Raw genomic sequence first — 288358 nt, forward strand, 5'->3', positions numbered from 1 at the left:
ACAAATCGAAAGATAAAAGAAAAGCCATGGAAAAGCAATTTAGTGACAGCTAAATAGTCTTTTCCAATCTGTGTTTCCAATATTTACATTTACAAAATTAAGAGGCAAGTGGAGAATTTTAAATAAAACTCAGAGAAAAAATATGCTGTCCTTTTTTGAGGAATCCCCACTAAAGTCTAAATTAACAAAATTACAATAGTCTAAGTAGGTATTAAAAGGCCTTGTGAATAATTTATTTTCATGTAACATTGGGAAGGAACATTCGCAGTTGATGCAGCGATAGCAACCTTATGAGATGCGATCATGTCCATTAATGGTTCACTACGTGGAAGACGTCGAAACACGTCTAGCAGTCAACGCGATCGGGAAGGAGTCCGCATCAACGTACGAGAGCATGTACAACAACGCACCATCCGTCCACGGGGGCGTAGGGATGCCCAACAAACGGCGAGGATGAGACGTGCTGGAGCTCTGTCGTCTTCCAGTGAGGAATCAATTATCATCGGACGTGCCCTTCCGTTGAGGCCACGGCAGCGTCGTGTACGTTGGCTGGACAGAGAGGTGCTTTAATTATTTTACGTGTCGGCAAAAAGGACTCTAACATTGAATCTGTATGTCTGTACATCCTACAGTTGTAGTGGTTAATCGATTTATTTGGTTTGGTGAAGTGAGGCGCGATGGTGGCGCTGTTGGGGATTGGTTCGTTAGGTCAAACTGATAACTGATTTTGATGATGATGATATCGGATTCGCCCGCGTGGATTTAGGTTTTTAAAATCCCGTGGGAAGTTTGATTTTTCAGGATGAAAAGTAGCCTATCCGTAGTAGTCCGTCCCCGGGATGCAAGGTAACTCAGTAGGTAGGTACCATGAATTTCGTAAAAACAATTAAACGCCTGATTCTTTAAAAATCCCGTGGGATCATCACGATTTAGTAATGCAATTCCTTACAGCATCAGGGCTGAGGAGTTGGGTCCTCGAGTTCTAAAAGTCTTTACTTGGTATGTACCTACCTACCTCCAATATCAATTTATAACCGACAGTTTCTGAATCCCATCAGTTTTGGTGGTCAGGTCCCGCACAGCTTCAGGATTGAGGAGATGGAATCCAAATTATATACGGGACAATGTCGCAAAGTTTCTCTATCGATTAAAAAAAATTAACGCAAATCGGTTCGGAAATATCAGAGATTTCGGTGTGTAGTAGTGTGTAGGTATAAGAAGAAAAACACAGTTCCTCCTTTTTGACAGTCGGTTAAAATAATAGCCTATGTTACTCCTTGGTTAATCCTCTACATGTCTGTGAAAGTTCCATCAAAATAGGTTCAGCGGTTCTGACGAATAGCCCGTTCAAACAGAATTCGACGAATTAACGTTTCTGTAATTTCAAAATTACAGACCGACACTTTTATTTATTAGTATACAAAAATAGATGATAGCCGTGACTTCGTCTACTTGGATTTAATTTTTCTAAATCCCGTGGTAACTGATTTTCCGTGGCAAAAAGTACCGTACCGTAGGTATGTCCGACCACGGAACGCTTGGGCCGTGAAATGCTAGCACACAGACACACACTTTCGCATTTATTTTGTACTAGCTGATTCCTGCGACTTCGTCCGCGTGGATTTACGTTTTTTAAAATCCCGCGGGAACTCTTTGATTTTTCGGGATTGTTGTCGTTGCTTGGTACTTACAATATGAATTCACTATGAATACTTTCTGAATCTTGATAACTCAGGGGGGCAGTAACCCTGCAGCATCAGGATTAAGGAGTTGAATCCAGAATTTTTTATGTGACCACGACGTAAACTTTTTTTGTTGATTTAAAAAAAAATTGCAAATCGGCCCAGAAACCTCGAAAAAATCGATGTAGAAAATAGAACCACCTCCTTTTTGACAGTCGGTTAAAAACCGATGACCTTGAAATATTTACGGAACAATCTTTAAAATATCCCCTTTCTAACAAAAAAAGAATGAATGAAATCGGACTACGCGTTAATGAATTACAACTCAGTATACATTTTAACTTTCGTCCCCTCTCCTACGGGAACCATGCTGAATTTCGGGATAAAAAGTATCCTATATTCTTCCTCATAGTATGGCCTCAAATCGTACCAAGTTTCATTGGAATCCATTCAGTAGTTTCAGCGTGATGCGCGGCCGTGATACAGACAGACAGACAGACAAAAATGAAAAAAATTACAGTTTTGGGTTCAGTATCGCTTATAGAGTGCCCTCGAAAAAAAAATTTCAAAAAATCTTCAATGTACAGAATTCGACCTGTTACAGTTTTATTATAAGTATTGATATTGATGATTGATTGGATGGATTCAGATTTTATCATTCTCCATTTCGCTGACAGCTATCGGCCGACGCCTTGAGGCCGGCAAGTCGTGGCGGTACGGCCCGCGGTGTATCCGCCCCCGCACATGCCTCGTACTCGTACACACAACCCAGAGCAGGACCCGCAGGCGACCTACAATATACTAACCGCAACGTTACTTTACGAAGACCAAATCGTCGAAGGTGGCTGCAACCAAATCATTTTAGAAATGAGGTAGAAGGCGTAAAAATACGCTTTTCTCTATGATTTCAAGTTAAGTGTAGGTACCTCCCTATTTACTGTGTGGCATACATGCCTAGAAAAGAAAACGCTTAACCACTCTTGCTGTTGATTGCTAACTTTATTAAAAGAGAAGTGGAAAAGATACAAACAGAACGACATTCCACTAGTGTTTTAGGTACCTACGTGCGCCTTTATAGAACAATCAAATAAAGACGTTAATAGACAATAGTAGGTACATTATGATTATAACTAGAAGAATCTTCCCTAAAGATCTGATCTACAAGATATTAGTTCAGATTATTACTGAAGTCGAAATTATGATAAGTTATTTGTTTTGCATATACCATTGATTCAGCGGTACATGCTTAGTAGGTAGGTAGAGTCCGCGCTAAACAAAAACAAGTAAGTAATCCAATCTGAAGTTGCAACATAGCGGTCTACGCAGGTCATAGACCAAGAATGAAATTGGTCAGGTACACACAAGCCTGGCTAAAATCTACTTTTATACAATGCGCAGTAAGCAGTTATACGCCTCGTGATCAGATTTTGGTGCGCACTGTAGGTACCACCTATCAGTCCCCCAAAACACTGTTGTGGTAAACTAGGTACGGAGGTACGACCATTCAATTGGAACTTTAATCTTGTAGCTTATCCGTTTTAGGGCAGGGTGGCAAGACTCAATAACAACGGTATCGTGAGGAGAGCCCGTGGCTACGGCAGACAGCGCCAGGTCGACGCTGACGGTCGTGTTCAACATGCATCGAGAGATGGTTGGCGCCGGAACCAACGCCATCAAACGCTTCAAAAGGCACGCAGAGCGTGTCGGCCTCGACTACCCTTCACGTTGTCTTCCACGACATAGCGACTACAGAACGCGGTAGAAAGTAGTGTACATCGGCCTTTAGAATTACATTTCAGGTTTGTTGAGCGTTGTCTCTGTCACTCCATACCTTTATGACGTTTTGTCGGTTTCAACGACTGAGACAATGCTCTACAAATCTGCTATCTCCTTCTAAAGGTCTTTCGAACTTTCGGCCGCGTACTGTACCGAGTACCGACTAGCGATGTCTGTGGATCTTTCTAGTAGGACTAACGGCACCTACTGCCGCACCTATTGATAACGCTTAATTAAAACAGCTGTGACATTATGTGATGTTTTATTGTGTTTTGGTGCTCTGTTGTTTCGAGTGTTATAATTTAAGACAAAAATTAAAAGTATGTTTTTAACTATTTTATCGATACAAAAATAGTTTATGTAAGTAATAAAATAAAGAAATAAAACTGCGTTTTTTGCTATGTAGGTAATTTATTTAATCTCATTGATATGACTTTAAATTTGGCTAAGGAAACAAATTTTCTGGTACCATCATTCGGACAATCATTGCAAGAAATTTTAAGACATTGAGAGAATATCAAACTTCTGTACAACTTATAGTAAAATTTAATTGCAATTTGCCCAAGTATGTTTAACGGCTCACACAAAAAAATAATTTCCTAAATATCTTATCAACACTAATGCGTACGAGGTTTACTATCACTAAATGTACATAAGAGGGTACTGATGTCGCGCAAATTTTGTCTACTCAAATGTTTTTTTTTTAGGATTCGAGACAATATTTTTATTATATCCGCAATATTTTGTGCAACTCGAATATCCCGCACACTTGATTCAAACAATCAAGGACTTTAGGAGTAGGTTGCTACTTGCTGACAAAATTCACGTAAAGCGTTGGACCCCAATTAAATATGTTCCCAATGAAAAGGAGCTGCACAAAACATCCCTAATTTTTTAAAAATTTGACGTATAAAAACGACCAGAAAGCGGCGTATCCACTATCCTATGTTCGCACACCAATATTGTTCTACAAGCAATTGGCTACTAGCAGTAGTGAATAGGTCCGTGCGCCAATTAATTATTAGATTAAAGTTTCTTCTTGATTCGCGCGCACCGTTTCCATCGGATCATTTATGCTGATGCGTTGAACTAAGTTGATGCGCGAAGGGAACATAGCCGATAAACAGCTTAACATTGCGTTATACAAAATTAGCCACTTCGCCCACGTCTAAAGATCTTTTGTCGGCAAAAAATTAAACATACAGGATTGCATTATTGAAACGCACCGACTTTTTGTAGTAGAATGTGTGTTTCAATATTGTAATACGGATTGCATTATTGAAAAGCACACATTCTACAAAAAGCCGGTGTGTTTCAATATTGTGGTGAAACACACGGATGTTTCATTTTTTGCTGACGGACGAAAAAACGTTCAGTTCCGGACACGGGCGAAGCGCTGTAGGCTCCAGAAAAGTTAACTAAAAGGATAATTAGGTAGAAGAAAGGATAATTTTGTAGGCGACAGTAAAAAAAAATTGGTTCGGCCCCACTATTAGGATTCGGCAAATGATTCGTGATATTGCAAATTGTATGACCGTCCATCGTATCGTACCGTAAAGCGCTAACCTGAATGTATTTCTGTATTGAGTCGGTATTCGCCGAATCCCGATAGTGGAGCCGTACCACAAAACCAACGATTCTGATAACGTTAGAAGAAAAGCTGCCATCACGATATATTATGGTTTTCAAAAATCACAGTAACTGCAATCAAAATGTGTGCAAAAATGTGTCCATATTACAGCCATTTTAAGTTTTAAAATAGGTATCAGAAAGGTTTAACATTCTGTTTACCTTTTATATACCTATATCTTCTTTTCTAACAGTTAGTACACTATTTCTATTATTTTTTAGTAAACATAATAATTATTATGTTACAAACAAATAGCAAACTGGCATCATTCAATTAATTTGATTGTACGTCAAAATACAACAATTTGTGACTCACTTCAAGTCGGTATAGAGGTTAGTAGGTACATATCCATCTTAAAATATTGAACACAAGATTCGCTGAAGAGATAAAAACACAAATTTATGCAAGTAATCATTAGTACATAATTTATTATTAAATAATTTGAAACCAAAAACACTATAAATTTGTACGATTACATTATTATATGATTTACCATTTGAACTTTATTCTTAAAATATTTTGTCTTTTACATGTAAGTATAATGCATAGGTATAGTCGCGGTAAATATAAGGCTCCCTTGGTGCATATGAACGCAAAATATACACGCTAAACGCAGCCTATGACGTCACGTGCGTTTACGTGCTCCTAACACTCACCTATAGTCTATTTTTTACTTGTATATGCGTACTCTTGAGGTTCAATTTTCTGTGTGTATGGCACACCTTATCTAGCTTGCTTGTATGTCCATAATTGTGGCTCCAAACCTTTGAGTTTGCGTTTGACGTAGTGTGGCGTGTTCCTTACTGCGTTCATGCGCACAAAGGAACTCCTACGATATTGCACAACACACTTCTGATTACTATTGCATTGGTTTTGACAAACCATGCGGATAGTTAAAATGAAACATCAAATCGCAATTGGCCAATTCCAAGTCGTAATTATATTTCTCTTATTGCAAGTGTGTTGTGTAATTAACCCCATGATCAAAAATCTCATAACAGTGTAAATCTGACTCTTACTTTAATTCTCTTACTATTAAGCTATAAAATTAATCAAAAAGGGTTAACCCTCGTTTACATGGACGCTTTTCCAATGCGTTGAAAAAGGAACGAATAAAACACAAAAGTCAAACTCGATTTAACGCCGAGAGTTGAAAAAACACTGCGTTAAAAAAGTGCATAAGAAAAGCATTCGTGTAAACGAGTTTTCCAACAATAAATACTCGATTCGGTTTCAAAGCCAACACACAATTTTAAAAAATATCTATAGTACCAACACACAATTTAAAAAAATATCTATAGTTGCCTATGACGTGTCGCCACTTTAACTCATCGATTCTCAAACTTTTCTTACTGATTTTTTATGTAAAAATATAAACGCTCACCCCAAAACGAAATCTCGATAAATTAACAATAATAATATTCACTCAATTTACTCAGATCTACATATATCCATTTCAGTGAGAAATTAGATTATTGATAGCAAGTAATAAGTCCCAGTCTGAAGTAGTTTTAGTGGTCCTTCGAGCCAGACGAACCTAATTTATACATATTCGTTCGTTTGATAAAATTTGGTACCTATATAGGTACCAATTTTTTAATTGTATGCGCGTTTTAAAAGAAGATGTAGGTTACGCATTTTTATAACAAATTTATTTTAACATAAAAACAAAACAGCTGCAAAATTCATATTACAATTTATAATATGAACGAAATTGATTTAAATCCGAGAAGTGAACACAATGATATGTATTAGTTATTAACTCAATATCTGAAATCACGACTCTCCTTAAAGTTTGAGAAACGATGACACAGATGAAACCATTGATTACTTAACCAATCAAATGTATGTATATCTATAAATCACCTTACTTTACTCTTATACTAGTATTAATAATATATCAATCATTACTCACGAATTAATTACAGATCTCTAGTATAATTTATAAATTATCACGAATAAGTATTAAGAAAATATTGAGATTATTATTGTGAAACAATTTTCAATTCCAAAATAGTATTATTTTTAAAACAAAGTGTAATTGATTTCAATAGGTATATTTATTACTGAGACATCCGCATTATGTTTCGAGTGCCCGTGGAAAGTTCTGTGGAGGTAATTGATAAATAAAATAATAGCTTAAGTTTTTGAACTGGTTACTTGCATAGATATTATGGTAAAAGAGACCTGCTAGCTTTTTATATATATTTCATAGCGAACAAACAAGCAGGCGGGTCACCTGATGTTAATTGATTACCGCCACCCATGAACATTTGCAGTACCAGAGGCACCGCCGATTGCGTTGCCGGCTTTTCAGGAATTTGTTGATTCGCTCCTTTTTTATATTCTATGTGCAACTACAAAATATTATCATCAACAACAGCCAAATTACATCCACTGTTGGATATAGCCGATATAGGCTTCTTTTAAGCAGCGCCAACATTTCCTATACTCGATCATTTGCATCAAATTGATGCTAGCCACTTCTTAGATGTCATCGGTCCTAGTCCCCACAGGCTGTAAACCAGGTATTTTAAAATTTTCATAACTCAAGAACCTACCAACAGGACAGGACCACTTTGTCCTGGCAGGTGAGGTAGACGGACCAGATATGTTACAAATTTTTACCAAGCACTTATTCAAAACTTTCCACTACCTCTCGGATCATTATAATAATTAAGAATTAAAATACGAAAAAATATATAATGCGTAAAATTTAACTCTTTATGCGCCATTTTAACTTTTTGTGTCAAATTTCATGTCAGAAGTACGATTTTAGTCCTTATTTTAAAGGTGAACCGTACTTTTGACATGATAGTTAACCCATAGAATTAAAATCGCGCGTCAGGAGTCATTTTGTACGGACTATACGTGTAAAACGTACCACAGTAAGGTTCAACTGTATTAAGGTAAACAAACAAACAAACAACAAATACATATTTTTAATGAACTGAATAACATTTTAAATATAACCAAGTATATTGACTTTTTTATTAATTCAGATACAAGTTAGTCCTTGACGGGCATTTCTGTATAATATCTTAATATAATCAATACAAGTATTTGACAGTTGTTCGTTTACCGTCTGCGCTGTGTCAATTGAACAGAGTTTAGAGGGTAACATCGTAAATGTACAACAATAATAATTAATTCCATTAAATATCATCAGTTAAGTCATAGCCCGATACGATTCCTCACGGAGTCCATTCACACGTTATCACTAATTGTGCAGTAACACTAAGAGTCCGATACAACTACGTAGGTCAGTGAGGCAGCAGCGAGCCTCGCCGCCCCTGCCTCGCGCCTCACCACGCGCCTCGCGCCTCGCTGCGCGCCTCGTGCCTCGTCACGCCACACCACACAAGGATAATGCACATCGACCGATCACTACTCCACTAAACATATTTACAAAACCACTAGGACGAATAACTTAAAGCGAATAAATAAAAGCGACGCTCTTTGGAACGGGTTACATTCGAGGTACGCGAGTACGAGCGTGAATGTACCGCCCCCCGCGAGAGCCAGCTCGAAACGAAACTACGACGCACTAAGTGTAACACCTCTCCCATACAAGTGCCAACTTCTGTAAGGCTAGACTTCCGTGGGTCGCTGCTGAAGCGCCGCGACTGACCCAACAATACTAAACATTAGAGATGGACTATTTTACATGCAGTATTTTAAAAATCGCGTGTTTTTTTTCATTTTTTACGTGCACAAAAAACCACTTGCTACCTTACTTAAAGTGTGAGACATTACACCTCACATTTTCATAGTGTTTAGTATTGTCGCGTCAGCAGCGGCGGCGTGTCCGTAGCAGGCGTCAATCGCTTCGGCTATGGCCTTACGATTTCTGCTCCCAAGTACATATTGTACAATGTCACATGCATTTTCAAAGAATTTTCATACTAACCGACCAGCCGTGATTGGTCCATTCCGGTAGAAAACGTACCTGTTAGGAGAGGCGTTAATCTTAAAACTAAAATGTTAACAAAATATGGCCGAGAAGCAATTCCCAATCATATACATAATTACATAAATGTATCAATTTTGACACCCAGTCTTTACATTCGAACGTTGAGATTCTCGATAATTTCTAAATTCCAAATCGATTTCCGAATTGATTTTCTTAAATTAATATAAGCTTAAACTCACAAAATAAATCGATTAAAAATAATCAAAATATGATTACAAAATTAAGGGGCTATAAATTAACAAAAAAATAAAATACAGTTTCCGGCTAACAACTTGAACATTGATGAGATTGGCTGGCATTCCCCATTACACCGCTTAGGCGCCATCTCCACGGACAAGAGAATAGAGGCGATAGTCTCGCCGTGTGACAAAATTCGATACAAATTCTATAGTTAGTATCGAATTTTGCACAGGGCGATACTATCGCGGAGATTGGCTAATAGAGTTTATATCGAATTATGTGGCAAAGCGAAACTATTGCCGCGATTCTGTCATCCGTGGAGATGGCGCCTTAATGTTGTTTGCCGGGCACTATATAAAAAATGTGTATAAATAAAATTGTTCAGCGCGAGCATTACGAAACTTATCGTATTTGACGCGAGTCGACTATCCGAGCGGACCACGGTCCGGGCCTGCCTTGTCTAGCATCACCCCGACATAACATCCACACTGAAAGCTTTATCAAAACAGACACTTCGTAAAAGCTTAGAAGCTAAAGTCGATACGAGATTCTATTCCATTTTACAGTTTACTTTCGTTACGAACCGTTATTCGAACACACCACCGATTTTTAAATAAATATATCTAGAGTAATAATGAAATAAATGTTATCACAAAATAATTGTACTATTCAGGACATAATCACATTATGGCGCATTTGACAATTTTAGATCAAATGTTGTATAGAAGCAGGCGTTACTTTGCGGAAGTCCATGATTGACGAACAACCATAATCTTAATACACGTTACACCACACAGATTTGTCTGTTTTAGATGATTATAGCAAATTAAGTTTATGGTTTCAGTTCAAAAACGGCTCAACCACAACATAATGCAAGCGTACTGATATAATTCTTTAAATCTAAAAGGTTCTAAACGCCGATAATGTACTTAAACAAATACTATCAAAAATTCCCAAATGCACCACTCAATCTTAAAAATAGTATTACAAAAATAATTGTGTTTTTCATACACGCTAATTTGAAAATGAACAAGGTATATTGAGGATATTATATAACAAATAATATCAGTGCGGTACATTGACTAAGAACCTTTTAAATGCTATCGTCGTCATAATATCCCCAATATAGCCATTCAAATTAATTCAAAAAATAATATTTGTCCAATAATTTATTACGTGAGACGCTTTCTTCTCCCCATCTTAAATCGCCTCCCATCACCCAAGTTATTTTACGTAAAAAATAATATCAGTCCATTTTTTATAAAATGTAAATGTTTTGGTTGAGATTTGAAGGAGTTCACCCCTAGAATAGGACCAAATAACAAACCGCCTCCCCCCTTCCCTTTAAAAGGTCTTACGTAATAAATGAAGGACCTCTAACATTTTTAATATTACATCGGAACGGTTACATAATCACACGTAAGCGTGTCGGTGTGTGTGTGGGTTCGAAGATGGCGGTGTGTCTGTGTGAGTGTGTGTGTGTGCGCTATGTGTGTGCGTGCGTGTCGCGGGGCAGCTAGCGCGCTCACGGCACGAGGTCGGGCAGGCGCCCGCGACCCTAGGGGCGCCCACCGCCCTCGCCGCTCACCACCTACGACAAGGAACGACTATGTTAAATAATATATTATTATACCTATATAAGTATGGTAGTAATGTAAAACATATCTTACAACATAATTAAATCACAACCCAGAAGCCCACGCCTTACGCTCAGCGTAAAGTTCATCAAAGCGAAAGAAGACGAAAGTCTTTAATGTCTGACAATATGGTCCTACCTGTGACAACGTGTGGAGCTGCAACGTGGATTGTGGACACTGACAGTTGGCCTTGTCCACAAGTTCAAATTCGCTTAATGTGCTATGTTGGGTATCTCTCTGAGAGACAAAATCTGTATGAGGAAATCCGTGGGAGAACCAAAACTCCCCGCATTATCCGTAGGAAACCAAAGACATAGCTCAACAAATTAGCAAGTTGAAATGGCAGTGAGCAGTGTCTGTCGCAGAACCAATGGCCGCTGGTGACACGTGTTCTGGAGTAAAAACCGTGTACCTACTAGCAAGTGTGGGACGACCTCCAGCCCGCTGGTCTAACAACCTTATAAGGTTAGCAGATAAGGAAGGCGGGGGGCCGTGTATGGTGGCACTCTGTCGAGAAGGTCTAGGCAAACAAGCTGATTGATTGAGTACACCCAGCCGAACCTGTCACCACACACACAACTTATATAACGCGTTAAATTTAACTCCTCACGCGCCATTTTAACTTTTGTGTCAAAATTTCTATTCAAAAGTACGATTTTAGTCCTTACTAGCTTATGCTCGCGACTTCGTCCGCGTGGACTACAAAATTTCAAATCCCTATTTGACCCCCTTAGGAGTTGAATTTTCAAAAATCCTTTCTTAGCGGATGCCTACGTCATAATAGCTGTCTGCATGCCAAATTTCAGCCCGATCCGTCCAGTAGTTTGAGCTGTGCGTTGATAGATCAGTCAGTCAGTCAGTCAGTCACCTTTTCCTTTTATATATATAGATTATAAAGGTGAACCGTACTTGTGACATGACAGTTGACCCATAGAGTGAAAATGGCACGTGAAGACTCATTTTTTACGGGCTATACTCACTTTCCGCTCCTTGTAGTAGAGCTCCTCGCTCTCCTTGTCACAGAGCAGCAGGATGACGGCGCCGAACAGGAAGATGGCGGCGCCCCAGCCCACGCCGTACGCCCAGCCGAACTCCCACACCGACCGGTTGCCTGTTACCGATCATATAATATTTAAGTAATTACAAAAACACATCAAAACTGATTGTCTCAAAAATATATGAAAAAATCCTCAGGGAAGAATTTAAATAATAAATAACAGACTAGACTTGTGTTACAATTACACAATTTACTCGTGCATTCGAAAGCAACAAAGGTATGAGTTGCCTAGAAGAGATCACTGTAGTGATAAAGTCGCCCTTTATTTTTAAGTTTATTCTGTATTTTTAGTCTTTATAATATTGTATTTGGCGATAAACATGTTTAAATAAAATGAATAAATACAATTTTATATAGATACCATTGTTAATACAGTTAAAAATAACAATATTTGTACCAGTAATAATTATACACCATACACCAGTAGTTTTAACGTTAAAAATTTAGTAACGTATCGTCTAGGTACCGTCCATGCACACACACATTAGAATATTTTGACTGCTAAAGTAATAAAAAATCTGAGACCATACAGTATGACATAAATAAATTGGTAAGCTACTAAAAAATCTATGTCAAACAAAAATAAACAAACACATACCGATTCCATACGTACCCAGATTTAACTCTGCGGCGAAACACACCGGGTATATCACTAGCGCTATAAGGATGCACATCACTGAAATACAAAGGAAACTTAAATTTTATTCTATTTCAAAAGTTTGCTGTTAAATTAATTAAATCTCCTTAGGCAAGAAATTCGTAAGTCCATATCCCTATGTTTTATACTCAGTCCATTTTGACTCTGTATGATTCAATATAATTCATCATAATACGACTGACTCATTAAACCCCCAGCTCAAACCCTTGGACTAGAAAACCAAAATTTCTAACAGAGGTTCTTCTTCTATTCTAAACAAGGAACAAGACCAGATTTTTCGAAATACCCACAGGAGCCAAGCCACGAGCGGTCACTAATAAATTAATGAGACGGTAACAATATTTTTTAGATTTTGGCTATTTATTGCTCTCTATTCACGTTATATACCGCCTCGACTTTGAAAATCAAGAGTGGCACTGTATTTAGAGTCAAAAGTCACAAAAAGCCTGAACTGAAATACTTTGTGCCATTTAGACAACATTGACATTAACACCAGATACAGTTGCGGAGCATGACGGCCGCGCTATGCACGGTAGGCTGACTGCAGTCAACAGTCGACAACTCGACACTTACTGGAAACTCGAAACCACGAATTATAACGAAGACATTTGAACCGTATTGTTACTTATCTAACTGGTGATAGAGATAGCACTAAATTGTGAACACTGCTCGGATTTGCTACCACCTACTAAAGATGTGATTGAATGTTATATTGCTGCATAATCCCTTATTATAAATGCGAAAGTGTGTGTTTGTTGGTTTGTCCTTCAATCACGTCAAACAGAATGTCGAAGCTTCGACGACACTGGCAAGTGTGACATCATGATATGTTAGTACATTTGACGTAGGTAGGCCCTAGCGTAGTCCTATTTTTCTATGAGTTTACGTCAAAATAACCTAACATTTGTCACATCGTCGATTCAGGATCAAACCGAGAGTTCCCTCATTCTAATTCAGTCTGCTATGGATGAGGTGAAATCAAAGAAAAAATAGTTGTTTCATAGCCTACCTAGCGTAAGTATAATACAGGTAAAATTTTACGCCGGCCAGTGACGTCGAAGCCTCGATGTTTGTTACAAGTTCCCTATAACTGTCGTGAACTGTGGTGGTAGTATCTGGGCAACTACGGTCGGTACGATCGGTACGGTCACCGTAATACAGGGTCTGGAAGAAGCCCTGCACAGCCGCCCAATCAACGAGAAGCAGAAGTACGTACGTGCAAGAGCCATGGCAAGCACCGCGAACCGGTAGTAGCGGAACTTGGTGCGGTGGTCGGCCGAGCGCAGCCCCAGCCCCGTCAGCAGCGCGCCGCACACGTCCGCCGCCAGCGTCGCCACGCACAGACCTGCTGCGGCCCTGGACAACGTTCACATGCAATAGGTCAATCCTCCGCTATGTGGTGGTGATACACATGCCTACAGATGGCATAGCCGTACCAGACACAGCACACTCGCAAGCTCGAGTGTTCAACACTGAATAATAGCCACCGAGCTCATTTGACATTTATTTATAAATTAATATTTCGATCTGTCTGAAACGATGGATTGTGTTCCCACTAGATTACAGCATGGGGTTATTTAAGGGGCGGACCAAAAATTCCTGAAAGGCCGTCAACGCATCGGTAGTACCTCTGGTGTTGCAAATGTTCGTGGGCGGCGATAATCACTTAACATCAGGTGACCCGCCTGCTCTTTGCTCGCTATTTGTATTTGAAAAAATAGGGCAAACCGCATCCTTATCATCATCACGATCAATCCATCGCCGGCCTACTATTGAGCAGAGATCTCCTATCGGAATAAGAAGGGCCCATAGTCCGCCACGCTGGCTAAGTGCAGATTGGTCGGCTTTACACATTTGACAACATTAAGAGCTTTCAGGCATTAGGTTTCCTCACGGTGTTTTTCTTCGCCGTTAAAGCAAGTGATATTTGATTGCTTAATACGCCAGCTCCGAATAGTTGAGGTGCATGCCCGGGATCGAGCCTCCGATCTCCCGAAAAGGAAGCGGACGTTTTAACCACCAGGCTATCACGGCGTAACGCATATCTTACTTAATATAAGGCGCGGGTCTCGCAGCGTAGCATCCAGGCTGCGCGGTGATATCGAAGGGCAGCGGCGTGGGCGCCTCCGGGTCGATGCAGTGCATGAACAGGCCCTGCCGCCAGCCCGCCGCCATCAGCCAGTCGGCCGACGCCAGCCCCAGCACCATCAGGATCACTACCAGCAGGCCGCAAATCAACGCGATCACCTGCAACGAACAATAGAGAACACCGATGTGTTAAAATCATCATCATGATCAACCCATCGCTGTCTCACTACTGAGAACGAATCTCCTCTCAGAATCAGAAGGGTTAGGCCATAGTCTACCACTTTGGCCAAGTTGGGATTGGCAGACTTCACACACCTTTGAGAAGAACCGGGGTCGAAAACCCCGGGCCCCCCGACTAGAAGGCCGAAGCTTTTCTAGCTAACACCGTGTAAAATGTTACATTAAAATTCCCAAAAACTTCCAACACTTTCTTCGGAAGCTATTCGCATAGTAATTAGTTGAGGAATAAGACACTGTGAGAACTGAGAAAATTCCCCACTCTGAAGCCCTGCCTGGTTTCTTTGACGAAATATTTTATTCAATACAACGCTATTCGTGTAATACCTACCTATCAGCCAAAGAGGACTATAAAACATTTATTCTTAACAAAGTTTTAACAGAATCATCCGTAATAGGTAGGTACTTAATAGTCGTTCCGCAAGAACTTGACTATGCACTTTCGTTTCACTACTTTTAGTGGCAAACGTTATTTTAATAGGGAACTTGCCCGTTCTTTAGAAGAATATTTTTCTTTTCATAGTCATAGACTTCTTAATCTAATTTATTTTACTAAAGATCTTCTCAGAATATTAATATAAACGGACAGGTAAAGACAATAAGATAAACCCTAAAATCAATATCCAAACGAAAGCAAATGACTTTAAAATAATAAGTAATTATAAAGTGTAAATGCCTCGCACTGAATTCTAATCTATAGCATGCTTGCTTGCCCTCTTTATTGATACAAAATTTTTACAAAAAAAATAAAAACCGACTTCGTTACACAAACACTAAAAATTGAAAAATAATTTAATTTATTACCGAATATATGTATACAAGAGTTAATATAGTTCCATAATAATACTTTTTGGTGCCGGTGCCAATTAGCTTTAGCTGCGCGAATCGTCTAGACTTCATATTTTTATGGGACTCCACAATGGCACCTCATTGGCACCGACCCCAAAAAATATTATTATGGAACTATATTAACTCTTGTATACATATATTCGGTAATAAATTAAATTATTTTTCAATTTTTAGTGTTTGTGTAACGAAGTCGGTTTTTATTTTTTTTGTAAAAAAATTTTATTTCACAATTTTTAGTGGCTCCATGGAATTATGCTATGACTGGTTAAAAATCTACTGTTTACTAAGCTATTACACTGATCGCGAGCAATTTACTCTTATTCGTTGAGGAGTTCCAGTATCTATCTTCGAAGATGTTCATCAGATCTTCACCAAATTGAAATGGGACCAACTTTGAAGTATACCCTTTCAAACAAAAAAAGAATTTTCAAAATCGGTCCAGGCGTTTTCGAGTAATCGGGGAACATACATAAAAAAAAAAAAAAAAAAGATTCCGACGAATTGAGAACCTCCTCCTTTTTTTGAAGTCGGTTAAAAATAACCGATCGTGAGAAAAGTTTTTAACATTATTGATTAACCAATGCCTACAATAAGGTATCGATCTCACGGTCTAGAATTCTGAGTTGACTCCTGCGTTCTGTTTTTACTAAATCTACGAGTACGCAAATTGCAAAGGCAATGGCTCTCTATAGGGCTTAGTCTAAGCTCTAAACGTATAAAAGTAGTTGACTGCAACCGCGACGGGCAAATCTACCTATTTGACATACATTATTTGATTGTAGTGGACTCGGAACGCAGAACTCTAGACCGCTGACTGTGGGATTGACGCCCAAAATAAAAAGTGCCACAACAAAGAACTCGCAAGACAAAGCGTTTCCTATGTCGCGTCGGAGTTTCCTAGTTCGCCATCCATCAAGCTTGCGCCTCGCTCGCAATAAGTAAAAGTAGAGCTAGAAATTATAACGGATTGTACGCAGAGACAGCATTGCCATGAACAAAGACAAGAAATCAGGATATTCCTAATTTATTTGTATACACGAGTGATGAATAATTAATTTGTGGAAAATTAAATTAATAGAATAACAAGTTTATAATAATAACCTGGATGCATAATCACTAAAATAAAATTGCAAATAAATGGTCTCATGCAACATCATCTGTATATATAGAACTAGATGATGCCCGCGACTTCGTCCGCGTGGATTAAGGTTTTTTAAAATTTCCTGGGAACTCTTTAATTTTCCGAGATAAAAAGTAGCTTAAGTCTTTCCCCGGGATGTAAGCTAACTCTGTACCAAATTTTATCGAAATCGGTTAAACTATTGGGCCGTGAAAAGCTAGCAGACAGACACTGGACTGTTACCCGCTCTTCTCGGTAAAATCTGCTGTGGTAGCCTTGAATAATTATCAAAAGAGTCACAAATTGGCCAAAGTGATATAAAGATATATTTGGATTTGCTATACTTTTGACTGATACTTAAACTTAAAATCCGAAGCAAATTGGTAGTGTGGCAACCCTACACTACACAAAAGCGAGGGTAAGGAAAACGTGAAAGTGAGAGACACGGGTGTCTCGAAGAGAGGCGGGGCGCGTGGGGTGGGAATCGATCGGGCCCAAGGCGCGTCTGGACCCGACTTCCATCAGCTGTTAGTGGCACGAGTTACTCTTGGAAGTGAGGCCTCTCAAGATATCCTGACGGAAACATACTTATTACTTAACAGTCGTTATATTTTGATACCATAGAGGTAGTACAGTACGCGGCAGAAAATGTACGCGGTAGAAAAAGAAAGTCTTAGTTTAGAAACATCCGAAAGTGGACTGGGATGGCCAATTAACGTAGCACAACTTTATTGTTTGACGAAAGATAGGAAATTATATGACGAGATGACGGCCAGCCTCCAATAGTTGAGAGGCACAACATTCTTGTTGTGCCTCTCAAATAATAAATAATCTTCTTCTGAAGATTATTTATTATTTTAGGTTTCATTAGTTTTGCCTTTGGATAAGTAAGTACCTATACCTTCAGATCTAAGATTTGAACACCAAATAATTGATTTCCATTAGCTATTGCTACAGTAGCTTTAGCAAGTAGTAGTAATTAGATTCTTTCCATTATACTACTCAAGATTTCATGCTCTAAAAGCAAACATGAAAGTCAAAGGGAAATAAAAATTAATACCATATTCCAACCAAGGTTACGAAAGCATTTACTGTCAAGCCCTTTGTTTTGAATCGAGGCTTTTGGATCATTCGTTTCGATTGAATTAAACATTTTATTGTCCATACACCGGAAGCTTTGCGCGATGTCAAGAGGGATTTCATTCATTCAATTGTAAGAAAAGTTCACTCAAGGGGTCTCGGTCTCTGATTGGACTTTTAAACACGTGCAGGGTCAGCAGGGGTTACTTATAAGCACACATTTCGATGATAAAGACAAATAAAGGCGAAAGTCTGTTTGTTTGTTGGTGTATTAGTTTGTTGGTTTGTCCTTCGATCACGTCGCAACGGAGTAACAGAATAACGCGATTTTTGGCATAGTAACATAGGCTACTTTTCATCCTGGAAAATCAAAGAGTTCCCACAGGATTTTTAAAAACCTAAATCCACGCGAACGAAGTCGCGGGCATCAGCTAGTTAAAATATAATTTGAAATTTTAGAATATCACACAATAGTACCTATAGTAGGTAACTAGATCAGGTTTGTCAAATCTTTTGTCGGATATGGACCTTGGCAGACCAATTTCTAGTCCCGAATATCTACTTCCAATTGAATGAACGTTTTTCATGCTCTCAAAAAGAAATTCTTCGCATGAACGTTCCCGTATTTGTTAGTTTATCACCCCTTTTTCACTCGACGGCTTTCCAGCTTCGGCTGAATGCTCGAAGCTTTTACGAGAAATTTTCTTACTATCTACAATACTACACTATAATAAATTAGATAGCCACGGTTCATTTTCAGGGTTCCATGCCAAAATTTTTCAGAAAGAGTTTTATTTGGTCATTAAAATATTTAGTGAAATATTTCTAAAAAATACCATTCCCCTCCTTCATCTACTGCTGGCTGTAATGGCTATATATCTTGGCGCTGTTTCGCAGCACCTGAACCTCGTATTGCACCTAATCTCTCCGATCGTGTCAGAATGCCGTCCCATCACACTATGAGAGTAAATTAATAGAGAGTGCATCAGTGTTGGCACTATAACACCACCCACACATAATATAGCTAATATCTAAGTATAATGATTGGTCGCCGTGGCCTAAATTTGTTCAGGAGGACATTATATATGAATAACATGGTCGCGGCTTGTTTAATATTGGCGATAATAATTAATGCAAGAAGCGTCGTGCTCTCAGAATTTTAATACATCGTTGAACATAAGGACGCCCTTAAAAAAGTCCCTGAATATAACTACGAATCCTTATCCTACGTACTCTCATGATTCTGGAAGGAGCTCCTTGTTCTTGCATTTTAATCTTCGAGCTTATTTTTTAAATTAATACCATACCTCGCCTATAGCCTCGCTATCCTTAAGGTATGAATTTTCTTTTTAGGATAGGTATACTCTACTTTACTCCTTTCACGTTCGTATCCAATTCAAAACACTTTTGGTTAGGTATTTACCTATCATTATTTACTTGTAAAAGTTTATTGGAATAAAAACACGCTGACAATTTCCCAACCTGATTGAATGCTAAAATAACTCCGATTTCTTTAAAATAACATTATGACAAGAAAAAGTTAAAACCCGACTAATCTTATAAACGCACAGGCAGACAGTTTTGTAGTAGACTATTTTTGTCTTTAAATTATATATTTTCTGAATCTTCACAATGAAAACTTTCATTTGATACCAAACTCGATCAAATTACTCAAGTTTACATATATGTTTGCTATTGTATTTTTTTAGTCTTGTTCTAAATACATATATAAAAGGAAAAGCTGACTGACTGATCAATCGACCGATCTAACGCACAGCTCAAACTACTCGACGGGTCGGGCTGAAATTCGGCTTATAGGTAGATAGCTATTATGACGTAGACATCCGCTTTGAAAGGATTTTTGAAAATTCATTCCCTAAAGGGGTAAAACAGGGGTTTGAAATTTGTTTGGTCCACGCGGACGAAATCGCGGGCATAAGCAAGTCTGTCATATTAGATTTGTCATGGCGTCATAAATAGCATTTAGCTTAGATAAAAACTATACTAACCAAATCTAATTTATGAAAATCTAATAAGTAGTTTGGTAGCTACGAAGGGACCGACCAATCGACAAATAAACAAACCAATACATAGGTACATAGAAAAGAAGCCAGCTAAGCTAATAGGTATTTTAAATTTTTACGTAGCCATCTCAAACAGCAAAATATTAGGAAATTATTAGCACAATGCAGATCCGTATCGCACTGTAAAGAAAAAAATGCTGACATGAACTAAGGGGAGGGTGTTAGGAAGACACGGCGCGCCGGCACGCACCTAAGATATTTATATAAGCCAGTTAGTTACTCGAAATAAACTTGAAACTTTTGTTTAGTCACGTCGTTTCGTGGCAGAGCGGTATAAATGTGAGATTGTTTACGAACTGGTCTATGTTCATTGTTCCACGTTCATTGTGCATCTTTCCGCTTCGCTCGTTTCCAAAGGATTTTTTGATTGGAAAACCCGACGTATTCCTTTCCACGCCGTTTGTGTCGGAGTTTATCAGTCTAGAGTCTAGACGCGCGCACTGGCAGAGACTAGAGCGATAACTTATCAAAGTATTTCCTTTGAAACTTCGAGATTGCCAGACTCCTTAATCTTTTATTTCCTAATTTTTCTACATGAAAATAAAATAGAATTTTAAATCATCAAATGCATCTGCTACTGGTTCGGAATCCTTTCTACCGAGAAGAGCCACACAAAAAGCCACACATTTCACAAATTTCAAACCTCTATATCACCCCCTTAGGAGTCGAATTTTCAAAAATCCGTTCTTAGTGGATGCCTACGTCATAATAGCTATCTGCATGCCTAGACATCAGGAGTCATCGCATACCTATTTCTCTCTTAGGGCACTAAGCCAAGAAATAGCAGACCCTAGCCGGCGAAATAATTGCGCTGCGCCTCCTGGCTGGCTTTAGGAGAAGACCCATACAGCAATGAGTTTTCTCGACGCAAAATGTGTCATTCACAAACTGCTAGCATGGCGTGGTGTCAAGTACAGTAAATCCCCACATGTACCTACGATACACGAGAGGCGATGTGGCGCCGAAGATCGGTTTCTACAGTGAAACAAGTAGTCTTATCTGAAGTTTGACTAAGGAATAAACAAGCCGGACTGAGTGGTCGATTCCGGAAACCTGCATCAATCATTATTACAATCGCAATTGTTGTGATTGACTGAGTTTATGGTATTCTTGTTGCAACAATGCATTGGAGCCAAGTGCAATGCGATATAGTGAGCGAGCCTCAACCAATCAGAGGTGATTGCGATTGTCACACTATACCTAGCTGTCATTTTACCGTAATCGAGCCACGGTTCTTGTGCAATGCGCAGTCATACGCCTCGTGTTCAGATTGGACAACTATGTTTGCGCGCACTTTACCATAGTAAGTTCCAAGCTACCTGTGCAATCTGGGTGGCAGGCATTTCGTCTTGTTCGGTCGCGAACTGCGGCGGCGGGGGCAAGACGGGCGGCAGGGCGCGCGGGTGCGAGCGGAGCCCGCCCGGGCCGGCTCCCGCGCGCCCCTGCATGCGCACGCTCTACCCGACCGCCGACACCACACGACTCGCGATACGCTCTCAACACACTCCACACACCACACGCGACTTATGTTACACTTGACTAGTTACACACACGCACACACTTGTGGATAACACACACGTATAAATTCCTATGAGCTGAAATGAAATGGGGTTAGGTAAGAAAGAAGTCACTAAGTGCACCGTCCCAATAACACCAGCGTGAAACGACATGGCTGCATGTCTAATAGCAAGGGACTAAAAACCTTTTAAACGTGAATGGACAATGAAGGCTCGTGGGTGTCATTGCTTTCTAAAGACTTAATAATATTATGTTTGCATACGAATTACGAGCTCATGAGGACGGGCAGCAATTTCGGCTGATTGAAATCCTACGGGTTGAATACACACCACACGCGGCTACCTATATGTTACACTTAAAGAGTTACACATACTTGTGGACCACGTCATGTATTTTCTATGTGCTGAAATGAAATGGGTTTGGGTTGGATAAGTGATCACTGATCACTAAGCGCACCGAACCAAGCAGCGTGAGACGACATGCAGCCCAATGGACTAAAGCCTAAGAAACGTCGTGAGTAGGGACTGAATGAGGATGTCTCGTATGTGTCCGTACTCTCGAAAGACTTAATATGTTCAGCATGGGACCCATCCAAGCTGATGAGGATGGCCAGCAATGTACCTACTGATTGAAAATCCTATGGATTGTAAGCACACCACCCACGACGACGACGAGACGGCCCGGTTTCCACCTAAGCAAAGCGGAGCGGAGATGCGTTCAGTCGACTAATCATATTCTTAACAAATGACTATAGAAAATTATCACGTCATCTTTTAAAAATCTGTAGACTGAACACATATCTACTCCGCTCCGCTTAGGTGGAAATCGGGCCTAATGTTCTGCTTAGTAAGTAATACTACGAATATTGCCTTGTAATTTTAAACGTCTCCCAATAAAATCTTATTCCTATGAGTTGAAGTAAAAGGGGATGTAATGTATGCATGAGAATGAAGGAACGTTGAGTCGTTCAGAGAAAAAAAATCATTTCAGGAATAAAGGAAGGAAAACGGAGTGAGGAAATGAACGAATACACAATATCTATAGTGAACCCTGAAATATCGGAGCATTGGAGAATCCGTCCGGAAATATGTTGAGTAACATCAGATAAATCGTTACTACAGAGGAGAAAATTGTACAGATGTCCTCAATAGTTGAACATTGGTTGTGCACCCTATTAAGTTGGGGTTAAATTAATTAGTAAGTAGGTATGTAACGTAGGTAGGTAGATCTACTAAGTAGAATGGAATGTAGCAGCTAGTTCGAAGAGCGAAATGTATCTTAAGTTTATTCCAGAACATATTTAATTAAAGTATGCATGAAGAGCAAGTAAAATAAGAAATCCGTGCGATGTTTAATTCATACCAAATACGCCGCAGTTTGCAATGTTTGCATGACTCCTGAAATTAGGTCAGTGAGCGGACTAAAGTAAGAGGATAGCGACGCGTAAAAGCATGGTGATTATGAAAAAGTACGTCAACTGCAAACTGGGACGCTTCATATACAGCTACACGTAAATTACTTAAACTGAATTTGGAGAGGTGTGACAACACATATTTCTCCTTACTTTCTTTTTAAAATATCTTCTTTGCTCGCATCACTCAAAAACTACGGGATCAATTGAGAGTGAACCAAAACTTTGCAGTTCTGGAGGATAACATTTTATAACCGCACTTAAACACAGCTCTAAATTTGACCAAAATTGGTCTACTAGAATCCAAGGTAAGTACAATTTAAGGGACTGAATACGGACATCTGCAGCACCAGATGAATGCAAATACGTTAATATCTTTACACTTTTACAGATGTATCAGCAAGATGATCGCAAATGTTGTGCGACGCCAAAGTGGAAGCCAAGTGCCAGGTGAAACATGAATATACATTATACATAATTCTAAGTTTAAAGTGATGGGTTTTGAAATGAAGCTATTCTCCTTACATGTGATAGTCTAATTAAAGGTAACGAGGTGGCAAGCTCAGCGAGAAATAGGTCGAAGTAATTAGGTAGCTTCCCAAGAAGCAAGTGGAAATTAAAAAGTAGGTGAACAAAATGACGGGATTGCTTCTACTCTATTATGGGTAAAAATAATAACTATTCAGAGTTTTGAAGTATTCGAATAAAAATAATAATACATAATTAAGTACCTAATTGTTATCTAATTAGGGTCCTAGCATTATTAAAGCGCATTGCATCCGATCCGAATCCATGAAAATACGGATATGAAAACCTCGGACCGAATTAGGATATTGCTAACGCACTGATCCAAATACAGTATTCATAGTCTATGCGATATGTCCGATTTGAAAACGAGGTAGTGCGAAAGTTTTCGTACTAACTGTAGGTACTACGGCTACTTTGGTTCGAATATTTTCTTCCGAATTAATTACGGATGACGGAGAAAAATCGGATGACGGAAGTCAGACCTAGTGCGTAAACTACCATACAAATAGTTCTATGACTACTTCGGTACGTATTTTCACGGATTCGGATCGAATGTGGCGCATAACCGCTCTCGTGTTCTATAAACTGGTAAATATAGAGCAAAACCTTAAAACAATCAAAAACAAATGAACGGAACTGAACTAAAATAGAATCTGAAAAATAAACAGAATGTCTTCCAATACTCCTTTATTTATACGTGACCGAAACGAGCAGGACAGCATTGTGTAAATCCAATGAGAGAAAGTTAAATAAGGAAAGCACTAAAAACAATTTAACTTTCAACAAGTTGCATCCTTTTACGGAAATAAAATCAGAAGTTACTTTACAAAATTTAAGTTAGGAGAAAAATATGGTTGGGTGCCAAAACTGAATAAATATTTATCTTTCTCGTTGCTGTTGTTTCAAGCTTATAGAAAAATAAATAAAATGGGCAATGGATTATGGATAGCTAATTCAATGCAAACCAATAAACAAACAACCCGCGACGTGTGAATGATACGTCACGTATTCTTGTTTCTTTAATACAATTTATTTTAAGCCTTTTTGTACTTTGTATTTCCTTATGTCGCTACCTACCAACAGTTCTAAGTAAAATAACTTTCTCTCTGAATCATCCGATTGAAAAAAATCTGTGCCATGATAATTAGTGCAAGAAATTAGGCCAAACTATGACGTTTTTTAAGTCACAACTATATATAATAATATAGAACTTAACATTTCACAATAATGTGTTTTTAGAGAAGTCAATACACAACTGAAAGACATAACAAGTACCGTTTGAAAAAATCTCGTTTTGTAAGTGCAAAAAATAACATCTTATAATTTCACCGAATTTTTTGGTTAAGCTTGCGAGTTTTGCGCATTGAGACGCGCCGACTTCGTATTTCACACAAGGATCACCTTCAATTGCTTCAGCTCTTAATTTCCATCTAATACCACAGTACTTAAACGATTAGGATAATAAAACTAATACAAAAGGGGAATTCGGTGGTGTTTATATGGGAGTTAGTGGGTAATGTGGATGCGAGGGCGGGCTTGGCGTTTGGGCGGTTGTACCGGGCGGCGCGGCGCCTGACGCGAGACTGCCCCGTGCCCGCCTGCCGCCCTACACCTCGCTATTTGCCACCCTCCCGCACCAACAAAACGCAGGTTACAAATACACGTTTATTAGCCAAAACTCTACTTCAAATTCGATCATTCCACAACAAACAAACTGCAAAGTACTTAGCAATATACAGAGCATTTCATGCACTATATCAGCCTAATTTTTTTTTTAAATTAACACCTCAATTTATTGTAATTAATTATTATCACAGTCCTTGTATTCACACCTGAGTTATCTGTAATGGTGGACGAAGCGGCGGACCAGACTCTTCAGCCCGTTGACCACAAATACTTCGTATTGCTCGCAGTTTTCGAGACCAGTCCGATCTAGACGGAAGTTTAAACCATTTTCGCGACTTATTGGCTCCAAAAGTCATCATCATCCGGTCGCCTGCAGGTTTTGTAGGTTTGTATACTACTTTTGGGCTCTCTATATTTTCAGAATTCGGTGCTACACGGTACTTAGCTCCTGATAGGGCTTTCTTCAAGTTCTTAACTGCGCGTCGAGCTGGATTTTCTGCACTTTGTTCAACATGAGTTTCTGTGTTCATTGTTGTTTGAATGGACATTGAAAACGATGAAAAATCATCATCTCTTCGTAAAAAGTTTCTGATACGGCTTAACACTGTCGGCGGAGGGTCGGTATTGGTGCTCACGGTACGAAAGTGAGGTTCATCATCGCATTCTATCGGCACTGTCGTCGAGAAGTAAGGCTGAGAAGGAAGTGTTAATGTGCGTCTCGGAGAATAGTCTTCCGGTCGGTATTCTCGTTGATACGCGAGTTGTAACGTGCTTATGCTTAAGCGTTCCTGAGGAGGCCATAGTTCTCTAGTAGGTGGCACGGGAGAGGGTCGTTCTCCCAGCATTCGCCTCGCCAGTTCTGCTGGCTGCCAGAGAGAACTAGCTGCCAAGTTGCCGTGCGTTGGCATCACGATACAAGGGCCCACTAACAGTGCTAACCATGTGGGCTAATCCAATACAAGGTTTTTGCACTTGTCGGTATTCGCGGATAAAAGGCACGCTTTTTAAATGGATTATATACTGTCTTAAAGGTAAATATGGTTGTTTTGTTTATACCTACATATCAATTTAATATCATGTTTATAAATGACTGATGCTAAATGAGTCATTTTAGTAAAATAAATTATTGTTCATAATACCTACTATATTAGGTCAGATCTTGCACTTTTGTGAAAATTTATAATTTTAACAATTTTGTAAGTATGTTTATGTTAGTTTGTACTCGTAGTTTAATTAGTGTAATTGGCTTTATGGCCGTTCTAATTAAATAATAAATAAATAAATAAATAAATAAATAAATAATAATAATAATAATAATAATAATTGCACATGCACAGCTCACACACGCCAAATAAATAAATACGGTACAGTAGCCGGCAGTAAATATTGTACATCGACCTTTAGAATGAGGTTTGGCTTTGTTTTTTTTTATTTAGATACAAGTTAGCCCTTAACTGCAATCTCACTTCAAAATAAGCTGGCGTGTTTCCACTTGAGACTATCATTAGCAATAACAATAGGATTAAGTCGTGGCGGGTGAATTCTTTGTAAACACTTTCACGTTTCAAACGGTTTTGATACTTTCTCTATGTTATCTTCTTTTTAATAATAGAGGAAATAGAAATACCACTCAGTTGTTTTTTAAACTTCGAAGAGTTCAGTTAGTTAGCTCAGTGGAAATTCGTCTTTCGATATGTTTCGTCCTTGGGTGAAATCACCTTCCACAGTGCCATGTGAAAATAATAAAGACGATAATCTGAATGTATTCAACAAACATCTAAGTCGTGATGCACAAATAATTCTCTTGAACGTATTTTAATATTTTACTAATTATTTTAATTTAATTGCAGTTGTGAGTGAGAAAGGTGCTCTGAAAGAAACTTAGCGCTTGAGAAATTGACATATTTTATTTATTCAAAAGTATCAACACTGGTTGGTTTGCAACAAAATAGATAAGGTCGAACCGGCTCCTTTAAAAATGAATAGGCTCTATGAGTGTTTGGTTTACTACCCCTATTGTTTACGTCCAAGTGGAAACACGCCAGCTTATTTTGAATGCACTATAAGTGATGATGCGGTCTAAGATGGAAGCAGGCTAAGGGGTATGGTAGTTTTTATTAAACCCATGCCCCTTTGGCTTTCATACGGCATCGTAGGGTCTCTGTTACTCACACCTATGTGACGTTTTCTCGGTCTCAACGACATGAGACAACGCTCTACGAAACTGCTCTATTTCTAAAGGTTGATGTGCAATATTTTTGCCGTGTACTTTACATCTACAATCTACATGTGCTTGGGGCTTTTGAATTTGAATTTCGAGTTTCGACATCCTTCGAATTTTAAATACTTATTGAAATGCGTTGTTTTCCGCAGCAGCTCAGCGATACTATCAGCAGGCTAACATCAGATTAAATCTGAGAGGCTGCCTTTCGCTTCGCTTTCGATGACTCTATTAATATTGCCTATTAAGTTATTATACTGTGAGTATGATTATGACAACGGAATAATGATAGATATTTAATTTTTTTAAGGTAACAGTCCAATCTATGCGGTGCAACCACATTGTGGCTAATTCTGTTGCTCAAATGACTTTAAACTGATAGGTCAAAATTTATTGCTACCCCTTTTGTAATGCTCTTTGCGGAAAAGGATAGCGCTAGCCGCTAGGTTTAGTTAGATTATTTTAGTTTAGAGATTGTGTACCTACAACAGAATAAGCCACAATTTCTGATAATATGTGGACAGCCTCAGGCTCCCTGTTTTGAGGCACATATACACGTAAAACACGCGTCGGTGACGCATACCGTCGTACGCGCGTATGTGTTAAATAATTAATACCAATATACAATGACTGAATGAAATCTATTAAGTTTAAAATAAACACATCATATACTTGTTTCAGATTTTTTTGTAAAGCTGTCTGATCACAAAGTTTAGACATAATTTAAATAAACTGTGTCTACAAATTTAGTCGAGAATCTGACTGAAGAGAGAAGAGTGTTATATGTGAAACCTTAGATGTTTGTTACTCCTTCACAGTTCACACTGATGACCAATCAATATGGCTGAAATTTAGAATGGAGACAGATTATATCCTAAATTAACCACACAGGCTACATTTTATCCCTGAAAATCAAAGGGTTTCCACAGGATTTTTATAAACTTAAGTCCACATGGATGAGTAAGGTTCCAAAATTGTGCAAAAATTGCTTACCTTAAGTGGTCGTGTAATTGTGACAGTTTCAATCATTGTGGTAGATGCCATTGTGATGATTTACCTGAAATAAATAAATGAAATAATTAAAAAGATTAATATGTTAGATAGTTGATTAAGTTACAAAAATAAAATACTAATTATCACAAACTACACTGTCACCATAATTTTCAATAATAAATACTAATTAAGGCCTATTCCATAATGAAAGCTTTTGAGCTATAAAAATAAATTTGCATCTATACAATATTTCCCTTGCTTTGCATCTGTGTACAATCCCTACTAACATGGTAGCGATACATAAGTATCATATTATCAAGTAATAAGTATATTATAATTTCAAATAGTATTTAAGTATATCAATAGTTTTCTGAGTGAGTAGCCTGATTGTGAGTCACAAACTCAAGGTATAAACCTTGAATATTCTTTATATTATAAGAGCAATATACAATAATGTTTTACATAACATGTAACATTACATATAAATTACTATAAGTAGATACGTATAATGTAAATAAAAAATAGCGCACTATTTAAAAATATTCGAATACTTGTTAATAATGGTGAATACAGTCTGTGTAGGTAAGGTAGGTAAATGGTATAATGATATTACGATAGAAAAATATCAAGTTTCATAAACATTACCCCACATTTTTAGTTAAGTAGTTTGAGACCACATTGCGTATTATTATTTACAAATACAATAAAATCGAAGCCATAAAACAAAGTAGATTTTTGTTACCTACTTAGAAGCTGCTTAATAGTGCATTTAATAGTACCAAACTTACATAAATTATGTTCAACACATTGAATTTTGAAAAATTCTGGTTTATATGTTTGTAAAAATCATCAGCACACAACAATTCTAGGATTTCTAGGATTTTTATACGAACAAAATATTGAAAAATGCACAATTTCACACCATTCAGAACAGAAAACAAAAAAAACCACAGACCGGACACCGTAGGACGAACTGTCAAATCGGTCAAACCACAGACGAACAATATAAACACATATATAGGGATGAGCGTATTTTTACTCGACCAAGTATTTATACTAAGTATGAGATGAGCATGGTATGAGCTAAGCTTCAAAGTAAGCGTACGGTCTGGTTCATAGAAATCCGTGGAGGGGTGGACCCTATATCCACACCCAAACGATCGCAGCCGAATCATCAATCAAGTCAACCCGACTTGGACAACCGAGTTGCAGTTCGCAGTTCACTCTGGTACTATAGCTATACTCGTCACTCGACCACCTGCCGCACTCAGAGTCGCTTAATCGTTGTTTAAGTTTAGTTAAAACGAGACAGAGCAATATTTCTCACATAAATCTGTCTCGTTTTAACTCAATCTTAAGTAACGATTAGCGACTCTTGGTGCGGCTGTTAGAGATCAATATATTTGCAACTATTTGAGCCCCAGTATTTTTTGTACTTGTACTTTAAACCCGTAATATTCAGTCTTGCAAACTTATAAGGACCATAAGTTACCCATAATTAGTTACCCTTGCGCCCTAAATCAGGGTATTTTGAATTTTTGTGAAATTAGGGTAAAATCAAAAAAGTTAGTGGAAACGCTGAATTCTATTTTTTTATTTATTTTTTATTCAGATACAAGTTAGCCCTTGACTGCAATCTCACCTGGTGGTAAGTGATGATGCAGTCTAAGATGATAGCGGGCTAACCTGAAAGGGGTATGGCAGTTTTTAATAAACCCATGCCCCTTTGGTTTCTACACAGCATCGTACCGGAACGCTAAATCGCTTGGCGGCACGGCTTTGCCGGTAGGGTGGTAACCAGCCACGGCCAAAGCCTCCCACCAGACCAGACCAGAAATTTAGAAATTATAAAATTCCAAACCCCTGCCAGGAATCGAACCCGGGACCTCCCACTATTAAGACCACAACGCTCACCACTGCGCCAGGGAGGTCGTCAAAATTATCTATATTATCTACTTACTTGTCTATGGTATTGGTTTGTAGTTTGTACCACAGAGTACTTTTTAGTTTGTACTTTGTAAAAGGTACTTTGTGGCTTTTATCGGTGCTTTGTGGTGTGTCGCTTGTGGAATTTGCATTATCGGCATTTTGTTTTTCGTATAATCTATTTTATCCATTAGATTTTAGGATCAAGTGTTTTAGGACTTGCTTTAAATTCATTACATTTGGTGAAATTGCGGCATGTTCGTAAAAAGTTGAAGTATTGTGTAGTGGAATAATCTAACCGCGGTACGCACGCTAGCGCTGGTTATCGGCAAAAATGGCGGGAATCAAATCTTTAGCTGTGAGGGGTATCAGGAGTTTTGGCCCTGATGAATGTGATGAACAGCGTATTTCCTTTGAGAAGCCCCTTACTCTAATCCTGGGTCAAAATGGCTGTGGTAAAACAACTATCATTGAATGTTTGAGATACGCCATAACCGGCAATATGCCGCCTGGGAGCCGAAACGAGTGTTTTGTTCATGATGCTAAAATAAACCATTCCACGGAGGTTATGGCTCAAGTCAAATTGAAGGTAGGATGGAAGGAACTTCATACAATTTGCTATTATTGTTATTATCAAAGCTTATTCATATTACCATTTTTTACTATCACAAATTATAATTCCCTTTTGTTTACACTACATATTTACGATAAAGTTATTTTGTATTTTTGCGTGCTTTGCGACATAGTTTAGATACACACTAATTGATCAATATAAGTAAATTGTTTGTATTAGTGAATAGGTTTGTCAAACAAAAACTCATTTCAGATTGTGAATGCAAAAGATAAACAATTGGAAGTATCAAGATCTATGAGAGTAACAGCTTTCAAAAACAAGAAACCTAAATTCCAGACCTTAGATTCATTTCTCTCAGTGATAGATGCATCTGGCAAAACTAAAGACATTTCATCGAGGTGTGCAGACTTGGATTTTGTGATGCATGAAGAACTAGGTATGTTACAAGATATTATGCTAATACAAAACTTAAACCATCTTCTTCGTTCTGGGCTGGTTTCCGCACTTAAACGTTTCCATCTGTTGTGCGTGTACTAACTTAAACCATATTCTACTGTTTAATGCACCTAGTTTCTCTTCTTATACATTGACAGGACGAAACATACATAATAGAAAGCACCTACACTCTATGGAAAATGAGTGTGTAGCAGGGTACTTAATAATAATAATAATAAATAATTTATTTATTTAGGAAGAATATGTACATTTTACAATAAGTTTAGGTGTAATCATAAACTTTAAATCATAAGTTTTCCGTACACCAATGCCGTCGACAGTAGATAGGTACACGTAGCACATTAATTTAATGGTATAATACTTAAAGCTAAATAACAATACTTACTTATATAAACTAACAACATTGAACTAAATGTAGGTTATTTTAAACTAAATATACTTAGTAGGTAAAAACACAATCATTAAATTTATAGATAAATGTAGGTAGGTAAGAAAAAGTTCGTTATTTATATCACAGCGGAATAGTAACACAATATGACGAGCGTAAGACGCTCACTCACACTACGGTAGGAGTAATAGTGTTCTGTGCACACTACTTCGTGTATGATGTTTAAATTCTGGTACAGGGTGATTATTTTATTTAAGTGCAACTTGTTGTATTTCATTCCATAGAGTATATGTTCCATTTTGTCCTGACATTTTCACATCTGTGTGCCTAAGGTGCTTGATATACTCCCAAGTCCCTTAATACCAGTTCTCTACAACTCACATCAATGACTACCTATTTACTGGTATCTACATTATATTATAGGAATTTACTTCCTAAAATATTTACAATAATGCTGCTTTTCTTGATAGACTTAAGTCAATTAAGAAAATATTTAATCTAGGTTATTTGCCTAGTCACTGCACTATCCACATGGATTTTTAGACTTTCAAATATTCTATGGGAACTCTGATTTCCCAGGCTTAAAAGTACCAATTTCGTCAAATCTGGTTATGTGCCTTAGTCATGAAATATAACAGACAGACACACTTTCACACTTTATATATGTCTACTGCCGCTATAACAACAAATAATAAAAAAATTAAATGGCTGCTATGTAAATTTTTTTAAAAAAGTAGTTGGTATGGAAAACATGTGCGAGACTGATTTTCACTTGACTAGTTTTTAATATTAGTATGGATTATTTTATTAAATGTTAAATCATCCCTGGCAGGTGTCTCGAAGGCTATACTGAACTCGGTCATATTCTGCCACCAAGAAGACTCAAGTTGGCCTCTAGATGAAGGGAAGAAAGTGAAAGAGAGATTTGATGAAATCTTTGATGCTGACAAGTACAGTGACTGCTTTGATCGCCTTCGGAAAATCAGGAAGGAGTATGGTGTTAATATCAAAATGATGGGTTCGTTTATTACTTTATAATCTAGAAGCTTCATCCCCAATATAATCTAAATATATATAAAAGGAAAAGGTGACTGACTGACTGACTGATCTATCAACGCACAGCTCAAACTACTGGACCGATAGGTCTGAAATTTGGCATGCAGATAGCTATTATGACATAGGCATCCACTAAGAAAGGACTTTTTGAAAATTCAACCCCTAAGGGGGTGAAATTTGTGTAGTCCATGCGAACGAAATCGCGAGCATAAGCTAGTTTTATTATACAAAGAATGCACAGCACAAATAGCTTTGTGTGTTCAACTATAAACTTAACCAGAGAGAGTTGCAAGCATAAGTTTGTGAGTTATAAAATATCAAACGAATAAATAACCAAGCTATTGTCAAGGTCTAGACTCATACATAGTTGAAATTCCAAGGATATGTAGGTATGAAGCCATTTGCTTTCTTGTTTCTAATTTGAAATGCTAAGACATGGAATGCCCTTCTGGTATCAGTTTTCCCTTCCAATTTTAATAATGCGTTAGGCATCTCCCAAGCGAGTTCCACCTTAGGGTGCATCATCACTGGCCAGCAAGTGCAGTCAAGCCTAGTTTATAATTCACATCGGCGGTTCCTCTGGTGCTGCAAATGTTCATGGGCGGCGGTAATCACTTAACATCAGGTGACCCGCCTGCTCGATTTCTCGCTATCTCTATTTTTAAAAAAAATGTTTTTTAATGAATATTAGCCATGTTAATTGACTAGTCTTCCCCTTTCTCCTCCAACTAAGTGAAAAGCTTGTGCTAGGAGTGAGTACGACGATAGTGCAACGCTCCTTAACCATTCAGCTATAGAGGCTTTAAAACATAAAAATGAAATATGTATAATTTATTGTATAGTAACTATTTTAATATTAACAGCTCCAAATAACTTTTTATGTGTAACTTTTCTGATTAGAACAAGAAGTAGCCCACCTAACGGAAAAGAAACAAGATCTAGACAAGAAGAAGCTTGACCTTGTCAACACCGAGTCTCGTATCTCTGAAGCGGAGATCAAAATAACTGAACTGAAAGCTGAGTTGGAACCAATAACAGAGAAGATCAAGGCGATTGAAACCCTCCAAAAGAACTTGATCTCATATGAGACAACCCGTGAGAAAATAAAATCAAGGTGTGCCCCAAACTAAGACTGCTCAGATTAAAGTTTCAGTTAAAATGAGACAAATATATTTTGTCTCACATGAATCTCTCATTTTGACATTTTCATACGTATTACGCCGAATATTCTATTATTTGTTGTTCTACATCTAAAAATAATTCGATCACCGTTTATTTCTTTATTAATTATGCACAACAATAAATATGTATAGTAAATTTATATTTATTTTGAAACTCATGACCCATGAAGTATACCTATTTTAGGGCAAACTTTTAGGCATCTACATCCATAAATAAACCATTTAAAACAATATACAATTGCAAAACTAATGGCATTAAGGCAAACTTTAATTAACAATAATTTAAAATGTGTTAGGTTTGCTTGAAAACAGTTGTCAGTTTTCATAATAATACGTATGTAATAATGATTTGCGTTGTTAAAAAATCATCCATCTAATTATATTAATTATTATTATGTCCCAAATTTTGAAATTATGTTTCTGAGAAGGAGCAATCCTAGATTGACGAAGCTACAATATCAATTGCCATCGTCAAATCCATTAAAACACTTTCCGACCAACAGAGTTGTTTACATATGCAATAAATTGCCTTAGGATGTGGTCAAGTCCTTTAACCAGTTCAAGAATAGATTAGACAAACATTTGGAAAACTCGAAGCACTAGCACTATAATCTCACTCACGAGTGTGTCCCGCCTGTAAATGTTGATCGGAACAGCAATGCGTTCACGCTTGACTGGGAGCAACCAATGGAGAGCAATCTTAAGTATAGTCTGAGCAAAATCTAAGTACACTATAAAAGCCGTCGCGCATTTTTATTGTTTCACCTTCATAAAACATTACCTTTCAGATTAGAGAGAAGTCAAAATGATGAAGAGGAATTAAAGAAATCAATTAAAACCATGTTTGAAGGCACAACTCAAGAACTTGAAGAAAATATAAGTAAGTGCATTTTCCTATGACTTGAGTTTTCCAATAAACCCTTTGGCAGTAAAAGTATTACCGCACAACTATTAGCCTACAAAGCTGTACAGATATAGTTAATATCACTACCCATATTATAAATGCGAAAGTGTGTTTGTTTGTTGGTTTGTCCTTCAATCACGTCGCAACGGAGCAACAGATTGACGTGATTTTTTTGCATGGGTATAGTTAAGACCTGGAGAGTGACATAGGCTACTTTTTATCCTGGAAAATCAAAGCTTTTCGTATCAACGGACGTGATTTTTTGCATTGGTATAGTTAAAAGACCTAGAGAGTGCCATAGGCTACTTTTATCCCGGAAAATCAAAGAGTTCCCACAGTGTTTTAAAAACCTAAATCCACGCGGACGAAGACGCGGGCATCAGCTAGTTAATATATAATGGGCACTTGTAACATAAATAACTAATACTATTGTAAATTTTTTTTTAGCAAACTACAATGCAACAGTAAAGGAAAAACAGGTGGAATTAAAAGGATCATGTTCCAAAATCAACTCTTTCAATAAGGAGGAAGAGAGGATTGCCAATGAGAAGACGTCAAATGAAGTGAAATTCAACAAGCTTATACTGCTGGAGAGTCAGAATCAGGAGAAGATAGACAAAAGGAATGTCATGATTGTGGATAATGCTAAGCTTGCTGGTAAGACATTTTTTTCGACTAGGGCGCATTTGGAACCCTTGTAGCTTTAGTTTAAGTCACATGGTGTGTTTTTACAAAAATTATCATCATCTTTTGAATTAGTCCACAAAGAAAAAGAACTCATGTTCACAATCATTCGATGGAAGCTTGCTTTATTTGGTTATTTAGGAGTACAATTATTCTCATCACCAAGATTAATGTGTTGGTGTGGTATAATTAAACTTTAAAGTAACACGTAAACAACGTGGATTTTACGAATTTTGGAAAACTCTCTATTTAATGGTTCCTAAGAGATAATTTATTTTGGCATAGTCATCATCCCAATTTTGAAAAGACCTATTTTTTACAACTTATTGTTTTCATTTTCTTGTAGAAATGGAGATGAGCAAAATAGAAACAGACGAGGACGCAATAAAAGGCATGACCGCTATAACGGACAAGATAAACGACTTGTATGACAAACTGAAGGAGCAAAAGGCGGCTGCCGATCGACACGAGCGGGAACTGCAGAAACAAGTTGATGAAAGTCGAGATGCTCTTGTAAGTTAAACACTTGACGTAAATCATTAGCTGCGTACCCACCTAGCGCACAGGCTGGCGCGGCAGCCTCGGTGTCCAGATCGCGAGCGATGGCTCCCGAGGCAGCCTCAGTAGTTTTGTTCAATTTACACGAGGCCGCCTCGCGAGCAGGCCTCGGCAGGCTGAGCTGTCATAAGTCCGCGAGTATTCGAAATGGACAGTTGAAGTAGCGCGAGCCAAAACATAACCGTCCCCACCTGTCACACAGCGCTCACTGAGGCACCTTTGAGCGCGTCAAGTTTACCGACAACAGATGGCTCTGGGCCGAGCCGTGCTCAGCCGAGCAAACGCGCGCCCGAGGCAGCCGAGGCATTTGGCTCACGAGGCTGCCGCGCTAGCCTGTGCGCTAGGTGGGTACGCAGCAGCTGTATCATGGCCACGCATTACGCCGAAACTACTGAGTGAATTCAAATAAAACTTAGCATGATTTTAGGTCATACTGAGGACTGACTTAGAATACTTTTTATCCCGAAATGCATCATGGTTCCCTTTGGAGAGGGGATAAAAATCGGTCATCGGTTTTGTAGTTCAGGAATCACAGTAATAATCTATCTGTAAAGGCGCAAACAAACTGTGGGACGTGTCCGTAAGCCGCGGCTGACAGCGGACAGATAGGTGTGCACAGTCGTTTGGGGCGCGATTTGAGAGACATGTTTCGGACGTCCGAGCGCTCAAGTTTACGTCGGATAGTTTGCACAATTGGGTATTTTCTTACTTTTGAATTTGATAAATAGTATTGCTTTATTATAAACTAAGATAAAAATAATCACGTATGCTGAAAAAAATATTAAAATCCAACAAATATTAACATAGTTACAGGCCTTTGAATTTCGGAGTGGGAGGGTCTTCTATCCCTTTCTCGCAAAACGAAAATTTGTATGAAACCGCACGAAGCTACTATGGCATTAGTAAGGTGTGACGTCAAAATTCTATATCGCTATCTCTGTCTAATCAGAAATATTTAAATGCTTATAACTTTTTTGTTATTTGATCGATTTAATTAGTTTTTTCAGTTTACGTCATTATTTTTATCCTAGTTTATAATAAAGTAACAATAAAATTGGAGTCAAATTCCCAATTCAATGTACTATGTAATATCCAGATAACTATAAGTCGCGGCTGTTAGCAGTGTCCGATGATTTGTCATAGATAATTATTTTTAACTGGTTTTAAGGCTCTGGGTTCTAGCTCTTATAAATAACTTATTTACAGTCGCGTCACAAACAAAAAATCTCAGGAAAAGAAGCGGAAATACAATCTGTGAAGAAAGATATCATTAAGATTGAGAAACAAATCAATGATGCAAACAAATCCAAGCTCAAACTTGAAGCTGTAGAAGAGAAATTGAAGAATGCAGAAGAGTAAGTACAAAAATATATATTTTTTCATTTTGTATGTTTGCTTGTTCCTTCTTAGCTCCCAAAAGTCACCGCCAAAAAATATATGATATGAGAATCTGCATTAATGAAGTTTGTTAAAAATACATAAAAATTTCACCTTTGATTGAAGTTGAATTTTTATGTATAATGTGTAAAATTGAATTTGCCATTTTTCTTTTTGTGTCAAATATCATGTTAAAAGTACATATTTTAGTCCTTATTTCAAAGGTGAACCGTAATTTTGACATGACAGTTGACCCATAGAGTTAATATGGCGCGTTAGGAGTCATTTTGTACGGACTATATAGAAGTTATAGCTGACTTGTTTTATTCGTTTATATCTTATAGTTTTGGTTTATACTTATTATTTGGTTATATTATTGTAATTTGTTGCCAATGTGATTTTTAGAGAGTATCAAAAGATTGTAGAAGAATTGAACGTAGAGGAATGTCAGAATGAAATCAATACTGATGAAAAAGTAATGGAAACTCATGAACAAGAACTTGAAGAATTAAGTGAAAAGGTAATTTTATTTGTTGGCAGATTTGTCTGCCTGTTTATGCAAGGCTGTACGTCCGACGCATATTATATGGAGTGGAAGGGAGACGCAGCGCATACCTCTTTTTTAATAAATTAAACCCTGTTTTATTTACCTTGACCATAGGGTTGAAATTGTTGTAATGAAAACAAAACAAGGAGACTCAAAGAACGCACGGCGCGCTTATTATTCGTGGCTCTACATAATAAATCAGCTTTGCACCATAAAATATTTGCGTGAAAACATACAGATTGACGTTTCTCATTTACTGACTAGTCGGGCTAACGTCGACTTACGACGTGAGTAAAGCCGTTGTGTGATATAATATGTATAATGGAAATCACTCACGATAGTTTAAACGCTAAAATTTTTCATCCATTTCATTATTAGTAGGTAGTAGTTTTGAAATAAATACAGCCAAACGAGTTTTAAGTTGTACCTGCATACGAATGTAAATACTGAATAACAGAGTGCCTCAAGTCAGTTACAATTTGTTTTGAAAGCTTATTTAGAACTAGCTGATGCCCGCGACTTCGTACGCGTGGATTTAGGTTTTTATAAATCCTGTGGGAACTCTTAAATTTTCCAAGATAAAAAGTAGCCTATGTCCTTCCCCGGGTTGCAAGCTACCTTTATTCAAAATTTCGTCCAAATCGGTTGAACGGTTGAGCCGTGAAAAGCTAGCAGACAGACAGACACTTTCGCATTTATAATATTAGTATGGATTTTAAATTTAATAAATAATTTTGAGATAATGTTGTTTCTTGTTATTTTGGACGTTGTATGGGAATAAAGCGCTAGGCTAGTAACCAACAGTTTCAAAAGCTTAAGCGAAAGAAATTGAGTAGATTAACTTTACAATATTTTCTTAACAGGTTACAAAATTGCAAAAGCAAACAGCCATACTAAAAGAAAAGGACCTGATTGAAGAACAACTTAAACAAAAGGAGAAACAATTGGTCGTGTTGAAAAACACACACAGAGCCACTTTAACTGACTTGCTGGGAAGTGTGCCAGAGAACAATTTTGCTTTTTCGGTGAACAAGTATGAAGTTCAAATCCGGTCTGAAGTAGATTCTTTGAAGAAGAAGATCAGGCAGAAGCAAACTGAGGTATATACTTTACAATTTATACAAGATGAAGTTGAAAACTAAAACCCAACTACTCCTCTTAATTATATATTTTTACTAGCTTTGGCCTGCGACTTTGTAGGCGTGGGTTTAGGTTTTAAATTTTTTTTTGTTTATTATATTTCGGTACACCGACAGCAAGTTCACAAAGCGCTTATTAAATAAATAATACATCATACATACTTTTTCTGTGTGACATGCCACTTAAAGGTATACACAGCTGTTGTTTCCAGCTAAATTTCGTAGAGATCCATACGTCGGTAGACGTAAAAAGTAACAGACGGACACTCTCTCAATTTGATGTGCATTTTTTCTTAGATAACTCGTTTGGAAACGAACCGCAAACATATTCGCGAGCAACTCAGTGAGAAGCGCGCCGAGCTCACTAAAGCAGAAGATCAAATGTACAAGGCTTGTGGCACGCAGACTTATGAGGCTACGTTGGCCAAGATTAACACCACCGTCGAGAAACTGCAGGTAAACTTGTTAGTAGAGTATACTGGACTTCACTCGTCGCACTTCGACTCCGCTCACTGCATGTCTACTCCACTCGCCGCGCCTCGATTCAACTCGCCGCATCTTGCCCTTACTCGCTACACTTTTTTTTTTAAATAAAGAATATTAGCCATGTTAAATGACTAATATTCACCTTTCCTCTCCAACTAAGTATCAAGCTTGTGCTAGGAGTAGGTACGATAATAGTGCAACGGGCAGGGTTTGAACCGTCGACTTTTCGGTTTTTCAGTCCACTCCTTTACCCGTTGAGCTATTGAGGCTCAAACTTTGACTTTGACATTCACCCACCGCAACTCCACTCGTCGCACCTCGACTCAACTCGCTGTACCTCTACGCCACTCGCCGCACCTCTACTCCACTCACCGCACCTCGACTCAACTCGCCGCTCTTTGCCTTTACTCTTATTAGCTCTGCGTATATCTAAGATGAATATGGATTCAAAATATGTATAATAATTTGTTTTAAGCAGGTTTATCAGCTCCCTTACACATCAAAATAAGTAGAAATACTTTTTCCATACATTCAGTATGAAAATACTGATTGTCAATCGACCCTCAAAGTACCAACTTATATCAGTGTATTTAAAATTTCAGGATGAGCAAAATGTTCTGCAATCGTCGATGTTCATAATAGCAAAATACAAGGGACAACTCAAAGACAACAACTGTTGTCCGCTGTGTAATCGTGGATTTGATAATGAGACTGAGGTATCTATTTAGGTTCAAATTGCTGGTTTTATAAATTAATTTTGTCATTTTTAAATATACAGTATGAATACAAAATTAAAAAATAATTACAGTAATAATAATTAAAAGCACTATAAGGTAAAACTAATAAGTTTGTAAAATTAGTGTATATTTTTTTATTCAAAAATTCAAAAATGACTACCTTGTAATTAACAGATCTTTATAAGGCCAAGAAACACACCTAAGCCTAAGATCTAAAGAGCGCGCACTTTGACTTTGCTCAAACTTAATATTGAGTTAAAACGAGACAGATTTATGTGAGAGATATAGCTCTGTCTCGTTTTAACTCTGTTTTAGTCTAAGTAAAGTCAGAGTGCGCTCTATAAATCTCACCCTAAGACTAATATAATATTTTTAGGTGACAGATTTAATATCCCAGCTAACAACCCAAGTGATGAATGTACCAGGCAAGCTGGAAAAGGTCACGGAAGAGTTACAAAAGGCATCCGCAAAGAAAGACGACCTCCTAGCCATGAGGTCTTTGAATGACAAGATTCTCTCTCTCAAGGAAAAAGATATACCCCAGCTTGAGACGCGCTTAAGTGATGCCGATAAGGTAAGAAATAGGCTTAAGGAATAAGTTTAGGATATAGGTAGCTTAGGTAGAATTGTAGGTTTCATAAACTGTGACTCGGGTGACAAACGTGCGGTGGACACGCAATGTATCGCTACTTCGGCGCCGTCATCTCGTCCACCTTGACGTCCCGGTGACCAGTGGCGTGCAGATCATAGAGGCATAAATGCACTGCTTACCCCAGTTATAATATATAGCTCAATGCATATTTTTCATTATGACCTGCCAGTGAACTGGCTCCTACTTAACTAGTGCCTACCCTGACTTCAAACCCTGTGCACGCCACTGCCGGTGACGACGACGGTGGGACAAATGCCCACAGCGATAACGCACTCCTCCGATCCGAATCCGTGAAAATCAGCCTTATTTTTAATGCGAAAGTGTGTTTGTTTGTTGGTTTATTGGTTTGTCCTTCAATTACGTCACAACGGACGGAGCAACGGATTGACGTGATTTTTTGGTATAGTCAAAGACAGACAGGATACTTTTTATCCCGGAAAATCACAGAGTTCTCACGGGATTTTCAAAAAACCTGATTCCACGCGTATGAAGTTGCGGGCTTCAGCTAGTACGAATATAAAAAATATCTACGACATATGCCATAAGCTACCATACAAAACAAACAGGAACATATTTTCACGGACTCTGATCGGATGAGCACGTAACCGCCGTTGGCTTTAAAACAGTCTACACCAAAAGACCCATAAACCCACAGAATACATTTACTCCAGGAGAAGAAGCCCAACTACATACAAATAAACTGCAGACCATTAACCGTCACGCCATCTATTAGTGATTCCATAGAACTACACTTTTGGCGCGAAATTACGAACCCCTTATTTTAATTTTTTTTTAATTTTAGGCCCGCATTTCAATCGCCAAAATAATCTTTAACCGAGGAGTTTATTTCACAGTTAAAGATTATTATTTATGGCGATTGAAAAGCGGTCATAACAAAACTGGAATAAAACAAGTAAAAACTTTTTAAAATGTTTAAAATTTAATTTTTAGAAATAAATTTTTATATTATACTGTGAAAAGCATACAAAGATTTAAGTTATGTTTTTACTTATTTTTTTTCTAAGCTATTAGATGAAGTAAAAAAATTGTACTTTAAAAATGTTTTATTACAAATCCACAGCATACATAATGAAGAAATTACAAAAACAGGTTAAAGTTAAACCAAAGTTGGATTACAGTAATAAATCTTAATAGAATTATTATCTTTTAAACAGATTAATTATTATTAAAGATCTAATACTGAAATATTTTTCAAATTAGGGAATGTTACATAGCAAGAACTACTTATTCAATATATTATCATAAATAGAATAATGAGCAGAACCAAGATAGGCATATGGTAGTGGTTTGTGGAAGCCGCACTGACTGTTCCTGGAATAAGGCAAAATACACAAAATCAATATATTGGTTTCTCTACTGAGAATGTATTACATAGGTACATATTGCAATAGAAATCTATATTATGTACCACTTGAATTAAATGTTGCTGTGATGTGTCTGTTCCTATCTTGTCTCTGCCAGCACTAGGCATATTAGAGACAGGTTCTAAAATGAGGCAAAATGAACAAAATTGATGTTTTTCTGAGAATTTTTTACAAATTGCAATAGAAATGAATAGTTACTAGGTACATACCACTGAAATTGAATGTTGTTGCAATGTTTCTGCTGATGAGCCAGGCACATTTTTAGTACAGCATTACTATTTAACTTTTTCATAGTGGCTTTTGTGCAAGCTTTTCAACACCTACTCAGTTACATTGCCAAAACAATATTCTGCCCAAATTCGAAGCCTGAAACATTATAACAATACTATATAATAAATCAAAATATCAAAAACACCAGCGTTTCTGACTTCTTTAACCGGTTTGTAGATAAAAAGGACAGCTGGTACTTAAGGGACACGACAATATTTACCTTGCATAATTAGATGCCTTTCCGGTTCTTGGTAAAGAGTGGATGGTAAGTGTTGGGTCGAAAGCCGATGCACAGCACTTAACACGCTTTCTATATTTTTTATCGGACATGATAAATTTAATCTTACAAACGAAAAGAGTCACAACACAATAAGTCACTGTCCTTATTTTTCTCTAGTCTCAATCACACTACTGCGAGTTTCTTCAAGCTAACAGGGAGAGAAAAATAGAAGAACCACATGAAATGCAACTAAAAATATACAAAATCACAACTGTTGGGAAAGAAAACTTTCATAATATTTAAACCAACAACCTAAAAACAAAAGTACCATAGAGTAGATAGTTGCCAGTTGTTTATAGTTTGAAACTTTGTCTCTGACTTTGAAGACTAGAGTGAGACAAAGAATTTCTTTGTTTCATTCTAAATGATTCCATAAAAAAGTCTGCAGTGGCCCCATACAAAGTTGCCACCCCCTGCATAAACCAATACTAAATGAATATTTTTTGTTACAGGAAATAACGACTCTTACTGAAACAATGGAAGGGATGTCAATGGCTCTGTTGGAACCGGAGCAGAAGCTTGCGACAACGCGTCAGATTCAAGGCGACATGCCTCTGCTAGATCGATTCACTAACGAAGTCAAAACTACTGCTAAAGACGTAAGTATTTGATTTTGTGCCTTCGTATCGTTCCTTTCGACTACCTTCCTGGCGCAGTGATGAGCGCCGTGGTCTTATCAGTGGGAGCTCCCGGATTCGATTCCCAGCCTAGGCAACTTGGGAGTTTATGATTTCTAAATTGTCTCTGGTCTGGTGGGAGGCTTTGGAAGTGCCAAGTTACCACCCCACCCTGAAAGCAACACCGCCAAGTGATTCGGTGTTCCAATACGGTGCCGCGTAGAAACCGATAAGGGGTACGGGTCTAATAAAACTGCCGTACCTCTTCCACGTCAGTCCACCTCCATCTTAGACTGCATCATCACTTACCACCAGACGAGATTGCAGTCACAGTCTAACTTGTAATCGATGATGGATTTATGATGATGAAACTACATTTATTATTACAACAATTATTAACGTTTTAGTGATAATAACCAGAATCAATGGCTCTCCGACTTCTCCGAGGCTCGGAGTGTTGGAATAAGCCTTGCTTGGACCTCCAAAGTTGGCTAATAGATATCCTAATAATATTATAAATGTGAAAATGTGGATGTTTGGATGTTTGTAACTCAATCACGCAAAAACGGCTGAACGGATTTGGATGAAATGAACCCTGGATTAACACATAGACTACTTTTTATCCCGGAAAATCAAAGAGTTCCCGCGGGATTTTGAAATACGTAAATCCACGCGGATGAAGTATCGGCCATCAGCTAGTCTGGTAATAAGGAAATACCACCCTGATTTTCATTTCATACCCATTCTTTTAACAGCTAGAAAAGGTCAAGGCAAAGTGCACGGACTTAATATCGGATATAACGCTTGAAGACGCAACTGCGAAGCAAACAGATTTGAGACAGAAGATCAGTACACTGCGCACGCGCATCAAGGCAGCTCAGGCCAAACTCAACGCGCACAATAAGAAGTTGCAATCTATGGGGAACACGAAGAACAAACTTAAGGAGGAGGTGCTTAATATACAGAAGAAGGTTAGTGACTAGAAATTTAATAATGTCTAACGTACTTGCTGTAACTATAAGCAACTATATTATGTACTTATAATTAAAAGCATGTATCTAATTACACATTTAGAATTGTAATAATATTGTAAATTTGTACCTTTTTCAGTAATAAAAGGCTTATTTATTTATTCAACGTACTTGCTGTGATTTGGATTTTCCATACTTTGTTTTTAAAAAATATTATAACATACTAAATTAACCAACTCAAGATGTCCGATTCCTATTTGGAGGGCTCAGGATTCGATCCCAGACGGCACCTCTAACTTTTCGGAGCAATAAAATATCACTTTTTTATTTATTTATTTACTTGCTTAAACGGTGAAGAAAAACATCATGAGAAAACCTGCATGAGTCTGAGAGTCCTCTATAATGTTCTCAGAGCAATGTAAATCTGGCAATCCGCACTTGGGCTATGGCCAAAATCCTTCTCATTTGAAAGGAGACACATACTCAGTAGTGTGCAGGTGATAGGTTTAACTGTTAATTTTTTATTTTAACTAAGGTCCAAGAGCTGGTTAACTTGCAAGAGAATCAAAAGCAAATGGAAGCCAACAGAGATAAGTTTATAGAGGAATTGAAGGAGCTGCAGGACTCTATCGCGCCGCTGGAAGCTGAACTGAAAGAGAAGGAGAGCAAGAAGATTGAGGCGGTGAAAAAGAACAGGTATAGTAGTACATAGAGGGTTTCCAGAACAGGGTTGTTGAGAATGCCAATATTTTGACAACCGTGGATGCGAATTATTAGAAAGATTAGATAAAATAATTGTTGTTAACTGTTGAAACGTTATTAGAATGTTTTTCAATAATTATGTAATTCTAAAATCACAACATGAAAAATATCGATATACATAAAAATTCTAAAATGTTAATTGAAAATTTTAGTATAGCTTTATAAGTTTGTATGTTTTGAGTTTTACAATTTTTAGGGGATACTTGTAAAATAAATGTTACGAAATACAAAATTACCAAAAATTACTTTCAGTTGTATTTGAAACTATTTTCTACAAAAAAATCTTTGCATTTAACGAAGACGAGTTGTTCATGCTTGTGTTTAAGTCGTATTGGCATAAGTAAAGTACACTTTATGTGTGCGTTTGCGAGCGCTTGCTCGCGAGTCGCGACTGATTAGTCCGACATGCACGCACATTTACGCAATGCCCATGTAAACAACGTAACCAGTAAAGTTCACTCGCCTTCGCGAATTGCAAGAACTGTACTATTAAATTAAAATGGCCTTAATAAGACGTAATGTACGTTTTGGTTTTATTTGTTTTTTTATAATTTCTGTTAATTACTTATCAACATAGGTCTGACATCGAAGTAAGAAACACCTACATAAGCAAAATAGCAAACGCCTTTGAGAAAGTCAAGTCAGTGGACTTGGACATACGGATGCACAAGGAAAGGAACATCAATCGCGAAATGGAGAAGATAAAGGAGGCGAATGAGAAGCTGTTGACGAGGCAGAAGCAAATCATGGTCGATAGAGACACGCTTACGAAGAGGATCGATAGCTTGAAAGATGAACTGTCTAAACAAGAGGTAGTTTCTCTTTACTAGATTTCACTCTCTCCTTTCCTATTTAGTATCTTTTCTCTTGGGATAGTGTATAGATCTCACGAGCATAATTGTCAGTCGTCGGCGTCGCGAAAAATTAACATTTTTTTCCTAGTACCTACAAATATTATTTGACATCAAGTCTACTTTAGCGATGAATGATTCGAATAACAATTGAACTATTCGATTGTTGTTATTGTTCGATAACAATTGAACATAGGAAAACAATCGACTGTTTTCGATTGCGACGGCCTGGGGCGAATGAGTCGAAAATCGAATGCAATTGATTTAGATTTTAGATTTATTTAGTACAGTCCGAACACTTCGCATTCGTAGACTTAACAATCAATTATCGACTTTTATTGGATCGTTTTTTGTGATTTCGACAATCGATTGTTTATTTGCAACAATCGCCCATCATAAAAAAATAATGTGTGGACACATTTTTCTACTATATATTCTAAGTTGATTGCCGTACCATCCTGACTAATCACGGTATTCCGAGTAGATGTTTTAGAAGAATTCGATTAAATGGCCTTACTTTAGCTTATCTTTGTTTCTAGATATACAAGCGTAACCTAGAAGACAACATGAAGTTGCGCAAAGCTCAGGCGGAGATCGAGAAGTGTGAGAAGGAGCTCGTAGAGATCAACGAGAAACTGAGCGGAGTCAATACGGAGATGATCGCAGAGAAGGAGCCGCTCATCACTAAGCAGACGATGATATTCAGGGAGAAGGCGCAGAATGAGGGAAAACTCAATGAACTGAAGGCAAGTTTATTTTAAACTAGCTGATGCCCGCGACTTTACCCGCGTGAAAGTGTTAAAAACTGTGGTCCCTTACGAAGTCTTTGAAATGTTAAAATATCTTGTACGATAGTACGGAACCCTTCGTGTGCGAGTCCGACTCGCAGTTGGCCGGTTTTTTTGTTGGTTCTTCTCGATTGGTAGGAGGAGGTATTCTTGGCCAGTGGTGGATACATTTACGATTCAATAGCACTCGTGAAAGTTTATTCAAATAAATATTTCTATTTTGTTATGAAGGGGTAATACAGATACTCACATTTATAATTTATTTCTATTATTATTGGTTTTATTTCCACAGGAAAGATTGAAACAAAATAAGCTCGAGCTGAAGAGGACCCAAAACAAGGACATTGAGAATAGATACAGGCAAAAGTTTTATGAGCTGCATGTAACTAAAGCTATCGACAAAGACGTCCGAGAGTACTCCGTCGCTCTGGAGAAATGTCTTATGGAGTTCCATAAGGAGAAGATGGAGAATATTAATCTTATCATAAGGTATAGAAATAGTATTCTTGTTTTTCTCCATATTGCTCAATATGCTCGCGACTTCACGTGGATTTAGGTTTTTAAAAATCGATTTTCTGGGGTAGTACTATGTCCATTTCCAGGATGGAAGCTATTTCTGTACCTTTCATCACAATCAGTTAAACTGATGGAAAGATAAAAGACAGACAAACACACTTTTGCCTTTATTAGTATGGAGTTCGTCTTATATTTTTCTCTTTCTCCATCCCTGGCTATCATCTATCATCTTACCATCAAGATGAGTCAAACTAACATTCTTGTTCTGTCGCAAAGAATCACCCCCATGTTTCCTACATTTTCTTTCATTCTTATAGTTAACTATATATTTTTTTAGACTGAATTCGAAATTGTTTAAAACAAAGCGAATGACGTAATCACATACATTTCCAGTACAGAAATCGTAATGTACACCCAGCATATGAGGATATTATTGGTATTATTTATTACAACAAGCTCTGTAAATTACTTTTTTGCAGAGAAATGTGGAGAAAGATATACAGAGGTAATGACATCGACTATATAGAAATAAAGACGGAAGGAAGCATGACGACAGAGTCTGATCGCCGCAAATACGATTACAGGTACAGTAAAATGTTTGATATTATGAAAGAAACTACCTGATGCCCGCGATTACGTTCACGTGGATTTAGTCTTTAAAAAATCCCGAGGGTACTCTTTGATTTTCTGTGATAAAACTAGTCTATAACAGCTCTCTAGGTCTCTAACTATAACTATGCAAAGAATCGCGTCGATTCGTTGCTCCGTGAACGAAGGAACTTTTTACCCTTGTTTACCTTTCTACCATCGTACCGGAAGGCATCGCCAAGTCTACACCCGTACGTAGTCGAAATTCCACGGACGCGTACGAAGCGATTTATCTCCTCGTTTCTAATTCGAACCACTAGGATATGGAACACCCTTCTGGCTGGAGTTTTCCCTTACAATTTTAATATGGGTGCCTCTCAAGTCAAGAGTGAATAAGCATCTAGGCATTTTAGGCTGCATCATAACTTGCCAGCAGGTATGATTGCAGCCAAGCGCTAGTCTATATATTTAAAATGATGAAACAACTTTGGATTGTTTTAATGAAAATTTTCCCTATTTTCAGGGTGGTTCAATCTAAAAATGGTGTGGAGATCGATATGCGTGGACGGTGTAGTGCGGGACAGAAGGTGCTGGCTTGTCTCATCATAAGGCTGGCTCTAGCGGAAACATTTAGTTCCAAGTAAGATTCCATATCTATTTACCAACTAACCATTACTCGGAGCATAGGATATATTATAATTACTAGAAGATGCCCGCGACTTCGTCCGCGTGGATTTCGGCTTTAAAAAATCCCGTGGGAACTCTTTGATTTTCCGGGATAAAAAGTAGCATATGTCCTTCCCCGGGATGCAAGCTATCTCTGTACTAAATTTCGTTAAAATCGGTTGAACGGTTGGGCCGAGAAAGGCTAGCAGACAGACAGACACACTTTCGCATTTATAATATTAGTATGGATATGGATAATAGGATATTTTTCGGACAGTGTGCTGAGGAACTTTGCGATCTTGTCCCCCCTTCACCATTTTACCACCGAACCGCGAGACGTCGGGCGAGTTGCTATCTTTATATCGTCGAAATTCCATCTACACTCACGCAACGTTTTGCGTCATCATTCCTCATACACATGGCTAGGGTTTGGAATACTCCTCCGAGATCTGTGTATCCTACCAACAACAACCTTATCTTTAAAACAAGAGTGAATATACATCTTCTAGGTAAACGCATCTCATCTTAGGCCTCATCATCACTTTCCATCAGGTGCGATTGTGGACAAGCGTTTGCCTACAATGAATTAAATAAAACTATACCGCGCTATAAGGTTTTGGGCGTTCACGCGGAGGGTGTGTGAAAGTTTCACCATAATCGGTTAAGTTTAAAACACACTATTTTGTTTTTAAAGAAATAACTGAGTGCCCGAAAGGCGCAAAAGAGAGTAATAATGGAACAGTCCTTAATTACAATTCTAAACAAACCTAGGCGTTTTTGCGATGCTACTGAATTACGGTGACGTCATGTTCTATGTATTGTTCTCGATTTCCAATTTTTGATTCGTCAAAATCGGTACAGTAATTTAACGTAAACTTTAACACCACTACTTAGTCGAGATTCCACAGTCGTACTAAGCGATTCGCGTCCTCGTTTCTGCATTCCATAATATAAGAAACAAGGACGTAAATCGCTTAGTAATCCGTGGAATTTACGACTTCTGACTTCTGTTTTCCCTACAAAGTTCAAAATCTTCAAAAGAAGAACGAATAGGCACCTAGGTAGACGCGTTCCACCTAGGCTGCATCGTCACCTACTATTTAGAGTGATTGCATTAAATAAATAAAAATCTTTTTTATTCGTATAAACTTTTACAAGTACTTACGAATAGTCGGATGCATCTACCACTGGTTCCATTCAAGTGCATGCCTATTTATTTAAAAAATATATTTAGTTTTAAACACTACACACTTAGCTACGAATTTCTAATACTTGTTTTGTTCCAGATTCGGCATCTTGGCATTGGATGAACCAACTACTAACTTAGATGATGAGAATATAAAATCTCTGTGCTCTGCGCTCGGAGAGATAGTTCAAGAGAGGATGCACCAACGGAACTTCATGTTCATAATCATCACCCATGACAAGGAGTTCATCGAGTCACTAGGAAACATCGACAGAGTCACGCACTACTACGAGGTTTCCAGAAACGAGGAAGGAAAGTCCAGAGTCAAAAAGATTAGATTCTCTTAAACAACTTCACAATCATTTCATTATTGTATGTCGAATATTAGTAATAAAATGTATATGCCATTCCTTTTTGTTTCATGATAATATCTATATGTAGTTAAGGGCTGTGCCTTTTATTGTGTTACTGTGTAAGAGTAATTTGATTATTTTTTGAAGAAATTAAATCATTTTGTATTCCTCGAAAGTTTATTTCATTTATATACAAATAAATATACAGCATTAATTAAATATTAAAAGTAATTTTTAAGGTAGATCCATACCTACGCACGCAAACGAACCGTGCACAACACGTCGTGAACGCGTATAATGTTTTTACTCCTCACTCCCAAAAATCACCAACATGTGCATGCCGCGACTAGTACAACATGCACGCCAACAATGTTCTCATGTGCACGGTTCATGTGCGTGCGCAAATGTGGATTCGTCTTAATGCGACCAGTCCGAGACCTCATAATGTACAATCAGTTTAACCCATAACAAGCCCTGTAACACTATTTAGCGGCTTGCATATTTCGATTTGATCCAAATACAATATTTTACTTTCTTGTAACACGGTCAGTGTGATCCCCAACAGCTCTGCAACTTGCGTTGGTGGAAACGATTGTGATAGGCACTTAGCGATATATGGCACCAAATCTTCCGTAAAACAAACGCATAAGGACACGAAATTCTGCTTCTCGATATCAGTGAAAGCCTGTTGCTCTCTATGGTAAAACGTTATCAAAATCTGTGCAGCTTTTTCGAAAGATATCTTGAAGCCTTTGTAAACATCCTTGACGATATTCAAAGGGGCTGTTACGCGCAAAGAATTTAGTACTGTCAGCATTCCATTGCAATATTCAGCTAAGGGGTAGTAGTCCAACAAGTTTTCCGGTGGGCCTGATGCCATATTTTCATTGATGGGCCTCGATACATTCTTAATACTGGGCACTTTATAGGACTTCATTTGGTTCTCAAATTGATTGTCGACTTTTTCCATGCCGCAGTTGAATTGCATCAAAACGTTGTTGCGAAATAAGGGCGTGAGCACACATCTCAGGTCCGCGCCGACTCTGCCGAAAGATAGGCAGAGATACATGCATTGGTTCATTATCGATTCAAAACCGGACTCATCTTCTCTCCAAAGATCTTGGTTCAATATATAAGCTAAGCTTTCCACCTGCAAATATGAATGAGGTAAATATTAGGATTTTTTGGGTAGTACCACAGAATAAGGATATCCATACTAATATTATGAATGCGAAAGTGTGTCTGTCTGTCTGTCTGCTAGCTTTTCACGGCCCAACAGTTTAACTGATTTTGATGAAATTTGGTATAGGGTTAGCTTTCATCCCGGGGAAGGACATAGTTCCTGCGGGATTTTAAATCTTCTCGACGCGGACGAAGTCGCGGGCACCACCTAGTATTAAATATTGAAGTTCGACGAAGCTGTCTAGACAGAGTAATCGTGCAGTAGCGCTAGCCATACATGATCAGTGGCATGCTTCGGCCGTGGCTAGTTACCACCCTAAAGCGATTAAAGGTTCGTACGCACCTGAGCGGCGCGGCGCGGCGCTTCAGTCCGACTGCAGAACGCGTCACCTCAGGCCGCTCGACGGTGCCTACCGCACTACAACTTCAGTACGCGGCACCTCGCGTCACTTGCGCGTCACTTTTATACCCGTTCGCGTACGAGCGCGAAGCGCCGTGCCGCGCCGCTGGGTATATCGCACTAGCGTCACTGCACTGCGCGTCGCTTCGCTGCGCTTCAAAATATTCTCTCCAGCCATGCCGCGCGGCAACGCGCGGTGAAGCGCTGTGCAGCGCCGCTCTAGTGCGATATGCGCCATACAAAATGATAGAAATGATATTTTGACGCTCTGTGCCGCGACGTGCAGCTCGCTGAAGCGCCGCGCCGCGCCGCTCAGGTGCGTACGAACCTTTACCGTTCCGGTACGATGCCGTGTAGAAACCAAAGGTAAAGTTATAGGTTTAATAAAAACTGGCATACTCCTTCCAGGTTAGCCCGCTTCCATCTTAAACTGCATCATTACTTACCACCCAGGTGAGATTGCAGTCAAGGGCTGACTTGTATCGAAATAAAATAAAAATAAAAAATTCATCTATCAACAGATAGACGTCTCTGCTGGACGTAGGTCTCTTGTAGGGACTTCCACACCCCACGGTCTAGCGCCGCTTGAAACCAGTGTCTCTCTGTGACTTTTTTGATCTAATCTGTCTACCTAGTGTGGGGTCTCCCAACGCTTTCCGGTGCGAGAGGTCACCATTCTAGATTCTAGCACCTTAGGATCTTATTAGGAATATTAATTATTGAAATAGGATAGTTTATAAAAGGGAACTTACTTTTAATTTGAGCCAGCAAGACAGTGCACTGGTACCACTCAATTCATTATCCCTTACTTTCGACTCCTGAGCATCAGACAAAAATATTGATTTGTGTTGAGTTATAACATTGAACAAATGAATTCTATGCAATTCTACTATTTTACGTAACAACTTTTCGGGTGCTGAAAAACAAAATAAAGTTCTTTTGAGTTATGATAAAAAGTTTTAAAAAGTTAGCAGTCAGGGGTGAGATCTATAGAGCGCACTCTGACTTAGCTTAGACTTAAGACAGAGTTAAAACGAGACAGAGCTATATCTCTCACAAAAATTTGTCTTGTCTGTTTTTTTCTCTCTCAACCTTAAGTCTGAGCAAAGTCAAAGTGCGCTCTATAGATCTCAGCCTGAGTGAGACTGAAGTGAAAACTATAAAATAACAGTGCTTTTTTTGGATTATCGAATTAATTATAATAATTATTTTTTATTGAAGCACCAACAGAATCTTACAAAAAATTACATTATTCAAATTCTAAAAAAATTTAAAAATTCACATTAGTTCACATCTATCGGCAGTCGGCACTACGAGCACTAAGTATTAACATTAGCATGTCTGTGACGCGACCTTAAAGTTTTTACGTATGTAAAATCACCCAACGCGCGTTAAGAAGTTTTCAGTTTCAGTTCACAAATAACATGAAAATGTACCTTCAGTATTTCTTGCATCCTCCAGTGCTTTTTCAAACCAGGCATTTCTTGCTTTAAGGAAATGTAAGTGTAAACCGTCAGATGTAGTGCTGCCTTTGTTACCGATTGATTGTAACCTGCTATGCTCGTCGTCAGTTGACTTAAACACTGTGTTGGCTCTACGGAGATATCCTAAAATCTAAAAAATAAAGAAATATATATTTCACATTTCAAACTATTTCTAGGCCATTGCTGTTACAGAAACTAGAAGGCAAAATTTGGCAAATTTTTTTTATCACCATCAAATAAAGTGCTATCTGTTCAATGACGTCATCCGAATATTTGTAGAAAAAATTAACGAAAACGGTTTCCGCGTTTCAGAAAAATTAACCATAAAAAATGACAATATTAATATGGTCAGCTAGAAAGTAATAAAGGGTCTTTATAGGCTTAATAAAACAGTTAGTTTCCGATTTTTAATCCTAAAACAAATATTCATGAAACTTATTGAGAAATTGTTTTTATTTTAGCTTTAATAAATAAATAAAAATTTAAGGTACAATGCGTCTTGTTAGGGTACTTCTTTCTTTCTTCGCTCTGGGCTGGTTTCCGCACTTAAACGTTTCCGTCTGTTGTGCGTGTATTGTTAGGGTACTATCCATGGGCATACTCCTTATTAGTGTATATCTAGCTTTAAATGGCTTTCTAGTTACGATAAAATGTTATGCTGATCGCACACCACTATACCCAGTACAACGCATTTTTCAGTACCTACTAATATTGCAATTACACACTAGTCAACTGAAATTGGGCGTGCCGACTTTGGGTGACCTCTGTTGATTCGCCCTATGCGGCCGACGTGTTTTGCTGACATTAGTACTGAAAAATCTGTCTCTCACCTTAAGTTGATTAAAAAAATTATCATCCTATTCCAAATACTCTGTTGTTTTTAGGGTTTCGTACCTCAAAAGGAAAAACGGAACCCTTATAGGACCACTTCGTTGTCTGTCTGTCTGTCCGTCTGTCTGTCTGTCCGTCAAGAAACCTACAGGGTACTTCCCGTTGACCTTGAATCATGAAATTTGGAAGGTAGGTAGATCTTATAGCTGACATTTGGGGAAAAATCTGAAAACTGTGAATTTAGGGTTAGATCACACAAAATAAATTAAATTGTGGTCATGAACTAATAATTGGTATTTTCAACTTTCGAAGTGAGATAACTATATCAAGTGGGGTATCATGTGAAAGGTCTTCACATGTACATTCTAAAACAGATTTTTATTTATTTTTATGCATAATAGTTTTTGAATCATCGTGCAAAATGTCGAAAAAATACGACTGTAGTACGGAACCTTCATTGCGCGAGCCTGAGTCGCACTTGGCCGGTTTTTTTAATATTAAAAGCCAACTAGCATAATTTATCTCAATTTACCTGTAGACACTGAGGTAAGGGCAGATCATAGTGAAGCTGATTGAAGAGATGATAGAGTGTTTCATACCACAAGGTCATTATTTCACTGGTTGTGCTCTGAAATATAAAACTATACAATTAATCTTGACAATAATCCTTACTGCATGGATTTGCTCTCTCTCAACAGTCAAAAAGATAATGTATTGTAATTTGCCAAACAGCACTCGGCCAGCGTGGTAGGCTATGGCCAAATTAATCATGATGATGATGAATGAATGAATATTTATTTATTACTAAATTTTTGTACATTTCACTTAAATGGATGATTGTAATCAATAAATGAATGAATGATTTATGCACTATATATAGCAATTTTTTACTTTAACAATCTAAATATATAAAAGGTGACTGACTGACTGACTGATCTATCAACGCACAGCTCAAACTACTGGATGGATCGGGCTGAAATTTGGCAGTCAGATAGCTATTATGACGCTGGCATCTGCTAAGAAAGGATTTTTGAAAAATAAACCCCTAAGGGGGTGAAATAGGGGTTTGAAATTTGTGCAGTCCAAGCGGGCATATGTTAGTATTTAATAAAGGTTTAACAAGGATTCACAACATTTTTGTGTAACATATCATACCTCTACAATAGGTATTTCGGAGTACCTCTTGGACAAATTGCGGATAAAAGCAAAGATGTCCAGTGCACTCTCATAGTCCTCAGCATTAAGAGCTTCACGCATCAAAGAGGGCAACTCCAATAACTCTAACAATTTGTCACTTTGGTTTCTTATAGTACTGTATCGCCTGTCAATAAAAATTAAGCTTACAATTAAAAAAATTGGACCAGTACAAGTTGGACTTGCTTATGAAAGGTACCATTGTACAAGAAATACAGTGTGACAAGGCTATCTTGGCGCGTGGCGAAAATCAGAACTAACGTTAAAGTCAAGTGTCCCCTTTGTTCTTGTTTGAATATTCTAAGCCTTTGTTCTCCAACAGCGCCCCCCTGTCAATGTCATTCAAGTGCCAAGAGAGCCTTGTCAATTTTTGAGTTATTAATTTAAGAATAATCGCTCTGTATATGTAGATTTATCAATCAACTATCAATTTTTATTCAATAGTTTTTTTTGCAACAATTGTCCATCACTACATCAAATTGAGAACTTCCTTGTGTTTCCTTTTTCTGAAGAGTTGTTTAAAAACTAGTTAGATACCTTTTTTCTTGAACTATCCCCCCAGCGACTTGAGAAAAGTTCTCACATTGAGATACAAAGTCAGGAGTGTTATTTAGAAAACTTGCTAATGATTCCTTTGACTTTCCCAAATCCTTCATAATAGCTCTGGATATGTCAGCAGTCTCCACAAAGGTTTTATAGTTAGTGAATGCTAAATCTTGTGTCTGCTCCGTCAAATGTTTCATCTCTTCACTCAATCGTTCAGGTTCTTTTTTTACAAGTTCCCAATTTTGTGATCCTAGTTTTTTAATATATTCTGTAATATCACTAAAGTATTCTGCATTTTCTGAAAAAATTCAATAAAATTGTTCTACAAAAAATAATTGAAGGGGACTAAATATGGAAGGGGATCTATATTCTATGTCTGAACAACATGATCAAAGTTACATATTTAAATATGATTTAAATAAACGATTAGACGGTAGCTTGCCTGTGGTTGAGTCCGGAAATAAAAGCTGACACAATTCTTTCAGTTCTTGAGCCATCCTATAAAATTGTTCCAACACCTCAAATTCAAAGCAATAAAAAAAGGACTTATGGATAAAAATTATACTCAGTAATTTTTATTTTTGAAATTCATACGGTTTGTGTTGTGTTTGCACTGTCTAAGATGAATTAGGTATGTATATTTTAAATAGTTATTTATTAAATTATTTTCTATTATTTCTTGCAAAAAAAATAGTATGAGTTTTGACAGTTTTGATTTTGACACCCACCAGTCAGTGATTTTCATAGAGATAGTTTTGACACCAAATTGGTGGACTGGTGGACTGCCAGTCACCAATTTGGTGTCAAAACGATGCAGCCACTGACAGAAAAAAACTGCCAAAACCGTAGATAGAGTAATAAAGCTAGATTGAAGTACTGTGTAACCGCGAATGAGATAGCGATAGCACGACGTAACGATGAATAACACGACAATTATTACCATTGTTTGGTAGTCAATATTTGTATTAACCGATCAACATTTGTATTAAACGTTTTTTATATGAAAACAAGTAAATAACTAATGAGAAATACAATGACGCCACGAATTCTCAGTTTGTTTTGCAACTAAAGTTGCATTCCTTGTATGTATTCTTGAAAAAACCGTTCACACGATAAGGGACAAAAATAGGTTAGCTGCGTCTCTGTTTATCACATTAGTAACTTTAGCTGTGCTCTCTTTTTAGTGTGAATGAGAAAGCAAACGTTCATGTATCTAGCTTTATTACTCTATCTACGGCCAAAACTCAAAGTTTTTTTTTCTTATTCTGGGGCTGTATCATTGACCTAGAATATAAGTATAATTTTGACACAGAAGAAACGGGTAACTTTTGGTAAAACAGCGGATGTTTTCCTGAAGTTTTCAAAGTGATTTTGCGATTGGTGTCACCCTCAAAATCTTTGAGTTTAACCGATCCTTTTCCTTTCCATTTCTAAACCCCGATTTTTCATTTTATACAGGTAGTTTGGTAAATGCTTGGTAACGCCCAAGCTTTACACAGTTTAGCCAATGTCAGGTTTGTCCATAAATTAATTATTGGGGTTTGTCATATTATTATTAAAACTAGCTTATGCTCGCGACTTCGTCCGCGTGGACTACAAAATTTCAAAACCCTATTTCACCCCCTTAGGAGTTGAATTTTCAAAAATCCTTTCTTAGGGGATGCCTACGTCATAATAGCTATCTGCATGCCAAATTTCAGCCCGATCCGTCCAGTAGTTTGAGCTGTGCGTTGATAGATCAGTCAGTCAGTCAGTCAGTCACCTTTTTCTTTTATATATAACTAGCTTATGCTCGCGACTTCGTCCGCGTGGACTTCACAAATTTCAAACCCCTATTTCACCCTCTTAGGGGTTGAATTTTCAAAAATCCTTTCTTAGCGGATGCCTACGTCATAAAAGCTATCTGCATGCCAAATTTCAGCCCGATCCGTCCAGTAGTTTGAGCTGTGCGTTGATAGATCAGTCAGTCAGTCATTCAGTCAGTCAGTCAGTCAGTCAGTCACCCTTTCCTTTTATATATTTAGATATAGATTAAAAGTTAGTGAAACTACTATATAAAATGAAAAATCGGGGTTTAGAAATGGAAAGGAAAAGGATCGGTTAAACTCAAAGATTTTAAGAAGTGGAAAGAAAAAGGATCGGTTAAACTCAAAGATTTTGAGGGTGACACCAATCGCAAAATCACTTTTGAAAACTTCAGGAGAAAATCCGCTGTTCTACCAATGTTACCCGTTTCTTCTGTGTCAAAATTGAATCTGTGGTCATTTATAATCTCTGCCTCGTGATCTCTTTTGGTAGTCTGTAACACCGACCAGAAAAAAAGCGTAAGCGATTTTTTGGAAAATGTCTGTCACAGTAATGCCATGTTAGGATATTTTACCCTAAATTTAGGGTAAAATCGGGCAGCTAGTTCAAAGGAAATAGATTTTTATTCCAATAAGCTTTTGGAAATATTTCCCTGATAAATTTTCGGGATACCTAGTTAAATTACTTAGGACATTTTCGCAAGATTAAAAATGAAATTGAAACTCGCTGTATTTTGAATCATAGTTAAGCATAGACTATTTCTGAGTTTAGTGTTGTTTTCATTGAACCGTTTTATATTTTTTTTATAAATTTTAAGATTTTCCATTTTATTCTGTAATTTGCCCTACTACAGTTTTATGGTAAACTTGTAATTCAATACGATAGTTTGAAAGTCAATAATTTGCAACTTATTATATTATGTTTGTTTGTTTGTTGTTTGTCAATGACATTCTAATAAGCATGGACACATCGTGGCATACAACACAAGAGCCCAAACATTGCACACGTTTCTAAATTCAACCTATTTAGCTTCAACTGCTCCATTTATACATTCCCGCTAACATTCAAGTCCTGTAAACTAACCTCAGTGATTAAGCCGCGTGGTTAAGGTGATTTTAGAAGCAAACTTGAACAAAAAATGGAATGGAGTAGTGTAGCACTATTAATTTTTGTTATTTCTTTGAGAGATTTTTCGTTTCTGTAAATATGAAACTATTATACTATATCTATACTAAGTATATAACTTATATACTATATCTGCTCGTGCTGATTCACTGACGGACTGACTCATTTGATCACCTCTTCTGTAAAATTTTGTATGTTTTTTTTACCGATGGTTTCGTATAGAGGACAAAAAATGATTCGGAGGAAAAATATGGATAGAGCTGATGATTGAGGATTTCGGTGAGGAGCACGGCCAGGGTATTGAAGATAGGTGGGGGTGGGGTGCTCGAACAAATGTAACTTCATCCAATTGACAGGGAGCTGAAAAATAAAACCAAATAAATATAAACAATATTACCTTCGAAGCATGTAATATGTTTTTCTTAACTGGGAAAACTTGCAAGTTTTTTTATTCGCTACAAGCTAGCCCTAGATTGCAATCACACCTGGTGGAAAGTGATGATACAGTCTACGATAGTAGCGGGCTAACTTGTAGGGGTGGGGTAAAATCCACACCCGTTATAGATGTTTCTATATGGCATCGTACCGGAACGTTAAATCGCTTGGCGGTAGAGTGGTAAGTAGCCACGGCCAAAGGCCTCCCACCAGCCGACCTAAACCAATTAAGAAAATCTCAATCGGCCTAGTCGGGAATCGAACCCGGGACCCTCGTCATACAAATCCACCGCGCTACCACTGCGCACCGGAGGTCGTCAAAAGATAATAAAATAAATGTGATACAATAATGGCCAATAGATTTTACATTGAACAAAAAAAAGCTACTCCACAGTTTTGTTTTTCCGACATTCGTGACGCGCCCTTCCATCTGTCTCTTTCCGATGTGCGTGAGAGAAAGGAATGGGAACATTGTAAATAATTTTAGATATTTCTAGTGTTTTCAATGGTTTTACTAAGTATTTTACACTTTTTCGCATGTTATCTTACGTAAATAAAATTAACTTACCGGTTGTAAGTCACACCATCTCTTTTCTGCGTCGTTAACGTATTATTTCGGCACTTTTTGATCGCGCACTTAGGCATCTTGACAGCTTTGCAGTCAACATGCGACTAATGAAGAAAGTGTGCTTACACCGAGTATAAGCACACTTACTTGGTCCCTTGTTATGCGCGCCAGTGCGATGTCCTTGCTTATTAGAATGTCATTGTGTTTAGTGTACATTTTTTTCTAATTATGTTTGGTTAATAAAAACTGAGCATGGGGTTAATTGAAATTAGAACCTGGCAGCATAAATGAAGAATTGTTCAAGATAGCCATTTGCCCTATAACCAAATTTTACAAATATTCGCTTTCCAAAAGTTGTTTTAACAGTAAAAATAGATATCCTTCTATAAAATCAATTGTACAGTAAGTAAATCGAACAAAGAACCTTAATTTGGTTATATTGTGTTTTCATCCATGTTGAACTATTGATAAGTTCTGTGATTGCGTCATGTAAATGTATAGGTATACGTATCTAATTATTTTAGTGATCAATATAATTTCTTCCACCATATTTCTTTCATAATTTTAGAGTATTAGAAAAGTTATATTGATTGAGAGCTGGTGTATATCTTAACCTTTTAGTTTGACAAGTAACCTAATAATTTTATTTCTTAGTTCAGACACCATTTTTGTTACGCCTTCGCGTTTGTAATTAAAGTTTCCTGGGCCGCTTCCGTCGAGCTTTTGATTTGTGACCTACAGACTATTTTGTCACATAAAAAACAATTAATGTGAAACTAACAATGTTTAGATAGTTAAGGTTATGTTGATGTTTTGATTCCAGATGATTGATTAGTAAATTTTGTTGACAGTCTTGAATCGATTTACCTCGCTAGGATAACTCGGAATGAATACGAATATTTAACTGGCCTTTGTGATTTTACAATAGTATGTATCTTAACAATGTGTAAAATATGTATTTTATGTTTCAAATAATTCATCTAATTTGAAAGCAGTATGTATAATATTTTTTGTACAAAAGTGTAGAGCACACAATGTATGTACCTATATATACAAATTTTCGTTTATTTAGTCACCAAATCTTCAATAGAATCACTAGACAAATTTCATATGAAAATAGTGTAAATAAATGGATATAGTAAAAAACGAAATCAAAATGGAAGCTGAGGAGTTCAACCTGCAGTGGGAGGAAGAAAAGGTTGGTTCCAATTTTCGTAACTCAATTTACCAACATTTTGTATGACAATAAACTTAAAGACTGGTTTATCTATATTAAGTAATATTATATGTACTTCTCATCAAAAAATCTATAAACTTCCATACTGTGATGTGACTTTCGATTTTTGTGGGAAGTATATTATAAAGAGAAAGATTTGTTTATTTGAAACTACTGAACCAATTACATATAATAATTATTCTGTCACCATTAGAATGCGTCTAGTGTGGATGAGGTCACTGGGAAAAGCTAGTTAAAGATATAAATGCAATTTGTAATTTATATTTGTAGTACAATTTATTCAGAACTTATGTATTAACCTTAATTACAGAATAACATTAGTAACAAATATGATGACCTGTTTATTTCAGCCTAATATAGTGGCAAGCGAAGAAATAATATGTGGTATTGAAAATGTACAGCATGAATCATATGGTAGTATGGTGTGTATTCATTCAATATCTTTAACTAGCCTGAAAATATAAGACTTGTAAGGCATAAGCTAGTCTTACTGTATTCTAATTAAATAAAGACAAACATTATTTAGGTGTTTTGGACCAATGTAGGAAATATGATTTTTCCTAGGTTTATTTGAAAAATTATACTAGTTTAAATACTAAAAACCAAAATAGCCAAACTAATTTTAAATGTATAAGGCATTTTAGTACTGGAAAATCTAGATTCCTTCCAGGTTAGCCCGCTTCCATCTTAGACTGCTCTTACCACATACCAACTACTAGGTGAGATTGCAGTTAAGGGCTAACTTGTATATGAAAAAAAAAACATTTAAGTTTGCATACCTAGTGATGAAAATGTAAAATTTGCAAAAATCAATGTCTACTAAGAAAATTATACCTATGATAATCTGCACTTGGCCAGTGGGGTAGACCATGGCCTCTGTATTGACATATACTTAGTGAGCCGGTGATGGGTTGATTATGATGATGATGGTTATCTATTAAGCAATATATTATGTACTAGCTTATTCCCGCGACTTCGTCCGCCTTAACTACACAAATTTCAAACCCCTTATTTTTCTACTTTTTTTTTAAAACCATGATACACGTTTTCTGTTTATAAAAATTAGCATAAATACACTATTTCACGATTCTAACTCCAAAACTGACAGACTTTCATACAAATTGCAAACCCCTATTTTTAACCGACTTCAAAAAAAGGAGGAGGTTCTCAATTCGTCGGAATCTTTTTTTTTTTTTTTTTTTTTTTTATGTATGTTCCCCGATAACTCGAAAACGCCTAGACCGATTTTGAAAATTATTTTTTTGTTTGAAAGGGTATACTTCAAAGTTGGTCCCATTTCAATTTGGTGAAGATCTGATGAACATCTTCGAAGATAGATACTGGAACTCCTCAACGGATAAGAGTAAATTGCTCGCGATCAGTGTAATAGCTTAGTAAACAGTAGACTTTTAACCAGTCATAGCATAATTCCATGGGGCCACTAAAAATTGTGAAATAAAAAATTTTTACAAAAAAAATAAAAACCGACTTCATTACGCAAACACTAAAAATTGAAAAATAATTTAATTTATTACCGAATATATTATGTATACAAGAGTTAATATAGTTCCATAATAATATTTTTTGGGGTCGGTGCCAATGAGGTGCCATTGTGGAGTCCCATAAAAATATGAAGTCTAGACGATTCGCGCAGCTAAAGCTAATTGGCACCGGCACCAAAAAGTATTATTATGGAAATATATTAACTCTTGTATACATAATATATTCGGTAATAAATTAAATTATTTTTCAATTTTTAGTGTTTGCGTAATGAAGTCGGTTTTTATTTTTTTTGTAAAAATTTTTACCCCTTGAAGAGTTGAATTTTGAAAAATCCTTTCTTAGCGAATTCCTACGTCATAATAGCTATCTGTGTGCCAAATTTCAGCCTGATCTGTCCAGTAGTTTAAGCTATGCGTTGATTGAACAGTCAGTTTGCCACCTTTTCCTTTTATATGTATAGATAATCCAATATTAGTGGTATAACAGGTCTGGTTAGTCATTGTTTTATATTATATAACTATGAGAATAGGTAACATCCCAAGAAAGATAGTAATATAATAATAATCATTGTTTCTTTTTTCAACAGACTTCTGAAGAAATAATAGCGCACACAGATCAAATGGCAGCAGAGAATCTGATGTTTCTGTCTCAGGATGTAGTTAGCTATACAGAGAGTGCTGAGTTGGCTGAGGACCCTAATGTAGAGTGTGTCACAGAGGAAGTCATCACCGATGACTGGGTTCTATCAGGTGGACAGGAAAGGTGAGTTTTGCAAGAGATCAAAGACTGTAAACAATGTATGGAATACAGCAACGTGTGTTGACACAACTTTGCTCCTAAAAGTTTGAATGTAAGACTATTAAATAGTAAAACATAACTGTCCCTCTGTAGGCAACAGTACACAAACTTGGCATATATTGGCCAATTTCTATTATATTGCTTGGCCAAAACATTTGCAAAAGTGCTTAATAGCACTTTAGAACACACATGTCCTGTATCACTGCCATCGCCTACTACCCATACTTTAAAAGCAAAAGTATGTTTGTACATTGGTTTGTCCTTCAATGCAATGGAGCAACAGATTGACTGGATTTTTTACATGGATGTAAGTGGAAACCTGGAGAGTGACATAGGCTACTTTTTATACTGGAAAATCAAGAGTGCCCACAGAATTTTTGAAAAACTATGTCCTCGCATTTGCAGATATCAGCTAGTTAAGAATTAAACAATATATCGTTTGTTTCAGAGTTGAAGTGCCTTTAGAACATTTAGCAAATCCTGATCAAGATGTTAAAATTGAAAATGACATTGATGTACCATTACCAACAGACCAAGTATGAATACATAATAATATTATATTCTGTATTATAAATGAAAAAAAAAATAGTTACAAAGACATATCATGTGGTGAATATATTATCTGATATTCTTACTTAATTGCAAGTCTGTCGCTATTCCAGCTCCTTAGGATCCTAATATCTATCAGTTTTTTGAACTATGTGCCCTGCCCATTGTCACTTCAGCTTCACAAGCCACTGAGCAGTGAGCAATGTTGGTTACTTTAGTCATTTTCTGATTTACTCACGTGTGTAGTCGACGTTAGCACGACTAGTTTCCGCGGCGCGTGCGCGGACGGACTCCCTTGAAAAAGGACCCCGGATGGGTTCGAAACTAGTCGTGCTAACGTCGACTACACACGTGAGTAAGCCGGGACAGATAGTATTTATAATGGAAATCACTCACGGTAGTTTAAACGCTAAAAATTTTCTGATTTGATCAGATAGAGAAACTCCAAGCATAGCTCTCTTCATTACCCGCTGAGTCACTCTGAGCTTTCTTATGAAGCCCATAGTTTGTGTATTTATCTGTTGGCAAAAGAAAGAAATAAATAAATAAAAATACTTTCGTGATTCCTTTCGTCAAAGGTTGCCTGGAAGAGATCGCTTTAGCGATAAGGCCGCCTTTGCATGCTACGGCTATTAGATTAAAATCCTTGTATGTTTTTTCAATGTTTACTTTGTGTTGTGTGCAATAAAGTTTAAATAAATAAATAAAAAATATTATGTATGTAGGATGAGTACACAGCAATGCGGCCGTGGCCGTGCGACTTTTGCTCGCGTCGGTTCCGCAAGAAGGCCGCGCTCATGAACCACATGGTAGCGCATCAGAACGACCGGCCGCATGCCTGCAACCTGTGCGGCGTGCGCTACGTGCGCAAGTGCGACCTCATGAACCACCTCAAGGTGCACGCCATGGTACCTGAGACCCCTGACATGATGGATTATGGTAAGTGAACCATTAGGGGGGAAACACTTACATGTGTGACGTGCGCAAGTCGACCTCGTGAACCACCTCAAGGTGCACGCAATGGTACCTGAGACCCCTGACATGATGGATTATGGTAAGTGAACCATTAGGGGGGAAACACTTACATGTGTGACGTGCGCAAGTCGACCTCGTGAACCACCTCAAGGTGCACGCAATGGTACCTGAGACCCCTGACATGATGGATTATGGTAAGTGAACCATTAGGGGGGAAACACTTACATGTGTGACGTGCGCAAGTCGACCTCGTGAACCACCTCAAGGTGCACGCCATGGTACCTGAGACCCCTGACATGATGGATTATGGTAAGTGAACGATTAGGGGGGAAACACTTACATGTGTGACGTGCGCAAGTCAACCTCGTGAACCACCTCAAGGTGCACGCCATGGTACCTGGGACCCCTGACTTGATGGATTATGGTAAGTGAACGATTAGGGGGGAAACACTTACATGTGTGGCGTGCGCTACTTGCGCAAGTCGACCTCGTGAACCACCTCAAGGTGCACGCCATGGTGCCTGAAGCATAGCTAGCATAGAAGGCCAAGGTTTTAGTCCGTTTTTAGTTTAGTCCTATGCAGCAATTTTATCAGAAACATCAGTTTTTCTAAATTCCCATGTGCTTTTGGCAATAACTCATTATTTGCAGCTAATCAGCTTTTAAGATAAAGGATGGCAGAACTTGGATGCAGACATTTGTACTTAACTTGATCAATCAAGCTTTCTACAATTTAAAATTGTGGAATAAATAAAACTAAACTGATTTTATTCAGCTACTTCAATACTTATTCTTTTGTTTGCAGAAGAAATAATTGCTCCCCAAGTGCTTAAAACTAAGAAAAAGAGAGGCAGACGGAAAAAGAATCCAGAGCCAGTTGAGGTAAAATATTTTTCAATTTTATAATTTCAGGTATTTGGATTCAGGCTAGATGGTAGTAGCAATAAAGCTGCCATTTTATAATGGTGCTTTCTGGTAGGGGAGAAAAAAAAAGTTATTTGGATTCTAGATATATACAGTTAATTACTTACTTATTCTGAATGATAGCCACCAAGGTCATTTGATATTGGTTGGTTCTGTATTGCTGCTTCATTGAGAGATATCAAAATATTTTTTCGTAGAAAACCTTCAATGGATTAAAAATATATGTCAAATTAGCATGGTGGCTATCATTCAGCATTCACCACTGAGTTAGCGAATCATCCCGATCAATATCGCTTTGTCAACTCCTTTGCTATGCTACGATCCCGCGCTACACATTGGTGCTCCAGACATTATTAGGAGTCGCTATTGCTGCATACGCCGAGGATACTATCTGAATCATTATTTCAGTAATAGGCAACAATAGAGAGGTACATATTATACAGGGTGTACATGCCAGTGTAACACATTAATTTGTTACATAATAAGTGTACAATTAAATTACATGTCAATTGAGGAGCGCGGTTCTTCTGCTCGATTCTGGAAAAGCTACAACAGTCAATTGTTGTGATTGGTTGAGTTTATGCTATTTTTGCTGCAACAATGCATTTCAATTTGATCTTGTCTCTCCCCTTCACCATTTTAGCACCGAACCGCAAGACGTCGGGCGAGTTTCCATCCTTATGTCCTCGATATTCCACCTACACGCACGACACGTTTTGCGTCATTATTCCTCATACACATGGCTAAGGTTTGGAATACACTTCCGCGATCTGTGTTTCCTACCAATTACAATCCGGGTATCTTTAAAACAGTAGTGAATATGCATCTTCTATAGGTATGCGTCCCATCGCAGGCCACATCATCACTTTCCATCAGGTGTGATTGCCTGTAAAATGAATTAAAACAAGTGTCAGGTGGGAGTGCCAGTCCAATCAGAGGTGATTGCGATCGTTACATTGCTGTAGCTGTTAAACTACGGCGGTAGAGGCCCGTACCCGACGCATATCAGTGTATCTATGTGTGCACAGAACGGCGTCTGGGAGCACATGACGTCGGCGCGCACGCAGCAGTGGTCGCGCCGTGGCCGCGAGCCCAACAAGGTGGCGCCCGCTCCCGCACCGCCCTCGCCGCCGTCGCCCTCGCCTTCGCCGCCCGCGCCGCCGCCCACTGACCCCACGCGCCCCTTCGTGTGCCGCCATTGCGGGGTCGGCTTTGCCCGGGAGAAGGCGCTGCAGTCACATGCGAGGGTGAGTTCCACAACCAAACGTTCTAGAAAGTTCTTGCGTATATTTTCGCTTATAAAGGGGATGCCCGCCATAGCCAGGCATGCGATCATTCTTATACTTAATAAACCGTTTTATTCTATTAAACACATCCACTTAGTAGTGCATGCACTACAGATTCAACAACATAATGGATATTCAGTCTTATTCTTCTTGGCATTGTATACGTGAACTGTTGTTGATCTATTGCGGTCGCCACCATGTACTGCTCGACAAGACTGATTACCGCCAGGTGCAGCAGTAGCTTCTTGGCAGGGATGTTTATATCCAGTTTTATAAACAGCAGTAAAATTTTCATGTCGAAACTTAATGGTGCAATAATAAGAATGTTGGGATGTCCTGCATTGTATGCGTAGTGGCGCATATGTTGCAAGGCATTATGCTGAGCTGTATGACTCATTCGGGGTGGTGTCACAGGTGAAAATGTTACATTTGTATGTTTTGTCTGTGATGACACCAATAACTAATGAATACATTTTCTTTGTTGCCACAGATACACGGCGGGGACTCGCCCGTGGATTGCGGCGAGTGCGGCGAGCTGTGCTGGTCGCGCGAGGCGCTGCGCGCGCACCGCACCGCGCGCCACCCGCACCTGCCGCCCTCCGCGCCGCGCCCCGACCTCGTCTACGAGGACAACTCGGGTGAGTGGCGACAACACAAGCGAGTTGAGGTGTGACTCGCTCACTCATATGGGCAACAATAGGACTATAGGAGTGAATGAGATAGATAAAACTAACATCGATTATTTTTGAAAAATATAATTTGGTACCCATCCAAAACTCTATTAAAAATGTATCTTCAAAAACCGGACACGCAAGTTTTTCTTCTACAATTTTTGTTTCATGATAAAAAAAACTCCTTATACCAAGTGAACCATTTTTTTTTTTAAATTTTGGTTGAAGAAAGGTGTTTTTGTGATGTTCATGGTCGATTCAGTATACAGCAGTAGGAATTGAAAAAATAATTGTCTATTTGTTGTATAGGTGACGACATGGAGTTCACGCTGTCGCCGGTAGCGCACAGCGGCAGCGAGCGCGAGCGGGAGCGGGAGCGTGTGGTGGACGTGCGCGGGCCCGAGCTGTTCTGCGGGGACTGCGGCGTGGCCTTCCAGCGCGCAGACCTGCTGCGTCGACACGTGGCCGCCGCGCACAGGTTTGTTTTCATTTTAATCTATTACATGCACTCTAATCTTAGGAAGCTTCAATGGTACTTCACTAGCTGTTATACTTAGTGTAGAAGTTTAATTTGTGTGCAGTTACAAGCGGCACGACAGCACGAGCAGCGCGTGGGAGCAGGAGCACACGTGCGACGTGTGCGGCGAGAGCTGCACGGACGCGCTGCAGCTGCTGGCGCACGCAGAGAGACACGCGGAGCGGCCCCGCACCAACAACAGGTATACTTACCCGAGCGAAGCGAGCTCTCCTGGCCTATTTAGGTGAAGTTCACTGTCCGTCCATCTGTTTGTCAGTCTCATAACTTATGAGTGAATAAGCTGAGCGCCTCCCTAATTTTTTCCTGCCAATACATTCTGCCGAAACTGTTGACTTATTTAAATAAACGTAACAAGGCGATAATTTTGTCAAAAACCGGTCAAGTGCAAGTCGGACTTGCACACGAAGGGTTCCCTACCATCGTACAAGAAATCTCAAACCAGTCTAATAAAAATGTATCGCTCCAACAGCTGTACAACAATCTGCTAGTTAATGACGGATAGCGCCATCTTGATGTGATATATAGTAAACTACTTTAGGGCTACCTGCCTCAAATGTACTAACATTGACGCCGGCAATGACGTCAAAGCCTCGACGTCTTGTTAGAAGTCCCCTCTGTCGTGAACTGGGGCCAGATACTTTATGTTTATGATAATAATTTTGTCCTAGGTTGAAGCGAATGTCCCGAGGTCGAAATAACACGTCATCGAATAGTGGTTCTAGACAATTCCCGTGTAGAGAATGTGGTAAGTAAAGATATTTGATATCTCTATATTTATTTATGATAATAATTAATATAATTATAAGCAATAATTATAAATTACAATATGATGCACAATCAAAATAAAGATGTTTTTATTTCAATGAGAATTGAATGGAAGATACTTATAACTCCATTGGAAAAGCTCTTTAATTATTATTAGTTAGAATTTATCCCTCTATATCTAGAAGAACTGTGATAGACTATTGGTTAAGACACCCACGGACCGATTCTGGCACGTACTTCATAACAATCGGAGTTAGCTTTAACGGTGAATAAAACATGAGAAAACCGGCATGCCTGAGAGTTCTCCATAATGTTCTCAATGTAATTTCATACTTACGAACAAAATCAATATGATGTATGTTACATCCGAAAAAATAGGGGTTTCTGAATAATTTTTTGCTATATTGGGTAGGACGTCAAATGAAAAAGAAAATTCTGAGTATGGTACAATATTCAAAATTACCAAGTGACAAAACAACAATTTTATTTTAATTTATAAAAAAAATATCAATTAAACTTTTACAAGTATTATTGAATCGTCAGTTGCATCTACCGACTACCACTGGTTCGGAATGCCTCTCCTACCGAGTAGAACCAGCAAGAATCTCGCTGGTTGCTCTTTTCATAGATTTGATATACTCAAAGTCAAAGTCAAATGATTTATTCAAAATAGGTAATAAATTACTCTTTTTGAAGGTCAGATGTTGGATTTCTAAAATATAGTGGTGATAATTATTACGCAAACTTAAAACTAAAGCTACGAGGGTTCCAATATTATGCCATGTATAAAAAAGTATTTGCAGTCCTCCGAGTTGCTGGAACGAGCTGCAGGTCAAATTCACGCTCTTTTATCATCTTGATAATCTTCAATTATGTAATTTGCTTGAAGGTTATCTAAATGATAAAAGAGCGTGAAGAATTTAAAATAAAAAAGTGTAGTCGAGTTGGAGTTTAGAACTTTATCTTGTTTCAGGGAAAGTGTTTGGATCGCGAAGCTCCCAACAGATTCACGTGCGTATTCACACGGGGGAACGTCCGTACGCGTGTCGGTTTTGTTGGAAGGCCTTCGCGGACGGCGGCACACTGCGCAAACATGAAAGGATTCATACCGGTATGTATTGTGCACTGTTTGTATGGTTTATAACTCTTTTTTGCACATAACAAGATTATATTTTATACCTAGAGTAATTTAATACGAATTACTTACTACCTTGAGTATTAATTCCTAGAATATTTACGAATTTAATACCTAGAGATTATACTAGAGATTATATAGATACTCTTCCAGATCATTTCCACTATAATGTTTTCATTACAAAATTTATTATTTTAAACTGAATGCGATCTGAAACCTCTTTTCCATTGCACTTTACAAAAGCTTAAAAAACGAAACTGAATTGGCGCGCCGCGCCGCGTGAATCAAAATTAATATAAGACATTTTCATAAGCATCATACATTTTGCTTGACAAAAGTTGTTACAAACGTATGTGTTTCAAAAGGGTTATCATTGTCTAACTGTACAAACTGCAATGTAAGTTTTTTCTTGAATTCATTTGTTTATTGCTTCATCTATGGGATAATATACAAGTATCGGCCTATAAATATCAATTATATCGAAATAGCAATTAACAACCTCGTTTAGTTTTACTTGGCAGTCATCAGCCTCACCTCATCCTTCTAATATTTGCCGGCCGGCAATTCCTTTATTTCCGGCCTGGTCAGTAATGTACTGTTTCATCACACCTATTTGAAAAACGAAAATTGGCATTAGGGACGCTAAGGATTCTACAATAGAATCATCCCCTTCGCTCTGAATTCAAAATAACACCCTCTAGGAACAAAAAATCACTTTAGCCCCTTGTAACACAAATACCTATTGTTATTTCCAAATGTTTGTCTAATCTATCCTTGAACTGGTTAACAGAGCTTGACATAACTACATCCTTGGGCAATTTATTCTCTAGAATATGAGCAAATCATTGGTTGGTTAGAAAGTGTTGTAATAGATTTGACGATGCCAATTGGTATGATAGCTACATATCATGCCCCTTTAGTCTAGGAATGCTCCTTCTCAGAAACATGCTCTCAAAATTTGGGACATTATAATAATCAGATCGCCTCTTTCTAGTCTGCTTTTGAGGGTACTGAGTCCAAGCTTTGTAAGTCTTTGTTCTATTCTTGTTTATTGGTGACTAGTTGATGCCCGCGACGTCGTTCGCATGGATTTAGGTTTTAAAAAAATCCATTTTCCGGGATAAAAAGGCCTATGTCACTCCCCAGGTCTTTATCTATACCCATGCAAAAAATCACGTCAATCCGTTGCACCGTTACGACGTGATTGAAAGACAAACCAACAAACATACACACTTTCGCATTTATAATAAGGGTACTGATACAACATTTGTGTTGTTGCAGGCGAGAAGCCGTACGCGTGCGCGGTGTGTCCGCGCGCCTTCAACCAGCGCGTGGTGCTGCGCGAGCACGTGCGCTCGCACCACTCCGCGCCCGACCGCCGCGCCAACGGTCAGCCTCCAATCTTTTGTGTTATTATCATCATGGTCAACTCATCGCCTACTTCTGAAAACATCAAGCAGCACAGTTTTGTTTTGCTCGATCAAGCTGCTTGATTGACAGTCGCATCAAGCAAACGGCACTCTTCTCATAATATGTCGAACACTGTCCGAACGCCGCGTCAAGCAAAAATATATAATCGCGTCAAGCACGTAAATGCTTGACTTAAGCATCAAGCAAACATTGTGAGCGGTCAAAATGCTTGGCTCGAGCAAAAATTTACATGCTTGACGTCAAGCCGCTTGACCATCTCGGACGCCCTTAACACAGGTCTCCTCTCAGAATGAGAAGTGCTTAGGCCACAGACCACCACTCTGGCCACGTGCTGATTAGCATACTTCACATACCTTTGAGAGGACTATGGAGAACGCTCAGGCATGCAGATTCCCTCACGATGTTTTCTTTCACTATTAAAGCAAATAATATATAATTACCTACTTAAAAGCATGTAACTCCGAAAAGTTCTTCTCTGGGCTTGTGTAGTTTTTTTATTTTTTAAAGAATACTAGCCATGTTAAAATGACTAATATTCCCCATTCCTCTGCAACTAAGCGTCGGCTTGTGCTAGGAGTAGGTACAACAATAGTACAACAGGTAATTAAATCCTTGGTCTATGACTTTCGCAAACCGCCATGTTGCAACTTCAAATTGGTACTAATTAAAAGATATATTATTGAAGTGAAACTGCCTTAAAACTGCGCTTTAACGCAACATTAATTTGTACTATTATTTATGTTGTCAGGTGGTTACCAATACGTGTGCGTGGTGTGCGGGCGGCCGCTGCACTCGAGCGCGGAGCTGGTGCAGCATCTTATTCAGCACTGCGATGAAAACACCGCCTTGAAGAGACAACCTCAAGTAACGGTTTAGTTTGACAATTTACCTTAAATTTTGAACTCGAAATACCGATTTTTTATCGAATGAAATTCTTCCAACAGAACGGACCAAGGAAATACAAGCGGAGGCGGAAAATCAAAACTGAAAAGTCTCCCTCGCCCCTCGTCTGGAGCCGCGCATCCCCCTCGCCCGCTCGCTCCCCTCCCCCCTCCCCCGCTCGCTCTCACTCCGCCTCGCGGACAGTGTCCCGCTCCCCCTCCCCCGCGCCGCGCCCCACTCGCGCCGGTCGTCCCCCCCGTGCGCCGCCCGTCCCCCGCCTATCCCCGCTGCCGGCGCGGCGGCGGAGACGGCGCGCGCCCGCCGCGCCCCCGTCGCGACCTAAGATGATACACACCGAGGAACCTCGGTCTAAAGCTAAGCAGGTATGACGTATTGTATACTTTACTTATAGAAGTAAGAAAAGAAAATAGGAGTAATCCGCTCCCGGATAGTGGCAGGCCCTGTTCTCGCGGCGGAGACGTCACGCACCTGCAACATGCGTCGCGCATTTGCTCGTGAGTCAACGTTTCGTTCCAGGCTGTAGGTAAGAGCAATACGCGTGCACAGACATCCCCGCTACTGTCGGCCACAACCCTTTTTACGTAAAACCAACTGTATTGTCAGGCCAGTCTTGACTGAAACTCACTATGAAAAACCAATTTGATGTTTCTCATCACAGGCGCGGAGTCGCAGGCCGCCCAGGCATCCCGCAGATGATCTTCGAGTGATCGGGCCGCAGTCCCCCTCCCCGCCGCCCGCGGAACCCACACCATCGGCACAACCCGGGGCCTTTAAGTGCGAAATGTGCTCTATGGAATTCCCACGACGAGACGCCCTACTCCTCCACGTGCCCGTACATATATGACGCAAGATAAACCTACGACCGCGGCGGGCGCCCTAAACACCATGAGAAAATTTGCGAACTTCGGTGAAACAACCGTTATATCGCAATCTTAACATCACCTCTAATATTATATGTATCGAAAATGCGTTTATGTGAGTTCCGCGCCATACTGCTATTCGACCGGATAAGACGCAAGAGCTACAAACATGGCATGCGCTCGAAAGACTTATGGAAAAGTGCGATCTTCGTTGAACCAACTGTTGTGCAGCGATTTTAACATCTTTTCCAATATCATATTGAAAAAGTACGAGTTACAAGTGAGTTTTCGCGTTCAGATATGCACTTTTGCCGTGCCGGATATAGCAAAAACTACGGGCACGGCGTGCGCCGTATATCGCGATGAGTTGTATATTTGCATGATGTGCTTCGATATAAGACATCAAGTAACCTTCGTTCGCTCGTGCCTAGCGTATGTGCGAAATGATCCAACGAAAGACTGAAATCGCTTGCTAACGATACACAGATCTTGTTCTTGGATGGTACTTGCTGGCTCGATTTTCATCATTCAGTCCAAAATTTAGAGGAGTTGAAATTGTGTACTCTTAGGCCAAGAATAAGTTTAGTGAAATTCTAGTAGAATGTAGTTTTCCGACATTGTGCGGAATTTCGCTGGATTTGTATCATGACTTTTAAAGGACCTCCCATATGGGTAGACTTCCGTTTTATCATTCCCATGTAGCATTTTGGATAGGGCTATAACGGTTTTAGCAGCCAAAGATTATTGTTTCACCCAAACCTTTGCAACCAAAGTGACCTAATCGAAAATTGAATAAGATTTTAATTTTTATCTTTCCAATAAGTGATGAGATTTAGGTACGGTTGTAAGTACTTGAAATATCTATTTTTACACTTGATCATGCTCTTGAATTCAATAATTGCTAGTTCTGAAAAAATAATTTTGCTGTTTTTTTTTTTTTTTTAGTATTTAACACTTGGCTTTTTTTTATAACTGACAATTTGTTTTTAAATATGAAAATGGCACCGATTCCTTTGTCTTACTCTAAACGAAATTTAGAGTATCTGCATCCTTTTCTTTTTACTAATGCTAAAAAAGGAACGGAACATGACTTTCACATTTAAAGACTAAATTTTAGTGCACAATACAAATTTAAACAGTAGGTTCGCGAGTGCGTGCTAAAATCACGGGTTTTACCATCTAAAAATTAAATTTAGAAATGTCAAACTGCTTCTGTCCTTTTCATATTACAATAGTAAGAAGAGGGTGCAAATACTCTGAAATTAGGTTGCGCTTAGAATCGGTGCCAATGGGGCCGATTCTCTAGTACACAATCTCTAAACTAAACTAAATTAACAGGTCTAAATCTAATGCTATCCTTTTCCGCAAGCAACATTATGAAAGGGATAGCAATAGATTTAGACGTGCCATTTTAGTTTAGTTTAGAGATTGTGTACAATGGAATTAGCCACAATATTACAATAAAACTTAAAGCTAGCCTTATCTAATTACTATATAAATCATGCCCGCGTGGAATGGTGCCAAGAATACTGTCTGCATTTCCGCACTGGACAGCCAGACTGATCCGTTGCGCAAAAAATGAGCCAGCCCTTCTGTCACCAGATGAGGCTATTAATCGCGGTGAAATTTCTCGTAAAAATTTTTTAGCACTAAGACTCCATGGCCCCAGGGTCTCCACGGCAAATGGCACAAAAATGTAACTCTCTATAAGAGAGACTTGCGTCGCTTGCCGTTTTCAGCTGTTTCTGCTGCGGCTCCCGGAACTATTTACTTTTGAATTTTGTCTGCTTTAACAGCAGAATCAATTTTGCTGTAATGTGATAATTTTATTTAATTGATATGAATTTAAACACTTCTAGTGTTTTATTATAAACATACATAATATAATTTTCTTTTTAGATTAGGTCACAACAAAATTGTTGCATTGTAATGACTAATGAGTGAATGAGTGTAAAATGATAACATACTTACAGTTATAATTTTTTTACACTATGAGTGCAATTGTATAAATATATTGTATAGTGTATAGGGTACCTTAATAATAAATATTCACACAATCCTACACTGAATAAAAACCACATTTAGACATTAAAATGTTATAATGACATGTATGTGAATTATGTTTGTATTATGGTGTATCAGTGCTTGGTAACTTTCAGACTGTAAATTAGTATGTAATTTATTCAAGCCAGGTGTCAATTGCATTAGATAAAATTGTATATAAATGTATTATATAATAATAAAGTCGTTGAAAATATTTTGTCATTTTAATGGTGATATAATCAGGAAGTCAAATAATACCTTACATGTAGCAAAAAAACCAACTAAAATGCTGCAAGCTGAAAAACTGCAACTGGGTAAGCAATTTTGGGCTCCAAACCCAACTAAGCATTAATCTGATGTAGTCTGTAGCTAAAAACGGACCTCCCACGGGAGACAAAGAGAGAAATCACTGAGTCAGAACGAGGATGCTCTATAGATTGGAAAAAATCAAAATTGGCTTGATTTAACGGTGAAGGGAAACTTGTATGTCTCACTCCTGAGAGATCTTAATGTTTTCAAAGGTGTGTGAAGTCTGCTAGTTACACTGGGCCAGCGTTGGAGAGCGTGGCAGGCTATGGCCTAAACCCTTTTCATTCTGAGAGGACACCCGTCTCAGTAGTGGGCCGGCAATGGGTTGATCTGTGATCATGACCTTTGATAAAGCTCACTGTTATCCATAATGGTTGACACATTTACAATGTTACCCGTGACGATTGCACCACATTAATTTATAATAATATGATAATACATATTTATCAGCTTCATCTTAATTTATATAGGTATGTATTTTTTTTAATAATAAAGTATTTTAAATTCAATGCAAATCAATCAATGAATGTAAAAGACTGAAACTGATGATTTGTCCTTTGTCCCATGTCCAAAATCTAAATGTCACAGTCATCGGTGCAGTCCCAGTGCAGTCATTTGTCAATGTCATTCTTTGAATTGTTGGTTTGGTGATGTTGTCGTGTTTATAATTAAATTATAATTCGATAAATCTTTAAAATAGGTCCATTAATTCATATCCGAGTGATACACGGAATATTCAGCAAGCTATATAAAATTTTTGTAGAGTTTGGCCACTTGTGAATCCAAAAAACAATTTGTACATAGTAGATATTATCGTTTTCACGTTGAATCAGAATTTCATCATTTCGTCATCACGGCGGGTCGAAGCGGCAGCATGCGTCGAGCCAGGGATGGCTATCCTTATCAGCCTATACCCAGGGCTCCCACAGACGATGTGCTCGAACACGAAAACGAAAGGATGGCTGGAGAGCTTGGTGAAAAAATATCTACATTAAAACATATGTCGATAGAAATCGGCAATGAGGTGCGATATCAAGACAAAATATTACGAGGGTTGGATGATGATGTAGACAGAAGCTCTGGCTTTCTCGGCAAAACTATGGGAAGAGTGCTCAGACTTGGCAAAGGAAATCACAACTATTACATATTTTATTTGTTCCTCTTTTCAATTTTTGTGTTTTTCTTGTTGTATATTGTATTAAAATTTAGGTGATTTATTATATTTGGTATGGGAAAAATTATTTGGTAATGTGACTGGATCGGGATTTGGAAGATAAATTATGTAAATATTACCTTGTTTTAGGAATCTTCAGTTAATTATATTGTGATAATTAAAAATTGTATAAACAAATTTTGCTTTTCATTTATTATTTTAATAACTTTTGTACTTAATATAATGTTAATTAGTAATATGCTAATTAGAAAAAATAAAATATTTTTATGGGTATAAATTATTTAATATATACTGCAATAACTTCTTAATAATTATAAGTTATTGTAACAGACCTTCATAAATTTTATCCAAAATCAGAAATCTTATACAATTCCTGTAAAGTCTTACAATTATGTTCGCTAAACCCATTTTGTTTCACCGAAATGTATACCCTACTAGTAGTTTTTAAATTTCTTGAGCATCCATGAGCTGTATCAATGAGGAGAGCTGTAACACCACAAGCATTTTGAAAATTATCACTACAATATGCGCTTAAATCATCCAAAATAATTGTTGATGGAATAGTTTGCCAATCTGGTAATGTTGCCACACCTTCGATAAGTGTTTGTAAGTTATTGGCATATAGAAAATTTATCATTTTCATGTAATGTCTATCTACTTGATTTAAATCCTGAGATAGCTGTGGTAGTTCGTTCCATTCTTCTGGTAAAATGTATAACACTTTTCCATACTTTGCACATGTTATTGCTTTATCGAAGAGTATCTTACGATTTTGTTCAGCATCTCTAAAATAAAATTCGCAAGCAACTTTCGTTTCGGCCATGAATAATTTTCAATAAAACAAGAAAAATAAATCTTGAACCTCCAATTATTCACCTCGAGTTTATAATTTTCATAAATTCTTCTTCATTTGCTTTTGTTTTCACACACTTATTTGTAATGAATTTTCCATAAGCCATTTATATTCTACTGCAGGCTGCAGCTAAAACCCTAAAACCACATAAAAGTAAAACTAAGTTTGTGTTCAAAATTCAAAAAAAAGATCAATTTGAATTTAGAATTTTTGAAAGTAACTTTTTGACACTGACATTAGACAGCCCTAGGATTTTTTCAAGGCTCTCGGCTCTGGATTCTAGCCTTTTCAGCCTGACAACGGGTATAATTTTTGTAGTTTCAATTTTTTAACCAAATTCTAAAAGGAAATTGTTTTACTCCAGCAGAGCTCGGCGAGTTTAAAGAGCTTCCGACAAGGTCAAGCACGTAGATTAAGATGCTTAAAGCACACTTGGTGCGCCCGTCAAGCGGCTTGATCCGGCCATCAGTGTCAAGCTGCACTCGTGATGCACTCAGTCAGTGCGTCAGTGCAAGACGCACTTTTCTCATCACAGAGTAGGATGTTGAGAGGATGTTTCTCATCGCATGATTCTTTAAAAATCCCGTGTAATCACCACGATTTAGGAATGCAATTTCTCACAGCATCAAGGCGTGAGTCCTCGAGTCTCGTCAAGTGAAGTCTTTACTTGGTAGGTACCTCCAATATCAATTTTATAACCAACAGTTTCAAAATGCCATCAGTTTTGGTGGTCCCTACAGCATCAGGATTGAAGAGTTGGAATGCAAATTTTTTTATGGGACTCGCAAAGTTTCTCTATAGATTAAAAAATACGGAAATCGGAGAATACTAGGTACATAGGTAGAAAAACACAACTCTTCCTTTTTTGAAAGTCAGTTAAAAAAGCAAGCTGAACTCTGAACTCTGAGTCTGAAGTGGCAGTGGGCAGGTCATGCCCGTCGTAGAGGCCGTCACCGTCGTCCGTCGTTTGTTTGTTACGTGATTTCTCCGTCAATTATGAACCGATTTTAATGGTTCTTTTTTGTTTTGTAGGACATACTTCAGAGTTCAGAGGTAGTCCCATTTCAATTTGGTAAAGATCTGATGAATATCTTCGGAGATGGAGAACGGAACTGCTCAATGGATAAAAGTAAATTGCTCGCGATCAGTGTAAAGCTTTGTAAACATTAGGGTGTTTAACCGGCATATTTTTAGCCAACTGAAAAAAAGGACGAGGTTCTCAATTCGATTGTATGTTTTTGTTGTATGTTCGTTATTGCATGGATATAGTTAGAGACTGGAGAGTGAAACCGGCCTCCTTTATACCGGAAAATCAGAGTTTTTTGAGAGGCTTTTGAAAACCTACATCCACGCCAACGAAGTTGGCCATTTCAATGTATGAAATGGCCAACGATAGATTGCATATTTTATACTTTGCCAAAACAAGCCCGGTATTTCATACAATGACTAGAATCACTGAATTATATACATTTCCGGTAGGTAGCATATACATTTCTTGCCGCAGTGTGCCCACGTCTACGAGCTACGATCTAATCACTATACGGCAGGGATATCTACTCGTGTGATACGGTTACGTTTTGCATTTATCAGGTGGTCAAAAAGGACAAATAAAAATAAAGTGGCAGTAGTAAACAAATTTTTATATTTTATTAAAAAAATGTTTGTATGTACAATGTTTCATGGAGTATATTATGTACATAAATAATGAAATTAATTAGCGTTGGAACGAATGTGTATTAAGATATAAGTGCTATCCTTTTCCGCAGAGAGCATTATGAAAGAAATAGCAATATATTTCTACCTGTCATGTTAGTTGAGATTGTGCACAATAGAATCCTTTCGGTTAGTGATGACCATTTCCCGATACGATTCGACCATTTATCGATACAATTACTTACCTACACTATTTTAAAGCAGCTTTAGAACAAGAGTTATTAATTAGAGAGGTGCCAACCGGCCTCCGCTGTCCATTTCGTCTGTCTGTCTGTCAGCAGGCTGTATTGTATCGCATGAACTGTAATAGATAGAGTTGAATTTTTCACAGTGTATATTTCTATTGATGGGTGTATTTGTAAGTCCATGGGCTTATAACAACAAATAATAAAAAAAAGATAACGAATTAACAAAACCGTTCGTGTGCGAGTCACACTCGCACTTGACCGTTTTTTTTTTGCTTTATATAGATCAGTTCCATATTTATTATGAAGAATATTATTTTAAGACAATATTATTTTTTGTAACTAACAAAAACACAATACTTGCATGATTAGTGAATGTAAAGGAATTATTTTTATTTATTACTTTATTTTACTTTTATGTTTTAAGTTGCGTACAGTTATCAACAAAAAAAAATCAAAATGTTATTTGAATTATTCCTCATGAATTTTGTCGATGTAAAAATTTAAGTAGCAATACCTAGAAGTGGCCATACCGGGTGATAGTCATAAAGGGAAGTGCTCATACATCAAGAAGTGACCATACCAGGATTTGGTCAAATGGGGAATGAACATACCGGGAAATGGTCATAACGGGCCGAAAGGAATAGAATTAGTCACAATATCACAACTTTGTTACATGCAAGTTATCTGATTTCCTAAAGTTAATAATATAATGACAGGGTTCTGCAATAAAATTCGTACAGATCCTCCAAAACACTCTGCGAATGTGTAAAGGGCCACTTGGACTATATTGCCATGAGCTGCGTAAAAAGCTCTACTGATTAAGCTCCAATTGTACTTACAACAATGTACATAGTACGTTCAACCGCAATATACATACGTCTTTATGTAGACATAAATAAAAAAGAAAAGTTTCAATTTAAGCTACACCTGCAATGATATCAATTTTGTACCGATATTCAAATTGAATACTTGTGGATAGAAGGTACCAAGAGAACGTGAAGGAAATAGGGATGATAACTATACTAGTCAAATCAGCGACTTTTTATCAAACGTCAGAACACTCGCTTACTTAAGGAGCTTGTATGAAAAACACAGATGTGACGTCATAAACGGTTGACGTAATTTGACGTATTGTTTAAAAAGTTAAATCGAGAATTTAAAATGGTTAGCAGCTAATGTCCATCCAGACCATCTATTTAATAATTACTAAGAAATAATTTTCTTTTGGCATAGTCATCCTCCCCATTGTAAGGGCCTGTTTCACAACTTTAACTCTCAAAATGTCAAATTGATCCATTTAGGTGTTCGAGCCTCCGCTTGACCCACATTGAGATTAGCTGTCAAATATCGTACTTATTTGTCTATGGTCAGCCTTCATTAATGTGTCCAACCCCATGAGTATTCGATCATCCTGGTCTGTGACGCGACTTAGTGCCGACTAGGATCACAGATCACTTTCCTTCAGTACGCTTTCAAACATCGTGCAGAGTAGAAGTATTGAAGAGTGAAATATACTTAATATTATTATATAAGGCTCATACTGATAACAGCCCGCTCGCAAGACGGCTGAGTTGTAAACAGTCATAGTTTCGCTATACTGTTTAACATGTGAGTTGTCTGATTATTACTTCAGCAACGTACATAATACGAGCCATGTATTGCTTTGGAGGCTGCTCAGCCGACTGACGGCTGCGTAGCCGACCGACGCGTCGGCTGCGCCTGTCCGACTGAGGGCTGAAGTCTGTTGACGACTTGACGCCTGCACAGGCGACACAGCAGCCGACCGAAGGCGTGAGTCGATTGACGTCTGGGACGTCTACACAGCCGACTGACGCCTGCACAGCCGACTGTCGCCTGCCTATTCAAACAGCATCTTAATTTTTCTTGTTTTACTGGCCTCTGTGGCTCTGACTTAGATTCATAGCCGATCACCTAGATCGTCGGATTATATGAATATATGGGTAATCTTTGGTCGGATTGCTTACATTGATAGCGCTCTGCGCACTTGGATGGAATCGTAACCATAGCGTTGAATGTCTATATAGAGTAAAGTAATAACTTGGCTAGTTTGACGTTTCACGCACTAAGTAGTGAATACGTTCTAGTACTCGGTGTGTACATGTTGCAACTTGCAAATTGCATTAAAGGTGTTCTAAAGCTAGCCGTTTGTTTGCAGACATTATTGTTGCTGCATCGCTGCCCCAATGGCCTTGACTTTTGACGATATATTGAAGTGGATTCCTCCAGAGGAAGACGCACAAGTCTTTAGAAATCTGACTACAGTGCTGGATGACCATTACCCAGATGGATGGCGCACGTGGGAGGTGGAAAACTTATCCTATACCGAACTGTTTGGGGAGGGGTTATCAGCAGATACAGAATGCAGACTTCGTTTTGCAATTCCCACAGTAAAATTAATACAATGTTTCGATATTAATGCTACTTCTATTAGCGAACGGAAGTTTAAATATATCAAGCGAAAGCTAATTCGTTGGCCATTAGGGCGCGCTTTAATCTACGCCCCGCACGCTCTAATGGAAAAGAAGCACAAAGGTGAATTTTATTTAAAATTTATGGATACGGTACATAACCTAAAACAAGCGTTCATTTCGCGCAATGACGCTCAAAAAATTTTAAAAGAGAAAGAAGGGGGAATGACTCCCCCCTCAAGTCTTGATAGACGCAGACCTTGGAGCGAGGAGAGATTGGATTGTTCTCCTGAAAAAAGGACCAAAAGAGAAGATCAATTAATTCTGATGATTCAGAAACAGAATGAAATGTTTAGTCAACTAGTAGATATGTCGGCCAAGCAATGTGCAAGTCTAAATGAGTTAAAAGACCAAATATCTACACAGCCTATTGACACTGGACTTAATGAATCATTTGAATCAGTTACAAGTACCCAAGAGGAAGCAAATACTCAGAGTAATGCTGAAACGCAGAGTGGGGAATCTGTACCGTGGCAGGCTCCTACATTTCAGGAGGCAGTTATTTTAAATGATGGGGACCTTCAGCTGTTTAACTTTGACCCAACAACTTCGGAGACAGAACCAAAAATTACTGCAGCTGATCCCCTGCTGGCAAAACAAGGAAAACAATGTCAACGATTAGACTCTCCAGGATGGGCAAACATTAAATATGGGGATGTCCAGAAACAATTTCAGGCATCGCCTGTGTTCTCTAATTTGAAAATAAATAGTATACTTGCTAATGTGACCCCTCCATGGCAGCAAGTTGCCACCTTGGAGAGAATGGATTTATGTTTGGGAGCAATATCACATGGACTCCTAAAACAGAGAAAGTACTTTCAAGAAATTTATGATCAAAGTTCACCAGATATCAAGGGATTTATCAGTAAATATTTCTTAAATCCGGACTCCACATTTAGAAAGACATCAGACTCATTACTACAATATGTGTGTGGTAGACGTGCAGAGACAATCCAACATCGAAGAGCGATATATAAAGGTCGTAATAAACAGCTAAACGAAATCCTCCAAAGTATACCCCCATCGGAGTCACATCTATTTGCAGAAGCAAAATTATCGGAAGTTATAAAGGAACAAGGAGGGCTTTTCAAGTTTTTTCTTGACAAAAAACCTCGTACCCAAAAACCTGCTCTACAAACAAAAAGGAGTTACCATTACAAAGGCAGAACTTCTCAGTCAACGCGGCCACCAACGATGCGGCCACCGACCACACGACTACCGACCACACGAAAACATGACTTCTCAGCAAATAAAAAGCCCTTTAGACAACACCAAACAAAAGGGCAAAACAGTAAGTTCTTTGCAGGTCAAGTAATTAAGAGGATGGATGAATGGAGGGCAATAGGAGCCCCGGATCCGGTTATATCTATTTTATCAGGCTATAGGATCCCTTTCTATAAAAAACCACCTTTAGTGAGATTATCTAAATTAAATTCCTTACGCTATCTCACTAAGCCTTCTCTTAAGATGGATGAGTGCATTGCTCAAATGAAAGAATGTGGTGCTATAGCAAGAAACTCAGACAAAACTGGATTTTTATCCCAGATGTTCACTAGAAACAAAGGGGATGGCTCATACAGAGCTATTTTTAATTTGAAACAATTAAATGATTATTTAAAGCCACATAAGTTTCATATAGTAAATATATATAGGGTGCCTTCCTTTTTGAAACCGAATGATCATATGATCAAAATCGATTTATCTCAAGCATATTTTCACATTCCTATTGTGAAAGCACATCAAAGATTCCTTAGCCTTTCTTATAAGGGGTACTTCTATCAGATGACATGTCTCCCATTTGGATTAGCTTCGGCGCCCAATGCATTTGCAAAAATCACTAATTGGTTGGCCCATTATTGCAGGGAACAGGGACTAAGGATAATCGTGTATCTCGACGACTTCTTGGTTGTACATCAAGATGCTCATGTACTACAGAGACATGCAAAATTCCTTATAGACTTATTGGAGAGGTTGGGCTGGTGCATCAACTACCAAAAATCAAGAACAATTCCAAGCACACAGCTTATCTTTCTAGGCGTCCAGTGGGACACCAAAAACAACATAAAAGAACTCCCGGAGGAGAAATCAAGAGAACTGATGAGAATAATCAACATCATACTAAAAAAGAAAATTTGGTGCTGGAAAACGGCAAAAATGTTACTAGGAAGACTGAATTTCGCAGCATTTACGGTACCAAGGGGGAGATTGCATTCAAGACTCATTCAAATAAATGCGAATCGATTACCAGAGAACAAACCATACCAAAAATATGTTATTCCAAGGGACGTTACCAAAGAGTTACAGTGGTGGCTAGACCATGCTCGAGATCAATCCCCAATAGTCATGAAGAGCCCAACGGTCTTCATGATAACAGATGCAGCAGACGTAGGATGGGGGGCATTGGTGAATTCCCTTCATCTAAACGGCTTATGGGACCCTATCCAGAAATTTTGGCACAGCAATCAAAAGGAACTCTGGGCGGTATACGAGATTCTCAGGTTACAGGGGTCCAAGTTGAAAGGGGAATCAGTAATGTTACAAACAGACAACAAAACAGTCGTTGCTTACTTGACAAAGCAGGGGGGAACAAAATCAATCAGACTCTTAAAAATGACATTTGCAATATTCGAACTACTGAGAAAATTCAACATACATCTCTTGGCTCGGTATCTCCCAGGTCGATACAATGGAATCGCAGACAGTCTGTCTCGTTGCAGTCAATTGCCAGAGTGGCACCTGAACAGGGAGATAATACAAGTAATATTCCAGAGATTCGGTCAACCGCAGGTAGATTTGTTTGCCTCAAAGGAATCTGCAGTGGTGAATGCATATGTGTCAGAAGACGCTCGGGATCAGGAAGCCCTATTCATAGATGCTTTCACAAGGACATGGCACTTCAAGCTAGCATATGTCTTTCCTCCTCCGGGACTGATACCCAGAGTTTTACATCACCTAGACAATTGCACGGGAAGTTATCTGCTCATTGCACCCAACTGGGAAAGAACTTTTTGGCAGCCAATGTTGAAACAGAGGGCAGAGTTAGCCCCAATGACAATTCACAATTTAGAGAACCACTTAATAGATCTCCGGACGGGGAGGCCACCCCCAGCAGTAGAGTCCTTACAATTGCAGGTATGGAAAATACGGAGTGGTCCAATCTCTTAAGGGGATGGCCCCAAAATAATATCAAATTACTAGAAGCGTCATGGCGCAGGTCTACACAAAAAACCTACAAACACGCGTGGGATAGATGGCTGCAATGGTGCACACGGGAAAGGTATTCACCTCGTAACCCATCAGTAACACAATTAGCACAGTACCTGGGCTATTTACACAACGAGATTAAACTCGCTCCTAAAACGATATTGCTACACAAATCTGTGGTGGTGAATTTCGCTAATCCAGAAAAGGCTGAGCTCATGAATAACCACCCAGTCATAAAACACATATTAAAAGGAATTCAACTAATACATCCCAGTGTGGGAATGCCAGCAATATGGCCAATTGGAAAACTCATTAACTATTTAAATGAATATACCATCAACACAGAAAGTTTATTCGAAGTGTCACGACACCTAGCAGTTATTCTTCTGTTGGCTTCAGGTCGCAGGGTTCATGACCTCACCTTGTTAAAGATGGACAACAACTCTCTGGTGGACCACGGGTCTGAGTTAACTTTATGGCCACAGTTTGGTTCAAAGACAGATAGGGCTGAATATCGACAGTCAGGTTGGAGGATTATCAAATCTTCCAATCCAAAATTGGACTTAGTCACGTGGGTACGTACTCAAGTTGAGAAATCGAGTGAAAGAAGAGCGAGTCATAAAGAAATATATAATCTTTTTATTACAACAAGGGGAAAAGTGAAGAATGCCTCTCGTACAGTCATAGCAGGCTGGATACGGACATTATTGAAGGAAGCCGGTATACATGGCCCATCAGGAAGCTTCCGGGCAGCGGTCGCATCTGACATCTTGTATAACAGGCATGAATCAATAGATGATATCTTGAAGCGGGGAAATTGGAAATCTGAAAATACAGTATTCAAACATTACTTTAGAGAGATTAGTCCAATGAATGTAAATAGGGCTAGGAATAATCCATTATTGAGCAGTTTTACTCCAATATAATAACATTTGATTTGTATAAACCGATTTTGTGTAACTGCATAATATAGTGAATAATTGGGTTCCTATATGTTTTTCATTTCATTACAACCATACATTCTGGTCACAGTACGCGATTAGCGCCGTCAGAATATAAACACGTCTCAATGTGGGTCAAGCGGAGGCTCGAACACCTAAATAGAACCGTTTTCCCCCCGTAGGGTAGAAAACGATTATTTAGGTTTCAGCCGAAGCTTGACCCACACACTTAAAAACTTGACAGCTATTATGAGACAGGTACTGAAGGAAAGTGATCTGTGATCCTAGTCGGCACTAAGTCGCGTCACAGACCAGGATGATCGAATACTCATGGGGTTGGACACATTAATGAAGGCTGACCATAGACAAATAAGTACGATATTTGACAGCTAATCTCAATGTGGGTCAAGCTTCGGCTGAAACCTAAATAATCGTTTTCTACCCTACGGGGGGAAAACGGTTCTATTAAAAGTATATCTCGAGGCCGTGAAACAGGCCCTAAAGTCTTGTAAACAATTGCTTAAACAGTTAAACACTAAATAGCTGTAACTAACTTAAGTACCTACTATAAAGGAGAGACAACTAATTCAGATTTTATTTTAAAGACATGAAAATGTTCATAATGTCAAAAATCTATACTATAGTAAAATTATATATACAAAATATTTTATTTCACTTTCAAGTTAATATCTTCAGAGTAAAAGTGTCCTAAATTAATCCAAAACTATATATGAATCTACGGGACTCAAACGTAATAAAAATGAAATCTCCCATTAATTTTAATAATAATAATTTAAGGTAGATTTTTTTTATAAATACCTACCCAATTATTCAAAGGAAACCCCTCCCTTTATGTAATTTTATTAATAGAAAAAGATTATTGTCCTCAGAAATAAGGATTACGAAACAAAAAACTATAAATGAAGTAGTGAACCACCACGACTTCGCACAGCTCGCTTTTTACAATTTTTGGTGGGATCTCTTTTGAAAATAAATTATAGCCCTGTCACTCAGGAATAATGTAGCTTTCTACTGGTGACAGACTTTTCAAAATCGGTTCAGTAGTTCCAGAGCCTACAAACAAACTTACAAACCTAAGAGCTAACTTTATAATATTAGCATAGAAATATAAATTGAATACCACAAGTTATTTGGATGATAATTTCTTTTTCGAAAAAAATACTATTAAATAGCGTTTCTTGAAGGTAAGAATGGGTTTGGATTAGAAGTTAAGACACTTTTCTGAAGATTCGCTTTGATGTATTTTCCTGATACAGGCTCACCTCACCTCAATAGCTATAAACAAAATATCTTAAAATAAGACTTAATTATAAATCTTACAGGACCTATTACCATAGTCTATTTTAAATTTTAATGATTTTGAAACACATTTGCAACATGCCACCCCACCCTATGCTATCGTAAACCAAATTATTGTAGTATGGTCGAAAATCATCTTAGGTTCCGGCGGATCGCGTGAAAACTATTCTCAGGTTTGCTATGTATTAGGTACAAGTACTCTATTCAGCTGTGATAGCCTAGTGGTTAGGACGTTCACCTCCTAATCGGAGGTCGGGGGTTCGATCCCGGGCATGTATCAGTTATGTGCGTTTTCAAGTAATTAAAATATCACTAATTACTTTAACGGTGAAGGAAAACATCGTGAGGAATCCTGCATACCGGAGAGTTCTCCATAATGTTCCCAAAGATGTGTAAAGTCTGCCAATCCGCACTTGGCCAGCGTGGTAGACTATGGGTAAACCCCTTCTCACTCTGACAGGAGACCCGTGGTCTGTAGTGAGCCGGCGATGGGTTGATCATAATGATGATGACTCTATTCAGCAGGCGATGGAGGGAGCTATGCTTGGAGTTTCTCTACGTGATCAAATAAGAAATGAAAAGACCTGTAGGAGAATAAGAATAACCGACATAGCTCAGCGGGTTGCGAATCTGAAGTGGCAAGGAACAGGGCACATAGTTCGAAAAACGATAGGCCGTTGGGGTCGCAAGGCGCTAGAATAGCGACCTCGCGCCGGAAAGTGCAGTTTACTTCAATTTGAGTAGGCTTAACACATGGCGTGGCGTGGGGTGGCGTGTGACGGGCACGCACGGCCCGATAGTGTCACCTTGACAAACACGTAGTCAATAATTCAACACACTTCACTCCTGAGCTTTACTCGCTTCGGTTATTGACTCATATTGTTCTTTGTCTAGCTCCGTCATCGTGAAACTGCCGTCCGGTAGAAGCAGCACCACACGTCGGGTACCACCTGTGCAATAAATAATGAAATATTACATAATTTACAATAATTAAATTATTATTAACTAGCTTATTAAAGTTAAAGTAAAGCGAGTGATGTACCATTTTTGGTACGAGGAATGCACAAAAATCAAGTTATTATATTTTAAGGTGCAGTATGCGCAGGATTGAAGCGCATCACACGAGATTGTCTGCTTAATTCTCCTCGCGCCTTGTTACAGGAGACGGTACGTACTGGGCGAGGACCCTCCACCTGCACGGCCACCTGCTGCAGCGCGCCAGTTGGGTCGGTCACCTATACGCGAGGCGGTACGTACCGGGCGAGGGTAGGTCGGCCTGCACGAGCTGCGCGATGACCTGCGTGGCGTCCTCGCCGGGCTCGCCCTCCACCTGCACGGCCACCTGCTGCAGCGCGCCCGCCTCGCCGCCCGGCATCAGCTGCGCCAGTTGCGACGGGTCGATCGTGAGCACATCCTAAAAACAAAACTCATTTAAATAAAATATGTTCTGCCAAAATATGTTGGAATAAGTAAAATAAAAAATTATCTGTTTCATAAAGTGGTGCTACTCTCTATAATTTTGTTAACAATAAAGTTGTGTAAATAAATTAAAATAAATAAAGTTCATGAAACGGATTCTAACAAAAACTTCGAGCGGAAAAGCGCACTTTGATCTTCATTATCTCACTCAAAAAAACAGTTTATCTTGTAATTTTTACTCGTATATTTTGATTACTTTTAAATTTCATAAGTGCCAATAACAATTACCTGTCCGTCTTCTCTAGTAACATACGTGACACCCTCCCCTTCACTGGAACCTTCCACTCCCTGAACTGTGCCATCCACGCCTTGAGTCGCCACTAGTAACGTCTGCGAAAGAAATACACACATTGTAGGTTCATTTTTAGAATCCACATCACAAAACTCAAAAAACATCATAAAATAAAATATTTATCATCCGTCCACCTACGGCGTGCAGGGTCTTTCAACCTTGGGGCCCTAACGTCTATCGGTTTTCCGAACTATGTGCCCTGCCCATTGCCACTTCAGCTTCACAACCTGTTGAGCTTGTCAGTTACTCTAGTTCTCTCCTACAGATCTCCTCATTTCTGATTTTATCACATAGACTCTAAGCATAGCTCTCTTCATCGCCCGCTGAGTGACTCTGAGCTTTCTTATGAGGGCTGAGGCCCATAGTTAGCGACCATGTCTCGGATCTATACGTCATCACTGGCAACATGCACTTTTAGTTGACTTTGGTCTTCAAGCACTGAGACAAGGACATCGTCGCAGGGAGCCGCTGGATTCAGGCGGCGCAAGACCGTGGCGTGTGGCCCTACATTATGTCCAGCTGTGGACGTCTATCGGTTGATGACGATGATGATGACATATATCTTGTTTGATCAAAATCGAATGAGTAGATACTGCGGAAGCCGGTGAACCGACAAACATAACGCTAAACTCAATGACCTCCCGTAGTGGGTTAAAACTACTAGACTACAAGATAAAACTCACCTGACCATCTTCTCTCGTGACGTACATAACGCCGTCGTTCTCTCCATCAGCCCCCTCCACGCCTTCCGCCCCCTCCACTCCCTCCGCTGCCACGAGCAGCGTCTGACCGTCCTCGTTTTCACCAGCGACCTACAACATATTTTATGGTGTTAGAAATTGCAAACGGAAATTGGTACATATGGGTACATTTCTTCCCTCATCATGACTGCAGTTTTTACATTGCTGTGAGAGAGCAGCTGCTTCGCCGCGCTGCCTCCACCTTCACCTCCGTCCATCTAGACGTCAGACTGCAGTCTCTCACCTGGTACAGCACGCCATCCTCCCCGCGGATCATGATGGGCGGGTGTCCCGCGTGCAGCTGCAAGCCCACTTCCTCGCCATCGTCCATGTCCACTCCGCTCTCCAGCAGCTGCTTCACCGCGCTCGCCTCTACCTTCACTTCTGTCTGGAAGTAAGAATGTACGGTCAAACCTCAATAATGTAATGTGGACATAATATACAAGGTCACTTGGATAGGATGGAATGAATTGTATGCATCTATTTAGGTTATAAAACTCTACTTTTTAGGGTTCCGTATGCAGATGGTACCAACGGAACCTTAATAAGTAGAGAGTTGAAATTTTCAGTGTTTACATATTTCTATTTCCGCTATAATGTAACAAAATATAGTAAGCATTTCGAAATGGCTGCAATGCAAACTAAATTGGCATAGTATGGTAATTGCATTTGCATAGTGTGAAGCGTGCAAAGACAGACAGGCAAAGTTTAAAAAAAACTGTTTTGTGGTCTTTATCGATAATAAGTAATTGTTCCACAAATTTTTCAAAATCCATACTAATATTATAAATGCGTAAGTGTGTCTGTCTGTCTGTCTGCTAGCTTTTCACGGCTCATCCGTTTAGCCGATTTTGATGAAATTTGGTACAGAGATAGCTCGCATCCCGGGGAAGGACATAACCTGCTGGATCCAGCATTGCAATGCCTATTTTTAAGTTCAATAAAATTTCTATCAAAACTTACTCCATCCTCATCAGTCAACACTGGTAACGAGGGTTGTGCACCATCTCCCTGAATCAACATGCCCGTCGTACCACCGGGCGACATTTCAACCTGCCAACAACGCTTTTATTAATTAATTCAATCGAATAACCAACCGATAACGGCATTATGGACCATATACAACTCAAAATAAGTTTTTTGATTTACATATAATTTATACAAATACGTTTTTGTTTTGTATAATAAGTATCACAATAACATGTACGTACTTTATTTAGTGTTCGATTCTTAACAAATTTTTAGTTCTATTTTCTTTCATTATAGTATAGGTATTGTTTAATAGTGAGTAGTGACACGTCTTAGCGTTACTTAGCTATATTATAACTGCTTTTATACACACTTTTTTCTGAAGAGTGACTAGTTTTATAAGTCATGGCTTGTGTTACTCAGTTTTATTGTCATAATCTGTTTCGTGTATCCAATAAATAAATAAAAAAAAGCATAGAAAGCTGCGTCAGTAGTAATCGATTGTAAAAACAGACGCATTTGCATAGCATTATATTTAGTTAGAAGAAGCTGTGATAGCCTAGTGGTTAGGACGTCTGCATCCTACCCTGGAGCCGGCTCACTACTGAGGAGATTCGTCTTCAATAGTGAGCCGGCAATGGGTTGCTCATAATGATGATGATACGTCTTAGTTTCAATAATGTTGATGTCCGTCAGGACTACCAACGGTTTAAAAAGCAGTTTCTACTGAGATGTGTCGGCAAGAAATTCCACAGCTATCCTTTCCAAAACGCCCTGTGCCCCTTTAGTATAGCAGGACATACCTTCATGAGCATGGTGCCTTGGTGCTCTGGTGGCGGCGTGGCAGGCGGCTGCGGCGGCGGAGTGGGCGGCGGCGTGGGCTCGCCCTCGGCGCGCGCGAGGCGGCGCCCCGTCAGCGGGCACAGGGTGAGCTCGCGCTCCGGGCTCGGCGACGGCAGCGGACCCAGCGCTCGCGGGAACGGGTCTTCCACGCCGTCCGACGAGTCTGATGATGCTTCCCACTAAACAAATCAGCGTCATTTATTTATACTACAACAGATAAATCTTCGAATCTCACAAGTTTATACATTACTAGCTGATGCGCGCGACTTCGTCCGCGTGGATTTACATTTTCCAAAATCCCACGGGAACTCTTTGATTTTCGGTGATAAAAAGTAGCCTATGTGTTAATCTATAGGGTATAATCTATCTCCATTCCAAATTTCATCCAAATCCGTTCAGCCGTTTTTGCGTGATTGAGTAACAAACATCCACACTTTCACATTTATAATATTATTAGGATTAGGATTAGAAAAGGTATAGAAAAGTATGCACATACCTTATCGAACTCGACAGGGACCTGCTTCTCTCGGATGCGCACGATATTGCCAGCGGACGTCGACACGGAGAAGCCACGGCCGCGGCCGCGTATGTTGCCCCCGCCGCGCGGCGGCGTGCCCCGCAGCAAACTATCTCCCTGCACATTCATCATCATCATCATCATCACTAACACATCGTCGCTGGCTCACTACTGAGCACGGAACTCCTTTCAGAATGACACACACTATTAGTAAAGTAACTTTTATATATTCTACGATTAAATATTCAGATTAATAACCTTCCAGGTTAGCCCGCTTCGGTCTTAGACTGCATCGTCACTTACCACCAGGTGAGATTGCAGTCAAGGGCTAACTTGAATCTGAATAATAATAATAATAAATAATAATTCAGATAAATAATTAACGTAGGCAGGATAAGAGTAAGCGATAGAAAGAGAGGCCACCTATTAGCGGGGTGCGAGCAGCCCCCCGATAGAGTATTTTACCCTTTTTTGAAAAGTATCTTAATTTGATCCTAATTTTATTCGATCGATAAGTGCAATAAAAATGCATTTAAATTTTGTATTTCAAATTTCGCCGTTAAAACGCTACCCGCCATCTTTTTAGCAACGGTGTTTTCGGTAAGAGTTAACATAGCGCGGCTACGGTATCATGCGTTTTGGATATTTGTAGAACAGATTAAAACAGTGAAATCTTTAAAATGAATTATAAAATTTGTTTTACAATTTTATAAGCTGAAATTAATATTTTTTGATTGCTTATTGCTATTACTTTCTTGTTTATACATTTTTTGATTTTTTCTTGCTTGGTGTAAAATACCGTATTGTGTAAGAAAAACTTATTCATCGTTATCGTAATCGGTAGCAAATTCTGCCCCTTGATTGGCTGTGAAAAAATGTAAACAGCGAATCAACCAATCAAAGGGCAGAATTTGCTGTGGATTACGATACGATTACTACGTTTTTCTTACACAATCGGTGGCTGAAATACACTTTATTGTGTCGTAGAAAGTGTCGCTATTTATTTAAATAATTTTGCGGAGTGAATCTTCTGTACCTGGACGTATCATGTAAGTAAGGGTAGGACGTCGTTTTTTCGCATTTTACTTACCTGAGCCAGTTTCTTGTTGAGAATAGTAACAGGCGACTTCCCGTCCTGCTGCTGCGAGTTGCCGTACGTGCGCTGTATCGTGCGCTGGATGATCTTCTGCCCCGAAGGAGTTATTATCGTCTTCTCTGTCACTTGCTGGCCGCTGGAGCCGTATCTTCTAACCTATAATCAGTACCCATATTATAAATGTATTAGTTTAAAGAAAAACATCAGAATCGCGCCAATATTATTTACCTGTTGTGGGGTTGTTTTAACTATTGGCGACTGCTTCTTGGCTTCTTCAAGTTTTTTCTGAAACAAATATACAAATATGAATCATAATAATTATATTATGGTTAATGCCAAGTGTCCACGAACAATAACGCTTGTAGAGTTAGCGCGGGAAAGTCACTTGCACTTGCAGCAATTGAATTTTAGCATCTGAAAGTCGCAGAAATTGATATTGTCATAACTCATAACCACGACATCTGACTTCTGCAAGTTTTATTGCTAACAAACACCTAGTTTTATAGTAACAATTTATTATTGATAGTAAATAATTTATTGATATTTATATGATGAAACGATTAGATAAGAGATTTTTTTTGCGTACCTGTTTAGCTGCTAGAATTTGTTTTCTGATTATGTCTTGATCTATATTCAGACCCGGTCCCAATTTGCCGGGCGAGTCAATCTTCATAATACCAGAACTCTTGGACATTATATACACACCTGAAAACATAATGTCTTGTTAAATTTTAATCTTTTTAAATCATTTCATTTAATGCTCAACCTTTAAGAACGCGTCACACGCGCCTTCTAAATGTTCCCAAATCTAACTCAAATTATGCGCGAAATTCTATAATTCCACGCTTGGTACGTACTTATAACAATCAGTTCGCTGAGTTTGACTTATTTTACCTATCAAACAATAAATTTAAAAAGGAATTAAGAAACTATCATCGTAAAACAAAAAAAAAAGTAGCTAACATCTAAATATGCATGCAATCATACACTCCCATTTACACACACACACACATGCACACACGCTCACACATACTCATAAGCACACACTCACACACGCATACACACACACATACAATCATACACACACTGTTGTAATTTTATTTTATTATTGTATATACCTACATTTATTCTAACTCTATCCTGTTAAAATAGTTTAATTATAATTTTAAGTAATCTCTTTTGGCCTTCTGTTATACCTAGATTTAAATTTAAATAATAATTATGTATTTACGCTGTTGATTACTTTCAAATAAACAAAATAAAAATAAAAAACCGGCCAAGTGCGAATCAGATTCGCGAACTGAGGGTTCCGTACTACAATTGTATTTTATCGACATTTTACACGATAAATCAAAAACTACTTACTAGATCTCGTTCAAACCCATTTTCGGTGGAAGTTTGTATGGTAATGTACATCATTTATATTTTTTTTAATTTTATCATTCTCTTATTTTAGAAGTTACTGAGGGGGGCACACATTTTACCACTTTGGAAGTGTCTCTCACGCAAAATATTCAGTTCAGAAAAAAATGATATTATAGTTCTGTTTTTTGCCATTTGGCTACGGAACCCTAAAAACTGCATAACATCACACTGTGACAAAATCATCGTATTAATCGTTGTACATATTAAAATTTCTACATAGTATAAAAAAAGTCGTTTCCAACCGTCTGTCTCTGTACGCTTAAATCTTTGAAACTACCCAACGGATTTTAATGCGGTTTTCATCAAGAGATGATCTGTGTTTCCTACCAATATTATAATCCGGGTATCTTTAAAATAAGAGTGAATATGCATCTTCTATCAGTCCCATCTTAGGCCACATCATCACTTTCCATCAGGTGTGATTGTGGTCAAGCGTGTACCTATAAGGAATAGTAAAAAATAATAGTATTTACCAGTAGAAAGGTTAGGCATGTGCTTGGGGTCCACCTTGATGACTCCTTTAATGTTGGGCATTCCTTTGCCAGCCAGCCCCAAAGACTTAACCAGCTCAGGATCAATGTTTGAAGACGATTTTGGTGAGGGATTTTGCTGCCCATTCAATATTTTCTTCTCGGTTACTAAATAAACAAATATGATACATTTATAGTACCTATTTTATGTATGATATTATGTTACACATGTTTAACAATGATTCTACTTACCTTCTGAGACAGAAGTCACAGGTTTGTTATCCACTAAAAAATATTTATGTACATTAAATTAGGTACATTACTTACTAGGTCATTAAAGTTTTAGCTAAGAACAGTTCTTGCTATTCACGAAAGCGAGTGAACTTTACTTGTGGTTACGCCGTATACATGGGCATTGCGTAAGTGTGCGTGCATGTCGGACCAATCAGTCACACATTTACTTTACCTTACTTATACTGATACGACTTAAACACAAGCATTAGCCACTCTCCCTCGTGAAATGCAAGAACCCTACAACTCTACACTATAGTAGATGGCTTTATGCTAGTCATACGAAGTATTTTACAGTCTGTTTTTTTTATTGGGACAATATGGGGAAATCCAAAACAATATAGGAGAGTTTTTTGGTCGAGCGTCAGTTGCCTATAAATAATGTCCGACCCTTTAATGCGCTGAGGATGTCCCTTCTCGCCTTGCCTCCAAAACCCCCTGTTTTAGTGGGTAAACATCCCCAAAGAAAGCCCTCCCCTACGTCAGGAAAAAAAATATCGATCTACCCACAGGCGCGGAAATACTGTGTCAGTTGTCAGTTTCTATGCAGTCTATGTAGCTACGCGTATGAGTGTCGCATGCACAAACGTAACATTTTGTCTTCACTTTTTTTAAATACGAATGTTTAGTGTACATTTTGAGAACTTGTTCGCTTTATTTGTTCCGTGTCAACTGTCATGTCACAAGTCAGATTTTAGTCCTTAATTTAACGGTAAACCGTGAGCCATAGAGAAGAAAAGAAGAAGGTGAACCTCAGAACAAGGACTATGAAACATACCGTTCACATGACAGTCGACACAAAGCAAATATGGCGAGTGAGTTCTCAAAATTTATACATTACTAGATGTGCCCGCGACTTCATCCCCGTGGATTTAGGTTTTTTAAAAAACTTTGTACTTTAAAACTTTGTACCAAATTTCATTAAAATCAGTTAAACTGTTGGGCCGTGAAAAGCTAGCAGACAGATAGACAGACAGGCCAACTTTCACATTTATAATATTAGCATAGTAGTACGAAGTATGGATATGGATATGAGCTTTGCCTATCTGCAGTATGTTCGGTAAGAAGATAAAAGAAGTAGGAACCTTTGGCGGGAATGGAGTCCGCGTCGGAGTAGTCGTCGTCGCTGGACTGCTCGCGCTTGATCCTCTTGCTGGCGGGCTCGTCGTCCGCGCCGCCGCACCACGCCTTCACCTGGTCCAGCGCACGCGCCTTGCTCGTGCGCTGCAGGCGCCTGCGGACCACATTCACATTTAATACAGTTGTTAAACATGGTGTACTTATAGCAAAAAGCTGTCGGATTTCTTGCCGGCTACTGTAAGCCTATGCAAAAGATTTCTTTTTCGAATCATAATTATAGCTTCTATAAGTCGCGCAAATTGCTATTGCGCTGGAACCATGTCTCATCATTAACAACGAAATTAAGTCATTTTGACGTCAGCCGAAATAAAAATATACCATCAGCTCGAAACTTCAGTCTAGTGCTGACGTCACTAAAATGGCGGCCACGCGCATTAGCAATTTGCGAGACTTATTGTATAATAATAATTTATTATTGCAAATACAATATAAATATAGAAGCTATACTTATGATTCGAACATTGAAATCTTTTGCATAGGCTTACAGTAGCCGGCAAGAAATTCAACAGGTACATCGAGCTTTAAAAAGAGATTTCGGCTTCGTAGAGCGTTATCTCTGTCACTCATATCTAAGTGACGCTCTAGGAAACCATTCTCTTTCTAAATGTCGATATAAAATATTTCCTGAATCCTGCCAGGTACAGTACGCGGTCGTGACTTTCTTTTACGGGTTCGATCATTACCTACTTTTGCAGTTTATTTATAAGGTCAATTTAAAAAGTTTAATCGTTTTGAGTAGTGAAAAAGTTTTTTCACTACTAAAAACGATTTTTGGGAACTCCATTCGTTAAAAAAAATGTAGTCGCAGTGTTACAAAAAATTCTTACCCTGTTGGAGTCAGCGCTGGACTGCTCTCAGTCTTCTTTACCACTTGCTTGACCACCTGTGGCAGCGGTGTACTGATTTGTTTCACCTAATATGAAAATCATAAATATTTTTAGTCTTAATTTCTATACATAATATCCATGCTAATCCACACTAATTTAAATGCGAAAGTGTGTCTGTCTTTCTGTCTGCTAGCTTTTCACTCAGTGAAAACTTGTTTAGGGCGTTGGGCGACGACGCCACGGTTTTGCGACGGGTATAAAAACTTCAATGACGCGTCAAAGACACGCTAATTTTATTAGCTTTTTAAATTTGTACCTTAACGCAAACCAATAAGGTTCAGTTTTAATAAACGCATGGCAGCTTATTGAAATAACATGTAGTTACTATACCGACTATAGAAAGTTAGTAATTGGAAAGTGTTACTTAATGCATCGCGATTAAAGCACAATTTCAGAAATTCTAATACAATAAAAAAAATACTTTGTGGGATGCATTTTTATATACCTACCTATATCTGTAGTTATAATAGCAACATATTATCATATCATAACAGTACCTATATCTGTAGTTATAAAAGCGCATTCAATAATATATTATATACCCTATCTATATTGTACACCTATAATGTTTGATATTACAATTTTATTAATTTGAACAGCATTGTTATTTCAGTTTGAAGTTTTCACTTCTGCCGGCAACCCCCACTAACTTTTTTTTAAAATTCAAATACAAGTTAGTTGACTGCAATCTCATCTGGTGGTAAGGGATGATGCAGTCTAAGATGGGAGCGGGCTAACTTTCTACGCGGTATCGTAACGGAACGCTAAGTCGTTTGGCGGCACGGCTTTGCCGGTAGGGTGGTAACTATAGACACGGCTGAAGCCTCCCACCAGACAAGTTGTATTATTTTAAACGCACCTGCACTGGATGTTGCTGCTGCTGCTGTTGCTGCTGCTGCGCGCGCAACGCCTTGAGCTCCTTCTGCCGCGCGAGCTGCTTCTCGAACGCCTCCAACAAATGCTTGCACGTGTCCATGTTCTCCACCGGCTCCCACGTGTTCTGATCACTGTTCAAATTATTACGAGTATTAAAAGCAGGCTAATATACTACTTGTTTTGCGAGCTCTATATTTTTTTTGCGGAACACGACACACAACGCTTATTATTGCTGGGTAGGGTTTCATCATCACCGGCTCACTACGGAGCGCGGGTCTCCTCTCAGAGTGAGAAGGGTTTTGGCCATAGTCTACCACGCTGGCCATGTACGGATTGGTAGACTTCACACACCTTTGAGAACATTATGGAGAACTCTCAGGCATGCAGGTTTCCTCACGATGTTTTCCTTCACCGTTAAAGCAAGTGATATTAATAAAACCGCACATAATTCCGAAAAGTTAGAGGTGCGTGCCCGGGATCGAACCCCTGACCTCCGATTAGAAGGCGGACGTCCTAACCACTAGGCTATCACTGCTGAGAAATATAGGTGAGAAAAATACAATACTCACTGTGCGTATCCCTCCCACTTGAGCAGGTACTCGTAGTGCTTCCGTCGCGGGTTGAAGCGCTTGGCGAGTATCTTCTCGACGACGTACTCGCCCGCCTCCGCGCCCGCGCCACCCTCGCGTTCTGAACGACGCGCGATCCTCTCTTCTGCTGGTACGCGCTCTTGTGCGTTTCGCACTGACTCCGTTGACATATCCTAAAATAAAAAAAACCGGCCAAGTGCGTATTTTTTCGACATTTTGCACGATAATTCAAAAAGTATGTGCATAAAAATAAATAAAAATCTGTTTTAGAATGTACAGGTGAAGACCTTTCATATGATACCCCACTTGATATAGTCAGTCACTTCGAAAGTTGAATATACTAATTATTAGTTTATGACCACAATTTAATTTTTTTTGTGTGATCTAACCCTAAATTCACGGTTTCACGGACATGTGGGGAAAAATCTGAAATTTTTCCTCAAATGTCAGATATAAGATCTACCTACCTGCCAAATTTCATGATTCTAGGTCAACAGGAAGTACCCTGTAGGTTTCTTGACAGACAGACAGACAACAAAGAGATCCTATAAGGGTTCATGTCAGCTATAAGATCTTCCTACCTGCCAAATTTCATGATTCTAGGTCAACGAGAAGTACCCTGTAGGTTTCTTGACAGACTGACAGACAGACAGACAACAAAGTGATCCTATAAGGGTTCCGTTTTTCCTTTTGGGGTACGGAACCCTAAAAATATTAAAGCTGATATTCAGAATCAAGCTGAGTGCTAGAGGAGTATGATATATTATATGGAACTGTTCTCTGTTCATGAAGACGAACTAATAGGGATGTAAGAAACCGCACAGTATAGTCCATATTTGGTCACGGACCTAGGGCACGGGCACTGTTACGAGCAAAATGTCAGTCTTATCTGTCTTGAATTCTTGGAAATGGGATTTCTTGACAGAGAAACCAATATACCTCTTTCTGGCCCAACCAGGGAATCAAACCTAGGACATCATCTGCAATCGATTGTGCTAACTACTAGACTAACTAATTAACAAAATTAACTAATTTAAAAAAACTTACCCTTTTAGTGACTGTGGTGGACAAGGGCAACTTGTTGACAAGGGTCTTCATGCCGGGACTGGCTTTTACTTCATCACTCTCTTCACCTGACGGTTGTGCCTCCAAGTCGTCCTGCAATACATTTTAGTTTAGTGTTCTGATGTATGCAATGTGAAACCAAGTGAAGTATATGGTAAAGCCAAAGGACAAAAGCTAAAAATAATAAAAGTAAACCAACTGATTTGTTATTTTTTCGTGGCCTGCCTCTTCTTTTAGCTGGTCCGTCGGCCGGCGTAGTCTGTACTGGAACCAGTTGGTCTTCAGCCTTGAGCTCCATCTGAATAAAATATATTTTTTAGTAATACATTACTGTAATTTACACATTAATGACAATAAACTGTGGCTAAATATTTTTTTTAAATAAAAATAGAGAGCAAACGAACAGGCAGGTCCGCCTGATTCTTTTTTTTTTTTTTTTTTAATACAATAAAACTTAAAGCTAGCCTTATCTAATTACTATATAAATCATGACCGCGTGGAATGGTGCCAAGAATACTGGCTGCATTTCCGCGCTGGACAGCCAGGCTGATCCGCTGCGCAAAAATTCTTATTCTTTATGATTCTTACCGCCGCCCATGATCATATGCAGCACCAGTGGAACCGCCAATGCGTTGCTGGCCTTAACACTTAATTCCAGCAATAGTTTCCCACACGGCTACGTACAGTAGCTGGCAAGAAATATTGTACATCAACCTCTAGAATGAGATTTCGGCTATGTAGAGCGTTGTCTCTGTCACTCATACATATGTGACGTTTTTTCGGTCTCAACGACAGAGACAACGCTCTACGATACCGCTCTCTTTCTAAATGTCGATGTACAATATTTCCTGCCGGGTACTGTATGTTAATAACTGTGTGGTAATACAGGGTGGGCCATGAATTAGTTAACATTTGAAAAAATCGTATAAAAAAAACCATTTGACATATTTTAGAAATCGTTTATTTACGAGAAAGCTAATTAGTTGTAATTTATTTTTTAAAAATTATTTCGTCTAAATGACCACCGTTTCGGTTTTTGCACTCATCTAAGCGAGTCCTAAAGTTTTCGAATACTCTTCTGCAAAGAGGCCGCGAGATCGCCGACATCTCTTCGATGATTTTTTCTTTAAGTTGACGCAGTGTATTCGGTTTATCAATGTAGACACGACTCTTTAAATAACCCCATAAAAAGAAGTCTGCTGGTGATAGATCTGGACTTCTGGGTGGCCATGGGATGTCACCCCGTCTGGATATCAGCTTTTCCGGAAACATGTCTTTGACCACCGGCAAGGACTCGTTCGATGTGTGACACGTGGCTCCATCTTGTTGAAACCATGTGTTACGATTATAGCCAGCAAATTCCAGTAGCATCGGTGCTAAGAACTCCCGTAACATTTTCACATACTCGGCAGAATTAACAGTAACTGAACGGCCTCGAGAATCTTCAAAAAAGTAAGGTCCGATGATTCCTTTTGCTGAAATTGCAGCCCATACAGTTACCTTGGGAGAGTGAAGTGGCCTCTCATGTTTAGCTTTAGGATTTTCGCTGCTCCAATACCTGCAATTCTGTTTGTTTACATGTCCATTTAGGTGGAAATGGGCTTCGTCAGAGAATAAGATGTTGTGAAAATTACTGAATCGAGTTAACATTGTTTCGGCATATGACTTACGCAAATTTAAATCATTAGGGTTTAGTTCTTGCACTAGCTGGATCTTATATGGATGTAATTTCAAATCTAATTTCAAAATACGGCGTAATGATGTGCGGGATAATCCTAATTCAGCCGAACGTTTGCGTGTCGATAAATCTGGATCACGTCGAACAGAAGCGGAAACTTGCTGCACGTTCTCTTCGCTCCGAGAAGTCCGCGGGCCGCCGGTTTGTTTCACATTTAGTGTAGATCCCGTCTCTTCGAACTTCTTCACCCATTTCTTTATTAAAGGAGCACTTGGACACTGACTTAAGTCGTGTAAACCATATTCAACGCGAAATAAGCGTCTCACAGTAATGAGCGAAAAGTTGTTTAAATAAAACTGTTTCACGCAGTAAGCGCGTTGCGGCCCCGTGAAGCGATCCATTGCGACTAAATTTCCAAGAAGCGAGCTAGTGCCCCCGCCCGCGCCCGCGCCCCGCACGGCAATAGTTTGCGCGGTAAGTTACATTTAAATGTTAACGAATTCTTGGCCCACCCTGTATTTTTATCACACAAAGTCTACTTTATAGTTTTAATAGTGGTAAAGTAAGAGCTACTTTACGAGCAAATATATTAATTAAACTCACAACCATAGCGTGTGCAAACTTAGAGAGAGCTTGCACGTTAGTCCCGGCGGTGATCCAAGCGGTGCGCTGCGCCTCCGGCATGCGGCACCACTGCTGGTACAGTTTCCAGCTGTTGTCTGCCGTCGACGTGGACCCGTCACGCGCCGAAGAGCACTTCCATAGCAGGAACGCCCACACCTGCGCCTTGCTTTCATTCTGTTACAAAAAAAACCGGTCAAGTACAAGTTGGATTCATGAAGGATTTCGTACTGTACAAGATAATATAACACTTTTATGTGCTACACTGCAAGTTAAATACGGATAGCGCCATCTATGATGTGATTTAAACTAATTGTTTGTGAACACGTCATTAAAATTTTTTGTGATGTAACCACAAATTACGGTTTCAGTTTTTTTCTTTACTTGCGCTATATGACATTGCTACCTGCCAAATGTCATGGTTCTAGACCAACGCGAAGTACCCTATGGGTTCTGGTTCCCTTGTCTTGACAGACACGACAGACAGACAACATAAACAAGGTAATACTACAGGGGTTCCTTTTTCCTTCTGAGGTATGGAACCAACAAACAAACACACTTTCGCATTTATAATAAGGGTATTGAGTAGACTAAATTGGGAGGTACTCATTGATATGAATTTGACCAAAAACGGATTTATGCACAATCAACAAAATATGACTTACACTGTCTCTCACAGGTGATTTCCCAGTACAATTGCCAGAATCCTTATGCTCTTTGAATTCATTTATAAAGTGAAATGCGGAATGACACTGTCCACATACAAGGACATCTAGTGTTGCCATTTCTTCATGCGCCTCTGAAAAAAAAAAGTGTGGCAAAGTTAGCTACAAAATTCACACAGACAGTACTGTAATGTATACAAATATTCAATTCAATTTGTCTAGGCATGCAGTAGTACCAAATGGGTACAATTTAATTTGCCTGTGATTCATGGAATGGAAGAGACACATAAATAAGCAATGTACTGTGTTGTGTTGTGTCAACTTATTGTAATATATGAAATTACAATACAGCTCAACCCAGAAACTAACAAAATAGAATAGAATATATTTTAATCTGTACGTTTAGATCATTAAAACTATGCAATGGATTTTGATGCAGATTTCATCTATAGATAGATTGATTCAAGAGGAAGGTTTATACATATACTTTAGTTTAGTTTAGTTTTGAGTTAATTTGTCGAAATATAAAGATAATTGTTCAAGATGTCGGAAGAAACCACGCCAACAGAGCTTTCATCGAAAATGCTGTCTTATTCTTTTGAAATATTACAAAATAATTATCTTCATTGCACCCTTGCAAAGCCGGGGCGGGTCGCTAGTAGATATGTATTAAGAAAGGATTGAAAAGGTGATGAAGCTATAGTAAATTAAAAAATAACAAGCTTGGATACCTTTTAAAGCAGCAGGATTTTTGGTTAATTCCTCAGGATTTCCTGCAGGTATGTCCTCTGTTGAAGTAGATTCTCCTTCTTCCATGGTAGTCATTCTTACTTTATACTCCTAAAAGCCACAAGTGTTTTCAAAAACTGATTACTTTTCTAGATCCATGGTTTTAAATTAGTGCATAACCTTTTCATGTAGGTCGAGGAATTCCCGCCAACAGCCGCTATATCTTTTTAAGTAAAAATAGGGACTCGCACACGGCACAGTTAACTAGTTTGAAGCTTATTGTAAATTATTATTTAATAAATTTAATAATATCGTGCTCAGGTAACCTTTTTAGATTATATTTTCTTATCCACAAATAAAATATAAAGCACTTTGCAATATCAATCAAATCAACGCTTGATGGCTTTCATCGTTCTAATTAAGATGCATTGCTCGGATAATGTTAAAAAATGTATATTTCTATTCTATAATCATTTTATTTACTTTTCAAATAGGTACTTTTACACTTACCAAAACAAAGCAATGTCAAATCTTTAATGTTATTTTTTTATTTAAAATTAATAACCGAAGAACGCACGCAAAACGGAACAACTGAAGGCAACCATCAAAATCTTTATGAGGAAAAAAAAGCGTCGCCGACAAATCGACACTGCCTTTAACAATGGCCGACAAACTGTGATTTCTATGTCCCTCTTCACAATATTAGCCAATGGCAGGAAAGAGAAACTTTCATTTAAACCAATCAGAAATTAAACACAAATTGACATAACGTAACAGACTTATTAACGCCATATTGTCGACATTATTCGCCGAAAGATTTTTTAAGGCGACATAAGTTACCGACACTTAATTTTTTTTCAATCAGGAGTTTAAATCAGATTATAATACGAAAAAATGCATAAAGTATTTCTAGGTCTTAAATAGTGGTAATATTTACGTAAATATCTATGAAAAACAAACGTACAATCGCTATATTACAACGGGAGGTTCCCAGAATCTGAGGACCTGTCGTTTGTTGGTATGTTTCTTTGATTGTCCACAACTTGATGCAAACAAATCCCTGATTAGATTAGTTTCTATTAGGTACTTACTCTATCCACGAAGAGAAGTTAGTACCTACCCTGTACCTACCTAGGTTTAGGCACATAGGGCTCTGTTACTTACGTACGTACCTATCACCTACATCGACGGTCATTGAATCATTGATCACTAACCAATCACAAACGAAACTATGTTTTAAAAACATGTTTGTGATTGGTTGGCCACTCAAAATGGTTAACACGCACGTATATAATATATAGTCCGCGATAGGTCGAGATCGCAATCGGGGAAAAAATGCCCCGCACGGCGCACACCCATATAGCCCGGTGCGGGCGAGCGCAGGTGACGTGCGGGTGTGCGGGGTGTCCCCCCGCCTCATACCCCGATCGCCATCTCAACCTATCGCGTACTATAGGTACCTCAGATAGGCACGTACGCGTACACGTGCACTCATTCGTGTTTTAACGATTCTTATTTCATCCGTCAAAATACGAATCGTAAAAACACGAATGAGTACACACCGTCTTGACTGTTGTTACCATTACACTGTGTAATGTGTTGTTACCTACATGACGGCCACTTCGGATCGTACCTATTCGTGTTTTTGTATAAGTGATTTTTTCACATTGGGTCTGAGTCGTATTTTTATTTTTATCAGGATTTTTATGAATCACGAAAACAAATCGAATACGAATGAGTGCACATACGCCCCACCTATATGTACTTACTAACTTTCTCTCCGAGGATAGAGTAGTTACCTATAGATTCTACTTTTCAAACAAAGTAGTAAATACATAAATCACTTCACAAAGAGTAAAGACCATTAAAAAATCGGCCAAGTGCGAGTCGGACTCACACACGAAGGGTTCCCTGCTAGGGAACGGAACCCTAATAAATCGTTGTTTCTACATCATACACCGAAACGTTTTTAACCGTTGCGGTGTATATTACGCGACAGGTAATCGGGGAGGGAACGCCCCGCACACCCACACAGCTCCCGTGCGGGCGAGCACGGGTGACGTGCGGGTGTGGGGGGCACCGCCCCTCTTCATACCCCGACCGCCATCTCAACCTGTCGCGTACTATAGGTACCCTAGTCATGGTCTACGGCATGCCCACATTGCTGTATAATTAATACTTGTATCTAACCAATTATTATGTGATCTAACAGTAGGTACGCCGTACGTCGCCGTACATACAATTTTTTTGGGTAGTGTACAATTGTACATACCTACCAAGAATTATTTGATACATCCATGCCAATTGCCATGGTACCTAGCAAGTCACCAGTCACCACAGAACTCCTGCTGCATTTTACAAAAACTTTAGGCGCGACTTTTTAAGCAGTTATCATATCAGTCCTATTTATCAGTCAGAGTTCTCATCCCTTTCTAACTTACTTTGACATTAGGGACTAGGGTGCCCATGCTACACGCAAATTGAGATTGACACATTATTTTTAAATACTCACCTATATTTTTATGATAGTGTTTTTAACTACCTACTTACATTTCAAGGAATCAGTACCCTTATTATAAATGCGAAAGTGTGTTTGTTTGTTGGTTTGTCCTTCAATCACGTTGCAACGGTGCAACGGATTGACGTGGTTTTTTGCATGGGTATAGATAAATACCTGGAGAGTGACATAGGCTCATTTTTACCCCGGAAAATCGAAAAGTTCTCACGGAATTTTTAAAAACTAATTCCACGCGGACGCAGTCTCGGGCATCAGCTAGTTTTCTAAATAATTTTAATACATATCAAAAATTGCGAAGCCGGCAGGATTCGAACCTGCCGGTTCCGCAATTTTTGATATGTATTTAAAATTACTCACCTAACTATACTTGCCCAAAGTCATATATTAGGTAGTTAGCTACTAACAGTTTTTAAAAACTTAAGAAAATGGGGGCGCATACAATAATTGGGGCAATTTTTTAAAACTTTACATAGTCTAATGGGGTATCAAATCATCGAAAACAACTTTTTTGAGCATTACAAAACTTTATTTTTTAAATTTTGCTTCAAAAATTGAGGACTTGGGAGCCTATCACAGTCGCTTGTTTTAGAAAATTGAGATTGGCCTGTTTGGGTCACTTTTACTGTCCGATTAAAAAAAAGGAATAAATTTACTACATTTCATAAGGACTGGAAAGCATCCTGAATCTACAGACTCATTAAAAATTAGAGCAAGATATGAGCAATAATATCAATAATATTGCAGAATATTTTTCCTGTTTTTTGGATTGTAAAAATTTGAATACTTTAACAGTATCATGTGCGGTATCAGTCCCGTAAATTGCTATTGCGCTGGAACCATGTCTCATTTAGATCGAAATGACGTCATTTTGACGTCAGCCGAAATAACAATATACCATCAGCTCGAAACTTCAGTCTAGTGCTGACGTCACTAAAACGGCGGCCACACGCATTAGCAATTTGCGTGCCTAGTAACGTGTTCAAACTTAAATAATACACTGCACTCAGTAACATTGCTCTTGAGAAGATTATAGGCTTCTGTTGGCGACGAGTAAAGGGAATAAATAGTGAATAAATATAACGAGGTTGAATTTTCATAAATCCTTCTTAGTAGATGTTTACGTCATAATAGTTAACTGCATGCCAAATTTCAGCCCGATCCGTCCAGTTATTTGAACTGTGCGTTGATAGACCAGTCAGTCAGCTTTTCTTTTTATATATGTATTTGTAATAATTACTATTATAGTATATTCGTATGGATATACATACAATATAACAGTAGGTATGGAGTATGGATTTAGTTCATTACCAAAAGAAAAGCCGATGGCACTGCACCTGCTTTAAGGGCTGGTGATGGTGAATTAGCAACATAATCTTCAGGTCGGAAATGTCTACTACATATAACTGAATTTTGTGTAATTTTGCGGTCAGCTCCAACACAACTTATCCATTTTTCTCTGATGTTTTCTTTTTTAGGAAATCTTAAAAAAAGACATATTGTATTGTAACTATGTAACCTGTGTAGGTATTTCGTAGAGGAATCAGACACATTATGAAAAACTTTTTCGCGAAAATGTACGTATATTTTCGAAAAAGTAGGTAACTATATTTTCAGAATAAGTAATTTAAAAAATTCTGAGTTAATAATATTTTTGGAGCCGGTGCCAATTAAGTGCGCGAATCGTTGTCATGTTGCGCATGCAAATACATTGAAATCTAGTCACATGGAAGTTCACATCCACGGATGCGGATGTTCCGCATTTGCAGATGCAGATGCGAATATCCGTAACACCCCTGTTGAGTACCATTGTCCAGCGAACGCGCGATGCATGCGCCACTCAGGCCCCACCCACTTTCTTTGCAGGTCGTTACTTGTTGCAAATTTAAATCCGCATCCGTGAAAGCTCCTAATGTTCCGCATTTGCGGATGCGGATGCGAATATCAGTAACACACCTGCTCCACAGTGAGACCTCAGTTAAATATTTCTCTCTCTCATTTAAATGTTAAAAAGTCAAAATAAAACTGTGATTTTTATGGAACGGACGGTAAAATTCTCTGTCATGGTCACCGTACACTTTTGACAGTTGTTTGACCATAGATATGATATGAACAAAAAACAAGTTTAAGGATGGAAAATAATTTGTTCTTACTTGTGAAAAGACAACCCACAATCGGGGTAGTACTCTTTTCTACAACCCTCAATAGCACAATTTCTCACCATTTTGAGAAATAAATATACTTAAACTTAGAATATCTCCATGTATTCTCACAAAAATCCAATAAAACTGTGATCAAAACTGCAACTATCTGATATTGTATTGATATACCTATTGATTGTATTTCATGTTGTGATTGTGACTACATCAGACTACATACTCTTTGATCAGTGTGACCATCTCAAAAATGGTTAATCTGCCCAGCACTGGCTAAAAATCTGCTAAAAGGCAAAGTCTGCCAAACTTGACTCCTGAAAATGCCAAAAATATTCTATCGCCAAAAATTGCAGAATCACTAAAGCATTTTGCGATAATTTCGTTTGAATGATCCATTATTTGAAACGGTAAATGGTGTTCCACTAGGTTAGCACAAAAATTAAACAATGTTTTTTACTGAAGCAGATTTTTTAAAGGTTCTAACGGAGATATTTTCTTAGAAAATCGACCAAATGCGAGTCGGACTCACACACAAAGGGTTCCGTGTTATCGTACAAGAAATAACACTTTAATTTTTTTTATCGCGCACATTTTTAAATTGTGAGAAAATTCTGAGAAAACTCAAACTATCAAGCTATTACTTTTCACGAGATACACCGGTGAACAGACAGATAGACACACGGACGAACAGTGGAGGCTTTGTAATAGCATTCCGTTGGCACCCTTTGTGATATGTATTTAAAATTATTTAGAAATGTTCTTGAAAACACTAAAAATTATAAAATACTAGATGATGCCCGCGACTTCGTCCGCGTGAATTTAGGTTTTTTAAAATCCCGTGGGAACTCTTCAATTTTCCGGGATAAAAAGTAGCCTATGTCCTTCCCCGGGATATAAGCTAACTCTGTACCAAATTTCATCCAAATCGGTTGAACGGTTGGGCCGTGGAAAGCTACCAGACAGACAGACAGACACACTTTCGCATTTATAATATTAGTATGGATTATAAGGATTTCCTAGAAATCTTCCACTTTTTAAAATCGTCAACCTATTCTACCTGAGTTAAAATTTAGGAGCCAAATCTGCCCAAATGGCAAAAATCTGCCACAAATGGTCACACATTGGAAAGTGGATGCGTGTGCGATTCATTCGATCGGCACTCGGATAGGTAGGTACCTATCGATTTTTGTCAAAATAAATGATGAAACCCGCGAAACCCCATGGAGAATCCCACAGAGGACAATCCTCTCCTTCACGAAGATCTAATACCTCCTTTTTGGATGTCTGTTAAAGTAAAGTCCGATAATAAGTTCAAATAATCGATATTCGATAGGTAATGAAAAGGATTTAGAAATGAATATTAACGATATTAACCACATTAACTATAATAACTCAGACTAACATAAAAAATAAGGTGATTTAGTCATAGATCATAGAATATTTTTAATTTTACTATGACTGCGCTATATTGGCTATAGTAAAATTCTATAAAGTAAACTCTCTTTACATAATAGTTATAGTGCGAAACCTACAAAAAAATCTACTCGATACCGGTATCGTTCCAGAAAGTACCTATCAAGTATCAATAACAATAAAAGTACCTAATGGAACAAAACTATACAAACATTGGCTGAAAACTTACTAATAATACCTACGATATCGACACACTATGAATGTGTTTTTCGCCAACCAGAATCTATCAGTTGTTCAGCAGATAGCCATAGCATAGTTATACGCCTTAAAGAAAAATGCTGTCTTTATGCTGTCCCATGACACATATTCATTAATGAAAAGACTTTTTAAAGGAAGTTGATATAGTCAGTAATAATTACTATAGATACCTACCTAAATCATAATCTCATGAAATATACAATAATGTAATTCCAAAGTTAGCAACACCGTACTCTGTGAATATCCTATGTACATAGGATATTCACAGAGTACAGTGTTGCTAACGTTGGAATTTTATTTCATGAGATTATGGTTGACCTATACCGACATTCGTCAAGCAAGTCTATTCATTGCCGGTTTTTATCGTGCATCTCTGGTCAACGTGGCGGGAGGGTATAGTGAAACGAGTACCTAATAATAAAAAGTTTCCGTTCTATTGTTTGCTACTGTAATTTTCGCTGTTATCGCATAATGAAGCGTCGACGTCCGCCATGTCTGACAGTTGAGCTATGCTCAAGTCTATGATCAAGTCAAGCCAAAGTTATAAAATCGCATCAATCACGCGTCAAGTACGTAAATGCTGGACTCAAGCATTAAGCAGACATTGTAAACGGTCAAAATGCTTGACTCAAGCAACAATCTACGTGCTTGACGTCAAGCCTATTATTTTATGTTCTAATAATTAATATATTACCAAAAATATATTGGAACCAAAATATTTGATATTGAAAGTATCGATACTTTTTATGTATCGATACTTTTGCTAATCACTACAACACTATTTGAAGGAATACGGATTTTTGCACGAGCCACAGCCCATAGACTTATTTCTGGTCGGTGCCACAGACTACAACTTTTGGATGCATCGTGGGACGCTCTAATTTGCGCTGTAAATTAATTTTTCGTATTTGTTTCCTTGTAATATTAGCAGGTGTTTTATAAATTATATTTATTATTAGGTTTGATGTTTAACCGTCTCCTTATTTTCATTCAAAATTCAAATCTAGTTTCAGACAATGTCGGGTATCGCAAGTGCACGTTTAGCCGAGGAGAGAAAAGCTTGGCGCAAGGACCATCCCTTTGTAAGTGTCACGTCTATTCATTTACATGAATCGTGATTGTTTGCGTTTTTTCATCACGTTTATCATACCTATTACGAGTTTTTTTCATCACACCTATTATTCCTATTATTTTATTTCAGGGTTTCGTCGCCAGACCTATGAAAAATCCAGATGGATCATTGAATCTTATGACTTGGGAATGCGCGATTCCTGGTAAAAAGGGGGTTAGTTTATTATTCCGATTCTAAAATTTTTATACTTAGTATAGTACGTGACAGTTCGAGATGGCAATTGGGGAGGTAACGCCCCGCTTATAGTATACTTTCATCTCAAATGTAACTAATAAATGCCATTCCATATAAAGCAATTATCGTTATATCTAACCAATCACAGCACAACAATGTTTATAGCAATACGTGATTTGATATCTCCAACCAAATGTGGCCACACCTTCAATCCGGATCATTCTGGCGGCCCTATTGTGTGTAGTCCCTCTGACTAAGGCTTGAAGAAGGCAATCTGGTTTTAGGCAGCAGCTGCATGCACACCAAGCTTCTATATTCACTTTCAAATTATGTTGCAACTGTATCGCAAGGAGAACAGTTTTTATCGAAACAGCAAATGGGTGATTCTAAGTTAAGAGGTACTAAGTTGTTTGGAGAAGCAGCATGACAAAAATGATAGAAAGTTATTATGATCGCAGCCTTTTTTATCTAAACATATATCCTAAAAGCAGCCAGTCAATTAATTTATTTTTTACTATTGAAGAAATGACCAGGGGAGATATATTAATGTTGTTTTTTGAAAGAAATCACAGTAAAAGTGTAAGGATCAACATTAATTTTTAATTGATAATAATTAGACTTCAGTTTCCAACAGCCATAAGTCATAATAAAAGTAACTTTAAAAATTAAACCTAAGTGAAATTATAGTGTTTAGAAAAAAGTGGAATAGAGTAAAATATGGGATGTATTGACTGAATCATGAACAACATAGTATGTATCAGCTGTAAAAGTAAGTATTTCAATACAACATTCAACATATTTTTATACTGGACAGTAAGTTCCTGAGAAGACAGGGGAAAGAAGGCCAGGGGAGATAATTTGCTGTTAAAAATCTGGCACAAACATCAAAGTTTTTGTAATCATTTTAAGCAATACCATGCTCTTACATTTCTAAGTCAAAATCATTTATTAAAAATTATACTTTGATTGTTAATTAATTATTGAGTTTGTAAATTAGTTGATGTAAAACTTAAAACTACTAAAGCTATGTTAAACACACTGGTCTGAGAAGAAGCCTACAACAAACTTAGCCAAGTTTTTCTTAGAATTCATCAATTTTATCCTATAACACTTAAACACTTATGAAATTGACGACCTCCCTGGCGCAGTGGTGAGCGCTGTGGTCTTAATAGTGGGAGGTCCCGGGTTCGATTCCTGGCAGGGGTTAGGAATTTTATAATTCCTAATTTTCTGGTTTGGTCTGGTGTGAGGCTTCGGCCGTGGCTAGTTACCACCCTACCGGCAAAGCCGTGCCGCCAAGCGATTAAGCGTTCCGGTACGATGACGTGTAGAAACCAAAGGGGTTGGGGGCTTCCAGGTTAGCCCACTATCATCTTAGACTGCATCATCACTTACCACCAGGTGAGATTGCAGTCAAGGGCTAACTTGTATCTGAATAAATAAATAAATAAATTAATTAATTAATAACCCAGAATTTATTTTAATGGAATATTTAGTCCATTAAAAATTAAGATGTGCATTCATGCATGTGTGAAGAATACACAAAATGGCGGCAAAGTGGCTACGATCCAGCGGCGCGATTTTCATTATACTCATTTCTCACTCACTCTCACTCATTTTCATTTGCAGGCCACCTACTTTATATTAGAGAGGAGCTGTCCGTAGCTCCTCTCTAATATAAAGTAGGTGGCCTGCAAAACTTATTGTTCACTAGCAAATGCCTGCGACTTCGTCCTTGTGGATTTATGTTTTTAAAATCCCGTGGGAACTCTGATTTTCCAGGATAAAAAGTAGCATATGTCACTCACTAGATCCACCCCCTGATAACTCCTAACACTTTCCACCCACTAACTAGATGATAGGTTTATAGAAAAAAAAAAAACTGCTCCGTTTAAAAAATAGTATAATAAGATGTATTTATTGATGGTTTCTTTTTCAGACACCATGGGAAGGTGGTTTATACAAGTTAAGAATGATCTTCAAAGATGATTACCCCTCGAGTCCCCCCAAGTGTAAATTTGAGCCACCTCTCTTCCATCCCAACGTGTATCCTTCCGGAACGGTTTGTTTATCTCTACTAGATGAAGAGAAAGACTGGCGTCCTGCGATCACCATCAAACAAATTCTTCTCGGTATCCAAGATCTCCTAAATGAGCCGAATGTAAAGGATCCTGCACAAGCTGAGGCATATACAATCTATTGGTAATTGTACCTTCATTAAAAAAAATATTTGTGATAGCAGATTTACTTTTGTCTTAACTACTGAACAGATCTTGATAAAATATTGAAAAGAGATTGCTTGTATTTTGGTGATGGATATAAGTTACTTAGGCATTGAAATATTTCAGTCACAAAATAGTATTCCATAGCAAGGTCAAGAACTAATTTTAATTTATTTCTAAAAATACTAAACTTTCCAAAAAATGCTTTTCTTAATTACAGTGTTATTGTATAGCTATTTCTATTCTTTAGTACTTTTTAACCGACTTCAAAAGTCGGCGCCAAACCAGAAAGGGGGAAAAACCGACTTCGCCGGCGCCAAGTTCAAAAGCTACCTACAATATAAGATCAGATTTTTGTTCATCAGTTAAGATAGTTTAAAAGATATTGAAAGGTTATTTAAGTCTTTTCAGTGTCTCTAACTTTATTTTAAAAGTTTTTTGTTGCTTTTCTTGCTATATAATAAAATGAACACTATTTTAACTGAGAATTCTTTTTCAGCCAAAACCGGCTAGAATATGACAAGAGAGTAAGAGCGCAGGCGCGTGCTATGGCTGCAACTGAATGAATCCCTCAAGCACTCTACAACATTCCTTAACACAGCAGGAATGCAGTGACCAGCTTTGATAGCAGGGGACTGTTTCGGCTTTGTAAAGGGCTTCCGAGACGGTCGAGTGGCTTCACGTCAAGCACGTAGTTTTGTTTTGCTTGTTGCGAGCTTGATGCGCCTGTCAAGCAGCTTGATCAAGCAAACACACTTTTATCATATCTTGAACTGTCCGAACGTCGCATCAAGCAAAAATATAAAATCGCATCAATCACCGCCAAGTGCGTAAATGCTTGACACGAAACGGTAAAACGCGTAAAAATCGACGTGCTTGATGTCAAGCAGCTTGACCGTCTCATGAGCTCTTATAAAGCTAAGTGTCGACTATGTTCCCTAAACTAGTCTTGCACTCCTGTACAGTTCAGTAGCTCAAGATGTTTGCAAATAATAATATGTTCGCCAAACACACATCAGTCTCAACTTATTTCCGACCAATGGAACATACTCACTAGGGAGGACTGAAATCCTACAAGTTTGGGAACATAGTGGATAAATGCGTCCAAATTACGAACTATGAATAGGCAAGCCATATTTTCTTGTTCTATTAACTGTCACTTGAAAATAACAGTTGCTTGGAAAGTACTTCATAAATAATGAATTGTTTCTATATTTCGTAACAAAATTTAATGAAAATATATTAAAAATATGCCACATATGTCGGAAATTTATCCTAGTTTTACTTTGGACGCATTATACCCAGCTTAATGGATTCATACTGACCACTTAAAAAAATTAATTTGTTGCTAAGGAATCTACACTAATCGAGTATTTAATCCAGTTTATAACAAAAGATTACATGGTATAGCATTACAGTACGCGGCAGAAAGTAATGTACGCGGCCTTTAGAATGACATTTCGGATTTGTAGAGCGTTTCTTCTCTCTCACGTCACGACGTTTTGTCGGTCTCAACGACAGAGACAATGCTCTACAAATCAGCTATCTCCTTCTAAAGGTCGATGTACATTACTTTTGTGCCTATATTACGTAAATGCAATCATTAGAACAGTCACAATAATTATTATTTATTCTTATTTGCTGACAGTATTGAGCTTATTTATTATTCACACATTTTGGACTGGACTTATCTTTAAGCTTGCTGATACTGAATTGTGATTGTTGCATTCAAAATTTTGTAAGTCTTCATGTTCTTAAAGCTTAAAAGTTGAATAGGCTATGTAGACTTTATATTTGTGTAACATATCTTTTGGTACAATAGAAATTGGATTCCATGGTCAAAATTATTAACTTGCATATACATAGTTGTATTGGGCTTTAGCAGCCACATTAATATAAGAAACTCTTAGGGTAAATAAAACTAATAGATACTTTTGACACATGTTAGGTCCTCTTGCTTCAAAGTTGGTTCGAAAAGAGATTAGATTTAAGTAGTGTTAAAGTATTTACTATTGTAAAACATTGTTCTCGGTAAATAATTTAACAAAATTTAATTAATTGGAAATCAAACTTAATTACACATGTTTAGAAGCTCTGTTTGTCGTTCTTATACAAGCAGTATCGATTATAATGTAAGATTTTTTAATTTATTTAAGAAAAATTATAATAATTGAACGTCTGGAGCGTGAGTTTATGTCTCAGAGTAGTTTAATTTTGTATGTATAAATTTTTGTTCTTTCCACAAATTATAACAATTAATACAATAAATTGTTATACTGACATGGGACATCATCTGCTTTCATCTCTTGCAAAAGGATCTACAATTTTACTTTAATCTATTTTTGTATTTTTACGTTAGATTTATGTAACAATAAATAATTAAATTCAATGTATATTTTATTCATCTAAATATATAAAAGGAAAAAGTGACTGATTGATCTATCAACGTACAGCTCAAACTACTGGACGGATTGGGCTGAAATTTGGCATGTAGATAGCTATTATGACGTAGGCATCCGCTAAAAAAGGATTTTTTAAAATTTAACCCCAAAGAGGGTGAAATAGGGGTTTGAAATTTGTGTAGTCCATGCGGACGAAGTCGCGAGCATAAGCTAGTACAATAATAATTTTAATTTAGTTGGGGCGCAGAATATATAATAGTTCTAAGTTTGGGTTAGAAAGTATGTTTTATTATGTTCCTTGGTTTGGGTAATCGCAATGGGTTGATTCCAAGAACAATTTTAGGATAATTTAGGAAGATAAGATTCATATGGACGCACTGCCTAGGCTCTAGCCAATGAAGTGAGTTTCATTGCTTCACTCGTTTTAGTTTTTTGTGAGTTAGACTCCATGCTATGGAAACTATCATGATCAATCCATCGCCGGCCCACTACTGAGCACGGGTCTCTTCTCGAAATAGGGATAGTCGGCCACGCTGGCCCAGGTCGGATTGTAAGACTATACCCAGCATGCAGGTTTCTTCACGATGTTTTCCTTCACCGTTAAAGCAAGTGACATTTAATTTAACTTAAGACTAACTAAAAAACTAGCCAAGTGCTGGTCAGACTCGCGCACGAAGGTTTGCCTACCATATCTATAAAAACGTCAAAAAAAAATCACATTTGTTGTATTGGAGCCCCCTTAAATAGTTATTTTATTCAGTTTTTAGTATTTGTTGTTAAAGCGGCAACAGAAATACCTACATCATCTGTGAAAATTTCAACTGTCTAAGTTCTAACTATCACGGTTCATGAGATGCAGCCTAGTGACAGACGAACGGACAGCGGAGTCTTAGTAATAGGGTCACGTTTTACCCTTTGGGTAGTACGGAACGCTAAAAATTAGAGGGCGTGCCCGGGATCGAATTCCCCATTTCCCGAATAGGAGGCGGACGTTATAACCACTTGACTATGGGAACTAAGAGGAGATTTTGTGAGGAATTTTTTCCCGAAAAAACGGCTGGCAACCAAACAAAACGTTAATTTCTATTTTGTTTGCTTGTCTTCGATGGCTTTGTTGTTTCTTTCGTTCTGCTGGTTCTGTTTGATGCCCGCTACTTCGTTCGCGTGAATATAGGTTTCTAAAAATCTCGTGGGAACTGGTTTCCCGGGATAAAAAGCAGCCTATGTGTTAACTGTGTAAAATTCAAAATATAAACGAAATACAAACATACACAAACTTCCGTTTTTATGTGTATAAAATGTAGCTAGAACAACAGAGTATATTGATTATTGAATACGGCTAGGTTAGAACCACGTTAGAACCCAGAGCTGTAAAGCCATTTCGCAAAAATAATTAAAACGTTTTTCTGAGGTTAATGTACAGTGCAACAAGGATCTTTTGGCGCGTGGCCAAAATCGAAACTAACACCGTCACGACCGTCACCTTGTGAGGTGTCACGCTGACTGGTCCCCAAAGAATTTCTAAGTACTACTTGGTCCCCTTGTATGTGGTGTTGCTAAGAAAAAAATGTGAAATTCACTTTATTTTTGTATATTAGAGCCATTCCATGTTACGTAAACATTACGATATAGGATATAGGTACTGTTAAAAGATACAGCATAAATGTGTCTGCATCTTATAACTATATTTAGCACTACTTAAATATAGTATTTGAGCCGGTAAACGTGATAGGATGCAAGTCCATGGCCTGCCTATCAATAGTTTTTATTACCTATACTTTCTCGCTGTGGAAACAGGGACACAGCTTTCCAAATTTCTTATTCAGTTAAAATTAGTTAAAACTTACTCGATTTTCATCATTAACATTTTCGTTATATTCCCTAAAATTGAGGAGATTTTATTTGCTGGCAGCCTTTGCCCTCTGTCAATGTAATTCAAGTGTCAAAACAGCCTTGTCCAGTCTGTACTCTGTGGTTGGTCTGTAGGTTCATACTCCTATATGTATGTATGTGTTTGGTCTGTGTTCTGTGGTCTGTGTTTTATATTAAATTTGTGTGAAATTTTTAGAAATTGCACCTGATTGCACCGTTGCTTTGTTTTGTGCATGTGGTCGTGTGTTGTTGTGGCTTAAAAATAAAAATTCGTTTTATGAGCCTTACTTAGCTCATAGCTCAAACTTCTAGTATTCAATAAATTAATACTTTCTTCTTCATACAATACGTTTCTTCTTCATACGATAATTAGTATTCACCATAAACCTTTACGGTGATTAAATAATACCGACTTCCCACCGAACGAATACCCTGCAGAGCCTACACTGCAATGGCAGATGATGAGCAGGATCCTAAAGAATACCGGTGGGAGACAGGTTATGAGAAAACATGGTAAGATATAAATACTTAAATCTTTATATTTTAAGCTTCAAGCTTGTGGACTCAAACCGGTCAAATGCGAGTTGGACTCGCACACAAAGGGTTCCATACCATTGTACAAGAAATAACACTTTTAATTTTTTTTGGGATATAACCACAAATCCACGGCTTTCTTTCGGATGTTTCCCTTCTTGTGCTGACATTGCCACCTGCCAAAATTCATGATTCTAGGTCAAGAGGAAGTACTCCATAGGTTTTGATTCCCTTGGGCCTTGATGATCATTCATTGGTACTCTTGACAGACACGACAAACAGACAGATAGACAACAAATTGATCCTATAAGGGTTCCTTTATTTCTCTGGAGATATGGAACCCTAAAAGCTGGCTGATTGATTGATACAGCTAACTGTTGTTAAATAAGAATTACAAATATGCTCCTTTACACTAATTCTTGACTCAAAAGCCAGTAGGATTATTAGACGCCAAGCTAATTATAGTAAGACTAGCTTATGCTCGCGACTTTGTCTGTGTTGTCTACACAAATTTAGAACTCCTATTTTACCCTGTTAGGGGTTGAATTTTCAAAAATCCTTTGTTAGCGAATGTCTACGTCATAACAGCTATCCGCATAACGAATTTGATCCTGATCTGTCCAGTAGTTTGAGCAGTGCATTGATAGATCAGTCAGTCAGTCAGCCGGTTTTTCTTTATTATATATATATAGATCATGGAATATGTACGACTGGCTAAACTCACATGTTTGTCAGAGTATGCCCAACTAGTTTAAAAGCTAACAGATTATCTATTTTTAAGGGAGGCTATCAAAGAAGATGAAGATGGTCTTGTCGAGGGTCTGGTGGCTGAGTTTGCACAAAAGGCTGCACGGAAGGCAGCCGTGCCTCGCCGTGGGCCCATACGTCTTGGCATGATGAGACATTTACTTGTTGCTATAGACTGCTCTGAGGCTATGACCTCACAAGACTTGAAGCCAATGAGATTTCTTTGCACTTTGAAGGTTAGTTATAGTTTTAGGGTCAGCACACACTGAGCAGCAAAATGCTAGAGCGCTTCATATTCTTTGCTTTGCCGTCAAGCACACTATAAGTCCGTAATGCGCGTGGCCACCATTTTAGTGACGTCAGCACTAGACTAACAATTTGCGGGATTTATAACAGTAAAACGCAGCCGCGTAAACTCCACTGCTTGAACAGTCTCACAATGGCCTTGCTATGCTATCATCTTTTACTCAGAGAATACTGCTTTAATTTTGAGGAGTGATGTGATTCTAGCAATTTTTATAAATGGTGGACTGGGATCAATCAATTAGCTTTCTGTCATCCATTTTGTTTGGTTACAAATCACACTGCAGAGCGGCGGTGATTAGTCGCACACGGACACGCCTCAAAGGATTTTCTTCTTAAATGTTATTTTGTACCTTATTCTTATTTAGTTCATTATCAATCTAGCAGTAAAAGTTGCTTGGGATTTTTTGGGTTCAGTTTGTGATGATCATTATGAACACATTTGTTTGCTGTATTATCGATTTTGGTTTGTTTGATATAAAATCACTCAAACATATTGTTAACTAGCTTATGCTCGCGACTTCGTCCGCGTGGACTACACAAATTTCAAACCCCTATATTATCCCCTCAAGGGTTGAATTTTCGAAAATCCTGTCTTAGCCGATGCCTACGTCATAATAGCTATATGCATGCCAAATTTCAGCTCGATCCGTCCAGTAGATTGAGCTGTGCGTTGATAGATCAGTCAGTTTTCCTTTTATGCATATGGATACTATGAATTACAGTTGGGACCTTATTATATTATGGGTTCATAATAGCAAAAAAAAAGGTGTTTAGAAAAAATCCAGTCTTATTTAAAACTAAAGTAGAAAAATTGTAACTTTTTATTTTAGTTGCTGGAGAAATTTGTTGAAGAGTTCTTTGATCAAAACCCACTAAGTCAGTTGGGTATTATAGCTATGAAAAACAAAAGAGCAGAGAAGGTGACAGAGCTGTCTGGAAATATTAGGAAACACATAAAAGCTGTACAAGGGTATGTTTAATAAAATCTGTTAGAATTAATAATATTTTAATCAAATTCTTATAGACGGGTGAGTCGTGACTTTGAATTTGATTTGATTTGATAATATAGGAGTGGACTGAAAACCGAAAGGTCGACGGTTCAAATCCCGCCCGTTGCACTATTGTCGTACCTACTCCTAGCACAAGCCTGACGCTTAATTGGAGAGGAAAGGGGAATAGTAGTCATTTAATATGGCTAATATTCTTTAAAAAAAAAAAAAAAAACATGGATATGGCTGGTGTTGGGTTAGGCTATCACAGAGTTCCTACAGAATTTTTGAAACCTAAATGGACATGGGACAAAGTAGTGGGCATGATCTAGTTTAAAAATAAAACAATTAACTTTTTTCCAATTTTTAATCAATACCTTCTTGTTACTTGGTACTTGTACACATATTTCAGATGCAATGATGCAAAAACAATTTTCATTAATAGAAGTAACTATGACCTCTCTGCATTGTATTGCTCATTGCTGAGGGTTATGGCCCCTTCCTATAACTGATATGGTATTTATATTAAAAAATAATGAGTAATATATAAAATAGGAATCTCTTTTGCAGTTTGACAAACCTAACTTTGACAGGAGAGCCGTCTTTACAAAATACTCTTGAATTGGCAGGCAGGATACTCAGGCCCCTGCCTGGTCACGCCTCCCGGGAACTTCTTGTGCTATTTGCTTCCCTCACTACTTGTGATCCTAGTGACATTACTACTACTATACAGGTGAGTTAACCATTAAACAGTAGGTACCCTTAATATAATTGCGAAAGTGTGTTTATTTGTTGGTTTATTGCTTTGTCCTTCAATCACGTCGTAACGGTGCAACGGATTGACGTGATTTTTTGCATGGGTATAGATAAAGACGGGAAATCAAAGAGCTCCCTAGGGATTTTTAAAAATCTAATTCCACGCGGACGAAGTCGCGGGCATCAGCTAGTATATTATAGTCGACCAGAAAATTGCTTTACCATATTTTTGGACAACACCCAGTAAATCAAAATTTCAATAACGCTTAATTTTTGTAAACGTATGTAGGTATTGTAAGCGAAAATAGACCTTGTAGTTTAGTGTTGTACAAACCACATTCAACCTAAGGCCCGGTGGCCGTTGGCGGCTCGGCATGGCATCCCTACAATGTAATCGCCCACTAATTATGCCGTGGTATCCTTATATTATATGCTGCGACGTCCGACGCGCTCTCTTGTCTCAGCTTCCTGAAAAATGCTGAAGCGTCTTGAGGCCGTCATAGCGTCATACAAAATGCTATGATTTGATTTCACTCAACACAATGTGATGCTTTACATTTTAAGAATGTTTTGTAAAAGACTTTTTGCCTATCATTCATCATATTCAGAGTATTTTTTAAGAAATAAAAATAGTGAGCAAACGAGCAGGCGGGTTACCTGATGTTAAGTGATTACCGCCGTCCATGAACATTTGCAGCAGTGGAGCCGGCAATGCGTTGCCAGCCTTGCAGGAATTTGTAGTATAAGATTGTATTTAGAAAATTACCTGATGTTTATCATTTTATAATAATTTTAGACTCTCAAAACAGATGGGATACGATGTTCTGTGATTGGTCTAGCAGCTGAAGTGCGGATTTGTAAGAAACTATGTCAAGACACTGGTGGCGAATATGGGGTTTGTATACATGTTTATACCTAATTTTACCAGCTTACTAGGTACATTACTGTCTGTCTGATAGCTTTTCACGGCCCAACCGTTCAACCGATTTTGATGAAATTTGGTACAGAGTTAGCTTATATCCCGGGGAAGGACATAGGCTAAAACAACAAAATCTAAATCTACGCGGACGAAGTCGTTGGCATTATCTAGTAAATAATAATCGGTACCCTTATTATAAATGCGAAAGTGTGTTTGTTGGTTTGTCCTTCAATCATGTCGCAACAGTGCAACAGATTGACGTGATTTTTTGCATGGGTATAGATAAAGACCTGGAGAGTGACATAGGCTACTTTTGTCCCGAAAAATCCAAGCGTTCTCACGGGATTTTTAAAAACCTAATTCCACGCGGCCTAAGTGTGTTAAAGTAATTTTATGGTTGATGTTAGGTGGTCTTAGATGATGTCCATTACCGATCATTGCTGTTAGAACAAACATCGCCGCCGGCTCGAGCGCGGGCCCTCGACGCGGGGCTGGTCAAGATGGGCTTCCCCTATACGCCGCCTCCGGAACAACCCGATGCGGACCCGCCCATCACTGTGTGTATGTGGTGAGTATTCCTCACACGGAATACATAACATAGACAAGACACAAATATTACATGTAGCCCAGTCAATTTCGCTTAAAAAAATATGGGTGATGTTACAATAACTTGCATAAAGCTGACGTACGAATGTTCGGAACACCATTATAAATGAATTATGAAAAGAAAATTCTATCAGCTCTGTGCGAGTTATTGTAACCTTGAAAGTCTAATTTGACTGGGCTAAAGAGACAGACAACACAGTGTAGTTTAGAAAGTCTATCGGTACAAACCTCCCGCCGGTTACTAAATAGCCTATAGCCTAGTAAATACAGGTTATTAACTTCCATTTCAGCCAAATAGGTTCAGTCATTGTGGCCTGAAGTAACAAAAATCCAAAATGTCACATATATATATATAAGAACTGTATGCGGCAGAAAATATTGTACATCGACCTTTAGAACGAGAAAGCGGTTTCGTAGAGAGCGTTGTCTCTGTCGTAGAGACCGACAAAACGTCACATAAGTATGAATGACAGAGACAACGCTCTACAAAGCCGAAGTCTCATTCTAAAAGTCAATGTACAATATTTCTTGCCGGCTACTGTAATATCGTATAAGTAGTGCTTGCATTTCATGAGTGCGTGCGGTATGCTCCTTATAGTATCGGTATAAGTAAAGTAAATGTGTGCGTTTGCGAGCGCTTTGCTCACGACTGATTGATCATGCAGGCACACTTACACAATGTGCTGTACACAACATAAAGTTCATGTGCGCTCGTGAATTGCGAGAACTATATTAGGATTGCCAATAATTATTATTAATATAGAATAGCGCTCGGCTACAATCAGACCTACTTACTGGCAAGTGATGCTGCAGCCTAAGATGGAGCGCGCTTGCCTAGAAGATGTCTATTCACTCTTGACTTGATAATGTTGTTGATGATTGTCAGCCACGTGGAGGAGGGCGAGGGCGTGGGCGGCGAGGGCCACCTGTGCCCGCAGTGCCGCAGCAAGTACTGCTCGCTGCCCGCGCAGTGCCGCACCTGCGGGCTGACGCTCGCCTCTGCACCGCATCTTGCTAGGTGAGCTTTTTTATGGTTGCCAGAAGTTGTCGAAGGATGCCAACGTGACCCTATTACTAAGCCTCCGCTGTCCGTCTGCCCGTCCGTCAGTGGCCTGTATTTCGTGAACCGTTATAGGTCGAGATTTAAATTTTTATAGAATGTGTATTTCTATTGCCGCTATAACAATATAATAAAATTTTCAAAATAGCCGCATTGAAAATTAAAAAGTGTTATTTCTTGCACTGAACCGTTTTTTTTAAATCACGACATTTAAGCATTAACTGGGATCTCCTTAAATTTAATATTTCTGGCGACTGAGAGCGAGAGCGGGTCGATCCACGCATATGGACGAACGCTCGTACCTCACCGAATGTTACAGTTTAATTTAATATTTTTTGCCGCTGAGAAAGGCGAAAGCTGCAAGAGTGGGTCCGCGAATACCGTCAACACTCGTACTGTAACGCGACGACGTGAAAAGCGCCGAGTTGCGAACAGCCGGCGGACGAGTGTGCCCTCTCTCTAGCATCCCAAAATTGGTCTCAGCCCTATGGTGGAATTGGACAACTTGGGGTATGGCAGTTAAACTCACAATCGGTTTTCAGACGGTATCGTCGACACGTCTTGTTGAGGAGACGATGAAGCTTCATCTCAGTTTAGTATACGACGCAAGAGGGAGGGATAAAATGACTATCTTTGCAGATCATATCACCATCTATTTCCTGTGGAGCCGTATGATGAGTTGACCAATGAGGGTCAAGCACAGTATTGTTTCTCCTGTTTGAGGTCCTTCACTGATTTAGATAAACAGGTAAGACTACTACTTACTAAGTAAAGATTTCCCTGACTTTTCTAATGATCCTGATCATCATCATTATCATGATCACCCCATCGCTGGCTCACTGCAGAGCACGGGTCTCCTCTCAGAGTGAGAAGGGTTTGGCCATAGTCTACCGCGCTGGCCATGTGTGGATTGGTAGACTTCACACACCTTTGAGAACGATGTTGCCTGTTGAGATGTTTTCCTTCCTTAAAGCAAGTGATATTTAATTACTTTAAACGCACATAACTGAAAAGTGAGAGGTGCGTGCCCGGGATCGAACCCCCGACCTCCGATTGGAAGGCGGACGTCCTAGCCACTAGGCTATCACAGCTTTTGATCCTGATACAGCGGGTCAAATAGGCAGTTGTATGAAAGACTGTCATTTTTCAAATTACATATATCCACGAAAATTGGTATTTCGCCTTTTGATATAAATGGAGAACATACGTATTTCTGGATTTTGGGAAACTATACACACACACACATACCAACTGTAACGTATTCGGGATAGATTTGGTTTGGATTAAGGCATGCGTACACTTTCCAATAGAAGGTTCGCAGTTAATGCGCGGTTCTAGCGCGCAATACGTCCAGACTCCAGCAGCTCGATTGCGGCAGACTGACAGCTACAATGTTACGATCGCAATCACTTTTGATTGGTTGACGCTCGCTCACTATTGGCTACAATGTGTGCAAAAAAATTGCATAATTTTACCCAATCACAACAATGCGATTGTAATAGTGATTGATGCAGATTTTTCCGGAATCGACCCGTAGTCTAATGTGACATTTTATGTTTATATTGCACCATTTCTATAGGCGGCTTCAGATCGTCAAGATTTTACGTTCACCTTCACATTACAGTTCACATTACAACTAACATTGGCATGAATACCTGACTGGTGCAATAATCGTGATCGTAGCGATTATTCTCATTAGTCGATGACGATACGGCGTTTGGATGTAATTAGCTAATAATTTTAATAGCGACGTCAATTTAGCTATATAGGCTTATACATAACTAGCTTATGCTCGCAACTTCGTCCGCGTGGACTACATTTTCAAACCCCTATTTCACCTCCTTAGTTGAATTTAAAAAAATACTTTCTTAGTGGATGCCTACGTCATAATAGCTATCTGCATGCCAAATTTCAGCCCGATCCGTCGTAGTTTGAGCTGTGCGTTGATAGATCAGTCAGTCAGTCACCTTTTCCTTTTATATATTTAGATTACAGATAGATTGATTCAATATCGGCCGCAAATCTGTCGTTTGTTTCAGATATACCGTTGCGGTCGCTGCACTGAACACTACTGCTGGGAGTGCGAGAGCGTCATATCTAGTACACTGCACGTGTGCCCGGGCTGCGCCTCCCGGCCTCACCTCTACCAGCGCTTACCAGAGACCTCGTGACATTTCGAGAGCAAAGTTCAGCATCATCCATACTAATATTATAAATGCAAGTGTTGTCTGTCTGTCTGCTAGCTTTTTACGGCCCAACGGTTCAACCGATTTTGATGAAATTTGGTACAGAGTTAGCTTACATTCCGGGGAAGGACATACTTTTTATCCCGGAAAATTAAACAGTTCCCACGGGATTTTTAAAACACCTAAATCCACGCGGACGAAGTCGCGGGCATCATCTAGTAGGTATTAGATAAATACGTTTGATTCTATCACTTAAAAAACTCGTCTATCTAAGCCTAAATCATAAAATTTCAACTTCGGTTTGCAAATATGTGTCTATTCAAATACCACCTAGGTATCTTTCGTTCTTCTACTTGCGTAGTGTCCGCACTTAAACGTGTCCCTCCTCGCCGTTCTGAGTACATGGTCCAGGTTGCTCAGGGCTTCCTGGAGCGAGGCTGGGTAACTCAAGTAGCGCTCGCGTTAGTTTGCCACACCGGTGCACCCTAGCAGTATGCCATGCCATGTTATACTACATCCCACCACCTTTCTAACTTAAATCTGTCTAGGCGGAGTAGTTTGGCGTTGATCCGTGCTAGGAAAAGCCTGATTATTGTAAATCTGGTGGGAGGCTTCGGCCGTGGCTAGTTTTACCACCCTACCGGCAAAGCCGTGCCGCCAAACGATTTAGCGTTCCGGTACGATGCCGTGTAGAAACCAAAGGGGCATGGGTTTATTAAAAAAAAAACTGCAATCATACCCCTTCCAGGTTAGCCCGCTTCGATCTTAGACTGCATCGTCACTTACCACCACGTGAGATTGCAGTCAAGGGCTAACTTGTATCTGAATAAAAAATCAAAAAAATATCTAAATAATATATAAAAGGAAAAGTTGACTGACTGACTGACTGATCTACCAACGCACAGCTCAAACTACTGGACGGATCAGGCTGTTTGGCATGCAGATAGCTATTATGATGTAGGCATTCGAGAAAGGTTTTTTGAAAATTCAACCCCTAAGAGGTTGAAATAGGGGTTTGAAATTTGTGTAGTCTAGCTATGAGCTAGTAATATGTATAAGAGGATTGGAAAATTAAACGGAAAATATCATTGGATCTTTCGATCTTTTATTTTATATCACATTGTTATTTTCTAGGCGTTTATAGAAAAATAAAAGCCTTCACAGCTATAACATTGTTTTAAAAAGCACCTTATAGAGTAGAGTTGACCGTAAAATTTGCTATGGATCAAATATGTGTGCTAAAATAACTTTGGTCGCGATTAATGACAAAGGCAGATTTAGATCAAGGATCTATTGACTATCTACATTTGAATTTGCTCAGACTTAGGACATTGTTATAACGAGACAGCGTTATATCGCTGGCATACCTAAAACCCGTCTCGTTTTTTTTCAAACTTACGTCGGACTTCAGAGCATAGTCAAAGTATAGATAGTTCAATCCACGAAGACGCGCCCCACTAAACTATGGGTCGTGGGGAGTAATTCTTACCCAATTTATCTTCGTCTGTGTTTGTGTGTGTGTGCCCACATTACTAATGGGTGCATTATGATAGAACTTGTTGTAACAGTTCAAAACACACTTGTACTGTAAACTATTGGGACAACGAGTGGGGCGCGTCAACGTGGATTGAACTATCTATACCTACACTATAAGATCTCAGCCTTAAGTGTCTGGAGCAAGGAGTCACTGGCGAGCCAGTGCTTGCATGAAGATTAATCTCTTGTGTCAATCTAATAAAAGGTGTGTACTGTGTAATATAGATGTTAGAAAATTTGGTTCTTAGTTCTTACGAGTATCGCCACACTTTAATCTTTAAGTTTATATAGAAAGTTTTATCTTGCTAAAATTATAGATTTTGCCAATAAAAAGGACATCAAGATTTGATGCTAGAGGACAGAGTTCAGGGCAAACTTAAGATACTAACTAATAAGGTGCAGTTATTAAAACTCGGAATAAATGAACCTAAATAATTCTCTACCGATCTTTCTGCTGTCCTTAAAAGCAGTAAATTTTTGAGTTATCGCCAAAATCGCCAAAATTTTCAATTGACGTTTTTGCCGATAACTGAAGAACAACTTTTGGCAGTTAACCGCTTTTTAAAAATAGTACTGCAGGTTTATTGTAACTAAGATTGTTGCAAAATTTTACGAATAGCCAAGTGTCATTTACATTTTTGTGTCCTTTCATAGCAAATTTTTCGATTTCCTCTGGGCTATGTTAAAATTATGGACTACATGGTCATTGTATAAATCACAGATTAAATCTCATATCACACGCTGTATGGTACCTATGTGTAGCATACTGCTTTTATAAAGCTATATACACATTGATTTTATATCGATTGATTGGTATCAGTATGACTGATAACTGATAAGTTTTTAGGTATCTTTTTTTATGTATAGCATATTAAACATGTACTGATCTTGTGTATATGGCTTTAAAATTTTATTCATTATACAATTATAAATAATTTTTATTTGGTTTTAAATAAATTAACATATTTTATCAAATACAAGTTTCAATTACAAGCTACACAATACACAACAAACAAAATTTTTGTCATACCTATACTTACATTAAAATGCATTTATAAAAATATTAATATAAAATATTTAGGAATATATTCTATTTTCTTGAATACAGGCACGATAATTAAAATAGAGAAAATAGGCATCATAAAATGTTTTATAAACACAGACTATCAAAATTATGTTATAAGTCCCGCAAATTGCTATTGCGCTGGAACCATGTCTCATAGTCATTAACATCGAAATGAGGTCATTTTTGACGTCAGCCGAAATAAAAATATACCATCAGCTCGAAACTTCAATCTATTGCCGTCGTCACTAAAATGGCGGCCACGCGCATTAGCAATTTGCGGGAATTACAAGAAACCGTTATACTGTAAGTACTATGTAGTACCTATTAATAAGACCGGCAGTCGTTATTATAAGCGTCTATACCTGTACTGTAGGTACCCATAAATAACGAAAAACTGACTTACTCGTATCACATCAATTATTTTAAATGCTATCTATCTGATTCGAGAGAAAAATACGTATATGTAAGAACATTTAATATGATAATGGCACCGATTCCGTTCTTTCTCCAAACCAAATTTAGAGTATCTGTATCCTTTTCTTTTGAACAATGCTAAAAAGGGACAGAACATGAACTTTACATTTTATTGCACGCTACAAACTTAAACAGTAGGCTCGCGACTGTGCGCTAAAATCATCAAATCATTTAATTTTATTTTACCATCTAAAAATAAAATTTAAAACTGTCAAACTGCGTCTGTCCTTTTCATATTACATTAGTAAGAAGAGTACCTATGCGAATACTCTAAAATTAGGTTGTGCTCAGAATCAGTACCAGTGTACAAATAAAATTTCCAGTGCTAAATCATAAGACAATATTGTCCCTAGAATGTCAAACCCTCTTCAATCTACTTGTGTATCCAGCGTTTAAGTACCTACTATAAATGTTAAATACAATTAATACTATTCACACACTTCAAACACTGACCTTCTATTAATACAAGTACGCTGGACCTGCGATTGACGACCTGTTTTTGAAGTAACTTGATTTTCTCCACATTGGCGCTGCTGATATCAGCAGTGAGCGTCATCTTAGCGTACTCGGTACCTACTAAATGTTAGTGATGACTTGATGAGACATCGAGTGTCAACACTACAAGTGTCAATTTTCACAATGTCTCAATGTAAGTGTCAATGTGTCTTTCTTTTTGGTGTGCAATAAAGTATATTAAACTAAACTAAACTAAGTGTCAATTTTAATTCCCGGTACTCTCGGTGGGGCGCTTTCGGGGGACAAAAAACAGTCATTTTGTACACCTCTTCCAGCGTACTGTTATATGTCCATATTCAGTGACTTCAAATGTTTTGCGTGTCAGCGTTTTTCTTGCGGGTTACCCATAATATATTTGGTTTCTGATAATACTGTTCTATTTGGATGAGAGATTTGCCCTTAGTTTCCGGTAGCAAGAGGAATAAGACTACGGTAGCAAGGGTAGCCGATGCTCCGAAGAGACCGAACACCCCAGCCATTCCTATACTGTTTTTCATTATCGGGTACAGTTTGGTGAAACCGAACAGAACCGCGTTGAAAAGGCAGAATATGTAGCCACCGCAGAGACCGCGGACCTTGGTCGGTAGCAGTTCTCCGATCATTAGGCCCGGTAGAAGGAAGAAGCCGAGTGTGTTGAATGCTACGTAGCCTAGGATCAACGTCGGTGGAGCAACACCAGTGCCTGGGCCTTGAGAGAGGAGGAATGCTAGCGCGAGGGTGCACACCGCGGTGCCTATCCCCGACACCATTACCAGAGCTCGTCGAGTCAGCTTCAGTAAGAGGATACACGCTAGAATCGTTACGCCGAGACGAACACACGCGCTTGCGTTAGCTGCCATCTGTAAGCAAAATCGGTTTCTTAAGAAATATTAGTTTTTTAAATTGTCACGTTTTCGGCGATAACTCAAAAACTACGTTTTACAGATTTTTTTAGAAATAGGGTCGCAGAATACACACCATAGTACGCGACAAGTCGAGATGGCCGGGGTCCATCGGCCCGGGGTATGAGGTGAGTCGAGGGACGCCCCGCACACCCGCGCTATCCCACACCGGGCAAGCGCGGGGCGCCCCACCCCGATTGCCATCTCGATCTATTGTGAACTATAGGTATACCTATATAAAAATAACTTACATGTGGACTGAGTGACCCCCCAGAATCTCGGACGATATCCACAGCGTAGAATATGACGACGTAGCTGCCGGACAGGATCTGCAGCATGTTGAAGGCGTTGATGAGCAGCAGCGGCTTGAGCACCGGTGGCCGCAGCACTGTCGCCAGGAAGCGGATGTTTTCCTCCCCAAGCGCCTTCTCCTTTTCCCGCGCTGATATCAGCTCGTGGAGCTCACGTTGGGCCTGTGTTGTGGTGAAGTGTGCATCAATGATTTGTATTAGGTAGGCATTGGTGATATGTTCACAAAATACTGTATTTTAGCACTGGTTTATTAATTTTGAAGTAAGTACAAACAAAAGAAATTTTAAGTAAGTACAGACCTACATACGTAGGTACAATGTGTGCGCCTGATGCACCGCGAATTCATTGCCCGTTCGACGCAAAGACAGGTGTCGGCTGACACCCCGCGCCTCTGACGCCTCGCACACCCTGGTTTAGTTTTAGTTTAGTACCAATCCACACTTAGCCAGCGTGGTAAACTATGGCCAAAGCCCTTCTCACTGTGCAGAGGAGACCCGTGCTCTGTAGTGAGCCGGCGATGGGTTGATCATGACGATGATGAGGCATAGTGCGCGTAAAATAAGCCGTCCAATCTGAACACGGGGCGTATGATATTACTGCGTATTGTACAAAACCAGATCTCAGCCGGGCTTCTGCATGTAATCCTGTGTGCCTACGACGCGGCATTGACTCCGAGTGGCCTACTTACGGAACGTTTGTTGACCTCTAGCGTCAGTCAGATGTTTTATTTGCCATAGATCGTAAACTTTTACAAAATTACAGGATTTTTTTCGCGTTTTTTTGTGGTACCTACCTATCATATCTGTAACCATCAGTACTATCACCTGTCTTCGTTTTTGCCTGCGTTCTGGTCACACCCTGTATAATAGTCCCCTAAAGACGCCCGCATCTTGTCTATGACTTCCAGTGTATAAATAGGCATAGGTGTCTAAATGACAGATTTTTCATTTTACGATTTGTTGTACCTAATGTCTTGCAATCGGTCTAATTGAAATTTTTATTATCTTGCACGAGTCTGTGCAGCTGTGAAAGAGCGAGAGATTACAACCCATTGAATTTGTAATTGCTGATGTTATGCTGTGAACACATTCGAGAAACATAACATCAATTGCCAAGTGCATGCTTATTGAGCTTATTAGTGGCGATTGGTGGAACAAACACGAATGTGCCTTTGAAGTGTTTTTATAAGAATAAATAACTTTCAACTCGATTCGGAATGTCCGCTTCATTAATTGTTCAGGGCGTGTTGAGGGACCTATAGGTTGATAGACAAAAATACCTAACATGTATATTATATCACTCGATTCCGAATGTCCGCTCCATTAATTGTTCAGAGCGTGTTGAGGAACCTATAGGTTGATAGACAAAAATTCCTAACATGCATTGGTACCTATTATGTCACTCGATTCGGAACGTCCACTTCATTAATTGTTCAGAGCGTGTTGAGGAACCTATAGGTTGATAGACAAAAAATCCTAACATTTATCACTCGATTCCGAATGTCCGCTCCATTAATTGTTCAGGGCGTGTTGAGGAACCTATAGGGATAGACAAAAATACCTAACATACATATAATGTCAAGATACCTGTCTTATCATATCATAAATCATAAAATCTATTATTAACATCGACTTTCGTTATCCTAATTTATTTGTATTGTAGGAAAGTAGGTTAGTCGGAGTAGATACCTACCTAGGTACCGGGAAGTCTGAGACAAATGGGTTTGAATATTTGAGTATGGAGCCAGGCCTACCTTTCGCCATTTTTTTTTAAATAGCGGTCACATTGAGTTGGTAATAGCTGGCATTAATACAAACAAGTATTGTATTGTATGAGACGAAATCTACTGAAGTGTCAGGTTTCCGAGATATATCTCGGAAACCTGCTTTATATGCCTGCTGCGAAAACTTTGCTTGCTTTATAAAGCAAGCAAAGTTGTACTGGTTGCTATAGAGTATAGACTGTTGTACTGATGACACCACCAGTAAACTTTGATAGCTTATTATCATGGAAACGTGACACTTTGTATTTTGATAGGATTTTTAGGTCGCTGTCTACAAGCTACCTACTAACTTGATTTTAATGAAACAGGACCTACCTAGTATTAGTACCTATCTAAAGGTAGCTTTAATTTCTAACATAAGTTACGTATAAGCTAAAGTCAGTCGTATTTAAAGCCAGTTAAAGTTCAAATGAAAAAAAAAACGCCAACTCACAGTATCAGGATCTCCTCGTAACCTCGACATAGCTGCCATGGCTTCGTGGAAACGTCCCCTCCGTGCAAGCCAAGTTGGACTTTCTGGTGAGAAGCATAGAGCTGCAAATGCTAATGTCGGTAGCACTATAGACAAGTGTGCCACCGACCGCCATGACATTGCTCCTCCGAGAGCATATACGTAAAGTACGCCTAAGGAATATGCTACGAACGGTGTTCCTATGAGTAAACCTCTTAAACGAGGCTCTGAGATCTCTCCTAAGTACACCTGGGGACCAAAGAAATAGACTTTATTTCGCCATGTAGTATCCACACTTTCATACTAATATTATAAATGCGAGTGTGTCTGTCTGTCTGCTAGCTTTTCACGCCCATCTAATCAACCGATTTTGATGTTTGGTAGGTACTGCTAAAAAGCTTGGTTTAGTCTAGTTGAAATAGGTTGCATCCCAAGGCTAGATAATTTTTAGGATAGGCCAGAAAATCAAAGAGTTCACGGGTATTAATAATTATTATAATAATTCTTTGGTACAGAGACAGACAGACACTGGCTATTTTTTATCTCAGAAAAACAAAGAGTTGAAACAAAGTTGCGGGCATCTGTAGGAGGTATTAAGTTTGCAACCTAATTTTTTGCCGCACCAACCCGTTTCTCAATGCTCGTCTCACCATTGCTAAGGGTGCCTGTCCACTGAAGCGGAGCGGAACGGAGATATGCCAATCAGAGTTTTGTCAGATGACGGAATAAAATTATCACATTATTTACCGACAGTCTGATTGGTCTGCCCAACACATCCCCGCTCCACTCCGCTTCAGTGGACAGACACCCTAAATCGCGACAAGATCGCCTTTGCAAAACAGCGACTTTTTATCAAACGTAAAAGTAACTGGCACTACTTATAGAAATTACATACCTACATACTTACAATTTTTTTTGTGTCATCAGCAGATAGATTCTTGTTTATAATACCTTTTGTTTACCCATAAACCACCATAAACACTTTATGCACAAGAGCATTAAAAGCAGTTTTAGTCCGTTTACAGCCAGCATAAAGAAGAACCATATATTAATTATGGGTCTCGCGCCGCTCTATAGAAGAACTTTACGAGCATGAGAAGTGAAAAAATTATTGTTGACATAGTCATCATCCCAATTATTCAGTAGGTAATCAGTTTGGGTAGGTAACTGGTAAGTACATACTTGTGAAGGTGCCGCAAGAATGCCGACCGCGAACCCGCACACGACCCTCCCCAGCAGCAGTAGAGCGTGGTGCGAGGCCGTGCCGATGAGGATCCAGCCGACCACGAGCGGCAGCGAGGACGCCTGCAGGGTCCGCCGCCGCCCTATCGCCTCCATGATCGGCCCGGACAACATGGAGCCGAGCGGTGTGGCCGCCGAGTGAATACTTGCTGACCAATTCAGAACAAAATAATGGTTAAGTTTTTTTGATGAGTCTCCTGGATACTATCTCTGTGGTACCTATATGTAGGTATAGTAGGTAGGCGACAGGTCTAGATGGCAATCGGGAATAGCCGTGGAACGGGCATCTCCCCGCTAACCCGGTGTGGGTAACGTGCGGGTGTGCGGGTCCTCCCCCGCTTCATACCCCGATTGCCATCTCAACCTGTCGCGGACTATAGATACTTACCTATCAAATTATGTCAAAATCGGTTCACCTTTTCAATATTTAATCTATCAGTTATGGAGATAAGTTACGTGTACCTACGTACAACTTTGTTATTTGTCAAAAAATGTTGTGAAGTCAAACCTAGTGAAGAAGTCGGTTGATAAAAATAACGTTCTTAAGTGACTTATCTACAGATTACAGATAGATTGAATATTGAAAGCGGACGTAAACTGATTGATGGGGTGAGAACAGGTAACAGTCATAAGTATACACACTTTCGCATATTTTATTTAATTATCATGTAAGGCGGATGTAACGATGCTTAGAAATATAAATCTTGAACTAGGACAAATCGACCCTTGATTCTTTATTTTCCCTTGATTAAATTATTAGGTAAGTAACTAGTTAAAACACAAATTTGAACCAGCGGGTGAACCAGCCCCCTTAGGGGTTGTATTTTCAAAAATCCTTTCTTAACAGATGTCTACGACATAATAGCTATCTGCATGCCAAATTTCAGCCCGATCCGTCCAGTAGTTTGAGCTGTGCGTTGATAGATCAGTCAGTCATCTTTCCTATTATATGGTAGGTACCTATAGACTAGCTTCTGCCCGCGGCTTTGTCCGCGCGGACTACACAAACTTCAAACCCCTATTTCACCCCCTTAGGGGTAGAATTTTCAAAAATTCTTTCTTAACAGATGTCTACGACATAATAGCTACCTGCATGCCAAATTTCAGCCCGATCCGTCCAGTAGTTTGAGCCGTGCGTTGATAGATCAGTCAGTCAGTCACCTTTTCCTTTTATATATATAGATATTGTAGATAATCTTACCAATCCAAGAGCCCATTTCATCGTCGATTCTCATAGTTGAGTTTTCTGTCCGTAATTGTGGAAGGGCGACTGCTGAAAAGCCAATGGGGTGTCCTGCGCCCGCGGCTAATATCAGTACAGCGCATGTTATTAAGCACTGGAACAAAAAATATTTGCTAATCATGATCAACCCATCGCCGGCTCACTACAGAGCACGGGTCTCCTCTCAGAGTGAAAAGGATTTTCGCTACAGTCTACCACGCTGGCCATGTGCGGATTGGTAGACTTCAAACACCTTTGAGAACATTATGGAGAACTCGCTCAGGCATCCTCACGATGTCTTCCTTCACCGTTAAAGCAAGTGATATTTAATTGCCGATGCTTTCATCAGTAGAGAGCTACATTATTCCTGAGTGACATCATCACTACCACTACACTTATCACTACCTACCCATATTATAAATGCGAAAGTGTTTGTTTGTTGGTTTGTCCTTCAATCACGTCGCAACGGAGTTGCGGATTGACGTGATTTTTTACATGGGTATAGATGGGGTATAGTTAAAGACCTGGAGAGTAACATAACTTTTATCTCGGAAAACCAACGGGATTTTAAAAACCTAAATCCACGTGGACGAAGTCGCGGGCATCAGCTAATTGGCTATATTTTATTTTCCTAAAAAATTAGAGATCGCTACGAAATTGTAATAAGCTACCCACCCGTACAAAGCCAGGGCGGTCCGCTAGTATTTTATAAAAAGAGAAACAGACTGACCGAAGAAACTAAAAAGGAAATCCATTCGAGTGAAGCCGGGATGGATTATAGCTAGTCTACATCATGACTACATATTGGTCGTTCAGTTTTCAGTTACCTACGAGTGCTTACGATTAGATAAGTATATATAAGATAGACGATTAGATAATAAATTACCGCATTTCAAAACAAACGGCTGATATTTTATCAAGTAAACTTGACTTCACTTAAGGTCTTGAGTACTATGAACTGTCAATACATCGATGACGATATTGGAAAATGCCGTCCACATTAAATTAATAAGACCGTCTTTCTGGTTATATGACCTGGCAATCTACTTAATTGGGATCAAATGATGTTTGCACTCTCACTGTAGCCACCGCCTTATGTAAGCAACAATTAATAAGAAGTGCCTACGTAAGGACGGAAGAGTTTACAAGCGTCGTCATAGTGCTATGATGGCGGCAGGCGCGTAACCAACCGAACACTATAATAGGTAATAGGTATGGTTACATATTATTATTAAAATTAGGTCTAGAAGGACTGGGATCAAATTAGGACACTTTTCAAATAAGGGTAAAATACCCTATTAAAGTATTAATAATTGTATACATATTCGGTGCGGCCCACGTTTATAGAAATTATACTTTTTAGACCGTTTTAAAAACGAGGTAGGCAAGTAAAATATATTATTAAAAAAAACCGGAAACTGAACCGTTGGAACTCATTTTAATTATTATTAAATTTCTATTTATTAAGTAGGTTTGTAATTATAACAAATCAAGACGAATTTTCAGCTTTGCCGCCAATTTTTTTTTTAATTATCTGTGCTGACAGGCAAACGCATTTATGGCTATATAGCCACGTAAACGCAATTTGTAGGTACTAAGCAAAGAGACTATGGTATGCCAACTCAGACTAAGAATCAAGGAGACTTGGCATTAAAATAATAATACATACCTTGTTAGAGCAAGCTACACTAGCGGCACGCTATGATGGCCGGTTTGACACATTACAATAGTGATGTGGAATGTCAATTTATTCTCGAACAAAAAACAATTAAGTTTTGTTTTTGTACCTGATTAAATAGGTTTAATAAAACAAAAATGTATATGTTTATTTAATTTATTTGAACGAACTGAATATTTGAACGAAAATGAATATACATACTTTATATGCACACAAGAAACATATGAATACAAAAGATACCGAAAAAGGTGCCACAAAAGGCCATAATTAATCAGATTCGTCCATACTACTATTTTCACTGTCGTCACTGCTATCATCACATACATTAATAATTATATGTTCGTTTTCTATAATATTATCTATTTTCACATCTCTTTCATAATCTTCCCTTATTAATTTAACAGTTCTATTCACAACCTTTTCCCAGTCTCCTTTAGTCACATGTTCACAAGCTTCTTCTAATAATTTTAGCATTTTTTTTGTGGTAAATGGGGGTTCTGTATTGTGTCTTGCAGCATATCCCTTAATTTGAGCCCACACCAACTCAATCGCATTATACTCACAATGGTAAGGCGGTAACCGTATAACTCTGTGCCCATGTTCTAATGCTATTTCGTCAATGACGTATCGGATCTTGGTTGGTTTGTTTTCTTTTAAAAGACGTACTAATTCCGCTTTTAACATATTCATGTTTGCATCTACGCCATTTTTACGAAGCCATGCGACGATATCAGCTTTCTTTTGGGATTGGGCAGGTGGCTTGTCAATTTGCATCGAGTGGTATGGGGCGTTGTCCATAATTATAATAGATGGTTCAGGGAGGCTACACAACATTGAGGTAAACCATTCAGTAAACTTTTCTCCATTCATGTCTTCATGATAGTCTCCAGTGGTTTTTGACGCAAAAGCCATGAGAGAACCTTCGACAAACCCGTTGATGGTTCCGGCGTGACAAATTATAAGTCGCGATCCTTTTCCTACAGGAACTTTGGAAGTAGATGCTGCTGTGTCATCGTTCCAAGAACGGCCTACAGTATGGTTAGCATTAAGCCATGTTTCATCCAAGAACACAACATTTTGCCAATTTTTGATTTCTTTCACTTGCCGTAAAAAAGTATACCTTGCCATCGCTATATCAAATCTTTCCATCAATATTTTGCGTTTGTTACATTTTTTGTATCGAAATCCAATGGTCTTCAAAATCTTCGTTAAAGAACTTTCCCCACCGAAGAATAATCCAGCTTCCTTCAGTGAATGCACCAACTTTTTTCTTGTTGGATACTCCTTCTGTAAATAGTAGCCGTAAACATGTCTTCGGATAGCATCGGCATCAAAGCTATCGATGCCTACGACTGGTTTTGCTCGTTTTCTCTTTTTTGGTGTGTGAAGTTTATTTTCTTCTGTGCCAGTCTCGCCATATTTTTTTTTAGTTATCCGTCTAACAGTTCGTTGTCCAATATTAAGCGCATCAGCTACGCGTTCAACCACTGACGTTATAGGTAAAATTGGCCCTCCATTTTGAGCTTCACGATCGAAATAGTTACGAAGGCGTATTAGGAACTCACGTGTCTGACTATTTAGAACAGTTCTCTGCGTACGTTCGGTCATATCGACGAAATCCACAACAAAGGGCTTGAACAGAGTCCAAATTAACGAGCAAGGGTCAACAGTAATGCAGTATCAATATTTGAAATCCAAAGCCAGGTCAAAACTATATCACAATCGCATTGCACTGACAGTTTATACTTTTCGAAGCAACGTCAATTCGAAACTGCTTTGTTTTGCATTGAGCATTGACGCGAGTTTGCCGGAGGTAGTAGTTGTGCTAGCCAGCGATCCTATGTGACGATCGTATTAGATTCCATTTTTAAAAATTTATTGATATTTTTTTGCGATTTCAGAGGTTTGTCCACATAGTGAAAATTGTTCATATTCACAAGTACATTCACCCCTTAAATGGTGCAAACTGATTTTTCTACACTTGTATACATTTAAGAAATCAATTTAATAAATAAATTTTGAGTCCTAAACCTAAAACTACATTCGATAAAATTTATGAATCTCTGCACATCACTATCGTCAATAAAGTAATACAATTATTTCCTTCAAAGTCGTTATCAATTAATACGGAACTTCATGAGCGGACAAACGTCAAACCGGCCATCATAGCGTGCCGCTAGTTTAGGTGTACCTATAGAAAAGCTCTGAAGAGTGATAAAGACAAAAACACAGTTTTTTGTCTTTGTCATAGTTTACCTTTTTTTGTTGGGCACGTTATCGTTTGTGCCCAACAAACATCTGTGATAGTAATTGATTGCGAATATTACGAGTTTTTATTTAGTTTTCTGTTTTAAATTTAGTTGAAGGTGTATAGAAGCCATTTATGGTGCATTACTGTGTAAAAGTTGGAGCAAACGCAAATTATGAAACATAACCTTTCATACGTAAGTATGATTTCTTTTGTTGTTTTGTCCCTTTCGGGTATACGCGTCTGACAAGTCTCCTTGTTTCTTAGTCTGAGTATGCCAAGAATGACAAAAGAGATCCGATCAAAGAGTATTTAATAACCCCCGCACGCCGCCGTTTCATACAACATTGCAGGAGCGTTGTAATGTTCCAAATTCAAAAAACGCTCCTGCAATGGATTTCATTTTCTTTGTCCGAAAATTCGATACTTCGCGTGTTCTTTTAAGTTTGAGAAAAAAAGGAGAAAAATTATTTATCTTTCCTTTTCTATTGTAAGTTCTTCACGTTCTCCAGAAATCTTTGGAATCTTTGGAAGTTCTAAATACATTAAATTTTTTTAAAAATAAAATGAAAACCAACTTTAATAACCAAAAACATTAAAAAGTAGAAAATAATTTCATTTATTACCCAATTGTAAATCTATAGTAATATTTTTTGGAGCCGGTGCCAATTAGCCGCACGATCTACTCTTCATATTATTATTGTTTTGTGACTCCACATTGACACCTCATTGGCACCGACCCCAAAAAGTATTATTATTGAGATCTTTACCAAAACAAAATGAGACGATCTCTGAAGTGTGTCCTACAAAACAAAAAAAGGAATCATCAAAATCGGTTCACAAATTGATGGAGTAATCGCGTAAGAAACATACAAAAAAAAACATAGTCGAATTGAGAACCTCGTAGAGAAGGCTCAAAAAGACTAGAATCCAGAGCCATGTTCCAAGCAAGCAAGCAAGTTAAAAAAACCTCCGTAGAGAAAACAAAATAAAATTGGCGCGAACTGCGAAAATTTTTCTTGATTAAATTATAAAATAATTAGAGACTTGAAACTAATTTATTTTGCACTAAAACATTTAAAAAAAATCAAAAATCTTTAAAATGAATTCTTCAAACGAAATACAAATCGGCACTATTATGTTACAATGTAGTTTGGAAGAAGTACAGCACTCATTCGTTAACCATGTAATTATTACGTTGAGCATAAATATTATTTAGTCAATGATTTTATTCAGTTAAATTACTACTTAATTGTAACATGTCAACTGAGATACGTAAGGTTTTTTTTCACTATAGCATTTGTTGGCGTCAGCATTAGACGATGACACCAGGCGACAACTTGAAAAAACCCGAGAAGCATTGCGCGAAGCTTTTGCTGTTAATGCTGAAGTAAAAGCGCAAAAAGAGGAGCATGGTTAGTAAAATTTTATAATAAGTAATTATACTTATTCATTTTTGAATCGAAAACTTCTTTCAATGCGTTTGGGATAGACTACTGAAATTAAAGGCCGATGTACATTATTGTCTGTGTGTATATCTGCCGCGGACTGTATGCTAAGTTGCGTTCACAAGCCTTCATATCTGTTCAGTACACTGATGAGGCATTCCGAACCAGTGGTAGATGCATCCGACTATTCGTAAGTACTTGTAAAAGTTTATACGAATAAAAAAGATTTTCATTTCATTTCATTTGATGTCGAAGCCACCCACCCCTTTGTTCTGTGGTTCAGTGTAGCGTGTAGTCAGAAAGACAAAAATTTATAAATTATTTTGGGGTCTCTAACGTACATACCTACTTACGATAATTATACCAACCTCCACCGATTAAAATTTTCAAAATATATATAACGTGCGTAGGTATAGAAATCGGATTCGGATTCGGATCGGGTTCGATCGGAATTCGGAACCCTCGTAGCTTTAGTTTTAAGTACGTAATTAATTATCACCACTAAATAAGTATATCATCTTACAAATTAACAAATTTTGACTATCAGTAAGCGTAACATGTTACCTATTCTGAACTGAATAAGTAATTTAACTTTGACTTTTGACTTAGATTTGCTTCCCCGCTTCTACTACAGAGCACATGAGTCCTAGAATATGGAACGCCCTTCCGCCCGGCTTCCGTTTTCCCCGCTAGTTGCCTAGTACCTTCACAAGAACAGTGAATAGACAGGCATACCTTCTAGGCAGACGTCCACCTCCACCTTTAAAGGCTGCTTCATCTCCTGTTTGGTGTGATCGCAGTCAAGTACAAGCCGTATTTATATTTAGGTAGTTTTAAGAAATCTGTTGAAAATAAGGTCCTCAATTCGGCGCAAAGGTTTCTAATTTCAATGGAAAATAATGAAGTAGGTATAGTACGCGACAGGTTGAGATGGCCATCGGGGTATGAGGTGGGGGACGCTCCGCACACCTGCACGGCACCCGTGCTCGCCGGCACCGGGTTAGCGCGGGGGCTGTGCGGTTGCGCGGGGCATTCCCTCCCCAATGGCCATTTCGACCTGTCGCGTACTCTTTACTATTTTTTTTTAATTAGCTCGTCTAACAGTTAGCCTTAAGGAGTGTCAGCGTGAATGTAGGGACATCGAAGAAATGGCGAAGACTATAGGCGAGGAAAATGAAGAACTCGAAAGGTTAAATCAAGAGGAACAAATGTCTGAGGATCTAGAAACGTATGATTAGATTTTCTTTTCTCCTATTGCAAGGAAATTCCTTAATTTTTTAACCGGTCAATTGCGAGTTGGATTCGCACACGAAGGATTCCGTACAATCGTAGGTACAAGAAAATAAAAATTCAAAAACGGCGGCCGTTTTTGAATTTTTATTATTAATTGTTATAGCGGCGATACAAATAAATACACATTCTGTGAAAGTTTCAACTCTCTGCCTATTACGGTTAACAATTAATACAGCCCGCTGACAGGACAGGCAGACGGCGGAGGGACGGACGTACGGATAGACGGATGAACAGCGGCGGCTTATTAATAGGGTCCCATTGGCACCCTTTGGGTACGGAACCCTAAAAAAGAACGTCAATCGACTTATGTTGTATGCACGCCAGCAATTTCCAACACGACAATTTAATAAAAACCGGCCAAGTGTGAGTCAGACTCGCGAACCGAGGGTATTACAGTCGTAGTTTTTCGACACTTTGAACGATAAATTAAAGACTATTATGCATATAAATAAATAAAAATCTGTTTTAGAACGTAAAAGCCCTTTCATAATATAATACCCCACTTGGTATAAGCATATAACTTTGAAAATTTAAAATAGTAGGTACCTACTAATATTTGTTCATGAACACTTTTTTTCTGTGATGTAACTACAAATTCACGGTTTTGGGATTTATTCCTTTACGTGTGCTATAAGACCTACCTTCTTACCAAATTTCATGATTCTAGATCTACCTGAAGTACCTACTCAATAGGTTTTCTTGACAGACACGACGCGACGGACAGACGGACAGACAGACCCAGACCTCAAAAGGAAAAAAGGGTTCCTTTTTTCCTTTTGAGATACGGAACCCTAATAAACGAACAAGTTGTGGCATGATTATTATTCGAGGGTTTTGTCTGAAGAAATAAGCACAGTTGAGACACACAAGGAGTTGCCAATGTGCTCAGCTGTATTCAAGATTTTTTGTTGGTGATGTGATACCAGTAGGTATCATAGTACTTCCTATGTACTACCTACTTATTTTAATATTTTCAGAACTAAACTTAAGGAGAAAATGGAAGAGATTATCGAAAAATTTCGCCAATCCGCTGATTTTTACGTAAGTCTAAAAACCAACTTTTATTAGGTTTGAATGCAGCAAAGCAGCTGCCACAGTGCCTCGCGATAGCAGCGCGTCTGTAACGCTGCAATCTACAGGTACGGTATATATAAATACCTACATATAGTAGGTACGTGATATGACGGAATGACAATCGGGGAGAGAACGCCCCGCACATCCGCTCAGCCCCCGCACTAACTCGGTGCGGGTAAACGCGGGTGAAGTGCGGGTGTGCGGGGCGTCGAATATCTTTCACAGTTTAACTAATACACAAATATCAAAGATTTACATAGACGACATGATGGGATTTGAATGTGTGATTTTTGAAATAATGATCGACATGGATCCAAGTAAAAGGCTCCTGGACCTGAACACGTTGATTCAACTTTGTTTATAAACAAAAGTACCGTGCAAAAGTATTAGTCACAACTTACTTTTATCACGTGTAGGTATGTCTTAAAATGAAATTAAAATAACATAATTGTGTTATTTCTATATAGGACCAAGAAAAAATGATACGGGCAACAGAAAAAGCGCGTAAAGTAATGTCAGATTTATTGGCCGAAAAGAAGAGCCTAGAAGAGGAACTCGCCCAACTTAATAATATCCTTGATAACATGAAGTCAGAAATTCCTGAAAACATTTTGGAGATTGTGTAATGTATCACATGTTTTTTTTAAAGACCGTATTTTGAGAATCTGCCTAGTAAGTTAATCATGTAAGCTATTTACGTGATTAAAACTTACGGGATAAGGCAATATTAATTAATTTTCTATGCCTATATGGATGTAATTATTAAAATTCATTCTAAGCCAACTATTTCCGTTTCAGGGGTAAAACAGAATTAGAGAAGAAATTACAAGATTTGCAGAAATTACATGCAGAATTATGTAATGAAAAAAAATAACTTGATTACCTACCTATTTTAATAACATTAAAATAATTAATAATTTTAAATAATTCATGATTAAATTAATTCAAAAATGTTCCTTCATAATTAGTAACTTAATTTGAAACTTCGTAATTTCAGATTCTTTATAATAAGTAAACAATTGTTTCTTCAATAAAAAAAATAACAAAGAAAATTTCATGTATTTAGAACCCATGACATACCATTACTGGCCATAACATGGATGGCTTACCTACCTACCAAAACTAATAATTATTTGTGCTAGGCGATCAGTAAAATAACATCGCATTAGAGTAGGTTAGAAGAGTTCTACAAATTGTGATGTACCTACCTACCTACTTAGCCACAAGTTCACGGTTTTCGGATTTTTCCTAACCTACCTACCTGCCGAATGTCATGACTGATGATTCTAGTTTAATGGGAAGTAGGTACCTACCATTGACGACGGACCCACTTTGATATTATATTCTGTGGTATCTACCCTAGAGGTTTTGATTCCCTTTTCTTGACAGACAGACAACGAAGTGATCCTATAAAGGTTGGTTTTTTCCTTTTGAGGTATGAATGGAACCCTAAAAACCAAACGGGAGCACGGATCGGCGCAAGGAAATATCGTGAGAAAACCTGCATAGGTATCTTAGAGTTCTCTATAATGTACTCAAAGTTGCTTCTCATACTGATAGGAGCCCAGCAGTGCTCAGTATCAGTAGTACCACCGATGGGTTGATAATGATGTAGGGAATGTGATATATTATTATCAGACAAATGGACGTTTTATGAAAATTCATTACCAAATTGAGATGGAATAAGTAGGTAGGTACCTATAATATATGACTGTGAAACTCAACTTAACCTATAAATGGTACATTAAGAAAATTATCGTGCGTACAGAATGAGATCTCATTCGCCATTTAAACTTTATGTGTCAACTGTCATGTCAAAAGTACGATTTGACTATGCTTTAAAAAGTGAATCGTACTTTTGACATGACAATTGACACGGCATAGAGTAAAAATGGATTTTTACGGACTATACTGACCATATACTGACTATGACTACCTATACCGACTAGGTACCTGATTGAATACGCCTCGAACTGAAGAATAGGTTTCGCCCTTCACGTACGGTGGTAGAGTGGCCGTGGAACTGATGCTCCGGAGGAAGCTCTGTAGCGCCTCATACTCTTCCTGGCTCTTGGCTTCTTTGCTCATCGTCTGGGGCTTGCGGCCCTCAGCCAGCATGACCTCGTGCGCGCCATCACTGTGGAAGAATATTAAATCTATACTAATATCATAAAGAGGTAAAGTTTGTAAGTTTGTTTGTAAGGGGTAATCTCTTTAACTACTGAACCAATATTGAAAATTCTTTCACCAGTAGAAAGTTACATTATTCCTGCGAAACGAAAATTGCGCTAGTATAGGTACACTATCTACACTTATATTATAAGGAGGAAAGATTGGTATCTTTGTATGTTTGTAACGAATAAACTCAAAAACCACTGAACTGATTTCAAAAATTCTTTCACCATTAGAATGCTACATTATCCTTGAGGGCTGTAGGCTATATTTATCACTATACTCTGATTTTTAATTCGGTGGAATTCTGACGTTGTCATTTTTATACATCAGGGGAGTTATATAATCACAGAATATATAATAGTACTAACGTACCCTAGGTGTAACAAAATAAGCCATGTCTTTCTCATAAAATCTCAAACCGATTATAATTAATGTGACTGCAATATAGTGAACCGGCAACAAAGGCAAACGGAAACGTTTTTTATGTTCTTAGATTTTATCTATTGTACCTAAGTAAATAATGATGATCTATCATCATTCTCAATCATATAAGTATCGTCTTGCAATTTTCTGCATGGTTTATTATTACTATAAATTGCTTGCAATCAAATAAATTGGTTGTGCAAAAAGAGTGTCATTATGGTACCTATTTACGTATGCCTTATTCGTATTCGTAGACAAACGAAGGCGACTATAAATTATTATGCTACGTTTACACGCTTGGCAAGTCTCGACAAGTGTGTCGCGCCAAGAGCTTGTTCCTACAGGAAAACGGAAAAACAAATAAACAACATTAGAAATAATATTTCCCATACAAGTACATATTAATATTTTTGCCGTAAAAATATGATTTGTCCATCCTTGATCCTACCTCCTCCTTCCACCACAGCGGGCACCATTGCGCCCAGGTCATGTTTACCAACTCTCTCTACCTACAGTCTACACATTGTGTAGGTAGAGAGAGAGTACACATATACGGTCCATCTTATCATTAAATGAGCTGAATAGTTTGCCAAAAATTAAAAGTGTTTGGTGCCAAGTTTATAAATAAAAAAAACCGTCAAGTGCGGGTTGGAACACGCATATACAATGTTAGTTTTTACGGAACCTGAAGCTTCGGTATTTTATGTGCCATATACCTATGTATACCTACTGTAATTAAACAACAGATACTAAAACAAACGAACATTTTTTGAGTTTATTGCGATGTTCTAGCTCGGAAAATAAATACGACGAGTTCGATGAGTTCTGGATACCTATACAGCAATAAGCAAGACTTTGTCCACGCCGCGCCGGCTTAGAATATATTTACTGAATTGATTTACTTACCTGTTTTTCATGATAAAAACTAACGTAGGTAGAAAGGTAATTATTTTATAAAATATACCTATATAGGTAATCCAATGACTTGAGATAATCACAGGTACCTACCTAATCATAATGTGAGGCGAGTGATTTAGATTGCAGGTAAGACAGATAGTCTAGATGTAGCTCTAGCTACATTTCCGGCATGTTGCGAATAAAAATAAACCGTTTTCCTTGACTTTGACAGGGCCTAGATCAAAAATTCGATTAGATACGTAGGTACGTCATGAAACTGGCAGTACAAATTGGACGGATCCCAACCAAATGGCCCTACACTTGACCTAACTAAAATATTGGAACGCATACGTAGGTACTTAACTTACACATAAATATTGGTCAATTGCAAGGATTTCAATTTCCAAACTTTTATACATCGTAGGAGTACCTACGTAATTTGTACTACAAGGCATCTTCTTACCACATCTGTGGGGATATTTGTTTCTGAGACGGCGCGACGTAGGTATAAGGAACAATTAGAAAACACAATTGTTTTCAGGAGGTTTTCAGACGTCTGTTCTCTTTGTGTGTTCCGTCGACTTTATATTTACAATTTAACCACCTACTTATAAGTACATTGGGCGGCGTTCTCAAAAGTATTTAAACTGATAGGTACTATCTATAATAACTCTTAAGAGTTCTTTGAACTGTTTCTGTTCAAATAACTCCTGAGAAGAGTTCTTTGAACTATTTCTGTTCTAATAAGTCTTGAGAAGAGATACTTATCAGTTTCAATAATTATTGAGAACACTCCCCATAAGTACATTAGGTGCTTATAGAGTCAACCGAACACACATAGAGAATCTAGACGTCTGGTCATGTTCTAAGGACTCAGCGCGGACTAAGCTGTCAAAGGGATCGGCCGCGGCATTACTAAATGCGGCCCCCGTTCTCTGGTATCATCATCATGATCAACCCATCGCCGGCTCACTACAGAGCACGGGTCTCCTCTCAGAGTCAGAAGGGTCTTTGACCATAGTCTACCACGCTGGCCATGTGCAGGTTGGCAGACTTCACACACCTTTAAGAACATTATGGATGACTCTCAGGTATGCAGGTTTCCTCACGATGCTTTCCTTCAGCGTTAAAGCAAGTGATATTTAATAACTTAAAACGCACATAACTCCAACTACTTATTAGATGTGCGTGCCCGTGATCTAACCCCGGACGGAAAAATGCGAAAATATGTGTGTGTCCGTCTGTCTGTTTGTCTATCTGTCTGCTAGCTTTTCACGGCCTAACAGTTTTACCGATTTTGATGAAATTTGGTACAGAGTTAGCTTACATCCCGGGAAAGAACATAGGTTACTTTTTATCCTGGAAAATTAAAGTGTTCCCACGGGATTGAAAAAAAACTAAATCCACGCGGACGAAGTCGCGGGCATCATCTAGTACAATATAAAATACAACCTACCAAGACACTAAAAATAAACTCATCATCATAATGATCACCGGCTCCCATCAGAATACGGATCTCCTCTCAGTATGAGAAGGATTTTGGCCATAGTCTACCACGGTGGCCAAGTGCGGAATTAACATAAGAATATCTTTTAACTGTAAGTATAATATCTTTTAACTGGAATCTAGATAGGTAATAATATAATGAAAATCCTTTGATCTTTTATCGTTTTGTATTTTATGTCTTTTTTCTTGTACCTTTATTTTGTATTTAAATTTATTATTAATCATCTAGGTAGTGTAAAAATGTTATAAAAATATTATTGATTTTTACTCTAATATTATTTTTACTAAGCAAAAGCAAACCGACCCTACGTATAGTTCATTGACAACGCTTTATTGTTTTATACAGTAAGTAGGTATAGGAATGTATCTACACTTAAAACAGCATGTACGTAATAATTAGTCTTGTATAAAAATGAGTCTGATTCCGTTGTACACAATCTCTAAACTAAACTAAAATGGCACGTCTAAATCTATTGCTATCCCTTTCATAATGTTGTTTGCGGAAAAGGATAGCACTAAATTTAGACCTGTTAATTTAGTTTAGTTTAGAGATTGTGTACAAGAAAATCGGCCCCAGTGTTTAGGTATAAGGACTTAGGATCAGTAGTTAGCTTACATACGTACCTACCTCTGGATTTTAATAATTCTTAGTCTTCGGCGATAGTATAATGCATATCCGAATAACAGAACCACCATTTTATAAATCACAAATAAGTGAAAAATATAATTCTACGTCCTTTTCCTGGACACATTGAGCGAGAATGAATTCTTATCAAAATAACCCTTCACCCCGATTTCCTTGATACTACATTGTATTTATACGTAGGTATATTGATTGGTAAATCAAGTAAATAAATAGATTATCACTACCCATATCATAAATGCAAAAGCATGGTTGTTGTTTGTTAGTTTATTGGTTTACTAGCTTATGCTCGCGACTTCGTCCGCGTGGACTAGGTACACAAATTTCAAACCCCTATTTCTAAATCATAATATAAAAATAAATATAATTTTCAAAAATCCTTTCTTAGCGGATGCCTACGTACGTTATATAATAGCTTTCTGCGTGCCAAATTTCAGCCCGATCCGTCCAGTCAGTCACCTATTCCTTTCATACCTATATTTAGATGATAAGATAAGATTAGTTTGTTGGTTAGTCCTTCAATTACGTCGTAACGGAGCAACGGATTGACGTGATATTTTGCAGGGGTAGGTATAGTTGAAGACCGAGAGAGTAAAGAAAGAAAGAGTTGGAGAGTGACATAGGCTACTTTTTATCCCGGACAATCAAAGAGTTCTCACGGGATTTCAATGACTGATTTCAGATAGTTTTGAAATATCAAAAAAAAGGTATTCTTGAGAAACACGACGGACAGACAGTCGGCCAGACAGACAACAAGTGAAGGATCACTTGTTGTCTGTCTGGCCGACTATCCGTCCTTACCGTGTCCGTCCGTGTGTTACCTCAAAAGGAAGGTTACCTTTTTTCCTTTTGAGGTACGGAATCCTTAAAAGAGCGTTATCTGTTGTAGTGAATGAACAGAGAGTTTCAGTGAATGAACGAATTTTATGTAGTGTATGAACACGCGATTTCTATTTAATAAACTATTACCTACCTATGTAAGATAAAATCGATGATTGTGTTTCGCCGGTTCCTAAAGAGCGTATTTTGAAAACTTCGTTGACTGTTCGTTATTCTTGGTACGACTCTATTATTTACCTAATAATAGAGTCTTTACCGTATTGCGAGTTTGAGTGACCGGGTTGTTAGTTCGTTGACCTAATTGAAATGTCGATGCCAGCTGGCGATTGTTTAGCAATGAACTTAAGATTAGGTACCTACCTATCTAAATAGTGCTGAACTTTTAGTTCAAAACAGTTTTACACAAGTACAAAATTATTTAGTACACAATTATTTTTAAAGACTGAACAAAAAACTACCTACCAGCTAGGTATTATGTGAGTAATCGTCGCGGTGCGACGTCATAATCGCGAGCATTTAGTAACATTTCGCTAATTACCTACCGACCTATATTTTACCTACCAATATTATTAAGGTCGCATCGATTTCATCTGTTTTGATTTGTACTTAGTTATTATCTAGTTTAGTTTAGTTTTATAAGAGGAATGTGCAACATCCATACAAACTCAACAGAGTTTTAGGATGTCAAGCGTTTATTATTTGGCTAAATAAAGAATTAAAAAATAAAAATGGAAAAGGGTCACGAATCACGATCCTCGACCCTCGAGCAATAAGGAATTCATACGATGACGATTTACTTATGGCTTGACCAGACTTGACCCATCTGAGCTAGGTATAAATATTTCGATTTACGCAATAAATAATTCACGACATGCTGTTTTTGGGTGTAGGTACCTATAGATTTACATACCGACCTAGAATATGCCTACCTCCGGATAAAACCAAAAATGAATACAACTACTGCTCGTTAACAAAAGTTGTACAATAGCATTATTTATATGTATAGGTACCTCGTAACTATTATGTATTGAGCCCGCACCCACAATTCAACTCTGGGCGACACGCGACAGCTGCTATTGTCAAATTACATTGTGTATTTTTGGCGAGGTGGTCAGATAACTACTTACCAAGCTATTCAGTTATTTATTTGATCGATAACAACCAAGTGCTGTTAGCTCTACGGCCTGAACGGAAAACACAAATGAGTTAAAAAGTGATAAGCGATATTGTGAGAATTGCACTGTGAGATTGTGATTATAAAAAGAATACTCGACTGATCCGGCTCTTCTGAACCCGAATTTTTCTCGCACAAGCAAAGCGTGAACAAATGCTCACTAAATTCAGAAACTAGCCCTTGGCCTGCCCCCACCCTGGCCTTAGTCCGCCATTTACACAGAGTGACGCTGCATTTAATTTTTCAGGGCCCCCAATTATGCCGGGGCCCTCGTGACTTTAGCTGCCTACGCGGATAGCTTTGCGCCACGTTTGCAATTGTTTCATATTATGTTTATTTGCGAGTTTTATGTCGATATCACGATGCCATTAAACATGACTTGGTGCCTTACCAGCTATGCTATAATTATTTGAAGACCAACGGTTGATAAAATATTTTCTTATACATCTACATTTAGTTGTATAGTTCTTAAATATGATCAGTATGTTTTTGCAAGACACAATCTAAGTAGGTAGGTAGCTGCGGTAACAAACATAAAAAAATATATTATGTAAAGCTCATGGATGCCACGTGCCACGTGGCACGTTGGTCTTTGGCGTAATTAAGACCGAACAATGAACATGGTGCCATGATGGTGTCACATTTTAGGAGGTAGGTACTTAACTAGCAATCCATAAATTAGATATTATCATTTCAATTGCTAGTTGCTGTAGGTACCTGGTACTATAATACCTACCTACAGCTACCTTACCTGCTTAGCAAACTATAGGTATTATTCTGTTTGTGTTACAAATTACAAATATGTACATATTTTTCATTAAAAAATTACAATAAATTAATAGAACAACACGTAAACGGGTATACAAATGGGTAGGTAGGTATGTAATAGGTATTAAATTAAGTATGAACATAAATTCTTACATACGGCAATCTAATCAATTTAAGTTTATTTAATAGAATTTATTTATTTATTTATTTTATATTAATTTAAGTATTATAATATTCATCATCGAATTAAAAAACAATCATCATCTAATCAATTAGGTAGGTACTATTCGAACTTCTAAGTCCTATTTATAGCTATTTATTCTAAGCAGTCTACGCTTGCTTAAAAGTTAAATTATTTTGTCAGGGCCCGCTTTTTAGGGTTCCGTACCCAAATCACTCTGCTATCTGTACCTATGTCTGTCTGTCTGTATGTCTGTCCGCGTGTCACAGGTCTCTAACTCTCTAATAAAGGTAATGATTTACAAACCTAGAGTCTTACATTACTGTTTATTCACCAAAAAAATCTTCTTTTCTTGTTTGGTGGCTTTTTGTAGTGCCAGACTAGCACAATGCACTTCGCCAATGTCAAGTAGCTTGAGGGAGGCGCATAGGAGATTGGCCGGTAAAAATGTGCCAAGTTTCTGAGTCAAATTTCTGAGAAAAAAAATTAAAAAGTATTATTTGTTGTAGGTAGGTATCTACTTCAAATGACGCGACGCGACGTACGGAAACCTCCGTGTGCGAGTCTGACTCGTACTTGACCGATTTTTTTACAAAGCATTTTCTTAGCTATTGTGGGAGACGACGCTTCAAACGCCATTAGCTTTTTCAGTAGGTAGATAGGTAGGTAGGTTGAGGTATCTACCTACTGCAAAAAAAATTAGGCATTGCATACGGTGCGTGCAAGTTGTGCAACCCGTGTGAAATATGCGAACACTAAGATATTTAATACATTCTTGGAATATACATACAGCAAGATAAACACCTCTTATGTTTAGATTTATTCCAGTATCAGCAGATACGGGTAGGTAGTTGATATCCGCATGTCAAGTTGAGACAGCCTATTCTACAAGGCCTACGCATTTCTCACGGAGTTCTCAAAAATGTTCTCTCAAAGTTGTGTGAAGTCTGCCAATGCGTAGGTACTTGGTCAGCGTGGTAGACTATGGCCAAAACCCTTCTCACTCTGAGAGGAGACCCGTTCTCTGTAGTGAGCCGGCGATGGGTTGATCATGAGGATGATTACCTACATAGGTAGTACAAACAGAGTTAGATAGTAGGTACATATACCTACATAGCTTAGTTAATAGTTTTTTGTGGTTCTTTCCCACTCGGTGTAGGTATTATAGTTTATGCAGTTTTTCAATACAATTTCAATATTTATGAGATCATAAATAAAGATGAATTCAGCTACGTCTAGCTGAACATGAAATTGTTAAGACTTGATTATCTCTGTTATGCCTATTTGCATATTAATTGCCAGTTTTATGTCCAACGCGTTACCTCATGAATTTTTTTTCCAGACGAATAAGTAGGTATATAATGTATGTGAAAAAGTTAGATATGCTTGTTGGAGGAGTATTTACTTACCTACCTGTAGTTTTTCCCACGACTTTTATTCCAAATTAAGTTTATTCTAAACTAGCTGATGCCCGCTTTTTGCCCGTTTTTAAAAATCCCGTAGAAACTCTTTGATTTTCCGGGATAAAAAGTAGTCTATATGTCACTCTCCATGTAAGAAATCACGTCGATCCGTGGCTCCGTTGCGACGTGATTAAAGGACCAACCAACCAACAGACAAACACAGTTTCGTATTTATATTATTATGGGTTATTCTATTATTCTTCTGTTCCTACTTCCCAAAGACTCCCATAAATTATGTAGGTAGGTATCTAATCATATCGTACCACTAGATCAAAAGATCAAAAACTATTTCAACTCAGTAACAGAATAAAAAATCAGTTTTTTGTTTCTGAAAAAAGTGTTTTTTTTGAGTTGTTACAGTTTTTATAAAGGGGTGCGATATACGGAAAGATGCCCACAACGTTATTTTACACCAAGAAACTCTGCACTATTTTCTATTATCTAAGAACGGGTCACGACCATCAGGTAGGTATGAGAAACAATTTTTGGGTTTTTCTTTCACGGTTTGTTGCGATGTCTAGCTCGGAAATTATTTTTAACCGGCTTCCAAAAACGAGGTGGTCCTCAATTCGGCCCGGTTTTTTTTTGTATGTATGAATACAAAATATGATGTTCATAATTAGGTAGGTATGTACCGATACCCTTAAAGAGCGAGGCACGACTTGCACTTGGGCGGTTTTTCAAATATATGTATTAGGTACCTACCGACCAATTTATGTGAATAGTGCACCACAGACCACAGTGTTGTGCCACAGTTTTGTTATGAGAATTTCATTAATATAATGGAGGACTCCATGGAACTACCTATTTCATTTTATGATCCTGACCGTAATGATGTCGATACATGAACGGCATATGCGTGGGTAGACTGTAATATTGGAAAGAAGCTGGCATACCTATGTATGGAATATGGATACCTACTCATATGGCTCTATATTGGTCCATTTTTCTGGCATGCAGATAGCTAATATGACATAGACATCCGCTAAGAAAGGATTTTTCAAAATTCAACCCTTAAGGGGGTAAAATAGGGGTTTGAAATTTGTGCAGTCTACGCGGACGAGGTCGCGGCAATAGTGCCAACGGTCATAATAATATGTAGTTAAATCGCGAAATAAGCCTAACCTTTAAATTATATATTTTCGGAATCTACAAAATAAGACCACCGCCACCACCTTTCATTTGATACCAAACTCGATCCATTTACGTGCATTTACCTTGCATTTAGGTAGGTACTTATCTCAAGTTTATTTTTGCTGTCGTAATTTTGCTGTCATATCCGCCATATTGCATTATTCACGCCAAAGCAAACACCACCTCATTTATTAAAATCAAATAGGTACCTACTTAAGTAATTTGCACTGAAATGGACTTATACAAGTACCTAGGTAAACAGACGTACGCTGAAAGCGATATGCCACACAAAATTTGAAAAACTATAACCGAATTCCACGTGGATGAACTAGCTATAGCTTGCATCCCGGAGATGTACACAGGCTATTTTTGTCTCAGAAATTCAAAGAGTTCCCACGGGATTTTTATAAAAAAATCCACATGAATTTGATTTCATACTTATGATTCGACGATGCATGCACGAGAGTGGCACTCGCATCAACTTAGCCTATCTGAAGTCTGAACAGATAGGCTTTTTAGAGTTCCGCATCCGAAGGGTATTTAACCAGCCCGTCCGTCTGTCCGTCAGCGGGCTGTATCTTGTGAGCCGTAATAGGTAGAGAGTTGAAATTTTCACAGAACGTGTTTACGTTGGTCCGTTGCTCCGCTGTGGATTGAAGGACAAACCAACAAACAAATATACTTTCGCCTTTATACAGGGTGTAACCAGAACGCTAGCAAAAACGAAGACAGTTAATAGTACTGAAGATTACTGATATGCACTTTAGCATTTACAATATTAGTTTGGATTGAAAAGGGCATTAAACAGGGTAATTCTTTATCCCGAAAATTATTTACACGCGAGCGAGAAGTATTTAAGAAAGTGGCTGCAGGGTGTATGGAAAGGGGTGCTGATATGATATGACGACGTCATCCTCCTTTCACCATGGGCGGCGGAACTGAAACATTTATCTTGGCAGGCCTTCAGGTTGGACTAAAGGCCTTTGTGCACTCATCCGTATTCGGTTCGTATCCGTGATTCTTCAAAGTGGCCGTCATTACAAATACGTACACATTCGATTCGTATTTTCACGGAATCCATGATTTCAGGGACGAGTGCACAAGCGGCTTATGAGTTATGAGTTATGACAAAATAGCACAAAGAGGATAAAAGTGAGAGGTGGTATAGAATTGAATAGGTATGTATTAATATTATGTCCAGGATTCAGGAATATTTTTACCTCACCTCAAGGTTTGCCCAAGATCTATGGAATGATATTTCGAAAATCTAGATAGAAATTCCGCTTTGCGTTCCAAAACGCGAATAGCGGACGCGGTTTTAGATGATTTTCTTAAATGGGACTGCGGTCATTGGAATAAGTACCTCTGTGATATGCGGGCAAAATCTGCTTCTTTCTGGACTCCCAAACAGCGTAACGTGCCAAGGCGACGATGGTTGGGCGTGATGAAAACATTTAGATGGCCCGAAGGCACAGAATACCTACTATAAATCGGAGGGAGGCGTTGACATAGTTGTGAACGACAGTAGGTACAGGCTAAATTAGATTGGATTCGACAATAATATTATTTTACAGTAAAGTTTTCTAATTCATATGAGTAGGTAGTTATAATATTATCTTAATTCAATTAGGTAAGTAAGTAATACAAAATTACATCCAAATTGTCAGAGCCCAAAGACATAATATGTACCTATATTAGAACCATTTACGGTATGAATGACTTGTTATACCTAATTGTATTTTAAATAAATTCAGTACAAACTTAACAGTTAAACTTTTAAGTAAGTAGGTAGAGTTCAAAGATAATTTTAAAAATATAGGTAGAGAACTAGAGAAAGTGAAAGTCTAAGAGTAAGAGTACTATGAATAATATTTAAACGGTTGTTACTATGTCTTTATACTTTTTACAAAACATTGTAACCACCTTAAATAATAAACTGATATTAGGTAATTTTGTTTTTTTTTAATAAAATATGTAAATAACTTACTGTAAGCTCTTGTCCCTCATTTTGCTGCAGTATTCAAACTAGATCGTAATCTAAATAAAATGTGCTAACAGTGCTAATTAAAGTTGTAAAATATCACTCAAAACTGGTAAAGAAGTCTCTTACAATAACGTTTGGTCTATTTTATCACCCCGGGACGTCAAAACATAGTGACGTTTTTATAGCGAGGCGATCGATAGGAAACGTTCGGCAATAGCGTCTAGCGGTCGCACCGCTTCACGACTGCGGCGCGGACCAACGGATTGCTGAAAAAGAATGAGTGTGAAGCTATGGGTGTAGGAATTCCAGACGTGGGATCGGGTTTTTCGGGACATTAAATTACACAATATTTCGAATCGCAATATGTACCTAACTGTTTATCGAAATTAGGAATTTCCCAATATGTTATACTTAGGTATAACCGTTTTATAGTGATAATAATTACTTTTTAGTGTTCCGTACCTCAAAAGGAAAAACTGAACCCTTATAGGATCACCCTAGGCTAGGACCCTTATAAAGCTGTGGTGCCTAGTGGTTAGGAAGTCCGCCTTCCAATCGGAGGTCGAGGGTTCGATCCCGGGCACGCACCTCTCGCTTTTCGGAGTTATGTGCGTTTTTAAGTAATTAAAATATCACTTGCTTTAACAGCGAAGGAAAACATCGTGAGGAAACCTGTATGCCTGAGAGTTCTCCATAATGTTCTCAAAGGTGTGTGAAGTCTGCCAATCCGCACTAGGCCAGCGTGGTAGACTATGGCCAAAACCCTTTTCACTCTGAGAGGAGACCTGTCTGTAGTGAGCCGGTGATGGATTGATCATGATGATTGATCTGTCTGTATGTCAATAAACCTAGAGGGTACTTCCCGTTGACCTAGAATCATGAAATTCGGCAGGTAGGTAGGTCTATATAGCACACTTAACTTCTTAAGGGGAAAAATCCGAAAACCGTGAATTTGTGGTTACATCCTGAAAAAATAAAATAAAATGACGTGTTCATGAGCAAATATTAGTATTTTCAACTTTCAGAGTAAGATTAATATACCAAGTGGGGTATCATATGAAAGGACACCTGCACATTCTAAAACAGATTTTTATTTACTTTTATGCATAATAGTGTTTGATTTATCGTACAAAATGTCGAAAAATAGGACCGTGGTAAGGGACCCTCGGTGCGCGAGTCTGACTCGTACTTGGCTGGTTTTTTATTGATAATATTTATTTATTTTACTAATTACTAGCTAACGCAAGCTACTCGTTTTTGTTTAATTTATTGTGTATTAAGGGCACGAAGTATTTTACAAAGCTTCTCGCAAATCCCAACAATAACTGTACAATGTTCCATTGCAAATGGGTGATTGGTATAGAAAGTAGAAACGTATAAGGGACCAACAAACAAAACATTCATAATATATACGTACATTGAAGGAAAATACAACAATAATTGTTCATTCAATAAAACAAACATACACACTTCAATCCGAGCATTGAAACAAAAGACAAGAATGCAATACCTATCGGTCAAATAGGTAGTCCGTACGTTTACAGATACTTAGTACGAGTAGGTGCACTCCGCGACAGGTCGAGATAGCAATCGGGGTATGAGAGATGGAGGGACGCCCCGCACACCCGCACTCGCCCGCATCGGTTTTGCGCGGGGGCTATGCGGGTGTACGGGGCATTCCCTCCCTGATTACCATCTCGAGCTGTCGCTTAATTGTGATGAATGAATCATGTCTAGTACGCAAACAAGTCGAGACTCCAGATGGCAATCGGGGTGGGGACATCCCGCACAGCCCCCGCGCCAACCTAGCGTGGGATAGCGCGGGTGATGTGTGGATGTGCAGGTCGTCCCCTCGCCTCATACCCCGATTGCCATCTCGACCTGCCTGTCGCGTACCATTAGGTAAGTATTTCTAGTAAGTCTATTACAATAAATCTCAGCCTTAAACTTTTAAATGTATGTCGGCTTTGTAGTTTTATGACGTGCAAAGACCTTCAACCTGAGTGCTAAAGCAATTTTATGGACGATATTACCTAGAGAGAACTACGAGGGAAATATTTCTGTATAGTACCTACCAAATATTACCTAATGAGAACGAAATAAAGCGATGATAGCCTAGTCAGTGAAGGCATCGGCCTCCAAGTCAGGGGTCCGAGGTTCGATCCCGGCCTCTAATTTTTCGGAGATATACTGCGTTTTAAGAAATTAAATATCACACATCAAAGTTTTGAAAACATGGAAGTGAGGAAATATTGCAGTGAGGAAACCTGGATGCTTGAGAGTTCTCCATAATGTTTTCAAAGGTTAGTGAAGTCTGTCAATCCGCACTTGGCCAGCGTAGTGCAATGTGGCCAAAACCCTTCTCATTGACAGGAGACAATGGGCTGATGATAATGACAACGCGTGCATAACGCGATATATACGCGTACATTATGATATTTTTCCTTTTGAATCTATAGTAAACATAGGCCATCGCCACGTCGAAAGTCTACATTATAAGGTCCGATGATACATACCTTCGAACTATCAACTATATGGAGTACAATGAAGCCGAGTCTGTTTTGATAACCAGGACCCTCTTTCCCACTGGGCACTATGGGCACGTGCCCAGGGCCCACGATCGATAGGAGCCCACTAGTCCCTGCCAGATCACCAAACTATAACCAACCGACCGATAATTTATTACCAAAAATCTAGAACGTGACTTATCTACTTTCTTTGCCTATTCTAAGAAAATAGTACCTGGTCTACTCTGTCAAGATCATAGGGGCCCCGTTATTCTAATGTGCCCAGGGCCTCCAATAGGATAAAGATGGCTCTGTTGATAACAACTTGATCTTACCTTAGCAATGAAAATAAAACACGGGCTTAAAGGACTTGCAGTAGGTACCCCCAGTACGCCCTGGCCTGGACTTACCGCGGCTAAGCAAACGAAAATATAGCTTAAGTAGTTTGAGTTGTTATAAAAAACCGCATTCAAATCGTCAAGCCAGATGCGAGATAATCGCGAGATAAATGTGAAAGCGTGTTTGTTTGTTGGTTTGTCCTTCAATCACGTCGCAACGGAGCAGCGGATCGACGTGATTTTTCGTATGTGTACAGTGAAAGACCCGGAGAGTGACGTAGGCTACTTCTATCCCGGAAAATCAAGACTTCCCACAGGATTTCTAAAAACATAAATCCACGCGGATGAAGTCGCGGGCATCTGCTAGTTTATGCATAAATGTCAAATAGAGAAACTCCTTATTTTTAGAATTTTTGAAGTCGATTAAAATTACGCTGCGGATGAGTGTCCGTTCACACAGACCGGCTCGGACCGGAGAGCAGATTTTGATAGCGATTAAAATAGAGTGTTGGTTAGTTGAATTAAGGTTTATTTTTACATATCAGCTCTTTTGTTATTGAGAATGCCGGAGAGCAAACCTTACGCGGTTAAAAAATAAAAGGAGCCGACCGGCTACGTATGATTTCTGATGATCGCGCCCTTCCGCTCTCGCGCAGCCGAACAGCTCCGTTTGCGTACTCTTTCAGTACAGTGCTCTTCCAGCCGGTCTATGTGAAACAAAACCTGGTCGCTCCGGCCAGTTCCATCCGTACGCGCGCCGGAGGTCTGTGTGAAAAGAAGAGCACCGTCCGATTCTGTCCGAGCCGGTCTATGTGAACGGACAAGTTGTCTTGACATAGTGCCGCTGCAATCTACACACGGACGAATTCAGCGACAGTCCTGAAAAATTGTGAGCATTGTCACCGTACACGTGACGAATGTTTCGTGTAAAGTTGCCTCGTCGCCTTGAACTGTCCCATTCGTGAGATTGCATATTCGATGGACACGGCGTAAATTATAAGGTCACGATGATGTTGATAAAGCTGTTATTACGTGATCCGATTAAGTATGTTGGTTAAACAGTTAAAACTTATCACTAGGTAGGTACCCCTTTGTACGAAGAATATAGTATGTAACTTTATTCACTTACTAGCTTATGCCCGCGACTTTGCCCGTGTGGACTGCACAAACAAACTCCTGTTTTACCCCTTCAGGGTTTGAATTTAAAAAAATCCTTTCTTAGCGGATGTCTATTGATGGGATAGCAATAGCTATCTCATGCAAAATTTCAGCCCGATCCGTCCAGTAGTTCGAGCTGTACGTTGATAGATCAGTCAGTCAGTAAGTCAGTCAGCTTTTCTTTTTATATCTACAGACCATACTGTTACCTACATTGCTAGAATATAAGTAGGGACATTTTATAAAGAACGTCTTACTTAGGGAGGGTTCTTACTTTTTGAAATGTGTTTTTATTTTCACTAAGTAGGTAATATACCTACGCCGTTATAGGTAATATTCTAATATACGCCATCAGCTCATCATTTTCCTAAATGTTATTACTCATTGTAAGTTAACTGTTGCTATTATAAAAATATTTCAGTCGGAAATGGAGAGGACTCTTACCTTTATAATATAAAAAAATACCAAACATAAGTTAACATATTTTTATTTAAAGTAAGCTTACTTCATCATATAGACTTTTTGAAACTTCCAGACTATAGTTCGGTTCTCACTGTAGATATGCCACTGGCTCTGAAAGTAGAGCCAAGAAGCCGGCGAGGAACTTAGCACCTTAGCACGAACTAAGTACCTACGGCATCCCCCCCCCCCCCGTGACGCTGTAGGGCCTACGCAGCATAATAAATCCGAAACAACACGCAAAAAAAATGTGTAGATACCTACAACAGAATCTGCCACTGTCTAAGTAACTGAAACTAAAATCTTTAACAAGAATTATGAAGTTGACCTTATTTCCGGTTTTTAATGTAGGTAACCGAGGCCATACATCAATGTCAGTAAAAAGGTGCTTATTTTAATGCAAATAAATACTTATTGTAATTATTCTGGTTTTGCCGTCAATGTTTTTTATCAGGTGAAAGATACTTCAGGGTCCTTATTTTTCATTAGGTACCAACGTTACGAGCCATGATAGCCTAGTGGTTAAAACGCCCACCTCCTATTCGGGAGGTCGAGGTTCGATCCCGGGCACGCACCTCTAACTTTTCGGAGTTATGTGCGTTTTAAGCAATGAAATATCGTTATGAAACCTGCTTGCCTGTGAAAACAGTTTTGGCATAAGTAGTCAATTTTTTGGTCAAGCGTGAGCGTTTTTAGTGCTGATCGACTCAGTTTTACCAGTTTGTTTTCAGTTATTGTACCAGTAGGCACGCAAGTATCCTCGTGATGTTTTCCTTGTTTTCCTTCATTTAAAACCAAGTAATTATGTGACAATCATTGGCGTAGGCCCTGCTCATATAGACATAAAGGTACTTGCTAACTACCTTTACATTTGATATTATTAATTATAATATACTTTAATTTACGTTGCGTTTCAATCTAGTTTATACGATAATTCTCATAAATTCAAGGTTATAAAATTTATAACAGTGTGACCAATTTTGTTGTTATACAGGGTTCCAGGAAAATAGGACACGATCCCGTTAAGGGGTTATAGTACCTACAGGACATTAGTTATCAAATGACCCCTAAAGTGCTTATGCGAAAGTTTATCGCTTTCGAGTTACTCATTTATTAATTTTTTCTTGGTAAAGGGGTGTTTGCCACTTTATAAAATTAATAAAAAAAGGAACAATGTATTTCATCAATTTTTTTTTATTTCTTGCTAGTACATATCCTTGTTAATAATAAACAGTTATAAAACAAGAAAAATCTTCAAGCATTTAAAAATTACAGCCCAAAAACTGTACAAGTTTTCGATTTTTAAATTTAATTCTTTGAATAACTTGCAAATTTTCTGTAAAAATTTCTATGGCACTTATCCTGCGGATTATTTTAAAAACATCTACGTTTCGTTAGCTATCCATTGGTACAAAAAAATTACAAAAAAATCATAAAATCAAGAAAAAATTACACAACAAAAAGACCAGGTAGAAAATTCTAGCAAATGCCAAATTATCAAATATAATTATATTGTCAAAGAGTTAAATCAGAATCAATGTAAAAACGAGTTTAATGCAAAATCGTTGAAGAATATTTTTCAATGAGGTCAAAAGGTAATATAAAATCAGTCAACTGTGAGTCGGGCTCGCACACGAAGGGTTCCGTACCATCGTACAAGTAATAACACTTTTTAATTTTTCTTAATTTTTATGGCGGCCATTTTGTAATTTTTAGTATTTGTTGTTATAGCGGCCATAAAAATACACATTTTGTAAAAATTTCATGTTCGTTCGTCCGGCCGTCCGTCTGTCCGGCCGCTCGTTTGTCTGTCAGTGGACTGTATCTCGTGAACCCTAATAGGTAGAGACTTGAAATTTTTACAGAATGTGTATTTCTATTGCCGCTACCAACAAATGCGAAAGTGTATTTGTCGGCTTGGCATTCAACGGATCTACCTGATTTTTGTATAGTCTCTTTAATCACCTGGAGAGTGACATACGTAGGTTACTTTTATCCCAGGAAATGAACAACTTCCCATGGGATGCTTAAAACCTAAATGAACGCGGGCGTCATCTATCTAGTGACTAATATTATTTACCTGGTACAGTGACATTACATTGCGCAGTATAATAATAGCTAGGTATGACCTATCACCTACGTTAATAGCTATAATTTCGAAGAATTTCAGTTTGTTTGTAATATTCTTGGTTTATTACCGATTTAGATTTACTTATATGTTTGTATGACTCACTGGCTTATGTTTACAGTTAAGCTGTAGTCAAGTTTTACTTTAGGTGCTTACCTACTAGCTTTTGCTCGCGACTTCAGTGTGTGAAAACGGGTTTCAGCTCTTTGGATATCGAGACCCATCTTAGGGCGCCTTCAAATTAGTGGCTGCAGCGCTGCTTCGTAAACCCATATAAATAAAAACGCGCGACTGCAGCGCTAAACCCGTGCATCAGTTAATTTGAATGTGCCCTTGCTATCCTATCTCCTTTCCGGCATCAGGCTATCTTGATCTACATTTGCAGTGTCACTACGTTTATTTTCCTCGTTCCCCAGCGCAGCGCGGCGCGGCGCTTTCCATACAATCGTAGTTTGGTTCTTACAAAGAATTTGGATGTACTACTACGGGTTCTCATTTAAATATCAATCAATCAAATCTGGACTGCACATTATATTGTCTGTGGATGTCAGATTTTTGTAAAAATATCTAGTTTTAAAGATTTTAAATAGGTACAAATCTTTGAGTCCGTTAAAACTATACCTACCTATACCATAGATTCAGATATTTGTTTCTAGAACTTGTCTACAAAATCCCATTAAGTTTCTTTATGAGAAACAAACTATGTTTGTATGAAAAGCGCCCTGGAACGCTGCCAGGCGTTATAGGTACTTCTCTAAAATCTTGGATTATCCGCCATATTGAATTTATGATGACGTCGTTGATACCCAATCCTATTTCTTCAGTGCCAGAACAACTATTCTTAAAACCTATTTAAAAGTGAGAAACGCATATTATTATGACGATTTTTTTTACCGTTCTCGAAAGTATGGATCGGACTATAGCTGCAAACGAGGATGCGATAATTGGAAGCGAGTGTATGATCCGTTACATTTCTTAAAACACATTTATACTGTAAACAAATGCACAGTAATGTGTCACCAGACTAAGCATGATACCCTATAAAACGAGACACCAAGACCTAGTTATTCAACATCGGGATTAGCTTTCAAGTCTTCACAACGCGTGAAACAAATTATTCATCAATTTAATTACAAAATGGATTTCAGTGCTAAGCTTTTCGGTATATTCGCGCTTATCTACTTATTTTTTATTGTTCAAAGTCAATCTCAGCCGATAGACGAGGCAAATTCTACAGCGAATGTATCAGATGGTGAAATGATGGAAACAGCTGAGTCTCAAAATCCTTTTCTGCCGCGTTTCGCAATGAAAAAGTTAAAGGAAAGGCGGGAAAAAGCTCGAGCGCAAAGAAGGAATTATTATCCAGCGCAAAGATACCAACCAGTGCAGAGTCGAGTGCGTTGTTCGCATTATGTAAGTTACTTATAACTTCTAATCTCTTTAGCAAATTGCGTCTAAATCGGTTAGACGGAAGGGCCGTTAAAAACTAGCAGACAGACACTGTACGGATTGTTGTCTATAAGTCCCGCAAATTGCTTATGCGCGTGGCCGCCATTTTAGTGACGTCAGCACTAGACTGAAGTATCGAGCTGATGGTATATTTTTATTTCGGCTGACGTCATTTCGATGTTAATGAGACCTGATTCCAGCGCAATAGCAATTTGCGGGATTAATACCTAAGTATATATGTATCAGAAAATGTTTTTCATGGCGTAGCTATGGTACGCAACAGGTCGAGATGGCGCCACACGGCGCGGGGCGTCTTCCCGCCTCATACCCCGATTGCCATCTCAACCTGTCGCGGACTATCGATATCCCCCAATTCTATTATAATAGGTAGGTATAGAGCACTTACCTACTACACCCACGGTAGTCATGAGTTTGGTTCTAATTATCATCTTAAACATTGTGTGCCATGGACAACGGTCACCTTTCTTTGACCCAGAAAATTTTGTAATATAAGGTCTGAATTTACCGCATATTTCATATACCATTTCTAACATTCGAATCAACTTGTTTCAGAAAAAATGAAGAGCTACATAATTTTAGTGCTAACAGTGGCAGTAGGGTTTGATTTCCTCGTAGCAAATTCAGTTTTAAAACAAACAGTTGTTGATAAAGATTTGCTATTGTCTGAAAGTAATGACTCAACCACAAATCACGAAGAAACGCTTCCAAACAATAGCGATATAGAACAAAAGAATATAGAAACAAGTGAAAGTGGTGAGACGATCGCTATGGAGGATCACGCAAATGAAGGAACCCTGGAAATTGATATCGTAGAAAATATACAGAATCCAATAGATCAATTTGATTTTCAAGAAGCTATCGACAATCAACTAGGCTTAAAAGAGGCTTATAATAATAATAATCATTTTAATCTACAAGAATATGTGGATACAAATCTTGAAAATGAGTTCGAATTAGTAAAGGAGGGTGATTATTATTATAACGATGTAGTTTATAAGGACCCTAACGAAATTATGGATACTGCCGCTGGATTCGTGCCCATTCCTATATTTCGTAAAAAACAAAAGCAGGCTCCCCGCAGACGGTATGCTACTAGAAGGTATAATAGAAGACCCTACGCCAGCAGAAGACAATATTACTTCTACCCATATTACAGATATTACCGGCCAAGCTCTCTAAGATATTATTACTATTAACATAAGTTAGTCTAAAGTTATTTAATTTTATAAATAAAAATACAAGTGAAATATGGCTTCAAATACATTTATTGCTAAAACCTTAATTACTCGTATTTGCATATTCATGTAAATGCTTTATTAATTCATTGATATTATTCATTTGATTTTTTCATTGAAGTAGGTACAGTACACAATATTTATTTACATACATTTATAAATACCGCATTATTTTTTCATAGTTTCATTGTATTACTTAAAAACAATAGAACACAAATCATAGGTAATTTTAATAAATTCTTACATACAATTGTATTTTATTCATGGCAAATTGTGGTTACATTAAAGCTTCGTATGCACTATGTTCGCACAGTTTTTTAAAAGAATATTAGCCATGTTAAATGACTAATATTCCCCTTTCCTCTCCAACTAAGCGTCAAACTTGTGCTAGGAGTAGGTACGAGTACGACAATAGTGCAACGGGCGAGGTTTGAACCGTCGACCTTTCGGTTCTCATTCCACTCACTCCTTTACCCGTTGAGCTATTGAGGCTCTGAATATACTAATACATTTCCTATATCGAAACAATAAGATTACGGAAAACGGTATCTATTGCTTTTGTTAATGCTTGTTATAGTGGATGTTATTGATTTATAAATTATAATTATTATAAGCTGTGATAGCGTAGTGGTTAGGACGCCCACCTTCTAATCGGAGGTCGGGGATTTGATCCCGGGAATGCATCTCTAACTTTTCGGAGTTATGTGCGTTTTAAGTAATTAAATATCACTTGATTTAATGGTGAAGGGAAACATCATCGTGAGGAAACCTGCATGTCTTAGATTTTCATTCTCCATAATGTTCTCAAATGTGAGTGAAATCTACCAATCCGCACATGGCCAGAGCGTGGTAGACTATGGCCAAAACCCTTTTCACTCTGAGGGGAGACCAGTGCTCTGTAGTGAGCCGGCGATGGGTTGATCATGATGATGATGATGATGATGATGAATTACTATAATATTACATTGTTTGTGTTTTATATCTTCGTTATTAACTGAAGATAAGCGAACTCCTTTTGATTTTGGTCGAACCGATCAGAAAAATTACTTCTTGATAGATCACGTCATGATAATCTTATCACGTCATCTTTTGATAAGTGATTGGTTTGTTCAACACATCTTCGCCACGCTGGATAGGCGCATAGGATGGATAGATTCTATAATTTTAGTACTAACTACGATATTTGAGGTAGGTATAACAACTTAGTCTTTCAACAAACTCCCACTTTAGGTCTCTGACCTACGATGCAAGTGCGAGCTCATGCAGGTATTGTTCCGCGTGCTCGTGTACTGTGTACGAATGTAGCACTCACACTAATGCAGAAGGCGAATGCGGCGGTGCGCGGGCTGGTGTTCTGCACCCTCGCGTAGCGCGGCCCACTGACGTCTAAAAATGCTATTGCGACGCGTCTTGCGGGTAACTTCAAGAACGACTATTGCTTAGTTGGTGTTGCGTGCGCGCTCTTGGAGCATGAAATTAATTGTGTCCATTCGATTAAGTTTGTTGTCCTTGTCGATATGACGTCTCAGATCATTTTGATGACGCACAGATCACAGTTGGTGTGCGAGCATAATGCATACACATAACGTAACGCAAGCAAGAATTTAAAATAGATAGTATACATATTAACATAATTATTATTTGTATAAATTATAAATATAGATGATAGCGTATAAAACAAAGCTTACACGTGTATAAATAAGTTAAAATTAGTGTCAAGAATATATTATTATTATGTCATATGCAACACTTCACTATCGTAATTATTTTCTATTAACAAAACTAGCTTACAGTAGCCAGTAGGAAATATTGTACATCGACCTTTAGAAAGAGGTTTCGGTTTTGTAGAACGTTGTCTCTGTCACTCATGTCTATATGACGTTTTGTCGGTCTCAACGACAGAGACAACGAACTGCGAAACCGCTATCTATTTCTAAAGATCGACGTACAATATTTCCTGCCGGGTAATGTAGATATACTTTACAAACGTCGATAGAAATACTATTTGACCATTATCTTATATATTACTTGGCATGGACAGGGTTATTGAACAAACAAAATGTCACCGACTCATTGGTGCTTATGCACCAATGCAACCTCACTGACGTTTGGATTTCAAACGGGTCCGTCGTTCATTAGTATCTAAGAGGTGGCGCTGATTTATTTGGTTTCTAAACGGTGAAAAGTTTTGTTCGCTTGACCATATCTTGACATTTATATCGATGTATTTGACACAGGTAATCATAAAATGTTGGATTTAAATTGAAGAAGACAAACGAGAAGCTATGCTTTTAAAGACTATTCTTTTAAAAGGTAGGGTGCGTCGTGTATTATGCATATTATTTATCGTGATTCGTAAGCCCAGTAGAGATCAACAAAATATTCTAACAATCTGTTGTTATGTCGACAACTTACTCAAATAGCACTGTGTCGAAAATGGTATGGTCTTTTTTGACAAATAACAATGTTGCTAAGTAGTAATTTATCGTCAGATTACAGATGAATCGATTATAATTTCGGCTTTAAACGTTAGGATAATAGGTAATTACAACAATAACAAAACAACAAACAGTCATTTAGGATTTCCACCGACGACGTTAAGCCCATTGAGTATAGTCCGTACAAAATGACTTCTCATTCGCCAACGCCGTCAATTGTCATGTCAAAAGTACGATTCACCTTAAAATAAGGACTAAAATCGTACTTTTGACATGACATTTGACACATAAAGTTTAAAATGGCGCGTGAGGACTTATTTTTGACGCATTATACAAAGCGATTTATTTTTTCCAATAAACTGTAGAGTAGTAATTTATCACCAAAACAATACCTAAATGAGTATTCATAAATTGTCTTTTCAAATAATTTACAGGATAAAATTTCCGCGCACTGGTGATTGCCAAACCGGTTTAGCCATTTTCTTATTTAAAAAAGCAATACATTGAATATTCATTAGTGACATTTTAAAGGTACTGAAATCGCTGAATTTTAATGTGCAATTCATTTTAGCCAGAAATTATTTAAAATCGTGGATACAATAAAATATTATAACTTAAAGCTCAGTTTAATTATACTTTATATAATAGTTTTCTACTATTTACATTATCTGTATTTATATGAAAGAGATAAATAAATATTACATGCAGTTGATCCCGCAATTCAAAGTTTTTCTTTTAATAATACCTACCTATTTATAATTTCATAAGTGTTTCTTTAAAGCAGGTCCTTCAGAAGTCTTTCACATTTATTTCACGAGTTTGTTAAGTCTTTAAGCTGCTATTTTTCACCAGTATGATAGAGATAGACTTTGTAAAACATGGGTTTGTAAAAACAATATCTCGGATGGACGGAATTGAACTTTTTTTCTATGCCAATACCATAGGATAAATCCGTTCAATGAATTCATTATTGCAACAGGGACATTTTTCAGAATATTCAATGTAATGCTGCCGGTTATTCTTTCTTTTGCAAAGCGCTATATCTCGAAACAGTAATAACATTCAAGTTCATTTCCCGGGACCGACCAACGTTTCATCCATAAGTTCATCATCTGTGATACAAGGTGAGTTGGAATGAGGGGAAGGTGCGACTAAAGGTGAGGGTGCTGGACTTTTAGCCAACTGTAAAAGTGCTGGAGAAGCGGGATAAACTGATCGGACGGCTACCATACCAGACACTTTGCTACCAGACGAAGATGAAAAATCCAGTAACATTTCAGCTGCTTCTTGAGGGGTTGTAGCGCCGCTGCGAGCGATCGATCCGCTAGCTGGAGGTTTCATACATGAATCCGCACCTTTTCTGTCTTCGGAACTCCCCTTTGGTGCAGCGAACCCTTTTGCCATTTCAGTTTTAAAATCTAACGGCATGAGTGGATAGGTCCCAGAATAGCTTTCTTTCGAGTCGTCTTTAATTCGTTGGGGACTTTCACCTTTCGCTATACTATCGGATAGTACTTTAGAATATTCAGATTGTTCACTTTTGCTCGGCGGAATTGTTTTTGGACTCACGCCTCCTATATTTAATAATGGTTTTGGTACATTTAAAGGATATGCGGACTTCTGTATTGAATCAATATTTCTATTCGGATTATCGAAGTGAGAAAACGAATATTTATTTTGATCCATTGACCTAGCAAAATCGTTTACCATCGATCGACTATCGTACTGCGATACGGGACTGTTTTTATCGGGAGTATTTTGATTCTTTAATTTGGGTATTTGAAACTTACTAGTATCTAAAGGCTTAATTAAACCTTCGACTAAAAAGCTAGCGTCTTTAGCTGAATTTTTAAATCGATCTCCGTCAACCTCATCTCTCGAACTACTAGGGCTAGAATGTCGCTCAGATTTAGATGAAAAAATTGACTTGTCAGAATTACTCATTATCTTAGTCCTAGCTTTTTCGCGATCTCTGTCTCTCATAATTTTGGCAAGATCTGAATTGCTGCTTTTGGGCGATCCCGATGATTTGGACCCAGATTTAGATAAGTTAATACCAGTAGAACTGCTACTGGATGATTTAGGATAAGGCACTTTTGGAACATTACCAGCCGATTGTTCTGACGGGCTCAAGTTTGCTTTAGGTGGGGTTGAACCAGTAGTTACGCTAGCAGATTTGGATGATTGCATAACTTGAGTTTTTTTAGAAGCCGGCCCACTAATTACGCCCGGTTTTAAGCCGGTGTGTGTTTTAGGGGAACCCTGGCTGGGCGGGGTAAGTTGAGGCGAAGATTGTTTACTAGAACTAGAGCTGGAATAGTTTAATTTTGAACTACTGCTTGATGAGGACGACTCTTTGGATCTGGTTTTATTAATTGTTATTTTCATACCATCTAAGCTCGGCTTAACCATATACTCCTGATTTTTACTTTCGCTTAGCTTTACGCTACTATTCGCTGCGCTGTTTTTTGGATCTGAAAATTTGCTAGTACTGCTTGACGAACTCGATTTTACTGTTATTTCTGAGTCTGTGCCACAATGTTGAGCAGATTTCAATTTATCTATTACCGCACTGAGGGAACCTTTACGATTACGAGCTTGGCTGGGCGCATTTGATTTATTCACTTCGACGTTTGGTGGAGATATTAAAGGTTCGGTCATGGGACTGTCACATGTTACCGGAGTGATTTCTAATTGTTTTAATTTCATTGGGTTTTTTAACTTTGGACTGCTTCTATCTGAACTAGAAAAAGAAAGGCTAGATGGCTTCTTTTCTTTTTCCCTCGAAGTCATCGAACTTGAACTGTAGCTGTCTTTCGAGATCTTTTTAGTCAGATCATAGCCAGTGGTGCCAGATTTCCCGGAAGGGGACCCACTGGTTGCTGATTTTAACGTTGACATGCTCGGTTTTCCCGAGCCAGAAGAACTGTGTTTCGGTGAAGAGATGCTATGGTTTTTTGGACTCGAGTATCCAGGAAGATGTTTAGGGCTGTTTGGAACGGGTGAGTGTCTAGGACTACTGTGATGACCGGATGTTCCCGAAGGTTTACCTATGCCTTTAACACTACTCGGACTTGGAGATTTCGTAATCGATACTGACCTGCCGTGAGTCGGGCTGGGGCTAAATTTTCGCAGAAGTGAGTTCGGAGAGGTGGAGCGCATCGGAGAGCCGTCCGTTGGTTTGATACTCACAGAGACAGGTTTGGTTAGCGGGTCTTGTTTAGGCGGAATCTTTTCCGGTGGGCCCATGGAGTCGTCCCTCCGCCGCTTTTTCTTTTTCTCTTTGCTACGTTCTTCGCCTGATCTACTTGATTTTTTATCAGATCTTATTCGATCGTCCATAGACTTGATCTGCGAGGACGTTATCGGCGTTATCGTTATAGAACTGGGCAAGGCGGCTGGCGCAGCGGCCGTGATGGGTATAATCTCTATGCCAGGCCTTCGATCGAGACACAACATTGATGATAAATTAGACCCGGACACGGAGTTGGGCGGATTAGAGCTGGATCCTATCGGAGTGATGCTTACAGACGAAGGCATGTAAGATTTTCCATCTGTAAGGTCAAGAAGTAACGAAGACGTGCTTCTGCTTCGTGCTTCGGACTCCTTTTTCAGTTTTTGCCTTTTGTGCTCAGGCTTGTGAAAAGAATTCCTGCAACAAAAACACGATAAATTGAACTATCTATTACAGTAGCGTGGCGCAAAAGTCTTATTTTCTAATGGCGCAAAAGTACCTCAGCCAATCTTAGCGCGCGTCCGTCCGCTATAGGTTGTCGTCTACGCGCCAGTTTTTGTACGCGCGAATTAGGAGCGAGATAGCACGAGCCTTTTGTTCTTGTTTTTAAAATCTTAACGTCAAGCAAAAACTTAGTCTGTATTTCATTGATGTAAGTTTTAGGCGGCGTTAGATTGCTCTTTTCTGCGCAAACGGATTTTGTTGATATGACTTATAATAAAAGTGATAGCACTCTACAGTAGCCACCAAGAAATCCATCGCCCATTAGAATGAGATTTCGGCTTCGTAGAGCGTTGTCTCTGTCACTCATACCTATGTGTTGGCCTCAACAACAGGGATAATGGTCTACGAAACCGCTATCTCTTTCTAAAGCTCGATGTACATCGTTCTTGTCCAGAATTTACTAAAAGCAGAAACAATCGAACAAAAGAGAGGATAGTCTTTAATATGGCATGATGCATGACATACCATGAAGTGGCAATGGGCAGGGCGCATAGTTCGAAAAACCAATAGACGTTGGGGTCACAAGGTGCTAGAATGCCGACCTCGTGCCGGAAAGCGCAGCGTCGGAAGACTCCCCACTAGGCAGACAGACGACAGGATGAGTCCAATGGGCGTCGCGCGAGAGAGGCACCGGCGTACGTTTTTAGAGTTCCTGGGGTCTCTCAATAACGCGCTGAAGGCCACCGAGGGGGTTTTAGTGGGTAGAAATCGGGTAGCACATATATCTTTATTTCCCCCTCGAAAAAAATGTAGAAAGACGACATCAAACGAGTTTCAAGGAGCCGCTGGATTGAGGCGACGGCCCTAAAACGACGACGATCCCTACTAGAGTCCAGCAGTGAACGTCTATCGGTTGAGATGATGATGACTCATTAACATACCTGATTAAATCTTCAACGTCCCCATCATTTGAGTTGTCCATATCGGACGATGTCCTGTTGTCTTGACCGCCGAGCGCATCTTGCGCGTCCAACACCGAAAGCTCCAAATCCGAAGCGAATTCGTTTTGAGACACCGACGATTCCCGACCCTCCATTTCAACATCGTCATTAGTTGAATTGCTATTCATAGTGTTGTCGTCCTCGTTGCCGTAACCATCAGAATTGTCACTCTCGCTATCGGAATCCATCAAAGCGTTCATGCCCGGTTTACCCTTCTTCTGGGCTGAGGGCCACAGACTTTGGTCCGATTTCCGCTTTTTTGACTTACGCTCCTCAGAACCCTGTGGTTTGGAATCGCTTGTATTAGAATCTTGACACATCATCGTTAGATGGTGTTGTTGATCCGATAGATATGAACCTGTGAATGGATTTTTAATGAAATTTTCTCTTTCCACAATATCCTAATTTTTGACTAGGAAAAAATATGGACTAACTTTAAAGGTGAACTGAAAAGCAATACTTAAATAATTTTTAAATTACTATCAATCAATTTACTCTATACCAATTAACAAAAAAATCAAAACTTATATTGTAGATAGCTGTTGAAGACGGCAAAAGAAGACAATAAGATTATACAACTAAGGTAATAAGGAAATACAACTTATCCCTAAAAGTACCTAACCTTAGTAAGTAATTAAATATTTTCGCGGTTAAGACAACAAACCCCAAATCAATAGGGATGATACTCACCCCCTTGGTGCGGGTGGCTGACGTTGCCGGGCTCGTGCTTAACGTCGCCCCCGGGGTCGATGCCCCCCATGCCGCAGCTAAAATTTGACTCCAAAGCTGAGTAGCTGCCGTTCAGTTGCTTCGTTGCCGCTTCTCGCTCCCAGATTTTGACGAGCGATCTAAAACGTTCATTGGGAACTTTGAAGATCTTTTGGAAATGCAGACTAGCTCTAAAACATCTAAATCATCATAATAGTCTAATATTTATGTGCGTTTTTCAGTACTTCAAACTAAAATGGATTTACAGCACTTTGCTAAGTCCTTCATTCCATAGACACTATTGATTTTTATTTCATAAAGCTGTCACTAGAGGTGCTGGCTGTAAATGTACGACTCGACATCGCATTTGGTTTTGTAAACTATAGAAACTCCAGTACTAGCGATAGGATTACAGCTTACCTGAGTGTAATAGGTATGGAGTGACTCTTCTGCAGAACTTTGGTAATATAGTCGTCAATATGGTCTCTAGGTGGAGAATTGAGCGTGTACACAGAGGCTCGGGGAGCGGCCGGGTCTGAGAGCTCCAGCTCCACAGTGGCCATGCTCTCGTCCAGTGGATGTTCCAATGATATTGATATGTGCTGCCACGACAGCGCGCTCACTTCGAACATTAGCACACTTTCTAGCTCCATTACTGTCAAAATTCAAATTCTTACTTAACTAGAGCCTCAATAGCTCAACGGGTAAAGGAGGGGACTGAAAACCGAAAGGTCGACGGTTCGAACCCCGCTTGTACTATTGTCGTACCTACTCCTAGCACAAGCTTGACGCTTTGTTGGAGAGGAAAGGGAAATATTAGTCATTTAACATGGCTAATACTCTTTTTTTTAAAAAAAAACATTATGAACTTAGGTAGGTAAGTATGTGTCCACAATACAGGCGTTGAACGTGTGTGTTTCACACAGGGAGGCTGTGTGGAAAAGTGTTGCAAGAAGATCTTGTATGGGAGCAATGTAAGATCTTCTTCCAAACGGGTATCATATCATGCTAGGGGCCCAGCTGGACCGACCGATGGAACTGTATATACATACAGTCATGCCAGGTAACATTTCATTAGCGCGATTCAGACTTCTCCGGGAGTTATTGATCGTAGTAACGTCATACTATAGTACCATTGCTAGTAAACCTATACCGTAAGTATTTTCGTCACAGTCGCGTAATTGCTGTATGATCCTTTCATATGAGTGCGAGTATAACATCATTTAGTATCTGTAGGTCCATTTCGTAAAACCTGCATCAATCATCATCACTATCGCAATCATTTCTGATTGGCGGAATTTATGGCATTTTTGTTGCAACAATGCATTGTAGCCAATAGTGAGCGAGCATGAACCAATTAGAGGCGATTGCAATCGCGACATTATAGCTGTCATTCTACTGCAAACGAGCTGCTGTATGTGGTGACCGCTACAATCCCTCACCTTGCTTGGTCTGCAAGCGCACGCAGCTAGCGACGAGGGCGTTGAAGAGCGCCTGCTGGCGCAGCGCGGCCAGCAGCGGCGGCACGTGCGACGGGTGCGTGAACGGGACACTTGTGACCACGCAGCCGTCCAAGCCGCGCGTCTCACACAGGAAGTAGCATTGCCACTGCTCGGGAAGGTTCTGCGGGAACAAGTACAAATAGAAATGCTTTAATAGGGCAATTTGTTAAAACTGTTAGGTTGGCGGAACTGTTATCAAGCCTTGTTTAGTTGGTCATGTGACCATAGAAACATAGGTATAAGTACCGCAAATTGCTATTGCGCTTGAACCATGTCTCATTAAGATTGAAATGACGTCATTTTGACGTCAGCCGAAATAAAAATATACCATCAGCTCGAAACTTCTGTCTAGTGCGGCGGAAAATGGCAGTCACACGCATTAGTAATTAGTGGGACTTATATTATATAGCGGGTAATTTCAGATGTTGACCACAACAACTACCAAGTTACCAAACTAAGATTTTAGCCAAAGAAACTAGAAAGTAAGAAAATACAAATAAAAGTTATCATACATACCACAAAAAGACCCTTGCTGAGATTCAACTCGATGACTTTGCCGGGAGCAAGTTTGTTGTACGCTTGTTGGGCGACCAGGCCCATTATGGGTTTAGCGTTCGCCCAATCGCCAGCCACTTCAACCTATAAACAAGTGGAATGAGACGGTAAATATGTGCAGTATCACTACCCATATTATAAATGCGACAGTGTTTGTTTGTTCGTTTGTCCTTCAATCACGTCGCAACGGAGCAACGGATCGACGTGATTTGATTTTTTGCATAGGTATAGTCAAAGACCCGGAGGCAACTTTTTGTCCACGGAATTTCTTTAAACCTAAATCCACGCAGGTGAAGTCGCGGGCCTCAGATGGTAGAGTAAATATTACACATCGAGCTTTAGAAGGAGATAATTGGCAGTTTCGGCATTGTAGAGCGTCATCTCTGTCTTGAGACTGACGACTGAAGTAGCTTACGTAATTATTTGACAACAAATTTACTAAGATAAATGTTTACATTAGTAAATTTGTCATAAGTTAATCATGTAAGCTACTTACGTGAGTAAAACTTACAAGTGTATCCGCGGCCTAAGACCAAGGGTTGTTTGAATTATTACAGTTGCCGTAATTATTCCTACCTCAGTAGTAGCATGAATGAGTTTGGCGAGCCCTGCACACAAGGGCGCGGGTTGGGAGAGCTTGAGAGTGTAGCACGCGGGTAGCATTGCGCTGTTCTGTGGCACCAACTGGGCGTATACCGGGCCATTCCTGCAAACGAATTCAATAAGGGATGTTGCCGGATGAAAATAAATTATTTCTTAGTGATTATTGAGGGCCGACATAGCTCAACGGGTTGCGAAGCTGAAGTGGCAATGGGCAGGTACACAGTTCGTAAAACCGATTGACGTTGGGGTCCCAAGGTGCTGGAATGGCGACTTCGCACCGGAAGACGCAGCGTTGGAAGACCCTCCACTAGGTGGACGGACGACATCAGACGAGTCGCAGAGAGCCGCTGGATTCAGGCGGCGCAAAACCGTGGCGTGTGGAAGTCCCTACAATAGACCTATGTCCAGCAGTGGACATTTATCGGTTGATGATGATGATGATGATTGAGGGTCTGCCAAAATACATAAAATACACGTTCTTTGTTTACTTTAAGTTTCATAATCATTTTGAATTATCGATTAAAGTACCTGCGTCAAATGTTTAAGGCGTCAAATCGGTATTTCACAGACTCCCATATTAAGCGCGCATTTTGACGGTTGACAAAGGGTTGCTTATTTGATTAGTTGGCAACATCCTTATGTGGGACCACCACATTCGTAACAGTCGTTTAATATGGAAGTCTAGTATTCATACAGGTGGAGTTCTATTCAGATTGTATCATGTAAAAAGTCCGCTGACTTTGTGCACAGACGATTTGTAGATCTACATTTTAGTGCTAAATAAAAATAAAAACAATTGGCCCTACATTCATCACAGAAGTTTAATATTGAAACGCCACCCTATTTCTTTTTATCACATCGATATATGTATTAAAAATTAAAATACTGGCAGTGTACTTTTACCAAATAACACAAATTAAAAAAATTGTTACCCTTTTCCTGGTCTCTGAGCACCGGATATGATAGGCGATAGTTGAAGCTTATTAGCCGTAGAACCTTCTAGAAGGACCGTCGCAGAGTGGCCTAAAGGCGTGTGTGAGGGCGCCACAAGCGACGCCAGCCCAGTTGACGCCGATGGCTTCCCTAGTGTTAGTAGTTCTGCAGTTAGTGGTTGTAGACCTTTGTCCTTGTCCAACAATTCGTAGGGCGATACAAAGTATGTTAGACGCATTGCATGACCTGTAAAGATAAATCTATATTAAATATTATTATCTCAGCGCATAAGAGCCTGTCCAGATGAGACGTTTTACGCGCGAATCGACTCGCGCGTAGACACTCGCGCGTTCCCGAGATACTAGAGTACTACTACATATATCCCGATGATGACGCGCGTTTCCTCACTCGCGCGTAAAACGCCGGTAATGAGCGAGACTCTCGACTCGCGCGTTCTATGCGTCTATTCTCGAGTCGAGATACTCGGGTGCCATTACTGCGTCCAGTACTACGCGCGAATCTGTAGCGAGTGGACGTATTACAAATTGGAACGTAATAACAACGATACCGAACTTTTTATAGACGAAATTGAAAAAAGAGTTGCCATATGGAATATGGAATCTTCAGACTATTCTAATAGAGTAATAAAACGTAGGAACTGGGAAGAATTAGTCCGGGTCCATATTTCCGCTGTGTCCGAGTCCATGTTTCTGAATCCGTCCCAGCGTAGGAACGCGCGTAAAACGTGATATCTGTACGCAATATAAATTGAAACGCGAGAGTTCATTCGCGCGTAAAACGCCTCATCTGGACAGGCTCTAATGGCATTTTCTCAAAATGTCATTTTTGTCATTTCTCAGAATGAAAGAAAAGAAAATGTGAAAGTGTGTTTGTCTATTACCTTTTCTTGGCCCATCCTTGATTTTGACGTTGGTAGGTACAGAGATAGCTCTAGCGTCCTAGAGATAGACATCGGTTTACTTTTTATCCCGGAAAACCAAAGAGTACTGACGGGATTTACAAAAAACTCCATCCGCTTAATCGATTTTGATCAAATTCGGTACAAAGATAGATACAAAGATAGCGAGTCAGATGACTCAAGAATGCAAGACTATTTAAGTTTTCACGGATTAAAAAAAAAAGTCACAGAAACATCTATTATAACAATATTATATTTTGCGATTGTGTTTCATGTTTTATCCGATTGTTGAAATAGCCATTTTATTGATTTTTAGCATTCTTTAAATGGTATAATCTATAAATATTACCTGTGTACAATCAAACATAAATGAGTAATCTTTTTTTGTAAAAATTATCTTACTGTAAAAATCATCCTACCTCCTCTTCTTTTTTGCAGGAATCCTATTGGACTTTTATGGACCTGGGCCCAGGGGTCCTTGATAAAACTTTGCAATTGCCTCAGTGTACATAAATCCTCTTCTAAACTCTGCAGTGCACTGAATGCTTTACATTTAACCTACAAATTAAGTTAAAAATGTGTATTTGTGAGTTGTGTGAGTTGCCAAGATGAAATGGCGATGGGTGAGACACATAGCTCCAGTAACTGGTAAGTGATAAACATTGGAATGCTGGAATTGCGACCTTCCATCAGAATGGATGGAAGAATTTACGAGTCGCTAGACACAAGCAGCACAAGACTGTGTTTAGTGGTAAAGAACAGACCCTATGCCAAGCAATGGATGTATGTATGTATGATGTATGATGTATGATGTATGTACAAACACCACCAGAAGATATACAGGATTTATATCTTTGTCATCACTCATATTCACAGAATACATAATAAACATTCCAAAAGATCCTTGGAATTCCTATTTATAAAAACCAGCCAAGTGCGAGTCGGATTCGTGCACAAAGGGTTCTGTACCATTATCTATAAAACAGCAAAAAAATTATATCTGTTGTATGGGAGCCCCCTTACATAATTATTTTATTGTTTTTAGTATTTGTTGTTATAATGGCAACAGAAATACATCATCTGTGTAAATTTCAACTATCTAACTATCACGGTCAGATCACGGTTCATAAGATACGGCCTGGTGATAGATGGACAGACAGATGGACGGACAGCAGAGTCTTAGTAATAGCGTCTCGTTTTACGGAATAGATTTTACGTTTTATGGAATCCTAAAAATTTTAAATATCACATCCCTCAAATTGATGTATACAAAAATGTGTCAGAAGAAAGTCATTGACTTACTTTTTTTTCAGCATTCAATTGGTATACAGCTGTAAGACCCTCTAATTGTGCTGTGAAGTCTGCAAAATCCCCCCGTGATATACATTGCACTAATTCTTCACAACTTTGCTGCTCTATCTGGAAAATTTGCATGTTTTAGTAAAATTGGAATAGTCACAGAAAACTATAACTTTTTCTGTTTAATCATGTGTTTTGAACAAATGCCATCAATAATACATTTAGTTGAGTTTATTTTCAGTAAGTAATAATATTCTTGTTTTGAATAACATCATTATAATTGGACATATTTTCTGAAAAACATTCCATCCGGCAATCAAGTGAAAATAATTGAGTAATAAGCAAAACTAAAAATTGTATAAAAATATGAAAAAACCAAATGCAGATTTTTCTAAATATTTTAGTTTTGACTTGATTGTCGGTTAGAAATTTTTTCAGAAAATAAGTTCAATTAAGTAGAATTTATTTCAGCTTTATGGTATGGTATTTACAATCTGAGGAATATTAAAGTGCAAACCTTGCCCTCATGATGTATCTTGACATCCTTCACATTACCAGAGGATTCAACTAATATTTCCAAATAAAACATATCAGATGATATGAATAAATTGACACCTGATTGACCCACTACAAATTTTAATCTGAAAATAAAATCTCAGTATACACAGCTGTTATATAATTGTTTTTTTTAATTGGTATATTTTGTTTTTCTTTTTGCATACCCAAGTTGTCTGGAAAGGCACTCCAACCTCTCTATGAGGCTCTGCAGGGAGCTTACTTTGATGCAATGCTGTAAGCTGTCAAGGCATTTCTGAAGAATCATGCGATCAGCACTGTCCACTGCCCATCTTTTATCCTTTAAAGATGAATATAGGAGGGTTAGAAATTATTCACAATCTGACTTGGTCTCCCCACGCTCCCCACATTTTTGGACAAGTTATCAATTACAAATATACAAGATAACAAAAACAAAGTTTGAATTAACTACCTGACCTAACACACATAATTAATTCCAGATTTGTTCTACCAAATTTCACTTAAACCTGAATTTGTTCAGTGGAAAATAATGCTTTTAAAATCAACCTAAAGGCCTAGGGATTCGTTAGTACATGACTGACAAACTCAAGTATATTGACAAAGACAGGACTAAAGTTTGAAATTATTTTTGAGCTTTTCAATTAACCTAATATTAAAAAAATATCTTGCTGGCTGGAGGTCAATTTTAAAAACATTTTAGTTCATTAATTTCCATGGCCTAAATTCAGTTTTATGTTAAATTCGGTAGAACAAATCTGGAACTAATTACTTGACCAAACTATGTTATCCATACTAGATACTACAAGAACCCTTATCCTAGGTTTACCTGTATCTTTTAAATAGTCTAAAGATCTGCAGGTCTATTTCGTAAAATCTGCATAGATCTATCATTATTACAATCTCTATTGTTGTGATTGGCTGAATTTGTGCGATTCTTGTTGCAACAATGCATTGTAGTCAATAGTGAGCAAGCAACAACCAATCAGAAGTGATTGCGATTGTGACATTGTAGCTGTCAATCTACCGCAATCTAGCAGCTGGACAATCATATATCTGATAATGGCAGTACAGCAGAATCTTACACTTATCATGCATGTATGTCTGTCAATTCGCACTGGGGTAGCATCGCAGACTATGGCCTTCTCATTCTGAGAGGAGACCCCTGCTCAGTAATGGGCCGACAATGGTTTGCCGACAAGATACATGTATGCTTGTACTATTAATAATACAAGGAACTATATAAATATATTGCATTGTAGAGCACTACAGCTTTTTCATCCAAAAACCCACACTTGTTATATTTTTAAAACAAAAACATATTTCCAGTCATATCAATTTAATACTGCCTAAGACTACTTCTTAAGTAAGTATTCAAATTAGTTTAATGAAAATTAAATTACAAAATACAGGCAACCGTTTCAGACAATGTTTGTTATTAGATCATAGTAATAAAATATTTAGAATATTAGTTAAATTAGTATATTATATGTGTTTTGAGTATGTTATAGAATATTATTTACACCTTCATTCAACTTTGTTTTATAGCGCACAGCTGCACCAAACGGTTGGAATTTACTTCGCCAATGTCGTGTGGAATTGAAGAGACACGATATGAATGGTTGGTGATAGCTGGGAAGTTTTAACTACTCACCAGCATGGCCATACGAACTGCTTTGGAAGTTTCACTTAAATTTTTAAACTGTGAAGTTTTTGATCTCAGTTTTTCCATCAAAATCTCCTTTTGCAGCTCCTTCGACTTAATCATCATCTCGTTTGCAGTTGCCATCACAAGAGCTTTACTATCCGACATAATTAAAACAACTTTATCTATTAGAACAAGAACAACAAACACACGAACTGACAAGTTCTTTTATATCACAACGTTCTTCAACAACAGATTAATAACTAATCTTATAAATAGGAAATACACAATGCAAATTACACTTAGATTCTAGAATTTCTTTAAATAAATTAACATTTTAAGGCTAAAATAAGATTAAATTAAAATTCCATAGCTGTTTTCATAAGCAGCAATTGCAAATTAACTGTCAACCACCTGTCAACTGTCGAATTTGACAACTTCAAGCGATGCCATTTGTTATCACAGACTATAAATGAAGCAATGAAGTTTGTACATTTAAATATCCTCTTTCACGAATTAAAAAAAACCTGCCAGGAGTAACTATCTACACTGCGACAAAGCTATCTTGGCGCGTGGCAAAAATCGGAACTAATTGTTTGAATGTCAATGTTATTCAAGTGCCAAGAGAGCCTTGTCGCACTGTATGGAACTTATAAAAAAATACGTGCGTACAGTGCGACAAGGCTCTTAGGGCACTTGAATAACATTGACAGAGGGGCGCTGTTGGAGAACAATGGCTAAGAATATTCCTCGAATATTCAAACAAGAACAAAGGGGACACTTAAAACGACAACGTTAGTTCTGGATTTTAGCCACGTGCCAAGATAGCCTTGTCGCACTGTATATAAGATGATTATGTATGATGTCTCACATGTATCGTACAATTAATTACGTGACCAAACTATGTTATCCACACTCGATAGATACTCTACACTATGGGGTAGACGAGAAAAAAAAATTCATCCCCACTTTACATGTAGGGGAGCTACCCTAAAAAAATATTTATCACAGTTTTATTTCACCACTTTATCGGCGTGATTAATATATTTTATACCCATGCCAAATTACAGATTTCTTGCAGGAATAGTCTCTGAGATTAACCGAGGACGGAGGGACGGACGGACAGACGGACAGACGGACGGACATGGCGAAACTATAAGGGTTCCTTGTTTACTACGGAACCCTAAAAAACTAAGGTTTTAAAAATTCTAGGTATCTATCATTTAACTTTAATCTACCCTCATGACTTCTATCTTATTTTAGTAGGATAATTTTTCCCCTGAGATAAATAAAACAATATGTCTAAGTAAATAAAGAATTTTACCGGAAATTCGTAAGTGGTACTTACCTAACGCTCAATCGGCGTCGCCTCGTTGACTTTAAACGATAAAGTCGACGCAATTTATGTTCGGATTACCTTTCTGTCTAGATTATCTTGGCCTAGAACATCGATGTATATAGAAGTCATAAAAATCATTCCAAATTAACTCAACCACAAATGATCACAATTTGAACTTATGTTTCTTACCTTGTACCTTGTACCTAAGGCAGATTTTCCCATCAGTAGGTAATAATATACCTACTTATAACTTACTCTATTCAAACATGTGCAGTTATGCGACTCCTGCTAACTTTACGCACAATTTCGTTAAGTTTCGATTTACGATAGGTAACTGCATTTAATACACATTTTATGCGTTTGTGCGCTCATCCGTATCTGGTTCGTATTTGTGTTTTTTATGTAAGCAAATACACGGCGACCCGTTTCTTTGCCTACATAAAAAACACGAATACCTACGAACCGAATACGGATGAGTGCACAAACGCCCTTTGTGGGTGAACAAGTTAGCGGACTGGAGGGGTACACCATGGTCAGCTATCCGAGACAAAGACGCTCATTTTAGAAGAGTACCTACTTATCTAGATAATTTATAAGTTTGATCCATCATCTTTCATATATTATAACAAACCACGCAGCGCAGTAAAAACTACTTACGGTCTACCTTACTGGTATTTAATTTACTTATTTTTGTCTGATAGAAGCTTCAAAGTTGCGCTGCCAAACGATTTAGCGTTCTGGTACGATGCCGTGTAGAAACGAAACTGCCATACCCCTTCCAAGGGGGTAACTAATGGAATGCAAAAATTCTCTGTTCGAATAGGTAATATTATTATAATAAGCCTGCTGTTTCCATTTAAGGACATGATTTTATTCTTTTTATTAAAGTCGTCACTGGTCAGTGTGTTCATTATATTGAAATATATATACGCATTCCTAGTAGACGGAATATATTCGGAATATGGCCTTTGCCATCCACACTGTATCTTTTTTAAACCCCATGATCTCTATGTAAGTCTCTCATCTAAAATAACTACTTAGAATTTAAAGTTTTTTATAATGAGATATGAAATAACATGTATTATTCAATAGAAAGTAGAATAAGAACTAGATGGGTAGATTGGTACTTAGGTAAAGAAAGTGTAGCTCCGGACACTACACCGACCCTTATCGTTTTCACAAAAAAGAGCAAACAAAAGAGATGTTTCGACTGAATGCAAAAAAAATATCGGTCAAGTGCGAGATGGACTCGCACTCAAAGAAATAAGGGTTCCGTAGTAAACAAGGAACCCTTATAGTTTCGCCATGTCCGTCCGTCCTCGATTAATCTCAGAGACTATTTGTGCTAGAAATCTGTAATTTAGCATGGGTATAAATATTAATCACGCCGACAAAGTGGTGAAATAAAATTGTAATAAAATTTTTTTTTTGGTTAGCTACCCTACATGTAAAGTGGGGATGATTTTTTTTCTCGTCTACCCCATAGTTTGGGATATCGTTGATTATGTCTTTTAAAAATACTGTGGGTGTGGGAACATCACTTTTCGATATCTAGATCCGTTTGTAAAATATGATGTTTTAAAGTGCAAATTTTTATTAGACTCAAGTGTCCCTATCAGCCAAATGGTAGTACATAGGAACGTGAAAAAATTCACAGCAGTAGTATATATAATCAATTTTAAAGGAAAACTATCAGGGCTATGTAAAGTTCACAGGTTAAGGAGTTATATCTGTTTTTCGAGGATTGTGACCACGGAACCCTACACTGCGCGTGGCCCGCCACGCACTTGGCCGGTTTTTTCTTCAATTTTCATGGTATTCATTTTGAAATTCTTATTATTTGTTGTTATAGCGGCAATAGACATTCTGTGAAAAATTCAAGTCTCTACCACCACGGTTCACGAGATACAGCCCGCTGACAGACGGACGGACGGACGGACAATGAAGTCTTAGTAATAGGGTCCCGTTGGCACCCTTTGAGTACAGAACCCTGGAAATATCTGTAAATATATTTGCAAATGGGTTTGTTCAAGTAAACTCCTCACGTGTGCCAGCAAGGGATAAGTGAGAAAAGGCTAAGGAATCTAATTAGGGTCTCTACTCTGGACTCTCTTTGAAATAAAGGGTCGTTAAACCGTGAGTTTCATAAAATGTTTATTTCTTAGGAGCATCATAAATATTGCACGAGTGTGCTTTTAGTTTTTTGATGAAAGCAACTCTGCATTCTCTTTTCGATGTCTAATCAAATATTATTAGGTAGCTAGGCCATTAGGCTCTCAAATATAAATTGAATAGAAAGGTGCACGTAGGTAGATTACCTAGTATCCATACTAGATATACAAAGCTACGCTATAGCGTCTTGCCAAGTCGATCGCAATCCACTTGCTCATGGCATTGCAAATTGCAACTGACGCTTTTAAAAACAGATACATTTTTCTTTTTATTGATATGATAACTTTAAGAGCCCGATCAAGGCATGATTTAGGGTACCTACCTAGGTAATATTCCGAGCCTGTGTAGCGTAGGTACAGTTACTCCTGCAGATTCTCCAACGGATTTCTTCATTTCTGATTTAATTGTGTAGAGACACTCCAAGTACCTACCTATAGCTCTTACATCGCTGCTGAGTGACCCACATAGCTCAACGGGTTGCGAAACTGAAGTGCAATACTTAGAAGTGGTTAATGGACAGGGTACAGGGCAGGGCCGTTCGAAAAACCGATAAACGCTATTCGAGCAGATTGGGACCCTCAAGCTGCTCGAATGGCGATTGACGACCTCGTACCGGAAAGACCCCCGGTGGAAGACCCCCCGCTAGGCAGACAGTGCAAAAGTGCATGGCATATGGAAGTCTCTACAAAAGAGATCTATGCCTATCTAGCTGCAGTGGAGTGTTGACGTCTATCGGTTAAAAATGATGATGATGATGAGTAGGTACGTTATGCCTACCTGTTAATTATTTACTCATGTGCCTAGACCATGCCACACCCATGCATCTTTCGGTCGGAAATGCCACAGGAAGTGTGTAGCGTGAATAAAGACATCACCTTACAAAGTGAATAAGGTAATAAATCCGAACTCCAATGAAATATACAAAGAAAGCAATAGGTAGCCTATCCAATAACGCACAGTCCAGTTGATTATTAGAGATTTATTACTTCAGTAATATATGTATAGGGTACAGCTTGAGTGCAATTCAAAGATTTGAAATCGAATCGCACGCCTTGCTATATTTGTACAGCAGAGTTAATTACCTCGGAACGGTTTACTTCTCTATAGTTAGATAGCTGAAATTGAATACTACTACATATTAAAGCTACCTAGATTAGATTACATAAGTATTCACATATAATATTTACGTTCGGTAGGTAATGCTACCATCTTTTATTCTATTATGTACATTTGGCGCCTATCGAACTCTGACAGTATGAAATTCACGAGCGAATGTAATTTGATCAATATATTTCATTAAGGCCGCTAAAATATTTCCCCCGTTCCTTTGTAGAAATGGAAAATGTAGGTAATGAAATAAAAATTCGAAATTGTGACCGTGATAGTATGACTCCACCATGACTCCACTTGAAAATTTCCTACTTTAGTAGAATAAATAATTTAAAGTTAGTAGCAGAAAGTGAATGTGAGGACAAGATCATAATATTATGGTAACGCTCCTAATAGCTGTATGTCCAGTAGGACGGAAACAGGCTGTAGGCATAATTCTAGATATATCTAGAAATATATTTTAAAGGTAGGCGTATAAGTAGGAACTCCTATACAGGATGGAAATAAATTAAGGGCCCTGGAGGGGAACTACCTTAAATCCTAAAGTTATTCTTATAACTTCTCTTATTTTTAAAAATAAACAAAACTGCATTCAAAGAATATTTTCTCAAATTCAGTTGTCTCACCCTGTCGTAAGTCGTTCTCAATATTCCTGACAAAAAGGTTAATTAAATTTAGGTAATTGTTAATGCACCTGTACCTACATATTTACTTATGTATTTTATATTTGAAATATAAGTAGCTTATATCATCATCATTTCCAGTCGTAATTAATTAGACTAAGTAGAGTCAGCACAAAGTCTTCAAACTCTCAAAGCCAAACACAAAAAGAGACTCAGATTTTAATGGGATTACCTAGTCAGAAAATAGTAATAAGTACTTAACTTGATTTCTAATTGCGTGTAGTGAAATGTCTACTACATCTGTTTATTTATGACGTAAAAACTTTGAATTGATTGTATAAAATACTAATTTATTTTATCTTTAAGTCTGGCGCTGGGCTGGGCGCGCTAAGAATTTTAGTTTGGTATAAAGTAAACTAATTCGTTATAGGTGGTGCCGCGACCGAGCATAAAACTTATTTATAATATAAAATCAGTCTATAGAGACTGATTTTATATTAAGGAGTAGGAACGTCTATACAAATTATTTAATACTAAATTCTTATACAGTTATCGTACGGCTCCATTATCGGTATTCGGCAAATGATTCGTGATATCATGCATCGGGTGGCCGGCTGGTGGCAATCGTATCGTTCCGCACATTCGCACAAATCCGAATGGTTGGTGAGAATATAGAATTTATAAAAATCTCTCTTATAAAAATCTTTTTTTATTCTGGGATATAGTATCAAATACAATACAGGAAGAAATAACTATTCGCTATCACAGAATGTGGCATATGCCGAATGGCTGATTTTGCTACTTATTTAAAAATTTGCCAAACATAAAAACATTCGCAGTATTCCGAATAGTGTGACCACTTGATTAGTATGCTGATAAAATCGCGGGCATAACCTTACTACCACTGTAGGTATAAGTACATTTTAATTCTATGACTACCGCTGCAATCTAGCTACGGTCGTAGCATCCGTAGCTCTGAGCCCGGAGCTGAGTATAATTTGCGTAAATCTGCCAAAATTGTATGCGATCAACGTACAACGGTTTCCCATCCATAATAATGTTAACTTTAATATTGACTGTTCAAATTATCGTTTTCAGAACGAATAATGTCCTAAAAACGATGCCCTGAAAAAGAAAAAAGCACTGCATCCATACTGTTTTAAAAATGAAACTAAATTGTCGTTGAATTTATAAATTTGTAAGTAGAGAAGTTGTAAACTTACAGGATTGATGAGTTCGAATAGGAAAACATTTTACATGTTTTCTTTATATTTGTAACTTTAAAACACTTAGCGTAGGTCGCAGGTGCTGTTAGAAATGTACCTATAATTGACTAGTTCTTGCTGAGTAAAATGTAAAATATTTTGTTATATTTAACTTTCATACTAAATGAAATGAAATTGGCAGAAAAGTTAGCCTAGGATTCAACCTGTTCAACATAATATGGAGATACATTTCGAAATACGAGTAGTTGACTAAAAGTTTTCTCTATGTGCGAGATCCAAAACGTAAGTAGGTACATAGTCGAGGAATAGAACATGCAATGTCTTGTTATTATATACATGTGAACGTGGAAAAAAATAAAAATTAGGAATCTGGGATTTTAATAATGTGTTTATTAATAGCTGTAGGTATTTGATGTAAGTGACTTCAGTCACTGTCGCATAATTAAAGCAATTATTCGAATTTTAACTATTGAAGTTATTGTTAAAAACTATTTTATTTTAGGAAATGCAATGCTTTTTTAATGTATACCTACTATCTATACTAATATCATAAATGCAAAAGTGTGTCTGAATGCTAGCTTTTTACGGCCCATCCGTTTAGGCAGTATACCCTACTTTAGTAAGTCAATGCGTTTAGGTGTTCAAGGTTATCTTTGTCTCAACGAAATTTTGGGAAAAAGATAATCTTGTATCTAGACATTTAGCGAACGAATTTTACCATGCAGATGTACCTAGTATCTACATGATAAAATTCGTAAATATTTGAACCCAGAATACACATACGTTTGTACGTAAAACAATTGTACGATGTTTCTACTGAAAGAATTGAATGAAAACACAAAGCCTCCATAGCTTCATCTATCATTTTAGTTTGTCGTTTGTATCTACTCGTAACTTGTTTTAGGATCACAACGAATTTTCATTTCAAAAATAATATCAACATTGGTGGACACAAAGATTTTTTAATCTATTCTTGAAAGAGAATACTTGAATAGGGATATACAGGTGTACTGTAGATGTACAAATATGAAAAACTAATATATTATCTTGGTTTATGAAAATATTTTTCTACGCATACCATGCAGTAGGAGTAGTGGGTATGTTTGGTTTTCAAATCTTGGTGCAATTAGGTATAAGAATAAAAATATATCGTTACTATCTTCTTATTTTTTAGGAAAGTTAGTCCACACTATTACTTACCTTAAATCCGTATTAATTGCTACAAAAAACATGTTGTTTTCTTCGGAAACAAAATGTTTATAGGAACTGGTTTTTAAGAGAGATGAGTAGCAAAAATTACACTTTGTAAAGTCATTATGAAGGGTAAGTCTAGGCATTATGGGAGATGCAAACAGCCTTGAACTTGTGATGTAGCTCATTAGCCATAAAGCGTCTACGGGGCTTTAACCACAAGAACAAGAGGTGAAGAAACTTTATGACAATAGGATATATTACGTTCATAATATGACTGATATTAAAAGCCTACCTAAACACATACCGGGAAACATCTAAAACAATATAACATGATTTTTAAAATCCATATCCATACTAATCCATACTAGTATTATAAATGCGAAATCGTGTCTGTCTGTCTATCTGTTTTCACGATCCAACAGTTAAACCAATTTTGATGAAATTTGGTACAGAGTAAGCTTACATCCCGTAAATGATCAGATCTAGTAGGTACATAGACTACTTTTACAGCTAGTACATAGACTACTTTTTATCCCGGAAAATAAAAGAGTTCCCACGGGATTTTTAAAAACCTTAATCCAAGCGGACACAGTCGCGGACATTATCTGTTAGTATATTATATATTGTGAAATTAAATACCTAGGTACATATTCCCATTCAAAAATCTACTTATCTATAAACTAAAATCTGTAACGGAAGGAGAATTTCATATGTCTACTCGTGTATAATTAATCGAGGTGGTATTAAGTAGTGATCAGCATTCCAATTTCCAAGTTCCCAACAGATCAGCTCCTCCTAAGTATTAATTCGCAAGGTTGCGTGCCATTCTGAACTAAGCCTCAGATCAAATTTAACTGGCAAGTAGATAAATTATGTACAAGTGCAGGCACTGTGACCTTATGATGGAATGAGACGACCTACTGCCAATTAAGTAGGTCTACCAACATGGTGGCGTATGTATTAGTCCACTAGCTAACCCGCCCTGGCTTCGCTGGGGTAAAATTTCTGAAATAAGAGTAGATACTTAGGTACCTTTAGAACGGGTCTACATTCTACAAGGCCTTATAGAGAACTTATTTGAAAATATCAACTTTCTAGACCTAGCAGTGTTAGGAGTACTTTGATGTTTTATACTTACTTCAGATGTTTTTGTAATTTGTACATATGTATTTTATCTGTGTGTTAGGTACATAAATCATGCAAACATCACTGGACCGATTGAGACATTCTGTCGTGAGTGTCGAGTGTCGTGAGTGTTGAGTGCGGAATAGTTAGGTATATAGTAGGTATCTATCCTTACCTTGATCCACTCTTGAGGCAATCGCAGTTGAACTCTAAAGGCTAAAAGCTAATAGTCATCATCATCATCATCACGTCGCCAGTCCGAGTCACTATTGAGCACGGATATCCTCTGAGAACGAGAAGGTGTGGCCACCACGCTAAAAGCTTATAGAGTAATCAATAGTACCTACGTACCTGTACGGGGAAAAGCGAATACTGGAGGAAATCCAATCGCAAGGTTATTTATTTTGCACAACTGATTGCTTATGAAAGAATCTGTTTGCGCGCAAGATTGCTTCTACTGCCTACGGCGATGCTCTCCTCATACAACTTAAAGCAAGGTCTTGCTGGACCTCAATAAACTCTAATTACTTAACCAAGTTTATGCTAATTACATTCTTATTAAATTTTCAAAAATAAATTTAATGAAATCAAAAAATTTAAGTATTTCAGAGAATTAATAAATCTAAATGAAGGAGTTATTTCGTTATCATTACACATGCGTTAGAAAAAATATCGTAGAAAATAACATGCAAGTTTAGGGCTCAAAGGAGTTTGTGCGAAATATTTTATTTACAAGTAGGTTTACATAATATCTAAGTACTAAAGGGATTAGGCACCAGAAAGGTTAAAAAGGTAAACGAATACAATTAGAATTTCCACTTTTTGAATCTCTTTGAAATCAAAGGAGGGACCAGCTTTACCTACGCCATTTTTAATGAAAATGTATATTTACATAAACATTTGTATACCTTTACCGCCTTATTTTAGGCTACCAAAATTAGGTAAGTAGGACCCATCACTGGATAAATATACAGTACTTAGTAGGTTTCACTAAGTACATTAACAAATTAAATAGATAATTATTCTGCCCCAAAATGTAGAAACGTTGTAGGAAATAAGAACCTACTTAATTTATTTGGTAGAGTTTACAAAGATATGAAAAGAGCACGATAACTATTGTACCCCTCACTAAGCTGAAGACTCAAATACGAAACGGAAAACGTCTAGTTGAGGGCTGAGGCACAGAATCAGGAATTTTCACTTATGTGACTTTCGACGGCTTTCGCGTTAACTCTAACAAGAGAGAGAGCAAAGAGAGAAAAGTTACGCGATCAAATATTAAGGAGCATTTATGTACTAAGTTTTAAGCCGCTGCGCGTTGCGAGCTGGATTGCACAAGAGTTGCTATTCATTTAAACATCTTTGCGGAGTAATCTTTCTGTACCTGGCAGGTACCTAAGTATACTGTGGTTGAGCTACGTATTTTATAGTATTAGGCATAATATTAATAAATTTTTAAATTGAGTCGGAATAAAATACTGATAAGCAATTGCGTATAAAAGCAAAACACATTCTATTACCATTTGGTTTGAAGGGTAAATGAAATTAGTGTAGTGTAAGGAGCAATGAGTAGCGTTTTCAAGTAATTAAAGTTTGTTCACCACAGCTCGCCTCTCTAGCCTTGATACTTACTGTATCTACACCGAGTAACTAAGTATCTACTTTTAACTCTATACCAGTCACGTTCTATTAAAGCGGTACATCGGTGACCGGATCAAGGATTTACATTTGTCGCTTTAAAAAGTTGATTTAGAATAAACTAGAATGTACTTTTTAGGGTACCGTGCCGTAAAAGGAAAAAAATTAACCCTTATACGATCACTTCGTTGTCTGTATGTCTATCTGTCGTGTCTGGCAAGAAAACCTACAGGGTACCGTTGACCTAGAAACATGCAATTTGGCAGGACTTCTACACCCCACGGCCTTGCGACACGACGATATGAAACGAGTGGCTCCCGTCCACTCGTTTCATATCGTCTGGCCACCTAGTGGCCCAACAGCCAGCATTGTGCTATTATTCGATAATTTGATTCATATATTTAAGTTGTAATTACTTTACTGATCATAAAAAATTGTACCATAGCAACAGATCTTTTTAGTGACTAGCTTGGTATCGATGAGTTTGATGCGTGCTTTTGAATGGTGCAGTCGATATTATTCGAACTTAAGGACAACCGTTGCCTTCTCCCTTAATACTATCAATAGATACTTAGGTCTTTTTACCAAGAGTTGCCTCTAAAAATCGCTTAATTAGCAGTAAGGCCAACTTTAAATTATTTTCTGCTATTTTTTAACAAGTTTTTACAAACTTGCTAATTTTGTTGGTACCGATAACTGTGGTCTGTCTGTTTTTCATACTACTTAATGTTTTTCTGTTTCAGAATATCGTATAATATACTTTACTTATCATATTCTTAAAAAGTAAAACTGTAAAGCGTCGCTACGCTATTGATGTTGCGAGTTTACTAGCAACTTGTTTTTAGCAAGACTCAAACAACATTTTGTTCCAGTTCCAGCAATCAATCAATCAATTAGCCTGTTTGCGTCCACTGCTGGACATAGGCCTTCCCTAGAGCGCGCTACCAGACAGGATCCTGTGCCTTCCTCATCCACCCACTTCCCGCTACCTTCTTGAGGTCGTCAGTCCAGTGGGTTGGAGGTCGTCCCACACTGCGTTTGCCGATACGCGGTCTCCACTCCAGAATATGTCTGCCCTAGCGGCCATCAGTTCTGCAGCAGACGTGGCCTACCCACTGCCACTTCAGCTGGGTAATTCGTTGAGCTATGTCAGTCACTTTGGGTCTCCGACGGATTTCCTCGTTACGGATTTTGTCCCTCAGAGAGACACCCAACATAGCCCGCTCCATAGCAGCTATGCCCATTGTCCAGTTCTATATTATGATAACATAATTATTACATCTTAGATAATAATAAAATCATTACTAAGTAAGTCTTCATGGTCGACAATATAATAAGGTTGGCTATTTCCACTTCGGACAACGCTCCACGTTAGACTAAAGAGAGCCTAACTTTAGGACATTTAAGGGCGGTTAAACTTTACAAAGGAACTTATAACTAGTTTAACTGTACTGTCTCTACTAGATATGTACACCCCAGTATATTATATAGGTAGGTCCTTGTAGTTTCTATGAGATAATCCATACTAATACTATAAATGCGAAAGTGTGTCTGTCTGTCTGTCTGCTAGCTTTTCACGGCCCAACAGTTCAACCGATTTTGTTGAAATTTAGTACAGACTTAGCTTACATACCGGGGAAGGACATTGGCTACTTTTTATTCCGGAAAATTAAAGAGTTCCCACAGGATTTTTAGTAACCTTAATCCACGCGGACGAAGTCGCGGGCATCATCTAGTTAGATATACTGACTTGTTTTGCAAAAAACTGAGCTTTTTGGACTTTTTTAAAATTAAATAAATGTGTTTTATGTAACTTTATTGGTATTCATTTTACATTTATTGTCCCTTTTTGGTGTGGTTCGATGGTAGAGTGAAGAGAGTAGAATAGTAAGAGGATTGATGACTTATATAGTTCTTTAAATATAAAAAATACTTACCTAGTGGTCAAACTTAGGAAGGTCTTGCACTTCAGATCACAAGAACAATATTTAATTTAATTTAAAACAACTTTATTGTTTACTAGATTTACAGAGAGTAAGAGTAATACATACTTAAAAAACAAAGGGCGACGTTATCACTAAATTTTAAAATTTTGCTTACCAATCGAATACAATTTTGCAAGAAACAAAATTGCTTCTTACTTACTAATTTTTAGCATCGCGCAAAATTGCAATTTTAATTTTGTCAATACACACAGACATCCTCCTAGTCTTTTATTATGTTGGAAGACGGAAAATTGCTTATTTAGAGGATCTGCTCGGACAATAAAATGTTGCTGTGACTTCGGAATCAGATGAATTTTACGAGTATGACTGATGTTAAACAGTCTTGTGTGTTTTGTTATTAGGACATTGCAATGAAATCGTATGTGCTGAAATACGTCTTTTTAAGTCGCAGCATTTATTTAACTATTAGGCGCAACGTACACCAGCAGTAAGCTTTATTTACTTTGGCAAAACGGTACGGCGGCGGCGGCGGCACGTGACATATCTACCCAGACCTGCCCAAGCGTAGCGCATCCTCCGTGTTTTTCTAGTAAGTATTAATAAATACTAAAGTATGTCAGTCTATTATGTGTCTGCTAGCTTTTCATGGCCCGTACGTTTAAATACTTATCCTTTTGAAAGTACCTACTCATCCATTATCATGTCATATCGTCAAAGTTAAGACTAAAGCAATTGTATATACTAGATACCTATATAATTATTTCCTAGGACTTGGCCACCACGCATTCTGCCATATGTTACGTCAAATGAAAAAACTTTTTCATAAAATAACTTTTTACGCAAACTTGTCCTCGTACGTCTTTATGTTGTGATTGAGTTATGCAGTAGTTCTATTGCTTATTTCTTATATTAAATGTAGGTACATAACGTACGAGTGATATGCTATCACCATTATACTCATCAACCAATTGGGTATTTGACTCCAATTTTTTTATTACTTTATTATAAACTAGAATAAAATTAATGACGTAAACAGAAAAAACGAATTAAATCGATCAAATAACAAAAAAGTTATAAGCATTTAAATATTTCTGATTAGACAGAGATAGCGATACAGCAGTTTGACGTCACACCTACTAATGCCATAGTAGCTTCGTGCGGTTTCATACAAAGTTTCGTTTCGAGAAAGGGATCTTAGAAGACCCTCCCACTCCAAAATTAAAATGCCTGTAAATCTTTGTTGGATTTTAATATTTTTTTCAGAGTACGTCATTATTTTTATCCTAGTTTATAATAGTAATAATATTTATCAAATTCAAAAGTAGGCAAATACCCAATTAACTCCACTGCTTGCTTGCTACCACTGCGCCATGGTCTTTCGCAGCTGGAATCCAGCGATAAGCATAAATATATTATGTTATAAATCATTCTTATTATACCTAGTTATACGTCTATAATAACTAGCTACTAGCTTATTACTACATTATTATGACTACAAAAATCTCAAACCCCTATGCTACCTCCTTAGGGATTGGTATTTTTAACCGACTTCCAAAAAGGAGGGGGTTCTCAATTCAGCCCGTTTTTTTAAATCCTTTCTTAGCGAATATCTACATCTCTTCTCTTCTCATGCATTTCACCTCTATCCGCCCAGTACTTATCTCACACACTCACGTTCTCTTTTTTTATATTTAGACTAGCGACCCGCCCCGGCTTCGCATGGGTGCAACGTGATACTAATGTGGGGTCACTGAGGTGTCATTGCCTCGGAAACTCTGAAATGAGAGAATTTTTTTCCGACCTAATTCACATTATTTCAATTTCTCTAGGGATCTCTAATTTTTTGAGAATTAAACTACAGCTATAAACCTTCCTCTTGAATCACTCTATATATTGGTGAAAACCGCATTAAAATCCGTTGCGTAGTTTAAAAGATCTACGCGTTCATACATACATACAAACATACAGACGCGGGAAGCGACTTTATTTTATACTATGTAGAGATTTATAGGTTTAAATAAGTACATTGGACAGCAAACTTTTACTACTGTATGAACTATGAACAAAAAAGTTCATGACGTATGTGTACGTGAACCACTTTGGTTGCATCCACACCCGGTGGTTGCATCACTTTTTCCACCAGGCATGTGATTGTTATAAACCGCCATATTTTTATTATTTTTAAGTTATAACTGGAAAGAATGTAATAGTTAGGTAATAAATTATACGATGTTGAAATCTTTTAAAAATTAATATATTTATTTCAGAAACATCCCGAGAAAATATTTTACATGATAGATTTTACATTTCTTAGTTTTTTTTAATTATATAAGTATTGTATTTAATAATATTAACAATTGCACGTATAATTTAACAATATTAAAAATAAATCTATTTAAATAATTATATTTTTATATGTTTTCATATTTCGAGAAAAATAATTTACAGGTACATACATAATTATTTAATTTATATTTCTTTAGAAATATTTTTATGTAAATATAACTTTAAACATAATTGGATATATTTTGATATACCCCTATCCGCTTATTTAATAATAATTTTATATTATCTACTAAGTTTAGTAATTCTATACCTATTACCGACACAAAATTTACATTATTTCAAGTTAAGTGCTACCAAATTCGAGGAGGATTCGCTGAGCATTATTTAGAGTATTTTGCATAATTATGCAACAGAGTCACGTAGATCAATTCAAATTGAGGATAAAACTTATTAAAACAGGTTTACTTGAAAGATGTTTTGGGGGCGTGACGTCGCGTCCCGAAAATATAACAACGGAAAAGTTTTAAAAGATTTGTGATTGGATTTTTATAGTTGTTTTCTGTTGTTGACAGCTTATCGTAGGTTGTGAGGAGACATTTCAGAACGCTTTGAGCCGATGGGGAATTGGGACAGGTCGATCTCGTCCATGGGGAAGTCTGGTCTGTACCTCTTCTTGTCGAAGCTCGATCTGTAAACATTTGCTAAATTAAACCTCAAAACCTAAGTTATACTTTGTCTACAGAACTCATAATCATATATATTTTGTCGCATCAAACTATTTCCTACCTACAAATGTCGTTGGTTACATTTGTAGGTACAGTACGCGACAGGTTGAGATGGCAATCGGGGTATGGAGGGACGCCCCGCACACCCGCACGTCAGCCGCGCTCGCCCGCACTGGGTTAGCACGGGGGCTGTGCGGGTGTGCGGGGTGTTCCCTCCCCGATTGCCATCTCAACCTGTCGCGAACTGTACCTACAAATAGGTACATATGGGAATAGGAGTAAGTACATACGTATCTAAAGTGAAGACTTAAAACCACGTTACTTGGGTCTCATATTTTGTACGAGTAGTACGCTATCTCTTCTATTCTCGCTTGTTTATCTTACTCATCACCGAGCACGAATTCTTAACGTCATGGAATAATATGAACGTAACATGTCTATTGTACAAACCACACTCTTCTACAGTATTTTCTCACTAATTAAACTATAACGGGATAACTTAAGACGTGCATAAGTAAATAATTTCATATACTCGCTATTTACATAAAACAGTACTATTATCAGTACATACAGTAATATTATCCTGTTATGTAAGTCAGTGCAAACTTAATTCCTTTATGCAAATCTCTACTAATAGATACTTCATTAAACGAGGCAGTCAGTATTCATGCAAGTTTAGAGCTTATTAAGGTTTACGGTCCAATAACGACTTTGATCTGATATTATACGAACCCCAAGTTCATTAAACATCAAACTAAGTATCAACTTATAATGACTTCTGTCAGAAGTACTTTTTAGGTGCAATGCAAATCTACTGTATGGAGTAAAGCATCTTCTTTGATAACCACTTAAACTAAGCTTTTTTTCAGTACTTTGTCATTGCGGCGGCAGTATGCAGCGTGCTTCAGATTGAGAAACCATCATCAAGTACAAAGGTGCCAAGTATTTTCAGCAGAATTTTATCTTCAACCATCAAGTTATCGTCCAAAGTTGGCGTTGCTTAACAAGTATAATCAGTTGAATCTTCTAAAGTTGGTACTTTGTTAGAGCAGCAGCAGCATGTAGCCCACTTGGGATTGAGAAACCACGATTAAGTAAATATCTACAAAGGAGCCACGTATTTTTAGAGCTTTTTACCTTCAACCATCCAGTTACCTGCTAGTCTTAGGTTAGTGTTGCTTACAATCGACTGCCAAGCACTGTCGCAACTGGCCCATATCATCCTCAACTCGTTTACTAACTAAGATAGGTTACTTGTAAAACTAGCTGGTTAAGTACTAAGACGTACGCTTCCTATTCGGGAAGTCGGGGGTTCGATCCTGGGCACGCAATTATAACTTTTGGGAGTTATATGCGTTTTAAGCAATTAAATATAACTTGCTTTAATGATGAAGGAAAACATCGTGAGGTAACCTTGAGAGTTCTCATAATGTTCTCCAAGGTGTGTACAGTCTACAAATGTGCACTTGGCCAGTGTGGCGGACTGTGGCCTAAGCCCTTCTCATTCTGAGAGGAAACCTGTGCTTACTAGTGAGCCGGCGATGGTTTGATCATGATGATGATGACTTGTAAAACTTACACCGAGTCCAGGTAGTTAGGTCCGACGAAATGGTAGAACCGCTTGAAGGGGAAAGGCATTGAAGTCTGGTCAATCTCATCGAAGTTGCGCTTCTTCACGAAGTTGTCCAAGTTTGACCTAAGAAATTTTAATTGTGTACTTTTTCTTTATCCGTGATTTATTTGATTATTTTTCCGACCCAAATGTCGACCAATAGAATTGCACCATTCGACGTCACGTGGTACAACCTACATGGTATTATACTGATAATTTTTTGAAAATTTTCTCTGGTAGTTGCTATATATAAAAAACAAAACATGATCCAGTCAAATTAACCACACGTCAAACTGACAGGTTGAATTCAATTGTGAAAATTGGAGATTTTGGCCGACATTTGGGACGGAAAAATAATCCCCCGAATACCACACGAGCTTCAAAATTATCTGGCATTTCCCTCAAGGTTCCCTGCAAACAAATAAAGTCGTCAAGTTTTTCAGGAAAAATCACTCGCGCTTCGCGCTCGTGATTTTTTAACCTGAAAAACTTGACTCCTTCATTTGTTTGCAACGAACCTATCGGGAAATACCCGATAATTTTGAAGCTCTTGTGGTATTATAAGTGAAAAACGAATGTTTTCTACATGAACAAATATTATATGGCCAAATAAAAAATTCCAGATGTTTCCAATGTTTCTTTCGTTTGGATTTTGATGTTGGAACGTGAACGGGAAACTAAATGTATTATTTTACTGTTACCCCTATTATTTATTCATAATTCAAACATATATTTATATTTTTTATCATTATTATTGGTGGATGAAGTCTGGGAACAAAATTGGTACGATTACACCTAACGAGTACAGTGGCGAGTCAGTGTCCTCGACCGAGTACTCGGTTGGTATACACACTTACTAGTGCTCGGCGCAATTTCGAAATATGTATAAACGGCCACCACAGCACTGTCTCGGCCGAGTGACAATTTACTGTCTCGCTTCACTACTCGGTAGGTGTAATCAGCCCATTATAATGTGCCTGTTATGACATAACTTATGGGCTCCACCACCTCCACCTTCAAACACATATGCATAAATAAACAATAACAGAGCGTCATAACCAGGGCTAGCACAAGTAGAGATCTACAATGAAAGTTTCTTCAAAATACAAGCTACTCCCTCAGGCGATACGAGAAAGTTACGAGAACTTACCTACCTTACATAATGTACTTAGTTAACCGAAACAAACTCTATGTTGAGATAATGTTACCCTTGTACCGTATACATTAACGAAACTCTACGTTACGTACGTTAAAAGTTAAATCCAGCGAGTGAGTAAGTAGTTCAGTTATTTTGACATGGTTTAATCAACAAGAACAATCCACGGGTCTGCTTACAAACTTAAAGACTGTGAGAGCTGTTTGAATTTTTGTCTGTTCATCATAATATTATTTTACTTTTCTAGGCTTAGTTCACTTTTTTACTGGTATCAAACACAAAGCTAAGCTGATTCCTAGTTCCATGGTAGGTATCAAACCTTCTATTAATAAGGAATATTACAGACACATTTTCCCAAAGTTGCTATAATTTTAAGAAAATTAAAGCTTGGTGATCACCACTGGGTAGTGGCTGAAAGTTTTATCACCCTATAAGTAATATTATAAAAATCCAGACAGGCCATGTACTATTAGTGTAAAATGAAATCTCTGCTAACTTCTACACCCACCGCCGCGCTGGCGCAACAGCTACACACTAACAACAATAATAATTATTCCATTGATACCTAAGCAAATGTTAGAATGGAACGGATCGAAATAAAAAATATCTAAAATGCAACCTGTACTATTCATATCGAAGTCACCGATAAACGTTTACATTACAATAATTTAAGATTCAGTCCAGTAATAATATTTATTACATGACAAAACAATAACAATAACTATTTTTAGGGTCACAGAGAGTGAGGATACAAAAAGTTAGGTGTTTACAACTACGAGTCTACGGCGTAGGTCTACGACGGATATTTGATCGGTTCTGCCTTTGCTTACAGAAGGTCACGTTGTAGGCCGTCTGCAGCGGTCGGTGGCCTAAATTTATATTCAACGAACAACAGAGAAGATACATTTAATCACGTTTTAGAATATTTTAATTAATTTTCGTTGCGGTTTTTTGTCTTATAAATCTTACAAGAAATAGGTACTAAATTCCCTTGTGATGCTGACCGTTGACTTAATGAAATTAATCCTACAAAGTATAATCAAGAATTGCTATTTACATTTTACGCGTTAATTACAATATTTTTTAGGTTAATAACCTAGAATTTATTTAATTTCTATTTATGTAATTTAATTGTGAAATAAAGAATAAGGAATTTTAATGTTACTTAATTATTTATTGTTTAATCTTAAGGAGACCTTTCATTTATTTATCGAGTTTTCTCGTCAATGCAACTATGCAGCTACTTAGTAGAATTCTTACGTTTCACTTGATTTTAAAACATACTGTTGCTTTCTATATCTGTTACTTATAACTAAAAAAACTTTTAATGCCACTTTATAGGCATAGAACATACGCGAGATTGCACGATAAACCAATAAACAATTACCTGAGTACATCGTCTGTAGGCATACTCATATCATGCTCGATTTATCGACGATCGGTCGGACGGTCGAAATATCGTCTGATTTATCATGTAAGAATATATTTTTACTTTCAAATAGCTATCAAATATGTACACTCAAATAATTTTTACTACTTTGGACCTTTGCATTATTAACCTTTCACAAAATTAAAGCTCAAAGTTTAGTTGAAGTAAGTAAATTTCCCCTGTTGCTCGTATAGTTAGATCCTACATACATTTTAGAATTCATAACTAAAAGTCTTGTCTTGTTAAATTAGAAGAAGTTTAGGGCGCTAATTAACTTAAGTAAAACATATCGCGTTATCTAAACCCGCATAGTTAGAATCGACCTTCATACATATAAGGTATGTTTTAAGATCTTAAATGATTTACAATTGTACAATTTTTATATACATCGTGCCTGTTTTCAAGCACTGCCAAAATAGAATTAGTATTTTCATAGTCATAGTTTTTGAATTATAGTGCAAAATGTCGAAAAAATACGACTGTAGTACGAAGCCCTCGTTGCGTGAGCCTGACTCGCACTAGGCCGGTTTTTTCAAGTCTCGTACGATGTAAGTATGTACTTAGGTTCTGTATCACTTACCGATCAATCTCGTCGAAATTGCGCTTGGGCAGGCCGTCTCCGTAATATCCGTACTCAATTGGCATCACGAGCGGCCATGTATCTCGCTTGCCTCCATATGGACTGTGGGAAAAGAGGCCTTGTTAAGTAAACCCGGGAATATACTTGTAAATGCTACGTAACCCCTGTATGCCACGCATCACATGGTTGGACGTGAACTAAAAGTAAGTAAATCGCAATAAAAATTTAAATTTAATTAAATTTAATATCAACACTAATAATTGTCTATGGAGTGGTTAGCAATAAATAGATAACAGCAAAGGCAAATGCAATGTATGAAAAAATTTAGTTTTAAGAATAAAATGACTGTATTAATTTCTAAGCTTCAGTAATGGCCCAAGAGCCAGTGCGTGCCAGACCTTCCTTATTTTATAAAAGCTGAAAGTTTCTCTGCGTAATGTCCCCAACACTGGGAAGAACGTTTGTTCGGATGTTTGTTTGAATCATAGTGGCTTTGGGAGATAACAGGTAATAAAGGAGTAAAAAATCTTACATCAAAGTAAGTAAGTAAAGTCAAACTTTTTTTCTTTCTTCATAATAGTATTAGAAATTACGTCATGCATTGCCAGACCTAGTTACCGAAACTTTGTAGCTATAATATGACGCTCCATTTCACTTACGAAAACTTGGAATAATATAATCTTTACAAAACCCATAAAACCATTACTCCAGAGTTAGCTTTTAAAACTAAGTAACTAAATGAAGCAGGAAAATGATAAGGTTAATTTAATGTGCAAAAAGCTCTGTTGGAAGCGTTATTTCAGGTGAAAGGAAAATAAAAAGTTCGCTGTATTTTTGTGTTTATTTTATTTAGACGCGAAACTAAGAGTGAAACAGCTCGGTTAGTATCTCTGTATTTCAGTTTAAAATGGGAAACAGTTCGATTTATTCCTGTGTACCTACCGATACTTTTAAAACGTGTTTAAAGCTTCATATACACTTTCACAACTCAATAAGCAATAAAAGGCAGTTCTAATAAAGAAACATTGTACGGAATACAAAGCATATTTTCCAATTGGTTTATTATTCATCGTGCAGCACCATACGCTTTGTCTCGCTTTTTGAAATTGAATAATTTATATTCAGTTAGGCTCAACTACACCTTTCAAAAAATCCTTTTGAAATATACACGGACTCACGTCTGATATGAACCGAGAACGCTATGTTTTTGAACCCGAATAATATAATATTTTCATCAGACAAAACTCGGAATCGTTTCATTTTTTTGCACGTGTACTAATAGTTGTAAATTTTACTTGTATCTTTTTAACTACTACGATAGTTTCTCAAATATTCAATGTACTTTTATTGATACTACTTCGCGAGGTAATTATTTTGATGAAAAACCAATTTCTTAATTGCATGCGATGCATTAGCAGTGCTGTAGATATTTATGGGTAACGGTAATCACTTAAAATCAGGGATCCTGGTTTAGTAAAAGTTACAATGACTGGAGACTCGATAGTAAATTTAATTGAATTAACCTTATTACATTGTTCCCTATAGGCCCGTTTCATGCTTTCAAGGGCATGCATTTTTTAATCATAATAGATAATCTATTTGATTGAAAATTATAACTCGATATCTGAAGTCATTGAATACAGGCATAAAGCGCTGAATCTTAAAATTGACCTAAATATAGTAAAAATAATATAATATAACATACCTGCTGTATTCGAACCTCCTTCCCATGAAATAAGGAAAGTGCCGTAACTCTCGCACTTGGCGAACCAAATTGCCTCCACCCAATGAATCCAAATTCCGTTGATTGTGACCTATGTCATTATAAATAAAATATTTCAAAAGTTACACAATATATGAGGTAAACCAATTTACATTCATATAATCTTGTGAAAGATCTTACCTGCATTCGTTTTTACTGAAGCAAATATTACCTGCAGCTTATGACCGGTCGCAATATGAACCATATAAGCTTCAGAAGATACGTAAAGAAATTATAACAGCGTTGCCGTAATAGTTTTATGAAAAGGCAAGGCTTAGGGATTTCTCGTCAGCTTAATATAGGATGTGGGTGAAATTGGAGTATAAAAATACGAACAAGATAGTTTCTGACTTGCTTGATATTTATTTCATACTGGACTTTTATTTCATAAAATACGTAAAATAATAAAATACACCAAAAATATTAAACTTGCTTATGTGTATCACAAATATTTTCTAAAGATATTTTACGAACATTGTTACCAATTCTGTGATGGGTAAGTACATGGAACTCTTGTTGTTTCTGAAATTATTCAAGGTTTGCTTTGATTTTGTTAGTGTAATGTACAGCAGAATTGATGTCAATGTAAGCTTTTATGAATCGAAAAAAATGGTATGATATAGTAAATAGAGGTATCTTCAGTTTAAACAAAATTTCCGCCACCCAGAGAATCAACTTGTCGTCGGACGAAATTGCCACCTCCAATGGAATCCAAATTACGGACGAAATTACCACCACCCAATGAATCCAGATGTCTCTTGACTAAATTGGGTCCCCCAATTTGATCGAGGTTCTTCTTGACAAAATTTGCCCCACCGATTGTATCCAAGGTCCTTTTGACAAAATTAGCTCCGCCGATCGAATCCAAGGTCCTCTTGACAAAATTAGCTCCACCGATAGAATCCAATGTGCGCTTGACAAAATTAGCTCCACCTAGTGAATCTAAATTTCTCACAAAATTTCCTCCTCCAATAGTATCAAGAGTGCGGACAAAATTACCACCACCCAGAGAATCAAGATATCTAGTGTATTGCATCTTGTTCTCCATATTTCTCTCCAAAAGAGGTGATCCTCCGATTCCATAAATGTTTTTACCATCCAAAAGTCCACCTCTTGGTCCTCTTAAAGGTCTATTTTCGTAAGTATCAAAGTTTCTTCCTAGAAAAGTAGTCCCTCCAATGCCATCCAAATTCCTGTCTCTATCCATTTTATTTACGTATTGGATGAGAAACCTCAAGAAATCCTCAAGTTCTTCTCTCTGTTTAAAATCTGTAACAAGTCATTATAATATTTAAGAGGCTGTACGAATTTTGTATTGAATGAAGCTTTATTGAATTCAATTCGTTTTGTACTTACCCAGGGTAGTTTTATGGTATCAAGTGCACATATGCATTGTGCAGTGCATCTGTTAGGTGCTGGGGAGTTCGGTGAAGTGCTTAAATCCATCACCATGAATGAAACGTGTGGAGGAAACTTGATTTAAATTGTGCAGAAGTTAATAAAATATTTTGTGATTTTGTGCGATTATTAAGTGCTTACTTAGATTTAATAAAAAATTGGGTGTTGCAAAAGTAACAAAAATTGTGGAAACGTATTGATTTCACGCGCTCAAAAAGTTTTTTTTTAATATTTGGTGAAAATTATAGAATGTGCTCAGGGGTCATTCGAAAAAATATTTTGAAGTGCAAATGTATTACCGGGGTCAATAACTTTGTGCATTTTATAACCTAAACTTGTAAACGCTTACCGTTAACGTCGTCATGATCTCCTGTGTTTTGTCCGCCTACTCTTACATCTTGTTCCTGTTAAAATAAAAAAAGTCATAATTAAAAAATATTGGTTTTCCAAACATTCGTACCAATTTTTAGCTGTAGTGTGAAATTAGATTTAGACTCATGTCATGGAAATTATCGTATGTAGGTTGTGGTGGTATTCTAAAAAAATTAAAAACACGACTGGCCTATCATATTGAATTTTTTTTCAAAAAAGTTGTAGCTATTGTGACTTGAGATCATCAATGTAAGATTTGATACATTGATGCTCCAGATGATGTAAGGATTCTAATCGTCCAAATCTATTCAGGCATTTAGAATTATATGATGAAATAAATAAACTCACATAGATGAACCCTGAAAATACATATTACACTCCTTTTTTAAATAAATAAATAAATAAATAAATAAATCTTTATTTTCAGATATAAATCCAGCAAGTTATACATTATACATTATAATAAAATACCTACTAAATAAAGAAATTAATATAAATTAAAATTAAAATTATAATAACTAAAATATTGTTTGATGTTCAAGAAGTAGAAGTAAAATCTTACTTCTACTTCTTATTCGCGTCCCGATGCACACGCCGCCAGTGATCGAATATCTGACCGGTCATATGCCTACCTATAACCTCAAGTATGACGTTATTGGATTGTCGTATTCTATCCCAGAAAGAGGCTACACGATTACGAATAATGGCGAAGAAGTCACTGGCTCTCGCCTCGGCGAACATGCCTGACGCTCTGCAGTACCTTGGCAATCTCATTAGGATGTGAAATGCGTCATTATATTGCACCCTAATGGTGTTCATTGTTGCTCTTTTATATTTCGTCCATAATTGACAGGTATAAAAACACTGACAATATGCACGAAATAGTGTCAATTTCACATCTTTACTGCACTTAGAGAATCTGCGGGCAAGCATGTTACACCGAACCGAGAGGGCTCTTCTCTCTCTTTCTATATCTAAGTCATCCCTGAGGTCACCAGTGAGAACATGCCCCAGATACTTGAATTGTTGCACCTCCCGAACCGCAGAACCCTCCAGATAAACCAGAGGCACCCTCTCCGGTCCCTTTCCCGATCTAAATACCATCATTTCTGATTTAGAGACATTGTATTTCAACCCATGATCTTTTGCATATCAACCACAGATCGAAAGTAATTTTCGGAGTCCACTAATCGAGGGGCTCAGGAGCACCATATCGTCCGCATAGCTAAGATTGTTCACACAAACATTTCCTAGATGACAGCCGATCCTGGTGCCCCTGAGCTCACATATCAGGTCATTGATATAGACGTTGAAAAGGTCCAGAGAGGTAAGCCCACCTTGGCGAACCCCGCAGTCTAGCCTATACCCACTAGAAGTTGCGTCACCCCATCTTACGTGGTTAATCTGACCCCCGTACCAGTACCTCAGCAGACTCACCATCTCATTCGGGACCTGAGCCGCATGCAATTTGTTCCAAAGGACATCATAGTTTACTAGATCAAATGCGCGGCTCAGGTCTAGAAAACATGCATAAACGGATGTATTACGTTGAGTGTAATACTGCACTGTATGTTTGAGACTAAAGATAGCTGAGTCTGTCGAGAGACCAGGACGGAAGCCAAACTGAGCATCATCAATACTTATGTTTTTCTGCAGTTCAGGGTGCAGCACTCTTTCTAAAACTTTACCTATTACAGTACCTAAGGAGATGGGCCGGTAATTAGTAGAAGCGCATAAATCACCAGTTTTACTTTTAACTATTGGAACAACTATAGTTTTCATAAGGTCAGCAGGTAGGTATGAATATTTAACACACATATTAAATAAGGTACATAGCTTTGAGTACAGAACATTTCCCGCACATACGACATGTTCTATACTCAAATTGTCGTGACCTGGTGCTTTACCGCGTTTAATTAGTTTGATGGCATTTTTTAAATCTACTAGTGTAAACTGTACAACATTATTTCTTAAATTTGAATTTGAGGGTGTAACATTTGTTCCATCTTTTAATAAATCTATGTTTAAAGGTTCCAGTTTAAATTTTTTGGCAAAAAGGTTGGCTATCTCCTCAGGTTTCTCCTCAGGTATCTCCTCAGGTTTTTTTGGGCAGACGTGTAGGTATTTCATTTTACAATGATTGTGAAAGGCAGATTTTTATCAAATATTTATTTTAATTGTAAAAAAATTCGTGGCACTTTACAATCAAAGTATGTCTTTGTGGCAATCGAACTCGTTATTTAAAATATAATAATATTAGATGGGACGAAAGCTTTAGAAGCTTGAGGGCTTAATTAAAATTTCTCACTATCATTTTGTTATTTGCGTCTTTTCGGCAGACTGTAGTAAGTATCTGATTGGTAGCTTAAGTTGGCATTACATTTACTCAGGTCTATTTGGCCAGTGTAAATATTTTTTAATTAATGTTGGAAACCGAAATCTTTTGTAAATAATATTAATTGGAATTTAATTGGATAACTTTTGCAATTTTTCTTACTCAAAATGTGAAACTCTTGGCAGTAATAATAAAAACTAATTAATTTTTGCGTAAAAATTCTAGACGATGAAATCAATTTAGAATAAAAATCGGTCAAGAGTGAGTCGGACTCAAACATGAAGGGTTTCATACCATCGCAGAAGAACTTTACTATAATTTTTTTTAGATTTCATGGCGGTTTTCTGTTTATTTGGAAAGTAATGATTTGAAATAATATGAACCTTGGAAAATCTTCACTTTATGGCAAATTTTGAGGCAACTTATTAACTAGGTATATGAGAGCATACAGCATTTCAAAATCAATAATGTGTTTCAGAGATATACTTGTACTGTGCTTTCCTTAATGTTTTCAAATGTCTTTAAAAATATTTCATTTGAAATGTACTTATTTGAAAGTGATTTGAAATGGTTCTTCTCAGAACCGGTTGTAGAATCCCGACATATTTTGTGATAAGAGAAGGTTTGGCCTAAGTACTTATATTGAAATTTTGATTTTTGAGTAAGATTGAAGAAGATGGAATGATAGAAAGTTACCTGGTGAGGATCAGCACTGCAGCAGACCAGCAGTGTGGCTACTGCCATAGCCACGGCTCCCCCGGCACGCATCATTGCAGCTGAGTAAAAAAAAAATTAATTATATAGTATTTTGTGGTAAGCGATGATACTGTATCATGAAGATGTAGTCGGGCAACTTGATAGAGGTATGATTTATGATTTATGATTTATTTATTCATTTGCTTTCGTTAGGGCATTGCAAAGTTAGGTACATTAACAATACATACATGCTAAATATATAATTATTATACAATTGCATGCAAACTACGTGTTACATTATTTTATAATAGATTTTATCATGTAATTATATAGGGCATTCATTTTGAATCGAAATTATTTTTATTTATTGATCGCACTAATTAATTAAGTTTGTTATAATGTCAATTAGTTTCTTCTTTGTTAATAATTTAGTAATATTAAGTAGGTACAAGTATGTTAATATAAAATAGTTTCGATTATCAGTAAGAATGTCATATTAAACTTAAATTAACAGGTTATAGTAAGTACAACATGACAGTTTTATTAAGCATATAGATACCAATAATCGGTTTCTACGGCATCGTGTCCCAACGTTAAATCTTTTGGCAGCACAGCTTTCCGTTAGGATGGTAACTTACCACACACACACACACAACACAACACAACACACCTAGCCAAGTTAGAAATCCAAAATCCTTAAGTTGACCCTGCCAGGAATCAAACCCGGGTTCTCTCACTTACAGGATCACAGCGCTCACTACTGCGTCAGAGAATTTTACTGTTAACCCATTATTAAATTATTAAAAGCTCAAAGTTTCAGCGAGGCTAAAAACGAGATGGTCGTAGGCTTCGTACGTGAGCTTTTTTGGTCACTGGGCTACAACCGCTACGCTTGAACGTAGCGGAAGCCACGAGCGTAGCTAGTGCTACCACAGCGTTGGAACAGGAGATAGCATAAACGTTTGTAAATAGGCGTAATCTTAGGTATTTCTGCTAGGAACTCTATTTTCTATGTTATAACAGTCCTTTAGGTATAAAAGACAAAATAATCCTTCATTAACTTGTTTTATTGTAGTATGACACTAATTGAATTTAATAAAATCTAGACTTCTCGATGATTCTAGAAATATCGGTCTAAAATCTAGCCATTTAGTCATATCACTAGATGACGCCTACGACTTGATCTGCATGGATTTAGGTTTTAAAAATCTAACTCGGAATCTACATCTAAATCTAATCGGAACTCTTTCATTTTCCGGGATAAAGTATAGACTATAATGTCCGTCCACGGGATACGATACGGGATCTATACCAAGTTTCATGAAAATCGGTTAAATGGATGGGCTGGCAGACAGAAACACTTTCCTATTTCTATCTTTATGTATAAAATTCAAAGTCCTGACTGACTGACTGATTGACTTATTCTTGACTTATTACTTAGCTCTAATAAAATAATACTGTATTATTCTGTACATTTAGTACCTACTTAATTTGAATAAATGTTGTTTAGTTATTTAAATGTTATTAAACATTTGAGAACCTGCGTTTAATATTGGTTTAGAGCTGTAGTTTGTTTTAATTTAAACCCTGTCTCGATTTATTTACTATAGCTAAAACAACAACTGCGTTACTATATAAAATACCATCTTCTTAAATAAATAGTAAGGTAATCACAAAAGGTATCATACACGTGTATGAGGTATAAAATAATGTCCACTTTCAGTTATTTCATCAATACACGGTTTATAGAAAAGATACACGTGCAAGCAATCACGATTTATGATTGCTCTCAATTTTTAATCTATATATAGAGGAAAATAAATTATCTGCCTTTATGATTTGCGCATGTTGCTTATATTATTATTTGAGATCTAATACAAGCTGTATCCAAATTTATTTTTTACGAATGAAATATACTTAATAAGTTGAAGCAATAAGCGTTGAAATTATATTACATACTAGATAAAATAGATAAAATTAAAGTTTCGTTAAATATTTCTGTAATATTTTTATTAAGATACTGAACGGATAATATATTTGCATATAAAATAAACCATTTTAATACAGAACTATTTCATTTATTTAAACATGATAAAGAACATAGCACTTTTGTTTGAAAATATTATATGGAGGTGTAATATAATGTAATAATATATAAATCCTATTACACCTCCATATAATATAATTATATGGAGGTGTAATAGGATGTTACGGAAGGAATGCCAATTAACAATGCACAAATAGTTCTACAGCAGGCAGCAGAACTGCCACAGTAGTCTCTTATGTAAACACAATACAAACGTACTTAATTGAGTTTGAAGGGTATTATGCTAGTAATAATTCCACCGCTCTATTGTGCTTCAAACTAGAATAAATGAGCACATAGAACAACTATTAATTATTGCACTACAGGTGTTTTGGTCTTTATAGCAACATTAACAGAATAAATTGTTCCGTTGGGATGCTGTTATTGATTGTTAGCACATTTACGATTGAAATTAACTTGAGACAATCTCGATTTTTTTTATGGTAAATACTTTGGATATCAAATTGAGTAGAACGTAGAACGGCATTTTTTATTTTCTCGTCCATATAGATTGTTATTTAAAATTTTAATAAAATGTGCTATTTTCAAAATTGTTATTCGTAGATTTCCAATAAAATATTTGATAATAAAAATAAATTTTATAACTTGTACATGATTTTGGAATTTTGATATCAAAGTTTTTAATACAATAAGGACTGTCATTAAAAGCGAAAGTCAATACTCAAACTAAGTTAAGTAAATCATTTTCAAATATTTTGAAGTAAATCAAATTTTATGTTATTAGAAACTATCGTTTATGACTTTAGACAAGTTTTTGCAAAAACATTAACTTTTTGTTAAATAATGCACATCTACTATTTTCACGGAGATCTGTGATAAAGATTAAATAACTCGATTTTTTAAAATAAATATTTTTTGATTTACTTATATAAAACTTACCGGTTGTGTGTTCAGATGGTAGTGCTAGACGGTTGAGGCGACGGCCGGTATGCGTTGTGCCGGTGAGGACTCGACGCGAGCTTATATACAGTGTTGGGCGGGCAGATCCCGCCCTCCGCCTTGTTAGTCGCATCATACATATACAATAATACTAACTTTTGTCATCTTATATCATGCATTCTATTATTTTTACAGTCATTTCGTAACTAACTTTTTTTACAGCATAAAATGTTTGTTTTACCTAAGTTGGAAGATCTTTAATATCATGAACTTTATTAGAACTTCATAATAAATTGTTTCAAATTCTAAATAATAAATAATAAAGCTGATTGATCATTTATACAGCTACTACAATATTAAAAAAACGGATTTAAACAATGGGTATTGTGATAAATTATTAAAGCTCTATACCTACCTAGTACCTTCAGTAGGAAATATCTTCTTTTATCAAAGAAGACGCGAAGCGTCCTATCCCGTCAAACCCACGCTACTCCACAGCGGGTTTGTGGTTGACACTGTATTTATTTTCCCACAATTTATATCAAAATATGCCTACGGTAAGGTATTACAAACCTAGCGTGTTTTTTTTCACCGAAGAGTATGTGTTGAGTATACTTACACTAAATTCTGTCACAAAGATTGAGGAAGGGGAAAAGGATTTTTATCGAGTAAATTCCTTGGTATCCCTTGTGAAAGGGTATTAGGCATATGACAAAGTGCATGGAGGTATTAATAAAATTTATTTTAAGTAGTACTGTTTAAAAAATATATAAAAATTATGTTTTCGAGTTAGATATACATACAAAAAAAGACATCCATGTGTTCGCTGGAAATATCGGAAGGACTAGATAAGACCCCGCGTACGTAGCCCAAGATGTTGGACATGCCATATAAAAGAGTTGGTCAACACACCAAAATGTGATTCTATTCACGCAGCAGGTAACAAAGAAAAATGGAAGGACATCAAGTTGTATAAAAGGAGAGACCACGATACTCAAAGCTGAGGGAGTGATGCAGGAAGGAGAGTATATACAATAGTAAGTTAGTACTTACTTAGTTAGTTCAGTTTCATAAAAGATTCAGTTGTGATGAAAAGTAACCCTTGAACCACGTTACACATAATATGGTTTATATATCTCTATATATAAAAATGAATCGCTGAATGTGTTGCTGATCGCAAATCTCGAGAACAGCTGAACCGATTTCGCTAATTCTTCTCTATATATAAAAATGAATCGCTGAATGTGTTGCTGATCGCAAATCTCGAGAACAGCTGAACCGATTTCGCTAATAATATTCCTTGAAGTACGGGGATGGTTCGTACGGAGAGAATTTTTAAAAAAAATCCTGAAAAAGAATCGACTGTTAGGCGGTACGAAGTTCGCCGAGGCAGCTAGTAATATTAACTTTAAAAATAAACAAAGTCTAAAGGTAGCTAGTATTTAGGTGCAGTTTTCAATTTGAGGCTCACGTTGCTTGAATTTAATGGATTCCTATAATAGGATTTCATCTTAGTGACAAATATAGGCAGAAATATTCAAATACTCAAGTTATGCTCGAGCCCAACATGCCTGCACGTTATTACACTGCATATTGCATTCGTCCTGCGATTGTGTAGCCTCCTAGGATGCGAGAGTTGCCATATTACTAGAGTCAGGGGTTTCAAAGTACAACCAGAAGACAACCATTAAAAAGTCAGTCATATAAATAGACTAGCGACCCGCCCCAGCTTCGCTTGGGTGCAATGTAGATACTGATGTGGTGTCATTGAGGTGTCATTGCCTCGGAAACTCTCAAATGAGAGGATTTTTTTCCGACCTAATTCAAATTATTTCAATTTCTCTAGGGATCTCAATTTTTTTGAGAATTAAACTATAGCTATTAACCTTCCTCTTGAATCATTCTATCTATTTGTGAAAACCGCATTAAAATCCGTTGCGTAGTTTAAAAGATCTACGCGTTCATACATACATACAGACGCGGGAAGCGACTTTATTTTATACTATGTAAAGATAGTGCAGGCAATTAAATTCTTTCACTTTTGTCGAAGGGTTCAAAACAATAATTTTTATTTATGAGATATCCATTTTTAAAAAATCTTCGTCAAAAATAATTACTTCAACCAGGAAATTTTAAGTGTTTCTCGACGTCGCAGTGTAAACTGAAACATGTTCAATTCAGATTAGTTAAGTACAACTTTTAACTGAATTTCTTTTTGAAACTTTCTGGATATTGTCTGGTAATAATTACCTACCTAATGATTTGCTTGTAAGGAAATTTTTACTGTTTGTTAGTGATTGCCTTTTTGTCATCTGAAATCTGTAACTATACCGAGGCCTACCTAATGAATCTACCCTACCTCATATACTGATCTACCTAAAGAATACGCTTCCTATTTCATATCTTTTAGTGGCACGCGTATCATCTAACAGTAGAAACCTTTTAACATGTTGTGAACGCAATAACCCAAGGACGTTTAGAGTATCAGAAATAGTGAGTTCATCAGACCTAACGGACCTTACGGGGTATGAGCAGGGGAAGTGGGCATTCACGTATTGAATGCTCAAATGACTGTAGGTGTTCGGGCTTTGAAGGTATGTATTCACGCATAGAAACTAACACATTATTTTGGAACGTGCGTTCGTGTATAGGAGTTGTCTGGTCGATCATTCAGTTGTTCGCGTATTGAATACCAAATGTCTACCGTGTTCGGGTATAGAATTTAAACCATTGGGGTTTAAGATGTGGGTTCAGCAATTGAGACGTATTAAAAGAAGTGTAATAATATTAGTACCCATACTCAACGTGTGTAAACCTAAATGTAAGCTCTTCCTCCTACTGTAGGAAGAAGAAGCCCTGTGTAATGGCACCATTCACTCCAGTTCGTGTAAAAGGGGTTAGGAGTGAATGATGGTTGAAAGCTCCGCCGCGCCTTCAACGGTGAGCTTCTGCCTTCCCTTGGTATCCTATCACATTAAGAACATAAAATACCAACGAACACGAGCTCCCCCCCCACTACGCGTCATCATTCAAGGGATAGCGCAATGTATGCAAGCATACTGTTAGGAGAGGTGCGTTCCTCTCATGAGATAGCACGGCGCATGCAAGCATACTTTATAGTGGCGTGTTCCACTGTAAATGGTTTGTGTAGTGTGGTGTGGTGTAGGTATATCGATCTCTTAGAGATCTAAAGGATGAGTGGCTTACTCTACGATACCGCCGAAGCAAGCTATAAACGCAGGCCTAACCTCAATCCTTTGTGTGTGAATGAGTGTAATGATCTTAGAGATCTCAAGGATGAGCGGCTTGCACTACGATACCGCCGAAGCAAGTTATAATCGCAGGCCTGACCTCAATCCATTGTGTGAAGGTATGTTGCATTTTATTATTTTTACTTGTAAGTGATAAAGTAGTCCATGCTAGAAATCACTCTAGCAAAAGATTCACAAGCACTGGGGCGCTAGGCTCTCCTTTAGGCAGGATGCACAAACACCAGAGCGCTATGGTCGTCTCTCGCATAGGTGTCTTCAAACGCTAATGCTGGGTTTTTGTATTTTACTTGTAAGTGATAAAGTACTCACGCTAGAAATCACTCTCTAGCAAAAGATTCACAAGCACTGGGGCGCTAGGCTCTCCTTTAGGCAGGATGCACAAACACCAGAGTGCTATGGTCCTCTTTCGCTTAAGTGCTCTCGAACGCTAAAGTTGCTTATGTATTATTTATAAATATCCATCAGGAGAATGCAACGCTCCAAGCAATATTAGGGTAACATAGAGATCAACAGACCTATCTGGTGTCTCTAGTCAATTCAATTCAATGTTTAGACACATGCGTAGCCCAATAGGTAAGGAACGTGTCCCTTTACACACATACCCTTGTAATTTAGCACTCAGAGTGCTCGGTCTCAAGTGATAAGTCATCACTTATTTGTGTACGCTAGAAATCACTATAGTAAAGATTCACAAGCACTGGGCGCTAGGCTCTCCTTTAGGTAGGATGCACAAACACCAGAGTGCTATGTTCCTCTCTCGCTAAAGTGCTCTCGAACGCTAAAGTTGCTTTATGTATTATTTATAAATAGCCATCAGAAGAATGCAACGCTCCAAGCAATATTAGGGTAACATAGAGATCAACAGACCTATCTGGTGTCTCTAGTCAATTCAATTCAATGTTCAGACACATGCGTAGCCCAATAGGTAAGGAACGTGTCCCTTTACACACATACCCTTGTAATTTAGCACTCAGAGTGCTCGGTCTCAAGTGATAAGTCATCACTTATTTGTGTACTCTAAAAATCACTATAGTAAAAGATTCACAAGCACTGGGCGCTAGGCTCTCCTTTAGGTAGGATGCACAAACACCAGAGTGCTATGTTCCTCTTTCGCTAAAGTGCTCTCGAACGCTAAAGTTGCTTTATGTATTATGCGTGTATTCACTAACCACCATAAGGCGGTTAAGTATTCCAACGAATGTCAGAGTACAAACAGAACAGCAGTATTACCTGCCCTCTGTGATCGGTAGTTATTAAAGTATGCTAGAATCAGCTCAGCAAAGGATTCACAAAGCGCCAAGTGGCGCCATTAATGGCACTAGGGTTCTCCTTCGCATAATCATCTTCCAACGCACTCCAACGTATACCAGCAAATAGATCGAAAGTAAACACAGAGTACAACTCCGTCTGCCAGCTCAAGCAAGGATTTACCGAGTATCCTAAAGGACGCGCGGTTCACCTCGCCTAAGCAGCCACATTACCAGATCAATCATGAATCGCTTTTAGACTTTAGAAGTATCGCCCCTATAACATAAGAAAAGTATCCTTGTACTTAAAGTGGTCCCATTCTCAAATTTTCTTACTTGAGTATAAATCTTATGTGTCGTCCAGCACATAAGTTTAATTAGATAGATTATATTATCTATTTTTATAACGTCGGTTGAGTTATTACTCAATCCACAATCCGGACGTTATTACGTAACCATTTGCGAGCACACACACCGTTCCGACCGATGGGGTCGAAGCGATGCCGCACGCGCTTTCCAACGAAATATTGATATTTGGATAATATTTATAATTGCACCATCTATTTAAACTGGCTTGTAAGTAATAAGAGCTATGCTCTCAAGTTATAATATTCCAAACTTGGTTTACAATAGAGCCATGCTCCCATGTTTCCACCTACCATAGTGGTGTTCTAATAGACAGCACGTACGATCATGTGCATGCCTGCCCGCTCTTGCGTTCATTTTATAGCACCCTGCTTTGAGACTTTGTATTTACATAAGTGTATAACCTCTGGCTATGCCAGTAAATCCCTGTATTTTACCCTTTTTTCCACTTAGTGGTAGCATTCAATGTATGGCGCAGCGGACCCAACACGCGCAACACTGATTCGGCATTAGGACATTGACCGCTTGGTCGTTCCTTTCTTCCAATTATTCTCCTTTAGTGAAACAGTGATAGACATAGTGCAAGGTGTCACCGACAAGCACGTCTACCGTCTTAGACAACCTCACCTCCATATCATTCAACTAGTTGCACCTTAGGGAAAAAATAGCGATAGACATAGTGCAAAGTGCCACCGACAAGCACGTCTACCGTCTTAGACAACCTCACCTCCATATCATTCAACTATTTTATAATTCCACAGACCTGTTTAAATGAAGACTATGTCTTCCTCCATAAGAGCACTTAATGCAAGCACCCATTTCCACAAATATTTCCACCACACGAGCGCTAGGCTGCACGCACCTTAGTGCGCGCATGTCCCGCCTCGCCTCTACTCATTATAGTTTCACAGACCTGTTTAATTGAAGACTATGTCTTCCTCCATAAGAGCACTTAATGCAAGCACCCATTTCCACAAATATTTCCACCACACGAGCGCTAGACTGCACGCACCTTAGTGCGCGCATGTCCCGCCTCGCCTCTACTCATTATAGGTGTCTACCACTATGGTCCTCGTCAGCGTGTTAGAGTCTACGAACGTTAAGTGCTCGCACTTCCATTACACTCACACACAAGAAGCCATATGGTCGACCACCAGTTAATTGCTCAGCCCTCGCGGACCACCCCTTGCAATGATAAGGGAATTTGTTCTTTCACATAAGTGTTCGAACTGTGGCCCAACGCAGTAGAGAAAACTAATGTCAAGTGTTTGATTTTGATTCTAACTCCCGCGACCGTCTGGTCCGCAGGCTCCAACCGACTAGAGACAGTTTTTCTCGATAGACTACATTGACTGGCGGCCGTATGAAAACCTAAATAAAAACCGAATTTCTCATGCACCGACTAGACTGACTGACTTACATTGATAAAAAAAAAAAATTATATACATAATTTTTTTTTTTTTTTTTTTTTCAAAAATTTTTTTTTTTTTTTTTTTTTTTTTTTTTTAATTTTTTTTTTTTTTTTTTTTTTTTTAAGGTCCCTATGTTGTATGTAGGCTATGTTCGTTACATCCAACCCCCTAAATTTTTATGAAGCATTGCACCTCGCGGCATGCTGAATAAAATTTACCATTACGATGACCATTTACCTTTTCTTCTCAATTTTTAAGCGGGGAAAAAAAAAAGTCGGTTCGTGTTTTGATAGAACTAAACAAATTACTAACTAAACAATTGGCCTTACATGACAACTACAAAATTCATTGCTACAGTGGACTCCCGGCAATCCGACAAATTACGATTAAGGCGGTCTTAAATATCCATGTAATATCTTTGTCTTTAATTGTCGGTGTTTTGTGTAAACAGTACAAAATTAACACACGCTAGACCGCATCGCTATCTTCTTTAACTTTAATTTAACCTAAGCAATAAGAATCAAAACTACAACGAGTCGAGCACAATTATAGTGATGGTGCGTAAAAGTTATAACTCGTCCAATCTTGCATTAGCGAACATTGTCAAGTCGGTTTACTGGGCGTCCACCGTATTTTATTTTACAATATGAATATACATAGATATCTGTCTAGAAAATCAACTACTGTTACACCCACCCAATAATACAATACACACACATAGTTGATTACACAATATTAATTATTAGTTATTACACATTGAATGACTTCTTAAATTGGAATTAACATTATCACTTAGTTCGAATTATAGCATTCATGGATTCCTTCCCTTTGATTACAATACATTTAGCATCGAAGTTTCTAACAACCTACTTATTGAGTTACTACTTACAGAAAGTAATTTGAAAATTAAAATTGTTAATCAGTTTTAATCATATCTTCTCCTTTAATTTCAACACATTTTAACAATAGTGTTCCTAACTAAATATACTAATTCAGTCACTACTAACATTAAATAATTAAAAAAAATTATTAATTAGTTTTAATTTTTACATTCATGAATTGCTTCCCTTTAACTACAATACATTTAACAATCAATAATAAAAATAATAATTCAGTAATAGAACTTCACTTATCTCAATTATTAAATAGCTAATTTCACATAACTTTGTTGTCTTTACAGCTGAAATGCATAGACTTTACTTCTTATCGATTCAAGAATAATATTTTGATAAATGTATAGCATTGAATTTTCCCCGAATAATTGCCGTGTTTGGATACATCAAAACATATACATTTTTATATGGCACTGCTGCAACTACATACGGACCCTCATACAATAGGTCAAATTTACTTATTTCTTTCTTTTGAGCGCTAGATCGATTACATTTCTTTAGTTTGACTAAATCACCTATTTGAAATTCAATCAGATTATGACGTCTATCATATTTTTCGTTCCTTATTTTACTTGTTTCTTTTAACTTCTCTTTAACCCTCTTGCGTATATCCTCTACATTTAGCCTCTCATGTCCTTGATGGATTAAAGCATCAATTGTTAATCTAGTTCTTTCCCCATTCAAAACCTCGTATGGAGTATATCCTATACTATCGTGAATCGTGTTATTATACAACTCTTCAATTTTAGGCAAAAACCCTACCCAAGTTTTATGATTCTTATGACAATATGCTCTAAATAATCTACCTAGTTCTTTATTGACTCTCTCAGTGGTATTTGGTCGAGGATTCCGAATGGTAGTGTATATAGCTTTAATTCCGAGGGTTTTTTAGACATTCCTTGTATTTTTTACTGATAAATTGAGAACCATTGTCGGTCATAATAGCTTTTATTTTTATAATATCATTAAACTGTTTTATTTTTGTTAAACAAGTTTGACTCGTAGCCTTCCGTAAAGCAAATAATTTAATAAATTTACTGAATGAATCCTGCACTACAAGTATGTAAGTAAAGCCGAATGCTCCTGCTGGTAGCGGTCCATATAAATCCGCCATTACTATTTCTCCAATGTCATTGGATATTATAGACTGACAAGGTCCAACATATTTTATATTATTACTTCTGGTGAGCTGACAAATATGGCATTTCCTTATAATAGATTTCACGTCTCTTGCTAAATTTCTCCAAAACATTCTATCTTTTACATATTTGATTATCTTATAAGCACCTTGATGACCCATTTCTTCATGTATCTGCTTTACCATTTCCTCCCGCACACAATTAGGTAGGTATATTCTATCTCCATAATTAGTTTTAAAATATACAATGCCGTCCTTTATTGAAATTCTGTCCCTATATCTTATCTCTCGTCCATTAACAAGACTCTGTATTTCTTCATCTTCTCTTTGCAATTGTGGTAGCATCTTAAGTTTTGAGGCCAGTAGTTTGTTTCCTTTGCATAAATAGTAGATGCCTGGCACCTTAGTTTTTTCTTCTTGTACTTTACGACTATCGGCCGGATATCTAGATAAGGTATCAGCAACTATATTTTCTTTACCGGAAATATGCTCCATCTCAAAATCAAATTGTTCTAAATATAACAACCAACGAGTTACTCTACTATTAAACATTTTCCAAGTTTTTACAAACAGCAAAGCTTTGTGATCCGTTCTTATAACGACCTTAGAGCCCCTCAAATAAGTTTCAAATTTCTTTAGACAACTAATGACTGCAAAAAACTCTTGTTCTGTAACAGTCCAATTAAATTCGGGTCCCTTTAAAGCTCTACTATAATAACTTAAAGGTTTAACTTCCCCACCATTTCCTATCTGGTATAGTACTCCAGCAAAACCCACCCCAGATGAATCCGTTTGCAAATAATATTTACTTCCAAAATCTGGGTGTTGCAATTCTATAGTATCAATGAATTGTTTCTTCGTTAAGTCAAATGCATCTTGTTCCTTTTCAGTCCATTTCCATAGTTTCTGCTTTTTAAGAAGTTCACACAACGGATAAATACAGTCTGCATAATTCGGTATAAATCTCCTATAGAAATTGCACAACCCCAGGAAAGCTCTTAAATGTTTAATTTTCTTGGGAGTAGGAAACTTTTGTATTGCTTCAACCTTCTCTGGGTCAGTTCGAATTCCTTTAGTGGAAATGATATACCCTAACATTTTTACTTCTTTACATAGGAATTCGCATTTCCCTATATTACATGTCATCCCAGCTTGTTCTAACTTCCTTAAGACTGTTGCAATACTACTTATGTGATCTTCTATAGAGCCCGTTGTGATGATAGCTAAGTCATCAAGATAATTAATACAAAATTGGCGTACTTCTGGGCCTAAAATCTTGTCCATTGCACGGCTAAAACTTCCTACCGCTGTCTTCAATCCTTGTGGTAATACGTTGTATACATAAGATTTTCCATTAAATGAAAATCCTGTATATTTTTTACTTTCCGAACTGATAGGTATTTGGAAATAAGCATTGTTTAAATCAAGTGTAGTTATAAAATTACAACCATGAAATGAGTTTAACACATCCAATTGCAATGGTGGTTTTTCCGTCTCAGCCACCATGTGTCTGTTTATCTCCCTAGCATCTAATAATACCCTAATTGATCCATCTCGTTTCAATGTAAATGTTAGGGGGCTATTGTAAGGCGTCGACGCCCTGGATATTATTTTCAACTTCTCCAATTCTTCTAACTTTTGTTCCATTTTTTGCCTATACGCATATGGTATAGGATATGATTTCTTCACTATGGGATCTTCATGGTTCATTTTTATAACATGCTCATAACATATACACTTCCCTAATTCTTCTGTAAAAATAGCTTTAAAAAGTGTTAACATACCCAATAATTTAACCCTATCACCTTCCGTTATTTCAGTTCCGATTTTAATCTGAATCGTAAGATCAGTATCCCCTTGTATGCCAATTACTTCTTTTGTTTGAATGTCCAATGGCCCGTTAATAAATGGTATTACATACTTTTGATTATCTTTTTGAATAATTATGCACATTTTATCCTTCCTCAGATTTAAAACTATCTCATTATTCTTTATCCAATCAAACCCTAATATCACTGAATGAGTCAATCCAGGCACAATTAAATAACCAATATCTAAAGTTAAACTACCTATTTTGGTTGGCACTATAACCATTTGTTGGATTTTTATACTTTTTTGCCCTATAGCCCCTTTCAATTGTATAGTACGTGTAGGCATTAAAGGTAATTTCACAGCACATTGTTTTAATTGCAAATACATTGATTCTGATATACAAGTAATATCGCTACCGGTATCAAGTAAACAGTCAACTTCAAAATCTAATAACTTAATATGTATCTCAGATTTTATCTGATATAATGTCTCTAAAATTTCTTGTTCTTCATAAACATTTAAAATTTCACCGTCTAATACGTAAGTTTCTGCGTGGTGTGTCCGAAATTGTAGTAACTTAATTATTTCTTTACAATTTAATTCATTTAGGTATCCTAAACCAGTTTTGCCTGTTTGACCCTTGTGTTCTATTGGCGTGTACAACCCCCCTCCTTTGCCTATTCTCTGCCGTGGTCGCCATCCATATTTCAGCATAATTTTCAAAGCTTTGTCCCCTGTGTTAGTAGCTGTGTTGGGGACCGTTTCCACAGCCACCTTTAGTTTGATTGATGTGTATTACAACCTTGAATTTCATCCAAGTTTTCTCCATAATTTATGTCACCTACTTGTATAGCATTACATTGTTCATCTTGACCGTTATACTGCCGATTTATTGCGTTAAATGGCCTTCGCCAATTCCTGTTACCTTGCCTATTCTGATCTCTCTGTAAGGTCTTTTCCTTATAGGCATATCCATTTCGTGGTTTATCAATTGGCCCTGTATCTTCTTGTTTATTTATATCATCTTGTTTTCTTAGAAATTCTGTTGCTTCAAAAATGGTTTCTCCCTTCGTAATAATCCACATTTGTTGTATTGATTTTGGATATTGCTTCATCATATCAGACACTAATTGTTTTTCGGGTATTTCAAAGGACAACATCTTAACTTGTGAAGTTAATTTTAAAAAATGTCCAAGCATAGTTGGTTGTGTAGATCTATTCCACTTTGCACACACTATTTCTCTCCTTATTTTATTCTGTTCCGTTTCTCCCCAATAAGTTTGCAAAAAATCATATTTAAAATCATCCAAATTCTTCCATCTAGATTTATACAATCTAACCCAGTCCTTTGCCTCGCCTTGTAGGCATTCATAGGCCAATTCTAATTCTTTCCCTTTATTTGGAACCTTCCGAAGATATGCAGTCAAATCTTCTATAAATGTAACAGGGTGACTCTTACCATTATAAAATTTTGGTTTCTCGGTTGCTATATTCATTATATTACATGTTGCATAATCCTCTATCTTAGATGCTGTATTTTCTACAGGCTCTAATTGTACGGAAGTTACATTATCGGTGAGTTGTTGTTCCTGTGCTAAACGATTTTCTAATGTTTTGAATTTCTCTTCGATCATTCGTGTATTTCTGTTTATCAATTTGTATAACATTGAAAATTCTTTATTCCTTACACTAGAAGGCTTTGCTTTTACTAGTCTTCTGCGTTTGGGCGCTACTTCTACATCACCAGCAACATTTCTTCCCGGCATTGGCTGGTTAACATTTATATCATTTTCTGTTACTACATTCTCTGATTGTACTGGTGATTGCGCTTTCCTTTTCCTACCCCTCCTAGTTCTTTGCTCCATTTTTTTTTTTTTCGTACACTTGTTACTAATTTATTTTTATTTTACTTTTATTAACTAAACTCAAGGAAGTCTCTTACGTGTTAACTTATTCAATGTGACGTTTAATTCTGTAAACAAAAAAAAAATTATTCGGTTGTGTGCTTTACCTAATTTCTCAACCCCCAGATCAGAAGTCATCCAGGCCATAATGAACTCAAGATCTCTTCTGACTCTCTCCACTTCACAAGCAACAATTGTAGGCTTTCGCCCAATTTATCCTACCTATATAATCTTTATACCATCTGTTTAGCCGTAATAACCCAGTTTCGAATCCTGGTCACGGCACCAATTGTAACTATACCGAGGCCTACCTAATGAATCTACCCTACCTCATATACTGATCTACCTAAAGAATACGCTTCCTATTTCATATCTTTTAGTGGCACGCGTATCATCTAACAGTAGAAACCTTTTAACATGTTGTGAACGCAATAACCCAAGGACGTTTAGAGTATCAGAAATAGTGAGTTCATCAGACCTAACGGACCTTACGGGGTATGAGCAGGGGAAGTGGGCATTCACGTATTGAATGCTCAAATGACTGTAGGTGTTCGGGCTTTGAAGGTATGTATTCACGCATAGAAACTAACACATTATTTTGGAACGTGCGTTCGTGTATAGGAGTTGTCTGGTCGATCATTCAGTTGTTCGCGTATTGAATACCAAATGTCTACCGTGTTCGGGTATAGAATTTAAACCATTGGGGTTTAAGATGTGGGTTCAGCAATTGAGACGTATTAAAAGAAGTGTAATAATATTAGTACCCATACTCAACGTGTGTAAACCTAAATGTAAGCTCTTCCTCCTACTGTAGGAAGAAGAAGCCCTGTGTAATGGCACCATTCACTCCAGTTCGTGTAAAAGGGGTTAGGAGTGAATGATGGTTGAAAGCTCCGCCGCGCCTTCAACGGTGAGCTTCTGCCTTCCCTTGGTATCCTATCACATTAAGAACATAAAATACCAACGAACACGAGCTCCCCCCCCCCACTACGCGTCATCATTCAAGGGATAGCGCAATGTATGCAAGCATACTGTTAGGAGAGGTGCGTTCCTCTCATGAGATAGCACGGCGCATGCAAGCATACTTTATAGTGGCGTGTTCCACTGTAAATGGTTTGTGTAGTGTGGTGTGGTGTAGGTATATCGATCTCTTAGAGATCTAAAGGATGAGTGGCTTACTCTACGATACCGCCGAAGCAAGCTATAAACGCAGGCCTAACCTCAATCCTTTGTGTGTGAATGAGTGTAATGATCTTAGAGATCTCAAGGATGAGCGGCTTGCACTACGATACCGCCGAAGCAAGTTATAATCGCAGGCCTGACCTCAATCCATTGTGTGAAGGTATGTTGCATTTTATTATTTTTACTTGTAAGTGATAAAGTAGTCCATGCTAGAAATCACTCTAGCAAAAGATTCACAAGCACTGGGGCGCTAGGCTCTCCTTTAGGCAGGATGCACAAACACCAGAGCGCTATGGTCGTCTCTCGCATAGGTGTCTTCAAACGCTAATGCTGGGTTTTTGTATTTTACTTGTAAGTGATAAAGTACTCACGCTAGAAATCACTCTCTAGCAAAAGATTCACAAGCACTGGGGCGCTAGGCTCTCCTTTAGGCAGGATGCACAAACACCAGAGTGCTATGGTCCTCTTTCGCTTAAGTGCTCTCGAACGCTAAAGTTGCTTATGTATTATTTATAAATATCCATCAGGAGAATGCAACGCTCCAAGCAATATTAGGGTAACATAGAGATCAACAGACCTATCTGGTGTCTCTAGTCAATTCAATTCAATGTTTAGACACATGCGTAGCCCAATAGGTAAGGAACGTGTCCCTTTACACACATACCCTTGTAATTTAGCACTCAGAGTGCTCGGTCTCAAGTGATAAGTCATCACTTATTTGTGTACGCTAGAAATCACTATAGTAAAGATTCACAAGCACTGGGCGCTAGGCTCTCCTTTAGGTAGGATGCACAAACACCAGAGTGCTATGTTCCTCTCTCGCTAAAGTGCTCTCGAACGCTAAAGTTGCTTTATGTATTATTTATAAATAGCCATCAGAAGAATGCAACGCTCCAAGCAATATTAGGGTAACATAGAGATCAACAGACCTATCTGGTGTCTCTAGTCAATTCAATTCAATGTTCAGACACATGCGTAGCCCAATAGGTAAGGAACGTGTCCCTTTACACACATACCCTTGTAATTTAGCACTCAGAGTGCTCGGTCTCAAGTGATAAGTCATCACTTATTTGTGTACTCTAAAAATCACTATAGTAAAAGATTCACAAGCACTGGGCGCTAGGCTCTCCTTTAGGTAGGATGCACAAACACCAGAGTGCTATGTTCCTCTTTCGCTAAAGTGCTCTCGAACGCTAAAGTTGCTTTATGTATTATGCGTGTATTCACTAACCACCATAAGGCGGTTAAGTATTCCAACGAATGTCAGAGTACAAACAGAACAGCAGTATTACCTGCCCTCTGTGATCGGTAGTTATTAAAGTATGCTAGAATCAGCTCAGCAAAGGATTCACAAAGCGCCAAGTGGCGCCATTAATGGCACTAGGGTTCTCCTTCGCATAATCATCTTCCAACGCACTCCAACGTATACCAGCAAATAGATCGAAAGTAAACACAGAGTACAACTCCGTCTGCCAGCTCAAGCAAGGATTTACCGAGTATCCTAAAGGACGCGCGGTTCACCTCGCCTAAGCAGCCACATTACCAGATCAATCATGAATCGCTTTTAGACTTTAGAAGTATCGCCCCTATAACATAAGAAAAGTATCCTTGTACTTAAAGTGGTCCCATTCTCAAATTTTCTTACTTGAGTATAAATCTTATGTGTCGTCCAGCACATAAGTTTAATTAGATAGATTATATTATCTATTTTTATAACGTCGGTTGAGTTATTACTCAATCCACAATCCGGACGTTATTACGTAACCATTTGCGAGCACACACACCGTTCCGACCGATGGGGTCGAAGCGATGCCGCACGCGCTTTCCAACGAAATATTGATATTTGGATAATATTTATAATTGCACCATCTATTTAAACTGGCTTGTAAGTAATAAGAGCTATGCTCTCAAGTTATAATATTCCAAACTTGGTTTACAATAGAGCCATGCTCCCATGTTTCCACCTACCATAGTGGTGTTCTAATAGACAGCACGTACGATCATGTGCATGCCTGCCCGCTCTTGCGTTCATTTTATAGCACCCTGCTTTGAGACTTTGTATTTACATAAGTGTATAACCTCTGGCTATGCCAGTAAATCCCTGTATTTTACCCTTTTTTCCACTTAGTGGTAGCATTCAATGTATGGCGCAGCGGACCCAACACGCGCAACACTGATTCGGCATTAGGACATTGACCGCTTGGTCGTTCCTTTCTTCCAATTATTCTCCTTTAGTGAAACAGTGATAGACATAGTGCAAGGTGTCACCGACAAGCACGTCTACCGTCTTAGACAACCTCACCTCCATATCATTCAACTAGTTGCACCTTAGGGAAAAAATAGCGATAGACATAGTGCAAAGTGCCACCGACAAGCACGTCTACCGTCTTAGACAACCTCACCTCCATATCATTCAACTATTTTATAATTCCACAGACCTGTTTAAATGAAGACTATGTCTTCCTCCATAAGAGCACTTAATGCAAGCACCCATTTCCACAAATATTTCCACCACACGAGCGCTAGGCTGCACGCACCTTAGTGCGCGCATGTCCCGCCTCGCCTCTACTCATTATAGTTTCACAGACCTGTTTAATTGAAGACTATGTCTTCCTCCATAAGAGCACTTAATGCAAGCACCCATTTCCACAAATATTTCCACCACACGAGCGCTAGACTGCACGCACCTTAGTGCGCGCATGTCCCGCCTCGCCTCTACTCATTATAGGTGTCTACCACTATGGTCCTCGTCAGCGTGTTAGAGTCTACGAACGTTAAGTGCTCGCACTTCCATTACACTCACACACAAGAAGCCATATGGTCGACCACCAGTTAATTGCTCAGCCCTCGCGGACCACCCCTTGCAATGATAAGGGAATTTGTTCTTTCACATAAGTGTTCGAACTGTGGCCCAACGCAGTAGAGAAAACTAATGTCAAGTGTTTGATTTTGATTCTAACTCCCGCGACCGTCTGGTCCGCAGGCTCCAACCGACTAGAGACAGTTTTCCTCGATAGACTACATTGACTGGCGGCCGTATGAAAACCTAAATAAAAACCGAATTTCTCATGCACCGACTAGACTGACTGACTTACATTGATAAAAAAAAAAAATTATATACATAATTTTTTTTTTTTTTTTTTTTTTCAAAAATTTTTTTTTTTTTTTTTTTTTTTTTTTTTTTTTTTTTTTTTTTTTAATTTTTTTTTTTTTTTTTTTTTTAAGGTCCCTATGTTGTATGTAGGCTATGTTCGTTACAAATCCATACTACTTAATATTACAAATACGGATGTGTTTCTGATAGCATTTAGCTCAGTCAATCCACTTTTAACCGATTTTAACAAAATTTAGTATGGAGATGATTGAGTAATGTAGCTATCTAGCCATGAAAGAATTTTCAGCATGGGATCATTAGTTCCGCAGAGTACCCCCTACATCCAAACTTATAAACTCTTTACCTCTTTATAATATAAGTGTAGATGATGTACTTACTAAATATTCTTTTATTCAAGTTTTGGAAGCATCACAATCAACAAATCTGGTCTCAACTGTCTACTTTATAGTATATTTTCAATAATTACTTATAGCTTTTAGAGTTTACATTGGCACCCGATGCAGTATGACTTAGACTTCTAGGGGTCAAATTATCTATAAAACCTTTTTCTTAATTTATTCAAATCATCAATCTAAATATATAAAAGGAAAAGGTGACTGACAGACTGACTGATCTATCAACGCACAGCTTAAACTACTGGACGGATCGGGCAGTTTTTTTTTTTTTGTAATAAGAATATTAGCCATATTAAATGACTAATATTCCCCTTTCCTCTTCAATTAAGCGTCAGGCTTGTGCTAGGAGTAGGTACGACAATAGTGCAACGGGCGGGATTTGAACCGTCGACCTTTCGGTTTTCAGTCCACTCCTATACCGGTTGAGCTATTGAGGCTTTTATATATATTATTTGGCATGCAGATAGCTATTATGACGTAGGCATCGTCTAAAAAAGGATTTTTGAAAATTCAACCCCTAAGGGGGTGAAATATGGGTTTGAAATTTGTGTAGTCCAGGCGAATGAAGTCGCGAGCATAAGCTAGTATTACAATAAAACTTAAAGCTAGCCTTATCTAATTATCTTGTGATGTGGTCAATGTAGTACCTGATGTAGTACAGTTTATCTAGGATCCTATAGGCAAAATAATCTTGTAATGTAACGGCAGCTGTTACATACGACGTATTTTATTTTCTCTTGATTCGCTCCTTATCTATTCTCATCACGAAAGCACAATTTTTATAATTATTATAACCGCTACTTTCCTATTGCGTCGTTAGCTCTTAATTATTGCTTGGCGCCTGATGAGATCGTTGGGACTATAAAAGAATTCATCACTAGTTTTAAACAATGTTTCTTAATTACTTACTTATTTTATTATGAGATCTCTTATTATTCTTCATTGCAATCTGTTATTAAGTTCAGTATTTAATATTATTTTATAGAAGTCACAAAATTGATCGGGACTCATTTGAGTAACACTACCCATATCATAAATGCGAAAGTGTTTTTGCTTGTTGTTTTATAAGTTTGTTGGTTTGTCCGACGTCCTTCAATCACGTCGCAACGAAGTAATGGATTGACGTGATTTTTGCATGGGTAAAGAAAAGGTAGAGTGACCTGTAGAGTGACCTTCAAGGCTACTTTTTATCCTGGAAAAGAATTCCCATGGGATTTTTAAAAACATAAACCCACGCGAAAGAAATTGCGGGTATCAGCTAGATATATATGACAAATATATTTAACTTAACTATGTAAAAATCTACTACGGATAAACTGTGAAGGACAAACCACCTAAACTAAGAATTAACTTAATTTCTTTGTAAAAGGTGTCCATAGTAGAGTGTTTTCGAGGCACAACTTTCGTAAAATTAATATTAATTATACTCTGAAGAATAGATGGAGAAGAATTTAATTAAATCATCCTTATGTTGACCGAGCCCAAACACTATTTGACAAAATTACTTATTTACGTAGCTGAAGTAAACAAAAACTAATTTTTCTTTGTAGCGTGAAATTGTGGAAATTCTCATTTTGAAATAATTAATTAAAACCTAGAAAGTGATGAAAACAGTTTATTTATATATTTTTTAATTTACATGGCAGGTAATAAATTTTGAACTTCTCATTATTTTTTATGATAGCGGCGCAATCATGCGGCAGTACAAACTCTGTGAAAATTTCAATCCATGAGATAGATATTTATTATTACTTTGTAACTACAATTTTGGTACATGAATACTAAAAATAAATAAATAGATGGACGGATAGCGAAACATTAGTAATAGAGTCCCGTTGGCACCCTTCTGGTACGGAACCATAAAAATCCGCGTCATAAATGCAAATTATTAAAAAAATCTGAACTCTTTAATTAAGACCTTTTGAGATTAATGCCCACACGAAGGCTGTAATTTATATGACATCATTAGCCGTGTTTTTGCTTTTAAATCCTCGACCTCCATTGATCATATTCGTACGAAAAATCTGACACCTATTATTTACGAGAAGTGGTTGAACAAAAATAACTCAATTTTTAACGTAAAAGATTTACCTTACCGGCTGTGATATCGAATCGTTTCATGAAACATGACGTGGCCGTTTAAAAACAGAAAACGCAGTCAAATAAATAAATAGGCGATTTATAGTCCGTAGCAGTGGTCTACACTCTACACTCTGCGTAGATGTGCTACGTGATACGTCGTAAACTTCGCAGCTCTACTATGCTACGACCGAAGACCGAGATGTAGATCGAGTACAGGGATGGAGTAAATAATTATTGTCCTTGAGTATTAAAACATGGCTTGACCTGAGTATTAAAATTCTAATTAGATTAATAAAAAAAAAAGTTTAACTAAGTATAAGATTTTTGTATCAGCCTCGCTAGAGAAGCTTGCAATGACGTCACTTTCATGTTCGTCATGTTTTGTAGAGCATTTTTCTCTTCAACTGAAAGTTTATCAACAAAAAAGTTTCATGACGAACTGCCGCTAAGCGTATTGTTAGAGTTAATCCCATTATCTAGAGTGCTCTTGAGATTTAATAACCGCACTTGACACGAAGTGCGATACAAATCTGTGTTCCATTCGACTGGTATGTGCCACCGAATGATGTCATGGGTACTATTGCGTCAACGGATAGCCACTAGCCAGCCTGATATCGGAAGAAAAGTTTCCTATCCATCATTAACATTGCTAACATGTTATTAGCGTATTGAAATGAATAAGAACGATTAAAAATGCTGCTTGCGGAAAATATAAATATTTTTAATTTTTATTTAGTCCCATTTTGACTACTAACAGATTCGAAATGATGGAAAAAATCTTAATCAATGTGAATTAAGATGTATGAAAAATCCAAGTCAACATAAGCTTAAGTAAGTTCTTACTTAAGCTTATGTTGACTTGCTAGACTTATCATAAGTAGGTACATCATGGAAGTAAGCTTATGAAGTACATCATGCAGCTTTACGCCAAATTATTAAATTTTATATTAAATATATAACCTCTTCGCTAAACTTAAAACAAAGTCGATATTTTTCTGTGTCGGTATTTGATGATTCAAAAGTACTTGTAAAAGTTTAATTGAATAAAAAATTGTGGTTTGAAATTTGTGTAGTCTACGCGGACAAAGTCGCTAGTTAATTTAAATTTAAATCCCTTTTTCATATTATGTAAGACTTAGGTAAGACATTTGAAAAAGATGTTTTATATATGTGTTACATATTATAGGTAAACTTACCTATCAGCTAGTTCAGAATAAGTTAAGTTTAGTAAGAGAGCTTTATAGTTAATAGAGATTGGTGCTATGCACTCGGCCAATCGCCCAATGCGACAAACTCGGCGAACATGTGTTACTACCTTGGCCTATATTTATCACGTGCGTCTAGTTTTGGCCGGCTTGCTGATTTGTGAGCTTTCATACAAACATCATTTCATACACATTGGCCGGCACTTGTTGAAATCTTACCCTATTGCCTTTTAGTGTTAAACATGCGAAAGGAAGATGATCTTTCGTGTAGATTATTGCCTATATATGCTGCCACTGTTTAGTACCTATAAAAAGACTGACTTTCGTAAAACATGAATCCAATTATATGAGCGGAGTCGTACTAAAGATCGCCGACTTTATTTGTCATCCCACGTAGTTGATATAGCGACGAATTTAAAAAACATCTCTTGTTCTTTACTAAACTGATTACCATGCTAGCAAAAGACTAAATCATACTTTATTATTATTTATATTACATATCTACTTACATAAGTTTCGTAAGTATACTTTACCTTGGTTCTACTGTTGATGGAGTCAGTAAGTTGCCTGCTCAGTTGGCACATTATTATTCACATAGGTATCTAAAGTCCGCGACAGGTTGAGATGGCAATCGAGGTATGAGGCGGGGAGACACCCCGCACACCCGCACGTCACCCGCGCTCGTCCGCACCTGGTTAGCGCGAGGGCTGTGTGGGTGTGCGGGACACTCTCTACCCGATTGCCATTTCAACCTGTCGCGTTACCTTATAGTTATCGCGCCAGACCAACCTTGCAACCTAATCTCGCAAGACCAACTTTGAAGAAACTTAGCAATAACATTAACAATCTGTGTCTTAAGTTTATAACAAAGGCAAACTTCTAAAATAAATATTTGTAAACTTAGATAATGCTCATAAAGATGAATAGTTTCAACAACGAAACAACAGGAAGACAACCTGGCCAATAATTTTGTGATAATCACAACTAACATCACATTGCGTAACAAAAGAGTATCAGTAATTTAGAGGTGATTAAGATCATTACATGTATACTCCACGACAGGTTGAGATCGCAATCGGGGTATGAGGCTGGGGAACGCCCCGAACACCTCCACGTCAACCGCGCTCGCCCGCACCGGGTAAGCGCGGGGGCTGTGCGCCGTGCGGGTGTGTGGGGCGTTACCTCCCCGAATGTCGCGTACTATAGCTGTCAAATTTTAGTACTGCACCTGCAAGTTCGAATCTTCATGACCGTAAGGCGACAGTAAGTAAGGAAAAAATGATATTCATCAACTTTTACAAACTGGTAAGACATCCATACCCTGGATAGGCCTGGATCTGAGATGGGTATGGGCAATTAATACAATTTTGTATTTCTCACCCTTAAACTTTCAAAAGTCCGTTTAAACCAGAAATCGCAACCCATGTTTGGGTTTTTAGCTAGAGTCAAAGACAAACCTGTTATATGACAGACGTAGAGATGACATATTTTGACCAGACCAAATTTTTATGCAGAAATAAAGCAATTTGTCTTTTTGTTGACCGCATTTATGGTAAACAAGCTTATGCTCGCGACTTCGTCCGCGTGGACTACACAAATTTCAAACCTTTTTCACCCCCTTAGGAGTTGAATTTTCAAAAATCCTTTCTTAGCGGATGCCTACGTCATAATAGCTATCTGCATGCCAAATTTCAGCCCGATCCGTCCAGTAGTTTGAGCTGTGCGTTGATAGATCAGTCAGTCAGTCAGTCAGTCAGTCAGTCAGTCAGTCAGTCACCTTTTCCTTTTATATATTTAAGATAGATAACACTGAGCACTTGAGCCAAAAGAGGAAGAGTGTCAGGCAATACGATTATCACGATAATACCTATTTCAAAGTTTGTTATTCTGATGCAGGAATAGTAGCGCATTTAAACTACATTAAAACAAGCCACACGGGCTGCTTTGTCACCGTATTTAAACAAAGTTTACTCTCAAACTCGAGTCGAACCATTATCGAAACTCAAATGAGTAAAACTGGTTCAAATTCCATACGATTCCAACTTTATCTATCATCAAAACTGATTAAACTTCTCCTAAAACTATTGTGCTCATTCTAAATAGTGCAACCCCTTTGCGGAAGAAGAATATTCACTACAACGTATAGTTTGTCTAATATGTTCGAGACAATGCATTTTCATTCTGACGTCAAATAAATGAAATCAATTACTATTGATCAAATTGGAAATGAGGAAATTAATAGGAGATCCAGAGTTGCCGGCTTAGCTCAGTGGGTGGCAAAGATGAAATGACAATGAACAGGGCCAGGCCCATCTTTCTCACTGGGCACTCGGGGCACGTGCCCAGGGCCCACGATAGATAGGGGCCCACTAGCCCCTGCCAGATCACCAAACTATAACCGACCGACCGATGTATTATTACTGAAAAACATATCTATTTCGATAAAATCAAAGGTCAAAAAGGCCCACTCAAACAGAGGACCATAGAGATAGTTAAGTATAGTCAAGACTGACTTATATTCGATCCTTCTTGTATACCCCCGACCCACTACTCTGTCATGGTCATAGGGGCCCAATTATCCTAATGTGCCCAGGGCCTCCAATAGGTTAAAGATGGCCCTGAACAGGGCACATAGTTCAAAAAACCGATAGACGTTGGGGTTCCAAGGTGCTGGAATGTACCTCGTACCGAAAGCGCAGCGGGCGACATCAGGCAATTCGCATGGAGCCGCTAGATTCAGGCGATTTGATTGCGGCGGCTGTGGCGTGTGGAAGTCCCTACAAAAGACCTATATCCAGCAGTTTGACGTCTATCGGTTAATGATGATGATTAAATAAATATTAATTTGAATATTTTTCCCTTAACTTATCCCATTAATTACTGGTAAAGGCAGATATGCGTCAAATTAAATCATTTTTAGGAATGGTCTCAACACCCAATAATAATTTAATTCGAGATAAAATCTAGTGATTCGAAAATTGGAAAAGTTGATTAATGAGTTCCCATTGTCGGTTTCAGGAAGATGGTAAAACTGTTCGTGGATGACACGGATCGAGGCAGGAGGTACCGAAGGCGACATGACGCTGAAAGTTTATTAAGCGACGTGCACACTTAATTTTGTGATAAGATTCAACAAAGACAAACAAAATTCATTTGAGCTCGTAAACAAAATATTCTTTGACTAGATGATACCCGCGACTTCGTCCGCGTGGATTTACGTTTTTTAAAATCCTGTGGAAACTTTTTAATTTTCCGTTATAAAAAGTAGCCTATGTCCTTACCCGGGATATAAGCTAACTCTGTACCAAATTTCATCAAAATCGGTTGAACGGTTGGGCCGTGAAAAGCTAGCAGACAGACAGACAGACAGACACACTTTCGCATTTATAATATTAGTATGGATTTAGAGGAAGAATTTATGTTTAGTTTTGGAACATAAGACTCAGCATCAGCACCTCCGCCACGTCACCGTCGATCTGGCCAAGACTAGGCGCTTAGCCGCTAACTAGTGGCGGGAACCACTTGGTAATGGCTAAGCGTCACCCGAGGGACGACTTGACATCAATGAGTTATATTTCCAATTAGTTTAAAGTTGAACGTGGACGTAAGCTCGGGGACGGCACTTGGTAAGCGGTTTGCGTGATATCCTTGCGCGCCCGACGAGACGTAAGAGAGGCGATGACTTGACGTAGGTACATAAGCGCGAGGACGAATGGCGAGTTGACCACGTACCGGCATGCGGAGTTCTGGTTCGCAAGCTTGTCCTGAAGAGATGGAACGCCGTTACGATGCTGGTTAGTGTGCGTTGTAGTATTAGAGTTTCATCCGAAAAATACTGAACGCCTCGAGTTGAGGCGATGCCCATCCGTTTTAGAGTTGATATGTGTGCAATCACCCTAATTCTATGTCATGCGTAAAAGTTTTACATAAAGACAACAGATTTCAGAAAAATCTCGTTAACTTTGCAGTAGGTAGGTCACTGCAAAGAAATCAAGATTTTTAGTAAAGTTTTGATTAATTTAAGGGAGTAAATAATGTAACACGATAACTAAGTATTATTATTTATCTATGGATTCGATTTCTATATTCTGCTAAATACACTAAATCAAAGTAACATTTTAATCATACCTATCTACAATAAATAAAATCATGACTACGATGTGCCTATAGTACGAGTAATTAGGTAATATTATTGTAAGAGTAAGGCCCTGCTAATGCGAGTCTACCGGTCAAAGAACTCTTGTAGTTGCTTGCTCACGTTTACATGAATCATACATTAAAATTAAGCGCTATATCCTACTTACAAAATTGTGTACTGGTGTGCTAAATAGCCTTCTGAAACATTCAGAGGGTACCTATGAGGTTCGCTATTGTATGTTTTAATCCTTAGAAAATTTAAATTAAATCTTGCATAGTGAATTTTTTGAGATCTACATTGTGAGAGATTGAAGTTACACAATCGGGTCCTTGGGCAACGAAATCTTGAACTGTAGTAGAACTATGAGGTATATTGCAATCATGCTTATTGCCTGAAAAAGAAATTATTTTTTTAAACGGAAAAATTCACGATTTTCGGGGTTCCGTACCTTAAAAGGAAAAAATGATCCCTTATAGGATCACTTTATTGCCTGACTGTCTGTCTGTCCTTCTGTCGTGTCTGTCAAGAAAACGTATAAGGTACTACCCGTTCACCTAGAATCATGGAATTTAGCAGGTAGGTAGGTATTATAGCATAAGTAAGGAAACACCGGAAACCGTGAATTTGTGGTTACAACACAATTGGTTTTTTTTATGTGTTCATGAACAAATAATAATTACTTTCAATTTTTAAGATAACTTTATCAAGTGGGGTAAAAGAGAAATTGCTTTACCGGTACATTCTTAAGTAGATTATTATTTTTATTTTTATGCATAATCGTTTTTGATTTATCGTGTAAAATGTCTAAAAAAATTACCCGGGTACGGAACCCTTGGTGCGCGAGTCTGACTCGCACTTGACCAGTTTTTTCCTTAATTAAGTCAAGTGCATGGTTGGATATTTTGTCGTCGAAAACACGAGACACTCGGAGAGTTTTGCCATCTTGTGAAGAATAAGAATAAATTAAACCATCCCTAATAACAATTATACCTACAAGGCAACGTCTAACTAACCCTGTATAACTTACATTTGAAAGCCGATTAAACAATACTTTTAATAAAAAAAATGCTTTTAAGAAAAACATGACAGACTAAGTTAACTTAATCACCCAAGTTCAGGTTCCATTTAAAAGTGTTATTTTACAAAAAAACAGAACTTCCAAAATAGTTTGGTTAAACATATTTTAAGAAAGGGTCGGCATCAGATATCACCGCACTTCGAGATTCTGTTTCATTTTATTACCAGGTACTTATCCGTTGACGGGTATGACACCTTGGAGTATAATTTAGTAACAGTATAAACCGAGCATTGTAATGAGCTTGTTAAGCCACATTATTAGGAGTAGTTTGGCTATTTTACGATCTGTAAATTTACGGAAGAAAAGGGCGAAAAGTAAGATTGACTGACGAACTGAAAATCTCATTGAAAATTTCACCCCTGCCGCCGCCGCCTTTACTATTACCAAACAGATCAATAAATGGATAATAGTACATTACATAGCTTCAAGATTAGAGTTTGACGCCAAATACAAATTCTTGAAAGGCCTTGCAAGGCGGTTCCTCTGGTATTGCAAATGTTCATGGGCGGCGGTAATCACTTAACATCAGGTGACCCGCCTGTTCGCTTGCCCTCCATTTTTATTTAAAAAAACCAGATGCACCCGAATAATCCGTTCCGGTGTAAGTCAGTCAGTATGGAATTGCGTCTTTCGTGGCTTGCGTTTATAGGAGCTTATAAGCGCCTCTATAGGTACGCTCGTACAAAAACGGCTCATACGCACAAAAAATAATGATCTGAAACCGCTGTAAAGTTTAATTTGAACGCTGAAGACAAGGACGGACTATGCTATGGGAAATGCGTTACCCTCTGCTATAATTTTTCGGATGCTATTAGATATACTTACTAACCGATGTAAGAAGTTCTCTATTAACATGTGCGTAACCTTTCAGGCTTACTACAGCAGGGTTCATCTCAATTGCCTGAATAAAGTGATCAATCTGTAAAAAATTCATCGTGTGTTAGGTTCATTAGACACCTATAATGCAGGCAATAGTGATAAGACTTATGAGCTATTCTAGATATAGGTATGCTAGACGCGTCATCTGTTAAATATAGAGCATTATGAAGAGAAGCACTATTATGAACAGAAGCACTTCATAGAAGAGTTTAAAGTTTTACAAGTAGAAACTGGAACAGGTTATCCTTCTTCTTTATTAGTTAATCGAAACTATTTTGTTTTAAATTTATTTTAACTTTTGAAGAACTTACCTCTTTCTGAGTTGGTCGGTCCACGGAGAGGACATCAATTGAAAGTAAAGTGTCTTGAACTCCAGCGGCGACCTAGTTTAAAATAATTTTAAAAAAACTGTTCAATTACGAGTCGGACTCGCACAAGAGTGGTTCTGTATCATCGTACAAGTAATATAGGTATATATAATTTTTTTTAAATTTGCATTTGTGCAAGGAAATAAATTTACGTAACTACATAAACACGTGTGTCAGTAGCCGGCAAGAAATGTTGTACATCGACCTTTAGAATGAGATTTCGGCTTATTAGCGCGTTATCTCTGTCACTCATACTTAAGTGACGTTTTGTCGGTCTCAACGGCAGAGACAACGCTCTACAAAACCGCTATCTCTTTCGGAAGGTTGATGCACAATATTTTCTGCAGCGTATTGTAGGTACATACCTGAAGCGTAGATTTATGGGAACAATCAGCAAAGATAAAGAGTAGCGTTGAGCAATAAGCAGCGTCCACAAATAGACCCATTTCCTTGAAACTGAAATTGAACCCATGGTCCACGATTTCGGACAACGCGCCGTACACTGCTATTGTTATATTGAAGAACCTAAATAAGTATATGTCTTTAGGTATTAGTAAAATCACTGTATTAATAAATAAATTGTAAGTAGGTAGGTATACCTACTTTCTTACCTGCCCGACTGGGAATTTTCGTGCAATAAATTATTACGAGTATTTAAATTAACTTCAAACTACGTGACATAGCCAAGTAAATTATTGTATTGTAAGTGCTGTGTAAGCATGGCAAAAACCACTAGTCAAACAAAGAACCTAAAAAATTATTGACCAAGCGTTCTCTCTCTCCGAGTTAGTCGGTTTTAAATAGGTACATGCATTGCTAAAATATAAATCTTTACGGTTCAAAAGCTTGAAAACGACAGTTAAGTAGTAGTTCTGTATATTTTCAAACTGATGGCTTGGTTGTTATTTTGGAGGGGTACATACCTACAGAATCGGAAAGGCGTCTTATACCTAGCCTCTAATTGGAGCTCTAAACAGGAAGATCAGACATTGAAAGGATAGTTTTATTTGCATATAATATAACTAGCTTATGCTCGCGACTTCGTCCGCGTGGACTACAAAATTTCAAAACCCTATTTCACCCCCTTAGGAGTTGAATTTTCAAAAATCCTTTCTTAGCGGATGCCTACGTCATAATAGCTATCTGCATGCCAAATTTCAGCCCGATCCGTCCAGTAGTTTGAGCTGTGCGTTGATAGATCAGTCAGTCAGTCAGTCAGTCATTCAGTCAGTCAGTCAGTCAGTCACCTTTTCCTTTTATATATATAGATATGTTAGGTATAAAGAGTAAAAATGTCATGATTCATAACATCGAAGTTCAATAGAAAGCATGAGATAACTTATTGAGCTAGAGTTTTAAATCATTTTAATGGCTCAATTAGGTACTCGATACTAAAAGAGGTGCTAGATGTTCTTTGAAAATTGAAACTTACATGAATAGGCAGTATGTAGAGTACGTTCGTGCGTACGCGTTTCCCAGTAACTGTAGTTGTTCGGATAAGTTGAGCCAGAGATAGCGATAACTTGATATCAGACTGGCCGTACACTCTACTCTCACATCCTGCCAAAAAAATTAACAAAATATCTTGTTACGCCACAGATATGGACAAATACAAGTACGCTAGATTAGGTGTGCTATATAAAATGAAAGTTAGTTTTGTGTCGATTCAACCCCACCAAACGTACCGGAAATTGAAATTGATAGTTTATGTCTTTGTGTAGACACTACGTCGATATATTTCTCAACTGTCATCACTAAAATTTAGTTCTACGTTTAGTTCCGAGCCCACGCTCACATGACGCTCACAGCTCACTGCTGCTATTAGCGCCAAAATGGCGATAACCAAGTTGCTTCAAAAACAGTTGGCAATAGCAAGCCCCGCGTTACCTACGCGGGGCTTGCTGTTGCCAACCTATTGTTACTTCAACGTTTCGTATACATATATAAATACGTTACCCTCTGAAAGCATCTCGAGAGGCTCTGAGATGCAATCTTGATGCCTCTGCAGTTAATGTACCAAAGCGCACAGTTCATGTTAATCATCGTTATAATGTGATAATACGCCATAGTATGACGCAACAGGAAGCCGTCCAGTAAAGCACACAGGCTGAGAAGAAAGCCCACAGCTAGGAGCAAGCAACCGGCGCTAATGATGACTATGGAAGTCTTCAAGTTCGGGAACTGCATATTTTCGCCCGTAATACGATAATATCTCACCTGCAAATAAAAACTGTGATAGCCTAGTGGTTAGGACGTCCGCTTTCTAATCGGAGGTCGGGGTTTGAATTCCGGGCATGCACCTCTAACTATCCGGAGCTATGTGCGTTATAGCAAGTAATTAAATATTATTATTATTATTATTATTTATTTATTATTTAATTAGAACGGCCATAAAGCCAATTACACTAATTAAAATACGAGTACAAACTAACATAAACATACTTACAAAAATTAACAACTTAAAATTATAAATTTTAAAAAGCAAATATCAAATTTTAAATATCACTTGCTATAACGGTGCGCCAATTCGCTTAAGCAATGAGCTTAATATAAATTCAAAATCTCTAGTAAGTAGGTATTCTAAGGTCGATTTAGGATGAATGAAAATGAAAATGAAAAATGAAAATCTTTTTTATTCGTATAAACTTTTACAAGTGCTTACGAATAGTCGGATGCATCTACCACTGGTTCGGAATGCCTTTCCTGCCGAGAAGAACCAGCAAGAAACTCGGCGGTTGCTCTTTTCAAATATTTGATATAGGTACAAGATTATGCCATGTATAAAATAGTATTTGCAGTCTTGTGCGTTGCTGGAACGAGCTGCAGGTCAAATCCACGCTCTTTTATCATTTAGATAATCTTCAATTGTGTAATATGCTTTTTTCAGGAGCATATTTTTAATAGATTGAAGAATGAGAATGAAGAACGAAGATAGAGAATGTAAATCTAAACAATCGTAGATTCATAATATCTCGACCTGGTCGAGATATTATCGCCAAAACGTAATGGTTATATTCTGTTTGCGTGGGACTATTAATTCGGGCTTTTTGCGGAGTCTTATTAGAAAAGGGAATAACCACGTTCAGGTAGATACAGCGTACAGCATTATTAGCTGTTTGTTTGTTGCGTGGCGATAGGCGTGATTTTTTGCATGGATAGGTACCTATAGTTAAAGACCAGGAGAGTGACATAGGATACTTTTTATCCCGGAAAATCAAAGAGTTTTCACGGGATTTTAAAACCTATATGCATGTGAAAGACGTCGCAAGCATCAGCTAGCGCTTAAGATTTGCGTAAAAATTAGAAAGTACCTACGCATAAGTATGTAGCTTAAGAATATCTAGATGTACCTACCTATAACTATAGTCCTCAACGAGTTTTTTTATAAAGGTTATAAGCGGTAAAGTTAGACTGACACATTTGAGTCGCGAAGTTTATTTCTTGGTACCTAAGTTCTATGCACAAGTACCTGACGGTAACTGTGTTGGGAAATAGACCCTTACTTGAAACTTTCCCCAATTCGTTTTATAAATGGCCACTTGGTGTGCGACACCCCACCCGACGAACGGGATCCAAAAGTGTGGAACGAGGAAGGCGACGAATAGTACGGCATAAATGTAATCGTCGAATCTTTTCGTCGAACGCAGAATCATTAAACGTTCGTACCCAACGACCAGAACGATTACTGTGGTTACGATGTAGAAGAATATGGCATAGACTGTAGCTCGAGATTTCCAACTGAATGTGATTGTTCCTGGAAAAATCCATAGATTATTACTTATTGTGAATAAGAAAGTGTGTCTCTTTGTCTGTCTACTAGTTTTTCACGCCCAATAGAGACCGATTATTATGGATCATATTGTCTATCACTCCGTACGTAGGTATAGGTACGATTTCTAAAAAAACCGGCCAAATGCGAGTCAGGCTCGCGCAATGAGGGTTCCGTACTACAGTCGTATTTTTTCGACATTTTGCAGGATAATTCAAAAACTATGATACATAAAAATAAATAAAAATCTGTTTTAGAATTCACAGGTGAAGACCTTTCATATAATACCCCACTTGATATCCTAGTTAACTTACTTAGAAAATTGAAAATACAATTATTAGTTCATGACCACAATTTAATTATTTTTTTGTGTGATCTAACCCTAAATTCACGGTTTTCAGATTTTTCCCCAAATGTCAACTATAAGATCTACCTACCTGCCAAATTTCATGATTCTAGGTCAACGGGAAGTACCCTGTAGGTTTCTTGACAGACAGACAGACAGACAGACAGCGAAGTGATCCTATAAGGGTTCCGTTTTTCCTTTTGACGTACGGAACCCTAAAAACGGTCAAGTGCGAGTCGGACTCGCACACGATGGATTCCGTACCATGGAACAAGAGATAACACTGCACAGCAGTCATTTTGTAATTCACCATCTTGTTTTTTGTTATTTGTCGTTATAGCGGCAATAGAAAAGAAATACACAATCGAAAATTTCAACTCTCTATCTATTACAGACACGGTTTATGAGATCAGCCCGCTGACAGACGGACCCGTTGCACAGTTAGACAGAATTGGCATCCTTCAGATACGGAACCCTAAAAAAAGAGTAGGTAGGTACTTACCAGGCCGTGAGCGTGTGATCGGCATGACAGCCAACACCCGGAATAGAACCAGGAGAAGCTTGTGGTCTCTATAGAACTGATCGTGGATTTCACAAGTGTCACCGTCTTGGGATGAAAGCAGATTACGCTGTTCACGCTCCTAAAGGTAAAAGGTAGGTATAGTACGCGACAGGTCGAAATGGCAATGGGGGAGCGATTTCCATTTCGACCTGTCGCGTTCTAGGTGCATGTACCTAAATCTTTCTGGCATTATAGACTATAGTAAAACTTCGTACATCAATTTTGTGAAAAACGGGCTGAAAGTTACCTTGGTATGAAGATAGGTATAATAGTTATTTGGTAATTCACAAACAGACACATCATGAACAGACTACACCAAACGAGTCGCAGGGAGCCGCTGGATTCAGGCGGCGCAGGACCGTGGTGTGTGGAAGTCCCTACAAGCGACCTATGTATGTCCAGCAGAGGACCAGTTTTGATAGAAAATTTAACAAGTTGGTTGGTATACCTAATAAGATTAATTTCTCACTTACGTAATCCCTCTGTGATTTGTCATAAACAACTCTATTCAGCTGTACATGCTTCATATCTTTCCTTAACAATGAATAATTTATGCCCACTTCAAACAAATGATCTGGAATCATTTTTTTCGCTAGCAATTTGACGATATTAGGTACAAGGAGGCCTACCTATTCTCCCAAGATAAACGTAGAATATGATATAAGCAACAGTGGCGTAGGCAAACTGTCAGACCGTAATAAATGAACCAAGAGGTGGCATTATCGAATAGGTAAACAGGACGAGAATTAGTAGGCTATTTCATTAAATTTGAAAGCAAACGATGGTAAGCGGTTTGAATTTTAATGCTAACGAACGTGCCTGGCTAACGAGTATTAGAGCGATTTGATCGTTTAAATTTAGTTATAATATTATGTACAGTCCGAGACAGGTCGAGATGGCAATCGGGGTATTTGGGGGACGCCCCTCACACCCTCGCTCGCCCGCACTGGGTTAGCGCGGGGGCTGTGCAGATGTGCGGGGCATTCACTAGCCCGATTGCCATTTCGACCTGTCGCGTACTATACGACAATCACGCTAAGTATACGACTAAACTCTAGACTAGAAACACTGACATATAACATTGTACTTATATTTTTAGTTCACTCTGCGATGAAACCCTTCCTCAGTAGTGGCACAGTTCACGACAGTTAGGGAACTTGTAACTAAACGTTGAGGCTTCGACATCATTGGCAGCCCCGTCAAATGTTCCTACATTTCTAGCTTTAGTCGATAGGTTGAGATAGCAATCGCGGTATGAGGCGGGGGGACGGCCCGCACACCCGCACGTCACCCGCACCGGGTTAGCGCGGGGCTGTGCGAGGCGTTCCCTCCCCGATCGCCATCTCAACCTGCCGAGTACTATGTCTATAGCTATACCTAATACATTTGACGTACCTATGAATCACCTACTTTTCTTTGACTTCACGTCACCCATAGCCTAGTATTTGACATATTATTATCGTCGCATCAGGATCAAACCGAGAGTTTCCTTACTCTAGTTCACTCTAGTTCACTCTAGTAGTGAACTGGCGATGCGTTGATCCTTTGGACGAATGTTAATGACGATGACAGCAGTGATGATTTATTTATGAATGGCTAAATATAAAATTCAGTGTTTAGAACTTTAGATACCATTTATTCAAGATATAAAGATATCACAGTTTATTACATTAATTAAATTACTCACATACTAATACATTTAGTGATTTAACAATAAAATAAAATAAACACAGCAAGTATAGATAAATATCACATCAATATAATTAATAAAATATAACATCCAAATTGATTCTTTTCATCGCCGAATGGAGACCATGGATTTTTGCACGATTTTCTTATCAACACAAAATATAAAACTTTCATATTTTTTACTAAAAAGAGGTAAATAGAAATACCAGTCAGAAAAAAATACCACACCTTTAACCGGATACATGGTACTCCACAAAATATAATATACCTACCTACCTAATATTCAACAAATAATTGTAACAAACTCTGAAAACCATAGCTTGCCGTAATAATGCTATGAAAGGACAAGGAAAAATCTGCCTCAAGTTCTAATGGACGGATTTAAATGTGGTTTAATCATTTCCGGATGATTCTTTCAGTTAGTATAAGACTTATTGAATAAGGTGAAAAAAGTAACAGTAAGATCAGGAAGAACATGTTCAAATATTATATAGAAAAAAGAAAATATGAAATTCTAAATATTACAAAATATTTTTACCAGTATTTGAAGCCAACTTTGTGAATGCTTCGTGCAATAGAACCTTATTGTATAAATTAAATATTTAACGATGTATTTTATATTAAGGTTATATTCAGCTTAACCCTACGACTTGAGTTTAGTCAATTGTGCCATTAGTTCCTTATCAATATCCGACGTCGATTGGCCGACTTTGTTGCGTGACACGGAAGGGGCATCTGCCATCTGAAAGAAAAAGCAAAAATATTTTGTTAATTACTAATTACTAAATCTTTCCTGAAAGTATGTAACTACGATGAGAAAATTATCAACTCCGTTTATTGGTCTTAGAAATAAACATCATCATCATCAACCAATAGACGTCCACTGCTGGACATAGGTCTCTTGTAGGGACTTCCACACGCCACGGTCTTGCGCCGCCTGGATCCAGCGGCTCCCTGCGACTCGTTTGATGTCGTCCGTCCACCTAGGGGGGGTCTTCCAACGCTGCGTCGTCCGGTGCGAGGTCGCCATTCCAGCACCTTGGGACCCCAAAGTCCCACATATAACACATACACAACGGAAATAAACATACAGATAAAATATATGATCTTTTTTGAAGTTGGTTAAAAAAGGACGGAAAAGGAACTTTAAATTAAAATATTTTATATTACACTACAAAAAGCACTAACCTCATGACTGGCTCCTAAAGTTACATGGTTTGACAGTTCTAAACTAAAATAGCTGATTCATCCGAATTCCGACCTTTTCTTATTAGTATTACTGCATTAGTAAGGAAAAAATGTGTGAATACTCTTTTTCCCTAAATCGAATCAGCACCAGTAACATACTAATATAATCTGTCTGTCTGTCTTGTTCGATTTTTACGGCCCATCCGTTAACCAATTTTGACGAAATTTGGTATACAATAGCTTGCATCCCGAAGATGGACATAGGCCACTTTTCTATCCTGGAAAATCAGAGTTCCCACAGGATTTTTAACAATCTAAATTGACGCGGACAAAGTCGTGGACATTTACCTAGTTTACCATAATATTAGACAAAATGATAAGTATCACACAGAATAGAAACACGATGCAACAGTAATATTTCCTCACCTTTCCACTAACTTCAATGCCGATTTCATCCAACACCTTGTTGACAATGTCGTCAGACTCCTCTTCATCGCCCGATTCAGTCATTATGTCATCTAGTGTATCTGAAACTAAACATTAATGTTAGATAGACTGACAGGCGTTCCGCTGCGCCATTGCGGTAGACTGACAGCTACAATGTCACGATCGCAATCACCTCTGATTTGTTGACGCTCGCTCACTATTGGCTACAATGCATGTTTGATGTTGCACACCGAGTCGCACAAATTCAGCCAATCACAACAATTGAGATTGTAATAATGATTGATGCAGGTTTTACGAAATCGCCCTACAGACCTCTGGGTTCTTTAATATTCTGCCTAATACTACTTTTGTAAATTAATCAGTAACCTGGTTGGTCTACGTTAAAATTATCATCAAGTCACCTTTCAATATTCTGTAATCTCTCTCTCTAATTGGTCGAAAACATGTCTCCGATCAGCTCTGCAGCACTTCAGTGGAAACGCATGTTTAACCATAGTGTACTTACTCATGTCATCAGTCATATCCATCTTCAGGTTGGCCTGCTTGAAGGCTTCCATGTCCTTGGCAATTTGCTGCGGGTTCATGATCTTGTTCATAGTGCCCATGGTCTTAGCTGTGGTGCCCATTGCACCTGCTATGGCTATATTTGCTCCCATTGCTTTGTTGTGAATCTGTACACTTGATATCTGTAAAACAAAGTTTTTTTTGTTTGATGATAAGTTCCAAATTGCTACTGCCAGGAATCTTCCACTTATCATCATCATCATCATGATCAACCCATCGCCAGAGCTCACTACAGAGCCAGGTCTCCTCTCAGAGTGAGAAGGGTTTTGGCCATAGTCTATCACAGTGGCCAAGTGGGCATTGGCAGACATTACACACCTTTGAGAACATTATGGAGAACTCTCAGGCAGGCAGGTTTCTTCACGATGTTTTCCTTAACCTTTAAAGCAAGTGATATTTAATTATTTAAAATGCACATGAAGCTTATTTCACACTATGTGATATAAATTATATTATAGTCCAGTCAATATTGGCGTTCCCAACATTGCATTGATACGAATTTTTACTTCAAAAAATTAATTATACTATAGTCCGGTCAATCACCACTGTCAAGAGACCCGTGATCAATAATAGTGACCTGGCGATCATAATCTATTGCACAATCATTATTGCAGTTGTTGCTAACTGTTGAAAATAAAAAAATAAACCTTACAAGCACACTCTTACAATAATTTTTCTATTATTACTCTTTCTCACCTTACTGTTTGCTGTGTAAAATCTTTTTTTTTGATTTCTCATTTGCACCAGTTGCTTTGCTAGTATTTTACAACCTTCGTTATTCCCTTCCTTTGCCATCTTTTTTATCTCCATCTCCTAAAAGGTGAAATAATTTCAATGGTCAAAATATGCGTAACTATCGGAAGACAGATGGACAGCCTTAGTAATAGGGCCCTGTTGGCGCCCTTAAAATGATCAAAATTAAAAAACGTCAAGAATTTAAATTCCTATAAAACTAACCAATTTCTTCTCTTCTCTCTCTAAAGCTAACTTGTCCCTCTCCAAATCTCTTCCTGCCTTGCGCAACTCCCGATCATTTTCTCTCTGTTGCTCTAAAAAATTAAAAAAAACTTAATTAATAACGATAAATTTAATTTTTCTTTGTTTATTTACAAATTTGTTTTACCCACTTTAAGTGATGACTGTTAACTGAAATAATATTGTAATATTTGTTATTATGTAGGTTTGTACTTTGTTGGTTCTTAGGAAGGGCATTTTGAACCAGTGAAATCTGATAGCTGTTTTTATCTTAATGAACCACTTAAGCAATGTGATATCATAATAAATTACTATGAGTAGGTAAATAAGTATAGATGAGATCACATATTAAGGCTAAAATGTATGGTTACCTTTGTATCCAAAGCATAGTAAGTAATAATAGTTATAAGTATACTTAATCAAGTTTAAACAGAAGACTGAAATTATTTTAAACCCGTGACGATATTATTGCAAATTCTAGGACGACACACTATTTTACCTTTCACAGTAGGCTCTTTCCTGAAGAAATTCATTTTGTACAGGTTTCGTATACTTGCTACTATTGAAGAAACTCTAATTATCCTTAATATAGTCAAGTTAATTATAAAATATAATAGGTAATAATATAGCGATGACTAATATTATATTGTTTTTAATTTCTTCATCAGCACAATCTAGGTACCTATATGTTATTGGTCTGTGAGCTTTTATTTCTGGTCGGTGGAACACATAGATTATCTACTATATATACTAGCACAATATTTTTATGTAAACGACAAAGACAACAAACCACAGATTAACACGTTCAATGCGACGTAATATTTCCCTGTCTTACTCGCAGTGCGTTACAAGGAAAATCTGACTGGTACATTGACTAAAATCTAGTGCGTTACCAGACATAAACGATTTGTACATACACCTCCATTATTAAGGCTTTATTTCCTCAAAAAACCTAAGTAAGACCATTTTAATATTATTAGAGGATAGTATATGAGTCAAACTATCATGATGTGACTTAGCTTTAGCGTATAGCATGTATTTTAGACAATTTTACCTGGTGGAGCGCCTGCAGAACTAGCAACATAAGAAGTATCGACTGACAATTAGTGATGGGACTGTTATTAAAATAAAAATATCGATGTCATACTTTTATTTTATAATTAGTGAAAACTACATAATATATTAGTAAATTGTATAACAAGTGCATAAAACGGACAATTTTATGCCCGAGTTATTTACTTGCTTTCCATTTAGATTGCAAGGAAATGAAAGTGATATTCTAACTAAAATATGACTAATAAAAATTTCAATTCGAACAACTTTATATTTTTAATAATGAATTCACGGTAAATAATATAATTAGGTTATATGGTGATTCTCCTTTATCATTAGGACAAAGGAAAATTATAATTATACAAAATATCGTATTTAAAACACGGATTTTCTTTTTTGATGGAGATATTGTTAATGGTAATGTTTTGGATTTTTGCTGCCCAGCAATCATCATTGTTCTCATCAGTAACAAGTTGCAGCATCCGACGTGACCGTTTCATGATTAGTCACACACACAATTATAATTTAATACCTATTTTTTCCGCGAAAATGATAATACCATAATAATCGATATACGTACTGCTTCTTGAATGCACTATCTCTCACTGAAGGTGTTTCGCCTGTTCCCGTGGTGCTATACCAGACACGTACGTACAAGCCGCATATGACTGGCACCGCACACAGCAAATTTTTTTTCCTTCTGGTGCTAACCAGATAAATGTGACTTGTACAGATTAAATAGTTTAAAATGCTAGGGTTTGAGGAGGAAATTAAAAATATATATTTATCTCTTACCTACTCACAAGGTTTCATAGTAAAAGTGCCCCCGCACCACAGGAAAAAACACAACAACTAGTCGCCGCACCAGCTGAAAGTCACATACAAGTCGACGTTGACCGGTACCGCACGCAACGTGTTAATAATATCGATGAGATGCATTGGCTTTTTTTTAAAGATGAGATTGACACGTAGATAGAGTAATAAAGGTAGATTGAAGTACTGTGTAACCGCGTATGAGATAGCGATAGCACGACGTAACGTTTTTATGTGAAAACAAGTAAATAACTAATGAGAAATACAATTACATTAGAATTCTCAAAGTTTGTTTTGCAACTAAAGTTGCATTCCTTGTATATATTCTTGAAAAAACTTATGCACAGACCAATAACATATAAGAACTTATGTACGCATTGACATGACCACTGACACATGACAAACACAGACGATTTCCATATATGCCTATCACAGACCAATAACATATATGGAGATTTCCCTTCACAGATAACAAAAGATAACAAGCTGACAATATCAGAATTCAATAGATATGGGTAACATTGGTATAGCAGCATGAATTTTTTTGGATAGCTGCAAATGGAACATTGGTGGTAATTCTGTTGTACCCTAACCTAAACCTAAACTAAATTTTAGATTCTTTAATTTTAGGATTTCTATTTCTAAGCTGCATTCGCAATTTTGCTTCAACTAAATTTAAACATCCTAAATGGCCGTCTAAAATGACGTTTGAATTGAATAGTAAGTGTTGCTATTTAAGATAACAAGAACTGCACTAATGTTGTGTTTGATTTTCCCCTTTAATCTTAAAACTATTTTTTGCGAAAAATATCGAACGATGTTACTTGAAATACAAAAATAATAACTTAACTTGATTTATTTAGGTCGAATCACAATAAAAGTGTCGAAAATTGAAGTTTTGTTCATTTTATCGTGTGAAGTAGGCTTAAGTGTTTGATCAAAAGTGCTAGAACCCAGAGCCGTAAAACCAGTTAAAAAAACAGATCTATTATTTTTGTTGCAAATATAATTTCTAACCTAATTTCTTTATGTTTTGTGGTTAAAGAATCTTAGTTTTTGTTACAAAACTTTGTGAAAATAGTGGTTATGTGCATAAAATAGATAAAAGCAAAGAATTTTGCTTGGAATCTTACCTACCTACCTTACCTTGAAATCACCGAGGTACCTAATTGTCAAACTCTTGCTAGGAAATCAATGCAAACAGATGAAAAGCAATCATCCTAAATAACTGACTGCCACAGAGTACATTGAATATACAGGTAAAGGAATATACAGCGAGGAAGTTCTGAAACTTGGCGGTATACTTACAAATCTGGCGTGCAAGGACGTGGAACGAGGTATCCATGAATTCTGCTATGAATTCAACAAACTAAGGCGGTAATGTGATTTAAGGCATGAAAGTACCTACAAGATCAAGATTGAATGTATATACCTACGTGTATAATAATAATAATAACAGGTAACAGCTGGTATCATCATAATGATCAACTCATTGCCAGCTCACCTCTCAAAATGTAGTTTGGCCATAGTCCACCACTCTGTCCAATTGCAGATTGACAGACTTCACACACCTTTGAGAACACTATGGAGAACTCTCAGGCATGTAGGTTTCCTCACAATGTTTTCCTTCACGGTTAAAGAAAGTGATACTTAATTGCTTATTAAACAGCTAGTACATATTATAATATAGCAAAAAATGGAAGTGTAGCATACCTATATAAAAATAATAATTACAGGCAACAGTTAGTATCATCACACGATCAACTCATTGCCGGCTGACTACTGAGCAGGGGACTCCTCTCAAAACGGGAAGAGTTTGGCCATTGTCCACCACTCTGGCCGAGTGCACATTGACAGATTTCACACACCTTTGAGAACACTATGGAGAACTCTCAGGCATTTAGGTTTCCTCACAATGGTTTGGTTCACCGTTAAAGAAAGTGATGCTTAATTGCATAGTAAACAGCTAGTATGCATAGCAAAAAATTGAAGTGTAGGATACATTACACCTTTCAACACATCATCATAACAAACTTTCAACGTTGATAATTTTTATTTCAGCCCATTTCATGAAACCAAGTATATGGAGTCTGCGAGTTAAAAAGATGTTCCGTCACTCATCTACCAAAAATGAACAGTTGTTTCCTAAACTTAATTTTTATTTAAATGTTATTGAAATAAATATTAATTATGTACAGTACAGAATGAAACATATGTATATATTTTATTATTTTATTTAATAAAAGTAATTGTTAATTAAGTATCTGATTGAAGTTTTCTTGCTTTTGTTAGGAAATTCTTGCCTTCATCATACTGAGCAGCTGTAGTATGACTTAGTTGTACTAGTACTACCTGAAAAATGAAATTTATAATCTATAGGTATAAATAGTTCAAAATTAGTTTTCAGTCCCTATTTATATCAATTTCAATGCAGTCTTCACCATAACAATTATAAAATCATTTTTTGAGGTTTGCATATTCTTTGGCTAAAATCTATAGAGTACTTATACTTTGAATTAGCTCAGACTAGACATAGTTAAAACATAATACTTTAAGCACAGATATGTATAGAGAGCATACTTTGACTTTGCTCTGACGTAAGTTTCAGTTAAAACGAGACAGATTTATGCCAATGATATAACTCTGTCTCTTTTATCAGTATCTTAAGTCTATGCAAAGTCAGAGATCTATAGATTTCAAACTAAATAAAGGTTGAGTCTATAGATTTCTGTATTAATTTGTAAAATTATAGGAATGTGTAGAAAACTTTAGTCCGTTTTCAATAAAATAGATCTAGAAAAGATAAAAGAAATCAAATTATTTTTTGACGTTATTTCTCTTCTAACTATGGGTTCCATACCTCAAAAGGAACCATTATAGGATCACTTTAGGTACTAGAAGTACCCTATATACTTCTTGTGACCTAAAGGCAGGTAGCTAGGTCAGTACATCATCATCATCATCATCATTATCAATCCATCGCCGGGTCACTACTACTGAGCACGGGTCACCTCTCCGAATAAGGTGTTTTGGCCATAATCTACCACACTGACCAAGTGCGGATTGGCAGACTTCACACATTTTTGAGGATGTTATGGAGAAGTCCTAGCTTTTCTCTCTCTCTTCTGTACATATTATATAAATGTAAAAATATAAACTGACTGACTGACATCAGCATATAAGCTGCTGACTCCTGAGTCTAGTAATTTATTAAGCTGCTGAGTTTAAAAACTTGAGAATTTGCATGTAAGGAACGTTTACTTTAAGTACCTATATAGACCACTACGACATAATTTTCAGATACTTACATAGGTACTTATTCCACCCGAACAAAGCTGGGGCAGGTACAACTCAGGCAGGTCAGCTAGTTAACCTGAAATGTGATACCCATATGGGTATGGGTATACCTATATAGGTATACCCATATGGGTATGGGTATACCTATATAGGTAAACTCAACAAGATCCTATCATGATATGTTTAGGAATTACAAGATGTATCTACTAGGTACTTCTCAACTAAAACTTATCAGATGATTAAAGTGAACCCAGGCTATGTCAGTTAGTTGTAGTTATCTATACTGTACTGTAGCTAGTATAAGTACCTACTTATGCATGTAATAGGTAGTCTTTCAAGCAGGTATCTACTGAGTTGAAAATAAAGAAGTAACTGGGTACTACTCAAGTACTTAGTTCAATACTAGGGGTATGTAAGTATAAGACATAACTAAATGTAAAATCTGTTAATTTAGCCTATAAATAAACCTTTAGGTGAACTCATTAAGATTTTAGAACTTAAACTTTATTATAAGTACCTACTCTACCACCACACTTATTCTGCTTTATTTTTGATATGTTTAGCAATAAGTAGTAGGTAGTAGGAATTAATCTCATTGATAATGATAACAAGGCATCAAGTTTTACCTTGGCATACCTAATTGGCAAAGATTTATGTTCACACTAATATTTAGGTAGCTACCTATGCAAGTTTTTGTCTCTGGGTATGTTCCTTTATGCATCTAACCTAGTTGGGCACAGAGATTTTTCACAAGGACACATACTAGTGAAGGATATACTTATAGGCTACTTTTATTAGGTAGGTAGGTAAGCTAAGTACCTACAGAAAAGTATCCTAGTCCCACAGGATTTTCGAACAGCTGCCACTTGCTAGTTAAGAAATAAGGAGACTTAAGGATCTTAGGTTTGCCTTGCTGAAGCCGCCAGGATGTCTGTGGAGGTGTCTGATACTCTTAGACAACAAAGTAGATAACCAACCTAATTATTTTTTGTGAATTAACGACGAGCCAGAGAAACCACGTATATTTCCATTTTATAAAGTTTAAATTAAATTAAAACACTTAAAAGATACTTTTTTTATCTTAAATATAACAATTCTAAACTCAAATAAAAATATTTCTTTCAAAACACGTCCATTTTGCCATTTAAGCAGACTCTTTAAATTTAGTGGGCACCTCGCGAGGTCCACTCTAATTTTAGAAAATTTTAGGTTGACGTTTCTTAATTTAGGCATTTAGTTCGTGCAACAGAATAACTTTTGCTCTTTAAAATCTAAATTGAATAGTTTAGTGCTGTCAAATTCAATTTTAGGTTAGACCTGTCATTTAAGTGGGTTTTCAGAATAACACACCTTTCTAAGTCTAATATTAGACATTTTAAAATTAGAAAACCGCCTAGAGAATCGGCCCCATAATTTGTATTAACCGATCAACAATATTTGTATTAAACGTTTTTTATGTGAAAACAAGTAAATAACTCATGAGAAATACAATTACGCCACGAATTCTCAAAGTTTGTTTTGCAACTTCTTGTAGGTATGTTTTCTTGAAAAAACCAGTTACACGATAAGGGACAAAAAACAGGTTGGCTGCGTCTCTGTTTATAACATTAGTAACTTTATCTGTGCTCTCTTTTTAGTGCGAATGAGAAAGCAAACGTTCCTGTATCTACCTTTATTACTCTATCTACGGTACAACCTTTGCAAAAAAGATACTAACTATTTATTCATTTATTTTTTTTAAATATTTTAATGTTCTGTTCCTTTATTTGTTTTACAGTAGCCGGCAGGAAATAATATGTACATAGACCAATAGAAAGAGATTTTGGCTTTGTAGAGCGTTGTCTCTGTCATTAATACCTATGTGACTTTTTGTCGGTCTCAACGACAGAGACTACTCTCTACGAAACCGCTAACTCTTTCTAAAGGTCGATGTACAATATTTCCTGTCGGCAGTGGCGTGCAGGTCATAGAGGCATTAATGCACTGCTTACCCTAGTTGTAATAGCTCAATGCATATTTTTCATTATGACCTGTCAGTAAACACATTCCTACCTAACTAATGCTTACCCTGGCTTCAAACACTGTGCATGCCACTGCCTGTCGGGTACTGTGAATACCATCGCATCATTATGTGTGATTTTCCGTTTTTTCTTTAGGTCTTATTTGCGTCGAAAAAGGAAAATCGTTAGTCTGTCAAAAGGTTAAAAGTATGGCGAAAGGTGTCTATTTTCATCAAAGAAATTTTAAGTACCTACTACTTCTTAGCGAATTATTACATTCTATATCGATGATTTTCATTTAAAAATTAATTTCTTTTTTAATTTTTTACCTATATATAAAAGGTCCAACGTTCAATAACGTGACGCCATTCGCCTCCAAAGGTTGTTGGCGGGTTTTAAATGAAAGTACTTACCTAATTAAATTAAATACCTAAAAAAAGCTGTGGTAGCCTAGTAGTTAGGACGTCCGCCTTCCAATCGGAGGTCGGGGGTTCGATCCCGGGCACGCACCTCTAACTTTTCGGAGTTATGTGCGTTTTTAAGTAATTAAAATATCACTTGCTTTAACGGTGAAGGAAAACATCGTGAGGAAACCTGCATGCCTGCGAGTTCTCCATAATGTTCTCAAAGGTGTGTGAAGTCTGCCAATCCGCACTTGGGCAGCGTGGTAGACTATGGCCAAAACCCTTCTCACTCTGAGAGGAGACCCGTGCTCTGTAGTGAGCCGGCGATGGGTTGATCATGATGATGATGACTTACCTAGTTATTTTACCTACTATATTCCTTTGTATTGATATTATTGTGTTTTTGAAAAATAGGTACCTAAAGGTATTATTAAAATAAAATAAAAACACAATTATTTAAGAAACTTTTATTTTCGAGAGCAAAATCGAAATATTTCTTTCATATTAATTAGCTATTAGTCACTTCATTTTTATTAAATGTGGGTATAGGTAGGTACAACTTATGTCATTATATAATAAATCTTTATATCAAAAAAGTAAATTCCTAACGTTTTGATTATACACAACACAAAAGTGCTACTACGACTTACGTAGGCAACCCGCAAAATACAGGCATCTATTAATATTTACTATTTTTGAAATTGAAACAGTCATAAAAATACTATTAAAACCATATTAAAACATTCAGGACTAATCTGAGGACAATACAAACAAAAGAATAATAAATAAGACAAATCTTAAGTAAGTATAAAATAATTGCATCCAAATTAAAATTATGTAAAATAGTTATGTATAAGTAGGTAAATTACTAAGTTAAAATAATGTTTTTTTTGTCGGTCAGTTTTTTTTTTTTTTATAATTACGAGAGCCAAGAATACACAAACAAATTAATTTTTCGGGACGGACATTTTTATTATTTAATTCAATTAAAAATAAATTAAATTCTAATTATTATGGAACTTTTGAGATGTTTAAGCAATAAAATAATTTCATTGTCTACAGTCTACACCACCGATAGGAATAACACCATAGATAAAGGTAGTAGTTAACACTTTGAAAATAGCAGGTGTATAAAATTATGTACCTACTTAAATCGTGTCCATACCCGTAGGGGTTGGAAGCACAAATTTCATCAGCGTGGACCGCTTTACATGGAAAAATATTTAATTTGCTGTGAAAAGACTTTCACGCAAGAAAATACAGCGCAAGGCGCCTTCAAATTTGCTCCAAAATGCCGCGCGGAGGCAGCGCGGCTGCAGCGTTGCGACCCACACAAACTAAGTTTTACAGTTTATTCGCTATCGATTGTGTCGAAACTATTCGTAACTGTCTAGAATTAGAGATTCACCACGACCAAACTGGTCTAAAAGGACCAAAATTCCATAAATCTGGAAGACCTTCGTGTGCTTCGTCCTTAAAATCACTTTCAGACCATTGAAATGGCTGGATGACATCCCTATTCAGTAGTTCTAATGATTCTTTTTCTGCTTCCTCCTGTTGGTGTTTTACTAGATCCCTTATTTCAAGACCATTTATCATCGGCACGTCATCGAATTTATCTGTGTAAATTGATGCTACATTTCCTTTATTTATTTTGGTGATGTTAACGTTTGTGGGGTCTGTGAAAGGGGGACTGGATATCCCAACGAAATCTAATGTGTAATCACCAATAGTGCCTGGAACAAAATTAAATTCATTAATAATATTCGTACTTGGAAATACAATACCGTATGTAGGACAATAATATAAATAGGTATGATAAAATTATATTTAATTCAGCCTTCAGGAATAAGCCTGAACCCAGTATGTGCCAATGGCACTCATGTAGACCTTTCTACTATATTTTTAGGGCTGGCTACAGGCCCATTTTTATGTAAAAACCCTAACTACACCTACGACTAAAAGGAAAACTTAGCACTTACCACTAACAACTTTAGTATCAATTATTCCATAAGCCTTCTTATTATCTTGGACAATATCCCCGCGGTATCCTAGAGCAGACCACAATCCTGCTCTTTGCATGTTACAGTTTTCAGCTTCCTTGCAGTTGTTATCACTAGTTCTATTTACTGCAGTAAAGTTGTTTGATCTCATTAATTTGATTATACTGTTAATAGTTGTGGCGTTCTTGAAACCTTGTTGGAAGATAAGTGCTCGGGGTGATTCGGACTCGGAGAATAATTTTCCGTATGCTTCTTCCATTTTTGTGACGTGTGTAATATTTGCTATATCCTAAAAACATAAGAAAAAAGATGTAAGTAGGAACATAAACATATCATAAGATTTTAAAATCTTATGAATCTTAACAATAATCGCGGGTTTAACAATTGTATAATTATTTCTCCAATTTTTGGATGCATTATTGAAATTAATGAGATTACCTTGATAATTTTACGTTTAGGAACATTGGGTCACTCTTAAATTATAGAAATACAAAAAAGAAAAAGTAGAAAACAATAAATAACAAAATAAACGTATTGGTGGTCTTATTCATAGGCCTTATCGCTTTGAAGCGATCTCTGCCAGGCAAGACGTTGTAGAGGATAATAATATTAAGTATAATAACTGTAGTAAGAAAGGATCAAAGGGTGTATTTAAGCTACGTAAATTATACTTACAACAAAAAACGGTAGACCGTAAGAAGCCCAGTATGTCTTCTCTATGAAAGCGTCAGAGATATCGGCAGAGTGTGTCCTACCAGGGACTTGTTCGATCAGCCAGAGAAGACCTTTCGCCCGACCACTGCCCGCGCGATGAACTATCGTGTGTTTTATATCACTGTTAGAAGGAAAAATGCGGTTATTATAGTCAATTAATTGACATTTTTTCCAACGTACAGCTATGAGCTACGGCATACCAGCTCGTTTTTCATGGCAACAAACATACTCACTTCTTACATTACCTCACTTACCCTAGTATCTTAACTTTTTCCTAATTAAGGGAATGGGGATGGTGGTGTAGCCTAATATCATAAGTCGGTACCTATACCTTCCCTTAAACTATTAAAAAATATCTAATCAAGGTCCGCATTTTGAAAGACAACCCTGCAAGCTCGCAGACCACTTTAGTGGTCTGCGCATCCACGCGCCTTACTTACGTTATTATATTATGATTATTTAAAAAATTAGTTAAAATTTATCTAAATAATCGAAACAACTCAGATTGTGGTTAATATGCTAGGGCGTAGAAGATTAAATTTTTGATCAAATCAAAGTCGATCGAACCGATTTGATGATGAAAATCTGTTTAGGTAGGTGTTTATTCAAAAAACACAGCATTTAATTGTAAGTAGTTGCTCTAGTTGCTCAATAGAAGTAGGAAGTAAAATAGGGCACGTCGAAATCGAGTGCATACAAATTGTCACTACTTTATGCAATCGTATAAACATCATAAAATATCAACGCATGCGCAGTTCCAATGGATGAATTGGCCTTTGTTTAGTTTGATATGCGCAATCACCCATTTGTGTTCCTTTCTGTTATGACAACAGAAATGATTATGATTGATAACATGACGTTAACTTGCACTGTTGAAATGTTGACGGTGATTGGAGAGAAAGCTACTGATAATTTTAGAAAATTTCCGCTTATGGAATTCTGTCGTGCAAGGACAATATACTGTTTCTGCAAATACAGTGTTTTGTGGTGACAGCGATAAATTATGTGGGTGTGCGGGGCGTCCCCCGCCTCATACCCCAATTGCTATCTCGACCTGTCGCGTACTATAAATATTTTATAATTTTACGTTGTATAGTTATAAGTACTTATGTATCTTTCAAATACATTAATGAAATAATGATACTCACTTATTGAACATGCTCTCCGTAACAATTTCCTTCTTCTCGACTTTATGCACGATTTCTTCGTTAGATTTCAAGAGTTGGTTGAACTTGTTATAGTCTACGACCAGCCACTGCTTGCAGCCGGTCCCGGAGTTACTGCGAGCGATGGTGTGTCCCCAGCTGCTGACGTTGGACGCGAGATGGTTGGCGGCTGTAATACGGGGTCCGAGTGGAACCTAAAATATAATTTATTGTCATTTTTATTTATGCTTTTTTGGACCATTTTCTATGTTTGCGTGGAGAGATCACTACGAAACGTAGACCGCCTAATGTAGCCGCAGCATTACACATAATTTAGTGTGTTGTAGTCACAGGTATATGTACATACTAGGTACTTTTGCGATATTTGTTTTTAGAATAAAACAATTGCACATATAGAACGGAAATCTGATGAGCTGATCTCGTACATATTTAGTTGAAAATTCGCTATATTCTATAGGTATCTAAACTTTTGCGATATTGGTTTTTAGAATAAAACGATTGCACATTGAACGGAAATCTGATAAGCTGATCTCGTACATATTTAGTTGAAAATTCGCTATATTCTATAGGTATCTAAAAGGTACAAAATATAATCAGGTACACAACAGGATATCTATGTACCTGCATGAAGAAAAGCAGATATTGGTAAGAAAGTAACCTATTCACTTATTAACATAAGTACACTAAAGAAATGTCTACATCTACTTACCCCATTGTCGGTTATGTATTAATATTTAGTTCATGCAAATATGTATTTACAAGACACGTAAATACTTTTAGTGTAAAATATTTACAATTTCTATGTGACATTGGCGAAGTGCATTGTGCTCGGTGTGGCACTACTGAAAGCCATAAAGCAAATTAAGAAGATGAATATTTACAATGTTGATCAAGTGGCTTTACCATTTTTGGTATGATTTGTGCAGGCTAATTACAATGCCTTTTCTGAAGACGATTATGAATATCTACCTACCTGTTCGGTTATATTGACATTCTTCCAGAGTTTGTCATTATAATTTCTTAGCGCAGTTCCGGCTATTGCTAGTCTATTGTTTTCTCCCCTCACTAGATAGAACTCGTCTTGACTCGTGATAGATCCTGGATAACTGGCGAATTCCACCGAAGATCCCGGTGCAAATTTGGTGTCCTTTGATGTTCGATGATAGTTAAGCTTGTATCTCTTCAAGATTCGCGTCATTGATGAGTAGCTAGAAGAAGAAAATTTGTTAATATATAATAGTTACCTACCTAAAATCAAGAAAAATTGCTCTGTTTCAAGTATCCTGGGGAGGGATCCTAAAAATCGTTTTGCGAAAATTATAATATTTTAGACCCAGATCTAAACGGTATTCGATACTACAGAGAAGAAAATTGGAGACAGTCTAATATCTGCCTTTTCAGATCTCTTAGGAGTTAGAATACGGTTACATAGGTTCTATGACTGTTGTCCATTGCCAAGTTAGATTACACCCAAGCAGATCTACATAATAAGATAGGTAATAAAGTAAAAACAAAAGTTTTGACGTCACTGCTTGACTCATATCGATGCCCAGACTTAGTCCTAAGACCTAGAAAGCTAAAATTTTGCACAGAGGTTCTAATAAGGAATAAGACTAGATGTTTGAATTGACTGACCGTGGAGTCGCGGATAGTCGCTAGAATTTTTATAAAAACAGTAACTCTAATAAAATTACCTCCAAAATATCTACCTAAAACTATTGTTCTATTTTTCGCTTAGGATAAGTCTCACTCACCTCCCAGCCACATCTTGTGCCATAAACAGCTTCTTAATTTCATTCCCGTCCTCCGAAGTTTCATTCACAATCCTCAAGAAAGCGCTGGATAGTCCCGGCATAGTGGTGAATTCTGGATCTTCGACGGAGATGTTCAATTTGTGATGAATTTCAACCACTTCTGCTACCGAGTTCAACCAGTACAGATCGGATATATCGGTTTCATATTCATTATTGCTGCGGACTACACCGTGGTTCCATCCTGTGTATATTCCACCGATTTGTGTGTAATGTAATGAAACCTGTGGACGGCAGTTATCTACTTAGTAAAATTGTAACTCTTATGCTGTCGGATAGCATAAACCCTAATCTAGAAGTATGAAATTTTGCATAGAAGATTTTTTGATTATAAATTGATTGTACTACCAAGACAAAATTATTTCACTGAGGCAAAAAAACCATTACACCCCGTATAACATAGTTGAAAAGATTTTTGAAAACACATCCCAATGGGAAGAAAAGACGACCTTCGGAAGTTCGTCTTTTTTAAATATGGAAATATGGAAATTGGTCTTTGAGCTTATTTTTACAAATAAAAATCTGTTGTATCAGTGTTTTTGAAAATTCATCTACTATAGGGGTAAAATATCAACTTAATAAAATTCTAACACTCGAACCTACCACTGACGGACAATACACAGACTACAACAGCTGTACGTAAGTGAGAACTAAGAAAGAATTTTTGAAAATTTATTCCCTGAGGAGGTCAAATAGGTAATGAATGTTTGTATGGGAATTAATTTTTGAAATTAGAAACTTAGCGTTTTTTAATATTCAAGCTTTTGTTTAAAAACAAAAGTCAGATCAGCATTTTTGTAAATTCTTCCCATAAAATAAGGAACTTTGAGGAAATTCGGATTGTTCCTGAGATGTTCCCGATAGGACATTCCATCGTGCACAAGGCTAGTACTTAATATTATATGTTAAAGTTTATATTTCAATCGCTCCATTAATTGATTGTTAGCGGTCTTCGGGGATTTCCTTTATGAACAAACTTACCTAAGAACTCGCAAATAAACAATTGTACGACGGTAGGGCACCTTTCATTTACGAGCTCAATTCGCACTTGACTGGTTTTTCTGATGAATTTAACTTACATGGTGCCAAAATGGGTCAGTAGCTCCTCGTTCAGCGGCGTAAGTCTTCCAAATGTTAACGGATTTTTCTAACGCATCTTTAAGTTTATCACATTGCTTCTCCAAGGGCTGGTCTTCGCATTTGGCTCGGATGGTGTTCTCCAGATGCGTATGAATCAGGTACCAAGTTAGTGCCCCTTCTACTATTCCTGCTGCGTATGCTTGTATCTCATCAGGATATGAACCGTCTGTTTCTATTTCTAGGAGTGACCATCTACAAAAATATTTTTTTAAATTACGAAGTTGATAATGTTCTAGCAGCTATTATTATCACTGCCTAGGAATGTGAAAGAGACATCTGTGGGGGTACAAGTTGGTAAACCAGGGTAGGAACTGGGTGATACCAAATGAAACTGGAAAATTGGGTGTAAAAATCTTAAAGAAAAGCAGTGCCTTTATGCATGTATGAGGTGCTCGCCAACCATATTAATTAAAACTGTGATAAACTATTTTTAAAAATCGTAACGAAACTCGGAAAATACTGCTTTAAGAGTTTCATCATCAAAGCAATTTCATCGTCGGAAAGAGAAAATTCTCTGAATTTGCCGATTATTGTAATGTAAAGCTTTGGGAAGAAAGGAGGAACATTTTCTCGTATAAACCAATCTAAACAGTAATCAAGCACAAAAAGTTACACGTGTTTAAAGATTTGTATGTACCTCTGAGCCCGAGTAGCTTTGAAACTAAATATTCCGAAATCTGGCAAACCACAGATGCTGATATTAGTTCCTATAACGTGAATTCAAGTGAGATTGTAACCAGTACTATTGTGTATTCTGAGGCCAAACCAAGTTTGTTTGGAGCGCACTACGAATAAAATCCTCATAATATATGAGTATTTTTTGTTAGTAGAGTAGGTAATCAAAGTAACTGACCCGGTAGTTTCGATGCCTTCTTTGAAGTAAGCTCGAGCCACTCCCCTAGCGATATCCTTTAGATCGTTGCTCTGACCCCAATACTCAATGCGATATCCGGTTTTCTCTGAATAGAACACAGTTGCTGCGTAGTTTCCGTCTTCCTGGATTCTTTAACAAATGAAAATTGTATTTAAATAACAAATGTAAAAATCCGGTCCAATCGCTACATAATTTATGTTGTACCTACTTAGTACCGCCACACCATGAACAAATAATACTCGCATGTATAAATTATTTATTATACTGTATTAGTTACTGTGAACGTTGTGAATTTAACCGGTTATAAAAATGCAAATCATAAAAATCCCTCTCAAAAGTTTTTTTTTTTTTTTTACCAAACAAATTGAATGTGTTGTCTATGTTCCCTACTATTCAATAATGAAAAAATGACTGTTCATCATGCATTTAGAAAACTCTTGCACTTCGATTATGTTTATTGGTGAGGGTGAGTGATTTTACGGATCCGTGAAAAAAATACGAATCGAATGTACGTATTTGTATGACGGCCACTTCAAAGAATCACGGATACGAACCGAATACGGATGAGTGCACAAACGCCCTGAGACTGAAAAAAGTTGTGGATTTCGTTCCGATCTCAGGTTCGTGGAATTCGTCTTAATGCTTTCAAATAATATAATTTTCCAGTTCGCAACGTTATACACCTAGCTCTACAAATGTACTGTACAGATGATTTATCACGTTCGTTTTAAAATATTTACTTACAGTACAAATTCTAAAACACAATATTCCGTCATCGCATTGAATCTCGTACGATATAAAAGCTTCTAGGCACCTATAATATAATAATACAGCTATACTTTTAATAAACTAACTGGACGAATTCTGTACGTTAGTAGTTAGTCAGTTCAGTTATATAAAGTTATACATAAAAATACAAACTAGTACATAATTATCTTGAATATGTTACGGTGATGAACAAAAATTTTAAAATTTTTGTAGAAAATCTATGGAGATGACACATCGCAACTAAACCTTCCATAGTCCATAATATGTATATAATATCAAAGTACAAAATATAATATTACTTATAAGCATTTTACCGACCTTGACCCATGCAATAGAAACAAATAATTTATTTGCTCAACATTATATAGATATTCGAAAATAACTTTTTACGTTCCGTAATATACGTTTTTGTTCATAGGCGTCATAAATGTCTGACCCTGCATATTCTTCTTAATAACCATCTCTCTGCGTCAATATTCATTGCTGAGGGTCGTGTCTCCTTTCCGTTGGGAGGTTTCCTTAGGATAATAATATGGTGGCCTCCAAGACCGTTCCGCGTAGTCTTCTATTCCGACCACAATATTTCTGAGAGCATCAATTTCCGCTAGTGGATTAACGATTAATATCAGATTTAAGTGATATTACCTACCTAACTGGGACCGATGCGTGACGACAAAAATAGGTACTAACATCAGTTGATTTAAGATTTAATTTGAATAACCCTTTAGTGCCATTACTACATTAATTAGAAGAAAAACGTGTTCAGACTATTTATATCAAACAATTTTATTACTATGGTGGGCTGTGGTCTTCGGTGGGCTGGTAGACCTCGATTTTAAATCATCGCAAGACCACAAATTACGACTCGTATTATAAATGCAAGAAGATCGACAATGATCGGCAACGGGCATTGGGCATGGATAATAATATATTTTATTAGGGAAGCACAAAGGGTTCCAATGGAATTTTAAAGTACCTAACTTAGATCCATTTATCCTTATGGCTATAGACGCGGGCAAGACCTCGTATTAATATATTATAATTAGTTACCTTTCTATCTGTCCAACGAAGAGCGCCAAGATTGAAAGGACTCCAAGAAAACCCAAGATGTATGAGCTTATTTTTGTTTGCATCCAAGATGCGCCGACTACTTTCAAAATTTTACTCATTTTGCCTTTTATATATCAAAGAATAAATATAAATTAAATTATAATATGAAGAAGATGTTTAGGAATTTAATAATAATGAAGTGACAGTGCGTGTAGATGACTTTTTCCAATGGAAGAGCGATCATCAAAGATGTTGTATCGCCCGGTGTTCACGGTGCTGTTTGCTCTTCCAATGCGTTTTGCGTCGGCATTGGAGTATGTTTGCACGCTTGGGTGTATCTTCACACCCGATTTAAAACTTTTATTCGTCAACCCTGGAACAAAAGAGAGGTTATTTAGCCTTAATATATATTTTTTTAATTTTTTTATTCAGATACAAGTTAGCCCTTGGCTGCATTCGTACCTGGTGGTAAGTGACGATGCAGTCTAAGGTGGGAGCGGGCTAACCTGGAAGGAGTATGGCAGTTTTTTTTATTAAACCCATGCCCCTTTGGTTTCTACACGGCATCGTACCGGAACGCTAAATTGCTTGGTGGCACGGCTTTGCCGGTAGGGTGGTAACAAGCCACGGCCGAGGCCTCCCACCAGACCAGACCAAAAATTTAGAAATTAGAAAATTCCAAATCCCTGCCAGGAATCGAACCCGGGACCTCGCACTAATAAGACCACAGCGCTTACCACTGCGCCAGGGAGGTCGTCAAATATTCACATTACAATGAAACATACGCATAATTTGTTATAATCCGCTGAGACAGACGAGACGAATCTGCATGGTGCAACATGCAGCATGCAGTGGCGTGCAGCTCATAGAAGCATAAACGCACTGCTTACCCTCATTGTAAGAAATCAATGCTTACTTTTTCATTATAACCTGCCGTAAAACAAGTTCATACCTAAATGCATACCCTGGCTTGAAATCCTGTGCACGCCACTGCCAGCATGTCATATTTGTCTGTTCGAGCGGATCACCTATAGCAAATTAAGCTTGTGCTTCCTTGCATATCATGGAATTCCGCAAATCAACGCCTGCTTGTAAAATTGTACTTATAGCTTGCTTAATTCCGCGACTTCGTCCGCGTGGACTACCTACACAAATTTCAAATCAGCTATTTTACCAGATTAGGGGTTGAACTTTCAAAAATACTTTCTTAGTGGATGTTTACGTCATACATGGCTGTCTTTTTACCATTTCCGAAGACTTGCATAGTGTTCCTATTTTGACAATGTTGCGTGCCCACCATTAAATATTTGCGTCGCTAGTTGAACGCTGTATCAACATAAATACTTACAAATGAAAAATGTGATATTTTCCACAAATAAGCTTAATGGATAAATATTTTTACGTCAGTGCTTCGTCGTCACAGTTTTCGCCGAATATTACCTACACATTTTAATCCATAGTACTAATATTATAAATGTAAAGTGTGTCTGTCTGTCTGTCTGCTAGCTTTTCATCGCCCAACAGTTTAACCGATTTTGATGAAATTCAGTACAGAATCATCTTACATCACGGGGAAAGACATAGGCTACTTTTTATCCTGGAAAAACAACGAGTTCCCACGGTGGGGTATCATATGAAAGGTCTTCACCTGTGCAATCTAAAACAGATTTTTATTTATTTTTATGTATCATAGTTTTTGAATTATCCTGCAAAAAGTCGAAAAAATACGACTGTAGTACGGAACCCTCATTGCGCGAGCCTGACTCGCACTTGGCCGGTTTTTTTATTAATGTGGAATGTGAATGCACTTTACGTAACACAAAATAAGATTAATCTCAACATAACAGGGTCATCACAAGAGAAAAGTACCTATTATTTATCGACTAGCTGATGCCCGCGACTTCGTCCGCGTGGATTTACATTTTTCAAAATCCCGCGGTAACTCTTTGATTTTCCGGGATAAAAAGTAGCCTATGTGTTAATCCAGGGTATAATCTACCTTCATTCCTCATCCAAATCCGTTCAGCCGTTTTTGCGTGATTGAGTTACAAACATCCAAACATCCACACTTTCACATTTATAATATTAGTAGGATAGTTTACTATAATATAGTACTATACACAATATAGTGCTCTAAGTTCAAACTAAAGATAATTAAAACAAAAGCAATTTCTGGTGTAAGAACTAATAGGTATATAAGTATCTACTGTCCCGCAATAGTACAGTCGTAAAGTTTAATTAAAGTAGTTTAATGATAATTGATTAATTAGTTGTTATCATAAGTCATCATCTAACGCTCTCGCATCTATCTAATTATATTACTCATGTTCCAAGAGTAATATAATTATTATCTAAATTTTCTTTGTTTAAATCATACATTTGACCGTTTTTGAGAAATGGTTTGAATTCTCGTTTTACTAGCGACGTGATTCTACCTTTCGCAAATAATATAAAACGTGTTATATTATAGGAAAATTATACCTATTTACGTGTAAATCCAAATAATGTATTGAAATCCTTAAACACTGCTTGAATTTATCAAATTAAGGGCACACGCGTAAAAAACTGCAATCGTACAAAATTTTCAATTCACATACGAAAAAACAGTCGCTTAGTATAAAGTTTATTACACGCTTTTATTTGTTTTTAATCGGTCGAGTGTTATATTCGCCTGTTCTCGCGTTTACAACTAACTGCTGAACAGTAGTGATATTTTGTTATCAAAGTATCAATAAAAGATACTCTCGAGGATTGCGTCTCTTATCAATTAAATGTAACTAAAACAGGAATTAAATATTAATATTATACCTACTAGGTAGCTACGTACGTACGCCTTTCAAACAATGTATTATAATATTAGACATGGATAAAACGGTTTACCTACTCCGTATCATGTGAATTGTTCTATAAATATAAATAAATCTTCCGTAACAAGCGGAATTTGCTTAATTACAACTGTATAATGCCCGCGACTTCATCCGCGTAGATTTAAAATCTCGTCAGAACACTTTGATATTTCGGGATAAAAAGCAATCTCTGTCTGTCTTCAGGATGCAAGTTATCTCTGTACTTACCAAGTAGATGACGTCCGCAACTTCGTCTACATGAATTTAGGGTTTTGTAAATCCTGTGGGTCGGGTCCTCTTTGTTTTTCCGGGACCAAAAGTAACCTATGTACTTCCGAGGGATGCAAGCTATCTCTGTATCAAATTTTATCAAATCAGTTAAGCGGATGAGCCTCGAAAAGCTAGCAAACAGACAGATAGATATAGCTACACTTTCGCATTTATAATATAAGTATGGATTTAAGAAACAAAGAATTAATGTTACTTATTCACAATTATAATAGTGCACCGTGCATCATTAACCTCAGTAATAAATAAGTATAAATAGAAGCCAGAAGAAGAACAAAAAAAGTATAAATAGATAAGTTTCACGTTAATTAGGTACCTACTAATGTGTATTTTACTAGCTGATGCTCGCGACTGCTCGCAAGAATTCTGGTTTTTTTTAAACTTTGATTTTCCGGGATAAAAAGTAGCTTATGTCACTCTCGGTCTTTAAAAAAACAAGTCAATCCGTTGCTCCCACAGATTAGAGAAACTCATCTGTGGTTGCTCCGTTGCGGCGTGATTGAAGGAACCAACTCACTTTCGCATTTAAAATATGAGTACCCTAGTGATTCAGATTTCAGGTTATTGAAACCATTTAAATGTTCTCTTCATAAGACAATATAGGTAATTCATTTTCTTAATAATTGGAATTATTAATTTTATTGACACGTACCATATCGTTTCTGTAAATATGGAAAATGATCAATAAGTACCTAGTTAAAATTATATTTTCGACATCCAAAATAAACTTTATTCCCCTAAGATTCATTTTTATTTTTACTTTTTTAAACTATTGCTTCTTTTTACAATACAAATTTTTAACAATATTATGTGGACAATACCATGGAAATTTTTCAATCGAAATTTCTGAAATGACATTTTAAAATACCTACATTATTTTTCCGACGTTAAATTATAAAGCAAACAAAATACATAATTATGAAACTGAAAACCTACCTCTTCTGCTGTACAGCTGTATATCCATAAACTACCCCAAAAATGACCTACTTACTTACCTATTTAAATTTAAAAAAAAAACTTAATAATTTTCTTTAAGCCCCTAATTCACATTATCACAGTAGTTTTCAGAGAAAAAGTTAGAGGACCGGTGGTAATGCGGCTGATCTAGAGCAGACCTAACGTATGCACTAGCTCTATTCGGTAGTTTCGGATCCCGAAGCTGAAATCGTACACTACCTACGATTTGACACGTGTATAAGACAATCACCTAATAATAACTACCCTGTTACCAACCGTGGATATAAGGGTCTATTATATTGCATAGTAGATGTAGATACACAGGATTTTCGTCGCTTTTCAGCTTAGAGTAAAATTATAATTCCTTTATACAAGATTTTATAGTGAGACTAGCTTATGCTCGCGACTTCTTCCGCGTGGACTACTGAAATTTCAAACCCCTATTTCACCCCCTTAGGGGTTGAATTTTCAAAAATCCGTTCTTAGCGGATGTCACAATAGCTACCTGCATGCCTTCAATCCGATCCGTTCAGTAGTTTGAGCTGTGCGTTGATAGATCGCGTGCAAAATAAATAAAAATCTGTTTTAGAATGCACAGGTGAAGACCTTTCATATGATACTCCACTTGATATAGTTATCTTACTTCGAAAATTAAAAATACTAATTATTAGTTAATTACCACAATTTAATTTTTTTGTGTGAACCACAAATTGACGGTTTTCAGATTTTTCACCAAATGTCTGCTATCAGAAGTCTACCTACCAAATTTCATGATTCTAGGTCAACGGGAAGTACACTGTAGGTTTCTAGACAGACCGACAGACAGTCAGACAGACAACAAAGTGATCCTATAAGGGTTCCGTTTTCCTTTTGAGGTACGGAACTCTAAAAAGGTAGGAATATTACACTGTGCGTGCAACACTGAGCATAAAGTGCATCTGCGCACAGTACCTACCTACATTATAGAAATTCACGCAATCTGCTTATTATTATGAAAAATCAAAACAAATCCTTTTCTTAGGTCAGACGTGACTTATCACACGTTTTTGTACTTATTAAGTACTGTATGTAAGTATGGTAATAGAAAAATATCGTTTTGTTCAAATATTTATTCACCTACGTGGTGACGCTAACAACTACTGGAAATCTCGAATTTTACCGTCAGAATATAATATATGGATTTTCTTAAGGTACGCTTACACGGGCATTTGCAATTTCGCAATTCCAGGCAATTTAGTCAATTATGACGATACGACCACAATTTACTGCAATACCTGAAAATTTCAGCAATATTAAGCGAAATAATACGGTATTTGCCTATGTCAAAAATTTAATATTTCTCAGTGATTATTAAATAGAGGGTCTTCCAAAATATGTAAAATCTACGTCCTTTCTTAGTTTAAAGTGAACAATTAAAAATTAATGGTTAAACTAAAAAAGTACGTCAACTCATTGAGACGTCACATGCCAGTATTTCATAGAAACTCGCACACTAAGCGCGTGTCAAAACACGTTTCATAAAAAGGTACTGATTTGACTAGTTGACTAGTAGACCGGATTGCTACAGATTGCTCCTCTTATTGCCGCAGATCGATCCATACGTGTCGCCGAGCAACAATTCCTTAAAAAATTGCCCATGTAAGCGCATGATTACGGATTAATTTTAATAAAACTGTTTTCGAGTTTTTTTAGCAACTACTATACTATTTTCATAGTTTAGTAGTCATAGGCAAAACCATATATAGCACTGTGCTACCTAAATCCGCATTTAACTAACACTTAGATATCCGTGACTTACAGAGTCCATTTTTACAGCGTAATAAAATGGACTATCTACTTAAGTCACGAATAAGAGCTACGCAGGTTTAGGTCACGCGAGCTATAAAATAGTATACAATTCAATACAAACTCTTGAGCTATGACCTGAGCAACTCTAATACACGGCGTTCAGCCGTCAGCGCCCTCGACCCTCGCTACAGTCACATACATAAATATTGAATAACTAGCTTATGCTCGCGACTTCCTCCGCGTGGACTACACAAATTTCAACCCCCTATTTCACCCCCTTAGGGGTTGAATTTTTAAAAATCCTTTCTTAGCGGATGCCTACGACATAATAGTCTGTATGCCAAATTTCAGCCCGATCCGTCCAGTGGTTTGAGCTGGGCGTTGATAGATCAGTCAGTCAGTCACCTTTTCCTTTTATATATATTATAAGATAAGATAAATTGAATAACATAGATAAATATTGAATAATAACTTTAGCCTGTAGTGCAAGTGCACTAGCGCTAGATGCAACCTGAAGCGGTCTTTGTGAAGCTGATGCTAGGCGCCATGGCAACGAGGACAAGTAGGTATCCGGTTGCAATCTTCCTATTACACTGTTCAGATAAAAATAAATCGTTCTATTAAGGCTGGATATACACAACTCTATGAAAAAAATACACATATTATTATTATTGGATTTAGACGGAAAATCCTATTTCATAAAACAGACAGAGGCAATAAAAGCTGAAAGTTATCTACACACAAATTCAACCTATTTCACCCGGTGACGCTGAAGCGGCCAGTAGGGCCTACACAGCATACTCAATCCGAAATCTACTTTCCCTGAGTTTGGCAAATAAGATTGAACCATGGCGGGTTTTACAAACTGTCAGCTTTTAATTGACTTAATTTTACTAATATTTAGTGCCATAAATGGGTGATATTCATTTTACTAATGTTTAGTGCCATAATTGGGTAATATTAATTTTACTATAATGTTTAGTGCCATAATTGGGTAATATTAACTTTACTTATGTTTAGTGCCATAATTGGGTAATATTAATTTTACTAATGTTTAGTGCCATAATTGGGTAGTAGACTTTGAACTTCGAAGAGGAAGATAATACAGGCTCTACCACAAAAAAATATTGACACATAAAGGATAAAGGTTTGACTCGACTCTTATCTCAGATTTTTGCCGTGGCGGCAAGAAAATTACCTTCCAGGAGACTCGCCTTACAGATAAGATAATAGGTATTAAAATCTTTACGGAACTTGAATCTCGCTATCGAGGGTGAAATATTATACGTGAGACTTAACTAAGTATACATTACCTTGTAATGTATACTTAGGTAAGGTCCTCTACCCTAAGGTTGCCTGGAGGCTGGAAGAGATCGCTATTTTAGCGATAAGACCGCCTATTGTACATGCTATCTTTGTTATATGTCTATTGTTTTAGTTTTGGTGTACAATAAAGCATATTTTACTTACTTTTACTTTAATGCATATTTATACTTATGTTATAGGTATACACCTACTTTTTTCTACAAATTCTGCTGTTACATTGAAAAACATACTGCTGTTACATCTAAATTTATAAAAGAAAAGCTGACTGACTGACTGACTGAGCTATCAAAGCACAGCTCAAACTACTGGATGAATCGGGCTGAAGTTTGGCATGTAGATAGCTATTATTCAGCTGAAATTCAACTGAACTTTAACTCAGCTGAAGAACTGATTCACCAGAAATTTGGAATGGAGATAGCGTATACCTTGAATTAATATAGAAGTTACTTTTTAACCCGGAAAATCAGAGAGTTCCCGCGGGATTTCTAAAAACCTATATCACACTATTACGATCTAAAACTGTTCCTATATCAAATTAGTATGATAGATCTGGAATAACCGAATTTAATAGAACAGAAATAAAAAAAGTAATTCTAAAGTATCAAATTAGGTTATTCCAGGAGTCGTACTAATTTTGAGGTAGCCATACTGATATTTTTTTAAACTGATGCGGTCTCTTCCTTCGTTAGCCCGACTTTAAATGTAGGTAAGAATTACTTTATTCATGTAGACAGTCACCGAGTCAGTAACTGAAATGAGACTGAAGAGCATTTATATGGGCATACTGATGTCTGAATCACTCTGAACTCTGAACGGCCTAGTAGATAGTGTACCTCCACTTTAGAATCTCGTTCATTCACCCTTACTCTGTTTAAATCCATGGCAAGGCGGAATATTCAAACACAAGTGCTTATTTTTAATGCTAGTATAGTCCTACTCACAATCATATTAAAAATGTTAGAGCGGTTATGTACTCGTAGATGTAGATTTCAACATTATGTTAAGAGAAGTGTCCCTAGCGCGCTCCCCAACGTACGAACTACGAATGTAGCTTACAAAATATATGTAGCTGATTCTCATATTTTGAATGTTAACCAATTAAACTCGATGAAATTTTGTAAACACCTTAAGTGGACATTGTACATTTGTGTCTGTGGTTTATCAAAAAACATTTAATTTTAAAGGTACGCGGTAACTAAACTAAAATATAACATAATTAACAGGGAATTTCTAGAAAGTATCTACAAAATTTCATTGAATGTTTGTTTGTTTGGAGCGCACTGCGAGTAAACTCCTCTTAAAGTTAGCTGTTAAAATTGAATAAGTACAAAATATAAACTTGCCAAATGCCCGCAGCGCGCGTCGTCCGATCCGTAGAAACACAATTTTATATAAGTAAGTAATATTAGGTATGTTACATATTTATATTATAAAAAGAAATTTCAAAGGACGTCCGTCGAATGCGTAAACATTTCTGAAGTAAATCAATACGCTCAGAGCCAGATCATACATTTGGTTTTACAAATTTTATGATGATGTTCTCGTGGTAATGTATATTTTTGCAGAGCACGTGTAATGTACAAACGTACTGGAATAATGTTGGAAATAGAAATAAATAAATCATCAGAAACTATCTTGAGAATACATGGAAACCCTTTCAAAGTAACTCTGTATCTTGGAAGTTGGAACTCTATCGGTATTCGGCCGGATATTTTTCTTTGGGGAAAGAAAATATCTGTCTGGACTTTCATTTGCCTAGCTGCTTGCAGGGCATGCTCGACTTGCCCGAATTAATTAAAACAATTTCCCAACAGCATGCTTCGTGCTGATCTTATTATTGTTATCTCGTTTAGTCTTTTCCTCTCATTCCCTTTTCTTAGCACCTGGGTGTATTTTGCCACTTGCACACGTTTTAGTAGGCACATCACTAAATTTAGGCCCTTGTTCACCCCCTGTGCTAGGGATCTCAGCACGCTCAAGCATTGGCTTTACTTGTACATTCTAAAACAGATTTTTATTTATTTTTATGCATAATAGTTTTCGATTTATCGTGCAAAATGCCGAAAAAATACAACTGTAAATGGAGTCCTCAGTGTGCGAGTCTGACTCGCACTTGGCCGTTTTTTTTAATGAACAAAGTGCGAAAATAATTCGCTATACCTAAGTACATAATAATAAAATAGGTACCTCTCTCGCATTAGTATTCGGTCCTGCCGCGGACGCGTCAGCGCGGTTAGCGTCTGATTAAAAGATATTGTGTTTTAATTCTACTTAGAGCTAGAACAGCTTGCGGGTCAATGGGCAGCTGTTTTTCCGCTAAAAGGAGAAGATAGTCAACTGAACCTGAGGAAATATGATGTAGCCGCTCAATCAACCACAAAATATTCTCATTGGAATTTGATTTCTGAATTAATTCATGCCAATTGATGGTTTGCAATTGTGTGTTTAGCATTTACTCCGTCGTTTTTATCAATTTCGTCGATAGCAACAGGTTATTTTGACTGCATTAAAACGGGGCCAAATTCGGAACGAAGACGTCAATTAATATTTACTCGCGCAAATATAGATGGAAGTACCTACTTAGGTAGGCTAAAATTAAACATTTTAACAATATGATAAAAATATAAGCAGATAATATAAGTGAATACACTATAAGCTCTTTTTGAAGAAATTGCGAAAAGAGTTATCGAGTCAACCGGGGACCCGAGAGCTGGCAGCTACCTTGGTCAAAGATTTAGTTTGGCCATCCAAAGGGGTAATGCTGCCAGCATCTTGGGTACAATGCCTCGCTGCTGTGGTCTCGATGAGGTTTTAGATTTAATTTAATTTATTTTAGTTTTAATTTAATGTTGTTTTTTTTAGATTTAAGTTTATTAATAGTTTATTTAATAAATTTGATAAATATAAATAAACTATAACAAAATAAAAAGCAAATTAAATAAAACGAAATACACTATAAACTACTTGTAAGATTCATAATGATTACGTCAAACAAAAACATAAATCGTGTGATCTAGTCAATAATATTGAGTGATCGGTGAATCCGATGATGTGCGCAGGCGGCGTTATTTCAGTAACTGATAAGTCCTTAGTACTTTAAGTATGGTGCCGTCTGCCAAGGCAAAGAACATTAGTTATTGAAAATTTACGTATAAGCGTCTAAGTACCTACTTAGTCGTATCTGCGAAATAATCGATGTATTTATTGAGTTCCATTCCAATCTAATGGTAACCCAATAGTTAAAATTCTGTAAAACTACATTGGCCGACGGCCGTAACACACTAACAGATGGACAAACTGACTGGATGAAACTACCTATATGAGTTTCTTGTTTCTCCTCGGAACCCTAAAAAAGGAGGTAGGGAACCTCCTTTTTTAGGGTTTAAAGAAACATTCCAAAAGTTGAAAGAAGTCCGTCAAGATTATGAATGAATAACGCATTAGTTGCTTTTCGTGATAAAAAATATGAAATCACTTTTAAGACGAGTTTATTCGAAGAAGGGCTCAGGTAGATGTCCTACCGACATTCCTTAATTTTGTTTTCTATGGAGAGTGTATTTACGAGTTTGTATTGTATCGTTTATTCATTTGGAAATTGGGAATAAGAATTATTAAGACTAATTGCCGGATTAATTTTTGTAACGTTAGGTAGGTACCTACGTACCTTATACCTACCTACTTTTTGTGCAAAAATTGTTAAAGAATCAGGAATCAAGTTGTTTGTTCACCTGTGTTGTACACAGAATACCTACTCCTTCTCTCTAACTAGCTTTTTCTCCTTTTGTGACGCACGTCGTTTATTTTATACCAGCTTATGCCCGCGACTTCGTCCGCGTGGACTACACAAATTTTAAACCCCTATTTTACACCCTTAGGGTTGATCTTTAATTAGGAGATTTTAACATATGAGCTTAATAAAATATGTCATACTGCTAATTGCAAAAATATTAACTACAAAACTTCTTTATAGACACTTCAAAACCGACAGACATTCATACAAACTTCAAACCCCTATTTTACCCCTTTAGAGGTTGCATTTTGAAGAATCCTTTCTTAGCGGACGCCTACGTTATAATAACTATCTGCATGCCGAATTTCAGCGTGATCCGTCCAGTAGTTTGAGCTGTGCGTTGATAGATCAGTCAGTCAGTCAGTCACCTTTTCCTTTTATATATACAGACTAGCTGATACCCGCGACTTCGTACGTGTGTTGAAGTTCAGTAAAATTTTTTTTTTATTTTAACTAGCTTATGCTCGCGACTTCGTCCGCGTGTACTACACAAATTTCAAACCCCTATTTCACCGCCTTAGGGGTTGCATTTTCAAAAATCCTTTCTTAGCGGATGCCTACGTCATAATAGCTATCTGCATGCCAAATTTCATCCTGATCCGTCCAGTAGTTTGAGCTGTGCGTTGATAGATCAGTCAGTCAGTCAGTCACCTTTTCCTTTTATATATATATATAGATGAAGTAGGTACTTAGTACGCGTACGTCATCTTGTCATTTACCTATATTTCCGTTTGTATTTCATAATAGATAATATACCTACTTTGCAAAGGTTCTACAAACGAACATTACTAATACTTAACATAAATTACTAGAAAAATGTTGCATAGGTGAATGCACTTGAATGTGCATGAATGCAGCGAATGCCCCCATCGGTGAACGGGACGCCATGTGGGTCAATGACCCCAAGTTGGATCACTCTCAATAAAAAATAATTATTGAGCAAGTAGTTTACCGCTGAGAAAGCGACATACTTTGTAAGGAATATGTATCGTGAGAAGCAGTACGAAATAAAAGTGTTTGTAGCTGGGCATAATAATTTGGTGTGGGACTTCTTGTCAGTATTTGACGACCTCCCTGGCGCAGTGGTGAGCGCTGTGGTCTTATTAGTGGGAGATCCCGGGTTCGATTCCTGGCAGGGGTTTGGAATTTTATAATTTCTAAATTTCTGGTCTGGTCTGGTGGGAGGCTTCGGCCGTGGCTAGTTACCACCCTACTGGCAAAGCCGTGCCGCCAAGCGATTTAGCGTTCCGGTACGATGCCGTGTAGAAACCAAAGGGGTATGGGTTTAATAAAAACTGCCATACCCCTTCCAGGTTAGCCCGCTATCATCTTAGACTGCATCATCACTTACCATCAGGTGAGATTGCAGTCCTTGACTATATCTGAATGGCTAACTTGTATCTGAATAAAATAAAATAAAGTATGTGAGAAATATATTTAATCTAAGAAAAGGTTCTCAGAATACCTAGATACTCCGAAATGTAATTTTTCTTTCTTTAGCTTACAATAATAAAGAAAGATTTAATCGAGCATATCAATGATTAATTGATTAGGTACAGCTTCTCTGCAAAATAATTCCCATTCCAAACCAATACGCATTGGTATTTTCAAAGTATGCTTGGAGTTTGAAATTGAAACTATTACAGTCATCACTATCATCATCAGTCGTCCACAGCTGGACATAGGTCTCTTGTAGGGATTCCCACACGCCAACGTGTTATCGGTTTTTCGAAGTATGTGCCCTGCCCATTGCCACTTCAGTTAGGCAACCCGTTGAGCTATGTCGGTTACTCTGGCTCTCCTACGGTCCTCCTCATTTCTGATTTGAATACGTAGAGAGACTCCAAACTATTCTAACAATTCTACATAGAATATTTAGAAGAATGTCGGTTGTGCTGCTTTGAATAAATTATTACATCGTTTGGCAATTAACCATAACAGATACTATTGTATTGTCAAATCAACCTCAATTGTTTGCCTCTTTCGATTAGCTTTCGATTGCTCTCAATAAAAACGTATCAACTGAAATTAATTGTAAGATAGCTAAACGACGAATATATAAAAACATACGATAAATTAACATGCATATAAAATTTTCCGTTATTTAAAATACATGAATTAACAATTAAAGGTAAGCCCGTTCCTTCATTTTTGCGTCAACTTAGGTATATAAATAAGATAAATTAGGTAGGTATATGTACTTTTATAAAAAGTTAATCTACTTAGTTTATTTTATTCTGCTTCGATAAATGATATTAAAATAGGCAGGTATTTATACAACATACCTAAATAAAAGGTAGAATTTAAGTATGTGGCATAAGATTTACTCAAATGAAGTCCAATTTATCGGATGGTTGGCACATACTCGTACATATTTCCCATTCAATCGCTGAACGATACAGAGAAGATTAGCATGGCCCCTGCGCAAGGATGACACGCAAAATCGTGAAGTTTAGTTTAGAATATAGGCTACTAGCTGACCCGCCCCGGCTTCGCTCGGATGGAATTTAGAAAATCAAGATGGGGGTTGAATTCCCAAAAATCCTGGAACACGTATTTCTTCATTTGTGACCGAAAACCCAAATACCAACTATCATGCAAATAACTTGAAAAATGCCGGACTTTCATACAAACCTACTCTTTACAAAAACACACCCTCAAAATTTCATGTCTCTAGGACCAGCGGTTTAGGCTGTGCGTTGATATATAATATGTCAGTCAGAGAGGACTTTGAATTTTATATATATAGATAAGTAAAAAGATATTTATTTCATACTCCGACAGGCAAGGCATTGGTGGTTCCTCTGACCGTGCTGCAAATGTTCATGGGCAGCGGTAATCACTTAACATCACGTGACCAGCCTGCTCGTTTGCTTGCTATTTATATTTTTTTTAAAATACTCACAGCGTCAGTGGTGTGCCCACAAACACAGAATGTCGGCGTTCTCAACCCATCGGGATGGACCTGGTGACAGCGGTCGGTACGGTCGATCGACTGATTTAGACCGCTACGGATCTGCAAACAACATAAAATAATAAAATTTAATGAATATAAAATAAACGACGTCCGTCACAAAAGGAGAAAAAGCGGTCTAGTGCGAGCCAGACCCGCACATGAAGCGAAGGGTACCATCGTAAAAGATTTACGGCACGTACGGTTCACGAGATACATCCCGCTGACAGACAGTCGGACGGACAATGGAGGCTTAGTATTAGGGTGCTGTTGGCACCCTTCGGGTATGGAACCCTAAAATAGCAGAAGCTCTGCGCAAGCTCATACTCGTAATAAGAAAGGGCGGGTTGAAAGAGACGTACTATCTATGTTTCTCCCGATTCCGTAACTCTTATTCTGTAAGCTTTATAAAACCATAAGTCCCGCAAATTGCTATTGCGCTGGAACCATGTCTCATTAACATCGAAATGACGTCATTTTAACGTATATTGAAGTAAAAATATGCCATCAGCTCGAAACTTCAGTCTAGTGCTGACGTCACTAAAATGGCGGCCACACGCGGATTAGCAATTTGCGGGACTTAGAACTAGGATTTATTGCCCCGGGTTGCTTTAAAATAAATTTTACCCCGCGATTTCTTTTGCGTAGATGTAGGTTTTTCCGATCCCCTTGGAATTTCTCAAAATCCTTTCGTTGTGGGGGTCTACGTTAGAGAGAATGTATACATGCAAAATCTCTTTCTAAGTTAATATGTCATTCGCACAGTTTCTCCTTTTATGTTCCTACTAGCTTTTACCCGCGACTTCGTCCGCGTGATATAATCCTACAGCACCCGAGAATAAAGAGCTAAGAAAGAATTTTCTTAATCGGGTTATTATTAGTTCCCGAGCTTTACCCCTACAACAAACTTTACCTCTTTATAATGTGTATGGTCAATAAGATAAACAGCTCTCGTTATACTTATTGGAAGTTAGTACGGATTGTTTTCTAATATTAAATAGAATCTATGTACTTAATGCGTATCTTTATGAGTTGAAACTTGAAAGTAGAACATAATATTTGTTAAAAGTTCGTAAAAATTGACCTCGTTGATATTAATATACAAAAACAAGCGTTTTTAGACTTACTAGTCTGAACTGACAGAATTCGATTGTTTGCGTGTTCCCGTTACTTTTATAGAAAAAATATGTTAGAGGTCTGTAAACTGCGTTAACAATGCGAGGTTTCTTTACCAAATCTAAATAAAACACCGACATAATAATAGGTATAACATAATATTGAGAGTTGAGACCTTGTTGACGTCACGTCACGTACAATGCACAAAGATATAACAAAGAACATGGTTGAAATTACTCAACAGAAAGTCAGAAAGAAAAAATAAAAATTATGAAGACAGACGAAGAAAGGCCGGACTTACTTGTACAGAAAACCGAAGTGTGGGTTATAATTATATCTTATAATAATATAAGTATTAGTACTACGGATATAAATCTGTCTGAGAGTCTGTCTGAGATGAACTGTATTCAGCAAAGGCTGTAACAGTAATATAATTAATCGGTGGGCATTGCGTAACACAATATTACTCCATCGTTAAGTTTGTCTGCACTCAGTGGTAACAAAAATAAAGCCTTCATCACATCAAATCTTCGCGATAGACAAAGCGAGAAGAGTAAACAGTAACTACTCGGAGTAAGAAACTAGTCGGACCAAGCAACGTCGACTAAATACGTGAGTAAAGCCGGTTTCTCCTACATGCATAACACTAAACAGTAAATCAAAGTTTAACAGAGAAGAGCCATCATGTTGTAGGAATTGATAAATACGAATGGATTATTAAATAATATTATGCAAGTCACAAGGACGTCGGTATATAATAGCTATAATTAAAGGATGTAATTAATCACTGTTCAATACAATCATCAAATCAACATAATTTGTAGATACATAAGTAGATTAAATCCAAGAATAGCATGATTCTTAAAATATAATTAATCATTTGAAAATGTTGGAAAAGGGCGTCTTCTTATATTAGAAATTATTAATGTTTGTCTGTCTGTTATTTACATATGGGTTCGCGCATCGTTTATCACATGGACGAGAGCTATTTTTTATTTATTTATTGATCACGGAAATTTCAATTGAGTACCTACATTTAAAATACACAGATTGCCATCCTCTAGAAACTGTAGAAATTTAAGTAAATATTTAATATAAATTAATGTAGAATTTGAGATCAAACTTTGTATAATTAATTGCTGTTGATGCAACCTGTCCACTTCGTATAGAGGATGCACTTTTACCTATCTCTGTGCCACTGCCAAACATAGATCGCTAAAGCATTTTAGCCGCGAAAATGTAACAGAGAAACAGACATACACGCAAAGGCATGTTATAATAATGGTATGGATTAAAAATCCATTGAATAAAGAATACCAGATTCATTTTGTATGATTGCCATAGCAGATATTGTAATTCGTTCATTTATTTATCTGTCAATGGAAAGGTGCCCTTAGGCGGCTTCAACAGGTCACCCGATACCTCATCATCACCTACTAACATGTACCGCTGCCGTCTATAAACAAATAATTAGTCTGCGAGATAAGATAAACGATTACGGGCGCGGGCCCTCCGCGGTGGTCGTTTTTGACCTCTAATCTTGAAACCATTCCTATAATATTATTTTCTTAATAAGTTCTTACAACGAGCGCTTTGGTAATCTTATCGGGCTATATCTATTATCTATTCATACCAAGGAACGGCTCATTAGCGTATAACGATTAGATGCAAACAGATAAATAGAATGCATTCTAATTAAAGTTAAATATAACCAACCTACTTATTATGCAAATATTGTAGAAGGAAAAAAACAGGGTTAAGTTAAAAATACGAGTAAACTATAGGAGTGATTCGTAGAAGTCGGTAATTTATCTCGAGTTTACATAATATGTAGATCCATTAATCTTAGGTACTTAGATATATTATCTTTGAAATTGCTTGCAATGTTAAATAGAAAAACCTGTTACGAGAATAGATCATCATTCAAAGTCGTCACATGGTTGATTATTTGACCAATAACCAGTAAGTAGTGAGGTATATTTTTATGATAGTGTTTTAAGTTTTTACCTACACTTCAAGGAAATTTCTAAATAATTTTAAATAGTAAGAATATCAAAAATTGCGAACCCGGCAGAATCCGAATCGAACCTGCGTCAGAACCCAGAAGGGTTCGCGCCCGACGCCCATTGACTGTATTGTAATTTGCATCTAGTCTGAAGTCGCGTAGAACCATTAAGTAATCTCGAAACCACTATAGAATGGCGATTATTTAAAAGTACCTGCAAAATTAAGAAACCGTAACAAATATAGAACACCGTCACAAATATGGAACCCGGAAAACATCAATCAAGCTCGTCACATAGATGATAAATAACAATTTGATACACCGCTGAATATCAGTGATAGGTCAGGATAGCAATCATTCATCTATGTAAATACTAGATATATAATGTATATTTTACTTATATATTCTAATTCCAAATCTGTGATCTGAGAATATTTTATCCTATTTTGGGCTCAGTTCTTTCTGCAAACTCCATGCAATACCCACTAGACTCGTGAACCTACTTCCTACTTCTAATAGGTATGATTTGATTTAAAAAATAGCCTTCATTTAAATTAAAATTTACAAGTGTTTTCCGACTGCATCATTCAGTTGTTAATGTAAGATCTCTAACAAAATTAAGTATTAATACAAAAGGATAAATGACCTTACCTACACAGAGGCCAATGGTTTAAGTCATTTACAATCTTTGTGCTAACTTGTGCATGACTTATGTATGATAGTCTCATAGAAGCGTGCCACAAGAGTGATGACTGAATGACTGATGAGTATATAACGAAAACGTTTCCTATAATATAATATGATAAGTACATACTTATCATATTATATTATAGGAAACGTCACCTTACCTTATCGCATGACTGATTATGATAAAAACATCTAGAAAACGCCCATAGCATAGAAATTATCTTTTCCTGTCCCGTAGCGTAGTTACTAGTCTAGATTTCCTTGAATTTTATTTTTCTAACGTCAAATCGAAATCTCTACAAATATTTTGCCCCACTTTGGGCACTTACTTTATATAATTTGACTGTATAAATAGGTACCTATTCATCCAAGACTGTAAATTATTATCTATGGTGTACAAGAGGATCAACCTGGATAAACTTAGTTGAATGACAAATAATTTGAAATTGTTCTGTAAAAACCCCCATCTAAGAAAGGATTTTCATTTTTCAGTTTCCACCCGTGACCCGAGCGAAGCCGGGTCGGATCAATAGTAGTAGTAGTGGTACTAAAGATTGCTGCACGGTAAATATTATGTACAAATGACGATTTGGCCTTTGCTCTATTATTTATAAGTGCTGTTGTGTAAAAGTTTAAAAGTACTCGGAAGAAAAATAGAAAAAGTTGTTGCTGGGCCATTTCTGGACAATCCAAACAAGCCAATCTTTAAGCCTAAATGCCAAGTGGTAAAAGTTATATTATGGTTGCGGTTAAACTTTGGCTACCAATAAAAGCAAAGTGGGTTGCACAAGTCAGTAATCATAACGTCTGGAGTCTGGTCCATAGCTGTTAATAAGCGCTGACTCCAATCCATCCATGAATGCAATCCATTTTGTTTTCATTGACTAATTATTGTTATAAATTTAAGTACTTAATAAAATATTTTAATAAATTTAGGTTATCCATACTAATATTATAAATGCGAAAGTCTGTCCGTCTGTCTGTCCGTCTGTCTGCTAGCTTTTCACGGCCCATCCGTTTAACCGATTTTGATGAAATTTGGTATAGCTTGCATCCCGGGGAAGGACATAGGCTACTTTTGATCCCGGAAAATTAAAGATTTCCCACGGGATTTTTAAAAACCTAAATCCACGCGGACGAAGTCGCGGGCATCGTCTAGTTTTCTTATAATCGAGATTTATAAATTTTCACGGTACTATCTGAATTTCGTGGCATAGTTAATGAACGACGTAGGAACCGAACTTAGCGAGTAGCACGGATTCTCCCTGCTCCACAATTTTTCACCGAAGTGCTTGGCGCACAGGATGCCTGGGACACCCTGAGTTACAACGTTATCTAAACCTTATCATTTATCTTATCAGATACTAATCGTGAACATTTAGATGTGTCATAAAGTTTCTAGAATTTTTGTGATTCCATGGATGAAGCGGTATTATATACAATCTTGTTTAAATCACAGAATATAATGTAATAGGTACGTATTTAAATGTATTAAAGTTAATGTTTGTACTCAGTTCGTTACATAGGTAATAAATTCATTCGCGCATCGTACATTCAATTGAGTTGAAACTTTGTACAGTTGTTGTTGGCAAATGTGTGAAGGGCTCTACTGATATTATAGTACCTAGGTACTGTAAAATATGTAAAATAGGTAGTGCGCAAGGCATTGCAATAACACTGGTAATGATAACAGTGTTAATTAAAAAATACTTAAAGGCTCAAACATACCAAAAGCGTGACGGTAGCTGTACGCTCTCTGTAGGACGCAATACTAAACGCGCGCGTATGCGTGTTCGATTTGTGATACAAGTAATTAACTTTCATATGCACGCCATACTGTAGCGTGCTGTGCTGTATTCCTGTATACGGTAGATAGGCATCTAGGTAGGCCATAATATTGAATAATAGAACGTTTTCATTTTCACATGTAGTAAGTAAAAAGTAAAAATGTATCTCTTTACTAGCTGACACGCCCCGGCTTCGCTCGGGTGGTGTTTGGAAAATTGAGGGGGAGGTTGAATTAATTTTTTCTCTCCGTAAGAACCATCCTCGTACTTCAAGGAATATTATAAAAAAAGATTATTTTTTTTTAAAGAATGTTAGCATTATAGCAATTGGTTCAGCTGTTCTCGAGATTTGCGATGAGCAACACATTTAGTGATTCATTTTTATATTATAGAATAACATTAGTACATAATATGTACAAGCGTACAGAATATATATACAGAGACAATAGTCATTGATAGTGGCGCATTTTTCACTGTTTACGCATATTTATTACCCGATGCTGCTGACGTCACTTGTCATTTCAGTACTGAAAAATGCGCTTCCATTAGTTGTGACATGGAACTTGGAAGTATGGGTAGATTGGTGGCTATGGTGGGTCGATGGTATCTGTTACGTCATAGTTAGGCAACAGATAAGGACACCATAAAACATTATTTAAGGTCCTTATTTAGACACTTATCAAGTCGACTTTAAACGTGAGAATTACTTAAGATAACATGAACGTTATTGACCTCAGTTAGGACAATTTGATAGAATTCCAGTAATTCAAGGCAGACTACAAAAGATAATTTCTTGAAGTAGGCGAAATATTTGTAAAGTCAAGACACTAGGTACATACTTCGAGGTTAAATAACGAAGCTAAGCTAAACGAATATTTTAACAAGTAAGTAAACCAATAAGTCTCTAGTAGATACATAAATATTATGAATCATTATGAGGAACATTTATGCGTAAATGACATGTCCCGGCTGCCTCGCAACGTTCTAAATATATACGAACCACGTGTTCTTTAACCGAATGAGGGGACATTGTTCGGTTCACAATCCGATTGAGGTCAAGTGCCCCATGTCTAGACATACCCCGTCCAATGGTTTCCGAAAGGTACCTATATTGTTCTACGCTTGGTATCGATAGTTTTTTGCGCATTATTTACCTCTTACGGTACTTATTGGAAAGATGACCAGACCAACAACAATACAAGCTTTAAAATATAGTACCTACGTACTACGTAAAACATTCCATTATTCTACTTTAAGAGAAATCTGCGCTGGAAACTCAATATCACGGATTAGCAACAGCGACCTAAGAGAAAGTGTACCAGATGAGAACTTCGCACTTAGATATAGCTTATACAAACGAGAATATACCTAAGAAGAATCAGTATCAAGCCCAAGGCAACTTATTTATTCGATCTTTTTTCAGGAAAACCCTTACCTTAGCATTGTGGACTGTGGTATAGTTGTGCAATATGTCAATGACTAATGAAAATCCATAGAAAAATAGCCAACAACTTACGTTTGCATCGATTTTCCTCTCGAATTTCAGGTGGCCTTTAATGTAGGACACACAGAAGGGACTACATTTGAATTGGCACTAATAAGGGCTTTCAAGCGAACTACAATGAGCCCCACAAGACACGACCGCACTTGGTTACATCGAAATGACGATTAGTGGCCGTCGCAAGTCGCAACCGCAAGCGCACGGCGACTCTACTGATAGACCGATAGTTAGCGACGCGAAAACTAATTTTAATTTTTAACGATAGTAAATATTTATTAAGTATTTTTTCAATAACAGTTTGAAATAAATATTTTAATAATAGTATTTTAGGGTTCCGTACCTCTACTACCGTACCTCTCATTTCGGTTCTAAAGGAAAAAGAAACCATTATAGGATCACTTCGTTGTCTGTCTGTCGTGTCTGTCAAGAAACCTATAGGGTTACTTATTGTTGATCTAGAATCATGCGCATGTAGGTAGGCCTTTTAATCACACATTAAAGGAAAAATCTGAAAACAGTGAATTTGTGGTTACATCACAAAAAAAAATATGTTCATGATCAAATAACTTTCAGAGTAAGATAAATATACCAAGTGGGATGGGTATCGTATGAAAGGGCTTTACCTGTACATTCTAAAACGTTTTTTTTTTATTTTTTTATGCATAATAGTTTTTGATTTATCGTGCAAAATATCGAAAAAATACGCCTATAATAATATTACGGAACTCTTGGTGCGCCAGTCTGACTCGCACTTGGCCGGTTTTTTTAATAATTAGAAAACAATACCTACTTACTTATTATAGAGCTTAATAAAAAAATTGAACTGAAGTAATTGAATTGAAGTAATGTAGAGATTCGTCTCCTACTCTTCCTTTGCTTTCATTTTTCAAAAATTTCTCCCCCTCCCAGTAAGCTTAATTTTGTATTGAGACTCGCCAGTAAACTTAATTTTTAAAAATTAAGTTTATTTTGATGCGTAGTTAATATTTCTGGCTTTAGATAAAATAAATTTTTAACTATAGAATCAAGATGATGCCCGCGACTTCATCCGCGTAGATTTACTTACGTTTTTAAAAATTCCGTGGGAACTCTTTAATTTTCCTAGATAAAAAATAGGTAGGTTCTATGTCCATCGGCTCCAGAATGCAAGCTATTTCTGTGCCAGAGATTATACTTACCAACTTGACACTTGTACCTAATTAGTAATTACTAATCTCCACTCTCAAGTAGATGATGCCTGCAACTTCGACTTTTCAGATTTAGGTTTTTTTAAATCCCGTGCGAGTCCTTTAATTTTTGAAACCAAAAGTACAGGTAACAGGACCTTCCCCGGAATGCAAGCTACCCACGGAACAGAAAGAACAGAAGCTACCTATGTAGGTACCAAATTTTGTTAAAACCGTTTGAACGGCCGTGAGCTGTATTATAGCAGACAGACAGACACTTTCGCATTTATTATACTAAAGTAGGTATACCGTATAGGTACTTTGTTTCAAATTCCATATTTCAAATTACCAAACATTCAATTCATTTAAATTTTGTGCATGGTGACTCCATCTGTTTTGTCTTATCAATATCACGTTCCAAGCCATTATATCGTGCGTTCAGGCAGTTCAGTTAGTAGTATTGAGCACTTAGTTCTACACTAAGATTACAGATGACACTAGTATAAAGTATGTAATAAATAAAAACACTAGATGGTACAAAAGATAAAATTCAAGGTAAAATAACATTGAATTTAAGTTAAGCATATTTATAAATATTTTTATGAGGAAAACCATTAAATAGAATCCGAGTTAAAAAATTCTAATCAAATGCAAAATCGTAACTTGATAGAGTAACTACCTACCCTCAAGTCATGTCTTTTTTTAGCATAATACCAATCTGGAAGGTGTATCAAAATAATAGATTAGTATTTCTTTGCTTGGTTATTTTTTTTTTGTAAAAATCCTATTGAAACTACCTAAGTTTTATTTTGCAACTATGGATATTAACACGATCACCGAAAGTTCTTTCAATAAAACAAGCACATTGCAGGAAAAAATGCCTAAAATATCTTTTGTGGTAAGTGGAAATTCAAATTAGGCTTGCTTAGACATTAATAAATACTAAATTAAATTATAGTTCAAAGCCAAACATGTTTGAGTTCCGTTTTATATTGCTAGGTACCTATATTATTTGCCGGTTAAGTATTTGTTTTGTAAACTTTCTTTGTACAATACAAAACATTTACTTACTTCCAAGGAAAATCATGTCGTGTGTCGTGAATCACATCACGTGCTAATTTTCAATTTTGATAGGCTTTGTAAGTCATTATTATAAAGACATTAAGTTAGATACCCAGATATTTTTCTATTTGTGGCTTTTTGTGGCGTGAAAAACCCTTTTGCTAAGGAAAACCCAAAGCAGTTCTATCAGTTTTATTGTCAACAATTATTATTACGAGTATAGCAGGTATATAACGTGCTAAATAATGTTAATGAAAAGACGATGAGTTGTTAGACGTAATTTTAATTAGTTGAAATAGCTTCAAGATTTATGACACTTTGAATCGCAATTAATCTCACAATTATAATTAATTAATTATTAATCTATATTTGCTCATTATCTACCTTCATAATATTATATTATATATAAAATAAATGTAATTTTATATTGTTAGGTAATTGGTAGGTAATCGAGAAAAGGTACGTAGTGCCCCGTCCTTTAGTTTGGC

At 37.5% G+C, this 288358-nt stretch overlaps 18 protein-coding genes, 1 long non-coding RNA gene and 1 other non-coding gene across 43 annotated transcripts in view; 8 read left to right on the forward strand and 12 right to left on the reverse strand.

Annotated features, from left to right (window-relative positions):
• Window positions 1–10659: 10659 nt before the first annotated feature.
• LOC117988957 (transmembrane protein 47) lies at window positions 10660–29281 on the reverse strand. 8 transcript variants are annotated; one of them, XM_069503440.1, is made up of 8 exons: window positions 24910–25009; window positions 22439–22475; window positions 21371–21646; window positions 14644–14840; window positions 13810–13949; window positions 12534–12611; window positions 11859–11989; window positions 10660–10832 (listed from the first exon to the last, which is right to left on the reverse strand). In XM_069503440.1, exons 3-8 carry the CDS (start codon window positions 21497–21499, stop codon window positions 10800–10802), a joined length of 708 nt encoding a protein of 235 aa, XP_069359541.1. In that variant the 5' UTR covers window positions 21500–21646; window positions 22439–22475; window positions 24910–25009; the 3' UTR covers window positions 10660–10799. The 8 variants fall into 8 exon arrangements, with proteins under 8 accessions (XP_069359541.1, XP_069359542.1, XP_034832144.1 ...); XM_069503441.1 differs by lacking the exon at window positions 24910–25009 and adding an exon at window positions 22932–23091; XM_034976253.2 differs by lacking the exons at window positions 21371–21646; window positions 22439–22475; window positions 24910–25009 and adding exons at window positions 28349–28412; window positions 29137–29281 and having other exon boundaries at window positions 12549–12611.
• On the reverse strand, window positions 25160–26078 carry LOC117988955 (uncharacterized). The gene has a single exon (XM_034976250.2). The coding sequence runs from the start codon at window positions 26040–26042 to the stop codon at window positions 25335–25337; it is 708 nt and encodes a 235-aa protein (XP_034832141.1). The 5' UTR covers window positions 26043–26078; the 3' UTR covers window positions 25160–25334.
• Window positions 29282–30380: 1099 nt separating the features above from the next.
• Window positions 30381–50421, forward strand: rad50 (DNA repair protein rad50). Its single transcript, XM_034976222.2, has 22 exons — window positions 30381–30863; window positions 31101–31284; window positions 32525–32710; window positions 33649–33862; window positions 34718–34809; window positions 35281–35490; window positions 35864–36030; window positions 37282–37430; window positions 37858–37972; window positions 38863–39099; window positions 39436–39594; window positions 40227–40340; window positions 40738–40935; window positions 43401–43547; window positions 44321–44536; window positions 45072–45232; window positions 45876–46110; window positions 46689–46895; window positions 47230–47426; window positions 47933–48037; window positions 48565–48681; window positions 49994–50421. The coding sequence occupies exons 1-22, from the start codon at window positions 30609–30611 to the stop codon at window positions 50238–50240; spliced, it is 3912 nt and encodes a 1303-aa protein (XP_034832113.1). The 5' UTR covers window positions 30381–30608; the 3' UTR covers window positions 50241–50421.
• Window positions 42025–43377, reverse strand: LOC138403324 (uncharacterized). Its single transcript, XR_011237607.1, has 3 exons — window positions 42889–43377; window positions 42608–42764; window positions 42025–42345 (listed from the first exon to the last, which is right to left on the reverse strand). It is a non-coding gene; the product is annotated as an uncharacterized lncRNA (long non-coding RNA).
• A 12-nt stretch (window positions 50422–50433) lies between the features above and the next one.
• Window positions 50434–56624, reverse strand: Cog8 (conserved oligomeric Golgi complex subunit 8). The gene is made up of 7 exons (XM_034976236.2): window positions 56326–56624; window positions 55875–56181; window positions 55299–55464; window positions 54676–54771; window positions 53265–53442; window positions 52581–52744; window positions 50434–51396 (listed from the first exon to the last, which is right to left on the reverse strand). Exons 1-7 carry the CDS (start codon window positions 56378–56380, stop codon window positions 50704–50706), a joined length of 1659 nt encoding a protein of 552 aa, XP_034832127.1. The 5' UTR covers window positions 56381–56624; the 3' UTR covers window positions 50434–50703.
• A 3450-nt stretch (window positions 56625–60074) lies between these two features.
• On the forward strand, window positions 60075–75649 carry LOC117988939 (oocyte zinc finger protein XlCOF6). Of its 6 annotated transcripts, none has more exons than XM_069503348.1 (18): window positions 60081–60219; window positions 60641–60744; window positions 60890–61015; window positions 61405–61476; window positions 63144–63319; window positions 63804–63891; window positions 64630–64843; window positions 65685–65761; window positions 66832–67050; window positions 67580–67727; window positions 68070–68238; window positions 68342–68479; window positions 68967–69043; window positions 70037–70174; window positions 71480–71587; window positions 72378–72493; window positions 72574–72894; window positions 73191–75649. In XM_069503348.1, the coding sequence occupies exons 3-18, from the start codon at window positions 60947–60949 to the stop codon at window positions 73374–73376; spliced, it is 2316 nt and encodes a 771-aa protein (XP_069359449.1). In that variant the 5' UTR covers window positions 60081–60219; window positions 60641–60744; window positions 60890–60946; the 3' UTR covers window positions 73377–75649. The 6 variants fall into 6 exon arrangements, with proteins under 6 accessions (XP_034832120.1, XP_069359449.1, XP_069359451.1 ...); XM_069503350.1 differs by having other exon boundaries at window positions 60669–60744; XM_034976229.2 differs by lacking the exon at window positions 60641–60744 and having other exon boundaries at window positions 60075–60219.
• Window positions 75650–76350: 701 nt separating this feature from the next.
• Window positions 76351–77074, forward strand: Bet1 (blocked early in transport 1). Its single transcript, XM_034976268.2, has one exon. The coding sequence runs from the start codon at window positions 76619–76621 to the stop codon at window positions 76955–76957; it is 339 nt and encodes a 112-aa protein (XP_034832159.1). The 5' UTR covers window positions 76351–76618; the 3' UTR covers window positions 76958–77074.
• A 2319-nt stretch (window positions 77075–79393) lies between these two features.
• Chro (chromator) lies at window positions 79394–108817 on the reverse strand. 5 transcript variants are annotated; one of them, XM_069503345.1, is made up of 25 exons: window positions 108668–108817; window positions 107826–107997; window positions 104002–104110; window positions 103271–103404; window positions 102588–102782; window positions 100506–100604; window positions 100289–100399; window positions 99221–99414; window positions 98635–98782; window positions 97716–97801; window positions 96834–96982; window positions 95710–95742; window positions 95461–95625; window positions 94149–94267; window positions 93791–93847; window positions 93557–93718; window positions 92446–92583; window positions 91910–92128; window positions 91101–91190; window positions 90382–90525; window positions 90081–90209; window positions 89334–89435; window positions 88884–89040; window positions 88433–88576; window positions 79394–86190 (listed from the first exon to the last, which is right to left on the reverse strand). In XM_069503345.1, exons 1-24 carry the CDS (start codon window positions 108736–108738, stop codon window positions 88467–88469), a joined length of 3093 nt encoding a protein of 1030 aa, XP_069359446.1. In that variant the 5' UTR covers window positions 108739–108817; the 3' UTR covers window positions 79394–86190; window positions 88433–88466. The 5 variants fall into 5 exon arrangements, with proteins under 5 accessions (XP_069359446.1, XP_034832115.1, XP_069359447.1 ...); XM_034976224.2 differs by having other exon boundaries at window positions 79394–88576; XM_069503346.1 differs by lacking the exon at window positions 95710–95742 and having other exon boundaries at window positions 79394–88576.
• On the reverse strand, window positions 101260–102463 carry LOC138403325 (histone-lysine N-methyltransferase SETMAR-like). Its single transcript, XM_069503452.1, has one exon. The coding sequence runs from the start codon at window positions 102383–102385 to the stop codon at window positions 101297–101299; it is 1089 nt and encodes a 362-aa protein (XP_069359553.1). The 5' UTR covers window positions 102386–102463; the 3' UTR covers window positions 101260–101296.
• A 2361-nt stretch (window positions 108818–111178) lies between the features above and the next one.
• lwr (ubiquitin conjugating enzyme lesswright) lies at window positions 111179–116258 on the forward strand. 4 transcript variants are annotated; one of them, XM_034976262.2, is made up of 5 exons: window positions 111179–111272; window positions 111349–111423; window positions 111543–111626; window positions 113587–113849; window positions 114369–116258. In XM_034976262.2, the coding sequence occupies exons 2-5, from the start codon at window positions 111358–111360 to the stop codon at window positions 114433–114435; spliced, it is 480 nt and encodes a 159-aa protein (XP_034832153.1). In that variant the 5' UTR covers window positions 111179–111272; window positions 111349–111357; the 3' UTR covers window positions 114436–116258. The 4 variants fall into 4 exon arrangements, with proteins under 4 accessions (XP_034832153.1, XP_069359391.1, XP_034832154.1 ...); XM_069503290.1 differs by having other exon boundaries at window positions 111180–111230; XM_034976263.2 differs by having other exon boundaries at window positions 111189–111272; window positions 111355–111423.
• Window positions 116259–118293: 2035 nt separating this feature from the next.
• Ssl1 (general transcription factor IIH subunit 2 Ssl1) lies at window positions 118294–127338 on the forward strand. Its single transcript, XM_034976242.2, has 9 exons — window positions 118294–118656; window positions 119459–119660; window positions 120561–120700; window positions 121290–121452; window positions 122272–122370; window positions 122802–122962; window positions 123887–124018; window positions 124700–124808; window positions 126100–127338. Exons 1-9 carry the CDS (start codon window positions 118595–118597, stop codon window positions 126229–126231), a joined length of 1200 nt encoding a protein of 399 aa, XP_034832133.1. The 5' UTR covers window positions 118294–118594; the 3' UTR covers window positions 126232–127338.
• pippin lies at window positions 127330–156913 on the reverse strand. Of its 3 annotated transcripts, none has more exons than XM_034976237.2 (7): window positions 156662–156913; window positions 145424–145607; window positions 135709–135844; window positions 134448–134656; window positions 133248–133514; window positions 130971–131192; window positions 127330–130677 (listed from the first exon to the last, which is right to left on the reverse strand). In XM_034976237.2, exons 1-7 carry the CDS (start codon window positions 156679–156681, stop codon window positions 130144–130146), a joined length of 1572 nt encoding a protein of 523 aa, XP_034832128.1. In that variant the 5' UTR covers window positions 156682–156913; the 3' UTR covers window positions 127330–130143. The 3 variants fall into 3 exon arrangements, with proteins under 3 accessions (XP_034832128.1, XP_069359383.1, XP_069359384.1); XM_069503282.1 differs by lacking the exon at window positions 156662–156913 and adding an exon at window positions 149100–149229; XM_069503283.1 differs by lacking the exon at window positions 156662–156913 and adding an exon at window positions 149096–149210.
• On the forward strand, window positions 139680–144503 carry LOC138403307 (spermatogenesis-associated protein 1). Of its 2 annotated transcripts, XR_011237591.1 has the most exons (5): window positions 139680–139851; window positions 140953–141070; window positions 143374–143437; window positions 143938–144092; window positions 144269–144503. XR_011237591.1 is itself a non-coding variant. In XM_069503322.1 (4 exons), exons 1-4 carry the CDS (start codon window positions 142252–142254, stop codon window positions 144342–144344), a joined length of 375 nt encoding a protein of 124 aa, XP_069359423.1. In that variant the 5' UTR covers window positions 142241–142251; the 3' UTR covers window positions 144345–144503. The 2 variants fall into 2 exon arrangements, 1 of the variants encoding a protein (XP_069359423.1); XM_069503322.1 differs by lacking the exons at window positions 139680–139851; window positions 140953–141070 and adding an exon at window positions 142241–142331.
• Window positions 156914–166889: 9976 nt separating the features above from the next.
• On the reverse strand, window positions 166890–182160 carry MED1 (Mediator complex subunit 1). Its single transcript, XM_034976220.2, has 13 exons — window positions 181779–182160; window positions 180313–180446; window positions 180108–180231; window positions 179594–179710; window positions 178711–178849; window positions 177372–177618; window positions 176413–176542; window positions 175798–175920; window positions 175222–175402; window positions 174200–174434; window positions 173762–173919; window positions 173012–173429; window positions 166890–172043 (listed from the first exon to the last, which is right to left on the reverse strand). Exons 1-13 carry the CDS (start codon window positions 181935–181937, stop codon window positions 169460–169462), a joined length of 4749 nt encoding a protein of 1582 aa, XP_034832111.1. The 5' UTR covers window positions 181938–182160; the 3' UTR covers window positions 166890–169459.
• Window positions 182161–196399: 14239 nt separating this feature from the next.
• Window positions 196400–211572, reverse strand: LOC117988963 (orcokinin peptides-like). 2 transcript variants are annotated; one of them, XM_069503292.1, is made up of 8 exons: window positions 211480–211572; window positions 208494–208573; window positions 205440–205494; window positions 204352–204961; window positions 203636–203746; window positions 201931–202032; window positions 198733–198849; window positions 196404–197116 (listed from the first exon to the last, which is right to left on the reverse strand). In XM_069503292.1, exons 2-8 carry the CDS (start codon window positions 208566–208568, stop codon window positions 197002–197004), a joined length of 1185 nt encoding a protein of 394 aa, XP_069359393.1. In that variant the 5' UTR covers window positions 208569–208573; window positions 211480–211572; the 3' UTR covers window positions 196404–197001. The 2 variants fall into 2 exon arrangements, with proteins under 2 accessions (XP_034832151.1, XP_069359393.1); XM_034976260.2 differs by lacking the exon at window positions 204352–204961 and having other exon boundaries at window positions 196400–197116; window positions 203636–203744.
• Window positions 211573–235917: 24345 nt separating this feature from the next.
• Window positions 235918–243226, reverse strand: LOC117988949 (gustatory and odorant receptor 22-like). The gene is made up of 9 exons (XM_034976240.2): window positions 243116–243226; window positions 242583–242721; window positions 241469–241719; window positions 239922–240182; window positions 239398–239525; window positions 238331–238490; window positions 237909–237980; window positions 237548–237637; window positions 235918–236031 (listed from the first exon to the last, which is right to left on the reverse strand). Exons 1-9 carry the CDS (start codon window positions 243224–243226, stop codon window positions 235954–235956), a joined length of 1290 nt encoding a protein of 429 aa, XP_034832131.1. The 3' UTR covers window positions 235918–235953.
• Window positions 243227–244257: 1031 nt separating this feature from the next.
• On the reverse strand, window positions 244258–248223 carry CHMP2B (Charged multivesicular body protein 2b). Its single transcript, XM_034976259.2, has 6 exons — window positions 248005–248223; window positions 247488–247579; window positions 247227–247343; window positions 246472–246652; window positions 245946–246052; window positions 244258–245073 (listed from the first exon to the last, which is right to left on the reverse strand). Exons 1-6 carry the CDS (start codon window positions 248036–248038, stop codon window positions 244975–244977), a joined length of 630 nt encoding a protein of 209 aa, XP_034832150.1. The 5' UTR covers window positions 248039–248223; the 3' UTR covers window positions 244258–244974.
• A 7301-nt stretch (window positions 248224–255524) lies between these two features.
• lama (lamina ancestor) lies at window positions 255525–285831 on the reverse strand. The gene is made up of 11 exons (XM_034976232.2): window positions 285658–285831; window positions 278499–278609; window positions 264599–264971; window positions 262760–262909; window positions 261846–262098; window positions 260710–260990; window positions 259929–260163; window positions 258938–259149; window positions 257751–257910; window positions 257055–257364; window positions 255525–256808 (listed from the first exon to the last, which is right to left on the reverse strand). Exons 3-11 carry the CDS (start codon window positions 264715–264717, stop codon window positions 256477–256479), a joined length of 2052 nt encoding a protein of 683 aa, XP_034832123.1. The 5' UTR covers window positions 264718–264971; window positions 278499–278609; window positions 285658–285831; the 3' UTR covers window positions 255525–256476.
• On the forward strand, window positions 277953–278058 carry LOC117989268 (U6 spliceosomal RNA). Its single transcript, XR_004674553.1, has one exon. It is a non-coding gene; the product is annotated as a U6 spliceosomal RNA (small nuclear RNA).
• Window positions 285832–287494: 1663 nt separating the features above from the next.
• LOC117989040 (uncharacterized) overlaps window positions 287495–288358 on the forward strand; it is a 4841-nt gene continuing 3977 nt past the window's right edge. Inside the window, exon 1 of the mRNA XM_034976342.2 lies at window positions 287495–287706. Coding sequence (XP_034832233.2) covers window positions 287626–287706 — 81 coding nt within the window. The 5' untranslated portion in view covers window positions 287495–287625. The remainder of the gene's footprint in view (window positions 287707–288358) is intronic.

Source organism: Maniola hyperantus, chromosome 15, assembly GCF_902806685.2.
Source record: "Maniola hyperantus chromosome 15, iAphHyp1.2, whole genome shotgun sequence".
NCBI lineage: Eukaryota > Metazoa > Arthropoda > Insecta > Lepidoptera > Nymphalidae > Maniola > Maniola hyperantus.

Excerpts from the sequence above, each read along its gene's own strand:
- LOC117988957 (XM_069503438.1), bottom strand. The coding sequence starts at position 21,499 with ATGCAGGGGCGCGCGGGAGCCGGCCCGGGCGGGCTCCGCTCGCACCCG. Across the intron at positions 12,612-13,809 it reads GCTTGCCATGGCTCTTGCAC|TGATGTGCATCCTTATAGCG; the intron begins GTACGTACTTCT and ends TTTGTATTTCAG. Across the intron at positions 11,990-12,533 it reads TCTGGGTACGTATGGAATCG|GCAACCGGTCGGTGTGGGAG; the intron begins GTATGTGTTTGT and ends GATCGGTAACAG.
- LOC117988955 (XM_034976250.2), bottom strand. The coding sequence starts at position 26,042 with ATGCCAACGCACGGCAACTTGGCAGCTAGTTCTCTCTGGCAGCCAGCA.
- rad50 (XM_034976222.2), top strand. The coding sequence starts at position 30,609 with ATGGCGGGAATCAAATCTTTAGCTGTGAGGGGTATCAGGAGTTTTGGC. Across the intron at positions 33,863-34,717 it reads CGTGAGAAAATAAAATCAAG|ATTAGAGAGAAGTCAAAATG; the intron begins GTGTGCCCCAAA and ends ATTACCTTTCAG. Across the intron at positions 34,810-35,280 it reads AGAACTTGAAGAAAATATAA|CAAACTACAATGCAACAGTA; the intron begins GTAAGTGCATTT and ends ATTTTTTTTTAG.
- Cog8 (XM_034976236.2), bottom strand. The coding sequence starts at position 56,380 with ATGGCTCAAGAACTGAAAGAATTGTGTCAGCTTTTATTTCCGGACTCA. Across the intron at positions 56,182-56,325 it reads ATTTCCGGACTCAACCACAG|AAAATGCAGAATACTTTAGT; the intron begins GCAAGCTACCGT and ends GAATTTTTTCAG. Across the intron at positions 54,772-55,298 it reads CCGAAATACCTATTGTAGAG|AGCACAACCAGTGAAATAAT; the intron begins GTATGATATGTT and ends TTTATATTTCAG.
- LOC117988939 (XM_034976229.2), top strand. The coding sequence starts at position 60,947 with ATGGATATAGTAAAAAACGAAATCAAAATGGAAGCTGAGGAGTTCAAC. Across the intron at positions 63,892-64,629 it reads TACCATTACCAACAGACCAA|GATGAGTACACAGCAATGCG; the intron begins GTATGAATACAT and ends TTATGTATGTAG. Across the intron at positions 67,728-68,069 it reads CGTCTACGAGGACAACTCGG|GTGACGACATGGAGTTCACG; the intron begins GTGAGTGGCGAC and ends TTTGTTGTATAG.
- Bet1 (XM_034976268.2), top strand. The coding sequence starts at position 76,619 with ATGCGTCGAGCCAGGGATGGCTATCCTTATCAGCCTATACCCAGGGCT.
- LOC138403325 (XM_069503452.1), bottom strand. The coding sequence starts at position 102,385 with ATGGATCGCTTCACGGGGCCGCAACGCGCTTACTGCGTGAAACAGTTT.
- Chro (XM_069503345.1), bottom strand. The coding sequence starts at position 108,738 with ATGGTGAGAAATTGTGCTATTGAGGGTTGTAGAAAAGAGTACTACCCC. Across the intron at positions 104,111-107,825 it reads TGCCATCGGCTTTTCTTTTG|GAGTATAAAGTAAGAATGAC; the intron begins GTAATGAACTAA and ends TGTGGCTTTTAG. Across the intron at positions 97,802-98,634 it reads AGCAGCAACATCCAGTGCAG|GTGAAACAAATCAGTACACC; the intron begins GTGCGTTTAAAA and ends TTTTCATATTAG.
- lwr (XM_034976262.2), top strand. The coding sequence starts at position 111,358 with ATGTCGGGTATCGCAAGTGCACGTTTAGCCGAGGAGAGAAAAGCTTGG. Across the intron at positions 111,424-111,542 it reads GGCGCAAGGACCATCCCTTT|GGTTTCGTCGCCAGACCTAT; the intron begins GTAAGTGTCACG and ends ATTTTATTTCAG. Across the intron at positions 111,627-113,586 it reads CGATTCCTGGTAAAAAGGGG|ACACCATGGGAAGGTGGTTT; the intron begins GTTAGTTTATTA and ends TTTCTTTTTCAG.
- Ssl1 (XM_034976242.2), top strand. The coding sequence starts at position 118,595 with ATGGCAGATGATGAGCAGGATCCTAAAGAATACCGGTGGGAGACAGGT. Across the intron at positions 122,963-123,886 it reads CCCATCACTGTGTGTATGTG|CCACGTGGAGGAGGGCGAGG; the intron begins GTGAGTATTCCT and ends GATGATTGTCAG. Across the intron at positions 124,809-126,099 it reads TCACTGATTTAGATAAACAG|ATATACCGTTGCGGTCGCTG; the intron begins GTAAGACTACTA and ends CGTTTGTTTCAG.
- LOC138403307 (XM_069503322.1), top strand. The coding sequence starts at position 142,252 with ATGGCGAAGACTATAGGCGAGGAAAATGAAGAACTCGAAAGGTTAAAT. Across the intron at positions 142,332-143,373 it reads ATGTCTGAGGATCTAGAAAC|AACTAAACTTAAGGAGAAAA; the intron begins GTATGATTAGAT and ends TAATATTTTCAG. Across the intron at positions 144,093-144,268 it reads GAAAACATTTTGGAGATTGT|GGGTAAAACAGAATTAGAGA; the intron begins GTAATGTATCAC and ends TTTCCGTTTCAG.
- pippin (XM_069503282.1), bottom strand. The coding sequence starts at position 149,167 with ATGGTGGTTCTGTTATTCGGATATGCATTATACTATCGCCGAAGACTA. Across the intron at positions 145,608-149,099 it reads AGAATTATTAAAATCCAGAG|TGATGGCGCGCACGAGGTCA; the intron begins GTAGGTACGTAT and ends ATTCTTCCACAG. Across the intron at positions 131,193-133,247 it reads TACGAGGAGATCCTGATACT|GCCCAACGTGAGCTCCACGA; the intron begins GTGAGTTGGCGT and ends ACCACAACACAG.
- MED1 (XM_034976220.2), bottom strand. The coding sequence starts at position 181,937 with ATGTCGGATAGTAAAGCTCTTGTGATGGCAACTGCAAACGAGATGATG. Across the intron at positions 178,850-179,593 it reads AATTGAATGCTGAAAAAAAA|GTTAAATGTAAAGCATTCAG; the intron begins GTAAGTCAATGA and ends CTTAATTTGTAG. Across the intron at positions 177,619-178,710 it reads CCTGCAAAAAAGAAGAGGAG|GTCATGCAATGCGTCTAACA; the intron begins GTAGGATGATTT and ends TTATCTTTACAG.
- LOC117988963 (XM_069503292.1), bottom strand. The coding sequence starts at position 208,568 with ATGATGCGTGCCGGGGGAGCCGTGGCTATGGCAGTAGCCACACTGCTG. Across the intron at positions 202,033-203,635 it reads AGGAGGTTCGAATACAGCAG|TCCATATGGAGGCAAGCGAG; the intron begins GTATGTTATATT and ends CTTTTCCCACAG. Across the intron at positions 198,850-201,930 it reads AATTTCGACGAGATTGATCG|GTCAAACTTGGACAACTTCG; the intron begins GTAAGTGATACA and ends AAAATTTCTTAG.
- LOC117988949 (XM_034976240.2), bottom strand. The coding sequence starts at position 243,226 with ATGATTCCAGATCATTTGTTTGAAGTGGGCATAAATTATTCATTGTTA. Across the intron at positions 238,491-239,397 it reads TCTACATACTGCCTATTCAT|GTTCTTCAATATAACAATAG; the intron begins GTAAGTTTCAAT and ends ATACTTATTTAG. Across the intron at positions 236,032-237,547 it reads ATAGAGAACTTCTTACATCG|GCAATAAGCATGATTGCAAT; the intron begins GTTAGTAAGTAT and ends TTTCTTTTTCAG.
- CHMP2B (XM_034976259.2), bottom strand. The coding sequence starts at position 248,038 with ATGAATTTCTTCAGGAAAGAGCCTACTGTGAAAG. Across the intron at positions 247,344-247,487 it reads AGAGAGAAGAGAAGAAATTG|GAGATGGAGATAAAAAAGAT; the intron begins GTTAGTTTTATA and ends TTCACCTTTTAG. Across the intron at positions 246,653-247,226 it reads TTTACACAGCAAACAGTAAG|ATATCAAGTGTACAGATTCA; the intron begins GTGAGAAAGAGT and ends TTTGTTTTACAG.
- lama (XM_034976232.2), bottom strand. The coding sequence starts at position 264,717 with ATGAGTAAAATTTTGAAAGTAGTCGGCGCATCTTGGATGCAAACAAAA. Across the intron at positions 262,910-264,598 it reads TTCGTTGGACAGATAGAAAG|AATCCAGGAAGACGGAAACT; the intron begins GTAACTAATTAT and ends CATTTGTTAAAG. Across the intron at positions 257,911-258,937 it reads ACGGAGAGCATGTTCAATAA|TGATATAAAACACACGATAG; the intron begins GTGAGTATCATT and ends TCCTTCTAACAG.